Source organism: Schistocerca americana, chromosome 4 (genome assembly GCF_021461395.2).
Source record: "Schistocerca americana isolate TAMUIC-IGC-003095 chromosome 4, iqSchAmer2.1, whole genome shotgun sequence".
Lineage (NCBI taxonomy): Eukaryota > Metazoa > Arthropoda > Insecta > Orthoptera > Acrididae > Schistocerca > Schistocerca americana.
Genome location: NC_060122.1, coordinates 324,356,899 through 324,645,256, shown reverse-complemented (window position 1 = coordinate 324,645,256; position 288,358 = coordinate 324,356,899). Strand labels below are relative to the sequence as shown.

Here is a 288,358-nt window from a genome sequence, read left to right as displayed (position 1 = left end):
TATACTTCGCAATCCACGCTAGAGCGCGTAGCGGAGGGTACCCCATACCACTAATAGTCATTTCCTTTCCTCTTCCACTCGCAAATAGCGCGAGGGAAACCAGACTGCCCGTATGCCTCCGTATAAGCCTCAATTTCTTGCATTATATCATAGTGGTCTTTAAGTGGAATGTATGTTGGCGGCAACAGAATCGTTCTGCAGTCAGCTACAAATGCGGGTTCTCCAAATTTTCTCAACGGTGTTCCTCGGAAAGAATGTCGCCTTCACTCCAGGGCTTCCCGTTTGAGTTCCCAAAGCATCACGGTAGCACTAACACGTTGTTCGAACCTACCGGTAACAAATATAGCAGCCCGCCTCTGAATTGCTTCGATGTCTTCCTTCAAGCCGACCTGGTACGGATCATATCGCTTTGCAACGTTACTCTCGAATATTGAAACGATGTGGTGGTGTAAAGCAGGACACTACTAATGCAGTATCCGAAAATTACAGGTTTGTTTTTCCTACTCGTCCGCATGAACTTACATATTTTTGCATTTAGAACTAGCTGTCATTCATCACACTAACTAGAAATTTTGTCTATGTCATCTTGTATTCCTTTACAGTAACTCAACTTCAACACATTACCACACACCACAGCATCATCACCAAACAACAGCAGATTGCTGCCCACAATGTTCGCTAAATCATTTGCGTGTATAGAGAATAATAGAGGTATTATCACGCTTCCCTTGGGCACTCCCGACGATACCATTTCTCTGAAACAATTGGTTCAGATGTTTCGCAAGTGCAACAGAGCATACAACTGTGCGCAAAACGTATGGAAGCGTGTTACAGAGCCAGAGAGCAACAACCAGGGCGGAAATTATTATTGTTTTTGTTTTATGGATGGGCACAACTACGGAATACTCGAGTATTTTCTGACGAATGACGAAACTTGTTTGGCGAAATATCATCGCTCACATTTATCATTAAAAAAACTGGACAAGTGCGAGTAGAAGACATTCTCAGAGGGTTCCTTCCAGACTTAGTCATCTATGTAGATTGCTCATCCATACTGACTCGGAAGATTTTTCCGTTTTATTGATATAGTTACTAGCAATACATCTGTCTCGGGAATTTCAGTTTCTTCGAAAAGTTTTTCATTCTGAGTTTAAATTGTATAATTTCGCATTCGTTATTTTAATTTTTCATTTACTTTTTTAATTTTGTGGTTACATTAACATGCTATGCTAAATCATGATTGGAGATGAGGAGACTTCGTCTGTTCTCTTCTCTGCGTGATTCCTTGTAAAATCTGACCGAAGGCTTCAGAGAATAAACCAGTTCAGCCGACGATAAGGCTATTGTCGAATTCCTGTGTGATATGCTTCGACGGATATTTTGAAGGATATCTGGACCTCATCCCAAACAATGAAAGTTAATCCTTCATCGGTTATCAGTATTACCTTAATGTGAAACATCACAGGTGATGTATGTTCATAGGAATAGACAGAGAGGGGATGTTGGTGTGTAGAATGAGCAATGGAAAGTGGCCTGCGATGGTAGCGCTGTCGTGGCGCGGTACTTGGGCTGCCTTACGCCTATCACTGCTTGATACCACATGCTTCGTTTTCACAATGGCAGGGGCCTTCACTTCGTCGTAACTCAGTGAGTTAGCACGAAATATTTCTGTTACATTCACAAGTATTCCTCGTGTATCACTGTACCTATTACTGAAAACCAGGTCAAAATTCTTACAGTTGTTTCAAAGAGTACTGACAGATTACGAATGCCATGTAAATTTGTAATGCCAAAATTAGTTATGTGGTGTGATTAGAAATTAACAATTTTTGGAAATTTTCTTTCGTTTGTAGTGTGAAACCTTGCTTCTTGACAATTTCGTAAACCGAGGCCATCGGATAGTACCATATACACTACTGGAAATTAAAATTGCTACACCACGAAGATGACGTGCTACAGACGCGAAATTTAACCGACGACAAGAAGATGCTGTGATATGCAAATGATTAGCTTTTCGGAGCATTCACACAAGGTTGGCGCCGGTGACGACACCTACAACGTGCTGAGATGAGAAAAGTTTCCATCCGATTTCTCATATACAAATAGCAGTTGACCGCCGTTGCCTGGTGAAACGTTGTTGTGATGCCTCGTGTAAGGGGGAGAAATGCGTACCATCACGTTTCCGACTTTGATAAAGGTCGGATTGTAGCCTATCGCGACTGCGGTTTATCGTATCGCGACATTGCTGCTCGCGGTGGCCTAGATCCAATGACTGTTAGCAGAATATGAACTCGGTGGATTCAGGAGGGTAATACGGAACGCCGTACTGGATTCCAACGGCCTCGAATCACTAGCTGTCGAGATGACAGGCATCTTATCCGCATGGCAGTAACAGATCGTGGAGCCACGTCTCGATCCCTGAGTTAATCGATGGAGACGTTTGCAAGACAACAACCCTCTGCACGAACAGTTCGACGACGTTTGCAGCAGCATGGGCTATCAGCTCGGAGACCATGGCTGCAGTTACCCTTGACACTCCATGACAGACAGGAGCGCCTGCGATGGTGTACTCAACGACGAACCTGGGTGCACGAATGGCAAAACGTTATTTATTCGGATGAATCCAGCTTCTATTTACAGCATCATGATGGTCGCATCCGTGTTTGGCGACATCGTGGTGAACGCACATTGGAAGCGTGTATTCGTCATCGCCATACTGGCGTTTCACCCGGCGTGATGGTATAGGGTGCCATTGGTACACGTCTCGGTCACCTCTTGTTCGCATTGACGGCACTTTGAACAGTGGACGTTACATTTCAGATGTGTTACGACCCGTGGCTCTACCCTTCATTCGATCCCTGCGAAATCCTACATTTCAGCAGGATAATGCACGACCGCATGTTGCAGGTCCTGTACGGGCCTTTCTGGATACAGAAAATGTTCGACTGCTGCCCTGGCCACCACATTCTCGAGATCTCTCACCAATTGAAAACATCTGGTCAATGGTGGCCGCGCAACTGGCTCGTCACAATACGCTATTCACTACTCATGATGAACTGTGGCATCGTGCTGAAGCTGCATGGGCAGCTGTGCCTGTATACGCCATCCGAGCTCTGTTTGACTCAATGCCCAGGCGTATCAAGGCCGTTATTACGGCCAGATATGGTTGTTCTGGGTACTGTTTTCTCAGTATCTACGCACTCAAATTGCGTGAAAATGTAATCACATGTCAGGTATAGTAAAATATACTTGTCCAATGATTACCCGTTTAACATATGCATTTCTTCTTGGTGTAGCAATTTTAATGGCCAGTAGTGTAGGTTTTGTTGTGAATGTGCGAGTACGAAAAAATTGCAGTATATTTTGATTGCATAGAACCTTAACTTGTTACACCGCAACGCGGCCGGTTCTCTCTACTCCTTCTTAAGAAAACTAGGGTTTGAGTTATAGACACAGACAGACAACTCAGTGGGTCTATAAGAGTTCCATTTCGCCGCCTGAGACACGGTACCTCATGACTGGGCTCTGAGCACTATTGGACTTAACAGCTGTGGTCATCAGTCCCCTAGAACTTAGAACTTAAACCTAACTGACCTAAGGACATTACACACATCCATGCCCGAGGCAGGATTCGAACCTGCGACCGTACCAGTCGCGCGGTTCCGGACTGCGCGCCTAGAACCGCGAGACCACCGCGGCCGGCCCTCATGACTGATTTAGTTATGTGTCGAACACTTACGGAGCATACATTTGAATAGAAACGGCCAATTCTTCTCGAACTGATGTCTGAAAGAATTCATGAAACTGCTTTGGTGTAGTAACAAATCCTAAAAATACTTAGATTGGGCTGTTCAATGAAACTACGTGGAATGACCGTGGTTGAGAATGTCTGTGCCAATTCACACAAATCACTGTTGTTTATGACAACAAACAGGTCATTATATTAATTGAACGTTTTTTTTCGAAATGATACGGTGTGACTCAATATACAGGATGTGGTGCCACCGCCAGACACCACACTTGCTAGGTGGTAGCCTTTAAATCGGCCGCGGTCCATTAGTATCCGTCGGACCCGCGTGTCGCCACGGTCAGTGATAGCAAACCGAGCGCCACCACACGGCAGGTCTGGAGAGACGTCCTGGCACTCGCCCCAGTTGGTTTCTTCGTTTAATTCACGTTACGTAATTAAATATATAAAAACATTACATATGTAATTTCTGTTGAATGTACATATGTAGTTTCTATTGTATAAGTTCTATGCCAAATTAAATTAAGGCAAAACCGTAGGAACAGGGAATGGAGACAGGTGTGTGACGGCAATAAGACAGAATAATGGGTTCCTAAAGGACTAGTTGGTGATAGGACTTGTGAATGGCACGGAAAGTTATAATAAAGAAGATTACTAGTTAATTATCGGTATGTCAAATAGTGTAAAGTGATAGAACACTAACGGAGGCCGATCTGTTAGATTGGAAAATAGCTGCTACATAGCGACTTTATGGTGTCCTAGATTTATTCAGTTAAAATGGTTCAAATGGCTCTGAGCACTATGCGACTTAACTTCTCAGGTCATCAGTCGCCTAGAACTTAGAACTAATTAAACCTAACTAACCTAAGGACATCACACACATCCATGCCCGAGGCAGCATTCCAACCTGCTACCGTAGCGGTCGCCCCGCTCCAGATTGCAGCGCCTAGAACAGCACGGCCACTCCGGCCGGCAATTCAGTTAAAGACTATTACGTTTCAGAAGATCCTCTACATAAATACTGCTGTGAAAAATGCATTTCCTCAGGAGTTTCGGCAGATATTAGCGATTTAGTTACTTGGTATGTGAAGCTGGAGTCATCCCAGACCAATACCGCCCATCACTTCTCTCACACGACGTCTGTTCTGGACGGAACGAGCCGATTTGTTACCCGTTACAAACAAAATTATTTTTAAAGTAGAACTTAACGTTCTCATTCGATAGAGCGGTCCCACGTTAGTCCAGAGCGATATTCGTGTTATCGATATGTGTTAACTGGGACAGCAAAAAACGTAGAATAATCAGTACTCCGGCAGCAGTCAGCACGGGCCAGGTCAGGCCCTCTCCTCTGCAATACTAGTTGTTCTTCATGTTTTCCTGACACTGTTAATACACATTGATAACACGTATATATCTCTAGATTAATGTGGGACAGTTCTATCGAATGGGCACGTAGAAGTCCTTTCTAAAAATCATTCTGTTTACAACGAGAAACAAACCGAGCCTCCCAGTCCACACTGGGTGTCGCATGAAAGACGTCATGAGCAGCATTTGTTTCTGCTGACGCCAGCTAAACATAGCAAAAACAAAATTGAAAATATCTGCCGAAACACCTGCGAAAGTGCTCCTGACGTTTCTTAGGAGAGAAACCGTGCGAATACAATGGCAATGTTAGGGGATGATGTGGATAATTTCCTGTCTTTAATATTGAACAAGCAGTCGCTCATTTGCTTAAATGTAAACTGAACGTGCGATCTTATCGAATGGAACCAGTATGTGGCATTTCAACTCTTTCCTTTTCATATATCCCATCACAAACTGTTTTTACATGTGTTGGACATCCTGAGACTGCTGTATTAAAACGATCCTCACAAATACAGCTTCATCAATAACTTTAGCTATCAATACTTGATGTGCAAGGAAGAGGAATCGCTGCATTGGATATATCTTCAGAGACTGCAGGATCACATGTAAGCTTCATGCGTAACGAGGTAGGTGTAACTTACTTCATATATCAATGGGGTCGAAAGACACTGACACCGAAAGTGAATAAAAGTAAATAGTATTACGGGTAAACGGGAAGAACCAACAACAGGTCAAAAGCTCGAAATTAGAAGTAAAAGATTCAGACATCGAAGATCGCTATAGTACAGATTTATTTTGATTAATGGGTTCACCGAGCTACGCTGCCATCTTCGGGTGTTATGCAATACATTTCAGTGAATCTCGACCATGTGCACCTTATACTGGGTCACATCATAAAAAAGAGATCACATGTATCACATGGTCCCGGTTCACTGAAATGTGATGCATAAGATCCGAAGATGCACCCAAGCTCGTTTGAACCGGTAATCAAAATAAATGCTCTAATACGGCTATCTTGGCTATCTGAAAGTTTTATTTCTAATTTCATCGCTCCCATACTTGAAGAATGTCGAGCATATACAAGATTCAAGGCTTACGTCTCATACCGTATTTCATCATTCAATTTATTTTAGAAGCACTATTGGAGGAGAAGGTTCTTGAACAGTTGTTATATCTACCAAGTTGCATTGTTCCTGTAAAGCATATGTTTAAAACGCTGATAATCCATACTCGACATTAAACTGCTCTTTTCCTCGTTTTTTGGCTTTAAGTTAATGAGTGATCTACCTCGTGCATTTTATCAATTCTACCGACAGAAAATCTTCAGAATTGTGAAAATTTTACTCATGTCCATGATTTGCATATAGAACGTTTACATTTGCGTTTTGATTTCATTTTTCTTGCGAAGTAATAATAAGTAGCGGGACAATATTAGCAGATGAACTAAAGGTAAAAAAAAATTATTTTAATGGCCGCCTACGTCGCACAGTAATTAGTGTCCTGTAACAGTGGTGGAAGATCCCGGATTCGATATCCAGTAATTCCTCAAATTTTTTCTGAGCTCGGAAGGGATGTAACCTGGTACACTCTTCCTCTTGAGTCAAGACGAAGATCTGCTTCAATAAAGAAGTAGCGGCCACATCAGGATTCACCTATAGGAAATAACGGTTGAACGTACTAAGAACCTACCGACCATGTGTCGCCCGACCTTAGCTCGCTCCCCGTATTGCTTTTAGGCAGGCCTAATTCGTGATTCCTATTTGTATTTAACTAAGTTAAAAAGCAAATGGCCAACATAATTACATAAAACAGCGAAATAATAACTTGTAGCTCTGGATATGTAACTGTGTTTCTCGATTTACTGCCAGTGAATAATCTTGCTTCAGCCAACCGAAATCTTTGGCGATAGATAAGTATCGTATCACAGGGATTATCGGTCTAAACAATATATCAATTCTCTGGCGTAAGCACAAATAATCAGGGCTCTTACAACATGTCTGATTGAAGTGAGTACTATATGATATACACTGGTATCTTTATTTTGATCTGTATGCGAGAAGTGGTACTGCTACGAGCAAATATTTGTTAGACACAGCGTAGAAGAACAGACTTGTTATGAGAGAAAGAAAAAAACGTGCTGTATGTTATTTAAAAGTGACAGTAGTCACGTTTAACAGTGAGTTTTTCTGTAAACAGGACCACTCATTTTATCATTTCATTGTATCGCTGTTCGTCATACAATCAGCGACTCCGAAACCTGATCCTGAATGGATGCGTTATTGGATTAGTTATTTTTCATCAGCAATGGCGATCTGTTTCGGGACGCACAACAAATGAGCGCGTGCACGTCGAAACGAAATTTGCGGCTCCATTACACGTATTAAAACAATGCTTCATTTGTGAACACAGCGCTGCAATTAACCGCCCTTCGAAAAATAACCGTATATCAAACGCAAGTCTAACTCAACGAAGTAGCAAAATTCCTCTTTGAACCGATTAACATTCAATAGTAATCGAAAGTCACGTACCGGTAATTTAACGATGAAACATGACTTTAATATCTGCAAGAACTACGTCCCTGGATGCGTATTTCCCAGGAATATTCGTGAAGCTACATGGATGTGGTTTTCCTTTGGACTCTCAAAGCTGTATCAGGTGAATCAGGTGAATGTCTGAACGGTTCTATTAACAGCTGTCACGTGGTGTCTTCCATTATACTTTCCGCATATGTGAATGCCATAACGGTGGGAGCTTAGAAACCATTCTTCCTACCTTCATAAACTGAATTGTTTCAAAGGATACGGTGTCTCTTAACTATATGATATAGCATAAAATTCTTACCAATACCACCATCAAATGATCGTACTTCATTCACATTTCCTTTGATCATCAACGAACTGAGCTCGTAATTCGTAATTCCCATCTGCCGAATTCATAGATCAGAAGTTCAATTTTCCTAGGTAATACTGAACGGGTGGTTCATTCTCCTAATTTTGGTGCTATCTTTAGATCATGAAATGTGATTACAATATACACGATAGAGTTATCGCTACAGAATTATCAATTTTATTCTTATTAATCATACATATTCATGTTCGTTATAAGTTTATCACTGCAGAATCTTGTAAAAAATGAGAGCAAGTTATGAAAGTATTATGAAAGTGTATATCAGAAGCGTTGGTGACTTTGTGGAAAGAGTATCCTACGGATCATGAAAGAGACTCAGTGATAACGAAAAATGTATTCTTTGACAACGTACTAAAGATATTTGGAAAAGTCGAGTCGTACCCGTCGAAATACAAGTGTGTGACAAGAGAGAGAGAGAGAGAGAGAGAGAGAGAGAGAGAGAGAGAGAGAAGGAGAAACTAGGAAGTCGTCGGAAGTTATCACACGGCATAGACGAGAGCAGTTACGAGTCCCACTGCAGGAGGCAGGGGCTCTAAAACACTGGCTACTAATATTAGAGCAGCGAGGTGTCCCGTCTACATCAGGGTCATTAGAAACGGAAGACATGCTCGGAAAGTATAGTGGACAGGGATGGAGAACGGCCATTTTCTTTCAAATAGTATTCACCTGAAGCGATTGAGGAAGATCACGAAAAACCGAAATCTGAATGACCAGACACACATTTCAACCTCTGTCCAACCGAATGCAAGTCCAGTGTGTTAACCACAATCCCACCTTGCGCAGTAGTTTTTTGAATAGTACTGCCAACCAAAATAATTTCTGTACGAAATGAAATTGTAGACAGTTGTGATCGTTATCCTAAGTAATTATCATCTTAAAAACAAACCATGTCGTACTATAGTCCGCAGCTCGTGGTCGTGCGGTAGCGTTCTTGCTTCCCGCACCCGGGTTCGATTCCCGGCGGGGTCAAGGATTTTCTCTGCCTCATGAAGACTGGGCGTTGTGTGATGTCCTTAGGTTAGTTAGGTTTAAGTAGTTATAAGTTCTAGGGGACTGATGACCATAGATGTTAAGTCCCATAGTGCTCAGAGCCATTTGAACCATTTCTCGTACTATATACAGCATGTAAATTTTAAGTTGACAAACCAGAATAACTTGAAAAATAAGCTTCAGACGAAAAAATCTGTAGAATCAAAAGTTGATTATTTTCGAGGGGGACATCTGCTGGTGCTAAGATTAGCCCGCCATCCCAGCCCATTGGGGGGGGGGGGGGGGGGGGGGGGTGGCGGGGGGGGGGTTTGGTGGGAGGCAACTTTAAAATTTCCAGTGGGAACCCCCATTTTTATTGCAGAGTCAGATTCTGTATAAAAGCTACGTACATTTTGTCTTAAACATTTGATTTGATTCTTGGTAGTTGGCGCTGTAATTCAAGTAAATCTATGTTCTCATTTTTGCGTGGAAAATGGTTACAGATAAATAAAAAATACTTATTTACTTCATAAATTTTGATTCGCTAAAACTAAAACTCTCCCTCTCTCCCCACAGGGTGGGGTTTGAGAGAGAAGAATCTCCCCTGTGGGGAGAGATAGAGAGTTTTAGTTTTAGCGAATCTAAATTTACGAAATAGATAAGTATTTTTTTTATCCTCAACCATTTTCCACGCAAAAATGAGAACATGGATTTTTGAACACGGACTTTCTTGAATTACAGCGCCAACTACCAAGAATCAGATCATTTGTTTAAGACAAAATGTACGTAGTTTTTATGTAGACTCTGATTCTGCAATAAAAATGGGAGTTTCCATTTGAAATTTTAAAGTTGCCTTCCGCCCCACTCTCAAGGGGCTGGGGTGGCGGGCTAATCTTAGCACCAGCAATGTCCCCCTCGAAAATAATCAACTTTGGATTCTACAGATTTTTTCGTCTGAAGCTTATTTTTCATGTTATTCTGGTTTGTCAACTCAATATACACTCCTGGAAATTGAAATAAGAACACCGTGAATTCATTGTCCCAGGAAGGGGAAAGTTTATTGACACATTCCAGGGGTCAGATACATCACATGATCACACTGACAGAACCACAGGCACATAGACACAGGCAACAGAGCATGCACAATGTCGGCACTAGTACAGTGTATATCCACCTTTCGCAGCAATGCAGGCTGCTATTCTCCCATGGAGACGATCGTAGAGATGCTGGATGTAGTCCTGTGCAACGGCTTGCCATGCCATTTCCACCTGGCGCCTCAGTTGGACCAGCGTTCGTGCTGGATGTGCAGACCGCATGAGACGACGCTTCATCCAGTCCCAAACATGCTCAATGGGGGACAGATCTGGAGATCTTGCTGGCCAGGGTAGTCGACTTACACCTTCTAGAGCACTTTGGGTGGCACGGGATACATGCGGACGTGCATTGTCCTGTTGGAACAGCAAGTTCCCTTGCCGGTGTAGGAATGGTAGAACGATGGGTTCGATGACGGTTTGTATGTACCGTGCACTATTCAGTGTCCCCTCGACGATCACCAGTGGTGTACGGCCAGTGTAGGAGATCGCTCCCCACACCATGATGCCGGGTGTTGGCCCTGTGTGCCTCGGTCGTATGCAGTCCTGATTGTGGCGCTCACCTGCACGGCGCCAAACACGCATACGACCATCATTGGCACCAAGGCAGAAGCGACTCTCATCGCTGAAGACGACACGTCTCCATTCGTCCCTCCATTCACGCCTGTCGCGACACCACTGGAGGCGGGCTGCACGATGTTGGGGCGTGAGCGGAAGATGGCCTAACGGTGTGCGGGACCGTAGCCCAGCTTCATGGAGACGGTTGCGAATGGTCCTCGCCGATACCCCAGTGTGTCCCTAATTTGCTGGGAAGTGGCGGTGCGGTCCCCTACGGCACTGCGTAGGATCCTACGGTCTTGGCGTGCATCCGTGCGTCGCTGCGGTCCGGTCCCAGGTCGACGGGCACGTGCACCTTCCGCCGACCACTGGCGACAACATCGATGTACTGTGGAGACCTCACGCCCCACGTGTTGAGCAATTCGGCGGTACGTCCACCCGGCCTCCCGCATGCCCACTATACGCCCTCGCTCAAAGTCCGTCAACTGCACATACGGTTCACGTCCACGCTGTCGCGGCATGCTACCAGTGTTAAAGACTGCGATGGAGCTCCGTATGCCACGGCAAACTGGCTGACACTGACGGCGGCGGTGCACAAATGCTGCGCAGCTAGCGCCATTCGACGGCCAACACCGCGGTTCCTGGTGTGTCCGCTGGGCCGTGCGTGTGATCATTGCTTGTGCAGCCCTCTCGCAGTGTCCGGAGCAAGTATGGTGGGTCTGACACACCGGTGTCAATGTGTTCTTTTTTCCATTTCCAGGAGTGTATATAGTGGATGACGAATTGGACGTATGATTTAAATTTGTAGTTGATGTACGTGATATGCAATCAGTCGCTTTTTGCTTTTGATGTGATTTGTCGTAACGTACTGTACTATGTTTTCACAAACAAAAGCCCAATTTGTGTACATACCAAAGGATTTCTATGGTGACCTGTATGTGCCACAAACCATAGTAAGAGATTCACGCTGTTATTACGTAACAAATATTTTATCTGTAGCTTTGTGATCCGTATTACATGTACGTTGCTAGCGTATGGACACACCTACAAGTGATAATGCTTACTTGCGTCTATTATTTATGCTTGTAAATATTTCATTCTGTAATTTAAATAAATCTCATCCCAAACAACGTTCAGTAGAAAAGTGTAATATATAAATACTATATTTGCATGAGTGTTTTTTTGTAAATTGTCTCTAATGTATATTATCAGAATGAATTTGTCATTGATACCAATAGGTAGTACAATAGTATCATCCTATCAAAGTAACGATCTTTCAGTTTCGCACACATTTCGTTAACTTACTCTTTAACGTATGTTATTTTCGCCAGCGCTACAATCATAGCTTACCTGCAGATGACCCACAATACGATGTTCTGTAATACTGTACTTCCAGCTTATGATGACCAGGCAGTTGCTAGGAATGTAGTTAATGGTAAAATATGTCGTTTCACATTCAAAAAGTGACGTGTTTAATGACCTACCTACAATGAGATGGGGTTGTTGATGACAGCATTTTTCTGGAGTGGAATTAAAGGGGTCACCGGTCAACCTGAGTGGGGCTTTCATGCGGAGTCTCCCGCTTGTTTAGGCTAATGTTGTGATGATACCTAATTTCAGGGTACACGAAACATAAACGGTGCAGATGGTATCACAACCAACAAAAAGCTCACACGATTCACTTTTTCTCCCTTCTCCCACTCCCACGTAGCCTAAAAAGTTAACCAACGACTACGGCAACAGGATGTGCCTAGGCAAATTAGTTTAAATACAGGTATTAACTTGTAAAAGTGCAGATATTTCTGATGGTGACATTAAATCAGTAACACCATTCGCAGATTAATAATTATGGCTACTGGAGCTGATAAGTTCTTAGGTTGGGTAGTGCTTTTATGTACATACGGCAAAACTCATTAATGCTTATTTTCTTAATGGGCAGCAGGTCAGGTGTTCTAGTGTGGATGCGTGGATGCAATGCAAATGGTAGTCCATATTTCTTGGTCGGAGAAGTTTGGGAAATTATTAGACCAAACTGCTGACGTCATCGGTCCCTAAGCTTACGCACTACTTAATCTAACTTAAACTAACTTACGCTAAGGACAACACACACACCCATGGACGAGGGAGGATTCAGATGGCTGGCTCTGAGCACTATGGGACTTAACATCTGTGGTCATCAGTCCCCAAGGGGAGGATTCGAAGCTCCGATTGGGGGAACCGCACGGGCCATGACGAGACGCCCTAGACCGCGCGGCTACCGCGCACGGCTCTTGTCGGAGCTGTCGAAGTTCGTTATAACTGATGTAAAGTCATCGAGTAAAGCAGAAGTGGTTTCTGGCTTTTCCAAACGTATTGTTATAGGCCCTCTTCTGTACCTTACATATAAAATCGTTTTAGGAGACAATCTAAGCAGCCGTCTTAGGTTGTTTACAGATGATGCCGTCGCTTACTGTCAAGTAAAGTTATCAGAAGATCAAAACAAATTACAAAACGATTTAGGAAAGATATCAGTATGGTGCGAAAATCGGCAAGTGGCGTCAAATAACGAAAATATTGTAGTCACCCACATGAGTGCTAAAAGGAATTCATTAAACTTCGGTTGCATCCCAAAACAATCAAATCTAAGGTTCGTAAATTACGGGCAACTTAAATTGGAGAGAACACACAGAAACTGTTTTGGGAGTGCCGAACCAAATACTGCATTTTATTGTCAGAACACTTAGAAGAAGGAAGAGTTCTACTAAAGAGATTGCCTGCACTACGCTTGTCCATCCTCTTTTGCTGACTGGTGTGGGATCCTTACCAGATATGGTTAACGAATACATCAAGAAAGTTCAAAGAAGGGCGACACGTTTTGTATTATCGAGAAACAAGGAGAGAGTGTCACGGAGAGGATACAGGATTTAGGATGGACATCATTAAAACAAAGGCGTGTCTCATAGCGGCGGAATCCTCACAAGAAATTTCAATCACCAACTTTCTCCTCCGAATGTGAAAATATTTTGTTGTAGCTCACCTACATAAGGAGAACCGATCATAATAATAAAACAAGCGAAATCAGAGCTCGCACGGAAAGATATAGGTATTCTTTTTTTCCGCGTGCTATTCGAGAGTGGAATAACAGAGAATTACTATCTAGGTGGTTCGATGAACCCTCTGTAGTCACTTAAATGTGTTTTGCAGATTACCCATGTAGATATACATGTAGATGTAGACTGCGTAGTTCTCTAAGGGATGCAATTACGACAGCCAAGAAAACATCAGGTCGTAAACCTGTGGGAAGACTGTTTGACGCAGGGAGAAAACAACCAAGATACTAATCTGTGTACTTATTAAGGTATCACGTACAAAAATATTTACACTTATGCCTGTAGCATCCGGTGTAACTGCCATGTCATAATATAGAAAGGTAACTCGCGACCATACGAAGACCTATTAACAAGAAGACGACGACGGAAAATAACGGATTGTTAAGACGTTTCAGTTCACCATACTTATTAAAAGACTATCGATGTGCCAAAAGTATTTTTTGCGTAATAGAAACATAGTGTAATAGATCTTCCCTGAGGGGCTAACTGCTATAACATTTCATCTTTTCATTATAACGAAGTTTGAGAAGCAGGGCGGCCTTAACGTTATTTACCCATACGTGTGTGTTAATGACAGTTAACTGTTAGAAACAAGAGTGCTATTCTGCATGCGCATCTGAAACAAGAGTGCATAGAGACTTTATTTTGGTGGACTACGCGCCTGTGGGACTGACCTGGACAAAATGGCTAACGACCATCTTCTCCATCCGGAGTTCTACTCGGTATTACCAAGCTTGGTGGCAGAATGGCAGGGCACAGGAGTCGTATTTTGGAGGACCGAGTGTCCAATCCTTGTCCGGCCATCCATATTTAGTTTTTGTCTGCTTTCCCTAAATTGCCGTGATGACTGGGTGTTGTGTGATGTCCTTAGGTTAGTTAGGTTTAAGTAGTTCTAAGTTCTAGGGGACTGATGACCATAGATGTTAAGTCCCATAGTGTTCAGAGCCATTTGAACCATTTGAACCCTAAATTGCTGTAGTCGTTTGCTGGGACAATTTCTTTGAAATTATGTTTTCCCATCCTTCCCTAATCCGAGATTGTATTCGGGATTCAGTCTCTGATTACCAGGACGTCGATGGGACGTTAAAACTCTAATCTTCAACATGTGGACAGTATTCATAAAGAAAACGCGGTACTTTATAACTGGTACTAGTTGGAATACCATAGGTGAGTGTTAGAAACCTACAGTTAGTAAATATACCAAGAGGTATAGTTTTAGCTTCCCTTCTGTGCACCGGGGAAGTTCTCAGTCATTAATACCTGGGCCGCCTTCTACTTATTCATAACGTCAGTGGAAGAGATTAGTTTTTTTTCTTTTTTTGGTAACATGAATCATGTTATTAATTTTCAACATATCATGGGTAGTCATCAATGCCTTAACTTTTTTAAATTTTTGAATTCCATGGGAAGGTACTTACGTAAAGAGGGATCGGTAGTGTAGAAGACTAACACATAAATCTCCCAAAAGTTGAATTCTAGAACCATTTTATAATTGCTGATTAAGAAAATTATTTTAATTTTATTTTATCATTTCAGGATTTTTCACAAAATGAAATCTCATGTTTCGTAGACGTCAATAATCTACACACAAATATTAAAATAAAATTTCAATTAGTGACTAAAGTCAAATACTTTTTGTTTTATTATTTAACCACGCAATAAAATACTACAACAGTTATAATAACAGTATGAATAGCCTGTCACATTTAATATTCGAACATTGCCACTTATGATATCCATGCAAAATTTTCAGCTTTACTGACCCTCTTGAACATTAAACTACTGAATTTTATCCATAATGGATGCAGCTGAATTCTGTGAGTGTCTCTTTATTCGGCGTAGTATAATAACCGCTACAAGTCACAACAGAAGAAAATTTATTTAAAAAACGAACGGTTTCGCTCTTGTGTCCATCTTCAGGTGGTTTACATTAATTTTCATACTCATAGTTGGAGATCACTGTCAAAAACAAGTGCTGATAACTAAATAGACACAACTGAAACAGTTGGAAATAGCTCTGCAGCATGTATTAAAAATTTTACAGTAGATATAATTGGCTACTATAGCTGTGTGTAAGTACTTCAGCTATATGTAATTACAATTAAATTTTTCGCTCATGTCTTTTAGCCACTTCCAACTGTTTGAGTTATGTCTGTTAGGTTATTATCACATTTTGTTTTCTTTTTTATTTAAACGTTGATCTCCGACTCTGAGTATGAAAGCATAGCAACTGGATTGTTACACTCGTGCTACAGCCGAGTTTTTCGAAATGTTTTCGCATAGTTTTCTCAAAAGTCTCGTAATTTCGATGTTTTAACTCCTAGAAAATTTTTAAGCTACCTTTCTAAAGGACATTCATAGATCTTTTTCCCTAACATTCATTGTATTCTCAAATTCGTGGCCCTTCATCAGTTTGTAAGTTTGAGGATCGACAAAAATATTCAGGCTTCATCAATACTAATTCGATACGAAACGGTGAAACAATTTTCTTTTGTTATTTGGTCTCGATTCATGTAAAGGTGTTTCTAATACTTGGTACAAAACGTCTCAGCCGGCCGCTGTGGCCGAGCGGTTCTAGGCGCTTCAGTTCGGAACCGCGGTGCTACTACGGTCGCAGGATCGAATCCTGCCTCGGGCATGGATGTGTGTGATATCCTCAGGTTAGTTAGGTTTAAGTAGTTCTAAGTTCTAGGGGACTGATGAACTCAGAGCCATTTAGAGCCATTTGAACCATTTGAACAAAACGTCTCAGATGTAGCCAAACTTTACACTCTAATGCTTTTCTTTTCCCCGGTTATTTTACTAAGATAAAAAGCAGAAATTTCTTGTAACCAGCTTGTTTTGATAACAAAATCTTATAACGAAAGATAAAATAAATTGTATTCCATTAGGAAAAAGAAAACTGTACATGACAGAAGAAAATGAAGAATTGTATTGAGACCAGAATTTCTTTTAAACAGGTTTATTTTCATTCATTGGATGTCATATAGACTGGTGTTGTGACCTCGCAAAATAAAGTTGCGTAATTAATTTCTTCTTCGTTACTAGGAGCATTTCTACAGTTCGGGAACAAATTCAGATCGTCACACCACTGTACCGTAACACGATGCAGGCCATCTGGATTGGCCAGACGCAACTGCATCGTTTCCGCTGCTGGTAAAAGCGAGATACGGCGTGTTACGGTACTGTGGTGCTGGGATTGTTGTACGTTCCAGAACTGCAGAGATGTTTCTGCAAACAAGAAGAATACTAATCACTTATCCTAATTTTGTCGATGATGGTCACAAAGGCTTAATGGCTGCGCTTCATATTTGTCTTTGAGTTTTATACACTTTTGGATGCGTTAGAATCTATCTTGCAAATTTGTTTTTGACGATACTGTTGGTATCTTAAAAAACGGGATTGGGAACATTCACTAGCTTACTTGACCGATAGGACTTCATCAAAATCATAACAATAATTCATCAAATGAAAACCTTCAACCGAAAATTTTCGCAGCACTGCTTCTACAGCCACCTCTTGGTCATTTCTTGTTCACATTGACGGCACTTTGAACAGTGGACGTTACATTTCAGATGTGTTACGAGCCGTGGCTCTACCCTTCATTCGATCCCTGCGAATGACTACATTTCAGCAGGATAATGCACGACCGCATGTTGCAGGTCCTGTACGGGCCGTCCTGGATACAGAAAATGTTCGACTGCTGCCCTGTCCAGCACATTCTCCAGATCTCTCACCAATTGAAAACGTCTGGTCAATGGTGGCCGAGCAACTGGCTCGTCACAATACGCCAGTCACTACTCTTGATGAACTGTGTTATCGTGTTGAAGCTGCATGGGCAGCCATCCAAGCTTAGTTTGACTCAATGCCCAGGCGTATCAAATCTGTTATAACGGCCAGAGATGGTTGTTCTTGGTATTGATTTCTCAGGATCTATGCACCCAAATTGCGTGAAAATGTAATCACATGTCGATTCTAGTATAATACATTTGTCCAATGAATACCCGTTTATCATCTGCATTTCTTCTTGGTGTAGCAATTTTAATGACCAGTAGTGTAGCTAAATGAGACTTCCTAACACTCGTGGAACACGGCCTTCAAGCTACTTTTTATTTTCTTCTGGGACAATATCTTCCAGACAGAATAGTAAAGACGTATACCACAGACTAATAAACGTAGTCGCGCCACTCACAGCTGGCCCAACCGAAAAACACTGCCTTACAGTATACTGAAGTTTATTGTCACTAAGTAGTGTTTCGTATATTTCGTTTATCGCCATTTAAGCGCTCCATCTCTTTTCGTTAGTACATTATAGTTTTCAGTTACTTGGATCTGTATAATTTTCAGTTTTGTTTATTCTTTTGTCAATAATGCACAGTTCAATAACTGGTGAGCCATTGGCCTCTGGTATTATGCCTTCTGCTTCCACAATGTTTTCAGATCGTAAGAAGGGACAACGATTCATCGTGACGGTATTGAATAAGGAAGTGAGGAACATTATAAAATCACGTGATCTAGAAGCAAGGCAGGAAAGTGAAACAAGGTTAATCTAATTGCTGCCTGTTATGGTGACGTGTCTCTGCAATCTGTTACAAAAAGTCGACAAGGCGTAATTTGCAAAAGTATGACCCCTTTGTGCTTCTTGCAAAAAGCTTTCAAGATATGAAGTAATTTTCACTGTCACTACTTGGACATGGATGTAATAAGAGACATTGCACTACGTATATGTGGACATCACATTTCCACTGCAAGCTGGAAACAGTCAAGAAGCCCTCAAGAACAACAATGTTTTAATCGGCTCGTCGTAACGAGAAAAAGCATTTCAGTGGTTGCATACACATTATTAGCATTAATAAACTAATTATGCAAAAGGCTACGCAAATAAAGTAGTGGTCATTGTTGTTCCGAAAGTATGAGTATCCTTCAAAAGAGTGGTGATTTGATATATTTAATTTGTTCAAATGTATTACTGGCAAAAGCAGATCTACTTTCATGAACTCTTCTTCTCAGAATGCACACTTGGCTAGCTTCCGCATTCCTGTCGCGCGCATTATGATGCCGACGATGCAGTGACCATCGTGTTGAGTGACGTATAAATTTTTTACTTTTCTCAATAGCAACTACTTTATTCGCAAATCACACGTTGTCAGTTTGGCAACCCGTAGGTGAGTAACCAGCTTCTGGCATGTGCGTGTCATTCCGCCTTAGCTGTACACTCGTCATTGTTTTAATACTGCTCGGATGAAGAAAAGGAATAACATCCTTTCGTAAGTTTCTATTCCAGTCGTTCAGTGTTAAAAATACGATGGGTTACGGGGATTCGACCGAAATTGCAATAGAAGTGGTGATTTATTTTTGTGTGAATTTTTAACCTTTTCTCATTCGAAAAAGCATCACCATTTATGAGTAACAGCCAAATTTCCATTGTCGACAGATTGAAGTGTACTTCTTTTGAAAATCACGGTATAATTTGCACAAACCCATTTTTGCAGCAGATATTACGACAGATGGGTTGTTGGGTTGTTTTGGGGGAGGAGACCAGACATCGGGGTCATCTGTCTCATCGGATTAGGGAAGGATTGGGAGGGAAGTCGGCCGTGGCTTTTGAAAGGAACCATCCCGGCATTTTCCTGGAGCGATTTAGGGAAATCACGGAAAACCTAAATCGGGATGTCCGGACGCGGCATTGAACCGTAGTCCTCCCGAATGCGAGTCCAGTGCGCTAACCGATGCGCCGCCTCACTCGGTATTGTGACAGAATTCTGAAACAGTGTGTCCCATGAAACAAGTAAATGGCGACCAGAGAGCTCAATAGCATACGAGAAATGTCATTGTGTCGGCTTGCGGTAACATAAGAGAAGAAAGTTCGTGTTTATTTCCATACTAGGAAACTATTGTTTTACTAGCTGTCGGTAACTCTTAAAAAATTAGCCACTGGGGCGAAAAAAAAAATAGAAAGTACAACTTCTAATACGTCGCCAAAGATGTGTCGAGCGTCTAAGACGCGGCAGTCATGGACTGTGCGGCTGGTCCCCGCGGAGGTTCGAGTCCTCCCTTGGGCATGGGCGTGTGTGTTTGCCCTTAGGATAATTTAGGTTAAGTAGTGTGTAAGCTTAGGGACTGATGACCTTTACAGTTAAGTCCCATAAGATTTCACACACATTTGAACATTTGAACAAAGTTCAGTGTGTTTTCCAACTACAAAATACTCTCCACCTTGTGTGCTATCATTCGCCAAAATATCGTTTCGATGTCTCGAGTGGTTTAGGAGATATGATGGATGTTCTGAATATTTCGTTCTCGCGAGCGTGAGATCGGAAGTGAACGCGCTACTTAGGATCCATTTTCTCGAGATCGGAGACAGATACAGACCTCCTCCCAAATGTAAAGAAAAATTCAATATGTTGGCTAAATTTCATACGCAGCAACATAAGGTGAAATACGCGTCAAACGCAAAATAATAATGACCCGTATTTTTCATTCCAAACTTATCGAATTTTGCATTGTGTCATACAAAAATATGTTTATCACAATAAGTGTGACCAGTAACGAGAAGATGAGCACTTCGCCACGGAGCTGACATACAACGCTACAGGTAAGGCAACCATCAAATATTTTTACTGAATAGTTTCCGTAAAATCGTTTGAGACAGATTACAAGGTGTACGCACTATGGTTCTGTCAGCGGAACGCGTGCGTCGCGCTGTAGTGTCGTGTCACGTCACACGTGCTCTACGCGCCTCAATTTGCTCTTAGCTATCTGACTAATAGCTGGAAAGACACTAGCGTCCCTAGCGGCGAGAAAGCCAGGCTTAAAATCAATTTTGCTGCTTATTTAACGAAATAGGTACAATACTGTTGCGTCGCTGTAATTACTATATGATGAAGAGAAACGATTCATCGCGAAATAAATGTAAAAAGTGAAGAAAATCACTGATTCAGTTATACAAGCCACACTGAATAATGAGGAAATACCTCCGAATATGTCTGTAAATACAGCTTATTATGCCGAAAGCAAAAGAACAGAGAGACTTATTTCATGCCTGAGAGGTACGTATTTCTGTTGCCGTCTGTGCTTAATAACGATTGGCCATTTTTCCTGACGCTTAATGACTCTGTACGGAGTCTAGTAATTCACACATTCTTATACTTCGCTAGACTTTCTAATACAAGAATATTTCTGTGAATGTAATTAATCTTCCTTTAAAAGTGAATATGTAGTAGATAGCTGTCGTTCGTGGCTCATATGCAGTAACAATTATGCTATAATCCTGTGCGTAATACCTGAATAGGCGCCGAAGCACAAGGCCGCTGCACCAGCGCGTTAAGCTTCAAACAGTCTTCCAGCGTTAGCTGTGCTGGTCGGCCACCAGAGGTCATCTGCGATGGACCACGTGACCAGCGCATACAGTGCAACATCTGCCTCACCGCCTACCGGACCTCTCATCTCTGTAAGCACAGTGCAGCAGGCACTCGTCCCGAGGTTGTGTTCTTACCGTTTACTTGTATCAGCTTCTATGTTTATTGTTCTTTTGTGCCGGTCGCTGTGGCCGAGTGGTTCTAGGCGCTTCGTCCGGAACCGCGCGGCTGCTACAGTCGCTGGTTGGAATCCTGCCTCGGGCATGGATGTGTGTGATGTCCTTAGGTTAGTTAGGTTTAAGTAGTTCTAAGTCTACGGGACTGATGACTTCATATGTTAAGCCCCATAGTCCTTAGAGCCATCTGAACCATTTTGTTCTTTTGTTTGTGGAAGAATAAACTTTGGTTGATTATGGCTGCATTTCAGTTTGAGTCTTGCATTGCAGCATAGTCGAAGATGATTGGGGTGTTAACTTCCGTGTGGTCGGTCTATTTTGTTGTTCCTTCAGTTCTCATGGCTCAGATCTCTCTTCGACAACGGCAGGCTCTTACTGTTGCTCTCAAGAACTTATCGGCCACATTGTCAATGCTGTCTTCCACGACGCCGGCGTAGCCGCCGCCTTTTCCCCTTTCTGACGATGTGGCCAAAATAGGGAGGCTTACGTGAAGCGGATTTGGCAACATTTCCGCGCTTTTGGGCCGGCCGGAGTGGCTGAGCGACTCTAGGTGCTACAGTCTGGAACCGCGCGACCGCTACGGTCGCAGATTCGAATCCTGCCTCGGGTATGGATGTGTGTGATGTCCTTAGGTTAGTTAGGTTTAAGTAGTTCTAAGTTCTAGGGGACTGATGACCACAGAAGTTAAGCATCATAGTGCTCAGAGCCATTTGAACCACGCTTTTGGTGTCACTGATGCAAACATGTCGAAGGTTTTCTTCCTTTCTTCTATTTCTCCTCTGATCTATCAGTTGTTCTGCCAGTTAGCCCCGCTCCAGGAACCTGCAGTGCTTTTGTCTGACGATATGTGTGAGCTGTCAAATTATCTCCGAAGAGGCACGCATGTCATTCAAGCGCGTGTCAAGTTCTGTCGCTTTCAGAAAAGGCCCCATCAGCCCCATTAGTCCCACAGGGCTTTGGCGACCGAACTCCACGGCCTTAGTCTCAAATGTCAGCTTGCTAACGATGTTAATCATGATTCCTATACTGATTTTAAGGTACGTGACGGCTTCATTTGGTTGGCTCCTGACAAGGAGGTGCGTGAACTTGCATCACACTGCGAGAAGCCATCTGCAGGCGATAAGATTGTGGATTTGATGTTACATCGTCGCGGTGTCACCTTTTCTTGGTCGTCGACCATCGATTAGTTCTCGGAGAGGGGGGGGGGGGAGGGCATAAACAACAACCACAGCACAACGGCAGCCCTCTGCAATCCCATCTTGCCCATAGTGTTTCGTGCAACATGACAGGACTACGTGCCGTAAGCGCTGGGCTGCTTTCAACAACTGTAGAAAAGAAGGACATATAGTGTCTAGGTGTCATTCTCAGCTCCCAACTGCGGACATGGACATGGATGTCAGTTGTCTATCTCTAGTGCAATAACAAACTGTATAATGAAGTGCAAGTGACGGACAAAGTGCTCGGTCTATGAGTGGACATTTGTACAGACGTGACGTTACTCAGCAGATTTGGATGTGGCATCTCGAGCGTTGTCACTGGTCACTCCACGTATGGAGAGTTACAAGAGACAACATGTTCCGATTTTGGGTCGATTTACGGCTCCCACTGTGTATAAATCCGTGGTTAGTTCGTCGACGTTTTGGTGGTGGATTATGCTGGCACCGACAGTTTGTTCTGTCTGGTTGCTTTCAAAGCAGATACGGTGCACCTCGTTTCCGACCAGATCCCTTACCAGTAGTTAAGACTCTCTGTGTTCGGATATTTTGTCTCTTTTACGTACCTGTTAGGTTTTGCCATTAATTTTGCAGTCCACGTTACCCTGAAACCTAGGGATCGACTGCAATTTTTCCGTGCGTGCATATTCCAGTGGCTTTGCGATACTACAGCTTACTCCATCGAGTGAGTGTTTTACTCCCGTCGTGACTTTTAGAAAACCAACTAGTCGGCGTCACCTGTGCGATGACTTTAAAGTTTCATTTAATTCTCAATCTATTACTTACAACTGCTTTGTATCCCCGTAAGGACAGTTTTCAACAACATGTATTGATTGGAACTCTTGCACTGACCGGTCCGAACGCCTGTAATATATTACCAAATATTGCAATTTCATGCACCTCGAGATGTGATTTTAAAATCTCGAAACCGGTCGTGGTTTAAATAAACGTTAGTACAACTGAAGCGGATCGCTTTAAATTAATCAGTTACTGTTGTCCTACCTACCAAATCTTGTGCAAAGATCTCAAAGCATGTTCAGGTAAAATTGCCAACAATTACAAATTAATTCCGACTGTGCCCACGTGTGCTCATCCCCTCCATGTTTTGCTCCAGAAGAACATTCCTTTTCGATGGGCGCGGTCTGCGAGCACTCGTTGACGCTTTTGAAATCTAAATTACGAGTATATTTTGCTATTTGTTTAGCTACTTTCCATCAATGCCACTGTCTGGTTATGGCTATGGACGCCTGTCGTCATAGCTTCATGGCTGTTCTCAGTCATCGCTACGAAAATGGTTCAGAATGGTTCAGAATTGCCGATAGCTTATGCATCAAAACGCTCAATTCCGCTCAGCAGCGCTACTACCAAGTTCAAAAGGAAGCGCTTGCTCTTGTCTAAGCCTTCAAAAAGTTTCATGTGTCCTTGTATGGACATAAGTTTCACTTCATAACAGACCAAAAGCTCCTGGTTCCGTTGTTTAATTCTTCTGCGTCGTTGCCCAAGAAAGCAGAATATTGCTTCCAGCGTTGGGTCTCGTTTCTGCCTCGCTACAACTACGAAATTCATTATCAGCCCAACGCGCAGTTGGCCAATGCCAGTGCGGTGTCCCTGTTTCCGGTAGGGATGGACCACTTTTAATCAGCATGAACTCCTTTGTTTTCGCTTAGATGTTGAGGTGCAACGGAAAGTGGAAGGCCTTCCTATTATGCACATCCGGATTCCAGCTGCTGTCGCTGCCGACCGGGGTTTGCGTGAAGTTGTTCACTTTACTGAGCAAGGTTACCCTACCTCCGGCATGGCTTCAGATCTTTACATTACTATTTTTCCCTCCATCATAACATTTCGGAGTTAGACGTTGTTGTTATCTTTTCTATCGCCGGGCTGTCGGCCAGGGCTGTGATTTGGCCACGCTGCGGCCGGATGCGCCTCAGCTCCTATATAAGCGACACTGGACGTCTCGCATACCAAGTCATTGACTTATCGACGAGCGCTTTGGCGTGGCATCGTAGATGACTTGGTACGCCATGTCACTGCTTGCCTAAGTGTGCTACCCTGTAGGTGGCGCTACGAGCAACGCTCAGCAGCTTTTGCTAGAACACGTCCATGTTGGTTTCGTGGGACCTTTCCTAAGTTCTTACTAGTTGCTGGTTGTCGACACTTTCTTTAATTTGCCATACATGATTCCGTTACTTTGATGTCGGCCACGGCCACCATTGAGGCCTTCTCTTAAATATGTTCTGTGGAAGGATTGACTTATACTTTTCACGGATAACGGTCCACAGTTTGTCACAGATGTTTCATAATTTCTGCGACTGTCATTCACTAGGTGACTGCTCCACCTTTCCATCCCCATTGTAACAACGAGACGGAATGTCTCGTGCATACACCTACGTCCGATTCAAGAAGTACATCGCAGACTCCTCCATGGATGATGCTTAGACACGCTTTTTAAGATCCTACATGTTTACGCTGGCGGGGGGTCAGAGTCCCGCCGATATGCTCAACAGTCACGCACCCTCTGAAACCTGCTCATGCCACCCCACCAACGTCCGTCAGCTCGATCCTCATGTCGCTTCACCCCTACTACTGTGGCCTGGGTTCGGGGGTTTAGTCGCTGACCAAAGTGGATTCTGCCCTTGGTCCACTGCTGCTGTAGCCGCGTCGCTGCTTAGTGGTTCACCATTGAGGGGCTGGTGGCGTGCCACCACAACAAGCTGCATCTTCGTTATTTAGTATGATAAATACCCGAATCTTTTTTATTCACTCGGATATGCGAGTAACTCATATGCAGTAGTGAGAGGTCGGCAACACAGGAGGGATTCACACGTTCATAGCACTGTACGAAAATGCAAGCGGCGCTCATATACATGTCCACAACAACTCGGGGACGGTATTGCAGGACGTGTATCCACGCTCACAGTAGCGGAATGGCTAACGACTCTGCAGACAATATTTGTAATTATCTCAGAACTTTTGCAGAGGCTGCGATTATCTATAATGAAATAGTGTATGAAAAAATGGTGTACAAATATTAATTCGAAACTTGACAAGATTTCAAAATAATGCAAAGACTGATTAGTAACTCTAAATCTTCAACAATGTAAAATTATGCAGTTAAAAAAAAGAAAAGAAAAGCCTTAATATCTTACTGCTAAAATATCAACGAGTCACATTTGGAATCAGTCAATCATACAAATACCTGGTTGTAACAATTTGTAGGGATAAGAGATGGAGTGACCTGTATGACACCTAACAAACAGGAATAGTATGCGATATTGAACGTATACAGAGAAGGGCAGCGTGAAGGGTCACACGTTTATTTGACCTGTGAAGGAGTGACACGTCAATGCTGAAGGAAACGAACTGGCCGACACATTAAGATAGATGCAAATTATTCCAATAAAGTGCACGTAACAAGCTTGAAAAATCATCGTTAAATAATGAATGTAGGAATGTACTACGATCCCCCACATAATGCTGTCGTAGGGTTTTCGAGGACGTAGTTAGATTAATTGTAATATGTACAGAGTCGTTTACAAAATTTTCCTGTGCTCGATATGTGAGTAAAAAGTTAAGTAGTCCTAACAATTGGTACAATGGGAAGTAAGCGTTGCAAAGAATTCCTCAGTGTTTTGCAGGATACGTATGTAGATATAAGAAGGGTGACCCAGCTGCTTCTTTCTTTAGGTTTCATGCAATACTTAAGGCCTTCAAAACCCTCTCGTGAAATTTTCATATTCTCCTGCTCATTAAATGCAAACTCTTAGTCCTACATAAACAAATGAACAGGACTTCTTGTAGGCAATTTAACGTAGCGATATTTTGTACTGGGATACTTCTCCGCTGGTGGACACGATTTTCGAGTTATTAATGAAAAACACATTTGAAGGCCATTTTGTATGTTTTGTACGAATAATTGGAAAACTGTAGCCACTAATGAAAACGTATCCGAGTGCAAAATTTAGCTATATTAAATGTCCTACAAGAAGGTTCTGTCCATTTTTTGTGAAAGAGTAATAGTTTGCATATAGCGGGGGAGAGAATACGAAAATCTTGCTCGTGATATTCGGAGGCGTTGCTGGTTCGGTAAAATCCATAGGTAGGGTCCGTTGAATCATCCTGTAGATGCAGATCTTAAGTACTGACTTAGACTGCCGTCGCATCGAAATTGCGTCCTGATCTGTCCTTTACACATGAAGTAATGGTTTCTGGAACTAGCCAATAATATTCTCTGTTTTACCTGACTGTGCATCACTCTCATTATGGTGACATCACTGTAAAAGTTAAACATGGTAATTGTGGGAAGATGATTACATTACATATGAAACCCACAGCTTTAATCATTTTTGGGTTGCAGAGTGTTATTAATCGCTTAGGTTCTCGCCACCAGCTATTAACAGTGAATGTAGAAGAGCAAGTGACGACTGTACCGTCTATGTCAAAGACGATACACATATCGAAGAAGAATGGGCGAAACACAGTATTTTTGCCTGTTATTCATCCTCGAAATTCGCACTTATCTTGCACCATCTACGTGATTCTTTATTCGTTAAAACTTTTTTAATTCAGCGTACACACTTCCGACCTAACAAAAGGGCACACTCAGTTCCGTCCCTATGTGGCCGTCGCTACCTTTCGATTCTCCCAGGTTTGTGACCCGCGGGGCATAGCCAACTGGCGTTCCTTCAGCACAGTGTCTCCAACTACACGTCACGCTCTACGTGAACACAATGCGGTGTTCACGTGGTAGTCTGGCGAGCACAGTAATTAACTGGTGCTTTTGTAACCCAAGTACGTAATCAAAGGGGCATTGAGCACCAGGGAAAATTCATATACCAATTTTCGTCTTAAAAATGTTAAAAAAAACCTGCGTTAATCAAAACTTGAGATGATATTTGAGGTGTCCAAGGTGTAATGGCACAGCGAAGCGGCAGCCGAAGCTGATACTAGTACTAGTAAGGACGGCCACTTGTACCACAGAATGCCGTGTGCCAGACCTGTGTGATTTTCCAACACGGCAGTGACGTGGAGTCAAGAATACTCAGTCAGTAACAACATTCCTCATTCAGTACGGCTTCCGGATAAAAGGTCGAGGTCTGCGTCCAGAAACTGACCTTTTCATTCTGCTGCTTTGTTAGACACCCTCACAGTACCCTGTTATTTTATACCTTATCTATCAACTTTAGTTTTAGCATTCTTCGTTAGCATCACATTTCCAATACTTCCAATCTTTTACTGTCCAAATTTCAGTGGTCCACGAATCTTTTGCATACAAAACTATGCATCAGCAGCACATTTTGAAGAACTTTTTACTTAGTTGCTTTTGATACCAACACAGTTCACTTACAGAAGAAAGTTCCCTTTTCGAGTCCTTTTCTTCACTTTAACACGATAAAAACACTTCACAAAAGGAATTATCATGATGGGACCGAGGTCGGTAGAGGTGATGTACGTTGTGACGGTACGTTACATAAATGGACATTTGGAGAAAGGGAAAAGAAGTTTTTTTATGAGACGTGTGAATTATAAATTATTTCAAGACTGTGTTCGTGTGCGCGATGTATAACAAATAAGGAAGATTGTAAATTATTATTATAAAAACACAAATATCGATGTAATTAACAGTTTTATTGTATAATCTCTGTGTATCATAGGCCATGAAGATCAGAGGAAATGCTTTGATTGAACGGGCTCGCCTGTTTTTGTTTCGTCTAGAGGTAGGCTGCCATTGTAGCGCTGGATAATATTTGATGTAAGTTTGGTTTTAATATAGTAAAATATACTTATAATTGTTATTAGAAAGTGTGTATTACTGACTCAGTTCACACCTCTCATGATTGCTACCATTAATTATAATTAACAAAATTTTTAAAGAACTTCGTAGTGCAGGGAGCTCATCTCCCATAGCAGGATTTAGTCGGCCATTTCGCTGACAATTCATGTTATTAAATGTAAATGCGAGAGACTTCTCAAATTTGATCTTTCATTAATTTAAAAGTTAAAATTAATTTCAGTTACCAAAATTCATAGCACTGAATGAGTTCAGTATGTTTCATTTTGGCCGCCTAACGGCAGACGAGATTCTCTCGAGTTTTGCCTTTCAAATAATGAACAATAAATATTGAAAATCATTACATTCCGCAATATCTCAGTTAATCTTTATGTAGTTTGGTACATAAATAACCAGCAGCCTCTGAGACCCATATTAATAATTACAGTTTGCGTAAGATTACGCGTATTTTCTTTTCTAAATAGCAGCGCTCACGCAAACTGTGTAATAGAAGGCGGTGAGTCGCACGTTGTGTTTGAAACGTATTAAATCGTTCGTACTTCGGGGCAGCCGATGTCCGTACGAGTGTTATTGCGGTAGAAATTAATTAATAGCTTCATGCTAGCGCAGAATATTTAAAACCACCCCAACTAATATCATAAAATATAATTATAAAAATAAAAATATATAATTATCCATATAATTATCCGATGAAAAGTGGTCACACACATACATATACACTTATACCATGATACGTGGCGCCGAACTTGGGGTTGGAATTTTTGTATACCAAAGATATATACAGAAATATTGAATACATAAAATTAACTGAGGTGTAGTCGTATTTATCAAAAATTGTACAAAAATGCTAGTAAATATTTATATGTATGTAATGATTTATATGACGCAAGAACCAATACCATTATGTAACACTGTTCCATGTACCCAATATAAAAACTTTCACCTGTACGAAACTGAGGCAATGGAGATAACGTACAGGAATTTCCAGTACAGAATCCACCCGAAATGTCAGATTCTCAAATTCCTAGACAGGGAGTGAGCAGCCTGTGATGGATAACGTATCAGGCAATGTTGAGTAGCATCAACAGCTAATATATGCAAGTACCTGCGCTAACAGCTGATATCTTGACTGCACTTCTAGCACAATTAGATATAAGAGAGAAGCAACGCGAAGAGAAAGAAAGGCAATAGCGCGTGATTCGTGAGCAGGCGTTAATTTCACAAGTCAAAGATATTTCAGCTGCAGAGCGCGATGCTCAGTTTGTGGAAATTATGAACGACATGGCTGAACAGTGTGATAAGACACGTGTCTTATCTATTACAGGATATCGATGGACAAAAGTTGGCATGTAAATGAACCACTTAATATATGTCGGGGAGAAAAACTGGACTGCGAGAGAATGCAACCTCTCGCGCCAACGAACTGTACAGGAATTGTCGCTGCAAACGAGGCCGGAATGCTACCAATCGTAGCACAAATAAAACATGAAGAATCGTTAACCAGACACCGGCAATTTCAAATATTTAACGATGAAAATAAAAGAATGCATCCCGTAATTTTCGTAAAGAGTTTTCGAAACGTGTTACCTGTGTCATGGACTGAACATCAAAAAATTCAGTTCGTGATTAATGAAATTATTATTACGGGAGACGCGGCACTGTGGGCGATGGAGATCGCGAAACAGTGTCCGACGTTCTCCAAATTTGAAAGCAATTTCCTAGCCAGATGCTGGTCTAGGTCAGTACAAGAGCGGCTACGTAAACAGGTGTACACCCTGAACCCTTGAACCCTCGCTGTGGTAACCTAAGGAAATACTTTGAACGATGCTTGAACAAGACGAGGTATTGGTATGAACACATGCCAGCGAGAGATGTTTTACGAATAATAGAAGGCAAACTACCAATAGTGATTAGGGAAAAATTTGTGCACGTACCAGATACCGAGCTGGCACTGTTCATGGCAACAATAGATTCTTTGGACTTAATATATGAATATGCCCGGCAGAATGAGCAAGGGAACACAAATAACGGTCGAGGTATTAATAAAGCAAGAAATCAGGGTAATGATAGTCCTCGTAAAAGTGGTTATGGCTAAAATAACGAATATTCGCACGGGGAGAACCTCCATAAGAAGGCGAACTCAATGAATAATGGACCGTCCGCGAATAACAACTGGAATAGCAATGGTTATAGTGCGAACCAGTATGTCAGCATAAATCTGTCTCCACCAAAAATGTGAGGAGACAATTATAACCGAAACAGACAGAGCGAAGGGGGAGGAAACTCTAACTTCGTGAACAAAAATATGAGTACACGAGCAGTGGCAGGGCCAGCGAATTGGCAGGCACAACAAGCCATGCCAACATGTCATGTGCCTGTCAATCATATTAACGTTATTCCGATGCCACCGCCCCCACCTCAGCCACCGAATAGTCAGCCACTTGTGTAAGTCGCGCATGGTACATCGCAAACTGTAACTGACGGGGTGAAAATCACAGATGTGACGGACCAAGTATCGGCAGGGTGCGACAGACCGTCAAACTCCTACCGACCTCTGTAAGCCCTTCCCAGACGGTCTGCAAGGTTAAAGAGGGGGGCAGGCAGAATGTGGGTGTTTATTTACTCCGTTATAATGACGGATGCGATATGAAAGAATAATTAACAGTTGATCCGCGATCGGCGGAACAACCTGAGGTAGAACATGTACAGGCTGCATTCAGATCAAAAATAAATGACATAGAAGTGACAGTAATACTTGATACAAGGGCGAGTGCCTCTTGCATAGATGAGCAGTTACTTAAATGTATAGATCGTGTAAAGAAGTTGCACAGTTTACCAGTGGAAAATAGTAAGGTCGTAGGCGTACTACGGGGCAGAGTGCAAGTGATAAGGAATCAGGTGCAGGCTGAGATTGCCATGGAAAACGAAGCCGTATTATGCTCGTTCCTTGTGGTTAAGAATCTTACAGTTCCTTGTATACTGGGACTACAAGCGCTGCGGGAAATGAAGGCTAGAATTGACCTCTCCCGGGCCAACTGCACTTTATCCTATCGCAACCGACAAATTGACCTGCCACCGATAAGGACTCCGGACGCGTATATAAATTACTGCCGGAATGTCCGAGTAACTGTAAATGATCTAGATACTTTATCTATCGATGACTATATCACTAATGAAAACAGTAATGAACAGGAACCCGATTGGGAGTCGGAAGCTGTCACTATCAAACAAGAAATTGAAGAAAAAGTAGCCGAATCATGTTACTTAAGCCTGTCACAACAACATGTCTTAAGTTAACTATTAAATCAATTTGTAAAAGTGTTCTCAGAGAAACCAGGAATCATTAAGGGATATGAATTTGACATGCAGGTTAATCTCCATAAAACATTCTGTCGTGCCACCTGCTCCATGCCGTGGTCGAAAAGACCAACCGTGGGAGAAGAAATCCAAAGGAATATAGCTAGTAAAGATTTATTTCATGTATGTTTGATTTTGTGTATATGTTTATTATGTATGTAGATGTGGTAGTTTCTAAGTATGTGTATGAGTGAGTAGCTTGTGAATGAAGGTCATGCATTTAAAAGTGTGCAATCAAACAAAGTATTAGTAAATGAATTCGCGTAATGGCACTTTGCACAAAAGTGGAAATGAGAGAGAGACATTATGCATGGTTGTCGCAAACGCGTACTAACAGCGGATCATTGACCGAATGCAAGAAATAGGATGATTCAAAATCTAAACAGGATAATACCTGAAGGTATGACAGATAATTAACATCTGTTCAGATTCCAGCTTGGATGCGCTTGCAGTTATACCCGTACAAGCAAGGCAACTGCGAACGCAGCAACAATAAAAGCAATGAATAAGTGTTGAATGAATATAATAGACTTGGTCACTGTTTCTATGTTTCGATACAGTGTATCGATACGTGGAACTGTTTCAGTCTTTCGAAACGGCTATGTTTCACTGTTTCGAAACAGTGGTGTCTCGGATACCGGGACCAGATTCGATCTCGAGCCAGACACAGAAACTGTATCGCTGTTTCAAAATAACACTGTTTCAGTCCACTTATGCTTGGAACGGACTATTTCTATCGAAACAGTGACTTTTCATTCCGCTCTGTCTCGGACGAGATTCGAGCACGGTACAGATACTGAAACACATTTAACGTCTCACTTCATGAAACACTTTCAAGTGTTTCGAAATCTTTTTGACACACAACAGCACGAAGCTTAAGGTTTCCGAAAATAAAACTTCGTTTCTAATTGACTGCCCTATTCGGAAATGGAGTAATATCTGCTTTATAAACACCAACAAACAATAAAATAACGCACACTATTCGCGTTCAAAATAATAAAAGTGCGAAAAACATTCAGTCAAATAACACATCTCTTATAGCATACAGGTGCTGCAACTAATGTCGAGCTTGATAAATATATGAAGATGCCATTGATACACAAATCACAAGATCCATTAGTGTGGTAGAAAGAAAATCATGCATTGTTTCCTACGCTATTTGAAATAATGAAACAACGTCTGTTATGGCCACCTCCGTTCCATGTGAGCGCATAATTTCAAAGCAGGGGCAAACAATGACAGACAGACGATCCCGTCTTTCAAGCTAAAAAGTATCAAAAATGATATTTCTAAACTACAACTTAGAATAGGTACAGTAGATAAATTCAGAAATTAAACATTAAAATTTCAAATGATTTTGTTCTTCTCTGGCCAATGTGCACTGAATTTGTATTTGACTGTATTTTGTTTAGTCCACTAAATCTTACATGAAGCTACCTTACAAGAACAGTTTTCTCAGATTTGTTGCACGCAGAAGACACGTTTTTGCTGACCATTCAGTAAATTTAATTTTTTGGATATGTTTATTTGTGTGTTCGTGAATAATTATCTGATTTATGTATTTATATGTTTGTGTGTTGTGAATGTGCTATGTTTGGTTATTACACAATATACTCATCTTAATACTTGTGTATCATAGATAATTCTCAGGCAAATCAACAACGGTACTTTGTTACTTTTGTTTTTGGCATTCAGATACCGTGATAAAAATTGCATTTCAACAGCAACTTAACTTATCAATGATTTCCTGGGGAAGTTTGTAATAAATTGATGATATATCTGTTTGCTGTGAGTACTTGAGCGAACTCGACATACCTGTACATCAAACAAACTTCCTTAACAAGAACTGTAAGTGGAATAGAGCCAGATCTGCCATGATATAGGTATCATCAAGGCATTACACTGTATGAATTGTTTTAAATTTTAGTCTGGATTTTACTTCAAGGGAACATACCGAAAACAATGTAAAATTTAACTGTGAGTAAGGAAAGTGGGAGTGGCACACTCATAAATGTTAATTCTGTGCCTCGCTTCCCAGAATGCTATCTCAATAAATTATATTCCATGACATGCCTTTTCAAGCGCACGCTTACAAAACCTATCAAAATTAGGCACTAGAATACAAGGAAACGAGTTAGGCAAAATCTGTAATGTCAACCATACAAACTCTGACCTCAGCCAATTGGAAAATATGAAAGTCACATAACATGAAAGCAGCGCATTTTCTGCAGGAAATACGAAACTGATTAGCGCTCTCGCACCTCATTTGTGTTTATATGACAATGTTTATACAGTAGACACTCAATATCATATAATGTGTAGGCCTATACAATTACGAAACACAAACTGTTTCACTGTTTCGAAACACTATATTGTACTGTCTCATTTGTTTCGAAACAGTTATGTGTTTCAGTTTGCCCATGTCTAGAATATAAAGAATATATGTAAAAAACCTACTGAACTCACGAGTCCAGAAATACCAATTGGTCGACACTTTAAATAAGAGGTGCCAACTAGATCAATCCCTTAGTACAGAGCGATAAGACGTATCTAGAAGGAACTCTGATTTGTATAATGTATAAAATATTATTATGTAAAGTAAGAGCCATACTTCCTATGTAGCTTAAGCAATAGGTGTTAAAATATGTTCCAATATACCAGTGAAACTATCCGGACGCTTAGCTAATACAATACGGATAAGCTGAATCAATAATTGGAATGTGAGGCAAAAAGTGAACAGTAAACTGTGTGATAACACACTGAGTGTTGACTGTATTTAGCAGTGAAAAACTGTTTTTGAGTACAGTGAACTATGATAAATAAAATTAACAGCATACACGGTGGTTCCTTCCGCAAGAACCAATTTAATATGCGAAATAATACTGACATCCATAGTGTGGAAAAATCTTTCTGCGAAAGGAATACTCCCAGTGGACTGTGAATGGACGTTACGGCTAGCGCACAGGGAACTGCGGACTCAGGGGCCGACAAACGCGCGTTAGAAGCGACGCAGGCCAAACTTAGTGAAGTGAAAAGCGTCACAACAAGGTACTCGCATGAACACTCACCACAGTGACAGTGTGTAGCGCTGAGTGGTTATCACTTTAAAAAAACAAACTAACACAATGATTAAATCCGAGTAGTGAAATGTGTGAGTCCATGCATACAAAAACAGTAAACACGAATGACTATGGAGTGCTTGAAAACTAATAACATTTCCTTCAGCACTTGCGATATGTGTATTTGACTTGTTTTGCTGATGAACTGATACGCGGTCGAATATTTTCATGTTACGCGAGGCGAGCGGGCGGCAGATGTTCCTGACTGCACAGCTGATGCGCCGCTCCTGTCGACTGATCGTCAGCTGCCTGCGCGGACGTCACAGCCCAGGTCAACGAACTGTCGCTAACTCTGACAGGCGGCCGCACGCGCTTCTGTCATCGACAACAACGATTCGCCGACAGTTCAACAATGCACCAGCGTCGACGATTCTTACTTCAATGCAATTTCAATTTGTAATTATGGTTGCCGACGTACACTCCTGGAAATGGAAAAAAGAACACATTGACACCGGTGTGTCAGACCCACCATACTTGCTCCGGACACTGCGAGAGGGCTGTACAAGCAATGATCACACGCACGGCACAGCGGACACACCAGGAACCACGGTGTTGGCCGTCGAATGGCGCTAGCTGCGCAGCATTTGTGCACCGCCGCCGTCAGTGTCAGCCAGTTTGCCGTGGCATACGGAGCTCCATCGCAGTCTTTAACACTGGTAGCATGCCGCGACAGCGTGGACGTGAACCGTATGTGCAGTTGACGGACTTTGAGCGAGGGCGTATAGTGGGCATACGGGAGGTCGGGTCGACGTACCGCCGAATTGCTCAACACGTGGGGCGTGAGGTCTCCACAGTACATCGATGTTGTCGCCAGTGGTCGGCGGAAGGTGCACGTGCCCGTCGACCTGGGACCGGACCGCAGCGACGCACGGATGCACGCCAAGACCGTAGGATCCTACGCAGTGCCGTAGGGGACCGCACCGCCACTTCCCAGCAAATTAGGGACACACTGGGGTATCGGCGAGGACCATTCGCAACCGTCTCCATGAAGCTGGGCTACGGTCCCGCACACCGTTAGGCCGTCTTCCGCTCACGCCCCAACATCGTGCAGCCCGCCTCCAGTGGTGTCGCGACAGGCGTGAATGGAGGGACGAATGGAGACGTGTCGTCTTCAGCGATGATAGTCGCTTCTGCCTTAGTGCCAATGATGGTCGTATGCGTGTTTGGCGCCGTGCAGGTGAGCGCCACAATCAGGACTGCATACGACCGAGGCACACAGGGCCAACACCCGGCATCATGGTGAAGGGAGCGATCTCCTACACTGGCCGTACACCACTGGTGATCGTCGAGGGGACACTGAATAGTGCACGGTACATCCAAACCGTCATCGAGCCCATCGTTCTACCATTCCTAGACCGGCAAGGGAACTTGCTGTTCCAACAGGACAATGCACGTCCGCATGTATCCCGTGCCACCCAACGTGCTCTAGAAGGTGTAAGTCAACTACCCTGGCCAGCAAGATCTCCGGATCTGTCCCCCATTGAGCATGTTTGGGACTGGATGAAGCGTCGTCTCACGCGGTCTGCACGTCCAGCACGATCGCTGGTCCAACTGAGGCGCCAGGTGGAAATGGCATGGCAAGCCGTTCCACAGGACTACATCCAGCATCTCTACGATCGTCTCCATGGGAGAAAAGCAGCCTGAATTGCTGCGAAAGGTGGATATACACTGTACTAGTGCCGACATTGTGCATGCTCTGTTGCCTGTGTCTATGTGCCTGTGGTTCTGTCAGTGTGATCATGTAATGTATCTGACCCCAGGAATGTGTCAATAAAGTTTCCCCTTCCTGGGACAATGAATTCACGGTGTTCTTATTTCAATTTCCAGGAGTGTATTAATAAACACCGACTACAATGTAAATTTGTAGCAGACATGATGTGCAAAGAACAGAGAAATTAATAACAGTGACTATATACATTTCTTATTATTCAAAAAAGGTTCAAATGGCTCTGATCACTATGGGACGTAACTTTTGAGGTCATCAGTCCCCTAGAACTTAGAACTACTTAAACCTAACGAACCTAAGGACATCACACACATCGATGCCCGAGGCAGGATTCGAACCTGAGACGGTAGCGGTCGCACATCACGAGTTTCTTACTGTGATGTATATGTGTACGTGAAAGCACAGACAAACATTATTCACCAAGATGAACTTTAATAATATATGGCAAACGTAATGTATACGTAATTTCAATTAACGTCTATTTCTTGTTGTAACGTATATATATATATATATATATATATATATATATATATATATATATTTCTTTATTGATTAATTCACTGGACATATTATCAGGATAAATAATACAAAGAGAGACTGAATGTGAACAATCCGAAGGCTCTGGGGGAGGTTTTTGACTCGTTTTTCCTTACGCCTGTAACCCCAATGGGGGAGCGTAAGCAAATTCGTACCGGGTGTGTAGGATTCCGGATTGTTCACATTCCTGATGAAAAAGAGAGTTGGAACTAGTAGATGAACTCACCTGTAATATTGAGATCGAAACATATCTAAAACATACGAACGATATAGTACGAATGTAACCATACATGTAACTTTGACTTGCCGGCCGGTGGGGCCGAGCGGTTCTAGGCGCTACAGTCTGGAACCGTGCGACCGCTACTGTATCAGATTTGAATCCTGCCTCGGGCCTGGGTGTGTGTGATGTCCTTAGGTTAGTTAGGTTTAAGTAGTTCTAAGTCTAGGGGACATATGACCTCAAAAGTTAAGTCCCATAGTGCTCAGAGCCATTTGAACCATTTTTGAACTGTGACTTGAACACAAATGTACCTACCCCAATAATGCAAACATGAACACTTAAATAATGATGATAGACGGTAGTGAGACTGAACATAAAGTAGTAAACCACATTACGTAACATAAATGGACATTTGGAGAAAGGGAAATGAGACGCGTGAATTATAAATTATTTCAGGACTGTGTATGTGTGCGCGATGTATAACAAATAATAAAGATTGTAAATTATTACTATTATAAAAACACAAATACCGATGTAATAAACAAAACACAGTTTTATTGTATAATCTCTGTGTAACTTAGGCCATGAAAATCAGAGACAATGCTTTGATTGAAAGGGCTCTCCTGTTGTTGTTTCGTGTACAGGTATGCTGCCATTGTAGCGCTGGATAATATTTTATGTAAGTTTCGTTGTAATATAGTAAAATATAATTGTTATTAGAAAGTGTGTGTTATTGACTTAGATGTCACCTCTCATGATCACAACCATTAATTATAATTAACAAAAGTTTTACAGAACTTCATACTGCAGGGAGCTCGTCTCCTCTAGCAGGATTTAGTCGGCCATTACGCTGACAATTCATGTTATTAAATGTAAATGCGAGAGACTCCTCAAATTTGATCTTTCATTAATTTCAAAGTTAAAATTTATTTCAGTTACCATAATACACAGCACTGAATGAGTTCAGTATGTTTCATTTTGGCCACCTAACGGCAGACGAGATTCTCTCGAGTTTTGCCTTTCAAATAATGAACAACAAGCCGGCCGCGGTGGTCTCGCGGTTCTAGGCGCGCAGTCCGGAACCGCGCGACTGCTACGGTCGCAGGTTCGAATCCTTCCTTGGGCATGGATGTGTGTGATGTCCTTAGGTTAGTTAGGTTTAAGTAGTTCTAAGTTCTAGGGGACTGATGACCACAGCTGTTAAGTCCCATAGTGCTCAGAGCCATTTGAACCATTAATGAACAATAAATATTGAAAATCATTACACTCCGCAATTTCTCAGTTAATTTTTGTATATTTTGATACATAAATAACCAGTTGTCTCTGAGACCCATATTAATAATTACAGTTTGCGTAAGATTACGCATATTTTCTTTTCTAAACAGCAGCGCTGGCGCATACTGTTTATTAGAAGGCGGTGAGTCGCGCGTTGTGTTTTAAAAATATTATATCGTACGTATTTCGGGACAGCCAACGTCCGTTCGAGTGTTATCGCGGTAGAAGTTAATTGAAGTTTCATGCTAGCGCACAATATTTAAAGTCACCCCAAACAATATCATAAAATATAATTATAAAAATAAAAATATATCATTACCCCATGATAAAGTGGTCACACACACACACACACACACACACACACACACACACACACACACATATATATATATATATATATATATATATATATATATGTACACTTATACTGTGATAACGTGTACAGACGTACAAATTATTACAGTTTCAGAAAAGTTGGATAATTTATTCCAGACTAAGAGCTTCACAAATTGAGGAAGTCAATAACATGTTAGTACACGTGTAGCCCTCCTGCAAGTATTTACCTGGTTTAACGTTGAGTGATAGATTTGTTGTATGTCCTCCTGAGGGATATCGTGCCAAATTTTGTCTAGATGGAGCGTTAGATCGTCAAAATCCTGACGTGTTTCGACAGCCATGCTCAGAATACTGCGAATGTTCTCAATTGTGGACAGACACGGTGAGCTTTCTGGCCATAGTAAGGTTTGGGAAGCACGAAGACAATCAGTAGAACCTCTCGCCGTGTGTGGGTAGGCTTTATCTTGATGCAATCTAATTCCAGAATTTGAAGCATTATGGGCACAGACGTTGAACAAGGTCGGAATTTTTATGATCTAACGTGGTAGTTGGACAGAATTAGCCACGATATCCCTCAGAAACACATCCAACAAATCTGTCAATCAATGTCAATCCAAATAACTGCTTGCATAAGGGCTACAGATGGACTAACACGTAACTGACTTGCTCAGTTTATGAAGTTCTTCCTCTTGAACGAATCATTCAATTTCATTTGTTTTCCGCACATATACATCACACCCACCTACCGACTGCGGTCCCACTGGAATAATTTCTGTGTGGTGCATCGGTTTTTTGTGTCTTAGAGTGCATTTAGATATCGTCCTTACGAGTGTCATCGAGTGTAACCTTTCTTCTGGTTTAGGTGAATTCTTGCATTACTTCCTGTCATCTATCTCCCGTTTTGTATGTTGAGCAAGTCGTTTGATTTCTGCTAATATACCAATCTTTAATCTTGTTGTACCTACATTTCCTCGCCAGGGTATAGGGCGACATTACACACTAAGTTACTGCTGACGTCAGTATAAACAGGAGAGCTACTGCGATCGAAACGTATGCCACGCATATCAATAATGACAACTAATGAAATGAGTACTGTTCTATTTTCTAAATACACATTGGTTCAATGAGACACAATATTCAACTTCAAGAGATCGTTGTTCAATATTCCCAGCATGTGACAGTCCTTCCCTGAGGATAAATCCACTACAGTCTTCTTTCTGCCGTTGGCACTTCCGTCTCGGTGTCTTGTGCTGCCGAAAAGCGGCAGATCCTTCTTCGGACAGTTGAGCTGCAATTAAATGGGGCAGCAGCGTTGCCTATCTCTCGCTGGCACACTAAGACACACACTCTCGAACACACCTCGCCAATTAAGCTGCAGAGCGATGCTTATGTATTGGTGCGCAATGATACTAAGCTCCGCACTGTTCCGCGTGACGCGACTTGACGTGTCGTGACGTGAAACATATTTCTCTATGCCACCGACGTCTGCAGCACGCCGCTAGAATTTCCTGAGAATCGCTTTGCCTGGCAAATGGGCCGTTCTGTTTACCTTATGTTGTTTGAGGGAAGTCTAACTTGCAGGGGTTGCGACTCAAGGTCACAAAAGTTCTTAAGCCCCATTTTGAACTAACGAGGAGAACAAGGGAAGTGCCATCGCCCTGTTTCCCAGAAACTTTGTTCGGTGGAAGACAAATAAAAGAACACATGTCTCGGTTTATCCGTAGATGCTTGACCTTTTCTGAGAAAACGACGGTCAAAGTTTCCGCCGTAAATGATATACCTTTTCGCATGTGGTATTTTCAACCGAAGGGGTTAGCGTCGTGGCTTAACACTTTTGCAACCCGTGTACCTAACTCGATTATTGTCTCTGTTTTATTTTATATTTCTTCGTTCATTTACCCATATCTGTAGAAGATGCTTCTTACAAATTAAAAGATTCAAGGGTGTTAAATTAACTTTAAAATTACAATCGGGTTTAACAGTAAGTGTCATAGATTATGTCATGTATGTTTGTTTTGTATTTTCTGGGGTTACAACTATTTTAAATTCTCATGTTCGCATATTTTATTTCTATATCAATTATTATATTAATTTTTACATTTTGTTCCTCGGGTTACTCCTCATGAAGATTTGGTGCATTCTCTTGGACGATATCGATCATAGAAACATTGGAAAGAAACGAATTTAGAACGCTATGGGCGTCTCGGGAAGGCATTTATTTGAATGAATCTCACTCTGGAAAGAAACGTCCTTCACACTGTTGAAGATTTCACGCGCTGGCAATAATTTAGAGGCAAATCACGCTTAACGCATTATTAATCAATTTCAAATAATTTTCTAACTCATTGTTTATTTTTCTCAGTTCATTCACCACACAGACAGTTAAAGTAGACGAATAAGGACAACGTTGTTTAAGCATACATCGCAAAACGTTCGTGTAGTGATCTTCTGCAGACGTGGGCAGATAAATAAAAATCACAGTCGGGTATCGAACATTTTTGATGAAGTTCCTCTTGTGTATCTTGATGCACGGTTCTCAGATTGTGTGTGTGTTTTTACAATCGATATCCTCCACAGGATCCATCATATTGTCCTGATAAGTAATAAAATGTAAGAATTAATATAAGAACTGATATAAGAGTAAAATATTAGAATACGACTATTTAAAAAGTCTGTAACCCCTGAAAATTCCAAACACACATATTACTCAATCTATGACACTTATTGTGAAACTCAACTGTAATTTTACAGTTAATACAACGCCTTTGTATCCCTTAATTTGATAAAAAAAATTCGTGCGATAATCTTATATGGACAGGGATAGATAAAGGAAAGAAATAAAATAAAGTAATATAAAAAGGAAACAACTGGGTTTAGAACACGTATTGCAAATGCATTAAGCCGCGACGGTAACCATTGTGCCTTCATTTTGACTGGCGCTACCTCGTGCTAAAAGGCATGTTAATTAGGGTTCAAAATGGTTCAAATGGCTCTGAGCACTATGGGACTCAACTGCTGAGGTCATTAGTCCCCTAGAACTTAGAACTAGTTAAACCTAACTAACCTAAGGACATCACAAACATCCATGCCCGAGGCAGGATTCGAACCTGCGACCGTAGCGGTCTTTCGGTTCCAGACTGCAGCGCCTTTAACCGCACGGCCACTTCGGCCGGCATGTTAATTAGGGACTAGAATTTGACCGTTGTTTCCCCAGAAACGGTAGAGTATTTGCGGATAAACCGAGACATCCGTTCACTTATGTTGGCACCTCTTCCATAACCAAATTTTCTGGAAAAACTGGTGATGGCACTTACCTTTTCTCCAGATAAGTACGTACATTTTACGGTTCATTTTATTTTGATTCGATGCCATTCATATTAGTCACCTAAGACATGGACCACTTTTATTTCGTCTCCTAATGTACAAATCAAAATTTTGAAGTAGGCGTGGTTCTCTTGAAACTAACAGTCCACTTTTCAAGGGTATTCGGAAGCTCTAGAAAGCATAATACAGTGATATAAAGCTTGTTAAATTTGGGGATGAAACTGTTCGCAAAAGTGTCCTGACATGTCTAAAACTAAAAGTCAAAGCATTCGGGATCGGCTATGGCTGTGTGAACATTGTCAGTCGGGGCTCTCATGCAGGCTCCATCGTCGTAAACGGCAGAAGGATAGACCTATGCTGCTACGATTAAAAATGTGATTTTTGATATTCCCCAAGGTAGTGTTACAGGCTCTCTGCTGTTCCTTATCTATATAAACGATTTAGAGACAGTGTGAGCAGCCGTCTTAGGTTTGTCTACAGCTGATAAACGAGTCAAATCATCAGAACATGAAGACAAATTACAGAACGATTTAGTAAAGATGTTGTATGGTACGAAAATTGACAACTGACCATAAATATTGTGAAGTGTGAGGTCATCCACATGAGTGCTAAAGAGGATCCGTTAAATTTCGGTTACACGCAGGGGCTCCGACTTATAAAAAATATTGGGAGGGGGGGCATAGTGGGGGTCTTGCCCCGGGAAATTTTCTGCATCTCAGATGAAAAATAGTGAGTTTTGAATTTTTTTTAGCATTTTAGAGTCATATGATCAAAAGTAGAGTCCCGAAAACTGGACTCACGATAACTCGACACTCCGGGAAACTCAACAAGCCTGACACATTATTTGGCTTTGAAAAAAGAAACAAAACATAAACAATAAACGGTATTTTCGTAAAAAGGTAATTTAATTTACAGTAATAATCATGCTTATAGTCTATTACAGAGCAGTGAATATAAAGCTCTGAAACGACTGAAATTATATTTAAATAAAATCTAAACTATCATTAAAAGATTAAATGTAAAATATTTCTGTCACGCAGTAATAACACATTGATTAATAAGTGCAACAGCTAGTTTAAGTTTACCTTGATTAAGGCTCAAGGTTCATTAAATTAAAGCAATATCTCAGAGTTAATGTATGAATACAGTTAGTAAAGTTAATATAGTATACGTAATATTTTCAGTCAAATAGTATGTAAGTAGCTGGTTTTAATTGGGTCTTACACCCTAAAAATATTTAAATATTTGAAATTAACTAATACAGTACTATAGTAATATAGTACTCAGCTAGTACTAATATTTCTAAACTGAATGTTTAACATTATGTTTGTATTTGATTCATGTAATTATCTATTTTACAAAGATTTTTAATATTGCTCTAAATGCCATTATTAGAGCTACAGTATCTTTAGAAAGGTGCAAATGTCGACCGTCTGACTGGATTACTGAATATGAAGTCGTTGATGACTGGTCGGATATCCAATTCATCCAAAACATCTTGGTGGGCATGAAGAACAGCCCGATCCACGATTTCTACCATCATAAGACTCCGCTTCAATCATGCCTCTTTCCCACAACATCTACATCGGATCAACGTTTACAGTCACCTGCATGGGAGTGTGATCCTGAGTCGGAAGCTGATGTCAACCACATCTTATTCATGTGCCCTAAATTTGACCGTGATCGGTTGGTCTTTCTGAAGACATTGCTGTGTATGGGATACCATCTTCCTCAATCAGATTCTTCTCTTTTGTGTACTAAGGACGATCGTCTATATAAAGTGATAGTTAACTTTATCAAGAGTACTGGTTACAATCTGCAGGTTTTAATGGTGTACATAAATTATAAATATGTTTTGCTGATGAAGATATTTCAGAATTAGTGTGAATTGTAAGCCAAGGCAGTGTTAATTATTTTCCCATTCAATTGAATTCAATTTTTAAAACATTATGAACAATACTGTACAGTTAAGCTTTTTATTCTTGTAAATATGCATTTCAGTATTTGTTTATTCAATTATGTGTACATTGTCACTATGTGTTGCCGATGGCTAAATTGAGTACACACTCAAAGGCCAAATAAAAAATAAATAAATAAGATAAAATAAAACAGCCAAGTTGTTCAATCACTTCTTTTCCATTGTTGATCGGAGATACGACTTCAGACGTCCAAGGGCGCTAAATCACCGTCCTACTGTTGCTGTCGTGATTGGAACTACTTGGAGAAACTTAAAGCATTTCACTACTCCACATAACATTTCTCCAAAAATGGTTCCAATGGCTCTGAGCACCATGGGACTTAACATCTATGGTCATCAGTCCCCTAGAACTTAGAACTACTTAAACCTAACTAACCTAAGGACAGCACACAACACCCAGCCATCACGAGGCAGAGAAAATCCCTGATCCCGCCGGGAATCGAACCCGGGAACCCGGGAGTGGGAAGCGAGAACGCTACCACACGACCACGAGATGCGGGCTAACATTTCTCCAACTGCAGGCTCTTGTGTAATGTACTTTCTTACATCACGCATATTTTGCAAGACCAGTTGTTTCTTATTAGCGATATCGGCTAACATATTCAAGTATGAGCACCATCTCTCAGTGTCTAGGTCATTTTTGAAAAACTCAGTTTCACCTCTGTTTACTAAAAGCAAGCACTCTTGTTCAACTGCAAAGACTTGTGTGAGTCCAGTGAAGCACACCGCTCAGAAATGCAAAATTGTACCGTTTCACAAACTTCAATGTAAATAGCTTTGTAGTATTCCTTTGGAGTTTTGAAAGTGTGCTGTGAGCTGGCTTCGTTGTCTTACTACTTATTTGGTATACTTCGATTCCGAGGAAGCTAAGGATAATCAGCTTATGACGGTTTATCTTTTAAACACAATTCCCGGAAGTGTTCAAAACTATCATGCCTTTCATTCAATATATAAACCAAGCCCTTACATATTTTTTCCAGATCAGCGACACTTAGATGAGGGCATGAATTTTTTCTTTGACTTCCTCTACTGGGTTCATTGCATGGCAATAAAGACGTAAAAAGAAATAAGTCTTGAATTGTAACATTAACTGAAGGTAGCCTGCACATTTGTAACCAGCCTCTGTTTTGTCCTCTGCCGAAACTTTTTCAAAAAACTCTAGAAGTTCTTCAAAGTTTTTCAGTATTCTCAACATACTGGAAGCTGGCTTAGTCCATCGAGTCGGGCAAAGACGTCGTAGACCAGCTGGGTCTTTGGCGTTCTCACACCGTATGCTTCTGAAAAGTCCCATCCTTTTGTTGGATACCCGTACGGTATTTATTAAGGCCTTGGCTAAAGCCTTAATATCCCTCATAGACGTAAGATGACGCCGACTACCAAGTCCAAACTGTGAGCAGTGCAGTGCACATAACGTACTTTTGGTTGTATATCCAAAACTAACATTTTTTAGTCTTTTGAACTTACCTCTTATATTCGAGGCACCATCACATCACTGTCCTCTTAAGTTATCCATTGTCAAACGAGCAAAAAGTCTTTTAAAATACTAAACAGAGTTTGCGATTCAGTGTTGGGGGTCTCGTATAAGACAATAAAGTCTTCGTTGATGATTAAGGAAACATTGACAATACGGATACAAATGACACTTGTCGGTGAATCGAAGAATCTCTTGTTTCGTCAACCATAATAGAAAAATGTTCAGTCTTCTTGACTGAAGCCAATACCTTTCTCAACACAACCATGCCCAGTAGATCAATGATCTCTTTTGAACATCGTGGGATGTGTAAGTTATACCCCGAACGCCCTAAGCAATCTTTAAACTCAGGTATGTCATTCTTTCAGAGTTCCAACAATTGAAAAAAAATTGAGTTTACGTGTTCGTGCCCTCTAATTGCTAGTCCTTGTAGGCACTGATATTGCGTGATAGTAATAATTGTGTCAAGAGCTACACGGCCTTTCTTCATATCACTATCTAACTGTTCATTCAATTTCGAGGCCACACTTCGGTTAGTGATAGAATTTAGTTTCAGAACACCTTCCTTATGCGTAAACGTATTTCCATGAATGAGATTTTCACTCAAGAACTGAGTGTGCGCTGACGTGAAACTTCCTGGCGGATTAAGACTGTCTGCCGGACCGAGACTCGAACTCGGGACCTTCACCTTTCGCGGGCGAGTGCTCTACCAACTGAGCTACCCAAGCACGACTCACGTCCCGTCCTCACAGCTTTACTTCTGCCAGTACCTCGTCTCCTACCTTTCAAACTTCACAGAAGCTCTCCTGCGAATCTTGCAGAACTAGCACTCCTGAAAAAAAGGAAATTGCGGAGACATGGCTTAGCCACAGCCTCAGGGATGTTTCCAGAATGAGATTTTCACTCTGCACCGGAGTGTGAGCTGATATGAAACTTCCTGGCACATTAAAACTGTGTGCCGGACCGAGACTCGAACTCGGGACCTTCACCTTTCGCGGGCAAGTGCTCTACCAACTGAGCTACCCAAGCACGACTCACGCCCCGTCCTCACAGCTTTACTTCCACCTGTACCTCGTGCCCTACCTTCCAAACTTCACAGAAGCTCTCCTGCGAACCTTGCAGAAATAGCACTCCTGAAAGAAAGGATATTGCGGAGACATGGCTTAGCCACAGCCTGGGGGATGTTTCCAGAAGTAGATTTTCACTCTGCAGCGGAGTGTGAGCTGATATGAAACTTCCTGGCACATTAAAACTGTGTGCCGGACCGAGACTCGAACTCGCGACCTTTGCCTTTCGCGGGCAAGTGCTCTACCAATTATCATTCTGGAAACATCCCTGAGGCTGTGGCTAAGCCATGTCTCCGCAATATCCTTTCTTTCAGGAGTGCTAGTTCTGCAAGTTTCGCAGTAGAGCTTCTGTAAAGTTTGGAAGGTGGAGGCAAGGTACTGGCAGAAGTAGAGCTGTGAGGACGGTGCGTGAGTCGTGCTTGGGTAGCTAGTTGGTAGAGCACTTGCCCGCGAAAGGCAAAGGTCCCGAGTTCGAGTCTCGGTCCGGCACACAGTTTTAATCTGCCAGGTAGTTTCGTATTTTCATGAAGATGGAATTTTTCCGAAGCCTTTTTCCTGATAGAAAACCCTACAGAAGTAAATGCATCTTCTTTTTTTGAAGGAAATTGTAATAGAAATTTAGCATCTGTCTCATTGCAGGTTTCGCAAAAAACTTTTTCGGCAGATGCTTCATATTCTAGCCATGTATATTTGATGAACCAAGAATTCTGAAATGATCTTCCCTTACCTGATTGTCCAGGTTTCGGCTGTGAACGGTTCTCGCCTGAAGACGACAAAGCAACTGACTACACAATAATTGCTGGAGGTTGACTTTCAGTATCATCAACGTCCAAGTGCGCCTTTTTGGTAACAAATGTATCCATTGCAAACGTAATTCACAATACACTAAGAGACTTAAGTAAACGAATAAAATATAGTCATATAAAATAGTCCACTGGACACTAATGGCGCAACACTAAACACGTCTGCAGCATGCACTGAACGAAACTATCCACACTGAATGACTGCGTCAGCAGGGTGGGCCTTATATAGCCACGGCGTCGTAATGTCTCGAAGCGTCAGGTCGACGTGAGGCGGAGGGTTCCAGGCGCTTCTGCTCCAGTCCTTTTGATGTCATCTCGGCCGCAACACAGGTCCGCCAGCACCAGACTTTACCCGAAGGTTCGCGCACCGGGACAAATTCTAAGTGTGCCCGCAGCACCGCAACACTATCATGATTCACACAACACGTTTTCAGTTAACCTGCTTAGTACCGTAATATGTATGTTAAAGGATAACTATTGTCACACATGGAAAATAAAAAATTCCAACATAAGTTTGTGACTTTACAAAGCATATATATAACTACGCTTGTTCGTCCTCTTTTGGAGTATTGCTGCGCGATGTGGGATCCTTACCAGATGGATTAACGGAGTAAATCGAGAAAGTTCAAAGAAGCGAAGCACGTTTTGTGTTATCGTCAACTATGGGAGACAGCATCACTGACATGATAGAAGAACTGGAATAGACATCATTAAAACAAAGGCGTTTTTCGTTGTGGCGGAAACTTCTCGCGAAATTTCAATCACCAACTTTCTCCTATGAAGGAGAAAATATTTTGCTGACGCCGACTTACAAAGCGAGAAACAATCATCATAATAAAATAAGGGAAATCAGAGCTCCCACGCAAAAATCCAGGTGTTGGTTTTTTTCCGCTGGTCGAGATTGGAATAATAGAGAATTATTGTGAAGGTGGCTCGATGAACCCTCTGCCAGGCACTTAACTGTGGTTTTCAGATTATCCATGTAGATGCAGATATAGATGTATAAGATGCACACTATGTGATCAAAAGTATCCGGACACCCCCAAAAACATAGATTCTCATGTTTGGTGCAATGTGCTGCCACCTACTGCCAAGTTACTCCATATCAGCGACCTCTGTAGTCATTACACATCGTGAGAGAGCAGAATGAGGTGCTCTGCGGAACTCACGGACTTGGAGTCACTCTTGTCATAAGTCTGTACGCGAGATTTCCATACTCATAAACTACACTAGTTTCACGGTATCCGATGTGATAGTGAAGTGGAAACGTGAAGGGACACATGCAACACAAAATCGTATAGATCCACCTCGTCTGTTGACTGACAGAGACCCTCGACTGTTGAAGAGGTTCGTAATGTGTAATAAGCAGACATCTATCCAGACCATCACATAGGAATCCCAAATTGCATTAGGATCCACTGCAAGTACTATGGCCGCTATGCGACAGGTGTGAAACGAGGGCCGGCCGCTGTGGCCAAGCGGTTCTAGGCGCTTCAGTCTGGAACCTCGCGACCGCTACGATCGCAGGTTCGAATCCTGCCTCGGGCATGGATGTGTGTGATGTCCTTAAGTTAGTTAGGTTTAAGTTCTAGGCGACTGATTACCTCAGATGTTAAGTCCCATAGTGCTCAGAGTCATTTGAACCCTTTTTTTTCTCTTTTCTATTACATCCATACTCCGCAAGCCACCTGTCAATGTGTGGCGGAGGGTACCTCGAGTACCTCTATCGGTTCTCCCTTCTATTCCAGCCTCTTATTGTTCGTGGAAAGAAAAATTGTCGGTTTGCCTTTGTGTGGGCTCTAATCTCTCTGATTTTATCCTCATGGTCCCTTCACGAGATATACGTAGGAGTGAGCAATATTCACTCCTCGGTGAAGGTATGTTCTCGAAACTTCAACAAAAGCCAGTGCCGAGCTACTGAGCGTCTCTCTTGCAGAGTCTTCACTGGAGTTCATCTATCATCCCCGTAACGCTTTCGCGATTACTAAATGATCCTGTAACGAAGCGCGCTGCTCTCAGTTGGATCTTCTCTATCTCTTCTATCAATCTTGTCTGGGACGGATCCCACACGTATTCAAGCAGTGGGCAACAAGTGTACTGTAATCTACTTCCTTTGTTTTCATTGAGAATGACATGCTGCGTTCTGCCACACATCGCGCCGGTAAATGTCAAACGACGCCTCCCTTGGTGTAAGGAGTGTAAACATTGGACAATTGAATAGTGGAAAAACGTTGTGTGGGGTGACGAATCACGGTACGCAATGTGGCGATCCGATGGCAGGGTATGGGTATGGGTATGGGTATGGGTGTGGATATGGGTACCCCGAATGCCCGGTGAACGTCGTCTGCCAGCGTGTGTAGTATCAACAGTAAAATTCGAAGGGAGTAATATGGTGTGATAGTGTTTTTCGTGGAGTAGGCTTGCACTCGTGTTGTTTTACGTGGCACTATCGCAGCACAGGCCTACATTGATGTTTTAAGCACCTTCTTGCTTCCCACTGTTGAAGAGCAGTTCGGGGATGGCGATTGCATCTTTCAACATGATTGAGCATCTATTCATCATGCACGGCATGGTACGGAGTGGTTACAAGACAATAAAATCCCTGTAACTAACTGGCCTGCACAGAGTCCTGACCTGAATCTTACAGAACACGCCTGGGATGCTTTGGGACGCCATCTTCGTACCATGCCTCACCGACCGACATCGATACCTCTCCTCAGTGTTGCACTTCCTGAAGAATGGGCTGCCATTCCCAAAGAAACCTTCCAGAACGTGACTGAACGTATGGCTGCGAGAGTAGAAGCTGTCATCAAGGGTGGTCCAATACCAAATTGAATTTAAGCGTTACTGATGGAGGGCGCCACGAACTTGTGTCAAATTCAGACAGGTGTCTGGATATGTTTGATCACATAGTGTAGATATTTACTTCTCCACAACGGAGGATTGAGTAGGGCACTCATGTTGGAACAACACGTGTTGTCGCTCATGCAGTCGTATCTCTTGTAGAACCACAGGCAGAATGTTCACAAGAAAATGTGCAACAAAATTTATATTTAACTTTCTTGAGATGAAATAAGGCCCCCTCAGTAAAATTTCCTACAAAGTGCACCATATGTTTGCACGCCACAGCCGTAGCTTTTATACCTGACGAAGGCAGTGTGGACTTTCTGGTGCCCTGTAATACACGTTACGTAAATTTACAGTACCGCAGCAAGTAAATATTGCTTTACCTGGAAAGACCGTACATTTTTAAGGAGGTAGCATCGGCCGTTAGGCACTGAAGAACAAACCGACAGAATCCTACACGACATTGAAAGTCATGACCTTGGAAGGCGTGCTGCTTTGCAGCATACGAGTGACACTCACTGGGTGGATCTTACACTGCTTCGCGATACGTCTTATGCCGTCAACCGGACTGAAAAAGGTCATAGCAGCACCGGTTTCTTGGTGTGTTCTCCCGGTTGCAATCTTCTTTCTCGTCCATTGGTCGGTGATAAAGCTGTATTACAGGGTGAAGTTGACGGTACCTCCAAAATCACCCAGCGCCTGACCTTGTTCTTTGTGTCTGGTGCTGCTCTTGGTTCCCCTGTTGCGAACTATAGAGGTCATGCGGTGGTGGCTGATGTGCTTCCCGAGATATGAATGGCTAATGTGCTACAAAATGAGACGGTTAACTGTTTTTTTTTCAGCTAGTGCAACCCCTTGGCACGACGAAGACCAACGATACGGGTAGTATCCAGACACTGCCGTTATATAAATTGTAGATACAACTTATACGTGCCAGCGTGCAAGGAATCTTAACTCAGCAGTGAGTTGTAGACACACGATACGTTTCGCGCAAGTTCTGCAGCAAGCGAAGTAAATAGTCGGAAGGCTTCATACAACTAAGGCGGCTGGCATGGCGATGTTTACTATGGAATAGCTGATTCCGGCCGACTTCTAGCACATTTCGCTGTTACTTTAACGCAAAGTTTCAACGTTAAAATTAAGAAGCATTACATCAGTATATTCGGTTATCAAGAGGCTGCCAATTCCGTTAAAAATCGTAGCATTTCACGGAAAAAGCTTGGTTCTACAAAAGTTAAGACTATTAACTACGCAGCAAAACTGCCTGCCCCTTTGCACATTATCATTTTCCAAAAATCTCGTTTCGATATCTTGAACCATTTATGAAATATAATTGGGCTAGTTCTCTCTAATTCACTCGACACGACATTTCCATTCGCTTCCTTTCCAACAATTATCATTTTACAAAATTTGAAGTGCTGACAATAAACACTTGGGATTAATGTAGTCGCAGCATCCAGCTAAACAAACGAGAAATAATGATTGAACTATTTCTGCTAGTGCCCTCTAACACAATATTGGTCAGCAGCAAATTTTTCGTGAACCATATTAACCAAATTGTACCGATATAAAAAAAAAATGGTTCAAATGGCTATGAGCACTATGGGACTCAACTTCTGAGGTCATAAGTCCCCTAGAACTTAGAACTATTTAAACCTAACTAACCTAAGGACATCACACACATCCATGCCCGAGGCAGGATTCGAACCTGCGACCGTAGCGGTCGCGCGGTTCCAGATTGTAGCGCCTAGAATCGCTCGGCCACTCTGGCCGGCTGTTCCGATAATCGTAAGCATATTAGCTAGTCCCTTGAGTTAGACAGAATTTTGCTGAAACTGCACAGTGTCTCAGATGCAATTATTGTGTTATTGTAGTAATAATTCTAACAGAATTGAAACTTCCTGGCAGATTAAAACGATGTGCTGGACAGGTGTTCAAACAAGGAACTGTTGCCTTGCGTTGGCGAATGTCCTACCGACTGAACTATTCACCCACGACTCCACCACCCGCCCTCACGGCTTTACTTCTCCCAGCACCTCACGTCCCAACTTTCGAACATAACACAAGTTATCCTATTTGTTTTGCGGGGATAGCATTCCTGGATGTAAGGATAATACTAAGAAATGGCCAACTACAGCTTAGGTGAATTTTCTCAGCATGAAATTTCACTCTGCTAGGAAATTTACGACTGTGGTATCACGAGAAACCCGACGAGCCGCCAGCACCCATAGGGAGCCAAAAATTCTGAAGATGGTCTGTACATAAGCCTAAACATATTAATAAACAAATGTTATTGTGGTCTCGACTGTCTATTTTAACTAAATTAGGGAACTTTCATTGAGGAGTGAAAAATAATCTTGGTGTAATGGGAGTTTGAAAAACACATCAGATTTTTAGCGTAGTGTTAAGACTACTATTAGCATAAACTTGTGAAAACCGCCTATTGTTGTAGAAATCATTCTGGTATTGTGATAAATTAATATTTTAGCGCATTTCTCACTTAGCAAAATAAAATTTATTGTATGCATCATCGTAGCAACTATAGATCGTAAGTTATGAGACAAAGGAAATGCCACAGTCATCCTTGAGAGACGCGACTACGAACAAAAGATGCCGCAATTGCTAGACGATCCAGCATATCGGAAAATCAACACAGATCCGACCAGGAAGATACAACAAAGCACCGCCACCTTGCTGAAAAATGGCGCGCTCGAGGACAAGGACATCAAAAGACCGGCAACGTTCGGCGGTAGCTCCGAGGATATATGGTCTCCCAAAAACGCACAAACAAGGGATGCGACCCATAGTCAGCAACATAGGGGCACCGACGTATCTTTTGGCACAGCACTTAGCGGGCATGGTAAGACCTTATGTGGGAAAATGTGCGCACCATATCCGGAACTCGACGGACTTCATTGGCCGCCTGAAGGAGATGACAGTACAAGAATCCGACGTTATGGTCAGCTTTGATGTCGTCTCATTATTCACACGTGTCCCGCTGGAAGATTCTCTCCACTTAATCAGTGAGAAATTCGGGCCTGAACTGACACAACTGTTCAGGCACGTGTTAACATCGACGTACTTTGTCTTCAGCGGTCAATACTACGAGCAGACCGACGGAGTAGCCATGGGGAGCGCGCTCTCCCCAGTGGTGGCCAACCTGTTCATGGAGAGTTTCGAAGAGGAAGCACTGGAAGCCGCCGAACTGAAACCTGTATACTTCTTTCGCTACGTGGACGACACGTTCGTCATCTGGCCACATGGACAGGAACAGCTACAGATATTTCTGCAACATCTAAATTCGGTCCATAGTAACATTCAGTTCACGATGGAGACTGAGAAAGAAGGAAAACTACCCTTTCTTGATGTCCTAGTGAAACGTAGGTCTGATGGCTCACTGGGTCACAGTGTGTACCGCAAGCTCATACACACTGACCTGTACCTACATGCGTCCAGCTGCCACAATCCGGCGCAGCTTAATGGAATGCTCAACACCTTGGTACATAGAACACACTCCATCTCTGATGAATAGAACTTGACAACGGAGCTCAAACACCTGGAGACCGTGTTCCGCAAGAATGGGTATGGCAACCGCCAAATCCAAAGGGCCTTCCGACAACAGAAGTGGAGCAATAACCGAGATGAAGAACAACCCGAGGAGGAAAGCAAGCTCTGGCCTTTCTGCCATTTGCTGGCAACGTGTCGTCAAAAATAGGGAGACTGTTAAGGCGACACAAGATTGACACAGTCTTCCGGCCACCAGCAAAGATTCGTGACCTACTAGGAACGGCAAAAGATGACGTAGGGCTGAAGAAAGCGGGCATATACAAAATCCCGTGCGGATGTGGCAAATCCTATATCGGCCAAACAGTTCGCACGGTCGAGGACCGATGCAAAGAACACGAACGTCACACCCGCTTACCCCAACCCAGCCATTCGGCCCTAGCAGAACACTGCATCGAAACCGGACACACAGCGAAATTCGAAGAGACAAAAATCCTGACTGCCACAAGTGCTTATTGGGACAGTATCTACAAGGAGGCCACAGAAATTCGAGTAACAGATAACCACATCAACAGGGACACCGGGTTTCAACTTGACAAGGACTGGAAACCGTTATTAAACACCATCAAAGAGCAACGGCACGAGCGGACGCGAGATCCTTCCGCTACGGCGGACGGAGATGGACTGCGCCTACCACCGGGCGTGGCTGCAGCTTCCCCCACCCCTCCCGCCACGCGGCGCCCCGCCGGCCGCCCGCTCCGGGGTACGACTCGGGACCCCGCGGACATAAATACCACGGACACAGCGCAGACAGATCATTCCATCAGCACCACCTGATGATGGCGGAACGGTTATCCTCCGAAATATCGTGGAACTTCGACGAACGGATCCGGCTGGACACCCGAGAACCTTGGATACAGATCGTAAATTATTTGTTCGAAAATCTAGCTACGCACTGCAGTGAAGTTTATTATAAATAAGGGGAATAGTCCTGATTTAAAACCTCGAATATTTTTTGTGATAAATTGTCTGAAATTATTTTCTTCGTATTGTTGTCGTATTGACTTTAATCTGCTTCGTAGACATGGCAAGAAAGGAAGCTTAACGCAGTTGTCTGCGTTGTTGTTATTACGGTCTTCAGTTCTAAGAATGGTTTGATTCAGGTCTCCTGCTACTCTATGCTATGCAGGCCCCTTCAACTCCGAATAACTACTTCAATTTGCATCACTCCGAACAACTGCTACAATCTGCATCCTTTAACATCTGCATACAAAATTTACCTCTTTGCCTCCCTCTGCGATTTTTACACCCACAATTCACTCCAGTACTAAATGGGTGATCTCTTGATATCTCAGAATGTATCCTCCCATCGATTCCTTGTTTCATTAAAGTTGTGCCAGAAAATTATTTCCCCACTTTTGTTCAGTACCTCCTCATTAGTTATGCAGTCTCAGTGTTCTTCTGTAGTACCACATTTCAAAGTTTTTGCTATCTTCTTGTCTCAACTCTTTATCATCAGAGATTCACTTTTTTACGTAGCAACGCTCCAGACAAATATCATCAGAATTTACTTCCTATCTCTTAAATCTACATTCGATGGTAATAAATTTCTCTTCTTCAGAAACGCTTTTACTGCCTTTGCTAGTCTGCTCTGTCTGTCTCGTTTCCCAATTTAATTCCTTCAGCTACACTTCTTGTAGTTCCTTATTTGGTTTTTGTTGATCTTCATGTTAGACTCTCTTTTCAAGACACTATTAATACTGTTCAGCTGCTCTTCCAAGTCCTTTGCTGTTTGTGATAGAATTGCAGTGTCATTGACACACACCACAATTTCCAATATCTTCTCCTGCAACTTTAATTTGTTCTCCTAATTTACCTGTGGTTTCCTCTACCGCTTGGTTAATCTACAGACTGAATAACATAAGGGGGGGGGGGGGGGGGGGGTAGTGTACTACGCTGTGTCTGTCCCTTCTCAACCACTGCTTCCCTTTCATGACCCTCGAATCTTATAACTGTCTCCTGGTTTTTGTACAAGTTGTATGTAACCTTCCACTCACTGCATTTTACCAATGCTGCCTTCAGAATTTCAAAGAGTGTACTCCACTCAACATTGGCAAGAGCTTTCTGCATGTCTAAAAATCCTATAAGAGTAGGTTAGTCTTTCCTTAAACTATCTGGTTAGAGAAGTCGTAGGGTCAGTACGGCCTCGTGTGTTCCTACATTTCTGCGAAATCTGTATAATTATCTGTGCAACGTCACTCAACACAGAAATAGTCTGAGTGTTTTCGAACAATTGCGGTCTTCTCTTGGCTGAAACAACCACCTATGATTTAGGGCGATGTCTGTGTATGGCATCGTTAAATGGAAGTTTTCTTTTTTCCAGAGAAGATACTACGACGATCTCTGATATGCAACACTTCATGTGACTGTGAACTATAGCAAAAACACACACACACAATTTTTATCTTTCAGATTGGGTAATGGACAACATTGTCCCAGAAATAAATGATGACCGTATCAGTCCATCAGTCCAACAAAGATTTTCGAGAGGTTTTCTTTGGTTTTTCTGGCGAATGCCGGACTGGACATCCTGTCGCAAATGCGTCGTACTGAAATACTCTCAGGCTCGTATGAGGTCAGAATGAATGGTACAACAGTCAAAACAGTAAATTGAGCAATTCAACAACAACAATAGGGATTACTTGCGAATAAAAACAAATTTATTTCATTGCAGAGAAGATTAATATCATATTACTAATTCTCTTCTTATTTAAATAGATAATGTAAGTGTTGCTACTGGTTTGAAGGTTCCGTGATATTTCAAAAGCACTGCAGTGACATATTCCACTTCCAGTACAGAGGAATGTGTCTCATGCAAGTGCGTTGTGCTGTGCTTACGTTAGAAGTTGTCTCTTTGGAAGTCGCAGAAGCAGTGCATTTAAATTTTAATTGTTCTATGAGGCATGAGGTAGATCAGCCGGCAATACAAATACATGAAAACTTAGTGCACTGAACACTGCATCAGCACTGGAGTGAGATGTAGGTACAGAATACATGGTGGGGCTCGTAGCTTCTGAAGGTAAGTTGGTATGCTGAGTTTATCTTCAACCTGTTCTATGTTTGGTCGGAATAAGCCCACAGCCAGTAGTTATTCCAGAAGGTAATGTAACTGTTGTTATAACTGTGCCTTACTGCAAGGTGCTGTTCAGGGAGTTAGTTAATTACCCTCCGTCTAACTCTTAAGAGTCTAACTTTTTATTCCAATAGCGTGACACATTCAGGTATTTATAACGCACTCTGTTTTGCATTTTCATTCAACTGGCGTAGTCGATACGTTATTAATTTGGACTTCTCAGTCAGTCATTGCTTATCATTTTCATTCACCTGAACACATATGGCAGTACCTTAGAAAAGCAGCACAGGAATTTTATCTACATCGAATAATCGGTCTCGATACACCAGAAGAGCTCTTGCATGATTAGATGTGAAATTTTCGGAGTAGAAGATATTTACATATAAATTGCGTTTGATTGGTGTAGCTGTGTCGGTTTACATGAAATTGAGTCTTTCTTACCAAAAAACTACTCGTAAGCAGTGAAAATCATAGTCGAGACAAACCAGATGTTTCTTTGTCTGAAAGCTAAATTGTGCGTAATTTAGATGCGACAGTCCCTGAGATCGTCACACTTATTATTTCATAAGCTCTACCAGTGGTTACGTTTATTCCTCGACTAAGTATTACTATAACATCTTGTGTCCACAGAATTTTATACTTAGTTTCTTCTATTCAAATTGCTCCATATCTACAAACTATAAGAGCGTTTCGTACCTTGACTCTCTGGTTTCTGGTGCCGTAGCCGGAATGTAATTAAGTTTCTTGCTTCTTCATCTGTTTCTGTCGTCTTTCCTAGAGGTATGTAAACTTCTTCCCTCTATTCATTTGCATACTCCGTTAGTAGCTTGAAAACTTTCTGGTAGATGCATCTAGTTAAGCTTATTTAAATGCGGTGGAATTTTTCTGCGACAATGCTTTAGAGACTTATTCGCTATGATGTACCATTTATGTTTTGTACTTGGAAATTTCTACATTGGTGTATTTCCTCAGCTTCTAATGCATTGTTTGATATTTACTGACGGCTACACCTGTTGTCACACTGAATTGTTAGTCTATAATTTAGCGATAATATCTGCTGAAACATGATCAGACTTTTTTCCTCCTCGATGCAAAATCAGAATTTAATCTCCTCTTTTATATAATGAAACATATATTTATTATTGTATTTAGTGGGTTGGCTGGCTGGCTGGGGGCAGGGGACCAAACAGCGAGGTTATCGGTCCCGTCGGATTGAGGAAGGATGGGGAAGGAAGTCAGTTGTTCCCTTTTAAACAGCCATCCCGGCATTTGCCTGAAGTTATTTAGGGAAATCACGGAAAACCTACATCAGGATGGCCGGACGCGGGTTTGTATTTAGAGTGACAAATTATGAACTTGTGCCTTTGGGCCCTTTCTTACGTCGTACCAAGAAATACCGAAAGGTATTGCTAAACGTTTATTACTAAGTTCGTCCTTTTTTATGTGTACTTACGGCTTAGTGAAGTACACATCTGCGATACTACTATGTGAACACTCTCTGTGACCAACAACGCAAATAGTAATGGTGATCAACAATAATTTTTCCAAAATAAAATCGGATGAAGTATCATATGGCTCTTAACCGTTTTTTTTTTTACTAAATTTAGGAAAAAGGAAATTGTTAGAACATGGGGTAACGTCAAACCCAAGCAATCCATTAAAGTTTTCTCTACGCCCAGTGTCTCATTTTCGAAGATAAGAGACAGCTAGTCCATTTTTGCATAATCACTGAACTAATTACGTTCCTCACTTATTTTTTCTGATGTACATTTTTCACCGTTTTCGGGACCTTCTGCTCGAGTTGGCATCTTAACGAAGGACTTTGTGCACGAACTTACCTCTCGTTTCTATCCCATAAATATTCGATGGGATTCATGTCGGATGATGTCGGTGGCCAAACTATTCGCTCGAATTCTCTAGAACGTTTTTCAAGCAAATCGTGAACAATTGTGGCCCAGTGACATGGAGCATTGACATACATAAAAATTCCATCTTTGTTTGGGAACATGAAGACCGTGAAAGGGTGCAAATTGCCTCCAAGTAATCGAACATAGCCATTTCCCGTTAATGATCGGTTCCGTTGGAGCGGAGGAACCAGTCAACTCCTTGCAAACACAGCTCACACCGTTATGGAGACCCCACCAGCATGCACAACGCCTTGTTGACAACTTGGTGCCATGGTTTCGTGGGGTCTACGCCACACGTGAACACCACCATTAGCCCTTAACAACTGAAATCGTGACTCATGTGACTACGCCAAGATTCTATAGTCGTCCAAGGTCCAACTGTTATAGTCACAGGCCCAGGACAAGCTCTTCAATTACTGTCGTGCTGTTAGCAAAGGCAGTAGCTTCGGTCGTCTGCTGCCACAGCCTAACTGTTAGGATACGTTCGTCGTACATCCCACATTGATTTCCGTGGATATTTCACATTATATTGCTTGTCTGTTAGCACTGACAACTCTACGAAAAACACCACTACTCTCGGTCGTTAAGTGAAGACCGTCGGCCACTGTGTTGTCCGTCGTGACAGGTAATTCCTGTAATCTAATATTCTCGACAGACTCTTGACACTGTGAATCTCGGAGCATTAAATTTCGTAACGATTTCCGAAATGGAATGTCCTATGTGTCTAGCTCCAGTTACCATTCCGCCATTCCGCGTTCACAGTCTGTTAATTCGCGTCGTTCGGCCATACTGTCGGTAACCTTCTCACGGCCGGCAGCTGTGACCGAGCGGTTCTAGGCGCTTCAGTCTGGAACCTATTATTTGTACACTCGTGATTCATGCGAAAATGTTTCAAAAATGATTCAAATGGCTCTGAGCACTATGGGACTTAACATCTGAGGTCATCAGTCCCCTAGAACTAACGTAAGGACATCACACACATCCATGCCCGAGGCAGGATTCGAAACTGCGACCGTAGCAGCCGCGTGGTTCCGGACTGAAGTTCCTAGAACCGCTAGGCCACAGCGGCGGGCCAAGAAGTGTGAAACAGGAAACTTACTGAATATGGGTACTGACTTACGTCATGGACAAGCAGACGTTAATTTAGGATCGAATCATTAATAAGTCCTCAAATTATTAAACAAATAAGTATTAAAATGTGTGTAAGAAATTATATGATGTGCAGTAGTCAAGAGTCGGAAAAACTAATTGCCTTCGTTAATGAACCATAATAATATGACATGTCTGCTTTACAGTGCGGGTAAAACTTGTGGCTTCCACGTTATTTGAAGAAGCGGGGAAGCCCAACAGCTTGTCGCCTGTTCCTGGTTACACCGTCCTGCGATGTCTCTGTGTATCTGCTCGCAGACTTCGCACGCTTAACAGCCGACCGCCATAGCCGTTTCCGTGACGCTCAGTCCCAGTCGCAGGACCATTTGCCAAAATCGCTTATTTCACAGGGTTGTCTAATCGTCCCTGTTTCGCTTCTGCACTAGTACTTTTCTTACCTAGACAAGTTCCCACAACGCCAGCTGGCCGCATTCGATCTCGCTGTGGGCAGGACTAATGTTTACAGAATGAGATTTTCACTCCGCAGCGGAGTGTGCGCTGATATGAAACTTCCTGGCAGATTAAAACGGTGTGCCGGACCGAGACTCAAACTCGCGACCTTTGCCTAACGCGGGCAAGTGCTCTACCAACTGAGCTACTCAAGCATGACTCACGCCCCGTCCTCACAGCTTTACTTCTACCAGTATCTCGTCTCTTACCTTGCAAACTCTTACCTTCCAAACAAACTGTGAGTGGTGACGGATGTGGGGGCAGCACCGTGGCCAGGCCTCGGACTAATTGACCCCTGACTTCCTTGCCGCCACCTGCCTGCCACGCTCATCGCACGGCCATTGCAGTGGCTTCAGTACTTATACATAATTTAAAAAAGTTGCATTCATGATAGGTTCATATAAACAAGAAAAAGGTGGCCGAATGGATAAGGCGTCGGACTTAAAAAAAAAAAGTAAAAAAAAAAGAAAAGGTGGTCTGTTGGATTAAAGGAAAAAAAAGCTCCGTGACAACGTCCTGACCCGTGAAAAAGCGTCTGCACTTGCCCGCGAAAGGCAAAGGTCCCGAGTTCGAGTCTCGGTCTGGCACACAGTTTTAATCTGCCAGGAAGTTTCAGGTTTCATGCTGTTTTGGCTCGTTAGAGTAAGTGACTTGGGAATAAAATCCAAGGAAATTCAAGGAAACTAAAGGGAGTTGGCTACATGGAAAATGGTTAAAAATCGGAAAAAATGGTCATAATAGAGTAAATGCCAAAAGCTTTGCCGCAATTATAACACCGTTTCCCGTTAACTGCTGAAGTTGAGCACTGGCGGACATGGCGATCAGCTGGATGGAAGACCGTCCGGATTTGCGGATCACTATTGGCAAGCGGGGCGTACGCATCCCCTGTGAGGCCAAGTTAGGAGGTACTTGAATGAGAAGCAGCTGCTCCGGTCACGAAAATCGACAACGGCTGGCAGATCGGTGTGCTGACAACTTTGCCCTCCAAATCCGCATGCAGTGGCACCTACCGGCTTAGGATGACACGGCAGTCGTCGGAACCGTAGGGCCTTTTGAGGCCTGATAGAAAACTGAAAAATTTTCAGAAAACAAAAAGAGGTGTTAATATTAAGGAGGCAAAAGAATATCCACTGCTATACGCTTGGGATTGAGTGGAAAGAGTATGTTTTAGGCCTCTATAAAAGGAAAATCTGTCACAGCGGGCCGTAGAAGATGAAAGGTACACCGGTTTGGGGAACGCGTGGGATCCAGCAGTACTAGACTAATTGTTCACCAGAACACTTGCGAGCAGGCAAATCAAAAAGGACAAATGACATACCTACGGAATTCCTAAAATCGATGGAGGAAGAGTTAGCCTGGCTGTGTGTTGAATCTATGACACTAAGATATCCCATTCGACCTTCTTATGAGTGTCATCGACACAGTCACAAAGATAGCAGGGGCATATAACTGTGAGCATTTTTTACTTGAATCCCGTGGATCCACGTTGGTGACGGTAATAATATACAGGAAAGCGGAAAAAAGAATTGTGCTTCTATTACATAAAGAGTAATATGACTTTAGCAAAGATAAAGTTCCAAACGATAGAGGAATAATGAGGAAATAAAACACGATCTTCCATAGAATTTGTCGATCTAGAAAAGTTTATCGATAGTGTAAAGCTGTGCAAAATATTTTACTTCATTTTCAAAATAAAGCCTGTTGGGAGAGTAAACCTTCTGAATGGTTTAATTCGGTCCGAAAAGGGTTTCCGCTGGTGCACCTGTTTGTTCATATTAAAGTAGCACCTACACCCAGCGTCTCAGTTCTTCGCAATCTCGTATTTCAGTCTCTGGCTTCTCTTTACTTATGTAATTTTTGTCATTAATGGCGTCGCTATTACAATGAGCCTACACAGAAATGGACAGGGCAACACTTAATTGTTACCTACTGAATCATATACAGGATATTCACAAAAATACGCACTACAATTATTAATCTCATATGCATTCAATTAAATCATATTCCTACTACAAATAATTGTATCAGTTGCAGACAGTGAAAATTTAACGTCGGTCAATGAGGACCACCGAATCGATCAGACAATGAAACAAAAACCACTCCTCCTTATTCTACAAGAAAACAGAGATAATGATATTTGTAATTGTGATAGCACAGATAACTCTTCACCACTGTTAGGTCTCTGCAATTTATTTCTACTTTGTTTTACCGGAGGCAATGCTATTAGTCCTATCTTGACGTATGAGGGGTCCCATATCACTCCAACTGCACACTCCCCACACCATTACAGAGCCTCGACTAGTTTGAAAAGTCCCGTGCTGACATGCAGCGTCCATGGATTCATGAGGTTGTCTCAATATCCGTACACGTCCATCCGCTCGATACAATTTGAAACGAGACTCGTCCGACCAGGCAACACGTTTCCGGTCATCAACAGTCTAATGTCGGTGTTGACGGGCCCAGGCGAGGCGTAAAGCTTTGTGTCGTGCAGTCATCATGGGTGCACGAGTGGGCCTTCGGCTATGAAAACCGATATCGATGATATTTATTTGAATGCTTCACACGGTGACTCTTGTTGATGGCCCGGCATTGATTTACGGAAGGGATGCACTTCTGTCACGTAGAACGCTTCTCTTCAGTCGCCATTAATCCGGTTCTTGTTGGATCTTTTTCCGGCCGCAGCAGTGTCGGAGATTTGATGTTTTACCGGATTCCTGATGTTCACAGTACTCTCGTGAAATGGTCGTACGGGAAAATCCCCACTTCATCGCTACCTCGGTCTTGTCGCTGGTGCACCACTCTCAAAGTCGCTTAAATCTTGATAACGTGCCAATTGTAGCATCAGTAAGTGATCTAACAACCAAGCCAGACACTTGTTTTCTTATATAGGCATTGCCAACCACAGCGATGTATTCTGCCTGTTTACATGTCTCTGTATTTGAATACGCATGCCTGTACCAGCTTTTTTTGCGCTTCAGTGTGTTTCAGTATTTCATTAATTGGTTTTCTATCCTTGTTTCTGAGGAAGAGACATGGAACTCCACAGAAAACGAGTGGAAAACCGTCTCAGACACTATTTGGTTGCCAGGCCATAGGACCAACGTCGTTAATCTGCTTCACGTATTCTATCCGCGTGTGGGTCAACCCTCAGTCTCACAAGCTAGAAGGTTGCGCTTTACTCTGCAGAAGGAAGTGTGTTGCTTTCTAGAACAACAGATCTTGGTACAGATAACGCGTATTTCACGCTGTAGCATTGCATTTGGCAGCCTCAAAGAGCTGACGACTGCTCCTTCTTCCACCTTTAGGGGCAATTTCCCACCCAAAAGATTAGTTTCCAGACACGCAACTGAAGTTTCATCTGAGGATCTGTGAGAGGTCCATAACGAAGGAATTTATTGCTAGCGCACTCTAGTAGATGTAATTTCGATGGATAGATCACGCACTGCCTGCCATATGTAAGCTATAAGAGAATTTCAGACTAGAGAGCGGTGTTGGCTGCAGTAGGAACTGTGTGGCAGTAGGAGTAAGTAGTAGCTAGGAGTCTGGTGTATCGAGTTGGCTGGGCCGGTCGTGGGGAGCGATGGCGGAGCCTGAGCGTTGTAGTTTAAGGTAAAAGCAGCCTCGCGCATATGTACTATTGTAATATCAAGTCCCATGTAAATGTTTTTAAAAGAATTAATAATAATCTTTCTTATAAAAGTTAACTTTTTGACAACTATTCATCTCAATTTAAAGAACTTACTAATTTCTCTACATCTGCATCTACATTTATACAAGCCACGCAACGGTGTGTGGGGGAGGGCACTTTACGTGCCACTGTCATTACCTCCTTCTCCTGTTCCAGTCGCGTACGGTCATCGAGAAACGGATCCTCCCGAAACCTGGACAGCAAGCTACACCGCGATGCAGAGCGCCTCTCTTGCAGAGTCTGCCACTGGAGTTTGCTAAACGTCTCCGTAACGCTATCACGCTTACCAAATAACCCTGTGACGAAACGCGCCGTTCTTCTTTGGATCTTCTCTATCTCCTCTGTCAACCCGATCTGGTACGGATCCCACACTGATGAGCAATACTCAAGTATAGGTCGAACGAGTGTTTTGTAAGCCACCTCCTTTGTTGATGGACTACATTTATAAGGACTCTCCCAATGAATCTCAACCTGGTACCCGCCTTACCAACAATTAATTATTTCATGTGATCATTCCACTTCAAATCGTTCCACACGTATACTCCCAGATATTTTACAGAAGTAACTGCTACCAGTGTTTGTTCCGCTATCATATAATCATACAATAAAGGATCCTTCTTTCTATGTATTCGCAATACGTTACATTTGTCGATGTTAAGGGTCAGTTGCCACTCCCTGCACCAAGTGCCTATCCGCTGCAGATCTTCCTGCATTTCGCTACAATTTTCTAATGCTGCAACTTCTCTGTATACTACAGCATCATCCGCGAAAAGCCGCATGGAACTTCCGACACTATCTACTAGGTCATTTATATATATATATTGTGAAATGCAATGATCCCATAACACTCCCCTGTGGCACGCCAGAGGTTACTTTAACGTCTGCAGACGTCTCTCCATTGGGAACAACATGCTGTGTTCTGTTTGCTAAAAACTCTTCAATCTAGCCACACAGCTGGTCTGATATTCCGTAGGTTCTTACTTTGTTTATCAGGCGACAGTGCGGAACTGTATCGAACGCCTTCCGTAAGTCATGGAAAATAGCATCTACCTGGGAGCCTGTATCTAATATTTTCTGGGTCTCATGAACAAATAAAGCGAGTTGGGTCTCACACGATCACTGTTTCCGGAATCCATGTTGATTCCTACAGAGTAGATTCTGGGTTTCCAGAAACGACATGATACGCGAGCAAAAAACATGTTCTAAAATTCTACAACAGATCGAAGTCAGAGATATAGGTCTACAGATTTGCGCTTCTGCTAGACGACCCTTCTTGAAAACTGGGTCTACCTGTGCTCTTTTCCAATCCTTTATAACCTTCCGTTCCTCTAGAGACTTGCGGTACACGGCTGTTAGAAGAGGGGCAAATTCTTTCGCGTACTCTGTGTAGAATCGAATTGGAATCCCGTTAGGTCCAGCGGACTTTCTTCTCTTGAGTGATTCCAGTTACTTTTCTATTCCTTGGACACTTATTTCGATGTCAGCCATTTTTTCGTTTCTGCGAGGATTTAGAGAAGGAACCGCAGTGCGGTCTTCCTCTGTGAAACAGCTTTGGAAAAAGGTGTTTAGTATTTCAGCTTTACGCGTGTCATCCTCTGTTTCAATACCATCATCATCCCGGAGTGTCTGGATGTGATGTTTCGAGCCACTTACTGATTTAACGTAAAACCCGAACTTTCTAGGATTTTCTGTCAAGTCGGTACATAGTATTTTACTTTCGAATTCACTGAACGGCTCACGCATAGCCCTCCTTACGCTAACTTTGACATCGTTTAGCTTCTGTTAGTCTGAGAGGTTTTGGCTGAGTTTAAACTAGCAGTGAAGCTCTCTTTGCTTTAGCAGTGGTTTCCTAACTTTGTTGTTAAACCACGGTGGGTTTTTCCCGTACCTCACAGTTTTACTCCGCACGTACCTGTCAAAAACACATTTTACGATTGCCTTGAACTTTTTCCATGAACACTCAACATTGTCAGTGTCGGAACAGAAATTTTCGTTTTGATCTGTTAGGTAGTCTGAAATCTGCCTCCTACTACTCTTGCGAAACAGATAAACCCTCCTCCCTTTTTTTATATTCCTATTTACTTCCATATTCAGGGATGCTGCAACGGCCTTATGATCACTGATTCCCTGTTCTGCGCTTACCGAGTCGAAAAGTTCGGGTCTGTTTGTTATCAGAAGGTCCAAGATGTTATCTCCACGAGTCGGTTCTCTGTTTAATTGCTCGAGGTAATTTTCGGATAGTGCACTCAGTATAATGTCACTCGATGCTCTCTCCCTACCACCCGTCCTAAACATCTGAGTGCCCCAGTCTGTATCTGGTAAATTGAAATCTCCACCTAAGACTATAACACGCTGAGAAAATTTATGTGAGAAGTATTCCAAATTTTCTCTCAGGTGTTCTGCCACTAATGCTGCTGTGGAGCCAAATATTAACCTAGCTCGGTTGCTGAGTGTAACCTCCACCCATAATAATTCACAGGAACTATCCACTTCTACTTAACTACAGGATAAACTACTACTAACAGCGACAACACGTCACCACCGGTTGCATGCAATCTATCCTTTCTAAACACCGTCTGTGCCTTTGTAAAAATTTCGACAGAATTTATCTCTGGCTTTAGCCATCTTTCCGTACCTATAACGATTTCAGCCCTATTGTTGTAAAGAAAACTCAGTTGTTTCTTTTTAAACATGACAAATCTATTGGCCAGCATTGCACTCGGCTGCACCAGAAAAATTTCTTTTAGCAGCAGGTATATATGCGTTATTCGGCGACCTTATTGAGGTAAGAATTTTCAATTTATTCAGAATGATCTTTCAGGGCCATGACGCAGCACTGCTGACGTCCAAATTGCCTGTTTAGATTCACAGTCAGTTAATTATTGAAAGGTTTTATATATATATATATATATATATATATATATATATATATATATATATATATATATATATATGAGTCACTTTTTTTAACTAGGTGGTTAGACACATTTTTTATTGGTAGGTTACGGAATTTATCTGTTGGTGCCGGCCGGAGTGGCCGTGCGGTTCTAGGCGCTACAGTCTGAAGCCGAGCGAGCGCTACGGTCGCTGGTTCGAATCCTGCCTCGGGCATGGATGTGTGTGATGTCCTTAGGTTAGTTACGTTTAATTAGTTCTAAGTTCTAGGCGACTGATGACCTCAGAAGTTAAGTCGCATAGTGCTCAGAGCCACCAGCTGTTGGTAGGTTACGCTAAATGTGAATGTTATACATATTTTTTCTGTTGGGTAGTTACACTGAATGTGAATTATGTAATCATATTTTTTTATCTGTTGGGAGCTTACATTAAATGTCAATGCAATACATAATTATTTTTAATTTTTGGGAGGTTACACTTGTCGACAACCAGCCAGGATCGTATTTTTTGTGAATTTCTGAGAAGTAGTCAGTTATATATCTGCTCTTATTTACTTAATGTTAAATGTAGTTTGCATCTGGCGCAACGCATTTACTAATTTGTCACTCTTTCTTTCACAGATCTTCGCCAATTTATTGTTCTTTGTTTTTATTGTATTTGTTCCATTTTTGCTTTGTCTTTGATTTTGTGCTTATCTTTGACTTGTGAAAATGTCGCGAAAAACTGCTAACAGTACATCGCGATGTGCAATGAGTGAAAAAGCCGACTTGAAATATTTGACCAATAATACTGGCGACACTCAGTGCCATAATGACAATCCTCTAATCACAGATAATCAGTGCGTGCCGACCACCAGTTCCCATTTTATTTCAAATGATGAACAAACAAATTAAATCATGTCCACACTAAATTTAACGACAACTGATGAGGCGGCACGTTCCGTTACAATGAACGCTGCCGAGTTTGACACACCTGATTTGCAAAATTTACCCTGTGAACAGATAAATGTTTCTAACGAAAATGAACAATGTAGTCAAAATGCGTCAGATGTATTTGATTCCGACATAGTGACCCGCAGTGGACATCCGATTAGCAAACCTTTTTGTGAATCAGACAATGACCAATGGTTACACAAAAAGTGACAAATGCAAATATACCATCACACAGCACAGTGAATAGGGTCCCTAATTTAGGCTTGGATCAAGTTATGGCATTATTGCTACAACTTAATGAATCGTGCAAACAAGTCAATGAAAAATACGACAACCCTCTCAAACAACTTAATGAATCGAACAAACAACTTAATGAAAATCTCAAACAGTCGAATTAAAAACAAGACAACAATTTCAAACAACTTAATGAAAAACAAGACAACAATTATAAAAAACTTAATGAATCGAACAAACAACTTAATGAAAGTTTCAAACAGTCGAATGAAAAACACGACATCCTTAATGAACAGAACAAACATCTTAGTGAACAGATTACTGCCGTTGCCTTGCAACGTCATGATACTAAACAATAATTACGTGAGGAAATTAAGGCTTGCGCTAGGAACAGTAGTGAAGAAATTAGATCTTTTGCGCAGGAATTACATAATACGCATGCAGACACAACAAAATTACTTAGAGATGAAATTAGTGCAGTCGCTAAACATTGTTCTGAAAACGCAACACAGTTGCGTGAAGAGTTTAAATTAATGTCAGCAGAATTCTCACGCACTATGGATGCGAAAGTCGATAAGAAATTTGAACAAGAGAACAGCCAAATCGACGAACGTTTTGAAGTGACAAAAAATGAAAAATGATTTAGTCTCTAACACGTCAGAGCATGAGCCACATCTTGAACATTTGTCACATTCACACAGCGAGTCTACTTTACAGAGAGTACGTGACTTAGAATCCGAACAGGCACAGATAAACAGATTATCATACAATCCTGAACCAGCTCAGTGATTCAGAGACGATAATTTTGATTACAAACACTTTCTATCCGTGAGAAAATTTAAGGTATTTAAAAATGACAGAACACAAATACACTCTTTGGACTGGATACAACAATTTGCTTTTGACCGGCATCACCTGTAACGCAGAAACTAAAATATATTTGCAGCGCGTAAGTGACCTCAGGGGATTCATTACACTTCGATGAATATGTGAACAAGGCCCCGAGCCATAGTAGTGCTATTTCATCTTTAGTTTTCTGCACTGCTGCCTTCTCTTTTATATCTGTCAAAACAACTCTTCAACTAACGAGCTATCTAGGATTAAGAATGAGTAAAGAAAACCTGATATGACAAGTTTTACCGAAAGTGACAGTTATCATCATACGCTCCAGAAATGACAACCATCAACAGTTTAATAGCAGACAAAATTTTAAATATCAGTATTGTCGGGTTCAGCTAAACTGGTGGCTGTCCGACCTTTGCTTAACGTGATTCAGAAGAATGAAGACCTTCAGTTGAGCAACAATAACTTTATTGCGAGCGCATATCTGACAACGCCCGGCATGCACGGACAGATCGGAGCTATAAAATTTGCTTCCGGCCTATACAGAGGATCCTTAATCCTCGGAAACTTCCGTAGTTAGGAGAGAAAACAGTACTCGTCCACACAAGTCAGGAGGCACGGAACTACTCACTAACTCAAACAACAAGGAATTCAGGTGGCAGGTCATAGCAGCGACAAACACAACATGACGGAAATTTAAACCAATCAGAGAATATTCCACGACATTCATTGTTGGGGTCATACGCCAACTGTCTGTGAAGACGATTCTGTTGTTCACAGCGACACCCTTCACGACAGTACATTTGTTTCAGCTCATACGTGCATTTTTCCCAGTGAACATATTGCTCAAATGGATACAAATTCAATAAAGCAAGAACTTCCCCACGGGTGTTGTTAGCCCAAAAAGATGCTACAACTTCTTCTTTCACAGGACAAGCATTCACTCCTCGAAGTCTGTGTGCTGGCAGTGGCTGTTCCTTATGCTTTGCTTGTGCATCTTGAAAAAGCATAGTTTCTGAAACGTCCTCCTTCAGTAGCTGTGCTGTTGTACTGGTTGTCCCTTCAGTAGTTGTTATGTGAGTATTTGTAACAATAACTGTGTCAGTTGTAATTTCAATCTGATCAGTAATAAGATCTGGCACAAGGCTTGATCCCATAAAGCTGTCTTCTGTACAGTCTTCAATGAAATTTGTACTGTTATCTTGAGCAGTAGTTGTCAGCAGTGTGCTGGCAGGTGTTACAGTTGTATGCTGGGTGGTATTATACTTTGAGGAAAAATTGGTAGTGGTTAATGGAGATGGCTTCAGATTCTGTGTCGTGTTCTGTGTAGTGCTCTTAGTGTTTGTAGTTGTTCCTTGAGGTGCTTCAGTTGAGGTAGAGGAAGAGAGAGCTTCTTGCTTCTGTTCCTTTGTAGTGGCACTTGTCACAGGAGCCTTATTTCTGAATGATTTTCTTCGCGATTCTCCTAGCTTCCATTCATTGTCGTGCATGTAATTCACATCATTGGACACAATTTCAGCTCTGAGGACGGAAATGTGTCTTTCTTCACCATACATTCTTCCCATCAGGCCATGGTTCTCCTGGACAAATCGACGAACTGCATGCCAGGGGTAGGCACTTCCAGGGACTGTGCACCATGATTGCTTCTGAAAGTCACATGGTGGTTCATGAGATTTAGATGTCCTGTATGGTTTTGCACATGACGAATAGCCATCATATGCATGTAAAATGTGAATGCAACTTAGAATAATCGGCGAGCTTGAATTAGCGCGCGGGAGCGTCGCTACAGTATCATCAAAATTATCAGCATCAGCATTTTGGTAACAACACCGGCTTTTTCCCCACAACAACAACAAAACCAGCCGGTTAGCATACCTAACCAACATGAAATTGTGCAAGGTCAACCAAGCTTTAATGTTTCGCTGCCTACACGTATAGCGTCGGCTCCACCAAATAGTAACGCACAGCAACAGGAAAATCAGTATGTACAGAAAAAACATTTCAATTCCTATCACAACGTGCCGTATACTAATGACTATCATAACAGATATAATAGTAATGAGCACAGTTTTCAGCGTAACAGTCGGTCTTACCAGCAGCAGAATCATCCGCAACAACAGATTATCATGAATGAACCAGACAGTCGGTATCATCCCGAACCTAATACGTCAGGAAGAAATAACAGAACAGTACAAACAGTTGAAATGCCACAGCATCCTCCCGCTAATAACAGCACGTCAGAAAGAATTTGACTAGATGCAGTACAGGTTGCATCTTCCAGCAACGTAAACAATACTTTTGACACACAGAATCAGGTTCACGAAAATGTTAATACTTTTGACGACATATTTTTCATGAAAAACCAGTTATTCATAAAAACCATATCCCACACTGTCATTAAAGTAAAGATTGGATCATCGATATTTTCAGCAGTAATCAATTCTGGATCACCTATGTCAGTTATAAATGCAGAAACTTTCAACGACAGATCATAGAGCTATACAGTTTTTACTTTCCGCTAAATTTACACATTACGGGTTAAGCACATGGAAACTTTATTTACAGGAATTTAATTTTACATTTGTTCACATTCCCGGTACACAAAATATTGTAGCAGACGCACTATCCCGTTCTCTCAGCAACAATCAGCAAGACATCGCTACCAACTTCTGCCAAGCAAATTTTAGCCTCATGTATATTCAGCAAGTTGCATTTGAAAATTTCATTTCGTCGTCATTACGAGACATAGAAAATATTTTCTTATACTGAGACAGAACTGTTATTTTGCCAACATGGAGAAACGTATTAGACGAGTTTTAGCGTCATGTAAAATCTCCCAGAAAGCTAAGCCGGTGTTTCCTGAGGCTGTAAGCTTTTTCGTACTCGTGAAATCACAAATAAACTCACTATATGTAGAAATGTACTATCGTCTGTGTCAAAACTCAATCGTTTACTTCCTTTCAAATGCTCTAATGTTTTAGGGTTGTCTCAAACATCCTTTCATTTAGATAGCGCCATGGATTAAAATGAATTACAAGCAGATAATTCCGACGAACGAGGCAGCCACATATCACTGCTTATTGTGTGTTCTACTCTTGTAACTGCCGTCTGGTTTCTGTACAAGTTGTAATTAGCCTTTCACTCCCTGTGTTCTACCCCCTGCTACCTTCAGAATTTCAAAGACAATATTGCAGTCAACTTTGTCGAGACCTCTCTCTAAGCCTACAAGTACTATAAGAGTAGCTTTCCCTTTCTTAACGTATGTTCTAAGAGAAGTACAGAATGACAGGATGTATGTTCAACGCCTGCCTATGGTGGAAGCCACCTGATAAGATTTGCTTCGAGGTAGTAGCAACTTTCTGCATATTGCCTGCAATCGCTTCCGGAGCTCGAACTCAAGGCTTACGGCCATACATAGAATCCGCTAGTTTGTTATATGCTTAAGAAAAGTAGATTTTTCCATATATACACTACTGGCAATTAAAATTGCTACACCACGAAGATGACGTGCTACAGAAAGGAAGAAGGTGCTGTGATATGCAAATGATTAGCTTCTCAGAGCATTCTCACAAGGTTGGCGCAGGTGGCGACATCTACAACGTGCTGACATGAGGAAAGTTTCCAACCGATTCCTCATACACAAACAGCAGTTGACCGGCGTTGCCTGGTGAAACGTTGTGGTGATGCCTCGTGTAAGGAGGAGAAACGCGTACTATCCCGTTTCCGCGTTTGATAAAGGTCGGATTGTAGCCTATCGCGATTGCGGTTTATCGTATCGCGACATTGCTGCTCGCGTTGGTCGAGATCCAATGACTGTTAGCAGAATTTGGAATCGGTGGGTTCAGGAGGGTAATACGGATCGCCGTGCTGGATCCCAACGGCCTCGTATCACTAGCAGTCGAGATGAGAGGCATCATATCCGCATGGCTGTAACGGATCGTGCAGCCACGTCTCGATCCCTGAGTCAACAGATGGGGACGTCTGCAAGACAACAACCTTCTGCACCAACAGTTCGACGACGTCTGCAGCAATATGGACTATCAGCTCGGAGACCATGGCTGCGGTTACGCTTGACGTTGCATCACAGACAGGAGCGCCTGCGATGGTGTACGCAATGACGAACCTGGGTGCACGAATGACAAAACGTCATTTTTTTCGGATGAATCCAGGTTATTTTTACACCATCATGATAGTCGCATCCGTGTTTGGCGACATCGCGGTGAACGCGCATTGGAAGTGTGTATTTGTCATCGCCATACTGGCGTATCAGCTGGCGTGATGGTATGGGGGGCCATTGCTTACACGTCTCTGTCTCTTCTTGTTCGCATTGACGGCACTTTGAACAGAGGACATTACATTTCAGATGTGTTACGATCCGTGGCTCTACCCTTCATTCGATTCCTGCGAAACCCTACATTTCAGCAGGATAATGTACGACCGCATTTTGCAGGTCCTGTACGGGCCTTTCTGGATACAGAAAATTTTCGACTGCTGCCCTAGCCAGCACATTCTCCAGATCTCTCACCAACTGAAAACGTCTGGTCAATAGTGGCCGAGCAACTGGCTCGTCACAATACGCCAGTCACTACTCTTGACGAACTGTGGTATCGTGCTGAAGCTGCATGGGCAGCTGTACCTGTACACGCCATCCAAGCTCTGTTTGACTGAATGCCCAGGTGTATCAAGGCCGTTATTACGGCCCTGAGGTGGTTGTTCTGGGTACTGATCTCTAAGGATCTATGCATCCAAACTGCGTGAAAATGTAATCACATGTCAGTTTTAGTATAATATATTTGTCCAATGAATACCCGTTTATCATCTGTATTCTTCTTGGTGTAGCAGTTTGAATGGCCAGTAGTGTACATGTGTAAGTCAATAAATAGCTCGCGAACTGTGGTGTAGACATCAGAGCAGCCCGTAGCGGCCTGAAATTTATTTTTCTTTTCAGTATACTCCCCCTTTATACTTAAACTCTTATTCCATCGCTCGAAAAGACATTAAAAGCCTGCAGCATAGAGTTCATGTGACGACGTTCGCATCTAACGAGTGACTCCACGGGCTATAACAAATTTATTTGCTTCCTTAAACTGCTGGCATCCACACGACCAGTGCGTCGTAGGGGTTGTGAAATACTCCTGCAAAGGGAGGCCATGGGGCATCTCAGGCTAATCAGGACGCTACTTTGTGACAAAGATTTTCATGATATACAATTTTAACCACATACGCGACGAATTTTGCTATGATTGTCCTCTGCGGAGAATCCCTTGGCTCAAAAACATTGCATTGTTCTAGTCGATACACAACAGGCCTGCCATCTTGGTCTGACTGCTTACCACTAAGCGTTGGCCGTGGGAAACTTTGTATCGGCTATCTTTCATGCGACATGTGCTACCACCTTCTTGATACGTACAGGCGAGAAATTTCTGACGACATGCGCCATTCTGGCTTTTGTGACGTATTTATTGACTGACCCTCTTACTTCAATTCGGGAATTATTTGTGAAAAGTTATGTAGATATTCTGCATTGTTGCTGTGAGATAAATCTTAGTCAACACATCATCTAAGCAAAGAGCAGCGTTGAAGACATGTACGACTAGGTCCCACGACAGCGAACTCTACGGAATCGAATCCGTGGCTGTACACCTTAATTAAGGACAGTGCAATGTTATGTCTCACAGTTAAGAATTACTATTATACTGCGATGCTAATGTTCCTGAAAAATGTTCTGTAAGTATTTCGAGATTAAAATATTATGACAGATGCTACTAAAAATCGTATCCCAATAGGTCTCGTGTACACCACGAATTGCTGACGTTTGCGAAGAAGATTATATAATTCAAGTTTTGTGACGAAGATATTAACGAAAATTAGCAACTTTATGGAACTTACGTGAAATTGCATAGTGAAATGTCAAGAACTACCTTAGCACGTTTCTTTTTATTTCCATAAACAGAGCAACATATAATTATTTTAATGTAATTACGATAAAGCACATTATCTACTATATGTGTTACAACGTATTGAAGCTACGAGTACATAAATGTCTGAAACGGGTGGGTAAAAGTTTAAAGTAATATGAACGTGAAGAACAGCACTGCTATTCGTATTAGTAAAGTTGAAAGCAATATGAATAATTATATGGTTTCCAATGTGCGATAAATATGAAAAAAAACCTTCTTTGACACTATTTTATAATTATAACAGTCACATTTCGTGCATTGCAATACGTTACTGGTAATCAAAGAAACCTGCGGAGAGGATTCACCGAGATTTGCAAAGTACTCAAGGATGTAAATCTCATTCAGTGTAGTGACATACCTTTAAGAAGAAATATTATTTTATTACATTGCTAATGTTGATTATAAAATATCCCAAATCGTTAATATCAGGAGTTTCATTGAAGGTATTCTTCAATTGAGTTAAAGGACTTTCCGAAAAGAATGTACTCTAATTAAATCATGAATTTCATCGCATATCCCGTAAATTGTGTAATCATGTACCTGGCTGCCCTCTGCACTGTTAACCCCTAGAACACATTCTAGTGATTGTTTGGTCGTAGTTTTATATTGTTGGTTTTCATTATTTTGTAAGGAAAGATAGATACTTATGCCGACATTAGCGCGTATGTACGAAGCAGCCATCAAACTATCTTTGATGTTGAATAAATGTCTGCTGATTGCAGAACTAATAGTAATGCAATACTAAGAATACTCTTATGTGTTCTGAAAATACTGCAATTATGATTAGTGTTTTCCCAAAAATTAATTCTGTTACTCATTAATGAAAGAGAATAATCGGAATGAAACAATTTATTCACTTTTAAATCCCAGATAACAATAATGATACATACTGCCACTGCCGGTGAATTGAGGCACTTCACTAATTCGAAGTAGCAGGTTTTCCAGTTAAGGTGATGATCTATCTCTGGCCCAGGCACTTAGCACTTTCTACATCTTGTACGAGTATTGAAGTTTTGAGCGGAGAAGCTTATGGAATGCTGAGAACGTGCTCACTTGTATGTATGAGTCTTCTCAGAGTTTAATGATAATCTTTCTGCGATGATCAATCCATTTACGTAATGAAACTCCACATATGTTGGTATTTTCAAACGTTTCATAAGATGCCCCACTAGTAAGAGTTATAGTACTATTTTGAGATCTTTTTTACGGCATGTGAGGTGTAAAAATAATGAGAATGGAATTGTTTTTCTCAGTAGCGGAGTACATAGGGAAACACGCGTAGTGCCTAAAGCACATTATCTCCGAAACTGCGTTGTAGCGACCATTCATGGAAATGTGCTGAGGAAGAAGGTTATCTCACTGGATCGGAGACGAGCCTGGAGACCCACGTTTATAACGTATCGACTCAAGTTCCAGCTACGCAGTAACCGTTACTGCGATCGCCGGGTCCTCGTTAATCTCCTCAGTTCGAACAATAACGACGCTCGGGGGGATTATAAAGTAATCCTAAGAACGCCAGCGGGCCGTTTAGTTTCCATCACGGCCACCGGAGTGCGCCAGCGCGGAGAGTGCAGAGCCGACGAAGTGAAAGAGGCTTGGACTGCTCCTACATCACGGAATTCGGCTGACTAATCCTTTTTCCAATAACGGACTTAATTCTATTAAGCGCGTCGGTACTCAAACGGGATGAACATTTTGGGACTAAATCCATTTGCGATACGCGGGCGCAGGTGGCGCCGGCCGCAGCACGCAGCTTCGCGGAGCTGTCACACTTAGGGGCGAGCCTCGGCTGACTTCGGCCCTGCAGGCGGATTACGGTGTTCTGAATGTGTTGGCGGAAAAAAATCCCTTTTAAGAAGTGCTTCACAATCGGCCCCATTATATTTATTTATTTATTTATTTATTTAACCTGATCAGATTGGGGCCATCAGGCCCTCTCTTACATCGGACCAGTGTTCCACACATGCAGCATTTCACACATCAGAGTAACATCATGAACATAGTTTAAATGAGAAAATTAGCTTACTCTAGTGACAATATGAATAAAGACTAGTGACTAAGAAGTAATAAAGTAAATGCGGAAGTATTTTTACAACAGTTGCTATACATACAGATTATGATAAAAGCAATAATAATAACAGTAAAACAAAAAATCAAATAATAATGATAAACATGACTAAGACCTAATAAAGTAAATGCTGGCAGTATTGTTACATCAGGTGCTATACATACAGATTATGGTGAAAGCAATAATAATAACAGTTAAAAAAAATCAAATAATAATGACAAACATGAGAAAGATTCGCAATAGTAATGAAGGTTTGTGCAGATGTACATTAATATTTTGGTGTGTAAAGTAGATGTTTACTAGTATAGCGAGTTTTGGGTAAGGGAGGTTTAAGGAGGGGGAGAGAGGGAAGTAATGAGGTGAAGTGCACTCATGTACAGAGGAAGGCATTACTGTTGCTTAAGTAGATACGTCATTAACTGTTTTTTGAAGCCGGTCATGTTTTTAACTTCTCTAACATAACGAGGGAGGTTATTCCAGAGTCGGGTTCCCGCTACTGTAAAGGAGTTGGAGAAGGTGACTGAGTGATGCAGTGGAACGGAGAGGATTTTATTATGATGGAACGTGTGTTTCTGTCATGTTGTTCCGACATGAGTGTTAGGGACGAGGAGAGATATGAGGGACAGTGTACATTTATAAGGCAGTAGATGAGACAGAGTGTATGGAAATCTCTGCGTTTGTCTGCACGCAGCCAGGACAATTTTGCATATGCTGGTGAAATGTGATCAAAAAGTCGAACGTCACAGATATATCGGACGCAGGCATTCGTGACCAGTTCTAGACGTCGGGAATTTTCCTGAGAGAGGCCTTGTAGGATAATATCGCTGTAGTCAATGATTGGGAGTATAAGCGTTTGTACTAATTTCTTTTTCAGATCGAAAGGGAAGAGTTTTTTATATTTTTGTAGGACATGAAAGGATGCTGATGCTTTTTTGCACACTGCAGTTACGTGCTCTGTCCAATTTAGATTTTCATCTATTATTACTCCCAAACTCTTTGCTGAGGGCGAGAAGTTAATAATTGTTCCATTTAGGATAAGAGGTGGTACGGATTCCCGATGTTTTGGGCTAATGAGCTTAGAGTGACCAAGAAGTACCGCTTGGGTTTTAGATGTGAATGACAGCTCTCTGATTTTCCTGAATTTACTGGATATTTTGCGTACATTCGACATCATATTGTGAAGCCGAGGACAGAATAATTATGAAATCGAGAGAGCATCCCTGAATATAGATTTACTACTTTCCTATTTCCTGCTTGTTTCGATTTTTTATGTAGAACGCGGAACTTAACAACTAATTTCCTGCGCTTAGACGCTGCGGTAACTTACACCCCAGCTTTCAAAAACTCGTTTACGGTAGAGGACTGCAGCACCATTCCCCCTTTCAATTATCGAACAAACGCAAGGGTGACTGACATAGTGTTTAGTGTTTCTGGGATTGTAAAACAGTTATGATTCTTAGACGCCAGGAGGCATTTGGCCCAGACGGTATCCCCGTAAGATAATACTCTACTGGCCATTAAAATTGCTACACCAAGAAGAAATGCAGATGATGAAGGGGTATTAATTGGACAAATATATTATACTAGAGCTGACATGTGATTACATTTTCACACAATCTGGGTGCATTGATCCTGGAAATCAGTACCCAGAACAACCACCTCTTGCCGTAATAACGGCCTTGATACGCCTGGGTATTGAGCCAAACAGAGCTTGGATGGCGTGTACAGGGACAGCTGCCCATGCAGCTTCAACACGATACCACAGTTCATCAAGAGTAGTGACTGGCGTATTGTGACGAGCCAGTTGCTCGGCCACCATTGACCAGACGTCTTCAGGTGGTGAGAGATCTGGAGAATGTCCTGGCCAGAGCAGCAGTCGAACGTTTTCTGTATCCAGAAAGGCCCGTACAAGACCCGAAACATGCGGTCGTGCGTTATCCTGCTGAAATGTAGGGTTTCGCAGGGATCGAATGGAAGGTAGGGCCACGGTTCGTAACACATATGGAATGTAATCTCCACTATTCAAAGTGCCGTCAATGCGAACAAGAGGTGACCGAGACGAGTAACCAATGGCAACCCATGCCAATACGCCGGGTGATACGCCAGTCTGGCGAAGACGAATACACGCTTCCAATGCGCGTTCACCGCGATGTCGCCAAACACGAATGCGACCATCATCATGCTGTAAACAGAACCTGGATTTATCCGAAAAAAATGACGTTTTGCCATTCGTGCACCCAGGTTCGTCGTTGAGTCCACCATCGCAGGCGCTGCTGTCTGTGATGCAGCGTCAAGGGTAGCCGCAGCCATGGTCTTCGAGCTGATAGTCCATGTTGCTGTAAACGTCGTCGCACTATTTGTGCAGATGGTGGTTGTCTTGCAAACGTCCCCATCTGTTGACTCAGGGATCGAGACGTGGCTGCAAGATCCGTTACAGCCGTGCGGGTAAGATGCCTCTCATCTCGACTGCTAGTGATACGAGGACGTTGGATCCAGCACGGCTTTCCGCATTACTCTCCTGAACCCACCGATTCCATATTCTGGTAACAGTCATTGGATCTCGACCAACGCGAGCAGCAATGTCGCGATACGATAAACCGCAATCGCGATAGGCTACAATCCGACCTTTATCAAAGTCGGAAACGTGATGGTACGCATTTCTCCTCCTTACACGAGGCATCACAACAACGTTTCACCAGGCAACGCTGGTCAGCTGCTATTTGTGTATGAGAAATCGGTTGGAAACTTTCCTCATGTCATCACGTTGCAGATGTCACCAAAGGCGCCAAACTTGTGTGAATGCTCTGAAAAGTTAATCATTTGCATATCACAGCATCTTCTGGTTGTCGGTTAAATTTCGCGTCTGTAGCACGTCATCTTCGTGGTGTAGCAATTTTAATGGCCATTAGTGTATGTTCATTCTGCTACAAGTATGGCACCATTCTTATCCATCATCTATCAGAGATCATTGGAACAGCGGACAGTTCCACGGGACTGGAAGAAGGCCCAGGTCATAGAAATCTATAAAAAGGGTAGACAATCGGACGCACATAATCACCGTCGAGTTTCATTGACATCGCTTTCTTCTAGAATCATGGAACATATTTTGTGTTCGGACATAATGACCTTTCTAGACTCTGAGAAGCTCATCTGCAGAAGGCAGCACGGTTTTGGGAAACAGCGGTCATGCGAGACACAGCTGGCCCTCTTTGTGCACGATATACAATAGGCTCTAGATACCGGCTCCCTGGTTGATGCCAAATTTCTCGACTATCGGAAGGCGTTCGACTCAGTTCCGCACTGTCGCTTGCTCCAAAAAGTGCGCCCTTACGGTCAATCAGATGACATATGCGGTTGTATAGAAAGTTTTCTAACAGACAAGGAGCAGTATGTCGTCCTGAACGAGGTGACTTCAACAGAAACAAGCGTAACTTCAGGTGTGTCCCAGGGCAGCGGTGAAGGTCCGTTGCTTTTTAGATTTACATAAACGATCTGGTTGATGGTATTGACAGCGCATTAGACTGTTTGCCGATGATGCTGTAGTCTACAGGAAAGTAGTACCACACGAAAGTTATGAACAAATCAATGAGGATTTGCAGAAAATAAATGCGTGGCGTAATGACTGGCAGTTATCTTTCAATATTAGTAAGTGTAACCTACTGCGTATAACAAGGCGAAAATCCCCATTAATGTACGAGTACAAAATAAATTCCCAGTCTTTGGAAGCGGTAACATCCGTCAAGTCTCTGGGTGTGACTATTCGAAATGATCTCAAATGGAACGATCAGATTACACAAGTAACGGGTAAGGTGAACTGTAGGTTTCGGTTTATTGGTAGAATCCTGAAGCGATACAGTCCTTCAAGAAAGGAAATTTCTTACAATAGTTTAGTTCGTCCAGTCTTAGAGTACTATTTGTCTGTGGGACCCTTATCAGTTGGGTCTGACTGAAGAGACTGAGGAGGTCCACAGAATAGTGGGAACATTCGTGATTGGTACATTTAGCCATCGCGAAGGCGTTGCAAATTTCTCAGAAAGTTTGAACTGGGACACACTTGCAAATAGACGACGTGCTAAATGGAAGGAGCACTCCGTCTTCAGGCCACGAGTGGCCTACCGGGACCATCCGACCACCGTCTCATCCTCAGAGGAGGATGCGGATAGGAGGGGCGTGGGGTCAGCACACCGCTCTCCCGGTCGTTATGATGGTATTCTTGACCGAAGCCGCTACTATTCGGTCGAGTAGCTCCTCAATTGGCATCACGAGGCTGAGTGCACCCCAGAAAAGGGCAACAGCGCATGGCGGCCTGGATGGTCACCCATCCAAGTGCCGACCACGCCAGACAGCGCTTAACAACGGTGATCTCCGGGAACCGGTGTATCCACTGCGGCAAGGCCGTTGCCCAAATGGAAGGGGCTGCTCACTAAATTCCGAAATTCGATCTTCACCGAGGATGTAGAACACATAGTATTAACAGCAACTTTCAAATCGCGCAATGATCACCATTCAGAGATAAGGGAAATTAGAGCTCGTACTGAGGCGTTCACACAGTCGTTTTTCCCTCGCGCGATGAAGATGCAGATATAGTAATATTCACGTTCTAATTCCCTTACCCATATACAGTTTAGTGAAACCTGACTAAAATTTCACGATTGCTCTTTTCACTACAATTCATTGAACTACAGCGCGGCCATGAAATATTAATATAGTGTCATATCTACATATTACACTAAGGTGGCAAAAAGTCATGGGTTAGTGATATGCACATATACAGATGGAGGTAGCACCGCGTTCGCAATATATAAAAGGACACTGCATTGGCGGAGGTGTCGTTTGCATTCGGGTGATTTATGTAAAAAAATATCTGAATTGCTTATGGCCGCACGACGGGTACTAACAGATTTTGAACGCGGAATGGCAGTTGGAGCTAGACGCAAGGGACGTTCCATTTCGGAAATCGTTACGTAATTCAGGATTCCGAGATCCACACTGTGAAGAGTGTGCTGAGAATACCAACAGTCAACACAGTGGCCGATGGGATTCACTTAACGACCGAGAACAGCGGAATTTGTGTAGAGTTCTCAGTGCTAACAGACAAGAAACACTGCTCGTAGTAACCGCAGAAATCAATATGGGATTTACAATTAACGTATCCGTTAGGACAGCGAGGCGAAATTTGGCGTTAGTGGTCTATGGGAGCAAACGACCGACGGGAGTGCCTTTGCTAACAGCACGACGTAGCCTGCAGCGCCTCCCCTGGGCTCGTGACAGCATCGGTTTGACCCCAGAGAACTGGGAAAGCTGGGAGAGCTGATGGTAGGGTTCGCGTGTGGCCCAAATCTCACGAAGCCATGGACCCAAGTTGTCAACTGGACACTTTGTAAGGAGGTGGCGGCTCCGTAATGGTGTGGGGTGTGTTTACATGGTACGGACTGAGGCTTGGTTTTCTTCAGCTACTTGGAGACCATTTTCAACCGTTCATGGACTTCACGTTTCCAAACAAACATGGAGTTGTTGTGGACAACAAAGCGCCATGTAACCGCGCCACAAGTGGTCCCGATTGACATGAAGCACATTCTGGACAGTTCGAGCGAATGATCTGGCTTATCTGATTGACCCACATGAGTACCATCGAAAATTTATGGGATATAATCGAGAGGTTAGTTCGTTCACAAACTCCTGCACCAGCAACACCTTCGCAAGTATGGACGGCTGTAGAGGTAGAAAAGTTAAATATTTCTGCAGTGGCTTCCAACGACATGTTAAGTCCATGTCAATTAGAGCTGCTGCACAACGCCGGGCATAAGGAGGTCCGACACGATATTAGGATTTATCACATGACTTGTGTCACATCAGTGTAGGTTCTACTTTTTTTTTCCTTAGAAGGCAAATAATTCAACTTTTTTAATTCCAAAAAATACTTTGTCGTTTGTACGAGTGCCATGATAATACTTATTATTGTTGTAGTTATCCAACTGAAGAACGCTTTGTTGCTGGACTTGAAGCTCGTTTGTCCTGTGAGAGTTTCCTCATCTCAGCGTAGCGATCGCAACCTACAATAAGGTGAACCTGTTTGTTGCTGTAGTCAAGCATTGCTCCTCTCTACACTTCTTACACGTCACTCTCTCCTTCGTTACCTAAGTAAATATTTCCTGATGCTTCATATATCTTCTTTCAGTCAATTTGGCAAACAAATTTCTTTTTCCTCACATTAGATTCAGTACCTCTGGAGTAGGTTCCTCGATCTACTCATCTAACCTTCTGCATTCTTGTGGAACACCGTATTCCCAAAGCTTGTCCACTGTAGTGTCTGTACTTCTTATCGTGCACATTTCACTTCCATATAAACCTGCACTCCAGACCAGTGGGCATCAAACTGCACCCCCTAATTAAGTATTCGTGCGGCCCACGGTTCATAGCCCTGTTTTATAACAATATGCATTTAACACCTAATAGCGGAAACCAAACAACATCAAATAACTTTCTGCCAGGAAGGGCTCTCAACAAGGGAAGTGTCCAGTCGTCTCGGAGTGAACCAAAGCGATGTTTTCGGTTATGGAGGAGATACAGAGAGACAGGAACTGTCGATGACATGACTCGCTCAGGCCGCCCAAAGGGCTACTACTGCAGTGGACGAACGCTACCTATGGATTATCACTAGGAGAAAACCTGACACCAACGCCACCATGTTGAATAATGATTTTGGTGCAGCCACAGGACGTCGTGTTCCAACTCAAACTTTGCGCAATAGGCTGCATGATGCGCAACTTCACTCCCAACGTCCATAGCGAGGTCCCCCTTTGCAACCACGACACCATGCAGTGTGGTAAAGATGGGGCCCAACGACATGCCGAACGGACCGCTCAGGATTGGCATCACGTTCTTTTGACCGATGGGTGTCGCAGATGCCTTCAACCAGACAATCGTCTGGGACGTGTTTGGAGGTAACCCCGTCAGGATGAGTGCCTTAGACACACTGACCAGCGAGTGCAGCGTTGTGGAGATTCCCTGCTGTTTTGGGGTGGCACTATGTGGGTCCGACGTACGCCACTGTTGGTCATGGAAGGCGCCGTAACGGATGTACGATACGTGAATACCATCTTCCGACCGATAGTGCAACCATATCGGCAGCATATTGGCGAGCCAAACGTCTTCATGGACGACAATTCGCGTCCCCCTCGTGCTCATATTGTGAATGACTTTCTTCCTTTGGGATAACAATGTCGCTCGATTAGAGTGGCTGGCACGTTCTCCAGACATGAACTCTATCGAACATGCCTGGGACAGTTGGAAAAGGGCTGTTTATGGATGATGTGACCCACCAACCACTCTCAGCGATCTATGCCGAATCGCCGTTGAGGAGTGGGTCAATCTGGAAGAACTTGTCTTGATGCACTTGTGGATAGTATGCCACGATGAATGCAGGCATGCATCAATGCAAAAGGTCATGCTACTGAGTATTAGAGATACCGGTGTGTACAGCAGTCTGGACCACCACCTCTGAAGGTCTCGCTGTATGGTGGTACAACATGCTATGTGTGGTTTTCATGAGCAATAAAAAAGTGCGGAAAGGATGTTTATGTTGATCTCTATTTTAATTCTCTGTACAGGTTCCGGAACACTCGGAACCGAGGTTATGCAAAAAGTTTTTGACGTGTGTACCAGTTTCTCCCAGCCGTTGTTGTAGTGAGCCCAGGTGTTACGTGATGTCATAATTAGAACAGGGACTGACTACCGCGCCCTCCTCCCAGCTTGTAGGCGTACCGTGAAGCGGATTTTTTAAAAGTGATCCGAACTTCAAACTGACTTTACATCCAAACGGTACATTTCCGGACATAGGTCCTTATCATAACTTCTTCTACCAAGTCCACTTTACAACCCGCAGAAGCAGTGGCGGATTCACTTATAGGCCCACTACACAAGGGCCGATAGGCGGTATCTTAAAGGAGACAGCATTTTTTGCTCTGAACTCATTTTAACCTTTTACGTTTTAAAATAACTGCGCTTACAAACGACAAAAGTTATTAATATTGTTGAAGAACTTGTTTGTTTAAATAAGCCTTACGAACGAAATTCGACAATAGAAGCTCGGAAATATACATAGTTTACTTAGTGACTGAATGGAAATTTAACATTAGTTTTCTGTCTGGTATCACATTCATGATTGTTCAAAATCTTTGTAGTAAGCTGTCAGGACGGCAATCTACAATACAATGTTTGAAACATTATTTCTCCGAGAATGTTGTCAGCTTCTACTTAACCCTACTATATTTTTCCCTTGAAAATACCGGGATCACTGAAAAGCTGTGACAAACTCATCAGCAGTTTCTTAAATACTGTAACATGTGTCGGCCTCAGTATGTAAAACCCGACTCTACTTAAATTTCTTGTAGAAATTACGGGGAAGTATTAAGTCAACCCTCCATTACTGTAATGAATACACCCGTTTAACAAAATATGTAGATACTAAAAATGTTTTACATTTTTAAACATATGTTTATCTGGAAACAATATCTAATAATGTGGGAAACACATTTAACAACAGATTAAAAATTTTATTTACTTACTTACTTAGTTACTTTTTTTCGAAAACAGAAGAAGAAACTAACTTTAGTATTTCCCATTTATTCTGCTGCAATCTGCACGATATCAACGTTCCCACTCTGTGTAATCGAGTAGTACGTGGCATTGCAAATTTTATATTAAACTTCTTAACTGAGCTTTTGTCTTCGAGGATAGGTTATTTTTATTTTATATTCTAACAAAAGGTGCATTAGCGTGTAGATATAATAGCAGTGTTCACACAAATGACAACACACAACATCAACTGCCAACAAGACTACTTAAACTCTGTAGTCTGTCTTCTCTGCCCACAGAAACCGCTAAAATGTTATAAGAATGAATGGGATAAGAGTCGATTCAGCACACCTCACTTCAAGAAACTGCAAATATTATTTGCGTTTTAAATTAGAAGGACAGTGTCAAGAATATTCAGAACATATTTGTGTCCCAGCTAAAATTCTGGTGTTGAGGGAAACAGAAGCCAAAAAATGGACTGTCCCGCTTTCTTTACAAGACGAATTCCAGCGTACAGGTGTGCTTCTATTGTTCACTGACAACAGAGAAACAGGCGACAATGAAATTAAATTATTCTGCATTGTCGTTCTTTCATAGCACAGTCGCGTAATCAGAGTTAGTCAGTTCATCGCTCCTTGTTTGAAGGAAAGATGTTTGTGCCCGTGTGCCGTGTTTAAAGTAATTAGCTTTGTGCTCATATGCTGTGTAGTACGACTGGAACTGGATACAGTCTTTCGTTCTTTTAACAATTTTTTTCTTTTGCTTTGACTGTTGGTTGACAGTTTTGCAAGTGCCTTAACATGAATAACAGTGAAACAAGAAAGGTGCAAAATTAAGTGGGGTGGTATTTCGGAAATTATCGAAGGAAAAGCGAGAACTAGAAGCCAGTGTTCTAAAAACGCTTGGCAGACTAGATAAATTTTTGGCAAAAAAATGTTGCTTTTTCGACTTCGAGTTCAAATAGTGCAGATGATATTTTTGGCACTGCAGCTGTTGTAAAAGAAATAACTACAGACGACACAAAAGTCAAATATGAAGAAAAGCAAACTGTTCCTGATTTAGAGTTTCACGAAAGTAACCTCGTTAGCGGCCGAATTGGCCGTGCGGTTAAAGGCGCTGCAGTCTGGAACCACAGGACCGCTACGGTCGCAGGTTCGAATCCTGCCTCGGGCATGGATGATTGTGATGTCCTTAGGTTAGTTAGGTTTAACTAGTTCTGAGTTCTAAGGGACTAATGACCTCAGCAGTTGAGTCCCATAGTGCTCAGAGCCATTTGAGCCAGTAACCTTGTTAGTGATGATCCTGCAGAATGATGTTTCAGTGTATCAACAACTGACATTCTCTTAATCAAAATTGTAAAGGTGATTTTTCTAATTCAGGAAGATCAGTTGGCGATAAAACGAGATATTTGACCAAAAACATATTTTACCGTAAACTTTTAAACGGTGAATCAACTTTGCGTGATTTTCTAGTATACTCCTGGAGCAGCGGTGCTGTTTTTTGTGCTCCATGTAAATTGTTCGGAGGTAAGGCCGCGATTGCTACTAATGGTATTGCAGATTGGAAAAATATTTCAATATTTCATCTCGTCATGAAGATTCACTTGAACACAAAAATTCTCAATTATCAATCTTAACAAGAAGAAAGTCACTCGAAACAATAGACAACCATTCCTACTCATATGATGAGACAGAAAAAATGCACTGGTGCAGTGTTTTAAAAAGTGTGTTTGCAGTAGTGAAGAAGCTAACAAGTCGTGGAATTCCCTACGCGGATTCGTTGAAAGATTCCATTCATTACATAGTGTTCAATTTATGATGTCTCTTGACATTATAGCCGAGTTTGATCCTTTGTCGCAGAGCATAATGAACTACAAGGAAATCCAGGGCTACCTTCCTTCAACAACCTGTGATTTAATAACAGAGCTTCTTTCTGAACGAATAAAAAAAAGTTATCATAAGTCAAATAAAACTGACCAGATATTTCTCTATAATAGTAGATTCTACCGTGGACATTTCATATATTGATCAGTTATATTTCATATTAAGATATGTGAACGAGAATGGTGAACCTGTTGAAGGTTTGCTTCTGTTTTTATCAAACCCGGGACACCATTCCGAAAACTTAGCTGAGGCCGTACTGAAAGTACTGTCTACAAATCCATTGATGTTACTGACTGTAAAGACCAGTCACAAGACAACGCAATTAATATGTCAGGAACTTACACTGGTATATAGCCACGCATTAAGCAACGAAATACGAAAGCGCATTATGTGCCGTGTACAGCACATTCATTGAATTTAGTCGGCACTAGTGCTGCAAGCTGTTATCGGTAAGCATGTTCATTTTTCAATGTAGTGCAAAATCTTTGTAATTTACCTCTGCTTCTACACAGCGCTGAGATAAACTTCTTTCTTTCGTGAAACCAGGAAACAAAACAGTAAAAAGTTTATCGAAAACACGTTGGTGAGCAAGAAAGGAAGCGTGTGTAGGTCTATATAAAAACTGGGAGGGCGCTATCAATGCCCTCACGCATATTGCCAATAATAAGTTTAAAAAAAATACATGTGAGGAATGAGGCTTCAGCTTTAATGAATCAACTCAGCAGACTAGAAACAGTATTCATGATGGCAGTTTGGAGGGTCATACTCCAGAGATTTAATAGCGTAAATCTGAAATTTGCAAAGTGTAAATATTGATACTAAAGTAGTGCATGAATTGTATAAATCAATTTAGGATTTATTGGATCTATTCGTGGCATGTTCGACTATTATAAAATAAATCCTTGGTAATTTTGACTCATATAGACTACGAATGCACCTACAAAAGATCAAGAAAATGCAAACTTCATAATGACGAAGAAGCGGACTCAGAAGAAGTTTTTCTGACTGGAAGGGAAAAATTTAGAGTCCACACATTTCACCCAGTAGTCGACAACTTGTACGCTGATAATTAGTGAGGGGGAAGGAAAGCTATAGAACACTGTTGGACTCCTTCAGAGTTTTCAGTAACTTTAAGAACAGCTCACCTGAAGATATTGCTGAACGTGCAGCAAAACTCCAAGCGTTATTTGACACAGATGTAGAGTCTTCCTTCCCTAGTGAAAGTGTACATTTTGCGGAACTTTTGAAATCTTTTGAGATTAGTGATATACCAGTCGAAATGAGTAAATTTATACGAAAAGAGTGGTTACAGTTCGTGTTTCCGAATGTTGACATTGCTCTTAGGATATTTTTGTGTATTACACTTACAAATTGTTCAGCACAACGCTCGTTTTCATCTCTTAAAAGTCTGAAACCGTACCTAGGTTCTACGTTGTCTGAGGAGGGATTGAACGCCTTGCACGCTCTACGCATTGAAGTCGACCGACCTCCTAACTGATAACCGACTGAACTATGAAGATATGATCAACGAGTTTTCTGCCGTGAAGGGCAGAATTAAACTTTGCTGACTGGTGAGTTTGTTTATTTATTCATACTCGTATTAGCTTTAAAAATTCAAGATTATAATGTAGTTTTTATTATAATTTACAGCACATTCATTGGATTTACGAACTACGTATTAGGTGTCTATATTACTATTACCGACGGCAGGACGCGAAACTAAATCTCGTTTACGTGCAGACGTGACCGAAGGCGCCCGACAATACTAAACAATACCCGAATGACCCAGGCCGCTCGGCACTGGACAGTCAAGTCATAGTGATACTGTAGTATATTACAACAGATGCTCGTTCTTGCCGCCTGCTGAAATGTATAGTTATGGCGGAAATGTACGTTATCGGGGAGTACGCTCAGATGAAAAAGTATTAATAAATAACGTAGTTTAGGTCTGTCGATAAATACGTAAAGGCTTTGCCATTACCGTTAGAAAGAGCTGTGATGAGAGCAGAAACTGCAGTACAAAACTGTTCAGCCCTTACATGGATTAAAGTTATAGTGTACACTTATTGTGCAGCATCTGGCTACACAGATCCTAATGCTTTACACGTTAACTATTAGATTATAAAACAAATTTGATTTTGGCTCACTAGTCGGTAAAATTACGTAATAGCAAATCCAGTTCTGTGTTTGTTCGTCTGTATTTACTTATTAGTACATGCATCGAAATCTCTATTTGGTTTTCATTTCTTACGCTTCTATATATATTCACGTATTAATACCGAAAGCTGTCTCCTACACGCTCTGCTGAATTTTTAGGACATAAAAGATAAGTTATTTTCCTTGTGTTCGTTTGTGTTGTCTTGCGACAGAAGACTGTGTTAACACAATGCAGTTTTAAGTTTGTTTTATCCGCTGCCGTTGTGATGACCTCAACTCACAGGAAAAATAATTATCAAAATCTGAGCTGTGAAGTCATCCAAAATTCTAGTTGGAAAACCACACTCTTAGTTATACTTCTCAATTGGTCACGATCCCACTTTGTTTATGAACTGAAATCTCTAATATTCACGAGAAAGTGCTCTAAAATTAACCTGAACCGACAAAATTGTGTATATATCCTCTGAAACTTCAAAGGAATTAGAAAAAGTGACAAAGTTTCGTGAATCACACACAATACTGCTAACAATCGCATGAACACTGAGGGGTTTCACCATACATCTACCAACTTTTGAGTATAACCAGTGTCTCTTAATACTACGATTCATGGCAATACAATATCATAAAGTTTTATTACTGGGTAAAGGGTCACTACGTGATTTGACAGCTGACATTTATAATTCCCGCTCATGTCAGAAAAAGCACCAATACGGGAATAGCAGCTTTTTACATTATTGGTCAGAACGCAAGCAATTATGGCAGTCGCTGTAATTTTCGCGCGAAGCCATATTTCGCGACAAAATACTCTTATTAGTTAGTGTCATATATCTAGTCTCATAATAATACATAAAACTACATCAAATAACTACAATGATTTTGACATGCAAGGAGAATTAGTCCTAATGAGAGGAAGAAGTTTATATTTATGGTGTTTCAACAATGACTACCAGGCAACTTTTAATTCACTGATTGTAATTTTATTTTCGTTAGCAGAAAGCAAACCAACTAAACAAAGAATTTAATTAAACAGAGTCTGTAATTCTTATACTTTTAATAGAAAAAGAAAGTTTCTAGGTCAGGGGATAGCGTTCAGCGAAATCCCTTAACCATTTGTTACATATGAAGCGTTGTGTTAGGCAGCACGATGTCGGCGGGTTACGATGATGAGAGCAGGATACAGACAGTTCCCCTGGTTAATCGTCTCCGGCGAAACGCAAATAAAGTTCCGGCACAGCTGTATCATTAACCCCGTGGTGATTAACAAACCACAAGACGCCAGTATACGAACGTTGTTGACATGTCCTCTCTTTCAAAGTACATGACGTAGACATCGCTCGTTTTTACACTTTATGCACTGTCCGTGACGCTATCGTCCATAATTACACGGTTCGTCACATTCATATAGTCTTAGCCACAAATACACAGTTCATAGAATTGTTCATGTGTGTCAAGCACACCGTAAACAATGTCCACTCTGTTCTCGCATTTCAAACTTCGACAACGTCACTGAAAGCCAATTATATTGCACAGTTAATTAGTCTTCACTTTCATGGCTTGATATAATGTGATATACAACAGTTCCACCACCCAAAACCAATACCAGCAAAGTTCATTCGAATAAAGGCACAGTTCGTGTCGGCCACAACAGAGTAATGTTAGCGGCACTTTCACAGTCCGGTTTATTTGCTCTTAAAGTTCGCTGTCGATGGCAAAGAGAATTAAGAATCTGATAGTTCACTATCACTGTCCATACAATTACGTATGCTTTTCATGAAACACAGTACTACTTTTCCCGCGCACGCTTCACAGACACGCTATCCACCATCCCCTCTACTATGCAACAACCTTTCAACTCGCGATATCACTATCGCTGTCCCCTGTCTATAGATGTTATATCGTTATCGTAAATTACATAAACCTTTATAAATGTTATTGACTGCATTAATCACAATTAATAATATTCCAAAAGAGAACTTTAGAAACTTTACCACAGGTACAAAGCAAGAAACACATTTATCCATTGGCAAACGAAACAATCACAATTACATCTTCACATTTAAAAACCACAGTAGAAACATAATCACAATTAGAAATGCCCATATGAACAAAAGAAAAAGAATAGAAATCCAAAGAAAATCACGAAAAAAATTTTATGTGCGTAATTAGCAATGCCTTCACACCGTACACCAAGTACAGTTCAGGAGCCATATTACATTTTGATTTAGCGCGTTTAGAGCACTGACTCGTCCTTTCAGAACAACGAATAGCAGAGTACGGAAACAGCTCACAGCGCTCCTACCCAAAAAGGCAGTTGTGAAGTGATCGTGTAATAGTTATTATTTAAAACACGTTTTTTTTGCAGTAGTGCGTTTATAATATGGTGTGCCTAGGGGTGCAAAATTTTTAAATCCTCCACTGCACGTGCCCACTGTAGAACTACACTACCAGTAACAGAAGCGACCAATAATGGTAGAAGTGCAATTTCTGGGTGCTTTTCAAATTACAAAGACCTGTAAGGTCGATGTTTTGTTTAAAATTTTCTCGATGTACTTACCACCGCGCAAATGAGTTAGCACGGACAGAGAAGTTTACTGAAACTGTTGTAGATGTTAATTGCAACTACAATGCGATTAATATTATATTGCACTTGACATTTAAGAGCACGTGTTGTCTGTAACTCACTTTGCCAATCGTATATTGCAGTCCAGCGTATGAACCCCGCCGACGTGCCCTCTGTTACAACAGTCGGTGCGCCGCTATAGGTGGTAACGCGGTGCTTGCCTTTCGTCGGCTGGCAGATACAAAGTAATTTTAAAGGTATTATAGTGAGAGTACTGTCCCACATGATAGTCAACACTCCGCATTTAAAAACGCATTATGGCACGTATACATCTGATAGGTTTACCTCGTGATGACTGGGTGTTGTGTGCTGTCCTTAGGTTAGTTAGGTTTAAGTAGTTCGAAGTTCTAGGGGACTGATGACCATAGATGTTAAGTCCTCAGAGCCATTTGAACCATTTGATAGGTTTAAATATGGACGAGAGAGCCAAATCGTATATAACATGAAACATTAATTAAATAGACACTTGAGTTTACCGGTAAAGTATAAAAACACACCATTTGCAGTTGTTTGCTGCACTTTACTTCTTTGTCAAATCAGAAATATACTGGAGGAAATATAGTAGGAGTCGAAAAGTTGGCCGGTCACCTCACGGACGATCGAGTGGGGTAGTAAGTGGTTAGCACATTGGACTCGCATTCTGGAGGACGACGGTTCAAATCCGTATCCAGCCATCCTGATTTGGCTTTCCCGTGATTTCCCTAAATCGCTTGAGACAAACACCGGAATAGTTCCAACGACAGGGCACGGCCGCTTTCCTTCCCTAATCGTAGCTTATGCTCTGTCCCTAATGACTTCCTCGTCGACGGGACGTTAATCGCTAACCTCCTCCCTCTACCTCAGGAACAAAGCTGGGTACAGGGTCACATAGATCAGATCTTGCCGGGTGAGGGATATTGATAGGAAGAAGGGTTCTCTCGCTTGTATACCGGTGCTGCCAACTCACAGGCATGTGTTCTTCATTCTGATCTGCTGCTGTAACATGGATTCGTGAGTACGCATTACAGAGACAGTCGTCCCTAAACCCGGTACATACATGTAGCAGCGAATATGAAATTAAATTAAAGCTGATCTAGTACAACGCCATCAGTGTCAGAAAAATGATATTCGAAACATTTGGTAAACATTTCTGATCGTATCTTCTAATGTTAATGAATTTAAATGCAAGTACAGTTACTGTTATTGATCAATTAATCATCTGCTAACAGAGACAGCAAAACAACGCATCCTCAGGTAATTACAGTGTCACAACTTTAGGGTCACTGAAGGCGGCAGTAATCTGAAGTGGAGAACTAGCGACGTAAAGTGTTCTGAATGGTGCAGATTTTTAACGATCACTACTTAGAAGAAGACTGCAGCCAAGTTTTGCCCCCGTAACTGTAGCGAGTCTGTGCTACGGTGAGCACTGGAGTAGGATAGTCAGGGCAGCGGTGGTAACCACGATACCACTGTGTTGTAGTGGTTAGCACATCTTCCTGAAAATCTAAAGACTTATGTTCGAGTCCTGGACGAGGTATACATTTTAATTTATTGATTCAGCTTCTGGCATCGTCGAAGTTAAAGTTGAGACTTGGATGTTTCCTGGAACATGTAATTCCATCAGATTACTTTACGTAGGTTACGAGTTAATAATAAGATCGACACATTTGCGGACCGAAGTACCATTCCGCAATGTCAGTATTGTGTCTTGAGCAAGAAAATTTGACGACTACTGTTACATGCATAAAGGGAAATCGGCACATGTTGCTCCTGATATAAGACGACGTCAAACGCGCCAATACGTTATGAGATGATTAGGTGAAGCAGAGCCTTTGCTTCGGTCTCCAACATACCCTGATCTCAACAGACAAAAATTACTAAACCAGCTTGTAGACCGCGCATTGGAATTACATTCTCCCAACATCTTCTGATTCTATAAAAGACTCATCCGATCCATGCTCACTTCTGTCCCGGCCCAGCGCACGGTCTTAATCTAACAAGAAGCTTAAATGAACACACACTCCGCTGCAGAGTGAGAAATCAGTGTGGTAACGGCGCAAGGTGTCTTATAGTTCAGTCTGAAGGTGGATCGACGATTCGCAGCTGAAATTCCACAAGTGGAGAAGAAGTGGTTTAGTTGTGTTTCCGGAACTTCATGGATCTATAAGTAACTATTATATACATATTATAAGAAAAACGTTTTAGAATAAGCTCAAAACTGGTGTACCGCCTTCCATGAGTCTCATTACGTCTTCAGTGGCTGTTTGACTGAGACGAACATGGAAAGACTGTATTGCATGTGGTGAAATAAATGAGTAATTCGCACAAGTACCTCAGGTCTGGTAGTAACAGCTGTAATATGGGCGGCAATAGATCTAACAATCTGTAAGGAAATAAGATTGCGGTATTAATTTATTTCGTGTCAGAAGCAAAAAAAAAAAAAAAAAAAAAAAAAATGGTTCAAATGGCTCTAAGCACAATGGGACTTAAATTCTGAGGTCATCAGTCCCCTAGTCTTAGAACTACTTAAACCTAACTAACCTAAGGGAATCACACACTTCCTGCCCAAGGCAGGATTCGAAGCTGCGACCGTAGCAGCAGTCCAGTTCCGGACTCAAGCGTCTAGAACCGCCAGGTCATAACGGCCGGCGTGTCAGAAGCAAACATTATTATATACATTACTGCATTACATTACTACATACATTAGGGTTTATAAATGAAACCAGTCAGTAAATAAAATAGATACATAAACACATAGATTATATAAGCAAACATTGGTTAATTTAACCATACAATGGATGCGCAAAAATTTGCAACGTCCAATGCACTTTGTGTAACATTTACCAGATCTTCCATAGTGCACACAGTTGCAGGTAGTGTGTATTGTAGCAGATGTGATGCCATCTACACGGCAGTTCCACAGCCACACTTGAGAGACTCAACCTGGAAGCCCCACCTCTACAGATTCCTCTTCGATCTTGTACCAAAGGAGCTCAGGCGATTGATTTCCACGTGGACTATTTCTCTGTGTGGCCTAAGTAAAGAGCTTCAGTTGGAATCAGCCACTCCTCCAGATGGAGGCCTGCCATCTCTTCTCCCAGTGTTGCTGTGGAGTGTCAGCGAGTGTTTCTGTGCTGCGAAGAAGGCTTTTTCTAGACAGAAGTCTTTCTGTGCCGGTTGATAGCCATGTAGTGGGTGGGATTTGGATGTTAATGCCTTTTTCATTTCATTTTGTGTCCCATCGGATGTCCGGAGGGCCTAAGCCGGATAAGCAGTGCAGTTTTTCCACGGGTGTAGCTGTCAGTCAACCCGTGATGATGCGACGTGTCTCGTTCAGAGCAAAATGAACTTTCTTGGTATGTGTGGATCTGCACCATACTGGGCAAGCGCACTCAGCTGCAGAGTAGCATAGGGCTAATTCGGATGTCCGCACTTTATTTGGCTGTGCTCCCCATGTTGTCCCTGTCAGATTCCTAACAATATTGTTCCTGGCAACCACTTTTTGTTTTGTTTTTAAGCAGTGTTACTTGTATGTGAGAGCACGGTCCAGAGTGACCCAGAGGTATTTTGTTGTCTTTCAATGCGAAACGTCCCCTTAGAAAAATTAATGTATGATTGTGCTGATAAACATCTTACGTTATTTGATTTTCAAACAGCTGAGCAAAACTGAACGTACTCAGACATTCACTAAACTATATATATATATATATATATATATATATGTATATATATATATATATATATATATATATATATATATAAATGAGAACAAACAATGTATTTACCTTAACAGTGTTCAAAAGTCATAATATATATGTATAACAATCCATGATATCCAATATTACAAATTTACTCTTTCTGGTGGACACACGTCCAGGTCATCCACTCTCAAAACTCCGCCATCTCTCTCCCCACATCCGCAACTGCTGGCGGCTCGCCTCCAATTGTGCGCTGTTAACATCCAGCTGCCCAACACTACAATAGCAAACAACAACGAAAATCAGCTACAGACTGCACACAGCACAGCCAGTGATTTTCATACAGAGCGCTACGTGGCGTTACCAATATAAAAACCTAAACAGCCTACTTACAAAAGTTCTAGAGATGTTACTACCCAATCTATCTGTAAGGTTCTGCTAGTCTGTTTGTTTCTGAGGTTAAGAGCGCAGGTCTGGGTTTTAGATGGATTTGGTTTCAGCTAATTGTCCCTTTAATAGACACACAATTATTTAAAGCGTGAGTTAGCCTCTGCTCCACACTCTGAAAGCTATATCCTTGAGCTGTGATTACACAGCCATCTGCATATATGATGCTTTGTGTTCCTTCCGGTAATGGCTGGTCGTTAGAGTATAAACGGTGTGGGTGCCAGCACACTGTCATGTGGCAACCCGTTTTCTGCTGCCTCCATCTGCTTCTTTGACCGTGATATTCCTCAAAAATCTTCCACTCTGCAGTAGATTTCTAATCATACAGATTAGGTGATAATTGTTGTTCAGGTTGTACAACTTCAGCAACAGGAGTCTATGGCTGACGATGTCGTAGACTGCTGAGAGATCTATAAACGGAGCTCCTGTGATCTGCTGCCTTTCGAAGCCGTTCTCGATATGCTGTGGCAGCTTCAACATCTGTCCTGTGCAGCTCTTCCCTTGTCTGAATCCTACTTGTTGGAGTATCAGTAATGGGTCTACCATACCTGTTTCTCTTTATTGGATAGGCTTTGCAACACCTTATACAGGTGCCATAGAAGGGTGATAAGCATATAGCTTTTGGGGTCATCCCGGTATAGGTACCATTTTTGCTTTTCTCCAGGATTTAGGTATCATGTAGCTCTTGATAAAATTAGTCATTAGTTCGAGTAGCTAGCACTTTGCGCCTGGACCAAAATTCTTGATCTGTTCAGCTCTTATATCATCTACCTCTCCTGCTTTTCCGACTTTGCACTTGTTTAGAACCGAGTCGAGGCCGTTCAGGCTGAAAGGTCGAGTCAGAAAGTTTCCCTCTTGCTCGCATTCCCTTTCCACGGTTCTTCTCACGATTTTGCTGGTGGGGTGAGGTTTACAATTTTTTAAGAGCTGATATGCAGTCTGGTCTGCCTTCACACTTGTGTGGGTATTTGATTAGGAGAAATCGTTGTTCAGACGTTGTAACAATCTCCAGGCCTTTTGGCTGCTTCTACTCATCTCACACTCTGTCATCAGTTTAATACACTGTTCTCTCTTCGCCTCAGAGATTGAGGAGAGCTGCGGGATAAGTTTCCTCGCTATAAGGATTTTCTTCTTATAGCCGGCAATAATTATCCAGCAGAACAGCTGTTTCAGGTATCAAGCCTTGCAGATACATTGGCCTACACCCTCTCGTAATTGATGCCCGGGATCGGTATTTTACAGTTTGAGCGAAGCTATCATACCCATCAGGTATGGGTGGCACAGACCTAAACTGCTTGCCCAGCATGTTAGAAAATCTCGTGCAATCAACTTCCTTGAAGCTGTATCTCCGTTTGAAACTCACCTCCTTTGACCTTATTGCTGGGAGAACTTGACACAGCAGTGACCTGTGTTGCGTCTTTGGTATGGGCGAGCACACTGATTTGGAGCATAGCTGTCCGATGTTTTCACTCACAAAGTGATGGTCAGGGTTAAATCAACGCTGCCACCTGCTACTGTTGAAGAAAGTGGTTAGCTTACTGTCTTGTATAAGAGCCAACAGGCAGGATTCAGCCCAGGAGAAGATTGCTTCCCCATTTTCATTACCTTCAGAATATTCCCATACGTGACTATGGTAGTTAAAGTCAGCGATCACTATAGACGTCTTGCTGTTGTGGAAGTTCCTAGGTGGTGCAAAGGAAAATACTGCGGAAGGGGGCTTATATTGAGCGGTAACCACACAATTACTCAGCTCCACTGAAATAACTTCGATATTATTTTCTACAGAGCAGTCGGCACTGATTATCTGAAGCCCTGGTCTTACCAATATGGCGTTTCCGTACTGAGAGTGCGGTATTTCTGCAGTTAGTTTCATGCCCGGTATTTATGGTCGTCTCTGTAGCTCTTCTCTGTGGGTCCCTTGTATGCATAGACGTCGCATTTTTTGTCACGGCATAGGCTGGATAACAAACGGTCCTTATCAGAGCCAACTTTCACAGTGACTTGTATAAATATTTAAGGAGTATCATCAGTCAAAGATTCCGGTTAGGCTGCTATGGACAGCATAGTGAACGTATTATTGTAGCCAATACAGACACGAATCCAATACATGCCACTGTTTGAAAAACGTGATCTTTTACCGCCGAGATCTGTTGATAAATATCATTTACTGAACAGCAAGTTCCGGTTCATCAAGTTCATACAACTTTTAAATCATATCAGGCGATTTACAATGAGTCACGTCCAATAATAAAGTCCATGAATTCGTCACTATTGTCAAACAGTAATATAAATTACATCGTAAATAACAAAAATGTGCGAAACACTAAAATGGTTATATAAACAATAAGCATTGATGTTATGGAGGCATTCTACATACTGCCGTATTTGACGAATACATGGATTTTATTATTTGACGCAGTTGTTCACCAGGAACCGCTATGGCTATAATTCAACAAGTATCTGTAACCACTGTATATTCTCTTGGTTTTGACGTTTCGTCGAAATGTCCGTTTGTTATCTCTGGAAAATCTTCCTACCAAAGGTTGTGAATATCACTTCACTCACTTACTGAAATACAGACTCACACTGGACCGTTTACTTTGAAAGTGGTGCAAGTGCATTTGTAGTCTATAGCTGTGCCGCCGATAACATGATTCTCCGCGAACGGGAAACGAGATTGAGCGGCAGGTCGATCAGCCTTAATTGCTTCCCAATTATGCTACTAGCAAAACAGGGACGTGAGATGTATTACCTATCAGCCAGGCGCAGCGAACAGTGAACACAATTATTGTCTGTGACCCTTCAGTGAGAGAGCTTTCTGAACAAATGTGATAGTGCAGAAGTTATGGTTATCTTAGTAATTGTGAATGCATTAAAATAGTAGCCTTGAGCGTGTGAATCCGAAACATTTATCAGCGCCGGCGTGAGCGTGTTAAATACAAGAACAATTACCGTTGTTCATCAGTTTACCATCTGCTCGCACTTACAACACATTAACGCTTCGTCAGGCAGATCAATTTCACAACTTTGGGTGGCCGAGTGTGGCAGCAACAGAGAAGTTGACACGCAGTGTTTCGAATGGAGCCGAATTTCAGGTATCAAAACTTGGAGGCCGGTGGCCAAGATAGTGGAATCTTATTATATCTAGTGCATCGGGAGCCCGTAATGCACTAATTTATATAGATGACCGATTATTAATACTAAGATCGATAGTATATGCGGTCAGAGGTATCTCCTCACAATGTTACTATTAGTCGTTGAGCAAAGAAGTTTGATGACCACTGCCCCAGACAAATACTTTTTCAGAAATGATATTCAACCATACAAATTTTTATTTGATGCTAACAGATTACTCTTTTTGAAAATTGCATCTCTCGCTATAGACAGTCTGCATTATATAGCTTCTCTTTGTTTTGGTTCGGCTATATAAGTTATCGTTTGTCGCTCATTTCCTATACTATCTCTCTCACCATAAACTAATTTAATTCCCCTACAGTATATAACCTTCGTTTACTTTTGTTGATGTTCGTCTCATAGCCCCTTCCCGAGAGTCTTCACGTCTTTAAACTGACCTCCCTACTTCTTTACTGTCTCAATCAGAATTAGTTTCATCAGTAAACCAGAAAGTTGTTATTTCTTCTCATTCTACTTCAGTCCCGTACATTGAAGCTACAGAGGCTTACATTCAGTTTCCGCACTTCAGCTTTAGACGTTTTTTGTGATACCCACACTCTGCTTCATCTCTGGATGAAATGCATCACGCATTTTGTGGCACACAATTGTCATAGGCAATCATAAGGGTCTTGTCTGTTCAACACTGCCTAAATCACCCATGGCTTGGAGTAAAACTGCAAGGTGGGTACTATAAATAAGGTTAAAATCTGAAACTGAATTATTTGGCGTTATGCTTCTTTACCTCTCGCGTAGGGAGTACCTTTACTAAATTAGTCAATCGTCTCTTTTCCCGATTTCTCTCCATACAGACTGAGTAACATGGGTATACGATGCAGCCTTGTTTTAGATCCTTAACAAGTATCGCCTACCATTCAAGTTTCTCGGCTCTTACAATTGCAGTCTTGTTTGTGTACAAGTGGTAGATCGCCTAGATTTTTCTGTATTTATCCCTGATCACTCCAGAATTTCAAAGAGTGTATCCCAATTAACATTTTCAAAGATTTGATCCAAACTTAAAATTACTGTAAATGAATCTTTGTCTTTCTTCATTGCACCTTGAAGATAAGTCAAACGGTCAGGATTGCCCAGATTGAATCTTTATTTTACCCGAATCGAAACTGACCTTTCCACCGGTCTCCTTCTACATGATACAGTCTAAGAAGGCCACTTTGGAAGACATTTCTGCAATTCGAATTAACTTTCTGTAAGAGTAGACGATCCATGATTTATTTCAGTTCCTTCTTGAGGTTACCATGCCAGTTGTTCATAGCGATTGTCGACATGGCTAGAACATTTTAACATCTACATCCAATCCACATGGTAACTCCGCAATTCACACTTAGCTGCTTAGCCAGAGAACCACTTACAGACCACTTCTCGACTGCTTTACTCGCAAATAACACGTGCGGAAAATGGCCCCCATATTCCTTGCGTGTGAGCTGTGACTTCCTTCATTTTTGTGATTTAAATAATGAAAATAGCACCAGTTACTTGCTTTTTAATGCTTAGCACAACGCGTTTGGAGAATTTATTCCCAGTTTCAACAGCATGTGTTCCTTTTCTTTTTTTACGTAAATGTGTTCCGTGATTTAGTATGTGTGATTTTTTGCCCCTCTCGCGACTTTTTGCGCTTCGACTGCAATCGGAAAATGGAATAAAATGAATCTTTGAGTGTTTTTAATTGCTAATATTAGAAACGTTATTTTTGTTCATCTACTTACAGGTACTGTGCGTAGAACATCACACTCACATGCTAATCGTCAAATACACTGTTTGTTTACAAAATATGCTACAAAGATATAATGACATTATGGTTTCACAAAGAGTTTGTACACAGTCTGAGTTGTTACACAGTCTGGGATTATATATATATATATATATATATATATATATATATATATATCCGTCCGGCTTATATTTGTAAATTCTGTGCAGTTTCAAATTGTAATCTTCATAGGTGTGAGGAAATATGTATATATACCAATTACGTTCTTTGTAAGTGAATAGGTATGTTGTAAACACTTACCTCTTGATATACGGCACTCTATAGTTGTATACAGGGTGGTCCATTGGTAGTGACCGGGCCAAATATCTCACGAAATAAGCATCAAACGAATAAACTACAAAGAACGAAACTCGTCTAATTTGAAGGGGGAAACCAGATGGCGCTATGGTTGGCCCGCTAGATGGCGCTGCCATAGGAGAAACGGATATCAACTGCGTTTTTTAAAATAGGAACCCCCATTTTTTTTTTTACATATTCATGTAGTACGTAAAGAAATGTGAATGTTTTAGTTGGACCACTTTTTTCGCTTTGTGATCGATGGCGCTGTAATAGTAACAAACGAATAAGTACGTGGTATCACGTAACATTCCGCCAGTGGGGACGGTATTTATTTCGTGATACATTACCCGTGTTAAAATGGACCATTTATCAATTGCGGAAAAGGTCGATGTCGTGTTGATGTATAGCTATTGTGATCAAAATGCCCAACGGGCGTGTGCTATGTATGCTGCTCGGTATCCTGGACGACATCATCCAAGTGTCCGGACCGTTCGCCGGATAGTTACGTTTTCAAAGGAAACAGGAAGTGTTCAACCACTAGTGAAACGTCAACCACGACCAGCAACAAATGATGATGCCCAAGTAGGTGTTTTAGCTGCTGTCGCGGCTAATCCGCACATCAGTAGCAGACAAATTGCGCGAGAATCGTGAATCTCAAAAACGTCGGTGTTAAGAATGTTACATCAACAAGATTGCTCCCGTACCATATTTCTATACGCCAGGAATTGCATGGCGACGACTCAGAACGTCGTGTACGGTTCTGCCACTGGGCACAATAGAAATTAAGGGACGAAGCAGATTTTTTGCACGCGTTCTATTTACCGACGAAGCGTCATTCACCAACAGCGGTAACATAAACAGGCATAATATGCACTATTGGGCAACAGAAAATACACGATAGCTGCGACAAGTGGAACATCAGCGATCTGGGCGGGTTAATGTATGGTGCGGCATTATGGGAGGAAGGATAATTGGCCCCTATTTTATCGATGCCAATATAAATGGTGCAATGCATGCTGATTTCCTACGTAATGTTCTACCGATGTTAGTACAAGATGTTTCACTGCATGACACAATGTCGATGTACTTCCAACATGATGGATGTCCGGCACATAGCTGGCGTACGGTTGAAGCGGTATTGAACAGCATATTTCATGACACGTGGATTGGCCGTGGAAGCAAATACCATGGCCCACACGTTCACCGGATCTGACGTCCCCGGATTTCTTTCTGTGGGGAAACTTGAAGGTTATTTGGTATCGTGATCCACCGACAACGCCTGACAAAATGCGTCAGCGCATTGTCAATGCATGTGCGAACATTACGGAAGGCGAACAACTCGCTGTTGGGAGGAATATCGTTACACGTATTGCCAAATGCATTCAGGTTGACGGACATCATTTTGAGCATTTATTGCATTAATGTGGTATTTACAGGTAATCACGCTGCAAGAGCATGCGTTCTCAGAAATGATAAGTTCACAAAGGTACATGTATCGCATTGGAACAACCGAAATAAACTGTTCAAACGTACCTACGTTTTGTATTTGAATTTAAAAAAACCTACCTGTTACTAACTGTTCGTCTAAAATTGTGAGCCATATGTCTATCACTATTACAGCGCCATCTATCGCAATGCGAAAAATGTGGTCCAACTAAAACTTTCATATTTCTTTACGTTCTATACGAATACGTAATAAAAAATGGGGGTTCCCAATTTAAAAAGCGCAGTTGATATCCGTTTGACCTATGGCAGCGCCATCTAGCGGGCCAGTCATAGCGCCATGTAGTTTCCCCTTTCAAGCTAGACAAGTTTCGTTCTTTGTAGATTTTTCGTTTCACGCTTATTTCGTGAGATATTTGGCCCGGTCACGATCAATGGACCATCCTATATACACTCCTGGAAATGGAAAAAAGAACACATTGACACCGGTGTGTCAGACCCACCATACTTGCTCCGGACACTGCGAGAGGGCTGTACAAGCAATGATCACACGCACGGCACAGCGGACACACCAGGAACCACGGTGTTGGCCGTCGAATGGCGCTAGCTGCGCAGCATTTGTGCACCGCCGCCGTCAGTGTCAGCCAGTTTGCCGTGGCATACGGAGCTCCATCGCAGTCTTTAACACTGGTAGCATGCCGCGACAGCGTGGACGTGAACCGTATGTGCAGTTGACGGACTTTGAGCGAGGGCGTATAGTGGGCATGCGGGAGGCCGGGTGGACGTACCGCCGAATTGCTCAACACGTGGGGCGTGAGGTCTCCACAGTACATCGATGTTTTCGCCAGTGGTCGGCGGAAGGTGCACGTGCCCGTCGACCTGGGACCGGACCGCAGCGACGCACGGATGCACGCCAAGACCGTAGGATCCTACGCAGTGCCGTAGGGGACCGCACCGCCACTTCCCAGCAAATTAGGGACACTGTTGCTCCTGGGGTATCGGCGAGGACCATTCGCAACCGTCTCCATGAAGCTGGGCTACGGTCCCGCACACCGTTAGGCCGTCTTCCGCTCACGCCCCAACATCGTGCAGCCCGCCTCCAGTGGTGTCGCGGCAGGCGTGAATGGAGGGACGAATGGAGACGTGTCGTCTTCAGCGATGAGAGTCGCTTCTGCGTGTTTGGCGCCGTGCAGGTGAGCGCCACAATCAGGACTGCATACGACCGAGGCACACAGGGCCAACACCCGGCATCATGGTGTGGAGAGCGATCTCCTACACTGGCCGTACACCACTGGTGATCGTCGAGGGGACACTGAATAGTGCACGGTACATCCAAACCGTCATCGAACCCATCGTTCTACCATTCCTAGACCGGCAAGGGAACTTGCTGTTCCAACAGGACAATGCACGTCCGCATGTATCCCGTGCCACCCAACGTGCTCTAGATGGTGTAAGTCAACTACCCTGGCCAGCAAGGTCTCCGGATCTGTCCCCCATTGAGCATGTTTGGGACTGGATGAAGCGTCGTCTCACGCGGTCTGCACGTCCAGCACGAACGCTGGTCCAACTGAGGCGCCAGGTGGAAATGGCATAGCAAGCCGTTCCACAGGACTACATCCAGCATCTCTACGATCGTCTCCATGGGAGAATAGCAGCCTGCATTGCTGCGAAAGGTGGATATACACTGTACTAGTGCCGACATTGTGCATGCTCTGTTGCCTGTGTCTATGTGCCTGTGGTTCTGTCAGTGTGATCATGTGATGTATCTGACCCCAGGAATGTGTCAATAAAGTTTCCCCTTCCTGGGACAATGAATTCACGGTGTTCTTATTTCAATTTCCAGGAGTGTATATATATATCCTGCAACTCTCTCCTAACTTCTCCTTACTAGAATTTACCGAAGTTGGTTTAAACAAAACTATCTGGCTGTGATTTCATCTGACCAATCAGGGTCTCAATGTTTACCTTAAGCTCCGCCTACAAAAATTCTGTCTATCCAATGAGAAACGTTATGCTTCTCGTGGTGGGGCAATGTTTTTAAAGTTTGCCACGTAACAGAGACACGAAAAAGTCTCACGCTAAAACTTACAGCTGGTGTGGTCCTTTTAGTGTTTTATATATATATATATATATATATATATGTGTGTGTGTGTGTGTGTGTGTGTGTGTGTGTGTGTGTGTGTGTGTGTGTTTTTGTATGTTTGTAAATTGTAAAGTGTATTTTTACCACTCTTAACTACTATTATGGATTACCTCTTTTTAACGAGGGAATGTACATATTTCTGAAAATTATTAGCTATCATATGCAGGAACGCAGGGGAAAGATCAGAGGAAATTTTCTGAGTCACAGTCTAGTTTGTCACTGAGAATTATTTCTCCATGCATTTTGTGGTGTACAAAAATTTCAAGCTCCTGCATTAAATCCATTTATGTAATTCTTGTGGAGTATATTTAGGTATGTTTTCGAATCGGTGTCCAATGTTGTTTATGGTGTTTGTCCTATGTAGTTGTCTGAGCAAGTTTTTCATGTTATTTTGTACATTCCTGAGTCTGAGAATTCACCATTTTCATTGTTTATGATGTGGACTAGTTTCTATTATATTTTGTTCTGCGTGGAGAGAGCTACTTTGACTTTATGTAACTTAAGTATGTTTGCTATTTTCTTAGAATGTACTAGCCATACTGTAGATTGTATTATTGGTTCCTTCTAAACAGCCAGGAATCTTTTATCCTATTTGTCTCTCCATAATATCTATCGCTTAGTTGGGGCAGCCATTGGCCACTTAAGTTTACCTAATGATGTGTAACTCTTTCTCCCTGGCGTGTTTGTTTGTTGAGAATCTTCTAACATTCTGCGTGGTGTCTGTTTGTTCTATATCGTGTCCCCCTACCACTTTCGCGCAACGACGCTCTGAGCGTGTTTTTTGGAGAATTAACTACTTTGAACCTAGGACCTGTTGCTGGTAAGGGGAATCAGACCACACATGACATGTAGAGTTCAGAAGAGTTCAGTGAGACTAGCGATGATATAACGAAATACTTAATGATTTCGGAGTCAGCTCCACCGCACTCCCTGTAAAAGAATCTTAATGCTAACTAAATTTAGTGGGAGAGGTTCAAGGCTTTCTTATTTTTAGTTAGCTGGTAAAATAACGTCGAAAAACCAGTTAAGTTTACCATTGGAAATTTTATTCTACTCACAAAACATTGTTTATAAATTGCGCTATTGATAAAAGGAAATGTTTTAATACAGGATGGTAAAAACCAACTCTGTTCAACAAAAATGTGAACGAATATTCCCTGAATGGGTTTCCAAGTTCTACAATGGACTGAAGGATGACCTATGCCATATCACATCTAAAATCTAGGTTTAAATTAAGTTTCACGAAAGAGAAAACTATCAAAATGGTCTACAGTGACCCTCAATCATATTCAATTACTTATCTAACTTGTCGTAAATTACAGTGGCTGATGTGGCTTCGGTGTTCGTCAGGGGGCGGCGGCCAGCACAGCACCGCTCTCCTCGCCGTCTCGGAAGCAACTCTCTCCTAACTTCTCCTTACTACAATTTACCGAAGTTGGTTTAAACAAAACTATCTGGCTGTGTTTTCATCTGACCAATCAGGGTCTCAATGTTAACCTTAAGCTCCGCCTACAAAAATTCTGTCTATCCAATGAGAAACGTTATACTTTTTGTGGTGGGGCAATGTTTTTAAAGTTTGCAATGTAACAGAGACGCGAAAAAGTCTCACGCTAAAACTTGCAGCTGGTGTGATCCTTTTAGTGTTATCCTAAGATCTATACTGTTCTTCTGGAGGGCTCTATCTTTTAACATGGGGTGGGGGGTCGTCCTGACGTAACAGAGACGCGAAAAAGTCTCACACTAAAACTTGCGGCTGGGGTGGTCCTAGCGGTTAGCTGGCGACTCGGGTGTCCGTCCCTTATCGTAGGGCCTTAACACGGTTCTGCTCTCGGCTTCTGTTCTTGTTTCTCCCCTCGGAACTGCGTCTGTCTCACGGTGGGAAGGTATGACATGCATTTAGGCATTCTTATGTTAGTCTGTGGTATTCCATTTGCTCACTCGTATTACTTTGGTTAATTTAATGTCACGATTTATTCGGAGCTATGTGACATACTACTGGATTAGCTTATCATGTCAGGGTTTTCATGGAAGGTGTTGGATTTGCCTGACACCTTACAATCTGTTTGCTTGATGTATCATCGTTTTGTATATAGCTTTCTTGTGTAAATCTGGGTAATATGATATGGCAGGTATCGTGCTGCAGAAGGTGGTAATTTTTCTGTACATCTTGAAACTGTGCCTATTTGTATTTTCTTCTGTACACAAATCTAGAAAATTAAGGCTATGGCCTTTCTGGTATGTGGCTATGAAATTTCTTTCTTGTGTACATTATTGAACAAATTTACGATGGTATAGGTGGTACTGGTGTCATTCGTGTCAACCTTGAGTAAAATTGAGGAATCGTCTACATACCTGTGATTTTTAGTCAGGGTTCTTGGCTTCCGGATATTTTATGGGTGGTGTCTAAAAATTTCTGCTCATCCATATCTGGTACAATGGCAATACCTAACATAGGTAAAATTTCTAAAAAAATAGCGAACATATTTAAGTCACATAAAGTGAAACTAGTTCTTATCACAAACAACAAGCTACAACAAAAACGTGTCCACACCGTAAACAATAAAAAATATGAATTCTCAGATGCAGGAATACAAAAAACAGCATGTAAAACTTGCGCAGGTTACTACATAGAACTAGGTGGCAGGAATTTTCGAACTAAGTACACTGAACACATCAACTAACCAGTTTACAAAATCAGTATTAGCGACTCACGTAAACAACACTGCACATCCATTCGGAAACGTAAAAGATAATCTGAAGCCACTCCAGCGCTTCCATAAAGCTCATAAAGTGTATTTAATGGAGCAGCTTGAAAATTTTTTACCCTACAAAAAGCATGGAGAAAAATTCTCAATGACGAATTAGGTATTGAATGAGTGAATTTCTTCAAATGTTTGTCGTACATCCCTGCATGCGATAACTGTAACCATTTTCATAAATATGTACATTTCGTCATTAGAGAAAAAGATAATCGACAATTTAGTAGTCCGCAGTGGTAAAAATAAAAATAAATATATCTTCGAAGGTCTCCCAGCAATGTTACATCCAAATATTAGTACCATCTGTTCAGAATTCTCGCGAAGTCTCTCCAATCTCTCTCCATTAATACCTTCACTGTCCTCTCAACAGCTAACGGATTTCAATTGTAATTTCACGTCAGCAGTATCTTCTTTCCAAGGTTTTACGCTGTAGAATGTTATCAAAAGTTATTGGTGGAGTCATTTATGGATTTGGGTTTTTCGGGTAATGGGTTGACATCCAGACACATGCTGACAGTCGTTCTAAACGCAAATTTTGATGATTCAGAAATGTGAGTGGCTCTGTCAGATCCAAGTCATTTTCTTTACATTAAAAAATCAAACGAGATTTTATATTAATTCGTTTTGTAGATTAAATCCAAGCAATAGATTAAATGCAAAGCATTTTTATAAAACCCATCGTGTAAAATCTGGAGATAAAAATAAAGGGAGTTGTCATGACGTTAAAAACTCGGAGCTAACGTCCGGCATCTCAGGTGCGCCAAAATATTACCTTTAGGTGATTTTATTCTTTCGACTTATGAAAGCTGTTTGATAATAATGTCAGAGAGCGTCGTGTGTGGGAGTACTGATAGCTCTGGTCGTAGTCTAAAGTCCTTGGCTGGGAAGTGTTTCGTCATGTGTGTAAAATACATTTCCCAGAAGAAAGCAAATGAACGTTAAATTAATAAAACAGGTTCCTGGGGTAATATGCTTCATTGGTTGAAACACTAAGAAACGGAATATTCTGGTGAGCCATACAAATTTCTTTCTCAGTCACACATTTTCTGGACTTCAAAAGTTCGGAACGTTTAATCTCGTAAGACTGGTCTACTTTCCTCTTAGTGCAGTTCATGAGTCATTAGACGTTGTTTCTGTTTTTTCAAAGGTTGTAACTCGGCATCTTTCTAGTTGTTTATCTGTACATCAAGTTTAGAACAGTCGGCTCCAAATTTGTCACACACTGAACACTTCCGCGGTACGCAAAACCTATGTTGTTCGTTTGACATAGGATCTGGACGATTTTTCTCTGAATACGACAGCTGCAACGTTCGAATATCGTGAATGATATGATGTGATTTGCAGCTTCCGAGTGTCAATATATGTTGCTGCCCTTTACACTTCAGATTTCTCATTTACTTTTCTTTGGCATAGTGTAAGGTTTTGTTCTGGTCTCCTCATGCCCTTTCCCGTTAGTAGTCAGAGCCTTCTTAAGAGTAATAAGGAGTCTGTTTGAGATGCCATTAAATGCCAAGAATGCTCGTTGACATAACTGAACATCTTGTATTTGTGCATCTCTATTAATACGCACCTTATCACACAGGTAAAACCATGACATGCAGCTTCATTTGGACTTCCTTTTGATGTTCTTCGCATCACAGGGTCACTGTTAGGTCTACACTGGTGAGCTTGTGTCTTAGGCAGCCATTTGATTGAACTGCTTCATTAATCTATGTCTTCCTATAATCGGAAAATTCTGGAAACATCGCCATCGTAAGCACTTACAATCATCGAGCATAAGGCGATCGTTTTGAAGACAGAAAAACAGGCCAACCTTTTTGTTTTCCTTGTACTTGTATTCTGCACAGGACCGGAATGTTCATCATGATTCTCCGACAAATCTTATGCCTTCGTTTCACTTAAGAAGTAGCTTTACGCTCTATCTCAGTAACAGTAATAACAGCAACATATGAGTATTTCTGTTCAACTTAACAAGAACAACTCTTTTTCCAGGATACTTTAGATGCACAATGTGGCGCAATTTTATACCGGACTTTGCTTCATTACTGAACGTAAACAATGTAACACTTCGAACTAGATTACAATTTGTATGTGAATGGCAAGTATTGTTTGGAAGCCAGTAGCACGGAACATTTTAAGACTAAACATAAAAGGAGAAAAGAAAACTCTAAGTAGTAAATGGACTTAATCGTTCTTCCTCAGCATCGTGTGGACCATGATCGTTATTTTGAAGAGCATCAAAACTTTAGCACAGGTTTTCGAGCACCTTGACCGTTTTTTTTAAAAAACCAACCTTACCACGTTACAGTACTTTCTTTCCTCTATAACATAGCATTACGATCATATTTTAAATTTTGATCGATCTTGGTCGTTATTCCCGTGTGTCCCCCATATATACATAGTGTTTCTTCCTATGCACTTCTGTCCATCACAGCATATGGCAAGTACGAATTTGAAATAGTGTATGATGGATGAATGAATACAGACAAGCAGCAGATTCATGGCCGCCTACTGTTGTTATGGTTTTATCATGAATCTTGGTGTAGGGTTATGTATACCGGAAACCTCAAAATGAAATTCAGAAGTAAAAGGTAGCAAGTTATTCCTAAATATCTGACACAGGAGGTCCTGACAAGAAATGTCCTGGGAAATGAAGGAACTAGGCTGTTGTTAAAAATATTCAACAATTTAGAGTGAAAACCAGATGTGAAACTACACGCTATTAATTAAATCTTTGTTCAAATGTATGTCAGACAGCTGTTTAAGAAGCTTGTAAATCTTGCAGAAATCAGGCTACCATTACCAAAAAAAATCATTATATGCTTTTTGAAGCAGAATATCCGTTTACAGAACATAGGATATTGAGACCATTCCTGTCTCACAATGCGATATGTTACATTGACTTACATAGGAGGTATTAGTTTAAATACTCATTAATACCGTCAGAACTGCATACCGTTGACATTTATTGAATTTCACACTGCTGAAACATGCTATCATAAACGGATTACAGTGTTTTGCTATCTTGGCAACACACGAAATAACGCGTCATCGGTTAAGATTTCAAAGCGAGATGTCGAAACTACAAATACGCTGACGTACTGACAGTCTAATAAAACCTGAACTCAGTTCTGCTTAGAGGTGTACCCCCACGTAGTTATGTTCCTTCGAGATTTCAAGAACCTTTCACTCTGTTCAAATCCGCAAGTCATGGTAGCATGCTTTGCGCATTTCTTCCTTCATTGCACACATTCATGGCCTAGCAAAGAAAAGATAGGTAAGATCTTTAGCAAACGTGAACATTAAATACGTTGTGCATATGATTTGAAAGTTAATAATGTACCGAGTATGAACAAGTACCAGTAAGAAAACAAGCAATATTTTTAATGTTCTAGCTTCATCTGTTAATGATGCGAGTACAGTAAAAGAGTATTTAAATTGATTACGAAAGCCTCTTTCTCAGATCAAATACTTCTCTTCTTGGATGTAAGAAACGTGTAAACTACAAGAAAGTTACATTAATAGTGAGAAATACATTGTACTGGTGGATGAAATACGTGATTACGAAACGAGAATATTTTGAAGCTGCCTCCCTGACACGACGTTATTAGCATAAGCACTGTCGCGAGCACACGACAGAAATTATGAACAAAACACAATAGCAAACAATCTCTAAGTAAAAAGTAGCTTGTTAAATTTTTGGGACATAAAGCATGGCGGCACTGGTTTCACAGCGACGTACGTTAATTTTACCTCCATGGTGTATAAAATGAGGATGGACTATATTTGATATGCGAGCTATCTTTGGTGACCACACATCTTTGTAAATTGTTGTGAAGTAGATTTCCTACTGCAAGATGGAGATGTGGAATGGTCGTGATTGAAATGAACGGTAGCTGAAAGACTTTTCAGTACAATGTCAGTGATAAATTTTGAGTCTGTCGAAATTTGTTCAAAGTCTAAGCTCCTCATTTCATTCAGAAATATTTAAAGAACATGACGTATTTGACATTATCCCATAATAGAAAATACTCTAAGAATCTTTTTGACAGTAGGCTACAATAAATAATTCATCGCAGTGCCATTTATCAGGTACCTAAATAATTTGGTGGTACTGTTCGTTCTCAATTATTTATTTTAAATAGGTCATTTATTCGCTCTGTTGGAATACAGTGTACCTAAATCTTCCTTTATTGTGTTTCAGCAAGAACGGGTGTGCGTCACCTGTCGCTCCTCTACTTTACAGATCATGAAAATTTGGCTTAAGACTCTATTGCTTCACTACATTTCTTCAGGGGTTTTATACACTGAAGCGCAAAAGAAACTGGTATAGGCATGCGTATTCAAATACAGAGGTATGTAACTGGCAGAAAACGGCGTTGCAGTCGACGATACTGATATAAGACAAAAAGTGTTCTGGTGCAGTTGTTAGATCCGTTACTGCTGCTACTATGGCAGGTTATCAAGATTTAAGTGAGTTTCTGCATGGTGTTATAGTCGGAGCACTAGCGATGGGACACAGCATATTCGAGGTAGCGATCAAGTGTGGATTCTCCCGTACGACCATTTCACGAGTGTAAGATCCTAGAAGTACGGAACCAGCGACGACTGAAGAGAATCGTTCAACGTGACAGAAGTGCATCCCTTCCGCAAACTGCTGCAGATTTCAGTGCTGGCACATCAAAAAGTGTCAGTGGGCGAACCATTCAACGGAACATCATCGATATGGGCTTTTGCAGCCGAAGGCCCACTCGTATACCCTTGATGACTGTACGACACAAAGCTTCACACCTCCACTGGGCCCATCTACACCTATATTGAACTGTTAATGAATGGAATCATGTTGCCTGGTCTGACGAGCCTCATTTCAAATTGCACTGAGCGGATGGACGTGTACGGGTATGGAGACAACCTCATGAATCCATGGAGCCTGCATGTCAGCAGGGGACTGTTCAAGCTGGTGGAGACTGTAATGGAGTGGGGCGTGTGCAGTTAGAGTGATATGGGACCGCTGATACGTCTAGATACGAGTCTGGCAGGTGACACGTACTAAGCATCCTGTCTGATCTCCTGCAACCATTCATGTCCATTTTGCATTCCGACGGACTTGGACAATTCCAGAGGACAATGCAACACACCACACGTCCGTAATTTCTGCAGAGTTGCTCCAGGAACACTTTTCTGATTTTAAACACTTCCGCTGGCCACCAAACTTCCCAGTCATCAACATTATTGAGCATATCGTCGGAGACTTACAAAGTGTTGCACAGAAATCTCCACCCACTCGTAATCTTACGGATTTCTGTGTAGCCCTGCGGGATTCATAGTGTCAATCCGTCCTGCACTACTGCTGACATTAGTCGAGCCTATACCACCTCGTACTGCGATACTTCTGAGTGCTCCCGGGGGCCCTACAGGATATTAGGCAGGTGTACCAGTTTCTTTGGTTCTTCAGTGTATGACAGACTAGCACTAGACTGCATAAGTTCTCAGGAGGTTTAAAGAAAACCTGACAAAATCTTTATCAGCCGTGAAAGAGCTTATAAAGAAATCGCCTTTAATATTGTGTAAAAATAATTGAAACAGTACAGTGTCAAGCCTATAGTTGGCACGACAAATTTTATGCAATGTTACTTATAATCCGTCTTGATTGCAAAAATGTTTATTTACATGACCGATTTGGGTTCCTCAAGAACCATCTTTAGATGTGCAATTTCGGTTACAGGAGTAGCCCGTCCACACAGTAACCTTCACATGCTGCGTCACATGCAGCATACGAAGGTTGCTACGTGTGGACGGGTTACTCCTGTAACCGAAATCGCAGATCTGAAGATGGTTCTAGAGTAACAGAAACCGGTCATGTGAATATACGTTTTTTGCAATCAAGACGAATTATAAGGAACATTGTATAACCAGTGATTTCGGTATGCCATCAGACATTATCTCTGTTTTTACAAATTTTATGCATGGTATATTGCAAAACTTGTCTGGTTTTCGGGTATTTTGTGAAACAGAACGTATTCCTTCATTTTAAAAAACTCTTAAAACCAGTTCTGTTTATGTCACTGGTAGCATAGGCACTAGATATATTGTTTCAGATAAAAAAATGAGATAGGAGCAAAATCACGTATTCTGAAACGAAATAGAAAAAGAAAAACGTCGGTATAGGTGCAGGTTTTTCTGTAGCACTTACATAATGAGAAACTTTGCTTATGATAACAAAAAAGGAATGAGAAGATCCATTTGTAATGTAAGAAGGAGAATTGCGAACGACCGTCGGCAAAAATCCAGAAAAATCATGCAGTCATTGTATTGACATTATAACACTAAATTTGATAAATACCAGTTCAAAATATTAAGGAAGACTATAGATTTGATGAAGGAATTTATAACATACTGAGAAGATGGATGCATACTGACAGGACCGGAAACAATGAAAGGAAAAAGCTGTCTTATATGGGAAACTGAAAGAAGCTGACGTATACGGATGCCCATTGTCATAAGTACAGCTATGGGGCTCCGGAAAGGCTCAAAATCATGAAAAGTTCAATTTTTACTTTTTTGCGTTTTCTGAATCTGCAGACTATTACCTTTTAATAGATATATAATTTATTCAATTCCGAGGACTACAACTATTTCTAAATTTTTTTTAAAATGTGTTCTACATGGGCGTGACCCACTGTGGTGCTGTTAAACTGCTGTCAAATGGTGTTATTATTAACGTCCGTGTTCATCAGGTACATTTTAGTGATGTGAGATAAAGTATGTGTTGTGGCTAACCTGTGATGGTTCAATATATATCGCTGGTGTGATTGTCGATTGTTTCTTGTTTATTTACTCTGTCGTTATCTCGAAAATATTCGTAATTAATTCTGTTTCTTGAGTCTCTGTTTTGTTGAAGTAAAATAATGAGTAAAAGTAAAGTTATTAGAAATCTTCTGAAGGCTTTTAAGAAAAGAAGAAATGTTGGAAAGCCAAAGGTATGTGTTATTACTGTAAACAATAAAGACGATAACCAAGTGAGTGAACCTAACCTCTCAAGTACACCTGCCCATAGCAGTCAAAGTGGGAAAGAAAATACTTCACAGAAGAAGCTTGGTTCAATGAGTGAAAACTATGAATGTTTTATGGGCGAATCGGATGTGAATGAAATATTTGATATGTCGGTTCTCAAAGGAATTTTTTAAAACTGTGTAAGATGTATTCATTGTAGTGAAGTTGCTCTGGAACTCTCCATAATAAAGCACGTACGACTTGCTAGTGAAATACAACTGAAATGTGATAAGTGTTCATACATGACCACCTTTTGGAACAGTGTTGCAGTAACTGCAACTGAAGAAAATGGGAAGGAAGATAGGTTCTAACATGGTACGAGCGATGCTTGCTTTAGACAAGGAACGCCTTCGGGCTGCAGACAGGGCTGCAAAGAGTCTAGAAATACAAGCAAGAGTAAACAGGAGGAGGAATAAGAGGAAGCTGGAGGAGGAGTTTGCAGAGGATGAAGATAATCCACCCTATGGACCTGGAATGCACTAAAAAGTTAATCCAATCTTTGTCGCTCGATTCCCAAAACTTTTATTTTCTCATACTAATTACATGTTTTCTAAGGATCTTCCAAACATATTTGTTTCAAACTTTCAGTAAATGTTACACAGTACCTTCTGCATAATTTAACACAGCCTTTTTCCAAAAAACTGTATATTTTTGAATATATAAATAAGAAATTGCAAAAAAAAATGTTGCGAATTTTCATTACAATTGAAAAAAAATCATCTTTAATAACTGAACTAAAATTTTGTAAATTCCCTGTGTTAAGTTGTAGCCCATATTCCAATAAATAATCTGTAAAAAGTTCAACTTCCTACCTCAAATACTTTGTGAGGAAAGATGTAGTTTATAAGCGTTATTTTAACATTGCAAATATAGGGCTTTCCGGAGCCCCTTAACTGACTGACAAAATGAAGTGAAGCAGCCAAACGACTAGGTCGGATGTCAGTGTCAACTGGCTGATTAGAGTTGCAATTCTCTGTGACAGGCATAACGAACACCAGAGTACATCAGTGTTGGTCGTGTTAAATATTGCCAGGCCTGGTACTTTATAGAAAAGGCGTGAACGTCAGATGCTAAGTAATCAGTGTGCAGTACACAGAGGTGTAGAATACTCTTGGGAGAGAGCCTTATCAGCGCCTAACACAGTCTGAAAGAAATCTCATTGTGAGTCTATTACGCAGGCCAGTAGATTTGTGCATTATCCAGACTTGTTGGACACCCGGATGTGACCGTGGCCAGATGGACTGCATGGGGACGTGAGTGGAAGTGTACTCGTCGTCAGGGTTCCGGCCGACAGTGTCTGACAACCACATGGAGGGATCGCTGTATTGTGCGCCGAAGGACATTGTAGTCCTATGACATAAGCGCCTACCATCCGAGATCGAGTAAAGAACCATCTGCATCTTTCTGTGTCATTTTGTACCATCGTGCACTAAAAACAGCTGGACTATGGAATTACGAAGCTAAGAGTACACTACTGGCCATTAAAATTGCTATACCACTAAGATGACGTGCTACAGACGCGAAATCTAACCGACAGGAAGAAGATGCTGTAATATACTAATGATGAGCTTTTCAGAGCATTCACAGAAGGCTGACGCCGGAGGCGACACCTACAAAGTGCTGACATGAGGAAAGTTTCCAACCGATTTCTCATACAAAAACAGCAGTTGTCCGGCGTTCTCTCGTGAAAAGTTGTGATGCCTCATGTTAGGAGAAGAAATGCGTACCATCACGTTACCGACTTTGATAAAGGTCGGATTGTAGCCTATCGCGATTGCGGTTTATCGTACGCGACATTGCTGCTTGCGTTGGTCGAGATTCAATGAATATTAGCAGAATATGAAATCTGTGGGTTCAGAAGGGTAATACAGAACGCAGTGCTGGATCCCAACGGCCTCGTATCACTAGCAGTCGAGATGACAGGAATCTTATTCGCACGGCTGTTACTGACCGTGCAGCGACGTTCCGATCACTGCGTCAACAGATAAGGACGTTTGCAAGACAACAACCATTGGCACGAACAGTTCGACGACGTTTGCAGCAGCATGGACTTTCAGCTCGGAGACCATGGCTGCGGTTACCCTCGACGCTGCATCACAGTCAGGAGCGCCTGCGATGGTGTACTCAACGACGAACCTGGCTGCACGAATGGCAAAACGTCGTTTTTCCGGATGAATCCAGGTTCTGTTTACAGCATCATGATGGTCGCATCCTTGTTTTGCGACATCGCGGTGAACGCACATTGGAAGCATGTATTCGTCATCGACATACTGGCGTATAAACCAGCGTGATGGTATGGGGTGCCACTGGTTACACGTCTCGGTCACCTCTTGTTCGCAATGATGGCACTTTGAACAGTTGACGTTACATTTCAGATGTGCTACGACCGGTAGCTCTATCCTTCATTCGATCCCTGCGAAACCCTACATTTCAGCAGGATAATGCACGACCGCATGTTGCAGGTCCTGTATGGGCCTTTCTGGATACAGAAAATGTCGGACTGCTGCCCTGGCCAGCACATTCTCCAGATCTCTCACCAATTGAAAACATCTGGTCAATGGTGGCCGAGCATCTGGCTCCTCACAATACGCCAGTCACTACTCTTGATGAACTGTGGTATCGTGTTGAAGCTGCATGGGCAGCTGTACCTGTACACGCCATCCAAGCTCTGTTTGACTCAATGCCCAGGCGTAACAAGCTCGTTATTACAGCCAGAGGTGGTTCTCCTGGGTACTGATTTCTCAGGATGTACGCAACCAAATTGCGTGAAAATGCAATCACATGTCAGTTCTAGTATAATATATTTGTCCAATGAATACCCGTTTGTCATCTGCATTTCTTCTTGGGGTAGCAATTTTAATGGCCAGTAGTGTAGCTTGGCATTAACTCCACAAGACAAACGGCAGCGTCTGGAATGGTATCATGATGGAAACCATGGACTGCTGATAAATGGCGACACGTTGTGTTCAGCGATGAAACGCGGTTCTCCACTACTCTGGATGACCACCGTCGGCGAGTATGGTAGCAACCTGGGAAGAGGTCACTTCGTTCCAATGTTTTGGAGAGGGGTAGCGGTGTTACTCCTGACGTCATGGTGTGGGGGATCATAGGGTATGACTCCACCTCATGGAACTCTGACGACACAACGGAACGTCATGGACACTGTGCGTCCTCATGTTTTACGTCTCATGATACAGTACAGTGGTGCCACTTTTCAAAAGCGCAACCCCCGTCCACACATGGTACGTGTCTCTATGACATGTCTGCGTGATTATCCGATACCTTCGTGGAGACCATGATCCCCAGATCTGCCCCCAAACAAACGTTTGTAGGACCTGCTGTGGCGTCAACTCCATCCCAGGCCAGTATCTTAGACATCAGGGATCAGTTCTAACACCTGTGGTCCGGCATGTCTCAGGAAAGTGTACGACGACTTCACACACTCTTCTGAATCGAATCAGTGGGTGTATCCTGGTCAGAGGTGGTTTCCTCCTCCACTTCTGCGTGCTTCGCCTTTCTTGTCACGCACGCTATGAGGGAATTAGTTACTTAGGAATACGTAGTAAACTTCATTTCCATGTCACAGAATCTGCAGCGGACGTTTAAAGAAAAGAGTATTATTGCAGAACCTGCAAATCGCCACTAAAAAAACTCATCAGGTTTAGTGAACATTTACAACTTTTACCTCAAAGTTTATGTTTTACTAGCGTGAGGAGTTGTACCAAACAGGCAAGAGCAGTAGCAATAACACGTGTGTAGCACAGCACGATGAGCAGTGAGGGATCTTCACGTCCGCCTAGGTTACTACGCAGTTATCGTGACAAACTTCTAAGTGAAGGGTCCCAGGTTTGATTCCCAACCGGGTCGGAGATTTTCTTCGCTCGTTGAGTCGGTGTTATGTTGTCTTAACATGGTCGGAGATTTTCTTCGCTCGGGGAGTCGGTGTTATGTTGTCTTAACATCCGTATCGTCATAACTGACATTACCCTGCTAAGAAGGCTGAATGGGCACGGCCCGAAAGTCAGTAATTTGAAAAGATGGAGTGTGTCATCATGTGGATACGATCGCAGTTGTTCACTTTATTATAGTTACATCAAGCATGTAACGTTTTGGATTTTACAAGCACAGTTTCGATGGGGCGCCAACATCCTGAGTAAGGAAGTTGACGAAGAGTGCTTCGTGAGCAAGGAAGAAGTTACATCTAACTTATATTATCTTACCAGAGAAGATTTGGACTGTAGGCGTACAGACCACACCACCGATGCACCTGGATTTTCAAGGGAACGGGAAGCAATCCTTAGGCAGAGAACCCGACTCATGCCTCTACGAGAGCAAAGTAATTTCGCATGTACCATGTTTTCCAAATTTTATAAATGTGGCACAGTAGCACTCGATTTAAGTAACTGTGACTAATTGAAAACTTGGGGTGAATTGTTAAATTTTTATAATCATAGAAGAAGAAAAACTAGCGGAAAGCACGAGTTAACTGGAAATGAATTTTATATCGGAAACGTTTATTGGTACGGAGTTACTGGTGCCATCACAGATTTTTCTATACAGTAGCTGAAAGAACTGACGTCACTGTAGCAAACTGCCCCCGATATGGAAACGACATAGTTTCGTAGCCGTTATAGACCCAATAAAACAGTATTGCTCCAACAACTCTGTGGCACGGATATAAGGCAGCTAATGGTATTGCAAAGTATTACGATTTTAGCTCTGTTTCCGATAATATTATTGACAGCGGAACGTTCCATTTATTCACTGGCTGCTCTGTTGAAATTAAATCAATTACTCTTTCCTGGAGAACATTCTCAGATGACTGTTTTAGTGCGATTTAGAGCTAGTCATTTATGGTCTCGCTTTCGGAATGATATAATGAATACAGTACAGCTGTCACATAATACAGAAGCCAGAAGTTAGATGACGCGAATGTTGCGTATGGTTCAACACATGTGGAGCTAGGATCAAATGGCGTCTATTCGTCGCATCATTAAATCAGCTGAAGTGGAGCCGGAATATTTCCATAAGTAACGCCACAATCTGTTTCCAATGCTAGCAGTGTCCAGTCTTAGTTTGTTCACCATCTATAATAATACGACAGGAATGAGATATTCAACGTTTAAGTACCCTTCGTTTCATCTGATGGTGTCCTATAACTTAGAATGAATGTCAGTAGCAGCAGCGCACAACTGAGCAAAAAGAATGCCTCTCATGAACCTAGAAAAGTGACAGTCTTGTAAACATTGTGAAGATTTCACAAAATTGTATTGTTGGAAGTGAAATTCAATCAGTTAAAGTATCTTATTTCTGAAAAAATTGCAGTGTTGTGTTAGAGACACCAACACACTAATGGCCAAGACATTATGAGCACTGCCTACCTGGAGATAGAAAGCCACATGATGGTGCTTCGTGCACGTTACTTGGTAAGAAAAGCATGCAGGCGGAGCAGAGAGGAATGGGAAATCATTCGAGCAATGATACTGGTCGCAAACAGGGAAATCCACACACTAAGACGAAGTGGCAGATGGTTACTGCCTGGTGAATGGGAATGGCCTAGCTTGATGGCTTTTAGCACGCTGCTTTTGAAAAGATTAACTTCGTTGAATGACGACCTGACCATTAACAGGTGACTACACTCCTGGAAATTGAAATAAGAACACCGTGAATTCATTGTCCCAGGAAGGGGAAACTTTATTGACACATTCCTGGGGTCAGATACATCACATGATCACACTGACAGAACCACAGGCACATAGACACAGGCAACAGAGCATGCACAATGTCGGCACTAGTACAGTGTATATCCACCTTTCGCAGCAATGCAGGCTGCTATTCTCCCATGGAGACGATCGTAGAGATGCTGGATGTAGTCCTGTGGAACGGCTTGCCATGCCATTTCCACCTGGCGTCTCAGTTGGACCAGCGTTCGTGCTTGACGTGCAGACCGCGTGAGACGATGCTTCATCCAGTCCCAAACATGCTCAATGGGGGACAGATCCGGAGATCTTGCTGGCCAGGGTAGTTGACTTACACCTTCAAGAGCACGTTGGGTGGCACGGGATACATGCGGACGTGCATTGTCCTGTTGGAACAGCAAGTTCCCTTGCCGGTCTAGGAATGGTAGAACGATGGGTTCGATGACGGTTTGGATGTACCGTGCACTATTCAGTGTCCCCTCGACGATCACCAGTGGTGTACGGCCAGTGTAGGAGATCGCTCCCCACACCATGATACCGGGTGTTGGCCCTGTGTGCCTCGGTCGTATGCAGTCCTGATTGTGGCGCTCACCTGCACGGCGCCAAACACGCATACGACCATCATTGGCACCAAGGCAGAAGCGACTCTCATCGCTGAAGACGACACGTCTCCATTCGTCCCTCCATTCACGCCTGTCGCGACACCACTGGAGGCGGGCTGCACGATGTTGGGGCGTGAGCGGAAGACAGCCTAACGGTGTGCGGGACCGTAGCCCAGCTTCATGGAGACGGTTGCGAATGGTCCTCGCCGATACCCCAGGAGCAACAATGTCCCTAATTTGCTGGGAAGTGGCGGTGCGGTCCCCTACGGCACTGCGTAGGATCCTACGGTCTTGGCGTGCATCCGTGCGTCGCTGCGGTCCGGTCCCAGGTCGACGGGCACGTGCACCTTCCGCCGACCACTGGCGACAACTTCGATGTACTGTGGAGATCTCACGCCCGACGTGTTGAGTAATTCGGCGGTACGTCCAACCGGCCTCCCGCATGCCCACTATACGCCCTCGCTCAAAGTCCGTCAACTGCACATACGGTTCACGTCCACGCTGTCGCGGCATGCTACCAGTGTTAAAGACTGCGATGGAGCTCCGTATGCCACGGCAAACTGGCTGACACTGACGGCGGCGGTGCACAAATGCTGCGCAGCTAGCGCCATTCGACGGCCAACACCGCGGTTCCTGGTGTGTCCGCTGTGCCGTGCGTGTGATCATTGCTTGTACAGCCCTCTCGCAGTGTCCGGAGCAAGTATGGTGGGTCTGACACACCGGTGTCAATGTGTTCTTTTTTCCATATCCAGGAGTGTAGTTCCTGGACGGCCGGCCGCGGTGGTCTAGCGGTTAAGGCGCTCAGTCCGGAACCGCGCGACTGCTACGGTCGCAGGTTCGAATCCTGCCTCGGGCATGGATGTGTGTGATGTCCTTAGGTTAGTTAGGTTTAAGTAGTTCTAAGTTCTAGGGGACTGATGACCACAGATGTGAAGTTGAAACGTTCCCTTTTTAACAGATTATACACGACTGTGCTTAACCTGACACACAATATTTTTAGCGCAACGCAATCTGACTTTCAAAAATCCCTACCAAAGAATGGCCCTGACTAACATTAAACTATACCTTTCACAAATCACTAAATCACTTACCTCACAATAATCTTCGTTTCTCCCACTACTGCAATACAGCAAGCGCCACTACTGCCAGCTAAATAAAAGATTCAAACTACTGAAGGCACTAACTACTGATAGGGATAGTTAGCAAATGAAAGATATTAATAGAGAACGAACAATGTATTTACCTTGATATCATCATATATAAATATAGCAGTTCATGACAAATTTCAAAACTCCGCCATCTCTCTCCCCACATCCACCACTGCTGGCGGCTCACCTCCAACTGCGCAATGCTACGCGCTGTTCACATCCAGCTGCCGCTGCCCAACGCTACAATGGCGAGTATTACAACAATGCAAAGCAGCCGCAGACTGCACACAGCACAGCCAGTGATTTTCATACAGAGGTGGCGTTACCAATAAAAAAACCTAAACAGCCTACTTACAAAGTCCCATAGTGCTCAGAGCCAACCAGTTCCTGGACGTTCAGGCCTTATCACGGAATGCGGAGATCAGAAGCTTCCCCACTCTGCAAAGCAGGATATGGTGCTATCTGGGACAAATCTGATGACAGAGTACAAAGCCAGTGCAGACACAAGTATTTCGGAGCTCACCGTTTAGCCCACATTGTTGAACGCTCCGCAGCAGACTACGGCAATGACGTCCTTAAGACATCGACATTTACGACTGCAGTGGGGATTACCGAGATTCGACTGTAGTTCAGTGTGAACGTGGTATCTGCTCGGATAAATAATGCATCTTGTTAGACTAGATCGATGATCGTTCGCGGCTACGCCATCATGCAAGCAAACGGCTGCTCGAAATATGCGCCGTGCTACGGACTTTGGCGTGGGGGCAGTGTTACGTTATAAGGGACATTCACCGGGTCCCCATGTGACATGTAGCAATGATAGATGGCGCCGTGACAGCTGTGGAATGCATGACCGTTATTGCGGACGATGAGCATCCCATCATGATTGATGACTTCTCCCACAGCCATGGCACGTTCCAGCAACATTCGTATCGCTGTTACCGTAGGTTGAAGAGCATGATAGTGAACTCACATGGACTTGTTGGTTACCAATATCACCTGATCTGAACCCTATGCAACGCATCAGGCATGTTATCGCACTTCAACTCCGCCCCTACAAACAACTGTAATTTGTGGGACTTGCATGATCGGTGAGTGGATAGCTAGTACCAACAACCAAGGACTTATCGAATTTATGCCACGATGTATTGCTGCTGTCTTGAGTTACAAAGTGTTATTGGCACGCTATTACGAAGGTAATAATAATATTTCAGCTCATCACTGTATATAAAACGTGCAATCTTGCTAACAACATCTTTTCATAAATATACATGGTGACTATTTGTTGCATACGAATACCTTGCTAAATGTACGTATAATTTTCAGACTCAAAGTTCCCCGCAGCTCATTTTGCTTGGCCAACGGTTGAGCCAACAGTTTAGGTCCAAATATTTTGTTTGTAGGGGGGACTCCGGAACATCGACTGCGGCCTAAAATAGTTCATTGTGTACAAAACAGCGCTTTTCGTACTAAAACTGAAGAAGTTCTTTTCTCAATGGTTATACGTGTTCTGTGGGATGCTGAACCCTCATTTCATGTTTGCTGCCTTTTAGGAGGTCGGCCTCATAATGAAAAAAGCAAAGAACGAAAAATTTTCTCATCGTTTTCGGTTTTACCCCTGTATAAAGAAAACTTTCCGTTTTTCGTTAATCACGACTCAATACTAAATTAAATTAAGGAAAATTACGTAAAAAATCTACTCATTATGTTTGATTTTTTTACCAGTGGTATCGGTGCTAGAGCGTGCTGAAAAACTGAGATATTTAACCCTTCTGCGACAGCGTAAAAAACGCCTCCCACCCTCTAGAACACGAAATATATTCCTGCTATCAACAGAAACCCCCAAACCACGTGAAATTACATTAAGTTTCCTACAAGAGGCATTTATAACGTTCAGTTTCCTCATAAGAGGTATCGATCAAAAGTGTCTTATCAGCCCTACAGTGAAGCGACCCGTCGCTGTACCAACGGTGTATTATTTGTACATTGAAATGAGATTATTTCGAATGAACTGACGGGAGAGCCTTTTGCATTAAAACATTATATTCTTAACATATCAATAATGCGACAGTGAATTGAAAGATGAATATGAAATTTGTATGTAGTAATGAACATGTGTCATGAAATGAGTGAATGCCGAGGCCACGACTTCCTGATCATTTGGAGTAGGTTCTCCATTTGGAAAAGAATGAAGACTTTAGTGGCAGAATATGAACACAGAGTTGTCTAGAGAACTATCGGTGTGTGGAGGTATACCTTCACTTATGTCACACGTGCAGTTTTTTTTACCTGTCTCCTTGGCTTTTGGAGGCTCAGGCAATATATCGTCGGCACTAGAAGACTTACGTGAAGGGTCTTGCGCTTTTGAGGATCTAGCAACGCGTAGCGGGCTGTGAAACGTTCATGCTGAACAGTGAGTTACTGCGGTTCTTCAATTGAAAAGAACTGTAACTGAAAGATTGAAAATGAAGTGATGGAATGGCATTGATGGCCGGAAGTCTTCACTCAGGGAAGTTCAACTGCTGAGTTTCAAGTCTTTTCAGTTGACGCTGCGCTGGGCGACTTCCGTGTTGCTAAGGATAAAATGATCAGGACAACTCAGCACCAAGATTCCGAGCGGAGAAAATTTCCGACAAAGCCGGGTCTGCTGCCAGGCAGTAAGACGCGCTGAACGATTTTTTGTCCTGATCACAAAATATGTGAGCGGGGTTGGGAGGAGAAGAGCGAAGCCGACAGGGGGGGGGGGGGGGGCAACCCGAGGCCTGGCCGCGACATCTCCACGCCCCACCCACAACCACGGATATGACGGATGACGTGAAAGGAATTGGATTCAGGTAACAACAACAGTACTTTTCCTTTTTTTTTAATAGACTCAAATAGTCTCGACCGCGAAATCATATATTTTGTGGTAACCGGTTTCGGTCAGTCTTTGACCATCCTTGGAACGTCATACCATGACGGTAGGTGGTGGTGGTAAACGGAGCGGCTGTTATAACTTCACGAGCGTCAGGTGCACAAGCAGTTGACTTAAGCTTATAAGTACTTAGTGCATTCAGTAGCTATAATCTTATATTTAGCTGGCAGTAGTGGCTCTCGCTGTATTGCAGTAGTTCGAGTAACAAAGACTTTTGTGAGGTAAGTGATTCGTGAAAGGTATAGGTTATTGTCAGTCAGGGCCATTCTTTTGTAGGGATTATTAAAAGTCAGACTGCATTGCGCTAAAAAAATATTGTGTGTCAGTTTCGTGATGATCAGAATAAGTGAAGAGAAACTGTTTGAGTACGTTGAGTTTTGCTCGGCTGCTTGAAAATCAAACGACGCAAATAACGTAGAAGTTTACCAGCACAGACAGTCTCATAATTTTTGTAAGGGGACGTTTCATATGTCGACCCTTAGTCAAGGATACCTTACTAGAATCTACAGATTTTTTTCTTGTGGTTTGTGTAATTAGTGTATTTATTCTTTATTACTAGCGCATAATTGTAGAGAGAATCTTCTTCGTAGTAGAAGTTTCTCTTTGTTGTACTGTAAAACAGTTGTGGCATGCATGTAGATTAGCACCGAATATTTCGCAGCTGTGCCTGCAATTAATTAGAAATTTTTTTAGTGCTATGTTAATGTGATTTCTTATTTTACTCTTCAAATTGTGCTTTTCTGTGTTATAGTGTGAAATATTGTGACAATTATGGCGTGTGAAAAACGTAATACTAGGCTCCAAAGTAAACTGAGAAATGACAGTCAAGACGAGAGTAGTGCGGTAGCACCACTGTGCAATGATTTAACTACGTAATGTTCAACACAGTAATTTGGTAATTGTTCATAGGGGAATGGACCAGGCAATAAATAATCGTGTAGACAGTGAACAGCTACTGAACAGGGTAGTATTGTGGATCGATCGGTCGGCAACAGATCGCTCCATGAACCCGAAATGACAGGACATCATCTTGCAAATACCGTAGATTCAGGTTTTGCGTCATTACCCGTTTTTCAATCAAGTCAAGACCAATTTTTTGCTTTTCAAAATGCTAATGTTGCCGGTGCAAACGCACTGCCGAAAAGTGCAGAGAAACATGTTTCAGACACCAGGACATTCTTATTACAATTAGTGCAACAAATGGGACAACAGATTCAAAATTTAGACACAATTGAACAAAATCTTCAAAATTTAAACACAATCGAGGAAATGCTTGAACAAACGGTTGAAGATTTAACTAATGAGATACTTAAAATCGAATCGAAATGTCAAAAAGTCTGTAATGACATACAAACACAAATGTGTGAGCATTTTCAACCTATTTTTTCGCGTCATGAAAATTCATTATAGAATCACGAAGCAGCCATAAAAGAACTGTGAACTATTGTTCTTGAAAATCACGGCACCTTGCAAGCTAAAATTGACTCAGTTGGATCTACCGATTCGGTTATGCAACTTGCATAAACTCAAGGAAACTTAAAGGACATAACAGATATGCTTTCAACACAAATGAACACTCTGAAACTTGTTTCAGAAAAACACACTGAGGAAATCAGTTCATCATCGGAGAAAGTAGCCGACCTTTCGGATCAGTTCACTAACTTACCTACAAAGGTAGATGATGATCTGAATGACACAAGACCCATATCCTTCACTGACACATAAAAATATGAACAAATTAAGAAATTCAAACAAAATCAGAATCAGATTAATGCACAACACAAAAGAGAAATCCGGGATGTACAAAATCAGTTGGCACAAGTAATACAAGAATTATTTCAGACGACACTCTCGCTCCAATATGGGAAGAGGAAATAGAAATACGGAAAAGCCACAAAATAGTAACTCAGGACATTTCGGAAATTATGAAAGAAACTGCCAGGGTGCACCGAATTTTGAGATGGAACCACCGACACGACGTAACAATGACCAATATGCGACTCGCCGTCATGATGACTTAGACTATAAGCTGTTCATTACTACACGTAAATTCAATACACTTAAGAATTTCGGCAACGACATTCATCCACAAGCATGGCTTCATCAATTATCTCATTGTTTTCCTCCCAACTGGTCATTAGAGCACAGATCAGGATTTATGTGTGGCTACTTAGAGAATGAAGCAACTGTAAGAAGGCGATTGGTCATTCGCGATTGTCACAGTGAAGGAGAATTTTATCATGCCTTCCTCTCAGCATATTGGTCTCAAGCTACTCAAGACCGAGTAAAACATAGCATCATAATGATGAAACACTTTGAGCAATCTGAATTTTCCAGTCTCGTCAAATATTTTGAAGACACGTTGCATAGGAATCAGTACCTGTCAAACCCATACAGCCCCTCAGAACTCATCCGCATTTGCTTAATCAAATTGCATGAAAATTTAAGACATATTATTTTGGCAGGACGTTGCAATGACGACATGGAAAGTTTTCAGGGACTTTTACAAGAATTAGAAATTGACACAGACAGTCGAGAATGCAAAAACAGGAAACCAATTATTACAGATCACATCCGCCACAACTCCGAGATGAAAGAAACAGTAACTGGACACGACAAGGCTATTCTTACAACGCAGATTGTGGCCAAAATAGACGCCACCCGTATGACAACCGTTGGCAGAGTTATAATAACCACAGGGAAAGATCACCTCTCTGCAGTAATGACTATGACAGACACAATCAGAGAAACAGACAATATGGGAACCAAAACTAATTATTATCAAGGGAGACAGAATAAATTCAGACACAACAGTCCACCACGCAGTTACAAATCAGGCAGAAATTCTCCATAACTTAACCAACAAGAAACAAACTACAGAAACTACCGACATGACGACAGACGATATAATCATAGCGACAGACCTGAAATTCATCAGAACTGGCGGGATTCAAACAGGGCAGGGCCCTCTCGTCAAGGTGAATTTGTAGAAGATAAGTCTCCTAATCCCAATAACGACGCGCGCCTTCAAAGAGACAGTAGACAATGACTCACACCACAGGCGGCCACGTGCGCCAGCTGGGCTTCAGAAAAATTACATAAGCCAACCTTGAGAAAAATTCCAGTATTCTTTACCGACGTATATCGCATGATAATTGCGTTCAAGTAGAATCTGTGTGTACTAGGAAGAGGAAAGTTTTACACAACATTTCACATGTAAAACCGTTTACTGAGAGATAATCTGCTTTTTAACTTAGTCTTTGGCATAAAATTCTTCACTTCACGTTTCTAGTATGCTTTGTCACACTTGGAAACTGATAACATGCAACAATGTTTTCAAGTTAACAATCATGGCAGGAACCTAGGGAACTTATTTAGACAGTATTTACAAATGCATTTTTGTAGTGAACAGACGACCCAGTGTTATTGTGTGTACATTCTTGCTTGTTCGTTGCCCGATAACCTAATGACTATAAGGCTTACATACTTAGAACATATACTGCTAATGAGATTTTAATGCTACAATTTGGTTTGCTTCAAAAGAAATTCTTTATTTAAAGTACTTTCTGTGAGATTGAGTATGACTTAGTACTTGGTTTGTTTGACAGCTACACGATTATATCACGACGCTACCAATGAGTGACTCAACTTACATTCTTGCTTTTGTAATCTGTCTTATATCTGCTCAGTTTTTTATGTATTATTCTGGAAAGTAAAGCATGTTTGAGTAGTAACTTTTACGGTATAAAAATGGCTCTGAGCACTATGGGACTTAACTGCTGTGGTCATCAGTCCCCTAGAACTCAGAACTAATTAAATCTAACTACCTAAGGACATCACACACATTCATGCCCGAGGCAGGATTCGAACCTGCGACCGTAGCAGTCGCGAGGTTCCGGACTGAGCGCCTAGAACCGCTAGACCACCGTGACCGGTTACTTTTAAGGTATAGTTTCCGTAACACAACAATACGTACTTTTTATATCACAGCGATAAGCGTAATAACTACGATATCTATACGCATGGCATTTCACTTTTGTTTATGATGAGGTGAGTACATTGACTTTTGCAGAACTTTGATTATGGGGGACGATAATTACGATATTTGGCACATTTTTGCCATTAAATGATGACAGAGATTATCTTACAGCAAGACACACAGTTTAGCACTACAGGACACACGTTTGAGTGATTAAATTTTGTACTTCAAACATTTATTTTTAAGGATATTTTGAATTACAAAAATACAAAGAAGGTTTCCAGTGATATGTTTCGTTCCATAGCTGTAATCCGTAATACCTGAGGGCATAATTACATTAATCCTCGGGGTTTACTTGCCTACTTTGTGTACTACGCGTGTGCCAAGCGCTAGGAGGCCTAACTAATATGGTATTTGCTTATACTACTTTACATATTAGTACCATATTTCTCTAACACAGAATTACACAGCTATCTGATCATTTAAGAGGGACAAACATTTTTTTTACTAGGTCAGTGAATTCACACATACAAAATTGTATTTTATCTGTACTTTGTGAACTGTTCATAATTTTTCGAAACCATTGTGATACTATGAGAGCTTAGAACGATGTATTTTGAATGGGATCATGATTTTTGAAGTACGTCTGAGGTAGATGACTTTATTGGAGAGCAGAGAGCATTTTTTAAAAGGTTTTGAGATCATTGGAGGAAGCTACGACGATTTTGAGATTTGATTGATGTACTATGATGATATTATTATGACTACAATGAATATTATTTTGCTGAGGTATGTTTATGATCAATAAGATGCTGCTATATGAGGAATGTGATTACATGTTTATATGTATATGTATAATGGGAAGTCGTTATGGACACTGGATTGTGAAAAGGATGTTGGAAAGTAAGAATCGTAGTATAATTGTTATGAAAAGTGTGTACATGTGTGAATGTATCACATTGCTGGCGAAAATTTTTGGACACTATTATATGTATGGAATTTTGTTTCTACACATTTGTAATATAAATTTTCAACCTGTGAAATTTTTGTATGAGACTGTCACTGCAGCAGAAACTCCTGTCATAAATATTTCGGTAAGGAAGGTAGGTGACCTTGATGTAATGTGTTGTGGGCACCCAGCTGCACGACAGTCACCTGGAAAAAAGCCATTAGGTGGAGGAAAAAAAGCCATTAACCTCGCTATTGACATTTCTTTGTAGAAAGCATCACAAATATGACACGCTCATACTTAAAGACATATAATTACACTTGGGAGCATGTAATTGCAGATATTTACTGAAATGCCATACTACTAGTGAATGATGTTTCATACCTTGCTTTATGTATATACTTGCCTATTTTGTTTAATATCTAGTTTCTACCTGCACTGCAGCATTGGTTAAAATAAAATTTGATAATAATTTTATGAACTACTTCCTTAAAAAAGGGAGCAGAAATAGACATTTCCCTTCACAGGAATTGCATACATAATTTTTTCAACGATTTGGTTATTTGTTTGGTAGAGTAAGTTATCGTGATTCATCACTCTAGTCTTAAGATGTGACATAGGTGCTAGACATTTCCTATCTTCACTGTAGTATTTTTTCTGCTTGAGCTTTGTCATGTTTAGGTATAAGTTATTGCATTTGCTGCTCCTGTTTGCCAGGCATAGTGCTACTGAATTTCATTTCGTATTACTCTGTTAAGCCAGTTTTACTACTGATTTATTTTTCTTCTTGGCTCATGTTAGTTTTAATGTTGCCCTTGCTATGCTAATTTAGGTATACTGCTGCTTGCTTTGCCAATTTACATTTTTTTGCCATTGCTGTTCATGTTAGTGGTTTTATGCTGCTGCATTGCCTCGTTCTCTACTATATATGAGCTCAGTAGATTTAAGTTGGCTTAGGAATGGGTAGACTATATAAGAGAATGAGTTGTGATGAATTGGAAGGAACGCATTGAGAAGCTATAAGAGAAAGGTATGGCCAAAAAAGTAGTGTACAATGAAGGATAATTATTTTGAAAGAGGTTATGAACAGAAAAGCAGGGGTTACAGGCAACAGGCTTAGGTAGGGTTTTCTTGGAAACAAATGATGAACTAAGGAAGATCTCCTAAGAGTAAAGAAAATTTTGTTTGCAAATCAAATACTATAAACACTCAGTACCAAATGTCACACTGAAAATAAACCATGTCCTTTTCTTTTGAGTTATTCCAATATGTGTTGGTGTACCCATGTGTATTTGTGTTCTTCCTGTCTTTGTGTTTATCTGATAAGAGTTATATTGCGAAATATTTCTAATACTATGCTACATTCACTATGATCAGGAACACTGTTAGCCTCAAATATAATTTGCATTAATAATATGTTATTTACTTGGTAAAGATGTTTAGACATAATTTTTTCTGTTCTGTTTCAATGCTCATGTGTGAAGTTAATGTTTCGAAAGCTATCCTCATTATTATATTTATTTACTTATGTCATAATTCCTGTAACACTGGTGTATATGTTTATTCCTATTCTTTTGTAAAGCCTGTATTTCAACAAATGTTATGTGTATTATTATGTTTTTTAATGATGTATTCTGTATCTTTATAACTGTATTCTTATGCCAGAAATTTATAATTGTATAGACACCAGTTCTTCAAATTAAGTTTCATTTCACTGCACACGTTTCTGTTGGTCATAGTATATGCACAATATGTGAGAAGTTAAAAAAAGGGGGGAGTGTTGGTGCTCACACGTGTGTTGATAATTCACCAAGGGACTGGTTAACAGCACTGTTTGTTCAAAGGACATTTCCAAAAAATTTTGTGATAGTGCACAAATGGTGGTTTATGGATTTGCTATATTATCTGCAAGACTCTTCGATGGTGATTGTGCACCCGCACAGTCACAGCAGATGGCTGCTGGCCATCTCTACAAGGACTACAGTGGGTCTGCCGCTTTAATGGCCCACCAACACCATCACCTCTACAAGATATATTGTGGGTCTGCTCTGTGATGACCTACCTATCAATATTCTTCAAAACTTCGAGTAACTCTGCTGTGGGTTTGGTCTGTTGTGGCCCATTACCTGCCTGTATGTCAAGAGTTAGCATTGTCTATCCATTGGAAGGAAAACACTACTTCTTCAAGACTGCATGGAAACCCACTACTTCGAGGTTCATTTTCCTTCACTGATCAGACTTTGTGCAATGTAATTACTACTGCGATGGATTATCAGAACTATCTTTAAGGACTGTGACAAAATTTTTGCTTTTGAGCAACAGTGTATCAATAAGTGTGTACATTTGATATATTTGCTGCCGTTAATATAAAAAAAAATTGCAAATAGTTATTGGGCACTGCCCAAAACAATTTGTAAAATGTTTTGTGGGGAGCGTTGGGGCTATGTAAGTAGGTTGTTTAGGTTTTTATGTTGGTAACGTCACGTAGGGCTCTGTATGAAATCTGTGACTGTGCCGTGTGCAGTCTGTGGCTGATTGGACTCATTGTTGGAATATTCACTTGTGTAGTGTTGGGCAGTTGGATGTGAACAGCGCATAGCGTTGGGCAGTTGGAGGCGAGCTGCCAGCAGTGGTGGATGCGGAGAGAGAGAGAGAGAGAGATGTCAGAGTTTTGAGAGGTTACTATAAGCGGACGATCTGGACGCCAGAAAAAGGAAATTTGTAAAGGTGGATGTCATGAATTGATATATATATATATATATATATATATATATATATATATATATATATATATATATGATGACTTTTGAACATTAATAAGGTAAATACATTGTTAATACATTGTTCGTTCTCTATCAAAATTTTTCATTTGGTAACTATGCCTATCAGTAGTTAGTGCCTTCAGTACTTAGAATCTTTTATTTAGCTGGCAGTGTTAGCTCTCGCTGTACTGCAGTAGTTAGAGTAACGAAGATATTTGTGAGGTAAGTGATTCATGAAAGGTATAGGTTATTGTTAGTCAGGGCCATCTGGGCCATTCTTTTGTAGGGATTATTGAAAGTCAGATTGCGTTGCACTAAAAATATATTGTGAGTCAGATTAGTGATGATCAGAATAAGAAAAGATAAAACTGTTTGAGTATGTTGATTTTTTCTCAGCTGTTTGAAAATAAAATAACGTAGAAGTTTATCAGCACAGTAATTCTTTAATTTATCTAAGGGGACGTGTGTTGAAACGATTAGATTTCCAACCAGGACACCATTTCCACAATGTGCCTAATTGATGAAGAAAGACTAAGAGGTGCAGGAAGAAGAGACAAAAGCCTACAATAAGCAGCAAAATGGAAGAAAAGACCAGTGAAAAGGAAACTAACACTGGAAAAAGAAGAGGATGCTGATAATCCATCATATGGGGCAGCAATGTATTAAAAAAGTTTAGAATCCATTTCTCGTAACTTTAAAATTTTCATCTTTGAGGAATATTTTCTCAAAAACTGCTAACAGTATTTCAATGTAATATATACACAATCTTGTTTACTTCTTTTCCTTCACGTTTACAACAAATTGTAAAAAAATATTTTATAATTCAAGAGTTATACAAAAAAAGTGCAAAAATGTAGAGAAAAATTAAGCATCTGTTTAAAAAAATTGTAAAACAAAAACTAATAAATATTTCTTAACGTGACATTATAACTTTGTAAAGAATTATTCACTGAACATGTAGTCCAAATTTTAGAGCAATATGTTCAATGGTTTTAGAAAAAATTGTTCCATCTATTAGCTAAAATTAACATGGAGGAAATGGATCGTTCCGGCTCCCCTTAAACCAGTCTTCGAACTGAAGATCACAACAACGACGATAATAACAGAAAGGTAAATAACAGGAACTGCCTCATTCAATTTTGTATTTCAATTGGAGCTTTTAATCTGTATCATATGAGTTGCATGTCCATGTACAGGCGTTCGAAATCCAGTGCCTGATATAACAGGGATGATACAGGAGACAAAAAAATATTATTTTGTAAAGCAGCCATGTGTCAGAGACCCATATTGCCTGAGCGCAGACCGTACGTAGGTAATACTCGAATGAGGTAGATAAAAATCGCTGTGTCCAAAGTTGTTACACAAAATGTTAGGTTGAGGTGCGTAGTACGAGTATTTTATAACGTCATGCTCTTAGACTCTGTGTCAGTAATCGGCGCGCATCACTAGTGCCAGCATGACATTTGCGGCGTCAACACGGAACACTGCACACAGGGAGAACTGCAAGTCTCGCACTTTGTTTTCGGTGCGACTGAAGTCAGTAGTCGAAGAGCTCAGCAAATGTACCGCGAACGTTTCCGTGCACGTAGATGTCCACATTTTCACAAGTTTACTGCAATCCCTGCTCGACTGGGGAAATGCTGGCGTTGACGGGAAGCAAGTTTAATGTGGGCAGACCACAGACGGTGTGTACATCTTACGCTTGAGAATAGTCAAGAGAAAAGCAAACGAGCAACTGTTGCCATGCTCGGTACACACCATAGTTCAGAATGGGATGTGTTTCGTGAACAGCTGCTTCATCCTTAGCATCCTATAGTACAGGCCATGGGACAGATGACTGTCAACCTCCTCTTGAGTATGTTCGCTATTTACTGCAACAGGCTAATTAACTCCCTTGTTTTCCTGAACTTGCTAACTTCACAGATGAGGCTCAATTTACTGGGAAAGATATTTACAATAATCACACTTCGCAAGTATGGTCCAACGAAAACCCATGTTTTACAGTTTTGAGAGGTCATTACGGACGTTCTGGAGTAAACACGTGGTCCAGTATCATGGGCGACTACTTGGTCATTACTTTGTGCCTGCTTGACACAGGTGGACAATGGGCAGTGTGTGCCGGAGGAGATACCTCTAGATATGAGAAGATGGATTTGGTTTCAAAATGATGTGACGCCAGTGCACTTCGCGGAACTAGTCCGAGCTGTAATAACCAATAGTTTTGGCCTTTGGTGGATCGGCCGAAGAGGTATTGTACATTGACCTCAAAGGTCCCCGATCTCACCCCGTTATACTGCTTTCTCTGGGTCTACATGAAAGCCGACGTGTTTTCTACTCCTGTTGAATCGGAGGCAGAATTGACTGTAAAAATTCTTGCAGCAGCCGCACAAATAGAGAGAAAATGGTTCAAATGGCACTAAGCACTATGGGACTTCACGTATGAGGTCATCAGTCCCCTAGACTCAGAACTACTTAAACCTAAGAACATCACATACATCCATGCCCGATGCAGGATTCGAACCTGCGACCGTAGCAACAGCGAGGTTCCGGACTGAAGCACCTAGAACCGCTCGGCCAACGCGGTCCGCCAAGTGGAGAACACACCTCACTTTTTTCAGTGAACACAGGACTTACTGCTACGTCCATACCGCCTCTGCACTGAGGTTAGTGGCCCTCATTTTGAACGTTTATTGTAATGTAATAGTGATCAGAGCAATAAAGCAATGAAAAACACTAAACAACATTTTCTTCTCAACCAAGTACAAAAATTTCCTTCATACTCCTCAGTACACCGCCAATATGCGTTTCCGACACGTTTGCTTTACGAAATATAATAAAATTATAAACAGCCGACCAGATGCAATGGATAAAGAAATTCTTTACCTAGGTTTCGACAAATATAAATTTGTCTTCTTCGGAAGGTAACCTAAGGGCAATGAACATCATAGCTTACACTAGAAATTTTTTTTTTTTTTTTTACTTTATTGTTATTTTAAAACCTGTACAACTCAGGTAGGCTGGCAGCGGCACACTACGCCGCTCTTCAGCCATAGCGTTTTACAAGAGGATAAAAAATGGTGAATGACAATGAACAAAGTGACGGGCAAAAGAGAGAGGACACAGAGACACAAAAAACACGGAGTCGTTCACATGTGACGATAACAACACTGAAAACACGTTGGCACGGCGCACAAAAAACTGATGAGTCCGACGGCACAAGCGAACGTAGGAGTGGGACGGCGGACACCAAAAACACTATACGACGTCACACACACGAGACACAGAAGGCGACGATCTCCGGCGCGCAAATGTGCACTATGCGTGTGCGAGTCCGGGGACCTGCCAAGAGAGGAGGAGGAGGAAGGGGAGTGGGAGAGCGAGAGGGAAGAGCAGAGATGCCACAGGCAGGGGAGATAGGGGGGAGGGAGGAAGGGGGAGAGGAAGCCCAGGGGAAGAGGGGGAAGGGAGGGGACGGGGAGATGGAAAAAGAAGGGAAGAGAAGAGAAGGGAGGGAGGGTGCCGAAAGGAAAGGACACGGGAAGTGGGGGGCGGGACAGGGTCAAAGTTGATAGGAGGGGTAGATGGAGGGGACGAGCACATCATCAGGGAGAGGGAGCTGGCGGAAGCCACCTTGGGAGAGGGTAAGGAGGGTGGACAGATGGAGACCGGGTGGAACGTGGGAATACAGGCGCGGCAGCGGGCGGGGGTGGGAGAGGATCGGGGAGACGAGCAGGTGAGGAGGATCGAGTTTGCGGGAGGTGTACAGGATCCGTATCCTTTCAAGGAAAAGGAGAAGGTGGGGGAAGGGGATGAGATCATAGAGGATCCGCGTGGGGGAGGGGAGATGGATGCGATAGGCGAGGCGGAGAGCATGGCGTTCAAGGATTTGGAGGGATTTATAAAAGGTAGGGGGAGCGGAGATCCATGCTGGATGGGCATAACAAAGGATAGGGCGGATGAGGGATTTATAGGTGTGGAGGATGGTGGAGGGGTCCAGACCCCACGTACGGCCGGAAAGGAGCTTGAGGAGACGGAGGTGGGAACGTGCCTTGGCTTGGATTGTCTGGAGATGGGGAGTCCAGGAGAGGCGACGATCGAGGGTGACGCCAAGGTACTTAAGGGTGGGAGTGAGGGCGATGGGACGGCCATAGATGGTGAGATAGAAATCAAGGAGGCGGAAGGAAGGGGTGGTTTTGCCTACAATGATCGCCTGGGTTTTGGAAGGATTGACCTTGAGCAACCACTGGTTGCACCAAGCGGTGAACCGGTCAAGATGGGACTGGAGAAGGCGTTGGGAGCGCTGTAGGGTGGGGGCAAGGGCAAGGAAGGCGGTGTCATCGGCAAACTGGAGAAGGTGGACGGGGGAGGACGGCGGCGGCATGTCCGCCGTGTACAACAGGTACAGAAGGGGGGAGAGGACGGAGCCTTGGGGCACACCGGCGGAGGGGAAAAAGGTGTAGGAATCGGTGTTATGGATGGTGACATAGGAAGGACGGCGGGAGAGAAAGGAGCCGATCAGACGGACGTAGTTAATGGGAAGGGCGAAGGTTTGGAGCTTGAAGAGGAGACTGGAATGCCATACGCGGTCATATGCACGTTCGAGGTCCAGGGAGAGGAAGATTGCGGAGCGACGGGAATTAAGCTGTTCGGAAAGGAGATGAGTGAGGTGAAGGAGAAGGTCGTCGGAAGAGAAGGACGGCCGAAAGCCACACTGGGTGACGGGAAGGAGGCGGTGCTGGCGGAGATGCTGGTGGATGCGACGGGTGAGGATAGATTCCAGGACCTTGCTGAAGACCGAGGTAAGGCTGATGGGACGGTAGGAGGAGACGGCGGACGGCGGTTTGCCAGGTTTAAGGAACATGAGGATACGGGAGGTTTTCCACAGGTCGGGGTAGTAACCGGTGGACAGGACTACATTGTAGAGCCTGGCCAGGGTGGAGAGGAAAGAGACAGGAGCTTCACGAAGGTGATGGTAGGTGACACGATCGTGACCAGGAGCGGTGTTGCGTTTGGTGCGGAGTGTAACAATGAGATCCTGTGTAGTGATAGGGGCATTGAGTTCCGTGTGTGTAATGTTGTCCAAGTACTGGAAACCAGGAGCGAGGGGAGGGACAGAGGTGTCAGTTCGATCGCGGATATCCGGGAAGAGGGAGTAATCGAACTGGGGATCGTCGGGGATGGAGAAGACATCGGAGAGGTAGGAGGCAAAGTGATTGGCCTTACTAAGGGTGTCAGGGAAGGGGTGATCATCGTGGAGAAGAGGATAGTAGGGGGAGGGTTTAGTTCCGGTAAGGCGACGGAAGGCCGTCCAGAACTTGGACGAGTTGATTGGTAGGGTTGCATTTAAACGGGTGCATGTCTGTCGCCAGTCCCGGCGTTTGTTAGCCGCGAGCAAATTACGAACGTGTCGCTGGAGTTGCCGGTGGCGTCGTAGTGTGTCCGGGTCACGCGTGCGGAGGAAGGCACGGTAGAGACGACGGGATTCACGGAGGAGGAGAACGGCCTGTGGGGGTAAGGTAGGACGGTGGGGGTGGATGGCGACAGTAGGAACGTGGGCCTCCACGGCCTCAGACAAGGTCTGCTGGAGAAAGGAGGCGGCATGGGTGACATCGTCAGGGTGGTGGTAGGTGAGAGGGTGGCTATCGACCTGGGTGGAAAGGGTATCCCGGTAGGCATTCCAGTCGGCTCGGGAATAGTCGTGGACATACTTAGGGGGAGGGTCAGTACGAGGGTCAGGGCGAGGGCGACGACCGTCTGAAACGGTGAGGAGGACAGGGAGATGGTCGCTACCAATAGGCTCCAGGACATCCACCGTTATGCGGCCAAGGAGGTTGGGGGAGGAGAGGATAACATCAGGAGTGGAGTTGGATTCAGGACGGGTATGCCGGGGGATGGGGACGAGGTCACCTTGAAGGGTGGAGAGGAACCGATGCCATCGCCGTAACTGGGCAGCGGAACGACTATGGATGTTGAGGTCGGCAGCGATCACGTAGGAGGAAAAGGTACGATCGACGTGGGAGAGGAAGTCGAAGGGAATAGGAGCGTTGGGGCGGACATAGATGGTGGCGCAGGTAACGGTAAGGCCGGGGAAGAAGAGACTAAGGATCAGGTGTTCGGTGGGATCGGGAAGGAGAGGTTGGAGCCGAACGGGGATCTGGCGGTGGTGACCAATGGCAACTCCGCCACGCGCAATTGGGAGGGGATTATCGGAGCGGTGGAGGAGGTAGGGCGAAGTGTGAATGGTGTGGTGGGGTTGGAGGAAGGTTTCATTAAGGAGGAAGGCATCCACGCGGTGGGTGGCAAGGGTGTGCAGGAAGAGGTTCCTGTTGGCGGGTAGGGAGCGGATGTTGTTGAAAAGGATACGTTGCTGTCGCGCCATGATAGGGATTTAGACGAGGGTGTCGAGGCGGGAGAAGGTGAAATGGGCCTGGTTGTTGGAGTAGGTGGCGTACATCTTGAGTTGGTATATGGAACGGGCGGCGAGGGAGATCTGTTGGAGGGTGTGTGGGCGCTGAAAGGGATGAACATTCTGGAGGACGATGGTAAGGAACCTGATGATGTCCTCAGCGGTGGGGGGGGGGACGAAGGGAATTGCCAGGAGGGGTGGGGGCGTCCAGGGGACGGACAGGGACAGTCAGTTCAGGAGTGGTTGGAGGGGGTCGGGCTTTACACTTTTGGGAGTAGGTATGATGGGGGAGATTGCAGGTATTGCAGGAAGGAGGGGATTGGAGGTTAGGGCACTGCCTGAGGAAGTGCGCTTGCCGACAATGCGGGCAGGTAGGGGCCTCGCGGCACTCAGCTGTGGGGTGCGCGTTATAGCGCAGACACCTCTGGCAGCGCAGGGATTGAGGAGGGGAACGGGAGGGGTCGACCTTGTACCGCTGGTTAAAAAGGAGGGCACCCTCCTTCAGGAGACAGTCAATGGAGGGGGCGTGCTCAGAAAAAACCCGCATAAGGCGGGTGGGGCCGGCAGCGTTATGTATGCGGCGAACCGCACGCACCTCCAAATGGGGATGCGCCTGGAGCTCCGCCAACACCTCCTCCTCCGTGATCACTGGACTAAGCCGAGTGATCACGGCGGTGAGAGTTGGCGGGCGACGCGGAGGTTGGGGTTGGCGGGAGGCAGGTGGTGAAGGAGCTGGGGTGAGAGAGGCATGAGGGCCAAAGCGGGTGACAGGGATGCGGGAAAGGAGGTAGGTGTGGAGGGTTGGGCTGGGGGAGGAGATGAGGACCGAATCTCGGCGAGGAGTGAGGAGGGAGATGGGGGCACCAGGACAATGCTGGCGAAGGAAGAGGGTGAGGTTCCGGGCTTCAAGGAGAGAGGGATCAGGACGGGAGAGGAGGTAGCGGTAGGAGGAAGGGAGAGAGGAGGAGGATGAGGGGGCAGGGACAGGCGGGGAGACTTCCATGGCATCATGGGTGGGGGAAGGAGGACGAGGCGCAGCCTTTTTGGAAGCAGAGGAAGCAGGAGTGCCACAGGGGCGCTTGACGGCGGAGGAGGAGGTGTGGGGGATGGGAACAACGGGAATGTGGCGGGGAGGGGCAGGTCCCGGGGCCGGAGTCGGCGCCGGAGATGGTGACGGTGACGGTGACGGTGACGGTGAAGGCGAAGGCGACGGCGGCGATGACGATGACGGTGGCAGTGGCGGCAGTGATGGCGAAGGTGACGGGGAGAGCTGGGCGTGGGCAGTGGCCCGACGGGCCACCACCCGAGCCGGAGCTGCAGTGACAGGCTGGGGGAGTGGGGGGAAGGGATCAGAACGAGAGGAGCGGGAGGAAGAAGCGGGAGAGGGGGCGACAAAGATAGAGGGTGAAGGGAGAGTGAGGAGAGGCGGAATGGAAGGAGGGGGGTGGGACTGGGCACACCAAGTTATAGTGGTGGAGGCGGCGGAAGGGGAGGTATAGACAATGGCGGTGGTGGTAGTAGTGACAGTGGTGGTGGGGTCGGACATGACGGGAGAGAGAAACAAGAACGAACAGAACGAAGAGGAAAGGACAGAAACTGGGGACAGACAAAGACGAAGACGGATGAAGACGAAGACGGCCGTAGACCAGGGTCAGGACGGCGGCGATGGTGGCGACCAGGCGGCACCGGATGGCGGCGGCGGCGGGCACCGGATGGCGGCGGCGGCGGCGGCGGCGAGCACCGGCAGGCGGCGACCAGGCGGGGGCGGCGAGCCCCGGCAGGCGGCGACGGCGGCGGCGGCGGCGAGGACCGGAAGGCGGCGACCAAGCGGCGGCGGCGGCGGCGGCGGCGGCGGCGGCAAGCAGACGACACGGTAGGGATCTTCCACGTCGAAGGCGCACCCTGAGAGTAGCCCAGGCAGTGAAACTCTTCGATGAGGAAGAGAGGGAATCCAACCCTCGAATTGTACACTAGAAAAACATGAAACTTATAAGCCAAGAGTAAATTTTAAGACATATTAGAGAACTCTTGCATTACAGAAGTATGATAACGACTACTGGTACTTACAATTTTACATTAGTAAGGACTAATGTACCATCGCCGTTTTTACAATTGTCGGCATAGATCCATGTGCCAAAAATAAAATATTGCCCTAGAATTAGGGTTTGTCATGTTAATATAAAATAGCTCATGGATCTTGCAGAGCTTACAACCGACTGAGTGTAATCGGCGAGCGTAGTTACTCTGAAAACAGGGCAGGTGGCGCTCGTGCCGACAAACTTGTGCCAAATGGCGTACAAAGGCAACGTGTAAATTATCAATGTTAATAACGTCCTTGGGTAGAGTAACAATAAATACAGGAAGGAAATTAACACTCCCGTTATAACAGTATGGAAGCATTGGTACAAATATTGTAGTTATACATCAAAAAAGGCAAGTGGCGCTTACGCCGAGAAACTTACGCCCGGTGGCATATAAAGCCAAAATATAAAAAAAATTTAAATTACTATATTAGCGAAGCTCACAAACGGCATAAATGTCAGAACTTGCTCCACCTTCCATTTTTGATGTATAACTACATTATTTGTACCATTTCTCCCAGTTCTCTAATTTGTCTCAAAATTTATTCTTGGATTATGAGTTTCATGCTTTTCTAATGTAAGCTATAATGTTCATTGCCCTTAGGTTACCTTCTGAACAAGACAAATTTATATTTGTCGAAACCTAGGTGAAGAATTTCTTTATCCATTGCAACTGGTAGGCTGTTTATAACTTTATTACGAAAAAACCGTTGCTGATGTGCAGCTATGTTTAAAATATTTACGAAATATATTTGTTTTTGTGTCTGTCATCATCCCTATTAGTTTGCACACAGAATTTTTGAATGCCCTATACATGTTTATTAACTTGGAAGACCGGAATACCAGTTTCGCGCCTTGTGGCTGATGTGTGTGAGAAGTATACTTGGATAATAGAAAGGAATGAAGTTACGACCGACGAGCCCGACACGTTGTATATTTGAGCCTCAACTTTCTTTCAGACTGTATTTTTATGACCGCTTGCAGTTGTGTCAGAATAACGTTGTTTCTTCTTTATCTCTGAAATTTGCTGCCAGAAAAAGGCGAGAGAGGCGACACGGAACGATGCTGCACTGTGCGAATGGAAACAGGACGGAGGCGATGTCGGAACGGTGACCACGCCAGAGCGAAGCCCGGTGCTGAGCCGTGCGCCCCTGGCGACGAAACAGCCACATAGCGGTGCGCAGCGGAGCGCGGGCCGTGCGGCGCGGCGTGGCGTGGCGGGGCGCACAGTGGCGGCAGAAAACAATGTCGGCGGCCGCGCGGGCGGACAATGGGCGGCGCAGTACGCGCGAGGGCCGGGGGTGGCGCCTATTGATCGAAGTGAGTGGCGGGCGGCCGGGAAGCGGGAAACGGCATCTCACTCGCCTCTCCTGTCCAGAGCGGAGACCTCCCCTGCTTCCGCACCAGAGGACACCCCGTAGTGACAGTCGCACCGAAAAAAACATCCGACACTGAACCCTGCAGCACTAGAGCTGCACTTGTGAGGATCGTGTTTCTGAATGTTACCAAAACTTACGGTTTGCACGAATTTCATTTTTAGTGCTTGAGGACAGACAAAGCGTTTCTGAAGAAGAGAAATTTGTTAACATCGAGTATAGATTTAAGTGTCAGGAAGTCGTTTCTGAAAGTATTTGTATGGAGTGTAGCAATGTATGGAAGTGAAACATGGACGATAAGTAGTTTGGACAAGAAGAGATTAGAAGCTTTCGAAATGTGGTGCTACAGAATAACGCTCAAGATTAGATGGGTGGATCACATAACTAATGAGGAGGTATTGTATAGGATTGGGGAGAAGAGAAGTTTGTGGCACAACTTGACTAGAAGAAGGGATCGGTTGGTAGGACATGTTCTGAGGCGCCTAGGGATCACCAATTTAGCATTGGAGGGCAGCGTGGAGGGTAAAAATCGTAGAGGGAGACCAAGAGATGAATACACTAAGAAGATTCATAAGGATGTAGGTTGCAGTAAGTGTACTGGGAGATGAAGAAGCTTGCACAGGATAGAGTAGAATGGAGAGGTGCATCAACCCAGTCTCAGAACTCAAGACCACAACGAACTACAAAAACAACAAGGACAGACAGGATGACGGTGTATTCAGGATGACGTGCAGAATGATCGGAAATCAGAACTACTTCATTAGCTGGTGCAGCCCTTACTCACTGAGACTCTCACACAATAGCACTGACCTCAGGGCCTGACACTGGGATCATCATCCAGGTTTATGTTCCCCGCGACTTCACTAAATCGCTTCCTGAAAATGTTGGGATGGTTTCTTTGAAAAGGGCACAGGTAGTTTCGTTGCCCATCCTTTCGTAATCTGAGCTTGTGATCCTTCTCTAGTGACCACAGGACGTTGAACTCAAATGATCTTATTTCGAGAGGGTGGTTAGTCATCGACAATGCAGCCCTCAGTGGCAGGAAGCATTGTTGTTAAGGCAGAAGTACCTGTTCCGCTCAGCAAACTACAAAGGTTCGATGGCATTGAACTGTAATCATAATTCAGTGGCACTCCATCAGATGCTGATGCAGCACTGTCGTCTGAATACTGGACATGCTAACTGGAAGTGACAGGTGCATGGAGGCAAGATGGTGCACTGCCCAAAACCCAGGATATGAACGAATGAGGCAGCATATGCAAGTACACAGCAGCAAAATGGTTCTAAACACTATAGGACTTAACTTCTGAGGTCATCAGTCCCCCAGAACTTAGAACTACCTAAATCTAACTAACCTAAGGACATCACACACATCCATGCCCGAGGCAGGATTCGAACCTGCGACCGTAACGGTCTAGCGGTTCCAGACTGTAGTGCCTAGAACCGCTCGGCCACCCCGGCCGGTGCACACAGCAGCAGTGCATGTGTAGGCCAGACAGGTGATAGCTTGGCAGTAGTCATAAGTGATACCTGTTGATGCACAGACACTGAAAGCGAAACCCCGTGAAAACTGGGACAGTTGTTGCCACTATGAAGGTTGCTCAGCTTGACTGTACTAATTCAAGCGTTAGGTCTAGGACCTAGCGCAAGTTATGGCCAGGAGTGGATGAGGCTAGGTGACCCATGCTGGACCGTTGTCTGTCATGGAGTACATTTCGACGTCAGTAGCAGTCGAAGACTGCATAGGCCACAGAGATAGATCTGGTCTGTAACTCTTAAGGGTTGACTGCCCAGTTTTGTTATGACTGTGATTCGTCTCTGGTTGTATAGGGACAGAGGCACCACAGCATCAGGTCAAGGTATGAAATAATTCAGGACGCTACTGCAGTAGCCAGAGGTGTTACACTATGCTGTCTCAGCTTTATTCCGCCACTGGGAGGTTTCTCCACAAGAAAGCCGAGGATTGTGAAGTCTACAGGGAGACGTGTTGGTGCGTCAACTTGAACATCTGTCAGAATAAGGCAGGACACTTAGTAAGGTAGCTGTACGCGCAGAGGTGGTAATAGTTTCGCAGTCTTTGACACAGGGAACTTGATTCCTGAGAACATGCGTGGAGATTATCTCTTTGGGCTAACAGAGTGAGTGTTGCTACAGGCGGCCAGTGTGGCCGAGCCGGTTCTAGGCGCTTCAGTCTGGACCCGCGCGACTGCTACGGTCGCAGGTTCGAATCCTGCCTCGGGCATGGATGTGTGTGATGTCCTTAGGTTAGTTAGGTTTAAGGAGTTCTAAGTTCTAGGGGACTGATGACCTCAGCAGTTAATTCCCATAGTGCTCAGAGCCATTTGAACAATTTTTTTTTTTTTGTTGCTACAAGCAGATGACGTCACCTGTGTGGCTCTGAGGACCATCAGAAAGACAGGCCATGGTGTATGCATCGCAGCACATGACACTGCTGGTCTTATGAATGCCAGAAGCAATCTCTGGAGGGGAGTGTCTACCTCAGACGAGATTAATAAGCCTTAACTGCAAATATAGATGCATGCAAGCTCTCGGCAGTACATGTTAAAAATAAGACCATCACTGAGTACCTTTACACTGACATACTGATTTCCTGTCGGCCCTGTATGGAGCTGAGCATTCGCCAAGTAGGCGGACAAGGTGTCGAGAGTGTTTTCAAGTATTCGTTGTCGGTCCCGTATCTCTCGTGAGCCACATGTGGCTGTCTTGACTCTGGTCGGGCATGCGATATACTTTTGACTTGTACTTTTGTCAGTGATGGAGTGGAGTTTTTCCTTTAGGATGCCACTTTCACAGTCTCGGGGCAAGCTGAATGAAGTAATATCCACCGAAGTGTTTACACTTATTGTGGTCAAAAACGTTTGAGCCATTCTACATTGCGGGGATCCTACATTGCGGGTCATGATGTCGAAATTTCGTTCATGGTTAACAGAACACAGTTTGTGTAGATGTTTCTCGATTAGCATACATGGACTCAGGAAATTATTATATCACTGCTCATGCCCTTAATGCGGGAACCGGTCTTAGTAAAATATTGTTTAATTTACTAAATCAGTTATATGTTTCCATGCTCACGTCTAGGCGTTTGTTAGTTCAACAGTGTTCAATCCAGATGCGTTCACATTTTCAGATACCAGTCCTTCAATCGTCTACGCGATCTCCATAAAAATATGAGAATTAAATTGAAATAGGCTATTATGTACTTAATCCTGGATCTTTATATTTCAGTTTGACAACTAAAAACTGCTGAATAATGTACTGCTCATAAGCATTGCACTGTTCGCTGATTTCTAGTATGCTTACCCTCACAGAAAAATGCGTGATTTATTTAATCGTTTTTAGTAAAACCCAAGCGATTTTTTACTCGGAAACTTGCAACAAAATGCAGATATTGAGGCAAAGCAGAGGTGAGCTTCGTTATTTTTGTTGCACATCTAAGAATTAACATTAGGGCTATGACAAATTTTACTCAGAGTATTCAAGGAGTAGTAATCATTTACACACTGGTGTATGGATTCAGATAACTATCAACTGTGCATGCTTCTTCCATACTTTAGTTAATATCTCAGTTCTAATTGTTGGGAAGCTATGAGTCACTGTATCTAGTTCCTAACTTCCTGGTACATTCTGCAATACTGCTTTTAGAAAATTCTGTGCCATTATATATTCATGATGTTGCGCAATAAAGTTTCATAGATAAAAAATAGTGCATTCATATTATTTTCCTTTCACAATATGCCTGAGGACCATACAGCAGTAGCAGTAAGTAATAGCTACGCTATTGCACGATCACAAATATAAAACTTTGCAGATTTCAACTTCAGAAAGAAGACTGCGAAAAACAGTGTGCCAGCTCTGTTGGGAGAATGTGGCGAAATTCTGACACGGAATGCTTTCATGGGGAGAAGCTTACAGACTGAAGTGACCACTGCGTGAGTGCAGGCTTGTTTGCTGCATAGACTGTAGAAGCTGACAGAGCGTACAATGCGCTGAACATTTTACACTATACCGCTATAAAAGACTGCAAGTGTAGCCTCATTCTTGTGTTTTTGAGTGTTAGAGCAACACGGCTGACATTACGTTTGCAGAGTAAACCGATATGATCATTCTGTACGGCAAAGCGACGCTGCACACCCGAACTGGAAGCGGCCGTACTACACTCATGCTCATAAATTAAGGATAATTGCAGAATGTGGTGCCACACAACGTGGCACAACAGAAAACTGGCGCTAATATCATAGGCACATAGGGAACACACACGACACAAATCTGTAAGTCCACGGTATTGGTCGTAAGTTGAGAAAACCGTCCCGAAACACATGTGCTACAAAACGCCACTGTTTCCTGCGCATGCACCCCGACATCAATAAGGATATGATCACCATGCACACGTACACAGGCCGCACAACGGGTTGGCATACTCTGGATCAGGTGGTCGAGCAGCTGTTGGGATATAGTCTCCCATTCTTGCACCAGTGCCTGTAGGAGCTCCTGAAGTGTCCCAGGGGTTTGAAGACGTGCGGTGACCAAGAGGATCCCAGACGTCTTCGATGGGGGAAGAACAGGTAGACCACTCTATTCGCCTGATATCTTCTGCTTCAAGGTACTCCTTCACAATGGCAGCTCGTTGGGGCCGTGCATTATCATGCATCAGAAGGAAGGTGGAGCGCACTGCACCCCTGAAAAGGCGGACATACTGGTGCAAAATGACGTCCCGATACACCTGACCTGTTACAGTTTCTGTGTCAAAGACATACAGGGGTGTACGTGCACCAATCATAATCCCACCCTACACCATCAAATTACGACCTCCATACAGGTCCTTTTCAAGGACATTAAGGGGTTGGTATCTGGTTCCTGGTTCATGCCAGATGAAAACCCGGCGAGAATCACTGTTAAGACTATACCTGGATTCGTCCGTGAACATAACCTGGGACAACTGTTCCAATGAACAAGTACTGTGTTCTTGACATCAGGCTTTATGGGCTCTCCTGTGACCAGGGGTCAGTGGAATGCACCTTGCAGGTCTCTGGGCGAATAAACCATGTCTGTTCAGTCGTCTGTAGACTGCGTGTCTGGAGATAACCGTTCCACGGGCTGCGGTAAGGTCCCGAGCAAGGCTACTTGCAGTACTCTGTGGCCGTCTGCGGGCACTGATGGTGAGGTATCGGTCTTCTGTTGGTGTTGTACACTGTGGACGTCCCATACTATAGCGCCTGGACACGTTTCCTGTCTGCTGGAATCGTTGCTATAATCTTGAGATCACACTTTGTGGCACACGGAGGGCCATGCTACGACCTGCTGTGTTTGACCAGCCTCCAGTCGCCCTAGTATTCTACTCGTCATATGTGTTCTTTGAGCCATTTTCTACACACAGTCACCATTAGCAGTTCTGAAAACGTCTGCACACTTACTCAACACACCTCTGCATATGTGGACTGCTGACAGCGCCACCGCGCGACGACCGCAGGGCAAATGCACCGCATGGTCATACCCTGAGGTGATTTAAACCCGAAAACCGCTCACCAGAGCGTTGTTTCAGCGTGTATCAGCATTATACTTAATTTATGAGCATGAGTGTACATCACGTTGAAGATAACCCGTCAACGAATACGCGGGCAATTGCACGTGCGCCGGCCGTTGTGGCCGTGCGGTTCTAGGCGCTTCAGTCTGGAACCGCGTGACCGCTACGGTCGCAGGTTCGAATCCTGCCTCGGGCATGGATGTGTGTGACGTCCTTAGGTTAGTGAGGTTTAAGTAGTTCTAACTTCTAGGGGACTGATGACCACAGATGTTAAGTCCCATAGTTCTCAGAGCCAGCCAATTGCACGTGCAACAGATATTTCTCCAGCACTGTCTGGTAAGATCAGTGGTAAATTACTAATAATAGTGGTGACGTTACCAACATATTTTCAGATGGTTGCAGCACGGAAACGGTATGTTTCCGGGCATGGGTCCCAGTTCAAAATATTATCTGCTCAGTTCCCTCTAGTAGTGCTATATGTTTGTAAGAGGATGTTTACAGCATCATGTATATATACATTTTTGTGATAGCGTGACGGCTCAATGACATTTTCTTCAGTGCGGATGCACTAAAACCGTCCGAACTCCTACGGGAAACAACACTTTGCGAGTTGAGGGTTTATGGGCGAAGGACGCTGCATTTTAGCATGCCATAAGTAGTAAATTTTGGTCGGCCAGCTGCCTTATCCGGATGGTCGAAGCGGTGCCGGCACGGTAGCTCAGCGTGTTCGGACAGTGGGTTAGCTATTCTCTGTAACAAAAAACTGGGTGAATGGACCAACGAAGAATATAAATGGGTGTCATCGTACGTCCGCTCCGAAAAAATTCAACGAACGATATCGAACAAAATGAGATAAAAAACCGCTTAAGCAACCACTCATAAAAAGCGGGTAATCAGTGTGGGACTGCCAGTCCAGCACAAATTTTCAACTTTTTCTGTTACATTTCCGCAATACACTGACTGGCTGGAAGTCACTGGTTCCTCACCCACCATTCTCATTTCCGTTTTATTCCGCTATTTCATATACAATGAAAACGTTACAGCTGAGAAATTACTGGTTTCTGAAAGTATTTGTATGGAGTGTAGCCATGTATGGAAGGGAAACATGGACGATAAATAGTTGGGACAAGAAGAGAACAGAAGCTTTCGAAATGTGGTGCTACAGAAAAATGCTGAACATTTCATGGGTAGATCACATAACTAATGAGGAGGTATTAAATAGAAGTGGGAAGAAGACGAATTTGTGGCACATGTTGACTAGAAGAAGGGATCGGTTGGTAGGACATGTTCTGAGGCATCAAGGGATCACCAATTTAGTATTGGAGGGCAGCGTGGAAGGTAAAAATCGTAGGGGGAGACCAAGAGATGAATACACTAAGCAGATTCAGAAGGATGTAGGTTGCAGTAGGTACTGGGAGATGAAGAAGCTTGCACAGGATAGAGTAGCATGGAGAGCTGCATCAAACCAGTCTCAGGACTGAAGACCACAACATCAACAGGAGAAACTTTGATAACGACAGACAAAGTGAATAACTTCGAATTTGTACACGAAAGCGTCAGTACACGCAAGACAGTATTTATTGAGTAACAAGTCTTCATTGCTGAAGCAAAGTTATTTCTTTTTTTAATTAAAAGTTCTATGAACAATCCTACTGTTACAATTTTGGGCAGAGAAAATCCACAAACTATCGTGAAGCAACATCGCCATTCACCAAAACCTAACATGTTCCGTGCGATCTCACAGTTTAAAAGTTGTGGTATATTTATTCTCTTGGAACAGACCATCACGGGACACCGTGTATAATTGAGTAATACTATGTCTACGACGAACACTGTCAACTTCATTTCTGAAAAAAATGGTGGTGTGGTAACATTGAACGTCGATGATCATGAGTTATCAACACAACACTGAGAAATGGATGAATTGGATGCGATGTAGTCAATGGTGACAAATTCCTGCCATAGGCTGCACGCTCATCCGACTTGAAGACACGGCGTTGTTTGTTGTTAATATGAGTTACGTATTTTTGTGTTATTCTTACTAGCAAACTACGATCTTACGTCAACAATGACTTTCAATTGTGTGACATATGAATGTGGAGTGGACTTCATTACAGGCTCGATATCTGCAGACGTACCATAGCGGAATACATTCACTGCTTGCAGTTAGAGCTCTATGAGTATCTCTGCACGACAGCAGATTTCTACAATGTTAGGAGGAACTCGCGCTAAAATAACTTGGCCCCTGAGCAGAAACGCGTTCTTTTTCTCAGGGCTTTCGGAGGCTGCCCCTTTGTTCTGAAGTGGCGGCTGACTCAGTTTGCTGTTGCCTGCCGGGCTGTGCGATTCGTCCGTTATGAATAAAATACTGCTTCTAGATATGAAAACGAGTTTTTCACTAATGCTATCACACAAGAAGAGAGTATTTGGCCACGAGGATGACATGCGGAAACTTTCGTGTCTATCGTCTTATATGTGAAACTGGAGACTTTTCAAATCTGAGTATGGGTTTGTTTAATGGCCTTTGACAGCTGGTGAAGTAAGAGTTAATGTGGGTTTGCAACGGCGTAAGTGAACAAATGACATACTTTATTCATACTTGACATGTGATTCTCATAAAGCACTGATCTCTCTTTCCCTCAGTTGCTTGCTTTCATAATACAGTTCTACGATACAGTTATAACTGCAGCTGCGTTAACGTGTTAGTGTTTTGTCCAGTGAGGCTAATTTTATCGTAGCGACAAGTGAAATGTAGTTACTACTCTCAGTTAACTGCTGATGATACTTCGTTGAAAAAGAAATGATTTACAGGTTAGATGAAAAATATCGCTCCTTCTGTTGCAATTTGAGAGTAATCTTGTAACCCACTGTGTTTTAGTAAGATTCCCTAGCTATGGCTTCGCAAATAATGTTAGTGAGTCCAAGAGCGCACATAAGATGGTTTGTAGTTGTGAAGGGGCAGAGGACGGGCTAGATCTGAAGCTATGAAGTACATGTAATATTTTGGGAGACGAATGGCAGCGAGTTGTAAGTAGCCATAAACAAGTTCCTGTAATTTCCTGCGTAATTTCGACTTTTCGATCATTTTCTTGAAAGAGAAGCATCTGACTACACTATATTTCCCCTTTCCCTACGAACAAGGGTGTGTGTATGAGCGCTAGCTCTTGGGTTGGGTATGGGCGCCCGTCCGCACGAAGTTGTTGTGTTGTAAAGTGTTGTGAGTTGCGTAATAAAAATTAAATACTACCACAAAAGTTAAATAGAGCATACAAATATTAAGATATGCTGTGACACATGAATATTTATGTTGCAGAAAACACGAGAAACGCGATCTGACAACAAATGCTTAGGCATAGAGCCAAGTACATTGAACTTAATGTAGGCACAACAAAATTCATTTTACGTAGCTACATATTTAAACATCAAACAGTATTTAATCATTCATCAATCATCTGTCCAAGAATTACATAGGATGTATGGTTCCATCCTATAGCCAAAGGGATATCATGGGGATGAGTCCTTATACCTGTAAACCATACAAAGAGCATAATCTTTACTGTTAATGGTTTGCATTGGTAGCGTATGATTAATTCTGTTCACTGTATCATGCCATATTTTGGGACAGATCTAATGAGACTTTAGAGAGTCAACTGTTCAAATGCTCAGAGAGAAGATTTTAAATATTTCTTCACGTAATTTCTACTGAAAACGTTGCGAAACGATCTTTTAATTGTGAATCCATAGTGCACTAGCCTGTTCTTTATAATCGACTAGACAGAGTCTATATGTCTTTTTTGATGGGGATTGTTCGAAGTTAAAAATTTTATCGAATTCATTCGTTCTTTGCTATCGAATTCCTTCGCTCTCATTGTAATACTTATACTAACAATTCACACATAAATAAAAACAAGGTAACATGCAGAACTTCTGTTCTCCTATATAGTTATTGGATAACCTATTGGTCATACCACAAGTATATGTTAATAAAATACGTCCTAGTATGTTATGCACATAGAGCAAGCTTGCCGATATTAATGAACCTGATATAGTCCACCAACAGGAAGAGAAAGAAAGGACAGAAGCCATACCATTTTACGAGGGGCTTTCAAAAAGTAACGATACTCTTTTTTTCTCGGCCAATTTCTGTTGAAAAAATGCGGAATTTTCTGTGGGACATCGTAAAATATTCCCATTGCAGAGCGTATATTTTCATAAATTTCCGATAGGTGGTGGCGCCATACGTCGCCTTCAAAACGGCGTCTGTAACGCAGGTGGAAAACCGGAGCACCGCAGATATTTACAGGTGCTTGCGGAAAGTCTATGGAAACATGGCAGTGAAAAAAAGCACGTTGAATCGTTGGGCAAGGCGCCTGTCATCATCGCAACGCGGTTGCGCCAACCTGTTCGATACCCCGTGTGCCGGTCGGCCGCACATAGCTATGACTCCTGCAATGTTGAATCGTGCGGACACTTTTATTCGAAATGATCGAGAAATCGCAGTCGAACACCTTGCTGCACAACTGGACGTCACTGGTGGAAGTGTACGCGAGGGCGCCTCACAAAACTTCATTGGAATATTCTTCCTCATCTTTTCTACAGCCCCGGCTCCCACAATTCCGACTTCCGTCTGTTTGGCCCAATGAAGGATGCACTTCGCGGGAAGCAGTACGTGGATGACGGGGTGGTGAAACATGCAGCAGGAGGTTTGCTCCGACATCGACCAATACCATGTTGTCATATAGGACCTCCCAGTAAGATTATGTTGAAATATAAGTTTTTGTAGGAAATAAGAGAGGGACATAATATGGTGTACTGAAATTCTGAATTAAATTAACCAGTTTTCCTTACACGTCGCCTAACAAGCCGGAACTATCGGCATTCCTTGCAGGTGACTTTGCCTCCCCTGCTGGAAGAGGTGCCACTGATGATTCGAAGGGCTATGTGGCTGCTGTATGATGGTGCTCCGGCCAACTCCGCCGTTAACGTCCGGACGCATCTCAATCGTGTCTTCACTGGTCGATGGAATAGGGGGAGGGGATCCGGTTGCATAGTTTGCTCTGTCACTGGATCTCAACCAGTGTGATTTCTGGTTATGGGGCCATCTCAAAAGATTCGTGTACGCAGAGCCCAATCCAGATGCGAAGCCATCGGAGCGCTGCCTTTGACACTGTTCGGATGCAGCCCGGCCGATGTGAACGTGTGAGACAGAACATGCTACGGTGCGTACACGCTTGCGTTGAGACACTTGAAAATCATTTTCAGCACATCTGTAACTGCTGCTGAATGGTACAGAGCGTATTAGACCGCAGTCTCTGTAACAATGTATGACTGAATAAATGATCTCCAGCACGGAAACCATGCATTTCCGAACATAATTTCATTAGACGTTATTTGTTCCGTATCCTTTCATCTATGAGTCCCTGGAGTTTTTACAGGTAGAAAAAAAATCACCCTGTATATTACACGATGGATGTATTATGTAATAAATGAAATAACGTAGGTCGAACCAAATAATTCAGAGAAAATGTGCAAAATGTATCAGTAGACTGTTCTCAAACCAACGTAGACTTCATATTCTCAATACACTATTTCCAGCAAGACAATAAATCGTTTATAAAGCAGGAAAGGACGACATGTTCTAATATACAACAAGCCGGATTGAAAAGATATTACTATGTCATATAACGAGCTTTCATTTCACGAAAAGTGAGCGAACTATGAATCTTCGTTTCACCGTACGGAAGGATACCATTTCAGTTCTTTGTGTGTACTAACAGCACGACAGCTGTGCAGATATTTAGAATGCACGAATGAAGCAGCCCACCTGTCGCTTGTTGGTCACCACGGAAAGTAACTGGAAAGATCTCACATATAATCTTCATCACGACAGAAGTTCCAGATCAGTTCACATCGACACCAGACAAAGTAAGAAGCTGAACAGATCAAACTGTTTTCCGAAACGAAATCGGGAAGGGGATCCAGACGCAAAATGACGACACAAATACTTCTAAATAAAGTCACCACATGGTTTCCTCGCCTTTAAATGTTTCCCATTGTCTGATAGCAAGAACAGGCCCCCTGGCCTCCAAAAATACAAAATTAATTATCTTATTACAAACATGCAAAGCATTTCAAAGATTAACTGTAATTTAAGAAAAACAAAAATGTTGTGAGGCAGAACGAAAGTACAAATTAACAGACAACTTACCAATATGAAAGAAATTTTTGAAAAGTGCATTTGTGTATCACTACTGAATTACAGAAATTACATGCAATTTGACATGCCATAATTTATGTCATTCTGCTGTCTCATTATGTCGTTCGGCTAACGGCTTTATCAAAGAGTGCGTACATGCGGACAGACATTCAGGGTACGCTTTCGTTCTTAGGGTGGGAAACTGCTCCTAAGAGGTGGAAGAACCAGTAATGATCAACGGTATGAGGATTCAGAAAGGTAATGAAAACCAGTGCATGAGACACGCATAATCCGTGTCCACAGGACACGTAGCCTGTAGCTGAAAACTGTCATGACATTTTCTCTATTGGCAAAAGATTCCGGATTAATCAAAATATTCAAATATGTGTCAGTTCCTAAGGGACCAAACTGCTGAAGTCATCGGTCCCACGACTTACACACTACTTAAACTAATTTATGCTAAGAACAACACACACACACCAGTACCGGAGGGAGGACTCGAACCTCCGGCAGGAGGGGCCGCGCAATCTGTGACATGGCGTCTCAGACAGCATTAATCACCCATACGGATCTCCGTGACGGGTGCTCACAAGAGGGAGATGACCACGAGACGAAGAATAACCAACGAAATGATAACGTTTTACGTGGTGGGGAGTGGAAAGTTTGGAGTTCACACGTGGTAGGGAAGCTAGAAAATCTGAAAAGGGAAATGCTTACGCCCAGTCCAGATATAGTTTGCGTCAGCGAAGGGAAATGGAAAGAAGATAAGGATATCTGGTCAGACAAATGTAGGGTAATATCAACAGCAGCTGAAAACGGTATAACGGATTAGGATTCGATATGAAATGGAAAGTAGGACCGAGAGTGTATTACTGCGAACAGTGTGGTGATAGGGTAGTTCTCTTCAGAACTGATATCAAATCAGGTCTTCATTTTGGCCGGAACGTTCCGGAACCGCGTTCCGGCACTTACCAGATAATTATTTTTGAACTCACTGGAACAAGTCGGGAGCAACGTAACTATGATTCGGCATTGCGCCTGCACCAGTGAACGTTACAGTTCCCAAGCTGTGATCGGTTATCTTTTGTTAACGTTACCATCAACCTCACACATATAGTAGCGTGGTGAAGTCTAAAGTTATCCGTGTCATTGAGAGAAAAATAGCGCGAGGAGTTTAATGATTATAAAGAATCCGCCTCGATTGCAAATAGAAACCGGATGTTGACCTAGGTTTCGGCGCGGATAACCACGCCTTCTGCGGAACACACTAAAACTACAAACTGCCTAAAGAGGCATGGTCCAACATTAATACAGAAGGCACAAAATGGCAAAAGACTTGCATAAAATGTAAGATAAACGGTACCTGTGTACAATGTCAATAGTTGTACTTAGCTCAAACGTCAGAAGTGTGCTTCCTCACCCCAGCCAACGTTCGGTGGGTCGCGGGCTCTCAGGTAAACAGAGGTGGCGCCGGCAGCTAGGCTGTGAGACTGTTAGAAAGGAACGCGCATACGCAAATTGAGAAATCGTCTTCTTCCATGTAATTGGCATAAAATGTGTTACTAAAGTTATCCGATGACCGGGTCAAAGGCGCAGGAAGTTAATCCGTGTGTATGTGTAATGTCCTAGCTCGAGGACAATTTTATAGAACTACAGAACTTTGATAGGCCGAAACTGTATATGTGGGACAGGAAATTCCACGGTGATCTAAACGCCTGCACGCAGGAAAGGCAAAATAGCATCAGCTAGAAGCAGGCTAAAAATATGGGGGATGTAGGAAGCTCAACGTCTCCCCAAAATATACTGGCGGATGTTTAGGTAAATCGTGCCATACTCGTAGATCGCCGATCATCAAAAAGAAACCTATTATGCAGGTGTTTAATAGTAGAATTTCTGACCTTTATGCTGAGAAAGATAGTTTGAATGAGAAGGTTTGTATGTTATACTTAAAAATTACAAAAGTTAGTACCAATTACTATAATTTCCAAATGGACTTATTTTGGTTAATGGCAAATGAATGGCTGGCGCTACGCAAAGAAGAGATTGCCAACAGTAACGACAAGAAGCTTGCTAGCTTAACTGGTAAGCTTAATGGAAACTTTAAAACAACTAGTGACAGTACTGCTATAAGTGAGCCTAAGTTCTTTGAGCGTATCGTCAATAAAACAGATATCGTATTCTCACCTCATGAGAATGCACATTTTTCGAAAGGACTGAAATTTAATATCGAACAAGAAACAGTAAAATCGGATACTTTAGAAAATATAATAGTGTATCTAAAAATTGGCCTAGAATATTCAAAAACGCCCAAAATTAAAGAAACAAATTTGGCTTAAGATTCTTGTAAAATTTTGAGTAATGGTTTACGCAATAGTCAAAAGGATGATAATGTTCGGAAGACCTTAAAAAGCATCAACAAAAAATTATTACAGAAGGACGCTCTTATTACGAAATCAGATAGGGGGAATTCTGTAATTATATCTATTAAAAAGAATATATAGATAAAACGGATGCATTTTTATATGAAAATGGGATAATCCCACACAACAATTAGCCCACCCCCACGCTCAAAAAAGAAATTAGAGTCGGACACCAGAATGTTAAAAGGTCAATAGGAGAAATTCGTAAAAAGTGGCTCATCAACATGAACCCCAAACCCCGTAAAATGAGAAGTCATTTTAAGGTCCATAAAATACATCATCCAATCCATCCAATCGTTGATAGTACAGAGAGCGCCTATCACAAATTGGCAAGGTACTTACATAATAAAATAAAAGATAATTTTTTTTCTAAAAAATTATACGATAAAAAATTCCATTGAATTGTCCAGGCTTTTGGGATCTGTAACATGTTCTGACGAATCCAAACTCGTCACTTTCGATATAACAAGTCTATGTACAAATGTGCCTGTTGGCCAAACCCTCCAGATTTTAGAATGCAATTTACGTCACTATAAGAGAATATCGGACATCGATATTGATGAGATAATGAACTTGCTACAGATTGTCTTGAAATATAATTATTTCACCTTTAATAATAGTATGTATTCTCAACCCTTCGGATTAGCTACGGGAAGCCCACTAGCTCGTATTCTTTCTGAAATTTTTCTGAACTCTATAGAATTTGATTTTTTCTTCAGTAATGCAGTGATTCTGAGTAAAATAAAATTTTTTGCAACATATGTTGACGATACAATCTTTGTCATTAATGGCTCTCAAAATGATATAGACCACATACTTTCAATATTTAACGAATTTCATGAAAACATCAATTTCACGTATGAAATTGAGTCCTCTGTGAGGTCCTTCAATTATTTAGATCTCACCTTGACTATAGTGGACAGCCACATTGCTTTTAATATATATCAAAAAAATACATATTCTGATAACATTATTCCTGCTGACTCTGCACATCCGCAAGCCCAAAAAATGGCCTTCTTTCATTCAAGTCTACATCGTGCCATGGCTATCCCCCATTTCCCGGAGGCGCTAGAAACAGAAGTAGTTACGCTGGAAACTATGGCTAAAAATAACGGTTAAAATTCACAATTAGTAAGTCGAAGGTACAGTAAGAAAATAAATTAAAATAATAATACGGCTTCCAACTAGGTGATGTAGTAGATGATGAACCAATGGCAATTATATCTGTTCCTTTCAAAGGTATAATAAGATACAAATTAGCACGTTTACTTAAAACCTAAGGATTTAGAGTAGCCTTCTCCACTAATAATAATTTGAAAAAGAACCTAATCCACTCTTTACACTTCGCTGGTGATAAACTTTCTCAGTCTGGGGTATACAAAATTACTTGCGGTGACTGTCCGAAATATTATATCTGTCAAACAGGTCGAGCGCTAGCTACTAGATATAAGGAACATATTCTCACCAGGAGTAGTGACGGTACGCGAGGTTCCATCTTCGCTGAACATCTCCTACAAATGGCTCACGCGCCTAATCCCCCGGTAAGTACCGAGTTGCTTCATTCTGTTTTTAAGGGTATGAAATTACACATATTAGAAGAAATGGAGATTTTTAAACATCAATGGTATGACAAAAACTGCATCCTTAACGAACAACTCCAGTTAAAAAAACAAAAAATTTTTCGAAGGTTTTATCCCCTTGTTCAGTGCTTCACATTTTACCATACAACATAGAAGATAGCCGACGCATTTATGCGGTCGCTTGGTGTCACAATGGTCAATTCGTTCAGTCACGCCCTAGGTTCCCTTAATCTTAGTTATAACGGCAGCTCTTAACGCCTTATAATGAGTGATTCTTGTACATGTTCACAGTATTCTCACTACTTACAAGTTCCAATATTTCTAATATGGTCCAAATAGCCACTCTACATCTACATCTACACCCATACTCCGCAAGCCACCTGACGGTGTGTGGCGGAGTGTACCTTGAGTACCTCTATCGGTTCTCCCTTCTATTCCAGTCTCGTACTGTTCGTGGAAAGAAGGATTGTCGGTATGCTTCTGTGTGGGCTCTAATCTCTCTGATTTTATCCTCATGGTCTCTTCGCGAGATATACGTAGGAGAGAGCAATATACTGCTTGACTCCTCGGTGAAGGTATGTTCTCGAAACTTCAACAAAAGCCCGTACTGAGCTACTGCGCATCTCTCTTGCAGAGTCTTCCACTGGAGTTAATCTATCATCTCCGTAACGCTTTCGCGATTACTAAATGATCCTGTAACGAAGCGCGCTGCTCTCCGTTGGATCTTCTCTACCTCTTCTATCAACCCTACGGATCCCACACTGCTGAGCAGTATTCAAGCAGCGGGCGAACAAGCGTACTGTAACCTACTTCCTCTGTTTTCGGATTGCATTTCCTTAGGATCCTTCCAATTAATCTCAGTCTGGCATCTGCTTTACCAGCGATCAACTTTATATGATCATTCCATTTTAAATCACTCCTAATGCCTACTCCCAGATAATTTATGGAATTAATTGGTTCCACTCGCTGACCTGCTGTATTGTAGCTAAATGTTAAGGGATCTTTCTTTCTATGTATTCGCAGCACATTACACTTGTCTACATTGAGATTCAACTGCCATTCGCTGCACCAAGTGTCAATTCGCTGCAGATCCTCCCGCATTTCAGTACAATTTTCCGTTGTTACAACCTCTCGATATACCACAGCATAATCCGCAAAAAGCCTCAGTGAATTCCGATGTCATCCACAAGGTAATTTACGTATATTGTGAATAGCAACGGTCCTATGACACTCCCCCGCGGCACACCTGAAATCAGTTTTACAGAATGACATGCTGCGATCTCATATCTAGGAACTCTTCAATCCAATCACACAATTGGTCTGATAGTCCATATGCTCTTACTTTGTTCATTACACGACTGTGCGGAACTGTATCGAACGCCTTGCGGAAGTCAAGAAACACGGCATCTACCTATGAACCCGTGACTATGGCCCTCTGAGTCTCGTGGACGAATAGCGCGAGCTGGATTTCACACGACCGTCTTTTTCGAAACCCATGCTGATTCCTACAGAGTAGATTTCTTGTCTCCAGAAAAGTCATTATACTCGAACATAATACGTGTTCCAAAATTCTACAACTGATCGACGTTAGAGATATAGGTTGAAAGGTGGCTACACTGAGCCACAGCGCCAGAGATTGCGCCAAAGAGTATTATTCAGCCGCCTCCACTGGCAGTGCTTGGGGAGAACTCGTAGCAGGGAGTGCTTGTTGAGATGTGCTAGTGAAAAGTGCTGGTTGAGAACTCGTAGTAGTGTGCTTGCTGAGATGTCCCAGTGGAGAGTTCTTGTTGAGATGTGGTAGTAGAGAGTCGGTGTGGAGATATATTGTAATGATTAGAGTGATTTTCGTCAATATATGAAGGTAAAAGAAAAAAAAATTTCCTTTTCTTTTTATTATCTCAATGTCTTAAATAATGCAGCATTACAGGTTCAGTCAACAAAGCATCTGGCGTGTGTTCTTGTATTAGAGTGTAATTCTGGGTTTCTTGCGCAATTACAGTATTTCTAATTTTTTTCTATCACGTCAGTATAAATGGTATTTGAAATTTATTGTCTTGTTGAAGAAGAACCGTGCCAGATGTGTACGTTGAGTCACACTCCCACACACAGAACAATTACATTTGTGCTTTGGTTTCGTAGGTTTTATAGTTGCTGGGGACATAATTAATTAATTGTGTTAACAGGAAATTTTCATTTCATTCTTTGTTGTTGTTCTATGCAGTCAGATTGCGTATTAAAACTAGTCAGGGCCAACCGTTTACGAGACACAGCGTAATCGGACATACAGCTACCAAAAATTAAAATTTATTCTCATTTATTTAATGAAGCCCCCATGCACGTGGCGACCGCTGCTTCGGATCGTCCCTTGGAATTCTTCTGATTGTAAAAATAGTAGACAGTAGTATTGTTGTAGTGATTTGTAGTTTAGTAATTGTAGTCTATATTGCATGTGTAGATTTGGTAATTGTCATTCTTCTAATGGTATTTCAGAATTTAATTTTATTGTCTTGTATACGCGTTTGTTAATTTAGTGCAATTATTTCAATTGTTCGTTAATCGTGTTTGAGGGAAGCATATCGTGTGAATGGTATTGTTGGTGATAACGTGTTATATTCTCTGTAATTTTCGTATTGTGACGAGTTTTGTATGTTTTGTAAATGATTACGCGATCAATGAAAAAGGCAAAAATGATGAATAGTGAGAATAACGAAATTGTTAACATGGCGAACTCGCCAACAGAGGAAAGCAGTATCATGAATAATGTAGTGGAAAACAATTTAATAAGTAGAGAAAATAGTCCGGAAACAGTTCAAAATTTTCCACAATCGAAAAATTCTCAGTTTACGTGGTTAACGACAGAAGAAATGGAGCAGTTAATGAGTGCAATATTAAATTTCGGATCACAGTTGGAATCTGAATTAAAAACAGTGGGATTTGAATTAAAAACAATGGGATCACAGTTACGATCTGAATTAAAAACAATGGGATCACAGTTACGATCTGAATTAAAAACAGAGATGGAAGCAATGGCAACACGGTTAACTTCACGAATAGGGACGTGTTTCAACATGAAAGATGAATCAAACAAAGAAATTAGAGAAGAAGTACAACCGATTTTGAAGGCTCACAATAATACCTTAATTTCAACAGAAATCAGACTAGAGGAACAGGGTAGGGAACAGGAAGAAAAAGATCGCGTGATAGTACAGAAATTTTCAGAGTTAAATTTACAATGTGCACACGATAAGGAAGAAATACTTGAGAGAATCGAGGAGTCCGTATCAAATGACAGATTAAATAACATAACACAACAATATGAACAGTTAACTACCAAATGTGTCAATACTTATACCCGAGTCGCGACACTTACGGAAGACGTAAATAAACAGAAAGGACAATTAAGTGACTCGTCGGAAAGAGTTGAGGAGATCTCAGATAAATTGACAAGTCTTAGTTTAGCAGAGTGGTTTGAAGAAAGTAATTTATTTCATTTACGGGATGCAACAAGAGAGCGCGAGGCGCGTGAACTTAACAATAATCGACATTCGGACTGGAACAGTAGCGGTAGGTCTTTGTCGCCACGAGGCGAAAACTTTGACTATAAACACCTTTTGACTGTTCGGAAATTTAAGATCTTCCGCAATTCTAAGAATGACATACATCCATGTGCATGGTTAGATCAATTTATGTACGCACTTCCGCCAAATTTGCCACTAAGTCACAAACTTGAAATTATGTGCGGCTATTAAAGTCCTCAGGGGATTCACTACTCTAAGTGAATATGTGCCGTAGCGAGCATAGGGCCCTGAGCTGTAGTGGTTCTATTTCCCTTTTAGTTTTCTGTACCGCTGCCTACTCTTTTACTATTCTTTAGATCTGTCAATACAACTCTTCGACTATCAATCTATCTAGAGAATCGATAAACAATGACCGGATATGACTATTTTACCTAAATGTGATTTCGGAAGTTACCGTTTGGACTTACTGTACCTTCAGCAGCATTCATTCGTAGTTTAAACGAAATTTTACCTGTTTATCGTCGTGACAATATTACTTCATATGTTGACGATATTCTTATTGCTAAACGTTCTTGGAGTGAGCACAACAAAATTTTGGATTCATTATTACGAATCTTTGCAAGAGTTGGCATTACTGTGAACTTGGAGAAATCTGAATTTGGTCGTTCTCAGGTGAAATTTCTCGGTCACATTATTTCTGCAGAAGGTATTCTTCCTGATCCAGAGAAATTAGACGCTATTCGTAATTATGCTGTACCTACCACAATACGTGATGTTCCTAGTTTCCTTGGTGCCTGTAATTTTCTTAGACGCTTTGTTAGATTGGACAATTTGGCCACACCTCGTTTTTGCGATCTATCTGGAAAGTTCTTTTTAAACGAAAATCGGTCGACAACTCTGTTTGGTTAGTTTGTATTCCTGATGAGTGGGTTAATAAGCTGATTTGGTATACGCATTTCAGTTATGCGCACTTTGGCCCCAGAAAATGCTTTCATAAATTACGAGAAAATTGCTACTTCAGTAATATGGAAAAACGTATTCGATCTGTTCTTGCCAAATGCAAATTATGTCAAAAGGCTAAGCCGCCAACAATTTCTCACAGAGCACCGTTGTTTCCTATCATTCCAGCGAAATTAAAGGACATGGCTGCAGTCGATTTGTTCGGTCCAGTGGTTCGTTCTACTAATGGTTTTGCGTACATTTTCGTAGCAGTGGAACTGATATCAAAATATGTGTGTTTTACACCGTTACGCAAAGCAACAGCTCGTTCAGTTTCTAACGCTTTCATCAAACATTTTCTTAAAGAAGTGGGTCATGCTGATAAGGTTATATCAGATAATGGATCACAGTTTCGCTCTAAAATTTGGCTTCGTACTCTACAGCGTCGTAAAATGAAACCAATCTTCATTTCACTTTTTCACCCTCAATCTAACGCTTCAGAGAGATGGATGAAGGAAATCAATAAATTGTGTCGTCTTTATTGTCATCAGAATCACAGAACTTGGGATCAGTATCTTCATATTTTTCAAAACATTCTGAATGAACTTCCTAATGACTCAACTTCTTTACCACCAATACTGATATTAAAAAACAAAGCACCGACAAATCGCATATCTGAAATCGTTCCTTTTCCGCCTACATGGAAACTGCGGCATTCTGAAGTTGTCAACCTGGCTCTACAAAATATTGCATCTGCGGCTGCTAGAAGAGAAAAATCAGCTAAACATCCTGGTCGTTTAAAAATTTTGTCAGTTGGTCAGAAGGTGTTAATTAAGTCCCACCGTTTGTGGAAAAGGCTTGTGTCGCAAATTTTTTCTGCTTTATAACGGTCCATATAGAATTCGCAAAATTATTCATGATAACACTGTTGAAGTAGAAACTCTTAAATCTCGGCGCTCTAAGGGAATACATCACATATCGAACGTTAAAATTTTTGTGGAATGACATACTTTTGAGAAACTAACAGCGAGATGTAAACATGCAGAGAATACAAAGATACCGCACTGTGTTTTGGCGGCGGCATATACTCAAACAAACAGTCAAGTCTGCGCGCCGCACAAGGCAGTCGTTGACCGCAAACAATTACTTCTTACGTCACGCGCCTACAGCTGATCGAGCGCTCAGTGAGAATGCACTGACAGCCATAAACAAATATGCAGTCTAATTTCTCCGACTAAATTCAGTATTAAGCTATAGTGACTTGATGAATTATGTTATTAACGTTCAGTATTTTTCAGTATACGGTTGTACAAAATATTTAAGAACTTCAGGTAAATTCTGTGCGTGTCCGACGTTAAGACGACATGCTATGGAGAAAATTTCAGAAAGAATGTGATTTCGAAGAAGAAACTAATAAATTAAAAAGGTAACTATTAATGGAGTTTATTTTTTCAGGTAACATATTTCCACTTTAGACGTAATTTGCTGCTCGCAATTACGTGATTCATACTTTGTGCTAATTTCATGTTCTATGAATTTACTTGTGAAGCGACGTGCTTGCGTACATTAACTGATTTTGACAATGATTGATGATTGAATAGGGTTGTTATTTGTATATATTATGCATCGCTTGGCTGCACTGCTTTTTCACTGATGTCAAATTTTTCTATTATGTGCCTGGTGTGCTTATTTATTTAAATTATAATTGTCACCTGATTAATTGTGCTGACTGTGGTTATGTATGTAGGTTACACTTTGTCATTTATCTGCTTGCGCCTTCATGCTTACTTATTAAGATTACATATGAACATTTATTTGCTTATGCTGATATGATCCTAATGACCTGTTTATTATGTTAGATAACATATTTGCTGCCTTGCTTATGGATTGCATATTTACACTTTTCTGTTTTGTTGTCATAACTACTCTTTAATTTGGTATATAGAAATGCTGATATACTGTGTATGAACATAGAGTTTAGGTCACACTATTGTATTAATTATAGATTGTTCGCTTGGCAGAGCCTCGTTGTAAAACTTGTGCTGCATCCACTTGTTGACATTCTGTTCTCTACTGGTATATTTGCTCGCTATTGCTTGTTTTGCTTACGCTCAGTGCCTTATATTTTTAAGATAGGAAAATGAACTGCTATAATTCGACGAACGACATTAGTACAAGAAACTTCATAGAAGTCACATGAGCTGGAGGTTTTATGAAAGCTGTATAAATGTATGCTAATAGGAAGGAAGCTAACGACATGATATACCAAAACTAGGTTTAGACCATTGACAGTTATTACACTGCATTTTTCGTGAGCAATTAAAATAGGAAGTGACACTTGACACAAGAAATACTCCACATGTTTGCTTCTGTTTGCCATAATTCTTGAAGTGGTGTACACACTGTGAAATACTATGATCATTCACACTCCGTAATCGTACTTAATTACTGAGAGTTATTCGAACTAAAGTCTGTTAGAGGTCATGTATGCATTTCTTTTGTTTATAATTCATAATGAGTAGAAGATTTGGGTCAGATGGATTACACAGAGGTTGTGTGTTGACAGTGTGTCTTCGGATTGTATGGGATGATGAGGTTTGCATTAGGATTTTATCTGTACTTGTTCGAGGAGACTGACTAGAGGAAAGAGTTGTTATGGAAGTGAAATAATATTGGTAATAAGGTTTATATGTATCGACGTATTGCAGAGGTATTATTGAGGTATTATTGAGATTATGTGAAGTTGATGATTATTGGAGTTTTCGTGGACAAGAGGTAAGGTAAATGCTATTAATGATAAGGTTTATATGTATCGACGTAAGAGGTATTATTGAAGTATTGAGATTATGTGATGCTGATGATTATTGGAGTTTTGGTGGTTAAGAGGTAAAGTAAGTGAGGTGCATATTTTTTTTTTTTTTGTTGATCTATATGGAACAAGGAGGATGAAGATAGCAGACTAGAACACTAAAGTGGAAGGAAGATTGTCTACACACACTTTGTTAAATCAATAAGCAGTACATATTTTTTTTTGAAGAGAGGAAGTATTTGCATATCTTGGCACACTGACAGTTGTTCAGCAACAGTACATTTGATTTGGCTTGGCAAACATTGGTCTTGACATGATGACTACGACGTTGACTCACTATTATTGACTGTTATACATTGCTGCCACTACAACTTGATACACAAGATGAACATAAAATTTTGACAGAATTGCATTTACACAGTTAACACTATTCAATTACACAGTAGTACTTAATGTGGATGAAAGATGAGTGAGTGTGTTTTGTGTGTTTTCCTTTCCTAATCCTACCCACCTATCTCCTAAATATTATTTTATTTGTTTGTTGTGGCTTGCACTGACACCCATAAATATTATAGGTTTACTGATGTTTGAGTATTTGTAATAGTAATATGACAATTATCTGATATCATTTGTGTGTTTATTAGAATTTATATGTTTAGTGTGTAAAAGCATTTGTATGTGTATTCAAACTATTGTTCATGCCTGAACTGTCTGATTACTGATGGTGAATATTATGTACTGTTACCTGCACTTGTTCAACATTGATGGGTGCCACTTAGAAATGTTTAATTTCTGCTGATGAACTGTGTGATTAGTGATAGTGAATATTATGGACTGTTACTTGTACTTTTTCTACATGATTGGTGCCACTAGAACATGTTTAATTTCTGCTTATAAACTCTGATGAGCAGTGTGATCAGTGATGGTGAATATTATGGACTGTTACCTGCACTTTTTCAACATAATGGGTGCCACTTAGAAATGTTTAATTTCTGCTGATGAACTGTGTGATCAGTGATAGTAAATATTATGGACTGTTACTTGTACTTTTTCTACATGATTGGTGCCACTAGGCAATGTTTAATTTCTGCTGATGAACAGTGTGATCAGTGATAGTGAATATTATGGACTGCTGTCAGGACCTGCTCATCATTGCTAGGTGCCACTAATGGGACTGCTTCTACTGAGATAATGTCACTTGTTGCTGTCTGCACCTGTTCAACATTGCTAGGTGCCACTGATGAACTGATCCTACTGAAATAATGTCACTTGTTGCTGTGTGTACCTGCTCAACTTTACTGGGTGTCACTGATGGACTGCTTCTACTGAAATAATGTCACCTGTTGCTGTCTGCACCTGCTCAACATTGCTGGGTGCCACTGATGGACTGCTTCTACTGAAATAATGTCACTTGTTGGTGTCTGCACCTGCTCAACATTGCTGGGTGCCACTGATGGACTGCTTCTACTGAAATGTTGTCACTTGTTGCTGTCTGCACCTGCTCAACATTGCTGGGTGCCACTGATGGATTGCTTCTACTGAAATAATGTCACTTGTTGGTGTCTGCACCTGTTGACCATTGCTGGGTGCTACTGCTGGAACTATCAACTACTTGTTTTTTTTTTGAATAATTAAAAGCATTTTATGTGAACATTTGTATAAACTGATTTTTTGTGTATTGTGTAAACTATTATGTAAAGCCACATGTATGAAAGAATTTGTATTAACTACTGTATTTTATATATTAGGTTATTGAAAGGTCAGTGCAAAGCCAAAATTTTATCTAATTATGTGATATTTACGTATTAATATTATCTTTTATTTTTGTCTGTATTTTTGTGGACGAATTTGGTGGTATTTTCACCACCAATGCTGGCAAAAATACCATCAAATTCTGGCCCGTGGAGGAGGGGCATATGAAAGGTGGCTACACTGAGGCACAGCGCCAGAGATTGCGCCAAAGAGTATTATTCAGCCGCCTCCACTGGCAGTGCTTGGGGAGAACTCGTAGCAGGGAGTGCTTGTTGAGATGTGCTAGTGAAAAGTGCTGGTTGAGAACTCGTAGTAGTATGCTTGCTGAGATGTCCCAGTGGAGAGTTCTTGTTGAGATGTGGTAGTAGAGAGTCGGTGTGGAGATATATTGTAATGATTAGAGTGATTTTCGTCAATATATGAAGGTAAAAGAAAAAAATTTTTCCTTTTCTTTTTATTATCTCAATGTCTTAAATAATGCAGCATTGCAGGTTCAGTCAACAAAGCATCTGGCGTGTGTTCTTGTATTATAGTGTAATTCTGGGTTTTTTGCGCAATTATAGTATTTCTAATTTTTTTCTATCACGTCAGTATAAATGGTATTGGAAATTCTTGTCTTGTTGAAGAAGAACCGTGCCAGATGTGTACGTTGAGTCACACTCCCACACCGAACAATTACACTTGTGCTTTGGTTTCGTAGGTTTTATAGTTGCTGGGGACTTAATTAATTAATTGTGTTAACAGGAAATTTTCATTTCATTCTTTGTTGTTGTTCTATGGAGTCAGAATGCGTACTAAAACTAGTCAGGGCCAACCGTTTACGAGACACAGCGTAATCGGACATACAGCTACCAAAAATTAAAATTTATTCTCATTTATTTAATTAAGCCCCCATGCAAGGTTTATAGTTCTGCACATCTGTTCGACGTCCCTTCCCACTTAGTTATAATTATCCAAGTTGAATATGGTGATGCAAGGATGATTTTAGTCATATTCATTCCAAGTCCGAGCTCTGGCCTAAAATTAGGAAATAAATCCTTAACCTTTACTAAAAACGTTGAATTGACGTCGTACGTCTCTTCACGGTATTCACAAAACTTTGCATACCATTTTGGTAATACCGGATAGCACTAATTACTTTGACCTCTGTCGGTCAGTAGATAATAAGGGCGATGAAAGCGACGTTGTAGATCATTCCACGCATGTACATTAAGCCCATTACATTATTTGACCCTTCACGTCAACAGCAATTAGATCATAAAGGTAGTTTGTCTCATGGTTCAGTATCTCAAATACCTGATTTTAAAAAACTAGTTTAGCTTTAGGCTCTTTTTACGCTATTTTGGTACATATCCGATAGCACTATTCAAAATGACCTCTGTCGGTCATTAGATATTAAGGGCGACGAAGGCGACATTGCACATCCTTTCACGCAATTACATTAAGCCTGTCGTACTAATTTGACCCTTTTCTGGTGAATAACGCTTAGAATTTAATATAATAACTTTATACGCCTATCCAAGCGTAGTCATAAAATAGTATCACCGACCCGAAAAAATTGAAAAATGGGTTAATCATCCCACGTATCTTTAGCTTCCTTCTAGCTGATGGTATTTTGTCTGTCTTACGTGCATGCGTTTTGACCATCCGTGGAACTTGCTATCCCATATATATAATTTCAGCCTATCCACGTTCTATAGTTCTATAAAATTGTCCTCGAGCTAGGTCATTATACAAACGCACGCATTAACTTCCTGCGCCTTTGACCCGGTCATCGGATCACTTTCGTAACACAGTTTATGTCAATCACATGGAAGAAGACGAATTCTCAATTTGTGCATGCGCTTTTCTTTCTGACATTCTCACAGCCTAGCTGCCGGCGCCACCTCAGTTTACCTGAGAGCCCGCGGCCCACCGAACGTTGGCTGGGGTGAGGAAGCACGCCTCTGACGTTTGAGCCAAGTACAGCTATTGACATGTTACAAACGTACCGTTTAATTTACATTTTATGCGAGTCTTTTGACCTTTTGGGCCTTCTGTATTAATGTTGGACCATGCCTTTTTAGGCAGTTTGTAGTTTTAATGTGTTCCGAAAAAGGCGTGGTTATCCGCGCCGAAACCTAGGCAATCGAGGTGGATTCTTTATAACCATTAAATTATTCACGATTGCTGACACGCTGCAATGTCAAAAGGTCTCAACTTGAGGAGTGTTTGAACAGAATATGGTCTTCCATAGATCCAGGAAGTGCAAAATGGGTAAGCAGGGATGGCTAGAGGACAAATGTAAGGATGTAGAGGCTTATCTCACGAGGGGTAAGATAAATACTGCCTAAAGGAAAATTAAAGAGACCTTCGGAGAAAAGAGAACCACTTGCATGAATATCAAGAGCTCAGATGGAAACCCAGTTCTAAGCAAAGAAGGGAAAGCAGAAAGGTGGAAGGAGTATATAGAGGGTCTATACAGGGGCGATGTTCTTGAGACAATATTATGGAAATGGAAGAGGAGACAAATGAAGATGAAATGGGAAATATGATACTGCGTGAGGAGTTTGACAGAGCACTGAAAGGCCTATGTCGAAACAAGGTCCCGGGAGTAGACAACATTCCATTGGAACTACTGACAGCCTTGGGAGAGTCAGTCCTGACAAAACTCTACCATCTGGTGAGCAAGATGTATGAGACAGGCGAAATTCCCTCAGACTTCAAGAAGAATATAATAATTCCAATCCCAAAGAAAGCAGGTGTTGACAGATGTGAAAATTACCGAACCATCAGTTCAAGCGTTTCTCAAGAAGAGAAATTTGTTAACATCGAGTATCGATTTAAGTGTCAGGAAGTCGTTTCTGAAAGTATTTGTATGGAGTGCAGCCATGTATGGAAGTGAAACATGGACGATAAATAGTTTGGACAAGAAGAGAACAGAAGCTTTCGAAATGTGGTGCTACAGAAGAATGCTGAAGATTGTATGTGTAGATCACATAACTAATGAGGAGGTATTGAATAGAATTGGGGAGAAGAGGAGTTTGCGGCACAACTTGACTAGAAGAAGGGATCGATTGGTAAGACATGTTCTGAGGCATCGGGGGATCGCCAGTTTGGTGCTGGAGAGCAGCGTGGAGGGTAAAAATCGTAGAGGGAGACCAAGAGATGAATATACTAAGCAGATTCAGAAGGATGTAGGCTGCAGTAGGTACTGGGAAATGATGAAGTTTGGAGAGGAGAGAGTAGCATGGAGAGCTGCATCAAACCAGTCTCAGGACTGAAGACCATAACAACAACAACAACATAGATCCAGCTGTAACACATCTTAATTAGTAGAAGAAAAATGACATTCAAAGTATTTAGTAATCAACTAACTCTGCATGTCATATCATTTCGTCATTTGTTTTTCCTAAATCTCCAGGAAGTGGAAACTGCACGTGATCACGATGGGGTAGGAATACCTTCATCGGCATTCATCGCTAAGTGCTTTATTAATTAATGTTGGATACGCGTTCATCGAGCAACTGCAGTTTAACTGTTTAAACATTACGACTTGCAGCAGTTGTAAGCAAGGCGTCATAGTCAAGAAGGCTACCGACTTTAGTCAACACGTACGGAGCAAAAATAGGGAATAAAGTGACACTGCTACGGGGACAGACGGTAGCACGTGATGTCTGTATTAAATCTTGCGCTTTTATTGTTTTGATAGTAAGAACTTGTTTTGAAAGCTTGAATTTGAGAAGAATATTTGGTAAAAATGATTTCCCATCGTAAGTTTTATCACGAGTTTTCAGTGATCGAAATTTATTATTTTTATGGCCGGGAAGAGGGAGGGGGGCGGTGAGGCGGTTGTGTGAATCGAAAAAAGATTAAACGCCGTATCAAACTAACACTGACAACAATCGTTCAGGTATAAATGCATACGTCGCAACAAGAAGATGACGAGAGAGCGAAAGTGTATGAGGAAAGTGAAGAGCTAACTCAATATGTAAAGCGAAAGCACGTAGAGGGAGATGACAGTCTAAAACAACATTGGAAGGATTGGAATGTGACTTAGGGGAACGAGTAGTACGTGGGCTTGGTAGAAGGAAGGAGAGGGGGGAGAGAGAGTAATTAGATTCTACAGTTAATGTCAGCTAGTAATAGCGAATACTCTGCTCAACAATCTTAAGTGGAGGAGATATATTTGGAAAGTGGCAGGAAACACATCATGGTCAGACGGAGATTCCGAAATCAAGTATTGGATTGTAAGGTGCACTCAGGAGCAAATACGGACTCAGACCACGGTTTAGTAATGATGAAGAGTAGACTGAAGTTGAAGAGGAACGTACAGAAAAATCAGAGTGGAAAGGAGTGTGGAAGGAGGTGTGTTTGAAGTTCGCTATAGATGTGGGTACTGTGGTAAGGAATATCAGAACGGACAGTTCAGTTGAATGGACGTATCAAACACGGATATCACAGAATATGGAAGAACAAACATAAGTACAAGGAAGATAACTTGCCTAATAGATGAAATGCACAGACAGAAAGAAATCGCAGCGCCAAACAAGAGTTGTGCGACTAGATGCCGATACAAGGAGCACTCATTTCCCAGAAATGCCTGTGCATTGGGACAGATTTAGCAAACGAAAAAGCGTGGCTTGTTGCCGATAGCTGATATATTTGAGGTTTTGCACGTCGCCCTTCACAGTAGTCCGTTAGACATTTTGGAAGAATTCTAAATTTATATACATCGAATCTGTCAGTCGCATCGGTTTCGAACTACGAAGGAGTTTTTCGGTAGGAATTGGTTCTTAGGTTTATTCGAAGAAAATCTTCTAAATGTATGTCGTACTTGACCCAGTTGATATGCGACTGCTTAGATAAGCCATAATCACCTAAGATTCATGAGCTATAATCGATACAGCCATTTCACCTTAGTGTACGTCAGTATCTTCCGCCGTGTAAGATGGTACCACCATCTGCATTGGTTGCATTGGCCTTTCTTATTCGGCTATCTTGCCTGGCTCTTTTATAGATTCACTCCACCCCAAGAATGGAAGCCATTATTCTCGCAGGCTGCTGCCACTACAGTGTACATTCCTCTTCGTCTAGCTCTTTTAATTACAGAAGCTGCGTAGTGCATCGGTACTGTGCGTTCCGCCAACATTAATACTTCACGCAATTCATGTGACTTAGTCTACAGTTTTATCGCGACATGCAAATGTTTCCTCGCCATTTGTTCCACATTATGGGCACAGAAATTTAACTTCTCATCTTGCATATAAACTGACGAGAAAAAGAAACTGGTACACCTCCCTAACACTGTGTAGGGCCCCCGCGAGCACGCAGAAGTGCCGCAACACGATGTGGCATGGTTTCGACTACTGACTGAAGTAGTGCTGGAGGGGTTTGGCACCATGAATCCTGCAGGGCTGCCCATAAATCAGTAAGAGTACAATGGGGTGTAGATCTCTTCTGAACAGCACGTTGGAAGACATCCTTAATAATGTTCATGTCTGGGGAATCCGTCTTTCCATGGATTCATGTGGTTGTCTCCATACCCGTACATGACCATCCGCTCGATGCAATTTCAAACGAGTCTCTTATGACCAGGAAACATGTTTCCAGTCATCAACAGTCAAATGTCAGTGTTGATGGGCTGAGGCGAGGCGTAAAGCTTTGTGTCGTGCAGTCGTCAAGGGTACACGAGTGGACCTTCCGAAAGCCCGTATCGTTGATGTTTCGTTGAATGGTTCGCACGTTGACACTTGTTGATGATCCAACACTGATATCTGCAGTAGTTTGCGGAAGGAATACACTTTTGTCACGTTAAAGGGTTCAATTCAGTCGTCGTTGGTCCCGTTCTTGCAGAATCTGTTTCCGGCTGCAGCGATGTGGGAGATTTGGTGGATTCCTGATATTCACGGTACACTCGTCAAATGATCGTACGGGAAAATTCCCACTTCATCGGTACCTCAGAGATACTGTGTCTCATCGCTCGTGCACCGACTATAACACCACATTCACTCACTTAAATCTTGATAACCCACCATTGTAGCAGCAGGAGCCGATCTAACAACTGCGCCACACACTTAATGTTTTAAGCTCGTATTACACTATGCGCCAAGACCGTAAACCTATGCACCAGCGCCTCAAGCGTCCATATCGGTAACTACAGGCTGGTTCACGCAGATCTGTTATACCATCTACGCGGGATGTACCTGGCGTGCATGCGCAGTAGACAGTGATAACTCGCAAAACGCAAACAAAACTGTCTGATCTCTTGTAATGTCGTTCGTTCTACTGCGCGAAACCGTGTGACATTGCAACACCATCCGTTCGAATTATTTATCTGACTCAAGGTACCTATTTCTTAAGAAAATGTTTATCATTATTTATTAGGTAACTGTTATTCTCTTATGTAGGATTCTACTGTTCTGAATTACAGACTCAACAGATAGTTTTATATTACGACACTTGAGTACATAGGAATATGTATTTATACAGCATTTTGCACACAGAGGACCGACTTGTTTTTGGAGCTATTACCCTGGTAGTGACAGTAAAATTTCGGATTAGGGCAGAACGACGTCAAAAACAAAAAGCCAGACGTTGTTGAGTTCGATCCTGGCTGAAAAGAAGGGACAAAGGCAGCGGGTTATTTTCACTGCATATGAAAGAACTGAGGCTCGAAGATGCGGATGAATTTTGGAGCTTCGGGAGGATGGACATGGCCTGATTCAAGAAGCTACTGTTTATGATAGAAGATGGAATTAGCAAGCGTGAGACAGTCATCAGGGAGGCTGTCTCAAATTCTCGAAAGTAAGAATCAAATCATATGTTTATAAGTTTCGTGATCATACCACTTAGATCACGAATAAAATACCGGTAAATGCCATCTTACGATGCAGGCTGGATGTAACATTACATCTTCTGGCGACTGGGGAATGTTTTAAGACTTTGGCTTTTAGCCACAGAATAGTTCATCCCACTATTTCAAAAATAGTTGTGGATATATGCACTGCAATTTGCAACACTTTAAAGGACCAATACTTAAAGGCGTACTTGTGTTATTTTTCCAAGTTTGGGCTGTGTATATGCGTTATTCAGAGTTTTGCAGTCCTCGTCTGTCGCAATAGGCTAAACTGCAAGGACTTTCTCCCTTTCACTGCCAGTTTCTCTTTTCTGGCATGCTGAAATCAAACAAGAGATGCAATCAGATCAAACGTAAACTAAGGCATTGCGATACAAATCGAGAATCGCCGTATAACGTTATATGCATATTACTCAGAAAGAAACGATTTCCGATGCACCTTATTATGATACAGCAGGTCATACATACACCTTTCCTCGCTGTATACCTGATTTAAGACGCTTAACGCCTCTTCGCTCCACTTCATTTCTATAATACGAAGCTATCAATACAATAAATCCTTTCACAAACAGATAGTAAAAAAGAGTCTACTGGAAAAAGTTTCTTTTCTGCATTTATGAAACCTGATTACTGAAGAAAAATGCGGAAGATCCCAACACGAAAAATCCCATGTACGAAAGTCTGAAATTAGCCATTACCGGCCTAGCAGTAACCAAACAACAAACAGAAAGCACTGTGGTACACCCTTCTGCGATTGCGCGAGTTATAGCTGCCTCCTGCTGAAGCGCTGATTGACGGCATTTTAGAATCTCTCGCTATTCTGGCGCGTCGCTAGATGGCTGTCGCGCTAAACCAGTACAGCTCGCGGCGCATCGTCGTGTAATACCCGCCTTAACACAGTTATTGCCGACCGCAGTGCCGTATCCTGCCTGTTTTAGATATCTCTTTATTTGAACTCGCATGCCTATACCAGTTTCTTTGGCGTTTCATTACAGTTGTATTACATGTACAGTACATTGTGGTTAACCTTACGAAAGTTGAACGATTATGTTTCGCTACCATTTCCAAGACTTTTATTTATTAGATATGGTCCTGCATTTCTATAGTGTTATATACGTCCGCCTCTGGTAGCTGAGTGGTCAACGCGACAGAGTGTCAATACTAAGGGCCCAGATTCGATTCCTGGCTGGGTCGAAGATTCTCCTCCGCTCAGGGACTGGATGTTGTGTTGTCCTAATCATCATTTCATCCCCATCGACGCGCTAGTCGCCGTAGTGGCGTCAGATCGAGAAACTGGCACCCGGCGATAGGTGTACCCGACACAAGGCCCTAGTCACACGACATTAACTTAACTGTTACATACTTTCCCATTACATTCTGCGTAACTACACGTCCAACCTGAATCCATTAATTCCGAAATAGTGTCACTAATATTTCTGCGTTCCCATTGCGTAGGCATCAATTTGCGTCCCTAATGACCCAAACTCAAAATCCTGAACTACAATATACTAAGAGATTTTTGGCTGTCCTCAAGCACCTACTTCAAGATAGGCTGTTATACATTCTGATATTATAACTTAAGGCTTTTTAATGTAAAATGAAGAAGGAAAAGAGTCTGTTTTATTTCAAATTGTTGCCACATATCTAGGCTCTTTTGTATATCATCCATTACATGTTCCTCTATTGTAAGATGACTAAAGCTGGTCAGACTCTTTTAAGATCTACTTTTTTTTATCCCAGTAAACTGAAAATAGCTGGACTACTATTAACATCTAATACTATACCATCATATTTTTAAAAAAAGATTTAAAAAATCCTTTTTATTGTAATAATAGCTTACTTCCTTATTTCAAGTTGTTGCCACTAATACAGGCTCACTTAAATGATTCGAGTGTATGTCATTTATTGTCTGTTCGACTAGTCTAATATGACTAAATTTGGTAATAGTTATGTAACACTTTATGAAGCGATGGTTGTAAAATTATACTTTTACAACTCATATTTTACTTCTGATCTGTATCTTTGTTATGTTTATATTGTACGACACCAGTTAATGTTTGCAAATCTGTCTTCAGTTTTGATTATTGACTAACGGTTAACACCATAAAGTTGTTCACGATGCTACCAGACGACGCACGTTTTACGCTATCAATAAATAAGTTTCTGCTCCATACACGTAGCACAAATGTACCTTTGTCAAGTTGTTCACTATGTTCTGACATGTAATTCATGGCAATGTATAGCTGTTTGTAAAGTTATTCCCTGACTTTATTTCTATGATCTGTGCTAGCGCCGCGTACGGGCCTTCGTTCACTTCTTAGACAGTCTTTGTGAGCTTTTTACTAAAGTTTGATTTAAATTTAAGGCCGGCCGGTGTGGTCTAGTGGTTCTAGGCGCTTCAGTCCGGAACCACGCGGCTGCTACGGTCGCAGGTTCCAATTCTGCCTCGGGCATGGATGTGTTTGATGTCCTTAGGTTAGTTACGTTTCAGTAGTTCCATAGTGCTTAGAGCCATTCATTTAAATGTAAGTACGACATTAACTGAAATTTCTGCATATAATTTACTGAAATGCATACTCTTGTCATTATGTACACATTTGCTGTCCTCGTACCCTTTATTCCACGGCTTCAGTCTGACGACGAATTTTAAAACCGGTAACATTCAATAAAATATTGTGCAATCAAGACGCTTCTATAATTCGAAGTTGCGGAAGCTATATGATAAATACAGGGATCCACTGTTACAGTCAGAATTGGACAGAGCTTTGAAACACTTGAGATTAAGTAAGTCAGAAGGGACAGGTAGCATTTCATCGAAATTTCTAAATTCACTGTGGTGAATGGCAAACAAACTACTATTGAAGTTGTTGTGTAGATACTCTGAGAGTGGAAAGATACCATTGGACTTTCGTAAAAATATCATCCACACAATTCAATTCCCAATATTTCAAGAGCAGAAAAGAGCAAGAATTATCGAACAATCGCTCATTCAATCAAGCTGTTGACAAGAATAACATACAGAAGAATGGAAAAGAAAACTGACGATCCGTTAGATGACAAAGAGTGTGGCTTGAGGAATGGTAAAAGCCTTGATAACAAGCAATATTGAAGAAAAATCGAGGAACGTTCATAGGATATGTCGACGTGGAAAAAGCGTTCGATGTTGTAAAATGGTGCAAGATATTCGAAATTTCGGGAAAAATGTGAGTAACCTATAAGGAAGGGCAGGTTGTGTATAATATGTAACAGAGCCAAGGCGGACAGTAAGATTTTCCTTCCAGAAGTGTAGTACTTGGATTAAAAAGAGTCTATGGTAGGGATGCAGTTTCTCGCCTCTACTGTTCAAACTATAAATCGAAAAAGCGATATCGGAGGTAAAAGAAGAGTTTAAGAGTGGGATTAAAATTCAAGGTGGAAAGATATCAATGACAAAATTTGCTGATGACATTGCTATCCTCACAGATGAAGAAGAATTACAGGACTTCCAGAATGGAATGGACAGTCAATGAGTGTAAATCTGGACTAAGATTAAAGCGAAGAAAGTAATTAGAAGTAGTGTAAATGAGAATAGTGGAAAGCGTAGCTTCAAAACTGGGGATCACGAATTAGATGAAGTCAACGAGTTTTGCTACCTAGGCAGCAAAATAAGTCATGATGAATGAAGGCAAGGAGGACGTAAAAAGCAGTTTAGCACAGGCAGAGAGGACATTCCCGACCAAAGGAAGTCTACATGTATCAAACTTACGCCTTAGTTTGAGGAAGAAACCTCTGAGTGTAAGGGGTGATTATGATTAAACTGAGGGTGTCCCAAGTGCTGCAGTGCGGCTGTTGCAGGACGTTAAAACGTTGGAGATATTTTCATTATTCAGTGCTCCCGCGGAGTACGCAGAAAAATAATTGTTCCATTGGGTACCATCACGTAAAAATATGATGCTGTAAGCCGTCAGATTGTGGTGTGGGTGCAGGACAAGGGGAAGAACGATGAAACATATTATATGGTTGGGTTTCACATGTTTATTAGAATATGGTCTCAAGTTACAACGTTTGTTCATTATGGTCTCCTGACTCAGCAACATGCTGCATCCATAACACAGCACGAGCGACATTTGGTCGAAGCATATCATATGCAATCAGAGAGATATGTCGTCTTATGCTGTCGTTTAGGTCAGGAAGATTCTGAACACGTCCCTGGTAGACCCGATCGTTGAGTTATCCCTACAAAGTCTGGGGATCTGGGAGGGCACATATCTTGAAACTGCCTAGAAATGATGTGGTCGGTACCAAAGGTTTCTCGAAGCAAACCTTTCAACTGGCAGGAGACTGTGGTGTCGCCCCACCTAGCATGAAAGTAGTGTTATGGATTCAGTTGCGTTCTTGCAAATCTGGAATCACGTGTTGCACAAGGATGCCCTTACAATGTGCAGATGTCACTGTACACGTAACAGGCCTTGTGGCGGTACACCGCATAACGTGATAAAAATGATAGTGAATAACTTTGCAAACGCCCGCATCTCGTGGTCTTGCGGTAGCGTTCTCGCTTCCCACGCCCGGGTTCCCGGGTTCGATTCCCGGCGGGGTCAGGGATTTTTCTCTGCCTCGTGATGGCTGGGTGTTGTGTGCTGTCCTTAGGTTAGTTAGGTTTAAGTAGTTCTAAGTTCTAGGGGACTGATGACCATAGATGTTAAGTCCTATAGTGCTCAGAGCCATTAGCCAACTTTGCAAACATACCAAAATTGACATCGTAACGAAATAAATATTATCGCTGAAAAATAACAAAGGCTCTGTAATCAATATGATCTGAGAATGTAATTGCAATCTCTATTCTTTTGCAAAAAGATCGCTCTCTCTCTCTTCCCTCTTGTTTCTGCATAGTGTAAGAAGCCATTTTGTGACGAGGCCCGAAAGCGTGAAAGTTTCATCTAATATTTAGCCTCAATATAATCAAATATTACTTAAAAGTCTTTCTAATGTTTTTCTGTACCATCTCCTACATTCATGAAGTGATAGTTTTAATACTTTATGCAAATTTTACGGGGGAGCATTGGTGCAGAGGTCAGCGCCATGGTTCTAAATGATAACGGCCCAGTGTCGTAACACATAACTTATTATTCGCTAATTTTGATAAGTAAAAATAAATTTAAATGTAGGAGATTTTTCTTAATTAGTGTTCCTTCCTTTGTAACAGTAAAAGCAATGTTTTATTCAATATTGAATCACATTTGAATAAGGCGAGTTCATTAAATTTTTTCGATCCCCGCTTAATGAAAATGGTAGAACCTCCTTGGCGATGCATAAAAAATAACTGTAAATAACAATTCAGAAAATCAATTTTAACTTAGGTTTATACAGTTACGTATCTGGAATATATTGTGTTCGTGGTGTCTTTTAATATAAAAACATCGTGTCGGGAAAACTAGGTGCGAGAAGTACCACAACTGAGTAACTGACATAAACAATTTTCCAGTTGTGAAGCAGGCAGAATAACACTAACTCCAACTTTTCAACACATAAAGAACCACCACAGCCTGTGAGGTGTAATCTCCTCGAAGAAGAAGCGACCGAGAATGAAGGAGCTTTTTAAAACGCACAACACAATCACATAAGCTGATTGCTGTGTATGTTCCATCACGACATGTGGCGGAGCAGAACCCTTTATGCAACAATTCTATGCATTCTCGTTACCGTGCAGAGTATCATATGACTCGTCCGTCCAAAGAATATTCCCCAGCCACGTATCATCCATACCTATACCCGTCAAAAAAACGATATGAGAAGTCGCGACGTTGTAGCTTGGTCCTGGGTCTTCATTTGCTGCACATTCTGAATCTTGCAGTGATACCAGTGCGCCACAAAATCTTTCGAACTGTTGAACGGCAGGGGGGGGGGGGGGGGGGGGTAGAGGAGGGGATTCGAATTACCGTGACATAGGTCGAACACAGCCTGCAGAATTTGAAGCATGTGCTGCCCTGTCGGCTGTAGCTACAGCTTCAACAACTGCCATGAGTGTAGCCCACCTCCCTCTTTCTGCTGCGCCACCTAATTCACCAGATTCTTCATATTTCTTGAGCATATCTTTTAGCCCATTTATTGACATGAGTCTTCTTTGCAGCTGTCTCTGTCGACGACATTCCCGCAATACAGCGCTGCTGTTGGTGTTGCTATGATAAAAGAACTTTACCTGCAGTGCACGGTCTTTCTTCTCAACAGTGATTGCGTTTCGCATGCAGCACTTCAGCTATGTCACTTCACAAAAGAAATCAACGTGCATCGTCAAGCGACAAACAGCATATTGAGGTCAAAACAGGAAACATTTCATGTTGTGGCTGCTTACAACGCCAAATTTTCACCTGGTGGCAGAAAATGGAAATATTTTTTCAGATGTATACAGCCTGCACTGCAGCTCTAGGAAAACCAACAGTTTAATTATAACCACCCAGTGCATTTAGAGGACAGCAGTGTATGCTAGCGAATAATGGACTTTGGGAAAGCCGGAACAGAAAAGAATGGAAGCGTTCGAAATGCGGTGCTTCAAATGGTTCAAATGGCTCTGAGCACTATGGGACTTCACATCTGAGGTCATCAGTCCCCTAGAACTTAGAACTACTTATACCTAAGTAACCTAAGGACATCACACACATCCATGTCGGAGACAGGATTTGAAGCTGCGACCGTAGCGGTCGCGTGGTTCCAGACTGTTGCGCCAAGATCCGCTCGGCCACATCGGCCGGCCTGTGGTGCTTCAGAAGACTATTGAAAATTAGGTGGACTGTTAAAGTAAGGAAAGAGAAGGTTCTCCGCATAATCGGCGAAGAAAGGAACATGTGGGAAACACTGCTAAGAAGATATGTCATGAAACTTCCTGGCAGATTAAAACTGTGTGCCGACACGAGACTCGAAATCGGGACCTTTGCCTTTCGTGGGCAAGTGCTCTACCAACTGAGCTACCCAAGGACGACTCACGCCCCGTCCTCACAGCTTTACATCTGCCAGTACGTCGTCTCCTACCTACCTTCAAGAAATGTCATCATGACAGGGCACATGTGAATACATCAACCAATAGCTTCCATGGTACTAGAGGGAGCTGTAGATGGTAAAATCTGAAGAGGCAGACAACAAGTAATTGAGATGTAGGGTGAAAGTGCTACTCTGAGATGAATCGGTTGGGACACGAGAGGAATTCGTGGCAGGTGACGTCAAACGAGTTAGAAGACTGATGATAGAAAAAATAAAAATAAAAATAAATAAAAGTAAAACTGACCTACTCACTAAAGTCTAGGAAATCACCCCTGAGTATCTTTAAAACTTCTGATCATGCACTCAAGTACAGCTGAAGGACGTTCGTCTAAAGATCTGCTTTATATTGAGAGAATAGGAAAGTATGTTGGCTATATGTACAGATAAACTATTACTGAATCTTTTTGAGTCCAGCAATCTAATACAGTGTTTCTTCCAACAAGAATACAGTAACCAGTAGCACGGTAAAGCTCCAGTCATCATAAAATGTTGCCTACGGGGACATAACTCATAGAGATTAATAAACTGTTTTGTTTCAAATCATAATGCACAACTGAACTGCTTAAAAAAAGTTTTGTGCCTCCTTTAGCACATCCCCCTTTTAAAACCACTTTCTCAGCTCTCCTTTCGTCACGGACAATCGCTACAGACAGCCTGCTGTATAATGGAGGTGGAGTTAATCTTGCATGCACGACGCTGTTCAGTACACTGTGCTGTATCTCCAATCGTGAAAGGCACAATGCGACTTATGGGCGCTGCTCAGTCTGTCAACATGCCTCGAAGGGCCTGATGAGCACGACCTGTGTGTGAATTATGGATCGTGTATACTCCGATGACAATGTGTAATGACCCAAGCGAGAGCGCGTACAGACGATCATTGGCGCTCACCATATTCGCTGTGTGGGGTATGCGACATCTCTGGCATGCCGAGAGGGGCCATTGGCGGAGAAGATGAGTTAAGCAGTTCCGCCGTTTGTAAAATGAAGTCCGGGACTGCAGGGAGCATGACCAGTATTCCTTGTGCCTACTGGCTGGTCCCAACACTGGAAGACAGCTTGAGAGGTGACTTGTGTGTGAGCACGCGCGTCTGCCTTGGACCCACGTTTGTGTCGACATTCAGGCGGCGCTGTTTGTGTGGAACTGTTTCCAGGAAAGGAAAGCTGCCTTTTTTTTTAATTAACATTGATCTACATCTGTTACGAATGTCCAATGAGTACCTCCGAGAAAAACTGCATGGTGAGTAATTTGTGAATGTTAGACTTACTGTGTCTTTGGAGCGCGACGGTGAGGCTGATATATAATGGTTCGTCGTGACACACATTTATATCCGCCGTCACCGGAATAATAGTTGACCGAGCTTGAATATCGAGTTGAGCTTGCAGATGAACGAACTGAAGCTGTACTAATCTTATAGTACCATTTTTCTCTGTATAGAGTTAACAGCATTCTCCGATATTCTCTGGGCGGTTGCGTGATTTAAGAGTTCTGTGTACTAGCTAGAGGCATGTCCCTGCCAAGATAAGTTTTAATTTTATAGTGTTTAAGACTGTAGATTTTAAGTTCGTGGCTAATTGTGTGTTTTATTTGTTGCAGTGTCGGTCAGTGTTGTGTGGGTTCATAATTGCTGTTGTTTTGCATTTTAAATTTTTTAGTGTTTAAGACCATAGTTTTTAAGTCTGTGGCTAAGTGTGTGTTTTATTTATTGTAGTACTGGTCATCTTTTGTGGCTTTATAATTACCGTTGTTTTTAGGGCCTTGCTGGTCCGTCAACAAAGTCGCAGTCAGGCTGATGTTAACAGAACGAATAAGCTCGTGAAAGGCTATTGGCTGGGATCCATGCATCTAAAAAATGTTCAAATGTGTGTGAAATCTTGTGGGACTTAACCACGAAGGTTATCAGTCCCTAAGCTTACACACTACTTAACCTAAATTATCCTAAGGACAAACACACACACCCATGCCCGAGGGAGGACTCGAACCTCCGCCGGGACCAGCCGCACAGTCCATGACTGCTGCGCCACAGACCGCTCGGCTAATCCCGCGAGGCGAACCATTCATCTGTCTGAAGCTTTGAAGTGTCTGTAGCAAGGGAGAAGCCATTTGTGGTAACCGCATTCTGAACGTAAAAAATAAAAGCACTAAAAAATTAAGTTTAACATTCGTCATTACTTAATTAAGGCATTTTGGTGCAACTTGTTGCAACTTGGTATTTCGGCAAATTGTTTGATGTCTTTGGTATGTTTCTTTCTAAAAATCGCCGTTAAGTAAGTTTCTTTATTTATTTGTTATATTCACAACGTAATTCTTTGAAACAGTAAGTCACACTCTGAACAAATGTTGGTAATTGTTCTTTTAATTTATATTATCTTTCAAAGTACTGTTTTTCCTTAAATACCATTCCTCAGATAATTGTTAGTGGCACTGCATTCCCTTCTTGTTCAATAGTTAGCCATCAGCGTAATCAGTCACTGGTTTCCGATTTTTCATGTGCGTTTTAAATTCCGTAATTATTGATGTTTTCCATTAAATTTTTTTGTAAGTTTGTTAAAACAACTATCAATAAAATCTTGTGAGGTATTCTTGGCAAACAAATTTATTCCTGGCGGTTTCGACTTCAAATCTTCCCTCCGATCGCCTTGTCACAAATGACTGTGGGTACCATTTTGGAGGCGATTGAGATGGGTGTACTAATCCAGAGTCCACAACACAATCATTTCGTCATCAATGCATCTATTAAGGACAGCAGAAAAGCCCCCTGCTTTTCTTCCAAGCACTTTGGTCAGGACGAAGAAGCTATGCAAGAAAGTACCTGGAATGGAATTTGGATAAATGACGTCGGGTTCGCTTCACCGACAGGTACGGGATTTACTTGACGCTTCATGATCGTCGTGGATGTTTGTTGATGCAAAGCGCCTTAAGCAAGCCGTCCCACAACCTTAATAGCAGAAAGTACGGGTTTTGGATAACTTTCGCCGCTGCTGAGAGTAACTTGAGGACTGTGCTTAGTTGGGAGAGAGCACTCACTGGAAATAAGGTTTTCTGTTGACTGTTGATCTCAAGTTGATGTCACAGTTCTGGATTTTCGGAACGTTTTTGGCACCGTTCTTCCTAAGCAACTTCTAATGAATTTGTGTCCCGATATAGCATCCTCTCAATTGTAAGAAAGCATTCATAATATCCTGCGAGAAAGGTCACAGTTCATAGTAACATTATAGTTATTATTAAAAGAGAGCAGCCATCTGCTGAAGCCGAATTGGTTTCTCGGGTTCCCCAAGGAAGTTCAATAGGTCTTCTATGTTTTCAGTCTATATAAACGATTTAACACATAATCTGAGCATCCTGTTCCACAGCATGCAGTTGGCACTATCATTTACCTTCTCTTAAAGTTATCAGAATGTTAAAATGAACTGCTAAATGATTTAGAGAAGTGACAACTGATCATAATGAAAAGGGCGAGGTCAACCACGTGAATACTAAGAGGAATCGATTAAATTTCCGTTACACGATAAATCGTACAAGTCTAAAGGCTGTCAATTCAGCTAAATTTCTACGAATTACTGTTACGAACAAGTTAAACTGGAACGATTACGTAATAATGTTGTGGGGAAGGCAAACTAAAGATTCGTTTTACTGGTAGAACACTTAGTAGATGCGATAGGTCTGTTGAAGAGACTGCCTACATTAGCTTCTCCACTCTCTTCTGGAGTACAGCTGCGCGGATGGAATCCTTCACTTTCCACAGTTCTCCTCCGAATGAGAATATATTTTGTTAACTCCCACCTACATACGGAGAAACGAGCACTGTGATAAAACAGGAGGCCGCAGAGTTCACGCAGAAAGATTTACGTGTCCCTCCACCTTCCCGAGCAGCTTCTCCCAGTGGCCAGGAATCATCCGACTTGAGAGATCTGCGGTCTCTGCTGATGTCAACCCGACAGAATACGTTAGGTTCCAGATAAAATATGCAGTGCCTCAGACACTATACAGGGTGGTCCATTGATCGTGACCGGGCAAAATATCTCACGAAAAAAGCGTCATACGAAAAAACTACAGAGAACGAAACTTGCCTAGCTTGAAGGGGGAAACCAGATGGCGCTATGGTTGGCCGGCTAGATAGCACTGCCATGGGTCAAACGGATATCAACTGCGTTTTTTTAAACAGGAACCCCCATTTTTTATTACATATTTGTGTAGTACGTAAAGAAATATGAATGTTTTAGTTGGAGCACTTTTTTCGCTTTGTGATAGATGGCGCTGTAATAGTCGCAAAATATGGCTCACAATTTTAGACGAACAGTTGATAACAGGTAAGTTTTTTTAATTAAAATACAGAACGTATGTACTGTTGAACATTTTATTTCAGTTGTTCCAATGTGATACATGTACCTTTGTGAACTTATCATTTCTGAGAACGCATGCACTTGCAGCGTGATTACCTGTAAATACCACATTAATGCAATAAATGCTCAAAATGATGTCCGTCAATCTCAATGCATTTGACAATACGTGTAACGATATTCCACTCAACAGCGGGTAGTTCGCCTTCCGTAATGTTTGCACATGCATTGGCAATGCGCTGACGCATGTTGTCAGGCGTTGTCGGTGGATCACGATAGCATATAACTTTCAACTTTCCCCACAGAAAGAAATCCAGGGACGACAGACCCGGTGAACGTGGGGCCATGGCATGGTGCTTCGACGACTAATCCACCTGTCATGAAATAGCTTCAACAACACGCGAGCTATGTGGTGGACATCCATCATGTTGGATGAACATCGCCATTCTGTCATGCAGTGAAACATCTTGTAGTAACATTGGTAGAACATTACGTAGGAAATCAGCATTCATTGCACCATTTAGATTGCCATCGATAAAATGGGGTCCAATTATCCTTCCACCGCCGACGGGGTGGCCGAGCGGTTGTAGGCGCTACAGTCTGGAACCGAGCGACCTCTACGGTCGCAGGTTCGACTCCTGCCTCGGGCATGGATGTGGGTGATGTCCTTAGGTTAGTTTGGTTTGAGTAGTTCTAAGTCCTGGGGGACTGATGACCTCAGCAGTTAAGTCCCATAGTGCTCAGAGCCATTTGAACCATTTATCCTTCCTCCCATAATGCCGCACCATACATTAACCCGCCAAGGTCGCTGATGTTCCACTTGTCGCAGCCATCGTGGATTTTTCGTTGCCCAGTAGTGCATATTATGCAGGTTTGCGTTACCGCTGTTGGTGAATGACGCTTCGTCGCTAAATAGAACGCGTGCAAAAAATTTGTCATCGTTCCGTAATTGCACCCAGTGGCAGAACTGTACACGACGTTCAAAGTCTTCGCCACGCAATTGCTGGTGCACAGAAATATGGTACGGGTGCAATCGATGTAAATGTAGCATTCTCAACACCGACGTTTTTGAGATTCTCGATTATCGCGCAGTTTGTTAGCTACTGATGTGCGGATTAGTCGCGACAGCAGCTAAAACACCTACCTGGGCATCATCATTTGTTGCAGGTCGTGGCTGATGTTTCATATGTGGCTAAACACTTCCTGTTTCCTTAAATAACGTAACTATCCGGCGAACGGTCCGGACACTTGGATGATGTCGTCCACGATACCGAGCAGCATACATAGCATATGCCCGTTGGGCATTTTCATCATAATATCTACCTTTTCCGCAATTGGTAAACGGTCCATTTTAAGACGGGTAATGTATCACGAAGCAAATACCGTCCGCACTGGCGGAATGTTACGTGTTACCACGTACTTATACGTCTGTGACTATTAGAGCGCCATCTATCACAAAGCGAAAACAGTGGTCCAACTAAAATATTCATATTTCTTTACGTACTACACGAATATGTAATTAAAAGGGGGTTTCTATTTTAAAAAACGCTGTTGATATCCGTTTGACGTATGGCACCGCCATCTAGTGGGCCAACCATGGCGCCATCTGGTTTCCCCCTTGAAGCTGGACGAGTTTCGTTCTTTGTTGTTTTATCGTTTGATGCTTATTTCGTGAGATATTTGGCCCGGTCATTATCAATGGACCACACTGTATAACCTCCGGAGAACTGCTGTCGTAGAGATGGACTGGCGTCAGCACCGAAGTCCTGATCACCTTTTCGATAGCATGCCAAGTAGTCAACAAGCACGTGACGAACTACGGTGTTATGTACACTATGTGATGAAAAGTATCCAGACGCCCCTACGTTATGCATAGTTCACCACCTGACATCACGAGTGGTTGACCAGTCAGCATAAAATGGAAGCGAGGATAGTTGCGTTGTCAGTACGGAAGCAGTAACATCAGAATGTGTCCGTCAGTAGAGCTCAGTGACGTGGAAGGTGGACTTGCCTTTGGAAGTCACAGTGAAGAGGAAACGCGAAGGAACAGCCACAGGTAAACCAAGACTGTGGAGCATTGCAAAGGATGGTTATAAAGAAACACATGAAATTAGCGAAAGGAATCGCTCGTGAGTTCCAAAGTGCTACCAGCGGTCCATGTAGAACAATGACAGTGCTTGGGGAGTTAAAAAAAAAAGTACCTCAGTCGAGTAGTTCGCCGTACGCCACACATTCCTGTAGTTAATACTAAGCTACTCTTGAGGTGGTGTCAAGAGCGACGTCAGTGGACAATGTATGATTGGAAACGACTGATTTGCAGTTATGAATTATGCTATAACCCGTGATAAGCAGATGGAAGGATTTAGGTTTGGAAGACGCCCGGAGAGCGTTACCTGCCATTATACACACATCAAAAAAAGTTTTACATCACCCCGGTTCCCGGAACTCCTGAAGTTAGATGTTCACTGTGGATATTGTATCACCGAAACAGTCCGTTTGACTGTTCAGAAAGGTCATTAAAGCCAACCAAGGATGTAAAAAAAACCATGCATGAGCAGCGCATATTAGATGGAGGGGGTCCAACAACCGATCAGTTCCAGACATTCAATCAGGAAGGACGTACACGGTTAGTGTTGTCTGTAGTTCAACCATGCCTAGACAGTTAATACCGCGATTCGATCGCGTCCGCATTGTTACTTTGTGCCGGGAAGGTCTCTCAACAAGGGAAGTGTCCAGGCGTCTCGGAGTGAACCAGAGCGATATTATTCGGACATGGAGGAGATACAGAGAGACAGGAACTGTCGATGACATGCCTCGCTCAGACAGACTAAGGGCTACTACTGCAGTGGATGACCACTACCTACAGATTATGGCATGCAGGAATCCTGACAATAGCTCCACCATGCAGAATTACGCTTTTCGTGCAGCTACAGGACGTCGTGTTGTGACTCAAACTGTGCGCAATCGGCTGCATGATGCGCAACGTCACTCCCGACGTCCATGGCGATGTCTATCCTTGAAACCACGACAGCATGCAGCGCGGTACAGATGTGCCCAACAACATGCCGAATGGACCGCTCAGGATAGGTATCACGTTCTCTTCACCGATGAGTGTCGCATATGCCTTCAACCTAACAATCGCCGTAGACGTGTTTGGAGGAAAAACCGGTCAGGCTGAACGCCCTAGACACATTGTCCAGCGAGTACAGCAAGTTGGAGTTTCCCTGCTGTTTTGGGGTGACATTATGTGGGGCCGACGTACACCGCTGTTGGTCATGGAAGGCGCCATAACGGCTTTACGGCACGTGAATGCCATCCTCCGACTGATAGTGCAACCATATCGGCAGCATATTGGCGAGGCATTCGTCTTCATCGACGACAATTCACGCCCCTATCGTGCATATCTAGTGAATGACTTCCTTCAGGACAACGACATCGCTCGACTAGAGTGGCCAGCATGTACTCCAGACGTGAACCCTATCGGACATGTCTGGGATAGTTTGAAAAGGGCTCTTTATGGAAGACGTGACCCACCAACCACTCTGAGGGATGTACGCCGAATCGCCGTTGAGGAGTGGGATAATCTGGACCAACAGTGCCTCGATAAACTTGTGGATAGTATGCCACGAGGATACAGGTATGCATCAATGCAAGAAGACGTGCTACTGCGTGTTAGAGGTACCGGTGTGTACAGCAATCTGGACCTCCACCTCTGAAGGTCTCGCCATTTGGTGGTACAACATGCAATGTGTAGTTTTCATGAGCAATAAAAAGGACGGAAATGATGTTTATGTTAATCTCTATTCCAATTTTCTGTACAAGCTCGGAACTGTCGAAACCGAGATGATACAAAACTCGCCAACAGTGAAGTACGCAGGAGATGGTGTTACAGTAAGGGGATGTGGTCCCCTTATGAGCTTTTTTAAACGCTAAATGCGGAAGGATACGAATACACTTATCAGCATTGCGTACTGCGTGTAGTAGACAAAATGTTCGGAGACGATGATTGTATCAGCGTATCATAAAGCAGCATCTGTGAGGCAATTGTTTACGGATAGTAGGACTCCTGAAATAAACTGGGTGCTTAGAGACCCGATTTTAATACAGTGGAATAATTTTGTTGTGAGTTATAACATCGCTTCCATTACATATCCTGGCGTCCATCACGACTACGTTCTCTGGTTCTTGCTGAAGAATGGGCTGCCACTCGTCCAGAGATATTCAAACTCCTCATTGAAATTGAAGCCAGCAGATTTGAAGCCTCATAAGGGTGAAGGATTGTCACGTCCCATGCTCAAATCCACTAGTAGCCGTCCGGATATATTTGATCAGAAATAGTAATGTTACGCAGCTGAAGATTTTGATTTCATTGTTGCGGAAAAATGCGCACTTTCGGTTAGACTATCGTTATTGCGGTTATTGTTTAGTGTTTAATTGACAATAAAGGTTTTTTTCTATATCTGAAATAAGACTTAATGCCCCGTTCGACTCACACCGTAGAGATCATCAGCCTATCGAGAATTAGGTAATTCGTCGTTCTCTTGAACCGCTTAATGCAAATACAGGAACGGTTCTTTTGTAATGAAATGACTGATTACCTTTCATATACTTGTATATCTTGTGTTTGAACTTGTACTTCGTTTTTATTGACTTTGTCACGGACGAGACAACAAAACTTAATCTTCTTTTTCTTTCCTCCTCCTCCGCTACTTAATCTATCGTGCCGTGATTGTTGTAACCACGTTGTAATGAAAATGGGCTAGGATCAGGATTGCAGCATTGCATGGAAAATTAAATTTTCACAGGAGATTTAAAATCCTTACTAATAAAAGCGCTGCGCTATACGTTCGCTTGTACGTAGTGTTTAAGCCTAAGTGGCTGAGTGGTCTACTGCCGTTTTCTGCCCAAAGGTATCGTTATTTCAAAAGTGAAGGAGAAAAGACATTGTACCAACCCCTTGCCATTGTTAAACAGCCGAGGTTAAATATACTCATGAAATGTATTCGCAGTAGCGAATGGGAACAATTTTCAGCTGTACAATGGATTGACGACAATGAAAATTTGTGCCGAGCTGGGACTCGAACCCAGATTTCCAGCTTGTCGCGAGCCACTTCGGCTATCCGAGCACACAGCACGGCCAGCCCCAAACGTCCATATCTTGTCGTCCATTTGTCTATAACCTGCACTCTTACATTCACCACGTATATTCCGATACAGGCGAGACACTTACTTTGATAATCACTGATACAGGCAATTAAAATGTTTCCCCTGTGGGGGAATATACGTAATGAATGTACATGTGCAGATTGCAGACACGTGGATGACGACATTTGGAAGTTGGAGTCTGACGCGTAGCGTGTCTGGTTAGACGAGGTGGTGAAGTCGACCACTCGCGAGAAGCAGGACATCCGTGTTGAAGTTCCAGTCTAGCACAAATTTTCAATGATGCCATTCTAGCAGACAGCTGCAAGTTGTCCATACTGGTTGACAGTTATTACACTAGATGAAATAAAATCATCATGAGTTCTGCACGGTTTGTATTACGGCGTTCTAACTGCACGGTTGTCCACAGGATATGATTGGAATTTGTATTATTTGGTTTATAGACGAAGCCCACATTCGTTTGGATGGGTTCATCAATAAGCAAAATTGGCACATTTAGGGGATTGAGAATCCACAGTTCGCGATCGAGAAGTCTCTTCACTCTCAACGGGCGATTGTGTGGTGTGCAATGTCCAGTCACGGAATAATCAGTACGATATTCGTCGATGGCACGGTGACTACCGAACGCTACGTGAAGGTTTTGGAAAAAGATTTCATCCTCATTATCCAAAGTGACCCTCTTTTCGACAAGATGTGGTTCATGAAAGGCGGAGCTCGACCCCATGGAAGCAGGAGTGTGTTTGATATCCTAGAAGAGCACTTTCTGGACCGCAATCTGGCTCTGGGGTACCCAGAGGCCACTGGCATGGGCCTCGACTGGCCGCTATACTCCTCGGACCTGAACTCATGCGACTCCTTTTTTGTGGGGCTATATTAAAGACGAGGTGTGCAGAAACAGCCCCAAAACCAATGCTGAGCTGAAAACAGTCATTCAGCAGATCATCTACAGCTTAGATGTTCCGACTCTTCAGCACATCACACATAATTTCGCTATTCGTCTGCTCCAGATCATCGTCAACGTTGGCAGGTATGTTGAACATACACTCTTGGAAATGGAAAAAAGAGCACATTGACACCGGTGTGTCAGACCCACCATACTTGCTCCGGACACTGCGAGAGGGCTGTACATGCAATGATCACACGCACGGCACAGCGGACACACCAGGAACCGCGGTGTTGGCCGTCGAATGGCGCTAGCTGCGCAGCATTTGTGCACCGCCGCCGTCAGTGTCAGCCAGTTTGCCGTGGCATACGGAGCTCCATCGCAGTCTTTAACACTGGTAGCATGCCGCGACAGCGTGGACGTGAACCGTATGTGCAGTTGACGGACTTTGAGCGAGGGCGTATAGTGGGCATGCGGGAGGCCGGGTGGACGTACCGCCGAATTGCTCAACACGTGGGGCGTGAGGTCTCCACAGTACATCGATGTTGTCGCCAGTGGTCGGCGGAAGGTGCACGTGCCTGTCGACCTGGGACCGGACCGCAGCGAAGCACGGATGCAAGCCAAGACCGTAGGATCCTACGCAGTGCCGTAGGGGACCGCACCGCCACTTCCCAGCAAATTAGGGACACTGTTGCTCCTGGGGTATCGGCGAGGACCATTCGCAACCGTCTCCATGAAGCTGGGCTACTGTCCCGCACACCGTTAGGCCGTCTTCCGCTCACGCCCCAACATCGTGCAGCCCGCCTTCAGTGGTGTCGCGACAGGCGTGAATGGAGGGACGAATGGAGACGTGTCGTCTTCAGCGATGAGAGTCGCTTCTGCCTTGGTGCCAATGATGGTCGTATGCGTGTTTGGCGCCGTGCAGGTGAGCGCCACAATCAGGACTGCATACGACCGAGGCACACAGGGCCAACACCCGGCATCATGGTGTGGGGAGCGATCTCCTACACTGGCCGTACACCACTGGTGATCGTCGAGGGGACACTGAATAGTGCACGGTACATCCAAACCGTCATCGAACCCATCGTTCTACCATTCCTAGACCGGCAAGGGAACTTGCTGTTCCAACAGGACAATGCACGTCCGCATGTATCCCGTGCCACCCAACGTGCTCTAGAAGGTGTAAGTCAACTACCCTGGCCAGCAAGATCTCCGGATCTGTCCCCCATTGAGCATGTTTGGGACTGGATGAAGCGTCGTCTCATGCGGTCTGCACGTCCAGCACGAACGCTGGTCCAACTGAGGCGCCAGGTGGAAATGGCATGGCAAGCCGTTCCACAGGACTACATCCAGCATCTCTCCGATCGTCTCCATGGGAGAATAGCAGCCTGCATTGCTGCGAAAGGTGGATATACACTGTACTAGTGCCGACATTGTGCATGCTCTGTTGCCTGTGTCTATGTGCCTGTGGTTCTGTCAGTGTGATCATGTGATGTATCTGACCCCAGGAATGTGTCAATAAAGTTTCCCCTTCCTGGGACGATGAATTCACGGTGTTCTTATTTCAATTTCCAGGAGTGTATATGAAGTCTTCACGGGTTGTCAGCCGAGTGGCGTCGTTGTCTTGTAGCAACGTTTCGATGGAATGCGTCTCCGTTATCTCAAGGCGAAGTGTCGGGATATCGTCTCTCTCGTCTTATCTTTTTCTTTTCCCTCCTTGGGAAAGGAGTTTGTAGCCCGTTGGCTTTTACTCCACAATGTGTGTTGAGAGTGTGTTTTCGCTGTCTGTGTATTGTGGTGGTATTCTGGTGATGACTAGTACTTGCCTGAGGTTGGCGAGATGTTGGATAGTTTAAGGATTAAGGATTGGTATTAGGATTTCAAGATGTTTGGGATTTTTCTCTTCGACTTAGTCGTCGATCGTCATGGGGCGTTTTGGCTTATTGCGAAACGCGTCATTTCTGACCTAAGGAGTGGATGAGGTTATTTCCAGATCTGGGAGAGCTCTCATAGGAAGCCCAAGGCAGATTTTAGAATCTTTCTTTGAAGAGTTCGATTTCGGTAGTGGTGTGTAGATCGTCGGTAGGGAATCCCATGGGTAGGTACAGTTCCCTTCTGAGGGCGCGGTTCTGCAGCCTCTGGAGTTTGTCCAGGTGCTGCTTTGCCGCGTTTCCCCAGACAGGAAGCACATACTCCATTACATTTCGTTAGTCTCGAGTCCAAGTTTACGCCAAGGTACTTGGCGGATCTGCGCCAGGTGTGTCGGGATACATGTAAGTGCTGATGAAGGGTGGCGGGGGGGGGGGGGGGGGGCGTTGAGGGGTTCCTCCTCTCCCAAGTCTCTGGGTGATCAGCATAGCCTGTGTCTTTTCAGGATTGATGGTGATGCGCCAGCGACGGACCCAGGTTTCTGTGTTATCTAAAACCCTTTGAAGCCTACGAGTGACCAGGCCCTAAACGCATTACGAGTGTAAAAGGCGGTGTCGTCGGTGTACTGTGCGGTGTGCACCAGGGGGGCCGTGGGAGTGTCCGCAGTGTACAGACTGTACAAAATGGGCCACAGGACCGATCCCTGTGAGACCCCAGGGCGAATACCCCTTTTGGTGGAGGTGGCTGTTTCTACCTTGACAGTGAAGGTTCTATTCGTGAGATAGCTTTGGATTAACCTGACCATGCTCCCAGGGAACCCCTGTGTATATAACTTGTACAGTAGCACTTTATGCCATACGGAGTCGAAGGCTTTGGCTACATCATGTAGCACTATTGCACAGCAGCCTCTGTGACTGAAGCCCTTTGTGGCTGCTTCCACCAGTCTCATGATCTGCTGTGTGGCGGAGTGCTCCTGTCGGAATCCGGATTGGAAATCCGGCAAAAGTCGCTCATTGGTGATGTGGTTTCATATGGGAATAAGCGGGAGGCGCTCATAGATCTTGCTGAGAGGTGGCAGGAAGCTAAACGGCCTGTAGTGCTGCGTTGTTAGGCATTATGGTTCAGACCATGAACCTCGTCATGGAAATGATGAAGCAATTCAGGGAGGCCCAGAAGGAGAACACTCAGATCCTCCTTGCTCTTCAGGCAGCAGTCCCGCATGGCTACACTCTGCGACTTCCTCAGTAGTTACAAAACCCCATCATGGATAGACGACCAAATACGCGAAGTCTAGCAATGTGCGTCTTTAACGCAGACGGCACTGTCAATCAAGAGGTCGAGTTCAGGGAACTTATGAAGTTCTCCATCGACATATGCATGATGGGGGAAACCCACCTAAGACCGGGAATAAAAGCGACAGTCCCCAACTGTGTTAGCTACAATAAAGATAGGCCAACCGAAGGCAGAGTAGTGGCCATATACATAAAAAGAGGGATCCCCCACCACCACGTATTCATACCAGCTACCAATAAAATCGAAGCAGTGGCCATGGAAGTAACCACTGCCACCGGACCCCTAACAATCGTTGCAGTTTACCGACCCCCACAAGACGAGATAGACGAAGGAGAAATAACTGCACTAGGGCAAATTGAAGGCAAACTTATAATAGGAGAGGACTTCAATGCCAAACACCCTGACTGGAACTCGAGAGTAATCTCCAGAGCAGGCGCCAAACTGCAACGACTAGCATGTGACCACCATTTTGAAACATGGGGTCCGGTCAAGCCCATACATTTTCCAAAATATGGAAGTTAACCCCTATGTGTTAGACATAGCCCTCACTAGGAGGATCGTGGAGTTCGTGCAGCAAGGACAATCAACAGAATGTCCTTCGATCAGAACCCAAAGTTTCCAGAGGTCGATGTGAGAGAATGGGTAGCACTCCCATGGTATCATACGTCCTACAAACGTACAGACTGGGAGCGATACCGAGAAACTGTCGCCTCCAGTATCGCTCGCGCTCCGCCACCTACTGCCGAAACAGTAGAACAAGCGCTACAAGACCTAACAGGAACCATCTTGCAGGCAGCAGAAGATGCCACTTCTCCACAAAGGGATGGCCCGCCGCCGCAAGTACAACTCCCGGAACATCTACTAGCCCAAATGCGTCACAAGAACAGAGCGGCAAAAGAGTGGAAGATCACCAGAAATCAGACCACCAGAAGGCTGCTCAATCGGCTACAGAGAGAGCTGAAGATAGCTGTCAATGAGCACAGAAACCAGCAATGGCAAAACCGCCTCACAGCCCTCAAAGTAGACGATCACACACTATGGCAAGCAACCAAACAATTTACCAAAAGACGCGCTAGGCTGCCGCCACTGCCCAGCGAGAGGGGTCTGGCCTATAGCCATGTTGAATAGGCGAGCGCCCTCACCGACAACTTCGAGAAGCAGTTCCAAGTGGCAGAACTCAGAATGAAGAACATGAAGAGTTAGTCCGTCGTCAACTGGCTGCCTTCCTCAATGCTGAGGAAGATCCAGAGGCTGCCCCACCCACTTTTCGCCCCCGATGATGTGGCAAAAGTAATTAGGTCCCTCCCTACAAAAAAGGCGCCAGGACACTACAGTGTCACCAATCAGCTAATTAAAAACCTTATGCTCTCAGCTATCGAACACCTCGCGAACGTCTTCAACGAGATTACTCGTACCCGCGAGTACCCAGCATACTGGAAACACGCAGAAGTGGTTGCGATACACAAACCAGGGAAAGACCCTTTATTCCCGCAGCACTACAGGCTGATTAGCCTCTTGCCAACTCTCAGGAAGATCTATGAGCGCCTCCTGCTTATTCCCATACGAGACCACATCACCAAAGGGCGACTTTTGCCGCGTTTCCAATTCGGATTTCGACAGAAGCACTCCGTCCCACAACAGATCATGAGACCAGTGGAAGCAGCCACAAAAGGCTTCAGCCCTAGAGCCTACTGCTAGATAGTGTAGCCAAAGCCTTCGACTTAATATGACAAAAGGGCTACTATACAAGTTACACACACAAGTGTACCCCGGGAGCATAGTCAGGTTAATTCTAAGCTTTCTCATGAATAGAACCTTCTCTGTCAAGGTAGAAACTGCCACGTCCACCAAAAGGCGTAATCGTGCTGGGGTGTCACAGGGATCGGTCCTGGGGCCCGTTTTGTACAGTCTGTACACAGCAGACGGCCCCCCTGGTGCACAGCTCACAGCACGCTGACGATACCGCTTTTTACACTTGTAATGCGAATAAGGACCTGGTCATTCGTAGGTTACAAAGGGCTTTAGTTAACACAGAAACCTGGGCCCGTCGCCAGTGCATCACCATCAATCCTGAAAAGACACGGGCTATGTTGATCACTCAGAGTCTGAGGAGACGTGGACCCCCTCAACGCCCCCCGCCCCCCCCCCCCCCCCCCCCCCGTACAACTGCACCTACATGGATCCCATGGATCCAAACTGCCCAGGCGCAGATCCGTCAAGTATCTCGGCATAGCCTTGGACTTGGGACTAACGTGGAAATCGCATATAGACGAGATCCACAGGAAGGTTTGCGTCAGAATGTCCATCCTATACCCAGTCCTCAACACAATCAGCTTCCTTGCCTTCTCTGTAGGGCTAAACGTCTATCAGGCCCTCATACGGACAGTAATGGAGGATGCGTGCCCTTTCTGGGGATACGCGGCAAAGCAGCACATGGACAAACACCTAGAGGCTGCAGAACCGCGCCCTCAGGAGTGCACTGCACCAACCCATGGGATTCCCCACTGACGATCTGCACGCCACTGCCGAAATCCCACTCCTCAAAGGAAGATTCCAGGATCTGGCAAGGGCTTTCTATGAGATATCTTCTAGGTGTGGAAATAGCCTTATTGAATCCTTAGGTCGGTATGACATGTCTTGCTACCACTTCAAACGCCCCATGACGATCTTCGACGAATAAGTCGAAGAGAAAAATCCCAAAAATCCCCAAATTCTAACCCCAATCCTGAATTCTTAAAACACCCAACATCTCGCCAACCTCAGGCAAGTACTAGGCACCACCAGAACACCAACACAATACACAGACTGCCAAAACAGTCAAAGACAATCACACACACACACAACGCACACTGTGGAGTAAAAGCCAAAAGGCTAAAAACTCCTCAAAACACTTCCCCAAGGAGGGAAAGGTTTAAAGGTGAGAGAGAGATATCCCCACACTGAGTGGCAATCAAGGGTTGAGCATCTCTTACTCTTACTCTCGCACCTTCAGCCATAGGGCGCCGCTTGCACGGGTGACAAACCAAGAGTATCGTCGGCTTTGCTTTTATTAAAGCATCGGCGGGTACTCAGTTCAGGTCTGCAGTAAGCGATTACGGCGGGGAGGATATTTTGCTTGGCGACGCCTGACTGCAGAATTGTTATGTTCCTTTTCCTTTTGCGGGATGTCGAGCTGCAATGGTGTCTTTGGTTGCCGCTGAGCCAGGCTCTGCCCCCCCCCCTCCCCCCTTCCCCCCCAAGGTTCAAGGTTAGGGAAAACGTGGGCCAGGACCTGGGAATCCGGCCGCGGAACCGATAACCCGTGAAGACTTCATATATGAAAGTCTGCACTCACATATATACTCAACATGTCATAACCTAAATACGAATATCTGTGGTGACTTTTCCATGTTGCACAAAATGTGTACATGCCATATTTTGTAATTAATTTGCTTTTTATTCGCATAGTTCAATAATTGTCACCCTGTGTTTGCAACTGCGAGTACATTTCATGTATTTCACAACAGTCTGTACCTTCGGACATACATTCACTGTGGTACTGTACTTTGAACTTCTACATCTACATCTACATCCATACTCCGGCAAGCCACCTGACGGTGTGTGGCGGAGGGTACTTTGAATACCTCTATCGGTTATCCCTTCTATTCCAGTCTCGTATTGTTCGTGGAAAGAAACATTGTCGGTATGCCTCTGTGTGGGCTCTAATCTCCCAGATTTTATCCTCATGGTCTCTTCGCGAGATATACGTAGGAGGGAGCAAAATACTGCTTGACTCCTCCATGAAGGTATGTTCTCGAAACTTCAACAAAAGCCCGTACCGAGCTACTGAGCGTCTCTCTTGCAGTCTTCCACTGGAGTTTATCTATCATCTCCGTGACGCTTTCGCTATTACTAAATGAAGCGCGCTGCTCTCTGTTGGATCTTCTCTATCTCCTCTATCAACCCCACCTGGTATGGATCCCACGCTGATGAGCAATATTCAAGCAGTGGGCGAACAAGTGTACCGTAACATAGTTCCTTTGTTTTCGGGTTCTTCCAATGAATCTCAGTCTGGCATCTGCTTTACCGATGCTCAACTTTATATGATCACTCCATTTTAAATCACTCCTAATGCCTACTCCCAGATAATTTATGGAATTAACTGTTTACAGTTGCTGACCTGCTATATATGTAGCTAAATGAAAAGGGCTCTTTCTTTCTATGTGTTCGCAGCACACTACACTTGTCTACATTGAGATTCAATTGCCATTCCCTGCACCATGCGTCAATTCGTTGCAGATACTTCTGCATTTCATTACAATTTTCCATTGTTACAACCTCTCGATATACTACAGCATCATCCGCAAATGCCTCAGTGAACTTCCGATGTTATCCACAAGGTCATTTATGTATATTGTGAATAGCAACAGTCCTACGACACTCCCCTGCGGCACACCTGAAATCACTCTTACTTCGGAAGACTTCTCTCCATTGAGAATGACATGCTGCTTTCTGTTATATAGGAACTCTTCAATCCAGTCACACAATTGGTCTGATAGTCCATATGCTCTTACTTTGTTCATTAAACGACTGTGGGGAACTGTATCGAACGCCTTGCAGAAATCAAGATACACGGCATCTATCTGGGATCCAGTATTTATGACCCTCTGAGTTTCGTGGACGAATAGCGTGAGCTGGGTTTCACACGATCGTCTTTTTCGAATCCCATCCTGATTCCTACAGAGTAGTATTCCAAAATCCATGTAAAGTTAAGTATTCGCTTAACTAGGGGGTATAAAAATCAGTAAACTGAGCAACGATTAATCTCTATATCGACTTTTTCCAATTTTGTCCCATTTTTTTCTACAGTCACAGTGTTTTTCTCAGACATTACGGCTAATTTAATCATGCTACAGAGGAGTTGCTGAGTCATCAAATGGGCTCAAATGGCTCTGAACACTATGCGACTTAACTTCTGAGGTCATCAGTCGCCTAGAACTGAGAACTAATTAAACCTAAGTAACCTAAGGACATCACACACATCCATGCCCGAGGCAGGATTCGAACCTGCAACCGTAGCGGTCGCTCGGCTCCAGACTGTAGCGCCTAGAACCGCACGGCCACTCCGGCCGGCTTCTGAGTCATCCATTGATTCGTTTTGTGATTCAACGGTGGTTTATCAAATTCTTGTACAGTCCGGTCATCGCTTGTTGGTACTGTAAAGAAACTTACAGTTTGAAATAACAGCTTTTTTGTCGAATATTCGGGCAATCATATTTATAGTGACACTGATTTTTCATGTGTCGAAAACCGTTAGTAGCTGTTGTAATTACCTAGTATGCCATGATCGCACAGCAAATTTGAAGTCCCTACGCATCTGGCAGTTGGTGCCAACGCTGGTGGTGCTTTCCCACCACGTCAGGGGCATACGGAACATCAATGCAGCCGAGCACGGCCCCACCGGTGATGAAGAGCGGGCGGACACGAGACGGCGTTACGGTGTCCTGTGTCGAGCAGAGGATGGGTCTGAGATGGAAGCCAGCGCCCGGGAAGAGAATGGCGAGCAACTCCAGGACAGCGGCGTCCAACACTCAGGTGGCGCGCCGGCCGGTATTGTCTTAGCCACTGGGTGGTCTGTTCCAGAAGGTTTGCGACAAGCGGCGGAACGTCCAGAGCTTGGAGCCGAGGCTGTGGGCAGCCGCTGGTTTACAGCTTAGAAACAGCGGCCCCGAGCGCACGGGTCTATCCGTTTGGCACTGCTTAGTTCCAAAAAGTTTGTCCTTGACTCTTTTGGGGAGCAGCGGCGCACCCTCGTCTGGCAGCTGCATAGCTGAGTGACAGCTGGCGGCTGTCGACTCCACGAGAGCGTCTCCGCGCATATGAAGAGTGAGCCAGACAGCTTTTCTCCGGTTCCTGGAAAGGCAGTGCCTAGAATGCGCGGACGTGCTGTGACAAGCGCCGTGTTCTCCGCACACAACATTGCTCAAGGAAGCTCACAGACCTTGGAGTGTTCACATAATAACATTACCGCCTGTAATTAGGTGAAATTCCCTTTGTATTCCGAACCCGATTTTCGGGAACATTAAATGTTTCATGCGGCTGGTCCCGGCGGAGGTTCGAGTCCTCCCTCGGGCATGGGTGTGTGTGTTTGTCCTTAGGATAATTTAGGTTAAGTAGTGTGTAAGCTTAGGGACTGATGACCTTAGCAGTTAAGTGCCATAAGATTGCACACACATTTGATTTTCTTAAATGTTTCGTGAAATCATTTACCGGAACACTGATTTTGATGGTGGCTATATAGGAAAACTAGGTCCTACTTTTATCTATGGTGTAATCACATTTCTTTCGTAAATATCAAGAAAGATAACAATACTTTTAACATACATTTACTTCAAAACTTCAAAAAAACTATGGCATTCTTTTAGCTTGGAAACAATTCGTTTTGTATTTTACTGACCGTCAAATGAAATGAGGTTTACTTTCGTAATAATTGCACTGAAAATTGGAAATTTGTGTGGACCAAACGGCTGAGGTCATCGGTCGCTAGGCTTCCACACTATTTAATATATCTTTAACTAACTTACGCTAAGGACAACACGAACACCCATGCCCAAAGGAGGACGCGAGGCAGGTAGAGAACCAACGTCTTAGACCACTTGGCAACAAACAGACCTGAACTTATCGAATCAGTTAACGAACAGGAAACTATCAGTGATCATAAGGCTGTGACAGCGTCTATGAAGACGGGTCCTACAAGGAATGTTAAGAAAGGTAGGAAGATATTTTGGCTCAGCAAAGGTGACAGGATACATATTCCAGAATATCTCAGCAGTCAGCATCTAATATTCGGTGATGAGGACGAAGATGTGGAGAACAAATGGAAAAAATTCAAAGGCATCGTTCAATATGTGCTAGAAAAGTACGTTCCGTGTAAGGTTTTAAGGAATGGGAAAGATCCACTATGGTTCAATAGGCGTGTTAGAAAAGCGCTATGTAAACAAAGAGCACTTCAGCTCAAACTCAAGAGCAGTAAAATGGTTCAAATGGCTCTGAGCACTATGGGACTCAACTGCTGTGGTCATAAGTCCCCTAGAACTTAGAACTACTTAAACCTAACTGACCTAAGGACATCACACACATCCATGCCCGCGGCAGGATTCGAACCTGCGACCGTAGCTGTCGAGCGATTCCAGACTGCAGCGCCTTTAACCGCTCGGCCACTCCGGCCGGCCAAGAGCAGTAAAAACCTAGCTGACAAACAAAAGCTCAACGAAGCGAAAATAAGAATAAGGAGAGCAATGAGAGAAGCGTTCAATAATTTTGAAAGTAATACGTTGTCAACCGACCTGAGTAAAAACCGTAAGAGATTTTGGTCATACTTAAAATCAATAAGTGGGTCAAAATCGGACCGAAACGGAAGACGGCGGAGAGAAGGCCGAAATACTGTATTATGTCTTCCGAAGTTGTTTCACCGTTGAAGATCATAACACTGTCCTTCCATTCAATCGTCGTGAGAACGTTGGAAATGGCAGATTTGGAGATAACCAATCGCGGAACTGAAAAGCAGCTACACTCGCTTAGTAGTGGAAATGCTTCAGGACCAGATGAAATACCTATAAGGTTCTATAAAGATTACGTGAAAGAACTTGCTCTCCTTCTGGCAGTAATTTATCGTAGATCGCCTGAGTAACGAAAGGTACCTAACGACTGGAAAAAAGCGCAGGTCATTCCGTTTTTAAGAAAGGCCGTAAGACAGATCCACACAATTATAGACCTATATCGTTGACTTCAAACTGTTGTAGAATTATGGAACACGTTTTATGCTCAAGAATTATGACGTTCTTGTAAAATGAATATCTCCTCTATAAAGATCAACATGGATTCCGCCATCAGAGGTCCTGCACAACTCGACTAACTCTGTTCCTCCATGAGCTCCACAGCGCAGTGGACAACGGCGCTCGGGTTGATGCCGTGTTCCTTGATTTCAGTAAGGCACGTGACACCGCCCCGAATTGATGTTTAATGAAGAAATAGGAGCTTACGGAGTATCGGAGCAGACCTGCGATTGGATTCTACGCTTTCTTGCACACAGAACTCAACACGTCGCTCTTAACGGAACTAAATCGACAGATGTAAAGGTAATATCCGGGTACCACAAGGAATTCTGATAGGCATGATCAGGAAAATCACTACTGATATGCTGCAAGTTCTGTCTGAAGTGCTCTGCAACTACAGATCCTGACACAGGTGGTCTACATAAGCATCCGATCACGATTTTTTTACCTTTCTTTGATACTCAATTTCACCCAGATTAATGCACATTCGGAATCCATGATAACCTCACTCTATTTTATCTATTTGAAAATATTTAGCAACAAATGAGTGGACAGAATTTTCTAAGCGGGGATGAGCTCACAATTTAGACATTCGACAAGAGTTTTGACTTCACATCTTTTGCACGCATAATTGTTGCACTTGAAACATACGTGTGATGCTTTATTACCCTTTTGTTCTTCACAGGGAACCTGAATTTGATAAACCTTCCCACTTTCCAGATTGACCAGCGTCGGTATTAAGTGCCTGCAAAGGGAGATTACCCCCCATCTGCAGCTTGTGGACGCCAACAAACTCATGTTTCTCTGAGGATTAAGTCTCGCTGTAAAATCTTGTTAGAGATTAGGAACTGTGTGAGCACTGATGACGGCAATGACAAGAACATTGTAAAAGACATGCACAGGCAGTCAGTGGATGCCACTTCGCCGGCCGCGGTGGCCGAGCGGTTCTAGGCGCTTCAGTCCGGAACCGCGTGACTGCTACGATCGCAAGTTCGAATGCTGCCTCGGGCATGGATGTGTGTGATGTCCTTAGGTTAGTTAGGTTTAAGTAGTTCTAAGTTCTAGGGGACTGATGACCTCGGATGTTAAGTCCAATAGTGCTCAGAGTCATTTGATGCCAGTTCGGATACGGTAGTGTCTAGTCATTTAGTCAGTAATATAGACTGCACCCTTAGTTTCATCATGAAATTTCACAGTCTCTTGAAATTACGTCTCAGTACAGTAGTAGATTTCTTTTCCTATGTGTGCGCAATATGTTACATTTATTTACATTCAGGGTTAACTGCCAGAGCCTCCACCATTCATCAGTTCTCTGTAGGTCTTTTTGCAAATTCTTACTATCTTCTGGCGTTGCTACTCTGATACAAACATCATCTGAGAATAGTCTTAAAAATCTTCCGACGCTTTCTACTAGATCATTTATACATGTTGTGAGCAGCAACGGTCCTATCATATGACACCTATAGATGACACACAGCTTGAGACAGCGTCTGCCGTAAAATAACTAGGGGTAACTATCCAGAGCGACCTTAAGTGGAATGACCATATAAAACAGATGGTGTGAAAAGCAGACACCAGGCTCAGATTCATCAGGAGAATCTTAAGCAAATGTAACTCATTCACTAAAGACGTGGCTTATAAGGCGCTCGTTCGCCCGATTCTTGAGTACTGTTCATCTATCTGGGATCTCTGTCAGGTAGGACTGATAGAGGAGATAGAGAAGATCCAATGAAGAGCGGCGCGTTTCGTCACGGGATCGTTTAGCTGGCGAGAGAGCGTTACGGAGATGCTAAACAATCTCCACTGGCAGACGTTACACGAGAGGCGTTGTGTATCACGGAGAGGTTTACAATTGAAATTTCGGAACAGAACTTTTCAGGAGGAGTCAGACAATATAATACTTTCCCCCACATGCATCTCGCGTATTGGCCACGAGGAGAAAATACGAGAAATTAGAGCCAATACAGAGGCTCTATTAGCGAATGGAGCAAGATTGGTGGGATCAGATAGTGGTACCGAAAATACCCTCCGCCTCACACCATTAGGTGGATGGCAGGGTAAAGTGTAGATGTAGATGTAGATATTTATAATTGTAAAGTGAAACTGTTTGTTCTTAGCTTTTTGTTCCTTTACTGCAATAAGCAAGAAAATGTACAGAGCATTTTAGCCACTTGCTGCGTTTTAGAATCTTTTAGAAATACTCAGTGTTTATCTTATTTGTCTGTAAAAGCAAAAATACTCTTAGTACTCAAAACAACAGTATGTTTCTATTCCCTTTCACTCTTCTTATAAAGAAAAACTGTGTAACATTGCTGTACTTACTTGTTTTAATGATGTTCGATGAAAGCCTGAGGTATTCCTTGCGTAAAATTTATTATTAAAGAAAAGTTCATTTCTGAAACTTTGTTTTTGACTGTGTGCTACTCATTTTGGAGACCAAACTGTCCTTTTGTTGTACTTTAGAGTCTTTCTGAATGTATTGTTAACATGCGTCACAGCAAACTCCACCTATATACATATAAAACGGAGGTTTCCTACTGTGCGTCCGAAGTGACCCACGTGGTACTTCAACGGATACGGCGAAGTCCGGTGCCTTTAATGTTAAATATTGTTTCTCTTGATATGGGGAAAGATTCGCTAAAGTCTGTATGTGACGCCACAACCTAACGGTTCTCGATACTTGTTTGGATCGAGGGGTGTACCTCATTGTGTGGTAGTTGTGATTCGAAATTGTGCGTCTTATTGCTTAACACTTATTTACAGGTGATTGCTGACGCACCCTGTGATCTTGCCTGCCTTGCTCTGCCTCATTCCAGTCTGTTTCTGGGAAGGTCCCAGTTCCCACTGATAGTGTTGAACCATTCGACACATACATCGACAGGTCCCCGTTCACTGAATCGACAGCTTTAACGAATCGATTTCATAGAGTACCTGCTACAGATGGGAAAAAAATCCCGTCTTTTACGTACTCTTGCAGAAAAAATCGCAAGGTATCAGAGCTGGTGACCAGGGAGGTCAAAAATAATAAGCAAAATCTTGTTGTCCACCTCTTCCAATCCACTGGTGTTGTTACGATAATGCCGTGACTCAAGGTGAAAGGGAGCCGGTGCGCCATAACCCATTAAAATGAAATCATAGGAATTTTCGTGAAGTTGAGGAAACAATCAATTTTCCAAGATGTCCAGGTATGACATTCCTGTCACAGTTTCCTCCGGAAAAAAAAAGTTGCATAAACTTTGTGGGCAGAAACGGATAGAAACACCTTCAGTGTGTCCATTTCAAGTTCGACGACCCAAAATTGTTACATAATAGCGGTTTACTTTAGCCGATAGATGAAATGTGAATTCGTACGAAAAGATGAGTCTTTGGAAATAGTGTTCTCTGCCATATCCTGGAGAACGGAAACGCAAAATTTGTATCTTTTGTGATGGTTGCCGAGAGGCAGTTGCAGCAGTAACTGTAACTTGTAAGGCTTCATGTGCAGATGGCGTTTCAGAACACACCAAACCGGTTGTTTGAGGGAGTCAAAGTGTCTGGTCCGGCCATCTTGTGGATTTCGGAGAACTCCGTGTGAATGCATCTCCGGTACACTGGACATTTTCATTAGACATGCATGGCCGATCAGTGCTCTTCACTTTGCATATGCTATCAACTTCCAGCAATTTTTTATACAAGTCATAAATCTGAGTGTGCCTAGGCGGCTTCTTGCTGAATCAACGGCGGAATGCACGTTGAACTTGAACAGTGGATTGACTTCGCACAAATTCCAACGCACGAAATGATATCTGTTGTGGTGTAGTTACCATATCGCTGCAAACACAACGCAGCTGAGTGAAAACTTTGAACCTTGCTCAATCCAGTGACATGCGCAATAAGTTCCTATATTTTACAGTTTGTAATAAACAACTAAAATTTGTTGTTTCTTTTTGAATCACACTGTACTAATTCAGAACAGTTCCACATACACTGATCAATTAATGGAACAACAGACGTAGCTAAATCACGTCTTTTCTCTCTACAATTATCATATCAGATATCGTCCTTTTAGAATAGCAGATACCCTCTCTCATATCAAGGAATAAATATTGCGCTCCCATACCTTCTGTGAGGTGCTTCTACTGCCAAGCGCATTCCTTTGATATTGGGTCTCTTTGCTGTTTCATCTCTATGAGTTTCCTGCAGGCATAGTACATCCCACTTTTCTGATTGGCATAGTTGCGATATTACATCCTCTTTATTCTTGGTGATTCCCTCGACGTTCAGGCTGACGATCGTCATGGTCGGCCCTGAAGAGGACCTGTTTTTGTTTTTGGCTTTTGAGGGGAAAAAGAGTCGCTGGCGGAATCAGAAAAATGGGCTCGCCCAAGGGAGCGTGTTGGCGCCAATCCTATTCAACATATATACAAATGGCCAACCAACTCCAGACAAAACCAAAACTTCTGTACATGCAGACGACCTGGCAATAACAGTTCAAAGCAACAGGTTTGCAGCCATCGAGGAGAAACTAGAAACCGCCCTTTATACAATGTCAACCTACTACAAAAAGGATTCTCTAAAACCCAATCCCTCCAAAACTCAAGTGAGTGCATTACATCTGAACTCGACGCAGGCAAAGTACAGGCTCAATGTTACCTGGGATGGGACATTACTAGTGTGGTGTCACCGCCAGACACCACACTTGCTAGGTGGTAGCTTTAAATCGGCCGCGGTCCATTAGTACATGTCGGACCCGCGTGTCGCCACTGTCAGTGATCGCAGACCGAGCACCACCACACGGCAGGTCTCGAGAGACTTACGAGCACTCGCCCTAGTTGTACGGACGACTTTGCTAGCGACTACACTGACGAAGCCTCGCTCCTTTGCCGAGCAGATAGTTAGAATAGCCTTCAGCTAAGTCCATGGCTACGACCTAGCAAGGCGCCATTAGCCTTACATAGCAATTGATACTTATCGTATAAAGCATGTCTCATCAAGAACGATGTATACAACAAGGATGGATTAAAGTTAAGTATTCCAAAAGCTACGTACTTTTCTTTATAGCATTCATTACGTATCCTGTTTCAGACCTCACGCCATCCTTCGTGTGTTTATAGCGTGCATTGCGGTCCCCTTCAACTAGAACGGTCCCCTCCACCTACCTTGGCGTCGTGCTGTACAGAACATTGACATACAAATATCATTGCGAAAAAACGCGCAAAAAGGTAGAAGCACGAAATTCCCTAATAAGAAAGCTGTCCAATAGCAAATGGGGTGCCAAACCTACCGTGGTCAGAACTTCAGCCCAAGCTTTGTGCTTCTCAACTGCCGAATATGCCTGCCCGGTATGATGCAGATCCGCCCACGCAAAAAAGGTAGATATTAGCTTGAGTGAAACATACAGGATAGTGACAGGCTGCATGAAACCAACCCCCATAGAAAATCTTCACAGGGCCGTAGGTTTCACAAACCCTGACTCACGTACAAAGCCCATGAACATACCGAGAAGCTAAAACAAACCTTTGATGCCTGTCACTCAATATTTGGCCTTGAGTGTGGCCCCAGCAGACTCAAATCCAGACGCTGTTTCCTAAGTTGCGCCTTAGGTGAGCCCCCCCTCTACTATCCACTAAGAGAGGACCCACCAAGCGGTGTTTCTGGTGATTGGAAAACCTGGAGAATGCTTAACCGCATCAGAATTGGGGTGGCTCCTGTGAAACCTAATCTGATCAAATAGGGTTTGTTGGACGAAAATAACGACAAATGTGACTGCGGCACTCGACAGGACATGGAACATTTTCTACAATGCCCTGCCTGCCCCACAGATGCACCCTCGACAATCTATGGCTGGCTAAAGAAGAAGCATTGGACATTGCCCAATACTGGGCAAACAAATCGTAGTTTTCGGACACGAAAAAGTAAAGTAAGTATCAAGGAATAAAACCTAGCGCATGGAGCGTAGAAGAGAAGTACATGACATTAACATAGCGTCTTTGGTCTGTACAGTCTCATACTGAAGTCCACTGTTCTGTTAATTCATAAATATCATATTATAATATTAAATGATGCCTGTTTGATTAGGATTTTATTGTTAACTTGTTGAGTTATTCCTTGATTTAGGATTCCTACTATGGTTGAGCCAGAACTGAAATACGAATTATGAGAACTGAAATACGAATTATGAGATTTTGTAAGATCGTAGGATGATGGTTTAGCTCCCCCGTTAGGGAATTATTGGTTATTCCCTCTCTAAACATTTCTTGGTATTATTGTTTTGGACATTACTGTTAATAAATGCAAACAAATTAGGTCTTTCTTACAAGTATTGTGGTCTTTTTAAGTAATTGGTTTTGGAAACGTTTTTCATTTTAACGACTGTGTTTTGTAGTAGTGTTCTTAATGAACGATTCACTGCAATATTGTAACTACGCCTTCACAGCCCCCAGCGTACGTTGCTGCTGAATTCCAAATCCACCACACCGCAACTTCATCTGTGCTTTCGCCGATTCGTGATACACGGGTGGAGATCAGATTGCAGAGTCCGTATTGTGTCGGTATCAGCTGCTGCTTCGTTGCACCACTAGTGAAAGCTCGCAAGTAGATTAACGAACAATGCGCAGTGTGACGTGGTTCCATTCCAGCGGAAACTTATCTCTTGTATCACGTTGATTAACTACCTGCCCCGCAGTGCATCCTGTATCAACCAGAGTTTTACGGATCTGGGTTGAATGACAGATTAATGGACAGCAGAGAAACGAGTTGGCTGTCGCGGTGACCTTTCGCGTCGACGCAGGATATCGGCGGTAAATATATCAGCGCACCGGCGACAGCGCTATCCGCACTGGTAGTGGAAAGCTCTCTGTGTGGATAGTTCGCTGCAGCAACGCAGATAGCACTAGGTTCAAAGAGGCGCACATCATCGTGGAATCACTTTGCTTTTTAGTGACGTAAAGGTTTAAAATTTGATGAAAACCGAAAACATGGTTCTGGTATATAGAGGATCTGCTCTTTCTCGAGCTAAACCTTCCACTAACTCTCTCCTTCACTTGAAATTCTTTAAAAGCTCTATCCCTATGTTTACCAAAGTAATAAACCAGAAACTTCCTGGCAGATTAAAACTGTGTGCCCGACCGAGACTCGAACTCGGCGCCTTTGCCTTTCGCGGGCAAGTGCTCTACCATCTGAGCTACCGAAGCACGACTCACGGCCGGTACTCACAGCTTTACTTCTGCCAGTACCTCGTTCGCAGGAGAGCTTCTGTAATGTTTGGAAGGTAGGAGACGAGGTACTGGCAGAAGTAAAGCTGTGAGTACCGGGCCTGAGTCGTGCTTCGGTAGCTCAGATGGTAGAGCACTTGCCCGCGAAAGGCAAATGTCCCGAGTTCGAGTCTCGGTCGGGCACACAGTTTTAATCTGCCAGGAAGTTTCATATCAGCGCACACTCCGCTGCAGAGTGAAAATCTCATTCTAATAAACCAGATATTAACTTTCTTATGGGGATATTGACGTTTCCACTCGCAAATCAGAATGGTGCACAGAAGCGATTTTCGTTTCTAGTTTTTTGTCCTTCTCACAAGATAGGGAAATCTGTGTAGAAAAGTTATACTACCGCCTGTTGAAGGACATAGCCCCGAAACAGCTTGTGGACATTTTTGTCCATCTAAAACTAACATCCTCTCATTTTACATACCAATGAGATAAAATAGATTACAATTTTTTACATTCGATTTGAAAGAATATGTTGTGCATGGGAAGGACGTAATTCAGAGTTTTACTAAATGCGTTATGGACAACGTGACTATGATTTCTTTTCCGACTTTGCTAAGAAACCGTATAAACTGAAGTAAAAACACATGATTACACCATAATTTCCCCCCGCCCCCCTTGTCACTCGGGTGGGCGACCATGGAGCCAACTTTGCTTTTCATTCGGATCTGCTGGTGCCAATCTCTTGCCCTTCAGTGTCGTCGCTCTTAAATGCTCAACGCTTGTGACCTTCACGTTACGGTACTGTTGACACTGTTTTACATGCTTCTTTAGACACACTGACGGCTTGATTCTTCATATTAAAAATAATGTTTATCCAAATTTCGCGCCAGTAGTATGCATCGCCAATGTGAGGTTACAAATCAGGTTTGCTTTAAACGCACGCTGTAACGATCGTGAGAGTTAGTTATCTTTGAGATATCACGTGGTGAGTTAATGTTAGTCAAGAATGCGTTTAAGGCGGCGAAGACGCCATTTTCAACACCTAATAAGTTTGAACGATATCTTTTGATTGGGCTACTAGGAGTTGGACGTTCCTTCTGGGATGTTGCAAGAAGACTTGGTAGAAATACAGCCACTGTACATGATTGCTGGAAGCGATGGTCATGTGAAAGTACGGTCGCAAGATCTTGCTGCTGAAGGCTATATGGCACTACTGAGAGGAAAGACCATCGTGTACGGCGTGTGGCTCTGGCGCATCGTACTGCATCTGCAGCAGCAATTTCAGCAGCAGATGGCACCACAGTGACGCAACGAACTGTTACAAACCGGTTACTTCAAGGACAGCTCCAACCCAGACGCCCTGTAGCGAGCATTCCGCTGACCCCAAACCACTACCATTTGCGACTTTAGTAGTGTCAAGCGAGAGGACATTGGAGGACAGTGTGGAGGTCTTTTGAGTTTCCTGGTGAAAGCTGGTTCTACCTCGGTGCTAATGATGACCGCGTGTTGATCAGGAAGAGTCCATTTGAAGGCCTTCAACCAGTTTGCTTGCTAGACACAATGGACCTACACCTGGTGTTATGGTGTGGGTGCGATTTCGTATGACAGCAGGAGCAATTACGTAGTTATCCCACGCGCCTTGAGACCAAATCTCTACGTCAATCTTGTGATTCTCTCTATTGTGCTGCCACTCAAGAACAGAATAACGCTCACCCTCATACTGTTGCACAGTGTCGACATGTGGCCTTGGCCTGCTCGATCACCAGATCTGTCTCTAATCGAACACATGTGGTATATGATTGGATGACAATTCCAGCGTCACACACAACCAGCATTAAAACGTCGCTGTATTAATTGACCAAGCACTAGAGGCATGGATCTCCATCCCACAAAAAGACATCCGGCACCTGTACAACACAATGCATGCACGTTTACATGCTTGCCTACCTCGCGCTTACATTAACCAGTGATCTTATAATGAAAATCACTGAAATATGTTACCTAGAAAAATATATTCCAAAAGTTTCATTATTCTACTTCAATTATTTTTTGGTACAGTGATTTTTTTTTCATCACTCTATATTTAATAGATTTCGTAGCTCCGCACTTATAAGTACAGTGCAAGCAACTCTAAATCTGTGATGTTAAGACATTTCTCCCTTGTCTATAGCCGGCCTGGTTGGCCGAGTGGTTTCAGGCGCTACAGTCTGTAACCGCGCGATTGCTACGGTCGCAGGTTCGAATCCTGCCTTGGGCATGTATGCGTGTGATGTCCTTAGGTAAGTTAAGTTTAAGTAGTTCTAAGTTCTAGGGGACTGATGACCTCAGAATTTAAGTCCCACAGTGCTCATAGCCATAGCCTTGCCTACAGACGGTGCCTCGAACAAAACTAGAGGAAGTTTCCCCTTCCAGTTTGCTTTAATATCTGTGCTTTAACAGTTTTGTTTGAGGGCCTACGTTCTTCATCACCGTTCGTTCGCAAATCGCTGATGCATGCATCTACAAATGTATCGGGTGTTCAGCTTCCGCTGCCCTGGCCACAAGACATCACAAGTTAAAAATAATCAACTAAATTACAGGTACCAGTAATATGCGACAATTTCTTATTTCTGAAAATATTATTATCTATTGGTCTGTATTCATGTTATCATCTTGACAAAGTTCCATTCAGAGATCGTACACTTATACCACTGCCTTTACCTATCTCCGAAACAATTTAGGAACTCGATCTTTGCAACAGCTTTTACCTCCCACTTCAAAACAATTTTAATTTTATTTATGCTTAGAAAGCGACAGCCCTTTAATATTCGGTTTTATTTTTTGGCGTAGAGAAAATTCGCTTGGGGACATGTATGGCAAGTATAGACTCTGGGCTATGACTAGTGTGAGCAGGTGCATTATTGTCTTGCAACAAATATGAATTGTTTCACAAAACTCATGCAGTTTTTTTGAATGCTTTTTCATACAAGGCATGGAACTAATAAATTATTGATCGATAGATCATGTGAGTAGTTTGGCAATATACCACATGGATTACATTGTCTACATTTGTGATGTCATGTGAGCCTGGTCAGTGACCTACCCATGATGTCATAAGCCACGTCGCTTTATTTGTGAGTTCATCATTGTAAAGGAACAAGTCGTGCTCCTTTTCGATGACGTCATAAAGGTGTACATAGCAGGAAATTTAAAATTTTAAGACGACAGGTGGTGGTAATTTTAAAAATTAAAGATTCAGCCAGTCACCATTCAAGACAGTGGTATTCAACAAAGCATTGAAATTTCTGTGATGTAAGGAGTTACGAGAGAGGTATAACCACTTCCACTTTACATTTGTAGACTCAGCGAAAGCAAAACTTAACATTTCGAAAACTTTGCTGCGCTCTACTCCATTCTTTTAATATAATTTTAACACATATTCTCTGATCCGTTTTCATATACAATAAGTAATCTGAAACATTGCTAAAACACATGAAACCTTTTTGATAGAAGACATAGACTACATAACCGAAATACGTTTCTGTGACGACTGTCAACACAAAAACGAAAAAGTAGAGCGAATAGAACTATTGTTACACGAGAAATTATAAGATCTCATTATTTTCCGAACATACCTCGCATGTAGACAGGGTTTACGGTCAGAAGGGGATGGTAACACCTGTTACGTTAATCGTCTCAAAACATTTTATCATTAGATCAAGTCCCTTAGAGACAGAACATGAATGAATCTGCATTTCAGCTGGCATCCGCTGGTTACACAACTCATGCAGTGTTATCCACGTTTATATAGGTAGCAACATAAGTACACAGTGATTCGGTGATTAAAAGGAAATACATACTTTATTAATGAGGCAATAAATTCCTTGAAAAGTTCTGCGATCACTATACATTTCACGAATGATACTGTCTAGACAGTTTAATATATTTTTATTTATTGCGATGTTCGGGTCACTGATAACACTAATCCAGAACTTAAAATTGAGACGCGGGAGATAAATTTCAATTACAATAAAATCTATGTTCGCTTAGGCATAGGTTACAATGCAATTCGTATTGAATTTTGATCTGTTAACGGCATTATCATGACGCTACAATAAATGAAAAGCAATCTAAATAGTATTATTCGTAAAACAGATAAAGCTGACATACTATAGATTTCAGCTACATAGTTTTACAGGCGCGCGCACACACACACACACACACACACGCACACACACACATACACACATACACACACACACACACACACACACACACACACACACACACACACGCACACATACACACATACACACACACACACACACACACACACACACACACACACACACACACACTCGGGTCCAGAGGAATGTCCGATGCTAGCCGTCGGTTTTCACCTGTGATGTAACGGCTGCTGTGACGTTACGATTTGGTGCGTATTTTAAATTGAATTTCAGTGTAGCCTTACATTCTAACAGTCGTAGTCTCGTTGGTTTATACAGAAAGTAGTTTGTTAGTCTTTGCGCGTGATTTGAAAGTGCTTTTCAAGTCTTAGTAGCATCGCGAAAAATCTGCCAAAGAAAGAGAGTTCATTTTCTGTTTCGTAAAGGAGATGCATTTTCCTTTGTTTAATTTTTGCTATTACTTTTGTTTCTTTCATTTTGTTTGATGTTTGGTTTTAAAGTATTAGGAAGGCTTTTATTTAGTGGTTCATAGATAGTCTTGATTTCTTCGACGTCAATCTGTTGGGGATAATAATCTGCTATTGATAAGTACTGGTGCGAATCCTATTATCGTAATTTTCATTCCTACACAAGTGACTTGCTGTATGGTTGTTCTGCATTATGTGCGGATTGCAGCAATTGTTTGACGCCGGTGTTCGCAAATTTGTAGGTAGAAATTGAGTACTTGTCGAGGAGGAACTGGCGTGAAAGAGAGATATATTTTTTGGATTTACTGAAGAAATAGCGAACTTCAGAGAGCAAAGAGTGAGAACAACTTAATGTCGCGGTAATGAATTGGTTTAGCCGCAGGTCTAGATTAGAATGAAACGTGCCGATCTGGATGTGAGCTGCCACAGCCAACGAATCCCCTGGTGACACACTGCTCTTAAGTTAGCGGATCCAAAGAATCTGACAGCGGAAAAGCTTTCTGTGGTGACAGACTGATCTGTAGCTTAGCACGAGGTCTAGGTTAGGTTATAATTAACAGTTTTCTTGTTGAAGACGAGATGACTGGTCAGAAACCGTAGCACACGTACACTGGGGTTGTTACGCTCTTGGAAGTAGGCCCTACTTATGTATTAGATATCTTATTACTAAGTTACGTTAAATGAAACTTTAAAATAACCAAATGTATTAACAGCCTTAACGTTTTTCTTAATCGCGCTTTAGCTACGTTTTTTTTATTTCAAAAATCGTGTACAGTCACAGCCTCTGCAGCGTTGTGCTCTGATTGTCGCTCTGTTAATGTATGTTATGTAGTGAACACGCGCGTGGAACACAGTTAAAAAGTGCCGAGAAATAGGCTGTTCTTAATGTTTTTCATAAATTTACGGAGATAATCGGCTTTGAAATTATCCCAGGGTTGTACGTAACGCAGGTGATTAACAAACGTATATAGAATGATGAGCGCAGCCGGTACTGTAACGGAATGTCAACCAAATGCGGTAATTCGTGTGTTGGTTCAAATCTCCCTTACTTTTTTTCTCATTCAATTTGAAATACCTACATCTCGTAATTATAAAACTCAGCATCATTTTTTTATAAATAATGCACGTCTTCTTGTTTCTAATTACATATTGGACGCGAAATATCTGTTTCTATTTCAGTACAAATTCTTAATTATCGATGTTTTATGAAAGACTGTTCATAAAAGTTGTTTAAATTAAAAAAAACATAATTTAATTTTTTTCAAGGCAAAAATGAAAAACCAAATCCTCTTTATTTATACTATGTCCATCGTTTTATACCCAGAGGCAGATAAGTACCGTAGAAACATGAACAATCATTTTCACAGCATCGAGCACATCATACAAATGCTGCATTTTTACATTTGCTACTGTACCATTACAATATGAACACAACAGAACTGATCTGGAGCCAAGCTGCGGGATTTGGCCCGAGAAATAACAAGACTGTTAAGCTGTCAGACTTACTGGAACTAAAGCACGCAGCTTTTTCACACCTCACTGCCGAACGCTGGCGGAATATAGAACGGCTTGTCATAAAAGAAGAAGAGAAAATGCTGCGCGTGGTTAGCTTCGTAGATTCTGCTGTTGATAGGCTTGTTATCAAAGTAGCAGGTGACACTTCAGAACTAAAATGTATTTCTTGGATTCGGATAAGGAAGCAGCTAAGAGATTACCAAACGACTGTAAGCAGTATCTTCAGTGGCTTCAATATTTAACTACAGGGTGAAATCCTTCAATACTCTCTTACGTTACACATAGCTTAAGCAGACAAATTACCCTGTGGTTAAGTCAGGAATATTCATCATTGTTGTTTTTAATTACAATTGTACGTCAGCTAAAAACGATAACGTGCTGCGGTTTTCGTCTAGTCGTCAAAGGAGCGTGTTGTGGGAGATTTGCAGTGTATTATTTCATTCTGCTCAAAAATTAAATGTCATTTGAAGCTGTATTGCTCCTCTGCTCGTCTCTTTTTTCGTGTGAGCTGCAGCTGGCCATGTCACTGCAGACTAGTTGCACCAGCTGACCGGCCAGTGCTCTGCAAGTTAAAAGCGCCGGTAAAGCTGTTGTCCCGTATTATCGCTAGGTCGATGAGCGCGTAACGCACAGCACATAACGTACCCTTATTATCGTACTTGACAGTACTCGAGACAGCTTGGCTGCTGTCCCAGGGGAAACGGAAATCCAGTGAGGTTGCAGCAAACGCGGAAGAATACATAATGCAATGTTTACGCCAGGTTTATTCTTATGATGAACAGTTTGTACATGTTTTAATAGACTCACCTGCAGTGTACCATGAGATATGTGTTAGGTGTAATGTGCAAATTTCGTTCAGTTATCGAACGAATACCAACACGAATGTAAAATGCCTGGTTGATCTGTTTCGTGTATCATGATCCATGATGCGCTTCGCAGTATCATACTTGGATTTACGACTTTGGCGAATATTTGGATTATGTGGTTCTATTACGAGTTATTAGTACAAAACTGCAGGTGATATTATCTACGAATGGATATTGTCACCGGCTAACAACATACTTAACGATTTACCGTTGTCAGTTTGTTCGTTGTGATGCTTGTTTGGCTTAGTTCCCAATATGAGTCGATCTACGAGGGATAATTAATTAGAAACATTTTTCTGTTTCCGAGTATAGCAATTATGAGTTACGGTTATTCCCGAACCAAATATTATTTTCGAGACTCAATGGAGGCGTTTTCAACTGTAGCAGACCTTGGAAAAGTAGCTAAGCCTGTAAGTGTATTTCTAGTTCATATTTTTGTGTGATAGTTTTGACTCTTTCGTTTTGTAACATAGGTTTTTTTTTCCTGTTACATGAGCTGTATTCTGAGAAAATTAATGTGTATTTTTCACTTTGGTAGTTTCTGAAGTTTTCAACAGATACCAGTAGTTACAGTTCTCGGTTATCATTCGATTTAGTTTCGAACAGTTCATCTACAGCATTTGTAAATTCTTAACGAAATTATGTTTTGATAGAAATGAAATATAACTGAAGTGTATATTCGAATAGTTTCCATTTTTACCAGAATCATTTCTTTCCACTCCACAATTTACGTTCTGACGTCCATTATAGCGGTAAAGTGCGAATTTACGTTAGGGCCTACTCGATCCCTTTTTCTTTCTAAAAACTATTTCTTTCGTTACAGTATTCGTAATTCGAAGTGTTTGTTTTGTGACTTCGTTATTTTGTTCTTTACTCAATGTTTCTGTCTATTACGTTGAAGAAATTCACATTGCTATGACGTCACATTGAGCATAATATTTACGGCGTATGTCGTATGTTTCTTACGTCACTCGGCAAAGCCAACGACTCGTGTGGATGACTCCTCCTTATCTGTCTGTCTCTCTCTCTCTCTCTCTCTCTCTCTCTCTCTCTCTCTCTCACACACACACACACACACACATACACACACACACACACCACCCTGGATGATAGCTCTTCTAGTGGAACTACATCCGATCACTCTGTAACTTCAAAAGTAAAAGATTTCAAATATGAAGCTTCTACGTGTTATAATGTTCCAGCATAAAACCTGTAGTTAAGTTTTACTTAGAATCAGTCCGAATGAATCAGATATTTAGTACAAATATTCTCTTACAACGTCTTTCAAAGCCTAAAACACATCTCCATTATTTGGCTATAAAAAAGCTGTCTGGATTTTCCTAAACGGTATCGTAGTTAACGTGTTCTTTCTCCATTGGCCGGCCGTGGTGGCCGTGCGGTTCTAGGCTCTCAGTCCGGATCCGCGCGACTGCTACGGTCGCAGGTTCGACTCCTGCCTTGGGCATGGATGTGTGTGATGTCCTTAGGTTAGTTAGGTTTTAGTAGTTCTAAGTTCTAGGGGACTGATGACCTCAGATGTTAAGTCCCATAGTGCTCAGAGCCATTTGAACCATTTTGTGCGTTTCCACGGAAACATCTGCCACGGGACACCGATTATTGAATGTTAAACTGTCTCTGCCTCGGAGGTTCTCGACCATCACTGGCAGAAACACTTTTTAAAACATAATGTAGCGAGAACAGTCTAGAAGCCAATCACAAAAAGAAATCTAATTTGTTCTCATAAAAGAAGATTGGGTGTAAAATCAATGGAAAAATGGTGCGTGTGGCTTTGAACGAGAATTTCAACTGCACTTGGGTTTTGGCTTCCACCAAGTTAACTTAAATGTTGAATCTCTAGTTTGGTAACGTATCTGGTAATAAAACTGCAAACAAAATATAATTATATCTTAATTCGCTCAATGTAAGACCATCTAACGCTTTCAAAAGCTCCTTTAGAATAGAACTCATGACGTCTTTCTTAATGGGAAGAAATCAGTACTACAAAGGTGTGTCACAGAGGCGTTTCTTTTTGCTATGCATACGAAATGTCTACGGTGTACGTAATAACTTAGTGGATCACGTCTAGAGTGGGCACTTTACAGACAAAGTTGTTGTCCACAGCATCGTTGCAACACCATACGACTGAAATCAAATTAAGAAAGACTCGTAGAAGATCTGAGCGGTGCTGCGGCTCGCGTTGGTGCTATTGTAGGTTTCCATCCTCTGTTGGAGGCCAGACTGTATCGTTTAGCTGATATGGTTGCGGTTGTTTGTCTTCTTCTCGTGTTGACTGGAGCCACTTGGTTTCGCAAGCATTGCCTGTCCGCTAGTGGCAGCAACAGCGTTATCGATATGTAGTAACTGTGGTCCTATCTTTGGGGTGACGTAGTTGTTCTTCCGGGTCGTGTGAGTGAGCAGTTCGGTTGGGGAGTCTGGAGGAGCCAAGAATGCAGTGCGAGAATACGCCGGGGCGCTGGCGGCACCCATGCACTGCCAGATGGAAAGGCTGTGGTACACGACCTAGTCGTCAACCGGATCCAACAAGCCTTAAGTTGAGTGGATTTTAATTCGAGTAGTGAAACTTCCACCATTGTAAGGTCTCGCGATTCTCCAGTGACTTGAATTCGTGTTGCTGGTCGCAGTGTCACCGTGACGAAGAGCAGCGAGTGGAGTGCTTGGGGAAGGCGGATCTAATTAGCTTTCCTCGACTTCTTGTTACTAATTGTTGCTGTCTGGATGTTACTGTTTTTTTTTTTTAATTTCAACCAGCGGTATTTTTCATGCCTGGTGACCACTAACGCCCCAGTTATCTGCCCTGGAGGTTAGTGTGTGTAATGGCAGTGTACCGGTACGTTTCCTCGCCTTGCCGCTGCTGTCCGGTAAGGCGTGTAGTTTTGTCAGTTTCCTTGATTTGTAGGTCGGTTGGTGTTTCTTCTATTCTGGTAGTAGTGGTTCATATCTCCTTTCGGACGCTCTAAACACATTAATCAGAGGATAAAGTGCTGATCGCCGATTCCGTCCTTGGCGTGGTGTTTCATCGTTGCATTGGGTATCGGACATTAGGTGGGTTCAGCAGATTATCGCTAGTCATTCGTTAGATGGCCACTATTCTGAGTTACCATCTTGTGATGCGAATGGATCTCTTGGCTGCCTTTCTCATTGCTCGCGAAAGTGTTTTTGGCCTGATCTACTCATAGGTCGATTCCTGGAGCACCGTCTGTGACTGGCCCTTGTTCTTTTTATTATTGTGTCATTATTTTATTATTGTATTACAAAGTTACCATCATTTGTCCCACCTCTTTGGGGATCAGTTGTTCTTTTGAATAAACCTTGTTGTTGTATTTGCTGTTTTATTGTATGTTCTAAATCATTTTAAATATAATTGCCACGCTTGGCGTTTCAGAAGTTAAACGGTTGTGCTACCAAGTTTATTATCATTTTGTCACACCTGTTTGGTAATCAGTTCCCTGTCTTTTAAATTAACTTTTGCTATTGCATTGCTGTTTGACAGTATGTATGTTAAATTTTTTATAATTGCGATTCTTGGCGTTTAAGGCCTTCAGCCGTGAAACAATTCTTAATATATTGCCAGTGAGGCCTTCAGCCGTGAAACAGTTCTTAATTTACTGCCATTAAGGCCTCCAGCCGTGAGCATGATTACTTGTTTTAAAATCGTAATTAGGTAGTTGTATTTTAGCAGTGAGATTTAAGATCTTTGGTGATTTGTCTTTAATATTTTAATTACTGTAATTGTAAGTTACAACAAGTTTAAACAATTCTTAATTTATGATCATTAAGGCTTTCAGCCGTGAAACAATTGTCAAATTATTGCCATTATTTTAATTTGTTGTTGATTTTAAAGAAATTTTGTGTGATGAAAAAAGGCCAACCAATAGTAATTGATTACAGCCCCACCCACAATCTTAACCGAATCCTGCCTTCTTTGACTACCAGGTTTCAGATCAAATATTGGTTTGCGGACTGACAGTGGACCAACAACGTGGATAAAATCTGACGTTTTTTTGTAAATGAGTGGGTGGTTAAGATCGTTACTCTTCGATCACGCTTTGACGGTAATTCACTTGTTACATCATCGGCGTAATATCTTGGAGGAACTGTCACCACCTAATCCGAAACGACCGCGTGAAGCTAGTACTCTCTGACGTTAATTGGAAATATTTTAAAGAAAGTATCATCCATATACAAAATGCTTGACGGGTTATATATTGTAAAGAAAGTATCGTCGATAAACAAAACGCTTAACGGCTTATTATGAACTACTCCTCGTTGAGAGGTGCTGATTCGGGAGAGTAAATGGAAGTCACACGCGGAAGCCAAATTAATCTACGTTATTAGTTCAAATGGCTCTGAGCACTATGGGACTTAACCCAGATAACCCTGACGTCCTTCTGGAAGGACGACGTCAATCACTGTTGAAATTATTTATTTTTGCGAATAACGCATTGTTGCAACGGACTGTGACGCATTGTTATATGAAGTAGGCAGAGTCAGCTGCGCCCTGCGAGTCAGTTTGACGCTGTCGTTCATAGTGAGTGAGAAACTGTGTCTTGAAAATGGGGCCGAGTTTACGTTGGACGAACTGACTGACCTTGTCATCGTTGGGTATGTATATTTTCTTTCGTATTGCGTCAATAATTATGAAACTTGTCAAATAATATCTTAAAGAATTAACCTGTATTATTTATGGGATCATATTACGATTGAAAGTTTTCGTCAGTTGCAGTTCAGTAATGTCCTTCCAGAAGGACGTCAGGGAAATAAGTTGTCATTTTGTATTCACAGAAAGCGATGTACACTGATGGAACTTTTAGACATGTTAGAATCAAAAGATGAGGAAATACCTAATACTGGTGTGAATGTAACATTACACCCTCCTCTAAATTCAATTGATGACGTAACAGATGAAGATCTGGGTGCTGAAGAAAATCCAAGTGTAGATAAATTACCAGCAAGTCAGCTCAGTGCTACTGCGCTTTGTGATTTGGCCATTTCTACCAATGGTAATGCCGTGAATGCAACAAGGAAACAATCCTTTACCTCTGATGTTGCTCCAGGACCCTCCAGTAGTACAAAAACAGCAACAATAACATCAACAACCACAAATAAACCAGCAAGGCTATCGAAGAATAAAGTTCTAAACCTCAAGAAATATAAATGGAAAAGTGGTGAAATAGTTAATCCAACACCTGCATGGCCTCTACTGTTCACAGTTGCAATGAAGAAAGGGCGAACATTGCTTGAATATTTCTAACAGTTTTTTGATAACGAAGTGCTTCAAATGATGGTCACTTACGCAAATCAGTACACAGCTAAGAGAAATACACTAGATGATTATATACGAAGACAGTAACTTGTTCTCCAAAGGGCAGTTACTGTTGATAACCGTGCAGCTTTTCCCTGGAATAAATGATGGCTAACTGACAACCTCAGCTGCCGACAGGTGTTGTTGATATACCTCGTTGTGGACAGCTGAAAATGTGTGCCCCGACCCCGAGTGGGTGGGCAAATTTCTATAAGGTACAATACATATGTGGAATTGTGGACAGTTGGGAATGTGAGTCTCACGGGAAGCGTGCAAGGGATAAGTCCCTGCAGTCGCGCTATTCCTCTGTGTCCTCGGTGGCTAAGATGGATAGAGCGTCTGCCATGTAAGCAGGAGATCCCAGGTTCGAGTTCCGATCGGGGCACACATTTTCAGCTGTCCACATCGAGGTATATCAACAACACCTGTCGGCAGCTGAGGTTGGCAGTTAGCCATCATTTATTCCAGGGGAAAGCTGCACGGTCATCAACAGTAACTGTTCTTTCGAGAACAAGTTACTGTCTTCGTATATATAGTTAAAGGCTACCCAACCATTGACCTTCGTCTGTGCGAATGCGCACAGGTTGCCCAAACTCTTACGGGAATCGCCAAAGCGTGCGCGAGTAATGAGTGGGTGTGCAAGTGTCTATAAGGTACAATACATATGTAGAATTGTGGACAGTTGGGAATGTGAGTCTCACGGGAAGCTTGCTAGGGATAAGTCCCTGCAGTCGCGCTATTCATCTGTGTCCTCGGTGGCTCAGATGAAACGAGCGTCTGCCATGTAAGCAGGAGATCCCGGGTTCGAGTCCCGGTCGGGGCACACATTTTCAGCTGTCCACATCGAGGTATATCAACAACACCTGTCGGCAGCTGAGGTTGTCAGTCAGCCATCATTTACACTAGGTGACTGGTCAGAAGATGAGATGTTGATGTTTATTGCAATACTTCCGCTAAGTGGATATGTAACAGAGTCACGCAGAAAGATGTACTCTCAATCAGACAAAGTGCTGCTCATTAGGTGCCGAATGAGCGTCTTGTAGTTAATGTTTTTGGAAGGCCGCTATTTTATAAAAAGTCAGTGGACTTTGAATCAAGAACAAGTTCAACTTTTTAGTACTAAAATGACAAACGCTCTCGATGGTTGCGTCACCAAACAATCGCTTCCAGCTTAATTTAAAGGGCCTAAAGTTAATCGTGTGGTTTGATTGAAGCATAAGAACTAAGAGATTTACCGTTTTACAATATGAAACATGTTTCCAATGTAATACATCAGTTATTATTACCAAAAGTTGTAGCGAATATACTTGCATCGGTCTCATGATGATGCCAGAAAGGGAACAAGGAAACAGCCTAACGTCGCTTCTTTCATAGGTAGGATAAATACAATCCGCAACTAGCTGCGTTAAACGCTACTTTCGTAGAACGTGATTAATTGTCTGTTCATACAGTAGAAAGGTGTTTCAATATGGCTGTTAATACTATTAAAATATAAAACTGAATAAAAATTTCAATAGTCCTCTGTAGCTGTATTAATTTAACTCGATTAGTGACCCGCACAACAGGTTTCAAAAGTTGTAAGTTGCATCTTTTGTTGTATATCTGTACAGAAAAATTCATAAATTAATGCTGTGATAGTGGTGAAATGAAGTTACCTGAGATATGCTAAAGTACTAAGTGAATAGACTTACACAAGGAAGAAATATATTACGGATCTATTTAGGAAACTAGGAGTTGATCATATACGCCCCACAAAGAACGGACCTATACGCATTTAAGAAATATGATTTGTAATTTTATGCTAAAGGAGGATTACTTCCTAATGCTATGTCATATGGTTTAGGGAGTTATTAGAGAATGCTGCAGAGTAACATTTAGTGTGGCTAGACAAAGTTCTCAGAACTCCTCAACTGATAAAGTCCGTCATCAGTGATGAATGTCCAGTCCAAAAATGACGGAACAGATTTAGGAATCGTAAACTGATCCTCTATTATCAACAGTGAAGCAGTAACTAAAATGAAAGGCAGATGGTGACAGTTCCCATGTAAAGTGGAACAACTGCCAAAACCTGAACCGACGAGTCTTAAAATAACAAATTATCATCACTTCAACGATTAAAACGTGTTCCTCTCCACCTATAACATTTATGAGCACACTATCTGTTGTTTTTCATTGAGTGTAATGTTTCAATAGTTTTAACACCTCTATTTGAGCACCTTTTGTACTCTATGTCTTGTTTATCAATCTTGTATAGCTATTTTAGCTGCGGCTGCCACACTTTTAAAATTATCTATAACATTTTCATAAAACAGTTATTGGTATTATGACGTAGGTTACAAATGTTAATTTTCCAGAGACTTAGAAGTAGCTTTTTTTATAGTTCGCTGAATGCAGTTGCCCCGATTCCGCAAATAATTTAACTAAAATAACACTAGGAAGTGTTACTAAGCAGTCCGTAACCAGGAATAGCACTTCAAAGTGTTATTATAAAGTCCCTTAAGGGTTATTCATTCAAGTACAAGGGTTATCTTTGTGGTTTTATCAAAATATGTGTTGTACAATCAATGGTCAGCGTTGAAATGGGATTGACAGGTGTGACATGTCGTTTCCGATTTGTGAACGCCTTTTTGTGGAACGAAGTACACCCCAGGCCGAATGAACTGTAATGAGAAAGCATCGAGCAATTGTTGAGTGAGGTCTTGTATTGGTGCACTCATCAAAGTATTGGATATTTTGTGCTAACTTCGGTACAATTTATGGAGAAAGGGAATAATTTGCCTTTCTGCAATAATAAGGCGTGGAACTGAAAGATTTGTTTTAGCCTGTCTAGCGGAATGAAACTTTTTCACTCGGTTTTTGCAGCGTATGTACCACGTAGATAACTACTTCCGAGTTAACTTCCGATTTTTCTAATAATTTTTCGTTCTATGTGTGTGTTGTGGTTTTCTAACTTGTCACCACATTTGCTACCTTTTTATAGGGTCTGTTTTTCTCTGGAAATGGGAATCCAAAACATTTTCCAAAACGTATCCCTATGCAGAATTTCATGTTCTTCAATCTTCATTTCTTTCAGATTATTTCTTACATTTTAAACGTGGCTGTGAGACAGCAAGCGTATATGAACACGATCTGTATAATACATCCAACAAGAAGTTGCAGCCGGTTGGGTCTTGGAAACATTCACGCTAGGGAGATTTTTTGCAACTGACTTGTTCAAAAATTCTCTTACTTTTCTGCTTTCAATTGTCTGAACCAAATGACCGTAAGACATCGTTACATTTAGATGTTCAGTTTTCTTGCTCAGACATTCCCTACTCCCGTATCCGTATTCACCTCTATATTTCATTAGCCTCAATAATTTTTCTTGGATTTTTCGTCGCTTTTTTTTAATGTTTTCTGTTTTTCCTATGTTAGTCAAATCCTGACATTTGACTGTGTATAAACATTATGGTGTCCTTTTTGTAACACAGTGTAGCGCAAACTTTTAGTCAGCTGAAAGGCCATTATCATTCTCCTGGCTCTGAGTTATTAGATTCATCGTCACGGCCATTCTTCTGTATTCCCTCACCATGTTATTTAAATTCATTGACGTTTTGAAACTTTCCGTTATCTGAAATTTGGAGCACCTTTTGCATTTTTCGTACACACTGTTTCTGTGTAAGCTTTTAGAAGCCCTGTCTCTTTCGGCATTTTTTCAAGTTGTTTATTTTTATTGTTACCATTTCTATGTTTCTGGAAGGTATTACGAGATCGCCGGCAAATGATAAACAGTGAATTTTGAGACTACTGTTTTTGTAGCCCAAATGCATCTGGTCTTTCACTACAATTATTCTGTGATCTTTGTCTTGTTCTCGGATCACCTTTTCAAGAAATCTTCTTCTCTTACACCTACTTGCGGTTCGAAAGCATAAGGTATATCTGCTAAAAATTTAGCTTTAAATTTTTTTCTATATTAGTATCTGCCGAATTATCTTTCTTGTTTTGTCATCCACACCAGAATGTTCCAATACTGTACACAGAGAACTTCTGTCTAGAGAGCCATATGGCTTTATGGAGCCCACAATCTGAGAGATATAGACTTGCATCTTGCTGTTCTGTCTTAGACTATGATCTTAAAGAGTCAGGATCCGTTCCACATGCGATCTTCTCCTGAAATTTACTTCGATACTCCTTGTTCTTGTCGTCTACCTGATTCTCTGGTCTATTATGTGGCGCTTTATGACCTTGTAACTGGTAAAATGATTTTCTTCTGTAGTTGTTAGTATTATCTCCTTTCTTAAGCAAAATATTAATTAAGACACACTTCCACCCCTCTGTAATTTCTTCTGTTAGCCGTATATTATGGATTATTTGCTTTAATATAAGCAACAGATTTCCATCAGCCTGTTTCCACAATTCTGCGACAATTTGATATGCAGCTGCGGCTTGTTATTGGTATCTGAAGGTCATTTTTATCTGATGGATCATAGCTTCCATCTATTGGAGTTTTAAACGACAATGTTCCTTTGTTACTGTGTTTCCAAAATCAAATCATATTTTCTTTCTCTTCTTAATGTTCAAATGATTTTAAGGGACAAACTTTATGTTCTCAAATGTTAGATAGTGGCCTTTTTTTAACCTTAAAATTTGTGACTTCGGTTTTATTGTGAATATCGCTACATTGTTTATGAGAAATTCCCCAAGGAGTTTATTTGGCAATTGCCACGTTTTCTTTTTGTGAAGCACTCTCTTGATAATTGTAGGCATGAGTTTGAGTTTGAACGATTGGTGCAATTCTATAAGTCTTTTCCCATTTAAATTGTTTGTGTGCTGGAAACACTCAAACATTTTGTGACGTCATATCTGATTCCTAATTTAGCAGTAAATCTCTAACTAGAATTTTAATACCATTATTTGGAAATTTCTGGTTTTCACATTCTGGCATTTCTGTTCTCCTCCATTTTCTTTAAGTTCTTTTTCCATAGACATAAATGTGTCCATTAGTAGTAATTAATGAATAGGTTTTGTTTGCACCTTTTATCGCTAGAATAAGAATCCTTCCAAATGTGGATGTAAATTCTTTCACTGAGTCAGTAACTCCCTTGTTTACAACAAAAGCTGTCCCCAAGTAAGGTATGCCTTTCACTGTACATTTTCCTGGTTTGCTTTTACAAATCCTATAATTCCCAAACTCCATCACGTATTCACTTTAGATTCTTGCTTCCTACAAAGCAAGAATACTATGTTCCGTTTATCAAAGATTTTGGTGAGCTGTTATTTTCCTACTTGTAAAAATGTATTGATATTTGATATTGCAAGTACATATTAACGTTTCAGTTGTGTTTTAGAATTCCCGTTTCCAATGTTCCCACTATTTATCGCCCATTTGAGTTGGTTTGAGCGCTACAGAATCCAATGGCGCAATTGCGTTGCTTGGTGCAGTGGCAGATTCACGTTTCAGTTCACCGCCTGGAGTAATTTCTTCCGCGTTACTTTCTGTCATCATAGTCACTGAAAGTATCTGGAAAATGCATTTCTGCATTCCACAAATTAAGACTGAGGCTGCGAGTCCCAGAAATTATGACAGACGGTCCTGACAAAGAGGCCAGACGATAGCCAGAATACCGCCCAGTGCAGTAACAGTCGCATCTGGGTCTTAAATCCTAATTTACAGTTAATGCGGTCTGTACCAGGTATCTGGATCGTTTAAAATATTTGCATAATACGGAAACCTATTATTTGTGACGAATAAAATTAATGTTTCAATGCTAATAGCATGAATGTGTCCTGTATAATTCGAACACCTTCCCTATTTACAGGACACGGTTAGTTCGGTGCCAGATAGCGTGTCACGTGAAATTGATGTGAAAGAATGTCATTGAACCCTGACTCTCTTTCATGACCAGGATGGGAATCAAACCCGGGACCCCGTGAACCAAAGGCAGCAACTCTAACCACTAGACCACGAGCTATAGACCTGAACTGGTGAGTCCATATCACTAAGTACGGGATCAGCACATTCAGGTGTATAAGTTTTGAAGTGAATCGAGCTTGAATTTGCATATCTCATATAGTTTCCTTGAAATTCACCATAAACGTAATTACCTCAGCATTTGATGGTCGCACACATAGTAAAGGAACGTTAATAAGGAATTTCCATGTCCAGTGTGAAATTCGAGTCACAAACTTCAGCTTTAAGCGGAATTACCCCGCTTGCCATAGAGGTTGACACTGTGTACTGTTATCAGAATTCAGTCTCTAATTACATAATACGTATCCTCCTATAATACAGTCTAAAATTTATTTATTCAATTTATGCGTTTTTACATACATAATTTGGTAGGCAATATTCTCTAATTGGGCATTTGGCGATCATACACGTTGTATATTCATAATTGATGTGGGACAAACAAAAAATTTGCGTACATTTGAATTTAGAAACCCAATACTTATACAGCAAACTTGACGGCCTTGTTTACGCCGCAGAACGATTGCTAATGATTCTCGGCATTGATAAAACTTTAATTGTCCTGGCTGTGTAACAGTGAGGCAGCAGGTAAATCGGCATAACTGATGAGCCGTAAAACACTTTGGAGGTCAGCGGCTCCCGTCTATGCCCATCCACATCAAACGTAACTGCCAGTGGTGTCTACTGAACTAGCACATCAGTGCAGCTCATTCTGCGTAATACTGGGTTACGATAGTTCCTTGATTCTTTTACCTTCATTTAATCTGACGTGTAAGCGGTATTTTAGCTACAGAACACTTTGTAAAATTTCAAGTCCAGAAGCCCTTTTAGTCACAAGCTGTACATGTATTTAACCATCCTGAAAGCATAAGTAGAATAAACTCTTAGTCTAAATGTTTGTTGAATTGCAACAATAACTAATTAAAATGATAGACACATAAAACCAGCTTTCTCCCCCCCCCCCCCCCCCCACACACACACACACTATTATTTAGGGTGACTGAAATATCAGTGTCACCAACAACGTAATGGTTGAAAAGCCTTCAAAAAAAAATGAAAGTGTAAACACATGATAAGTTACTGTATGCTTCCTCGCTGTGAAAAGGCTCGCTTTCAGCATATGAGTAAGATCGAACGGGGAAAACTGACCGTCGTTCGGGTGCATGTATCTTTAATGACATGACATCTCGATTCGTACAGGGCATGTTCAAAAGCCATTCGACAGCAGAGGTCACAAGCAAGAACGAGGGCATACCAAGCATTGTGACCACAGCTTAGGAAGAACACCAATTTGTCACATGGCCTTAGCAGTCTGTATAGCTTCAGCCACAGTGCTTTTTCAGCAGTAGTTGTGCATCTGTCGACTTTGACGATGCAACTCCGAGTGTTGAGGGCTCCGTACCTAAATAGGTAAAAACATAACCCTTGTTTAATCGCTTTGTTATCCGTCCATCTGTCTATCTGTCCGCCGGAAATTTATGTCACATAATTACAGTCCCTTGGCAATGTAAAAAATTGAACCTTCTACGTCAGTTGGATCAAAAGATACGGTCATTTATGTCACGCACTTGGATACTCGCTAACTCACTCATCACAACGTGTAGTGTACTTCCAGTTGACCTAGACTCATAAAATTTGGCAAGAAACACTGTAATACAGTAAAAGCAAAGGGAAAAAAATCCGTAGTTATTAATCTCTAATTATATCACACGCATAACCTGTTTTTGTCGTTTTTTATACTACTGTGTCTCTCTGTTCATCAGTATGTTATGACGCCTTTTTCTCAGAAACTGTTAGACGGAGCTTTGGCCTCTTGGTAGTGTAAAACAGTTAAGCCTGAGTCTGTTATGACGCCTTTTTCTCAGGAACTGGTCTTCGCATTAAGTTGAAATCTATGTCACATGCTGAGGTCTGTGGTCCCTTGGTGGTGCAAAAAAATTAATCTTCACAATCAATGCAGTGAGAATATACGGCCTTTTATGTCACATGTTGTCACACTCGCAAACTCATTCATTTAAAAGCATAGCGTACTTCCCGTTGACCTAAAACCACGAAATTTGGAAGATGCAAGGTTCCACAGCACAAGCAAAGGGAAAATATCTGAAAATTACCATTTGTAATTATATTAGATGAAAAGAAATATTCCTTTTGTCATTTGTTATCCGACTTCAAAATTTGGATAAAAACGTGCTCCAATGTCCTGGAATTCCTGGAATCCGTATCTTGCAAGCAGCAGTGTCGAAACGGAGAAAAATCGTCGAGATTCTCGGTTCCGCGGTGGATCAATTGTAATTAATATAGTACTGAGCTCTCAGATCGCGAGTATTACCTTTAGCTGACCATTTTTTTTTACTATCCGGAAGCCACAAACTTTGGACTCAAATGAGAACTTGGAAATTATCTCTGGTATTCCAGGTAATGAAATTTACTATTAGCGAAAGAGTTCCTATTCAACATGTTCCACAGTGTTGGTTGCTTGGATGTTAAGATGCTACCATATAGAACATAGTACGAGGAAATACGCGGTGGCGTACATCACAAACCTGAAGTGAGAGCGCATGCGGTGCTGTTGAATAAAACGCATGAAATTGACTCCTACGCATCGATGGCAGTGTCAGCAGCACTTCTCTCTTGGTCTTCTATCCGTAAGCGCCAAATGCAAGAATTACATTTTGCTTCCCTCTACTCAACCTGAAAAATGACGAAACAACAATGGAAATACACTACTGGCCATTAAAATTGCTACACCACGAAGATAACGTGCTACTGACGCGAAATTTAACCGACAGGAAGAAGATACTATGATGTGCAAATGATAACCTTTTCAGAGCATTCACATGAGGGTGGCGCTGTTGGCGGCACCTACAACTTGCTAACATGAGGAAAGTTTCCAACCGATTTCTCATACACAAACATCAGTTGACCGGCGTTGCCTGGTAAAATGTTGTTGTTATGTCTCGCGTAAGGAGGAGAAATGGGTACCATCACGTTTCCGACTTTGATAAAGATCGGATTGTAGCATATCGCGATTGCGCTTTATTTTAACGCGACATTGCTGCTCGCGTTGGTCGAGATCCAAAGGCTGTTAGCAGAATATGGAATCGGTGGGTTCAGGAGGGTAATACGGAACGCCGTGCTGGATCCCAACGGCCTCGTATCACTAACAGTCGAGATGACAGGCATCTTATCCGCATGGCTGTAACGGATCGTGCAGCCACGTCTCGATCCCTTAGTCAACAGATGGGGACGTTTGCAAGACAACAACCACCTGCACCAACAGTTCGACGACGATTGCAGCAGCATGGAAACCATGGCTGCGGTTACCCTTGACGCTGCATCACATACAGGAGCGCCTGCGATGGTATACTCAACGACAAACTTGGGTACACGAATGGCAAAACGTCAGTTTTTTGGATGAATCCAGGTTCTGTTTACAGAATCATGATGGTCGCATCCGTGTTTGGTGACATCGCGGTGAACGCACATTGGAAGCGTGTATTCGTCATCGCCATACTGGCGTATCACCCGGCGAGATGGTATGGGTTGCCATTGGTTACACGTCTCGGTCACCTCTTGTTCGCATTGACGGCACTTTGAACAGTGGACGTTACATTTCAGATGTGTTACGATCCGTGGCTCTACCCTTCATTCGATCCCTGAGAAACCCTACATTTCAGCAGGATAGTGAACGGCCGCATGTTTCAGGTCCTGTACGGGCCTTTCTGGATACAGAAAATGTTCAACTGCTGCCCTGGCCGGCACATTCTCCAGATCTCTTACCAATTGAAAACGTCTGGTCAATGGTGGCCGAGCAACTGGCTCGTCACAATGCGCTAGTTACTACTCTTGATGAACTGTGGCATCGTGTTTAAGGTGCATGGGCAGCTGTACCTGTACACGCCATCCAAGCTCTGTTTGACTCAATACCCAGGCGTATCAAGGCCGTTATTTCGGCCAGAGGTTGTTCTGGGTGGTGATTTCTCAGGATCTATGTACCCAAATTGCGTGAAAATGTAATCACATTTCAGTTATATTATAACATATTTGTCCAATGAATGCCCGTTTATCATCTGCATTTCGTCTTGGTGTACCAATTTTAATGGCGAGTAGTGTATGTACAGGAGATTGCGCAGAGGCGTGAGCCTCATTTACTGCTTCACGGCCACTCGCGGGCGGAACTGGCAGCGCTGAAGACTGACGGGCTATTTGCAGTGGCTTCCAGCATCCTGTGGTAAATCTCACCCCTTCGGGTGAAGACGCACGGCGCCTGGGCGCCCACTCCAGTACGAAAGGGTGTCCGGCTCTACCGATTTGGTCTCGTTCTATCGCCCTCCAAGACAGGAGTCTGACCACTGCGGAAATGACCCACTAGGCAGTCCACGGCTGGAGAACCACTAGATCCACCTAAGAGAAGGACTCGGCACAGTAGGTGGTGTGGTGGTGGAGCCTCAACCTCATTGGCGGCTGTGTGCTTTTCCACATTGCTCGGTCGCCTGGAGTAGCTCTCTTCGGCCTGTAGACGCTGCCGGACAGCTGATCCCTCTGTTCAAATTAATCTTTATTTATACTGGCTCATGGTGCACTTGTTCTGCAGTGGCGACTAAACAATTGTGGTGGTGCTACACTACGAAAGATCCGCTGATGACACTGTTATCTTCATTTGAGAGTGATGAAGTAGTACAGAGACTGCTGAATTCAGTGAAGAGTCTGATGAACACAGAATAAAGAAGGAGAGTAAATCGAGTAAAGAGAAGCTGGCGTCAGATTTACGAGAAATTTAATGCCATATTTGAGAATCACGAAGTAAACAAATAGCAAAAATGATAATAATTTGGAAGCAAATCAACTCATCTTGGATGAAGCAAGGAGAGTATAAGATGCAGACTCAGTCAGGCAAAGAGAGCACTCTTCGCTAAAAGAATTGTGCTAGTATCAAACACAACTGTTGATTTGAGGATGTTTGGCCATATGTAACTAGATGTGGTGTTACAGATGACTGTTTGAAATTAGGTGGACTGATAAGATAAGAAATGAGGACGTTCTCCATAGAATCGGCGGGGAAAGGAACATATGGGAAACACCGACAAGAAGAAGAGAGAGGATGATGGAATATCTGTTAAGACATTAGGGAATTCCTTCCTTAATATTAGGGGGGGGGGGGGGGGGGCTGCAGAGGGTAAAAACTGTAGAGGAAGACAGAGATTGGGGTACATGCCGCAAATAATTGAGGACATAGCTTGCAAGTGCTTCTCTGGGATGCTAAGGTTGGCACGGGATAGGAATCCGTTGAGGGCTGCATAAAAAAAAATAAAAACAGAGAAACCTAGTTTAAACATTAAGACAGCAGCTCGATCACGAGATATTGTTTCTCGCAAGAAGTGAGATATTAATTGTAATATCCGAGAAAGCCTCGTGGTCGTTCAGAATTGTTCAACTTGGCACTAGATCCTCTCCATACATTTCTAAACTTTCTAACTTAGAGCATGAAAGGCACCAAATAGATGTTACAGTTCGATACTGAATGTGATTATCACGTGACACAAAACAGCACTTACAGTGATGTACACTGCTTTTAACTATGGTACCTTTCTCCACGACAGGAAATGTACGAGTTTCTTCGTGCCAAGGTGACACAGAACAAAATAAGAGTTCAGAAATTCGAACTGGGAAGCCACGTGATGAATTTTCAGGTTTTGCAGATATTTGTATGGTGAAACCACAAGGTATCGCCTTTTATTTCAGCGGGAGAAGCACGTAAATAATGGTTGAAGACGCCATGTCGAGTGACAAGTGCTGACACAATTTTTAGAGAAAAGAAATAAAGAACTTTGTGTCCGCCTAAGACACACAAAACACTGCCTCGAATTAAAGGTGGTATTGCCAATTTATACATCATATTCGGTTTGCACAGCGAAAGATCTTAATGTTTCCCGTCACTCTAAAATACATTAAATATTATTTAGTGAGGACTGTAATCAGAATAGGTTTAGCCGTACTATATTCGTGACATTTATTTCAGATTACAGTTTCATACACACCTCATGCTACGTATGAAACACTTTCTTTAATTTCCCATTTACTTTGCGTCAGGTTGTGTCAAACACTGGCACAAAATTCTGTTAACGTTATAAAGTAAGCACTGCTCGACAAAACAATTGAAGCACCTATGAGAGGAGGAGCAGAGGAAAAGAAACTACTTGGGTTGAGAGGCACTGATTACAATATTGAATTTATAAAGGGCTTAGCAGTATGAGGCCATGATTTTAATAAACAAGGCCGCTGCGACTTTAGAATTCTTATTGGAGAGCACTACCGGTTTCCCAAATTTAATCTACCTCTTCAGGTGCTTCAAGTCGGAAGATTAATGGTTCTATTTAAACTGGATAATGCCATTCCCAACGATGGAATCAAGGTTTTTATAGCTTATGACTCACGAATGTGCGAGCGACTATGATAAAATGTATTTGGGGCTAAGGCCATCCCCTATCTCCGTTGTAGACTGCCAGGGGAGGAAGCGTTGCTGTTGCCGGCGCCAACAGCTTTCTGCAGCGAAGCCTACGCGGAAACCCGCGCGTGCGCTTTCTCTCCAGTCTGTCTACAATGGAGGTTGAGGATGGCCTTAGCCCCCAATACATTTTATCACAGACGCTCTCCCATTCGTGAGTCAGAAGTTTTAAATACCTGGATATAAATGTTAGGAATGGCTTTATCCGATTTAAATAGAACCATTAATCTTTTGACTTGAAGCATACGAAGAGGTAAATTTAATTTGCAAAACCGGTCGTGCTCTCTAATAAGGTATGAGCTAACTTATAGGTACGACGTTGCGCGCCCTCTGGTCTGGTTGCATTCAGGGACTCGCCGAGGAAAGAGTGTCACGAAGACGCCTCTCCTGGCGGATCCTCTTCAAAACATTGAAATTATGGGACCCATCCTTACGTCATTGCTATAATCGACAACGATGGTCACCTGCGTTAATGCAGTAATGCGATTCATTGCTGAACACAGTGCGATGCCACCAAGCAACAGTTCATGCTTCCCTGTCACGATATCAACCCAACCCCAGTCGTTTCTATTGTGGCGTTAACGGCAGACCGCTCCTGGGACGGTAATTCCGTAGTATGGTCGATGCTAATCTTCAACTAGTGGGGCAGGATGACACTGAATGCAGCAGAGAGTCCATTAATTTTTCTTTGACGGCAGGTGCTGATATGAAGAGGACACGATGTGCTTGGTGCACTATATGGCGATCCTCCCTAGTGATGGTCAGACGTGGTCGACGGGAAGGACTTTAGGGCTTGTGTAGTTGCTCTGACATTCCCATGCAGTCGACATCAGGTCACTGCCACATCCGAATACTCCACAAATCTGGATGTTGCACGATACAACCTGCTGAGTAAATGGAGACGCCCCTCTCACACTCCGTTACGTGCTGATAACGCTGACTTACACGATTACATAATATCTTTGTCTCCTCGACTGTGGTCGCTCAACATCTCACGCTGTTCACCCCCCTTGTATATCCTACCAAAACCGGTAACAACACTAAACACGAACAACACTTATGCAGTCTGGTGGTTGTGCTACCTGCCACAGGGAACTGCCATTATAGCCATTTACACATCACCAGTGGTGCATACTTCTAAGCAGTTAAATTAACATGAGACCAACTCTTTCCGTGTGTCATTTCTTTTGGCGGGCAGTGTATTTTAGTGAAAGGAAAGAGAACTTTGGTACACATCATGAGGACATGAATAGCACTGGATGCAGAAAAGAGTCTGACTTTCAATGGACACATTACAAGGAACGTACAAATAATTTTACTCGTCTCTCGTAGATACATTTCCAGCGAAAGTGTTCACAGATTTTCTTCTCGAATGCTGAAAATCGCTTTATGCGCATTAGTTGTGTTATCTACTAGGAAGGATACTCAGTAGATATTGATAGTTGTCAAAACAGCCGATATTCTCCACTGTTTCCACTATCCACTGTCGTAATTTTCCCTGCCCCCCTATACCTCCGCATTCAAAAATGGCTCTGAGCACTATGGGACTTAACAGCTTTGGTCATCAGTCCCCTAGAACTTAGAACTACTTAAACCTAACTAACCTAAGGACATCACACACATCCATGCCCGAGGCAGGATTCGAACCTGCGACCGTAGCAGTCGCGCAGTTCCGGACTGAGCGCCTAGAACCGCTAGACCACCGCGGCCGGCCCTCCGCATTCCCCATTCACTTATCTCTCCAGATTGGTTTCCTGGTAACTGCACATTAAATCGATTCCAAATTTGTTACAGTGCTGTATAATTCGTCATTTTATTGCTGTATTTGTTCTGTGTCGTCATCATTAGCCATCACCGAGTCTGCGTTGGTTCGTATCGATTTCGTTTCAGGTCTCCAGACTATGCTCGTATGAATTAATTCTTCGCTTCATTATCTGTGCCAATACCATATAACATGACAGTCACTTTCCGTGTAGGTGGGAACAAATGTATATAACGTAATTTTTAATAGTATACATCTCTCAAAATTCTTATTCCGGACAATGCTCAGTAGGTACACAATTTCTACGGGTTGACTCTGAGACTCCAAACTATTAAATCATTGCCTTCTAGTTAATATTCACGTATTTAACGTAATTATTTTTGGTGTATATATTGTGCAGCATTTACATCTTTTCCCTTATTTCAACAACCTTTAACGACGCAGGTAGTTTTTTACGAGTATGTCAGTAGAATTAAACCTTTAATTTACCCAAAATTAAGACAGTCTTAAATATAGAAAATTATTCTCATGTCAAATTATGTCCTATACTTTATCTCAGGTCATTTACGATCAATAATCCTTATTTGGCAGAAAAATAATATATTTGACATAATACAACTAAACGCCTGAAACGAATAGTTATTTACAATATCTACAATGTTTTCAGAGTGTTGGCAACTGTAGTGTTAAACTGGAGTGAAAAAAAATTATACATTATGTGATTTGGAATATATTACGGTGCCTGAATACATGAGAAATACAAATCAAGACTCCTTTCTCACACACAAATAGTGACAAGGAAAATCGCCTCAAATGAACTGTTACTGTTGTTAACGTTATAGACGGGCTTTCCTCAGTTGCTGATAATTTGTACTGATGTTAATAAGCTTTGGTTAGTTGCAATACTTTTGATTTTTCTGTGCTGTTTTATTTTATTTTATGAAAAGGCCTGTAATTCATTAACAAAGAATGTATTTCTTTTCTTACGTTGAGTCTTGATGTTAGGCACTGAGTATATTTGCTGCTCACCACTGTCTAAAGATATCTACACACCCCGAAAAACTTCCCGCTGCTGTCAGCCGGGTCCTTCGAGTGAGGGTGTCGGAGAATTTTTCCGTTTCTGCCACTTTCAGATCCAGCGAAGCGTTAGCGCAGATACGAAAGTCTTATCAACAGTGTTTTACACAATACTCTTGTGCACATTTATTAATCCTAGTCTTCGCTTAGTGGTTCCGATTGTAGCAGTTGTAATATTTTTGTTGCTCATTCAGCCCACGTCCAGAAGCCGTTAAGCGGCTACTAGCATGTTTTATATAGTTCATTATACCACTTATCTCAACTTCCAGACTCTTAATTTAGTCTTTCGCACTTTAGAACTGCTGTATACATGAGGAGTAAAACAACGTGTTTTACGTATAAGATAGGACACCGTAAGAGTAATAAGATTGCATTTCTCGGCTCTCTTTCACAACAACAATGTTTCATGCGACCCCGTGGCTTCGTATAAGTCTAGCTACATGACTTCTACTCCTTCGGAAAGGTTTATTGTTTTACGACAAACTTGCGGCTCTGGCAGCAATAAAATCACATTCATTTTCATTAGATAAACTTTGAGAAAAAATAATATCATTAGACATTTACAGTCTACACCAAATTTTGAGATATTCCTGATAAGTGCTAGAAATTTATTTCCGATGGTAATAATTACCGTAGAATAATAAAAATCTGGACATGACTCTCACAGTCGAGTTATAATAAACATCGCCAAGATTTTAGTAGATGTCAGAGACCCTACATGCATAAATTGTTCTCTGTCCTCAGTTAAAGCTGCAACGTGAACTGAAGGTTTTAACGGTACTAATGAGTTAGGGAAACTGTCGAAATAACTTTTTAAGTATTTCCTTGTTGATGAGGTGTGATAGGAATTGTAGGTACTTAATAAGCTGTAAATTAAGTGGTGTTGTTGCTGTGGTCATCAGTCCTGAGACTGGTTTGATGCAGCTCTCCATGCTACTCTATCCTGTGCAATCTTCTTCATCTCCCACTATGTACGGCAACCTTTCCTTGCCATTGCCAGTCTACATTTTATACCCTCTCTACTTCGACCATCATCAGTTATTTTGCTCCCCAAATAGCAAAGCTCCATTGCTATTTTAAGTGTTTCATTTCCTAATCTAATTCCCTTAGTATCACCCGACTTAATTCGACTACATTCCATTATCCTCGTTTTGCTTTTATTGATGTTCATCTTATATCCTCCTTTCGAGACACTGTCAATTCCGTTCAACTGCTCTTCCACGTCCTTTGCTGTATCTCACAGTATTACAATGTCATCGGCGAACTTCAAAGTTTTTATTTCTTCTCCATGGATTTTAATACCTACTCCGAACTTTTCTTTTGTTTCCTTTACTGTTTGCTCAATATACAGACTGAATAACATCGGGGATAGGCTACAACCCTGTCTCACTCCCTTCCCAACCACTGCTTCCCTTTCATGCCCCTCGACTCTTATTACTGCCATCTTTTTTCTGTACAAATTGTAAATAGCCTGTCGTTCCCTGTATTTTACCCATGTCACCTTTAGAATTCAAAAGAGAGTAATCCAGTCAACATTATCAAAAGCCTTCTCTAACTCTACAAATGCTAGGAACATAGGTTTGCCTTTCCTTAATCTTTCTTCTAAGATAAGTCCTAAGGTCAGTATTGCCTCACGTGTTCCAACATTTCTACGGAATCCAAACTGCTCTTCCCCGAGGTTGGCTTCTACTAGTTTTTCCATTCGTCTGTAAAGAATTCCCATTAGTGTTTCGCAGCTGTGACTGATAGTTCGGTAATTTTCACATCTGTCAACACCTGCTTTCTTTGGGATTGGAATTATTATATTCTTCTTGAAGTCTGAGGGTATATCGCCTGTGTCATACATCTTGCTCATCAGATGGTAGAGTTTTGTCAGGGCTGGATCTCCCAAGGCTATCAGTAGCTCTAATGGAATGTTGTCTACTCTCGGGGCTTTGTTTTGACTTAGGTCTTTCAGTGCTCTGTCAAACTCTTCACGCAGTATCATATCTCCCATTTCATCTTCATTGACATCCTCTTCCATTTTCGTAATATTGTTCTCAACACAGAGTCCTTGTATAGACCCTCTATATACTTCCTTCCACCGTTCTGCTTTCTCTTCTTTGCTTAGAACTGGGTTTCCATCTGAGCTCTTCATATTCATACAAGTGGTTCTCTTTTCTCCAAAGGTCTTTTTAAATTTCCTGTAGGCAGTATCTATCTTAACCCTAGTGAGATAAGCCTCTACATCCTTACATTTGGTCTCTAGCCATCCCTGCTTAGCCAGTTTGCACTTCCTGTCGATCTCATTTTTGAGACGTTTGTATCCCTTTCTGCCTGCTTCATTTACTGCATTTTTATATTTTCTCCTTTCATCAATTAATTTCAATATTTCTTCTGTTACCCAAGGATTTCTACTAGCGCTTGTCTTTTTACCTACTGGATCCTCTGCTGCCTTCACTACTTAATCCCTCAAAGCTACCCAGTCTTCTTCTACTATATTTCTTTCACCCATTCCTGCCAATTGTTCCCTTATGCTCTCCCTGCAACTCCGTACAACCTCTGGTTTAATCAGTTTATCCAGATCCCATCTCCTTAAATTCCCACCTTTCCGCAGTTCCTTCAGTTATAATCTACAGTTCATAATAAATAGATTGTTGTCTGAATCCACATCTGAGCCTGGAAATGTCTTACAGTTTAAAACCTGGTTCCTAAATCTCTGTCTTACCATTATATAAACTATCTGATACCTTCTAGTACCTCCAGCCTTCTTCGATGTATACAACTTTCTTTCATGATTCTTTAACCAAGTGTTAGCTACGATTAAGTTGCGCTCTGTGTAAAATTCTACCAGGCGGATTCCTCTTTCATTTCTTACCCCCAATCCATATTCACCTACAATGTTTCCATCTCTTCCTTTTCCTACTATCGATTTCCCACCACCCATGACTATAAAATTTTCGTCTCCCTTCACAACCTGAATAATTTCTCTTATCTCATCATACATTTCATCAATTTCTTTGTCATCTGCAGAGCTAGTTGGCATATAAACTGTTACTACTGTAGCAGGCGTGGGCTTCGTGTCTACCTTGGCCACAATAATGCGTTCACTATGTAGCTTGTAGTGGCTTACCCGTACTCCTATTTTTTTTATTCATTATTAAACCTACTCTTGCATTACCCATATTTGATTTAATATTTATAACCCTGTATTCACCTGACCAAAAGTCTTGGTCCTCCTGCCACCGAACTTCACTATATCTAACTTTAACCTCTCCATTTCCTTTTTTAAATTTTCTAACCTACCTGCCCGATTAAGGGATCTGACAGTCCACGCTCCGATCCGTAGAAGGCCAGTTTTCTACCTCCTGATAACGACGTCCTCTTGAGTAGTTTCCGCCTGGAGATCCGAATTGGGAACTATTTTATCCGAGAGGACGCTATCATCATTTAATCATACAGTAAAGCTTCATGCCCTCTGGAAAAATGACGGCTGTAGTTTCCCCTTTCTTTCATCCGTTCGCAGTACCGGCACAGCAAGGTCGTTTTGGTTAGTGTTACAAGGGCAGATCGATCACTCATCCAGAATGTTGCCCTGCAACTACTGGAAAGGCTGCTGCCCCTCTTCAGGAACCACACGTTTGTCTGGTCTCTCAACAGATACTCCTCCGTTGTGGTTGCACCTACGGTACGGCTATCTGTATCGTTGAGGCACGCAAGCCTCCCTACCAACGGCAAGGTCCGTGGTTCATAGGGGAGAAATTAAGAGAATGATGTATTTATCAGGGACTGCAAAAAGTAAGTCGTACTGCAAATGTAAGTTACGAAGTTATGGCAGGACAAGTAACTTTTACTGAATGTAGTACTACGCTTCAGAGAAAGACAGATACATGACTACTTTTCCCCGTAGTCACCAAATCTCTGAAAGCTATGGTCGGAATCTTCTACCAGTTGTTGAAATCCCCGACGATAGAAATGCGCACCTTGATAACGAGAACCACTGGGGGACCATCCTCATTCACTAAAAAACCAGTTTCCCCCCCTCCCCCTACCCCCAAGCGTTCTTTCAGCTTGAAAAACATAAAAATCACACACATTCGTGCGGCCTTGGTCAAATTGTTTGGTCAAATTATTGGCCCACTTTCATTAGAGCAGGTCGCGATATTTCATTTGGTCCATGCATCACTAGAATCTTTATGTGCAATTTAGATGTTTCGTCCATAAGAATCCCAACGTCTTACGTATTTCTACTTTGGAGTACGTTAGCAGTAGTTGGGCCGCTTCACTCCCCCACTGTGCCGGACCTGTCATCCGTACCGCACAGAAGAACTGTGTCTGCAGGAAACTCTGAAGATGTATTCTCTTCTGACGACGTGCCACGGTTGTTGCACAATGGTCTTAGCGTCAGACGCTATGTGAAACTTACCTCCTGAAGTTTGTAAGCATTATAGGTAGAAACAGAAGACATCTCCCTGAGTCACTGGCAATGTAGTATTTGAAATATGTCACGAAGAGATTGTTGAAAGTAAAACAAAAGGAATTTATGTTTAATGTCCCGTCAAAGTCGGGGAAATCAGAGACGGAGCACAAGCTCCGGTAGGCCAGCAGCTGCGCGGAAGGAATCCGCCCTGTCCTCTTACACCACATTAGCTCGGTCTTCTCACTTACTCAAAGGTTTTCTGCAGTAATTCAAGACAATAACTCAGCAGTCTGCAGCAAGATTTAGACCTTTCAGTGTCTATATCACACCAGCAGCAGAGCTGTATCACAAATTTTACGTGTCACGCTTAGATTCAACGGGCTTGTGTTCTGTGCAACAGGGAAACCGCTCGGGAGCGTCCCGAGATTTATAAACAAGTATCTGGCTTATAGATTTCATTGTATACGGTGTCGGACTTCTGTAGTGTCAAACAAATAATTGCCAGTTATTCTATCCAAGCGACGTGGCCCACTAGTTTGACACTGGATTCGTACTGAGACAGTCTGGGGATCAGCTCCCCGTCCAATCACTCACACTTTTCCATGGTATCCCTAAATTGTGGAGGGAGGATGTCGAGTTCGTTTAGTTGAAAACGAGATGAACCTTTCGGCAGTCTGGTCCATTCCGAGTACTTGTTTCGACTCCAATAACATAATCGTCGACGGGTCGCAATACTGCAATCTACCTTTTCCTTTCCTATTTGAGAAGTTGACTGTAGATAAGCGAAGCAGAATATGAACTGTTGGCTGATGAACAAGTAACACCAGACATGGTTCTTGAACAGTAGAGGCGTTAACAGGCGATCACACCGCTTGGGGGAGTACTTTTTCTAGAGAGACGTTGTAGCAGCATGCACAAAATCAGTTGTTTGTTTAAGATAATTATTTATGAAGCTATGAAAAAGTTTAGCAAAAGTATTTCACGAACAGAATTCTCAAATGCCATTTTTCTTGTAAATCTCGTGTCAAACGAATCCACACAAAATCTGATCTCTAATTCCTAGACTTTTTGGAATGCAGTGCATCCGTTCTGTGAAAATGACGTTTTAATGGACTCTTGAACTCGTGCTCTATTATCGACAGGCCACGCAGGAATTTCTGTAATATTTAATTAAAACGTTTCATTAACAGTTACCATGGAGGGTGAAAAAGAATCTAATGACAGTATTATCGAAATATTTTCAGCGTAGGTAATTACACTGAGAGTCTCTATGCGGAGTCCCTCCTGTGAGACATCCCTCCCAATATCAGGGAAAACAATTTCCAAAATGACTACATTTAACTGTACGGTAGGGAATACTGTTCCTGCGGTTTTGTGTGGAAATATCTATCAACTGTAATTTCGGATTTGTTTAGTATTCATTTACTTGACGTATCAGAATAACTATATTACTTGAAGTTCGAGGAAATACATTAGATTTAGAAAACTTGAAAACTAGTTCTAGTTATACTGTGCTCATGCGAGAAACTATACCAGCTATCCATTCATACAGGACTAAGTACGTTTAGTACCCCATGATCTAATGGGAGCGTCTTTGACTACTAATCGCATGACATGGATACCGGGATCGACTCCAGCCATTCGAAAATTTGGGAAAGAGTCATCATAAATGGCAGGAGAGGACTTGCGGCGAAAAGAAGCCACCCTTGTTCTGTCAACAGCCTTTTCAAACAGGATGGAAAACTACCTCCAAAGGGCAAGAATCAGCAAAGATCAACGGAATGAGAATTAAGAACCCTATGGAACCCACTGCACTAAGGATACAACGTTTATTTACAGGTCATGTGATCTGTAATTAACATAGTGTTATAATCCCTCTATTAGCAACAGATTCCAAATTAGTCCCCCTTTCGAACCTCCAGGAAGAGACTGCCACGGTAAAGATGACCACGAGAAAAAGTTGGAGTAAACAACGAGTGGGAAACGTTCTACGAATCGGGGCGTAAAATATCTGATATCTGAGCGTGGTACGGAAGCTACAAAATATGAAAAGGGAAATTCTTAGACTCAGTCTACATAAATTACGTATGAATGAAGTAAAATGGATCGAAGGTAAACGAATATAGGATAATATCAACAGTGGCAGACAACTATCTAACGGAAATAGTATTTGTTATAAACAAAAATATAGAGCAGAACGATAGAGCTATTGTAATCAAACAAACAGTAAATGTACTCCAGAAACAATAGTGCAGGTATACATGTCGACGGCCGGCCGGAGTGGCCGTGCGGTTCTAGGCGCTGCAGTCTGGAGCCGAGCGACCGCTACGTTCGCAGGTTCGAATCCTGCCTCGGGCATGGATGTGTGTGATGTCCATAGGTTAGTTTGTTTTAAATAGTTCTAAATTCTAGGCGACTGATGACCACAGAAGTTAAGTCCCATAGTGCTCAGAGCCATTTGAACCATACATGTCTACGTCAAAAACAAGAGAAAGAGAAAGTATGTAAGGATATTGAACGGGTAACTTGATATGTTTATTTTTTATTTATTTATTTATTTATTGTTCTGTGGGACCAAATTAAGGAGAAGTTCAAATGGTTCAAATGGCTCTGAGCACTATGGGACTCAACTTCCGAGGTCATTAGTCCCCTAGCACTTAGAACTAGTTAAACCTAACTAACCTAAGGACATCACACACATCCATGCCCGCGGCAGGATTCGAACCTGCGACTGTAGCGGTCTCGCGGTTCCAGACTGCAGCGCCTAGAACCGCACGACCACTGCGGCCGGCTAAGGAGAAGTCTCCATGGTCAGGCAACGAGGCAATACATGAAATTGTAACACGATATTAGAAACAGATAAAATGAAATATATAAAAAAAAAATATTCAGGTGACAAGTCTTAAGTTTAAATGAAGAAAATCAACAATGTAACACTGGAATATGCTTAATTTTTTAGCTCTTCCAGGAGCTCCTCGACAGAATAGAAGGAGTGAGTCATGAGGAAACTCTTCAGTTTAGACTTAAAAGAATTTGGGCTACTGCTAAGATTTTTCAGTTCTTGTGGTACCTTATTGAAAACGGATGCAGCAGAATACTGCACTCCTTTCTGCACAAGAGTCAAGGAAGTGCATTCTACATGCAGATTTGATTTCTGCCTAGTATTAACTGAGTGAAAGCTGCTAACTCTTGGGAATAGGCTAATATTGCTAACAACAAACGACATTAGGGGCTCTGAGCACTATGGGACTTAACTGCTGTGGTCATCAGTCCCCTAGAACTTAGAACTACTTAAACCTAACTAACCTAAGAACATCACACACATCCATGCCCGAGGCAGGATTCGAACCTGCGACCGTAGCAGTCGCGCGGTTCCGGACTGAGCGCCTAGAACCGCTAGACCACCGCGGCCGGCAAACGACATTTAAGAAAATATATACTGTGAGGGCAATGTCAGAATTCCCAGATTTTTGAATAGGGGTCGACAAGAGGTTCTCGAACTTACACCACATATAGCTCGAACAGCCCGTTTTTGAGCCAAAAACACCCTTTTTGAATCAGAGGAATTACCCCAAAAAATAATACCATACGACATAAGCGTATGAAAATTTGCGAAGTAGACTACTTTTCGTGTTGAAGTGTCACTTATTTCAGATACTGTTCTAATGGTAAATAAAGCAGCATTTAGTTTCTGAACAAGATCCTGGACATGGGCTTTCCACAACAGCTTACTATCTATTCGAACGCCTAGGAAATTGAACTGTTCTGTCTCGCTTATAATATGCCCATTCTGTCTGATCAAAATATCGGTTCTTGTTGAATTGTGAGTTAGAAACTGTAAAAACTGAGTCTTACTGTGATTTAGCATCAAATTATTTTTCACAAGCCACGAACTTATTTCATGAACTACATTATTTGTTACTGTTTCAATATTACACACAAGATCCTTCACTATCAAGCTGGTGTCACCAGCAAACAGAAATATTTTTGAATCACCCGTAATACTAGAAGGCATATCATTCATATAAATAAGAAACAGCAGTGGCCCCAGCACCGACCATTGGGGAACGCCCCACTTAACAGAGCCCCATTGGGATTGAACATCACTACCACTCTCAATATTGCGGAGAATTACCCTCTGCTTTCTGTTCTTAAGTAAGAGGCGAACCAGTTGTAAGCTACTCCCCTTACTCCATAATGGTCCAACTTCTGCAGTAATATTTTGTGGTCAACACAGTCAAAAGCCTTCGTTAAATCAAAGAAAACACCTAGCGTTCCCAACCTTTTATTTAATCCGTCCAAACCCTCACAGAGAAAAGAGAATATAGCATTTTCAGTTGTTAAACTATTTCTAAAACCAAACTGAACATTTGACAGCAAATTATGTGAATTTAAATGCTCCAGTAACCTTGAATATACAACCTTCTCGATAACTAGCAAACACCGATGGCATAGAAATAGGTCTAAAATTGTCAACTTTATCAATGTCTCCCTTTTTATAAGGTGGCTTCACTACCGAGTACTTTAATCGGTCAGGAAACCGACCACTCCTAAAGGAAAAGTTACAGATATGGCTGAGTACTGGGCTAACATACATAGAACAATACTTCAGTATTCTACTAGATACGGCGTCATATCCATGAGAGTTCTTTGTCTTTAGTGATTTAATTATTAACTCAATCCCCCTCTTGTCAGTATCATGGAGGAGGTAAAAGTCTCGGAACACTTTTTCTAAGAGCGCTATATGATTCCCTGTTGGAACTAGGTTTCTATTTTGTTCACATGCTATATTCAGAAAGTGATTATTAAATACTGTACATATATGCGACTTATCAGTAACACGGACATTCCCACTACGCACTGATTCTATATCCTCGACCTGTCTCTGCAGAACAGCAACTTCCTTTACGACTGACCATATGGTTTTAATTTTATACTGAGACTTAGCTATTCTATCTGCATACCACATACTTTTTGCCCTCCTAGTAACATTTTTAAGCACCTTACAATACTGTTTGTAATGGGCTGCTGCATTTAGATTTTGACTGTTTCTAACGTTTTGATATAATTGCCACTTTGTTCTACAAGATATTCTTATCCCTCTAGTCAGCCACCCAGGCTGCCTGTTTGTGCTAGTACCCTGTTTTAAACGTTCTAACGGAAAGCAACTTTCAAAGAGCATGAGAAAAGTCTTGAGAAAAGCATTATATTTATCGTCTACTGTATCAGCGCTATAAACATCTTGCCACTCTTGTTCCTTGATAAGGTTTACAAAGGTCTCTACAGCAACTGGATCAGCTTTCCTGAACAGCTGATGACTATATTTAACACGTGTTGCAGCACAAAAATCTTTTAAAGTTATAATTGGTGCATCATGATCTGAAAGGCCATTCACCTTTTTGCTAACAGAATGCCCTTCTAGTAATGAGGAATGAACATAAATGTTGTCTATGGTTGTTCTACTGTTCCCTTGCACTCTCGTTGGAAAGAATACGGTTTGCATAAGCTTATATGAATTAAAGAGGTCTACCAGCATCCTCTTCCTTGCACAGCCACTTATAAAATTAATATTGAAGTCACCACATATAACTAACTTCTTGTATTTCCTATAAAGTGAACCAAGAACCTCCTCTAGCTTCAGCAAAAATGTTGTGAAATCGGAGTCTGGGGATCTATAAATAACAAGAGTTAGAAGTTAAGCTCCGTTAAATTTAACCACACCTGCACAACATTCAAACACATTTTCAGTGCAGTACTTTGAAACATCAATTGACTCAAATGGGATGCCGTTTTTCACATACATGGCTACTCACCCACACCGCAAAGAGCTCCTCGAAAAGCTGCCAGCCAGCCTGTATCCTGGTAAAGGAAGCCTCCGAATTATCTCCTTATTTAAGAAGTGTTCAGATATACCAATAATTTCAGAGTCAACATCTATAAGCAGTTCACAAACTTTATCTCTAATACCTTGTATATTTTGATGAAATATACTAATTCCCTCATTACTCGGATACCTAAACTTTGTCAAAAGTGATTCCGTTGTTAGAGAGGCTTCCCTTAGGCAGGAATACCTATCAGCTGACTTCAATCTAAAAAAAGGTGCAGCTCTAACGCCCACTACTGCAGGAATTTTCCCATGAGTGATCCCACTAACCCCACCTATGCTGTCACCTATAAGCTTTGCCAACCTCCCCTTCCCATACCTGTTGAGGTGCAGGCCATGTCTAGTGAAACCCGTCCTGCTGATAGACTCCACCGACACCACTGAAATGTGACCCATGCTTTCTGTCATCAGCGCACCCCCAAGTCGCATGTTATTACGCCTGACGGCTGTATTAAGATGAGGCCGATCGTGACGCTGAATCAGTTCCACGAAATGCACATTCGTGTTGCCAGTCTGAGTCGCTATCTTTTCCAGGTCACCATCTATGTTATACTCCCCTTCCCTATCAATACTATTACCAGCCCCACCCACAATCACTACCTGATACTCTTTAGTAAAATCCCTACATAACCCCCCCCCCCTATGTTAACAGTCACCTGAGCCAACCCTGCATTAGGCTTCACAATGCTGGTGACCTGGTACTCACTCCCAAGCACTTCCTGCAACTGCTGGCCTACACCTCTGCCATGAGAACTACCTAACAGCAGATCCTTCTTCTTCCTCTTAGACTTTGCAACTGTTCTAGGCACAGTAACTACTGAGGTCTGCTGCATACTTCCTAGATCTACAGCTACTAGAGATTCCTCCCCACTAGACTCTGACAGTTGGTCATATCTATTGTAAACACCAATAGTAAAACTATCTGAAAATCTTCTTCTCCTAGCAGATCTCTTGCCAACAGCCAGCTCCCATTCCCCAACCCCCTTCTCCCTTCCCATCCTATCTAGCTCCTCCTGTGCGTTTTTCAACTGCACCTGAAGGGCACAGATCTTACGCTCCTGCTCCTCTATCAACTTACTCTTGCTACATAACCTGCAGTTCCAGGATAGGATCTCACCAGAATGCCCACTAGCTTCCCCACTGCATTCCCCCCAGTGAAAATACTTCGAACAAGTCTCATTCCGCAATCCACTACTCACGAACCTACGGCAAAGCCCACTCTTCTCACTCATGGTAAAATTTTAGTTTTTCTAAGTTCCGCTACTACAATAAGAAGATGTTAAAAACCTGACTACAATAATCACAAACTTACTCTACAAGGGAAGTAACTACTATTATTAACAGTATTAATAAACGACAAATGTGAATATAACAAAAGACTATTACAGAAAGAGAATCAAACGTCTAATGACACAGTAACGCAGCTGAAAACAGTTCCCAAAAGGTTCTTCTGAAATTATTTCACCAGAAAACACCAAGAACACCGGTTGAAGACTACTAAAGTTCCTAAATAAACCACTATACACAAAAAATTAATTAGTACTTAGCTTTCGATGCGCCGCTACAGCTGCAACTGATCAGCGCGGAATGTAAACACAGGAAAGAGGTTAAGTTGCTCGATACGAAACACTCACAAATATCAGGCCACAACACAAGAAAGGCAGAGGTGAATGAAGAAACCACTAATACGTCACTTATATAGTAACTATTATCACAAAAACCGTTAAAATATGTATCTGCTTAAAATATGTAAAAAATGATCGTAACCTACTAATCATTAGAGATTTGAAAGTGCTAGTAGGGATAAGGAATAGAAATCAGAGCTACAGTAGAATATGGGTTTGGAAGTAGGAATGGGAGTGAAGAAAGACTAATTGATTTGTGCAATAAATTTCAGGTAATAATGGCGAATACACGGCTTAAACATCACAAAAAGAGGAAGAATACTCCTTAAAGGCTTGGAGACATAGGAACATACCTCTTGATTTACATCATGGTTTGACAAACTTTTCGAAATGAGATATTAGTTTATGAGTCATACCCAGAAGCAAATAATATAGACTCATATCATAATCTGTTACTGACGAAGAGTAAACTGAAATTATTGAGAATCGTGCAGAAGAATCTATGTGGAGAGGAATGGGATGCTAACAACTTGTCTATAAGATCAGAAACATGTTTCTTCGACGATGACATGTCATATAGGCGGTTCAGATGTTTTGTAATATTTCAACATACAGTGAGGATGGCTATAAAGCCGAACCCATGGTTCTGTGAAATAAATAAACGATTTACTGTCAAATGGCGGAAATTTCTTTCAAAAATTCTACATGACTGTGCTCTCCCACAGATAACAACAAGGCAGTGTAGGTAAGCCAGCAAAGATTTACATGATTCGTACCCTTTCTTCTGAAGCTTACGGACAATCTAGCAATTACTAGATGCTTTTGCGTCTCAAACTGAGTGCACTGATAACTTTGGAAAGATACTAGGTTCTACACGGGTCTTGCTCGTAAATATGACTGCTTGCAGACACTGTCAAGCAGATGTAACATGAATATCTGTCTTGCAAAACAGCAGACACATTGGAGATATCTGTTACAAGTTTCCACTGAATCGTCAACCAAAGGAAACTTAGTGGCATCCAACGCTGGCGTAGATAGGACTGGTGACATTCCTGTTGGCTAAGTAATGTCCCTGTATCCTATACATTTCGGCAAGTCGACCTGCTGGCACTGTAGTATCTCTAAATGTCTCTGAAAATGGCCGTTGTTGTTACCATCTCAACTATATTTGCTACTACCATAATTCAGTACACTACTCGTCTATTTCATGGTTATAACATTCAATCGTTTGAATTCCTTGTCTCCACTTTACTATCGTAACCTGACGTTAAATAAGCAGATCTCTGTCGCTAGCCACATGTAGTCTGCAAACTAACGTCGGCAATAGAAAGTTAATGTTACTACTACCAGTCACTTGTGCACAAACTACGCGTTATGAACAAAACCTGACTCGACTTAATAAATAAGACACACGGAGTTCCAAATGCAAAAGTCCAAGTCGAGAAAGCGAGAGAGTTGGCGCACGAAGTCTTGAATAACAGATGCAAATTGCCAATCCTCCTTCAAGGACGAGTATTTCATTCCTGTAGAGGTCAACCGTTCATCCTCATGTGACATGTTCGCAGCACCTGTAGTTGCAGCTACAGCATTTCTTCGTTCAATTATTTTGCGTAGGGTGTCAGCCGAAAAAAGTTTCGAAAATGTTTGAAGTTATATCTAAGTTTGCTGGAAGTGCCATATTGCTCTCAGTCTGAAATACTGAAGAATATCTCTGAGTAATTTGTGCGCCACGAATTATTCTGCCTGGAGACATATACACAATTTCTAACTTCGGTATTTGACTTATTGCGTTAGACCTTTAGCCTACGATTATAACTTTTTATTGGTATATAAAACGGTACTTTAAATTTTGAATTCGGACACTAAATATATGAAACAATGAAACATCCAATTTTTGTTGGCCTTGGAAACTGTTAGATAGGAAAGATGCAACTGGGATCTGGTGACCGGGTAACACTTTTAGTCATTTATTAATACATTCTTCTTTCATTACTTTTGGAATAACTGTCTTGAAAAATCTGATAACTTCTGTTTACTGTGAACATAAATAAAAGTAAATATCTATAGTCTTCATTATAATACAACAAACTTTTCCCCTTGGAGAAATATGAAAAGAAATAATACGTCTTTGGAACATGTGTAGCACTGTGTTGTTTACATACTGTAATGGGACGCGAAATTAAGACGTCACCCATCCTCCAGGATCGGCTCAGTTTGCAGGTAAATATAAGTTTAATTTAGTGTTTTGCTTATGTATTTGTAATATTATGTTATGTTTGTAAAATATTTAAAGTTTTGTATTTTTGATTTCTATGTTTCATGTTTGAAGAGAGCAGCGCAACTCGCGGAAACAGCATCTTCACTGCCGGAACCAGAAAGAAAATTGCTGGCCACTAGACGTCGCGGGTCAACGGCCAAGGAGCAGCAGAAGATCCTGTGACCGGGTTGTTGCGTCGAACCTCCAACATTCAAATAAATAAAAATTTGTGATTTTTCATTGTAATGACGTCACAGAATGTTTAGTTCATGTTGTATTTTGTTCAGTTCTGTTTTGTCGAGTCTGATGTTCACATCTGTATGTAGCATATACGAAGACAATAAATCAATGTATGCTCTAAAGCTTAAATACGTGTTCGAGAATTATTTATGAAGAGTTATATTGAGGAAGAATTAGTACCGAATTTTTCCAAGATATTAATTTTCAGAAGAGTTTGATTTCGATTTTTGAATCTTAAAGGTTTTATAATCTGATTTTAATATGGGAAAAATAAGATAACTTGCAAGAATATAATTTACAAGAAGAAACAAACGACATCTAAATTTCAAAAGTTTGCGGAAACCGGTTGGACTGAGTGACCTAATTTTGCACAAACGACTCAACTGAAGGTGTTTTAATTACAGTTTCGTTCAAGGATCTTTTATACAAAACTATAAAAGAATTTAAATAATATTTTGAAGTGTTTTGTAAACGACGTAGGTGACGAAGTCTGCACATGGTGATATTTCAAACAAAAATCATTGAGTCATAGGCGTCGTTACACTACAATACCGCCGCGCGGGATTAGCCGAGCGGTCTCGGCGCTGCAGTCATGGACTGTGCGGTTGCTCCCGGCGGAGTTTCGAGTCCTCCCTCGGGCATGGGTGTGTGAGTTTGTCCTTAGGATAATTTAGGTTATGTAGTGTGTAAGCTTAGGGACTGATAACCTTAGCAGTTAAGTGCCGTAGGATTTCACACACACACATACACACACACACACACACACACACTCTCTCTACAATACCGTTCTCCATTTGCGTCCCTTTTTTAATCTCATCACTCTCACAAAGTCCAGGCAGTACCAGCAGTGATGCTGATACATTTTTGGTCTCTTATTGACTTTCTACCCAGCTTCCGTCTGAATTCCTGAAACCTGATATTCGTACTTTGTGTTTGCAAGAGCCCTATATTAATGATGAATTCTGATTGATTGGAAGGTATTTAATTCTTTTCTCCTCAGCGTTATTGCCAGGATGTTCAAATCATCGGTCAATATCTTAAAATTCAGGATTTCAAATCATTCTGTTGTAAAGTGGGCCGACAGAGAAAATGCTGTACCATACTCAATTATTTTTGTTACGATCTGTGGCTTGTAATCTCAGAGATGGCAGTTCCATCACGTTTTACCTTCAATGGGCTAGTAACCCATTCAGGCACAAAAGTAATTACTCCGTCTAGCCTTGCAGACACACCGGATTACGGGGATATGACTTGAGCAAGAAACGGTAACAAGAGAAAGTGGTTTAATGGAGCTTGGAAAGTTGCCATCTGGAGCATTATGGGACATGCTCTTAAGAACGTAAAACTAGATAAACGTTAGAAAGACAAGGAAATAGATTTTGCAGGAATTACAGAAATAGAGGAGGTAACACCTCGAACTAAATATATATACGACTATGTTATGGTTTACAGCGGAGTAAAGCAGGAACAAAGAGCAAGTGAAGGCGTTGCCATCTACATTCGCAGAAAAGGGATAGATAAAATAATGGACAATGAATATTTAAATGAACGCATTCTACTAGTAGGAATTATAGGACCAAGAGGAATCCTAAGAATAACAGCAAGTTATGCCCCAGAAGATTGAAGAACTGAAGAGTCCAAGGACTTTCACAAGTGATCTTAAACAGATACAATAAATATCAGATTTTGCTTATGGGAGATCTCAGGGCTGGAACTGGAAATACATCAATTCAAAAAATAGTGAGCACATGTTGAGAAAACGTATGTAAACAGACAAGAAAATGATCGTATACGTGTTAATCATATAGGAGCGAATGAATAGATAACTCATTATAAAATATTGTGGTATGATGATACTTTAATGGAGACGTTACCTGAACTAAATGTCACAAAAGGCCTGGACGATGCTGATATGAGAGAGCTGGCGAAAGCTATAAAAGATACTATAAAAGGGAAAGCCACTGGTTTAGGTGGTATTAATTCGGAACTCTAAACGTATGGAGCGTTGTTCCTGTAGATAAGACTTTTTCACATATTTAATCAAAGTTGGAGAAATAAGAAGTTACCGAAAGACTGACTGAGAGCCATTGCGATATCTACCTTTAAAAAGGGCAATAAAACGTCCTTCTTGACAAAAACCTGAATACAAAACTTAAAAATATCACGGAAAAGTTAACATCTGAGGAATAACAGGTTTCAGGAAAGGACAGTCAACAATTGACAACGTTTTTACACTGCAACTAGTTATAACAAAGAGACGAGAGTTCAATAGGGATACCATCTAGCTTTTGTGGATTTTGAGAAAGCTTTCGACAATGTGAATAAAGAAATCCTGTGGAGTATCGTAGCTGAATGAGGTTATTCACCTCACCTCATAAATGCCATACGAAGACTATACCTAAACCGAAATTGTAATTGATATGGAAAATATAACAACAAAGCCAGTGAACACAAACACAAGAGTACAAGGATTTCTTCAACACACTTCAATATACAGGGTGGAGAATTATTGTGTCACGAAATTTTAACCCTGGATAGTTGATGCCAGTGGGAACCAAAATTACTATTGTTGTTTAGGTCGACGACGCACAATTGTTAAACTTCGGAAACTATGCAACACGAGCTCCGATTGGCCGTGGGAGTGCCCTGTTGCCGTTCGTCGGTTGGCGGATAGTGCTACGGTTGTCGGTTCACAAATACAAACGTCCCTCGCCCCGACACTGCCCCAACGTGATATGAGTTGTCCAGAACATACGGCAACAGGGTAAACCCGTGAGCAATCGGAGTGCGTGGCGTCAAGTTTCCGTAGTTTAAAAATTGTGCGTTGTCAATCTACACATTAGTAATTTTAGTTCCTACTGGCATCAGCTATCCAGGGTTCAAATTTCGTGACACAGTTTTTCTCCACCCTGTATATATATGTATTCTGAAACGCCGTAGAAACTGGTATTGGCATGCGTATTCAAATACCGTGATATGTAAACAGGGAGAATACGACGCTGCGGTCGGCAACGCCTATATAAGACAACAAGTGTCCGCCGTGTTTGTTAGATCAGTTGCTGCTGCTACAAAGGCAGGTTATCAAGATTTAAGTGAGTTTGAACATGGTGTTATAGTCGGCGCACATGCTACGGCATACAGCATCTCCGAGGTAGCGACCAACTGCGGATATTTCCATACGACCATTTCACGAGTGTACCGTGAATATGAGGAATCTGGTAAAACGTCAAATCTCTGACATCGCTGCGGCCTGAAAAAGATTCTGCAAGAACAGAACCAACGACGACTGAAGAGAACTGTTCAACGTGACAGAAGTGCAACCCTTGCGCAAATTGCTGCAGAATTCAATTTTGGGCCGTCAGCAAGTGTCAGAGTGCGAATCATTCAACGAAACATCATCGATATTGGCTTTCCGACGCGAAGGCACTCTTGTGTACCCTTGATGACTGCCTGACACTAACCTTTACGCCTCACCTGGGCCCGTCAACACCGACATTGGACTGTTATGACTGGAAACATGTTGCCTGGTCGGACGAGTCTCGTTTCAAATTGTATCGAGCAGATGGGCTTGTACAGGTATGGAGACAACCTCATGAATCCAAACAGACCGCATCTCAGCATGGGACTGTTCAAGCTGGTGGAGGCTCTATAATAATGTGGAGCGTGTGCAGTTGGAGTGGTATGGGACCCCTAATACGTCTAGATACCACTCTGACAGGTGACACGTACGTAATCATGCTGTCTGATCACCTGTATCCATTCGTGCCCAATGAGCATTCCGATGAACTTGGGAAGTTCCAGCAGCACAGTGCGACACCCCAGACGTCCACTATTGCTGGAGAGTGGCTCCAGGGACATTGTTCTGAGGTAATTACTTCGATGGCCATCAAACACCCCAGACACGAACATTATTGTGCATATGTGGGGCACCTTGCAACGTGCTGTCCACAAGAGATCTCCATCCCCTCGTACTCTTACGGATTTATGGATAGCCCTGCAGGATTCATGGTGACCATTCCATCCAGCAGTGCTTCAGACATTAGTTGAGTCCATGACACGCCGTGTTGCGGCACTTCTTGGTGCTCGCGGGGGCCCTTCACGATATTAGGCGGGTGTACCAGTTTCTTTGGCTCTCCAGTGTATGTACGAGGTTATCAGCAATTGGAAATTGTTGAACGTAACTGGAGTTCTTTCTGATAGTGTCACTAGCCTAAATTCAGTTTCATATGCAGATGGCCTACCTCTGATAACAGACATTGAAGACGACCTTGAACTGGGAATTTATATGTTGGAACAGGTAGCCTCAAATTACAACCAAACATTGGCGGTCGATAAAACGAATGTGATATGATTTCAGAGCAGACAACCAGTAAGGTTAAAACCAGTCTTGAATAATAAAATATCGAAGCAAGTTTTACATACGTGGAACCACCGTAAAAGGCCCGCAGAATAAAGACAGGAAAGAAACCCACCTGAAGATTTATAAAGGAAACAGCAGTACCGACACTTACTTACGGAAGTGAAGCATGGACAACATCAACAAACCAAGTGTTGAATCTGATATGGTTCTGCGACTGTGTAGCTTGCAGATTCCTCGACTTGCGCAATAGGGTGGTTGGGTTTCGGGTTCCTCTGAAAAGGTCAAGAGTCCACTACACCGAGAACGGGGCTACAAGGGTAGCAGGGGATGTGTGGCGTGGACTGGGCGGTTTTTTTTAGGTTACAGGGTCTCGGAAAAACACGACAAGGCATCAGTCACAACGGGTGCATGCAGCCGAACACTGGGAGAACGTAGATGCAGGAAGTATAGTTATAACAGTAGTAAATTGTCGTAGCTGTGTTGGGAAAGTACCATAGCTCGAAGCGCTGGTAAAAAGCTCTGATGGTCAAATCGTTATAGGTACCGAAGGCTGGCTAAAGCTACAGATAAACTCAGTCGAAATTTTTGCTAGCGGTGTTCGAAAAGATAGACTGTTGGCGGTGGTATGTTTGTTGCTGCTAGAAGTAGTTTACGTTGTTGCGAAATTGAAGTAGATAGTTCCTGTGAATTCGTGTGGAAAGAGCTCATTCCTGGAAACCAGAATAAAATGTCAACTGGATAATTTTACCGACCTCTCAATTCAGATGATACAATTTGCTGAAAGGTTCAAAGAAAACTTGATTTTAATTTCTACCCCACTCATACAGTTACCTTTAATTTACCTCCGATATGCTAGCGAAAATACATGTTTAATTCCGGAGGTACATATAAAACATCATCCGAAATTGTGCTAAAAGCATTCTCTGAAAATTATTTCGAGTAGTTCATGAGCCCACGCGAATAGTAACCGGCTGTGAAAACACACTTGACCGGCAAATAATCATGTGCTAGTAACGAGCATCAAAACGGATACAGGAATTAGTGACCACAGGGTTGTCGTAGCGAGACTGTATGTTCTAACCCCCAAATGCTCCAAAAACAAATGAAAAATTTACCTATTCAGAGAAGCCAATAAAAATTCGCTTGACGCCTTCCTGAGAGGCAGTCTCAACTCCTTTCACATTAACAACCTATGTGGAGAGCAGATGTGGCTTCAGTTCAAAGAAATAGTGTCGGAAACAATTGAGAGATTTATACCAAATAAACTAACAAACGACGGAGCTGATCCTCCTTCGTACGAAAAAACTGGTCAAAACACTGTTGCAGAAACAAGGAAAAACACATGTCAGATTTAAATGGACACCAAATCTCTAAGATTGCTTATCTTTTACAGAATCTCGAGATTTAGCGCAGACTTCAACGCGAGATGTTTGTAATTGTTTCTACAACGAAACTTTGTCTCGAAACCTGACAGAAAATCCAAAGAGATTCTGGTCGTATGTGAAGTATGCTAGCGGCAAGACTCAATCAATGCCTTCTCCGCGCGATAGCAATGGAGACAGTGCTGCCAAAGCAGAGTTACTAAACAGAGCCTTCACTAAAGACGACGAAGTAAATATTCCATAATTCTAATCAAGAACAACTGCTGGCCCGAGAGACCAAGCGGTTCTAGGCGCTACAGTGTGGAACCGCGCGACAGTCACGGTCGCAGGTTCGAATCCTGCCATGGGCATGGATGTGTGTTACGACCGTAGGTTAGTTGGTCTTAAGTAGTTCTAAGTTCTAGGGGACTGATGACCTCCGAAGTTAAGTCCCATAGTGCTCAGAGCCATTTGAACCAAGAACAACTGCCAACTTGAGTAACGAGGAAGTAGATATCCTCGGAGTAGTGAAGAAACATAAAGCACTTGACAAATGCAAGTCTTCCGGTCCCGATTCGATACCAGTTAGGTTCCTTTCAGAGTACGCTGATGCAATAGCTCCGTACTTAAGAATCATATAGAATCGTTCACTCGACGAAAGATCCGTAACCAAAGAGTGGAAAGTTGCACTGGTCACACCAATATTCAAGAAAAGTTGTAGAAGTAATCAACTAAATTACACTCCCATATTAATAACATAGAAATGCAGCAGGAATTTTGAACGTATATTGTGTTCGAACATTGTGAATAACCTGAGTCCATTGACACACAGTCAGCACGGATTTAGAAAAAATCATTCTTGTGAAATACTACTAGCTCCTTACACGCACGAAGTGTTGAGTGCTATTGACAAGGGATTTCAAATTTATTCCGTATTTCTCGATTTCCGAATGGCTTTTGACACTGTACCGCACAAGCAGCTTGTAGTGAAATTGCATGTTTATGGAATATCTTCTCAGTTATGTGACTTAAATTGTGATTTCCTATCAGAGAGGTCACAGTTCGCGTTAACTGATGGAAACCCATACAGTGAAACAAAAGTGATATCTGGAATTCGCAAGGTAGTGTTATAGACCCTCTCCTGTTCCTTATCTATATAAATGATTCAGGGACAACGAGAGCAGCAGTATTACATAGTTTTTCGGGATGATACTGTCGTTTATTGTCTAGTAAAGTCATCAGAATTTCAAAACAAATTGAAAAACGATTTACAAAAGATTTTTGTCTGGTTTTAAAATTGGCAGTTGACCCAGAATAATGAAAGGTGTGATCATCCACATGAGTGATCAAAGAAATCCGTTAAACTTCGGTTACATGATCAGTCAATCAAATCTAAAGGCCGTAAATTCAACTACATACCCAGGAATTACAATTGCGAACAACTTAAATTGAAAGGCACACATAGAAAATGTTGTGTGGAAGGCTAACCAAAGAAGCCAGTATACCTAGAAAATGTAACAGGTCTACTAGAGAGGCTGCCTACACTACACTTGTCCGACTTCTTTCAGAATACTGCTCCGCGGTGTGGGATCCTTACCAGATAGGACTGACGGAGTACATCGAAAAAGTTGAAAAAAGGGCAGCACGTTCTGTATTATCGCGAAACGGGAGACAGAGTGTCGCTGAAATGTTACAGAATTTGGGTGGACATCATTAACACAAAGGCTTTTTTCGTTGCGCAAGAATCGTCTCACGGAATTTCAATCACCAACTTTCTCCTCCGAATACGAAAACATTTTGTTGACGCCGACCTACGTGGGGAAAAACGATCACCATACTAAAATATGGGAAATCAGAACTCGCACGGAAAGATATAGGCTTTCGTTGTTTCCTCGCGATGTACGAGGTTGGGGTAATAGAGAATTGTGGAGGTGGTTCGATGAACCCTCTGCCAATCCATGTGGTTTGCAGAGTATACATGTAGATTTAGATGTAGTTGAAGAAAATAGAAAACGGGCTCAAGAAATGAGATTTCTAAGAAAATTGGAAGGGTGTACAAGAGGAGATCGTAAAAGAAATGAAGATGTAAGCAAACATTAGGGAATATATAACCTAAACGAGAAATTAAAGGAAAATAGGAGAAAATGGAAAAAACATGTAGACCGGATGGGTGAAGAAAGATTTCCTGTACAAGGTCTAACTTATAAATATTGTGGAACAAGAAGTATGGGAAAACCATGCAAGTGATGGGTACAGTAACAGGCAGTTTTCTTAATACGTGATGTGAAGAAGAATTATTCCTGTTCGTACATTTAACTGAACCTTCATAGTGACCAAGTATTACCAAAAATTTATTATTTATTGTATCCTTCATGAGTACTGCACGAGATACAGTTTATAATGTGGCACACTTATCTTGACTCCGAATATTTTAGTAAAATGCTCTGTGCCGTGTACATCACTTTAGAGTTAACTGGGTATTTCTGTAACGTAATGTAACTGACTAAACAAACACTTGACAGAGCGCTGAGAACTTTGACTCTTCTCAATTGTTTTCCACCTATCCTTCGTAAGGGTTCCCAGTAACAAACCTTACGTCAGACCCTTTCCAAACAGGGTTTCGTGAGCGACCACTTTCTTCATGAATGGTTTGAACCTCCCTAAGATTCGTTGAATAAAGTCTACCCAGCCTCTATATTTTGACTCACATGACTTCCAATGTATGCTTCAGAATATTTGACGGTACTGACTGGACCCAGTGACACTCTGGCGATCAAATGATACACAGTATTATCGTGTAATTATGCTCATTATATTATATTTAGGTACATTGACAGTCAGCCGTAAGTCACTGTACCAAATTATAGTCGTCTTCAAGGCCTCTTGTATAAGGGGCGATAAGGATTTCCGATTGAGGTCGTACAGTCCAGTCGTACAGTCCAATCAGGCAAAATCGCTGTGAGCATTGACGCACTCATGCATCTAGCTGAAGACACCCTTCAGGTAAAACGCCGTGTACTGCTACGGGAAGAACCACGCAACTTGTCTGCTGCAAATCCTTATCCGATATGAATAATCAACCCTTCAAGGCATTTTTAAGGGACTGAAGGCATGATAATCACATGGGAAGAGGTCAAGACTATATGGAGGGTGCTCGAGTGCCTCCCACTTGATATCAACAGTGAATGATACCTCACAACTGAGGTTGGGATAATTTTTAGGAAAAACGCATTGAAGGAGAACCCACGTATTTCGTAATTTGTTGTTTCATGGAATACACTTCATTGCTTAAGAACAATATTATAACTACAATTAAAAAAAAAAAAAAAAAAAACTTTATTAAAAGAATAACAAAGCTCACAGTCTTAAAAAAAACTCGAACAGACTCAGTTCATAAAAAACAAATTTTAACAATTCATGCCATTAAGCACAGGGCTTAAAACCAGGAGTATACAGGTCGAAAACAACCGCTCCCAGACAGCAGCCGGGCCATAACAGTATGCACATTTCGAAAGACGCTTTTGTCAACGTATTTCCCCGCTTGCGAACGATACCGTCGTTACAATGAATCTCTATTCGTCTCTGCTCCACTTATGTGCTTTCTCCACTGCGTTAATTGCATGTATCGCCACGAAGTGGCATTCAGTCTCACGGTGGTCAGTGGTCACAATGCTTTGGTTCATGACTATACATCGGTAGCGAACATCGCAACGCTTCGAAACTGCTAACACGTATGGGAATTGGATATACGTATTAATCTCCTTCTTCCCTGCTGTCTCTGCGGGAAGGCTGCTATAAACACCGGAAATAGTCTGACACATAGTGTGTTCGTGTTCAGGTACCGATGATTACAATATCTGCATTTACACCCCTAACACCACGTATACTTGTATGATAAACAGCAACAGTCTTATCAGACGTCCTGCAGGCACATTGGGCGCTGCTTGGAAATCTGATGATGGTTCCCTTTTAATAAGGACATTCTATGGTATGTTAACTACGAAGTTGTAAGGGTCTTATATCTTCACACATCATAGACGTTTGATATATTAGGACATTTTTGTCAAGTTTACACTTCTTCTTGTGGTCGTATGTCAGTTTGTATCTACGGTCGTGCAGCAATCACTGGTTAAACTCTTTCCATTTCTAAAAAACAATATTTACCTGCAGACAATAGATTATATTTGTTCGCGCTGCGCGCTTGCTGGGCTTAGAACGGGAGAGGTATTTAGCATTCATGAGATGCGAACGCGTCGATATTTTTATCATGGCACATTATCATATTACTTTCTATACAGGTATGATTCATGACATCAGGTCAATGAATAGCATCAGTTTTTCATGCAGAAGTAATGTTTGTTACAAAAAAATTCTTGGAGGCCGTAGCATATAGGGATTTAGCAGGCATTGTGTTTTCTTTCGATTGCTGAAATTCGTATAACAAACGAAACAATATGTGAAAAGCTTGTTACTTCTAATAGAGACAAATGACCCAAGGATTAGAAAAGGATAAGACAGGGCTAGAATTGGAGTAGGAGAGGATGAATGTGACATTACCATTTCGCCGGTAAAGAGAAGAGTTTAACTAAATTGCATTGATGTTAAGTTGCAATGTTACAAGGTATTTTGTTCACTAATCGACGGTTCGAAACTGTATGGAAGGCCTTTTGGGAATCAAGAAACACAGTATTAACCTAAATTTAGCCATTTATTGCCTTTAGGATCTAGCTGAGTTTCACGCTACTGCTGCTGGGACTATATTTCATGCTTATGTCAAACAATTTGGGTTCTGATACTGTATTTGTCTTATCAGACGTTTCCTTCTGTACTGCCGGAGGTACAACACCATCATTATTATCCAGCTGATCTCCCCGGTCCGTAATATGTCCGAAATATCAGATTTAGATGGTGTGTATTTTTGGTTTCGGCCAGGTTTCTCTTGGAATTATTACTAGCGCACTACTGCCCTTAATATCTGTGAGCCAATAGAGGATATTACTCTAACGCTTTTGCAGCTGTCTGTTGTTAGTCTTACTTTTCTGATTTTTTTCTGGACTCTTAAACTTGTATTCCTCTCCGAGAGTTCGTACCTGTGTGTTTTCTACGCATAGTAGCTGCTAGATGCTAACATGGAAATGACGTCATGTGCACCTTCCACCTAGTCTGCCAGCAAAGTACCAATTTCCTGAGTGTCATGGATGTCTGACTCACCCAGTGGGACCGTTTCATTCTCTACACGGTAGCGAAGATCAGATTATCCCTGCCTGGGATCGTCACAGAATCAATGTTCGTTTGAGTCTGCCATCCACTTCCGAATGAAAGCATCTCAGACGATTTTTCGGACACTACTACTATCGCGAGCTATGATTAATTGTCGAGGACAGACTTCACCACTTGAGTCAAAGGTCGCCCCAAACTAAAAGTGCCTTCAGAAGCAAATGTCGAATGTCTTTGGTGAACGAGTTGCAGCTGGCAGGACACAATGTTCCCCGCGCTGGTGAGCTGGGTTTTCAGCACTTTCTGATATATGCTAATCAAGAGGCCACAAAACTATTCCACGCCAACCTGTCTCTTCAAACACACAAAAAAGCAAAGAAAACTGCTAATTCTCAGAGACAGAAGCTAGGAAACGACCTTGGAAAACACGTACTGTCATAATTGTCTTCTGACACACAAATGTAAATGCTATTACAAGTATAAGATAACGAAGCCTATTCAACGTTTGAAGATTTCCTTTCCAACTGCTCTATGTGTAGGAATTCTTCCCAGGTTTCATATTGTGCAATATTTTGTGAGAACGTATATTGACCGCGTCGGCGGAGTCCTCTCCGCTTTTGTTGCCTGCTAGGTCTAGGGAACGGAGATATATTGCGGTGAGGCGTAAAACAAGATCGCAGAACAGGTGTATGATTCATAAGCAGTGAAACTGTGCTGGTTGCGAATGTAGTTTATGTTCCGAGAACGTGGCAGCCAGTAGCGCCAGCAACAAAATTACAGGGGACAAGCTGTATTGAAATATCGGGATTACTGCAGCAGATAGGAAGCGACAGCCGGCCGCGGTGGCCGAGCGGTTCTAGGCGCTCAGTCCGGAACCGCGCGACTGCTACGGTCGCAGGTTCGAATCCTGCCTCGGGCATGGATGTGTGTGATGTTCTTAGGTTAGTTAGGTTTAAGTAGTTCTAAGTTCTAGGGGACTGATGTCCACAGATGTTAAGTCCCATAGTGCTCAGAGCCATTTTTTACGAAGCGACACGAGCCACAGAATGTATTGCTGTGTAAAATAAAGGAAATCCAGTGATATTCGTGTAGACTGAAAAACTAGTTTTGATTTCTTTTATACTGTACATAGTTGTCTCGATCTACTTTTGTTGTTGACAACACATGGCTGAATGCATTCAAGAGATAATTCAACTGTTTTAGTATGTAACGACAACAAAATAGTTTGTATTCACGGTTTTTAAATCCGTCAATGGCGCTCACGTTGTATAATCGCATTTACTCACCGTTTTTCGTGTGCAGTGACGGTACGATTTTTTGTAAGCACATCCATCGCCACTGTCATGTTTTGTTATCACTATTCTTTGTTTCTCTTATGTTGTGGATAATTGTTCTGATGTACTTATGGTTTCATACAGCTTTTGCAAAATGTTAGTATTATTGTATGTTCTCTTCAGCACTAGACTATCAAGTATGTAATTAGTTCCACTAAAAATTTATTTCATATGTACACGGCGTAGTTATTATATTAAGTAACATTTCCTTTCCCTTTCAAGCTGGCCTTGAATGTGCGCGTAGTAATTACGTCATACTCTCTCACTTAAAGACCTTACCTTCGTTTTAAACTACAGTCGTAGTACTGCCCTCGACAGATGCTAAGAAGGATACTTAAGCGTTTCCTTTCTTCGATCAAGGGCGCTGGCTGGTCAGCCCAGAACAGCGTTGTTTTCTGCATTCACTGCATACTGCTGGCTGTGCTTATTCCAGTCACAATCACCCACGTGAGACATTGTACTTGTCGTATTCCATTGTGTACCTATCTGTATTTTATCGACCGATTAAAAATTTTAAATCATGGTGCCAGCACATTTCTACGTCTTTGAGAGTCTTATTTAAAAAAGACTGTTGGTGAATACTCGCCGTGACAGTTACTGATCATACATTATGTACATGCTTTAGTAACTTGTATCATAATTTATGTGTTGGTGAAGTGGAGGGCACCTAAGGAAGTTCATATAGAATAAAACGAGCTCTGGCTTCATAAATGCGCCTGAACGGACGGCTGTGGTGTTTACCTAAATATCCACAAGAAATTGTGTTTTTCTGAAACAAGAAACCTCGAAATAAATTTATTGTTCAAGAAAATGTGGACACAAATAGTTAGATTCCACAACGATAAATCTCAAGATGAACTGAATTTCATCAGGATACTGAGAAGTTAAAGGCAAGAAGATTCCACATCATCAGAACTATTTTAATAGCTCTACATGGAGTTTCCAGTTCTTCAAATTGGGGAACTGAAGAAGCAGTTTGATTTTGTGGAACGTATCAAAAATGGTTCAAATGGCTCTGACCACTATGGGAATTAACATCTGTGGTCATCAGTCCCCTATAACTATTTAAACCTAACTAACCTAAGGACACCACACACATCCATGCCCGAGGCAGGATTCGAACCTGCGACCATAGCAGTCGTGCGGTTCCGGACTGGGCGCCTAGAACCGCTCGGCCACCACGGCCGGCTGGAACGTATCTCAAATATGTTCGTGTGACGAGGTAACTGTAATATACTACGTGGTCACAACGTTCAGAACATCTGTCACTGTACAATAATATGGCGTATACATCCCCATTCACGTTCTTGACGGTTTGTGGTCTGTCGGGAACACTTTCAGTGAGGTGTTTTAATCCCTCGAGAGCTGATGCTAGAGAATGTAGTGATGTTGGGCGCTGGGGTCTGGAGCAACTTCGATGTTTTCACTCATCGTCAAGGTCATCTACTGTGTTGAGGTTTAGCCTATTTCAGGAATGCCGTCGTCCGCGAATCCCTGTCTCACAGATGCTGCTTAGAACAGGGTGTCATGCTCATACACACAATCGAACGTCTGTGAACTTATCCTCTACAGCGCACAGTATACAGTGTTGCAAAATGTTTTCATATCCTTCCAGATTTGGCGTTTTACAGTGATTAAAATGAAATTCGCGCAACCTAACGAATGTTTGTGGCAACCGAATGTGACGACAGTCAGTGTCCAGTGCAACATAGTGCGACGGGGCGGTAAATACTTATGATGAGAAGACGTGCGGTTGCAGTGTTTTCACACTTGATACATAATTCCGACTCAGAATCAATAGGAGATAAAAGAGCTACATTTCTATTCCAGGTTAAAACAGATCAGAAGTTACTGAGTTGACAGTCTAATTGAAAGTGGTTGGAAAAAATTAAAAAATACAGAGGAGAATCATTAACGCCTAATGACGAAGATCGTAACACATCGGACATTATAGATACGCTCTTCAACCAGCAGTAGATCTTCACGACGATCGTGAAGATGAACTATATCCTAGAAACATTGTTTTCCCAAATTAATTACAACTTTTGGTGTCTTTTTTACGTCAACTAAAAAATAAAACATACTTTTCGATAATCAGTCTTTAGTAGAGCGCTGATTTTTACAACTAAAGCCTGCAGAACTGTGATTTGGGCAAAGTATTCTCAATTATTATTTAGGATGCGGTTTCCACTTCCCACATCTATCTTACTATGAAGGAAGCCCCACCGAAATATTTCGTTGGATACTGAGGATCGGATCTACATTTAATTTGTTGCTAGGACACAGTTTTTCACTCAAAAATATCTTAGACTAAATAGGTGTGTTAATGAGTATTTTACTTGAAATTTTCTGAAACGCACCTGACCAAATTTTGATCTTTCTTCTCCCCAGTACTATTCCTGCAATTTTAAACGCTTTTTTACATTCATTCTATGGGATCTAGGCCTTGCGCGTACTCAGCCAGCTTCCAACAAGACAAATGTGTTATGTGGGCACAGAGTTTGGAGAAGACAGCTTCCAGATGACAAAGTGGTTCTCTGGCTTCTCGCAAACCTTTATTAAATAAATTTTCTTCAGAACTCTCGTTCAGAGATTGTTGCTCCGAGTGAGTTTTCCGGGCCAGGGTCCAACAGTGAAAGCGTTTACACACGCTAACTCTGGAGCCGCCGCTATGACGACCTCGACGTCCACGACGGTCTTCACCTCCACGAGCTGCCACCTATGGACCTCAGCCATCATAGTCTCTACACTGAAGAGACATTACCTCTGACACCATGACCAGGAATTGGACTTTCAAATATTTGTCTTTGTTTTTCATCGGAATTATGACGGACATAAACTTTTGTACATCTCTTCAGGATTTTAAATTTGTAGTCCTCTCGGGACTTAGCTTTTGTAAAGATCTTCCAGACATAATTTAGGCTTCCTTACAAGGGAACCTCCCCATCGCACCCCCCTCAGATTTAGTTATAAGTTGACACAGTGGATAGGCCTTGAAAAACTGAACACAGATCAACTGACAAAACAGGAAGAAGTTGTGTGGAACTGTGAAAAAATAACCAAAAATACAAACTGAGTAGTTCATGGGAAGATAGGCAACATCAAGGACACCGGAAACGCATGAGCGCCGTGGTCTCGTGGGAACGTGAGCAACTGCGGAACGAAAGGTCCTTGGTTCAAATCTTCCATCGAGTGAAAAGTTTAATTTTTTATTTTCAGTTTATGTGACAAACACTCATGTTTTCATCACTTTTTTGGGAGTGATTATCACATTCACAAGAAAACCTAAATCGGGCAAGGTAGAAGAATCTTTTTATCCATTCGCCAAGTGTACAAGTTAGGTGGGTCGTCAACATATTCCTGTCATGTACGCACATGCCGTCACCAGTGTCGTATAGAATATATCAGATGTGTTTTCCTGTGGAGGAATCGGTTGACCTATGACCTTGCGATCAAATGTTTTCGGTTCCCATTGGAGAGGCACGTCCTTTCGTCTACTAATCGCACGGTTTTGCGATGCGGTCGCAAAACACAGACACTAAACTTATTACAGTGAACAGAGACGTCAATGAACGAACGGACAGATAATAACTATGCAAAAATAAAGAAAGCAAAATTTACACTCGATGGGGAGACATGAACCAATGACCTCTCCTTCTGCAGCTCCTCACGCTACCACGAGACCACGGCGCTCGTGTGCTAACTGTTTCCATGATATTGCCTATGTCACCCATGGGCTACTTAGTTTGTATATTTTGCTTATTTTTTCACAGTTCCACACAGCTTCTTCCTGTTTTCTCAATTGATCTGTGTTCAGTTTATCAAGGCCTATCCACTGTGCCAACTTATAACTAAATCTACATCTACATCTACGTCCATACTCCGCAAGCCACCTGACGGTGTGTGGCGGAGGGTACCTTCAGTACCTCTATCGGTTCTCCCTTCTATTCCAGTCTCGTATTGTTCGTGGAAAGAAGGACTGTCGGTATGCATCTGTGTGGGCTCTAATCTCTCTGGTTTTATCCTCATGGTCTCTTCGCGAGATATACGTAGGAGGGAGCAATGTACTGCTTGACTCTTCGGTGAAGGTATGTTCTCGAAACTTCAATAAAAGCCCGTACCGAGCTACTGAGCGTCTCTCCTGCAGAGTCTTCCACTGGAGTTTATCTATCATCTCCGTAACGCTTTCGCGATTACTAAATGATCCTGTAACGAAGCGCGCTGCTCTCCGTTGGATCTTCTCTATCTCTTCTATCAACCCTATCTGAGGGGGGTGCGATGGGGAGGTTCCCTTGTTAGCTGATAGGCACTGGATTCTGGAGCTCTGAATTTAGTGCGATATTTGTAGGCCTTCAGCATTCAGAATTCTTTCAGTATTCAAGCAGTGACTTGTTCTCAATCATTGTATTTCAAATTAATTCCCATCGGAGAAGCTTGTTTATACGTGGTTCAATAAACTTCATATATATTGTACACTTGCGTATTCTTCCTGCAATACCTTCAACAGGCACATCACGTTCTCCACTTTAGAATACGGAACGAGGCTTCAGATCTGGCTTGTTGCAAACCACGTTCAGCTAAATCTTCAGAGAGGTGAAAGGCAGAAGAGTCCCATTTGGACACACCTTTAATTTGTTTGTGGGAGAAAAGTTATTCGACAAAAGATCTACGGAGTGAGTAAATGAGTTTCTCTTGGTGTGTCAAAGAGAGTAAAGTCGATGACTCGCAGTGCTGTGTACACCACCAGGCCAAAATTCCTGCACTTTTTTTTAAGTTTCTCAGCACTACTCCTAAAGGTGCAGTAGGCTGTTCCAGCTCTGACCCAATGTACAGTCAGGGACTTTTCAGCAAACTACTAGGCCAACTGATAGTAGGGTGGAGGGAACCCAATTGGAAATACGCTGATCGGAAAAAAATCGCAGCACCAAGAAGAAGTTGTGCGGCATAAACCGAGGTCGGTAGGCGTGTTTCTACATCTGAAAGGAGATGTGTATTCAGATTTCACGCTGGTTGCATAGGACTGGCACTAGTAGCGCCTCTGTGAGGATGCAAATCAGGTTTTCTTTAAATGCACGCTGTAACAGTGGTGAGCGTTAGTTACGTTTGAGATTGGATATTTTAAGTTGATGTTTATCAAGAATTCCTTTAAGCCGACAAAGAAGCTGTTATCAGCAAGTCATCGAGTTTCAATGAGATCGCGTAACTGGGCCACGAGAAGCTGGATGTTTCTTCACGATATTGCAGAATGTTGTGGCTGGAATGTAGCCAATGACACGACTCCTTGTAGTACAATGAGAATGTACAAGAACGGCCTCCAGAAGGCCACATAGCACTAACGAGAGGGAAGACCATCGTGTTCGGCGTATACCTCTGGCGCATAGTATGCATCTGCAGCGGCAAACTGAGCAGCAGTTGGCACCACAGTGACATAACGAACTGTTACAAATCGCTTACTTCAAGGCCAGCTCCGAGTCCGATGCCCTGTAGCATGCATTCCACTGACACAAACCACAGCCATTTGCGACTTTAGTGGTGTCAAGCGAGAGCTCACAGGCGGACGAGTGTTGGTTAGGAGGCCAGTTGAGGGCGTGCAACCAAACTGTCTGCGTGCCAGACACACTGGACCTACACCTGGAGTTATGGTGTGGAGTGCTATTTCGTGTGACAGCAGGAGATCTCTCGAGGTTATCCCACACACCCTGACTACAAATTTTGTACGTCAGTCTGGTGACTGACCTGTTGTGCTGCCATTCACAAACAGCGTTCCAGGGGATGTTTTCCAACAGGATAGCGTTCGCCCACATACCGCTATTGAAACACGCTCTACATAGTATCGATATGTTGCCTTGACCTGCTCAATCACCAGGTCGTTCTGCAATCTACGCGTGGGACAAAAAGAAATGGCAACTCCAGCATCATCCACAACCAGCACTGAGCGGAGAACTGCTGCAGGCACGGAACTCATTCCAAGAAACTGACATCCGGCACCTGTACAACACAATTCATGCACGTTTGCATGCTTGCATTCAACATTCGGGTGATTACATAGGTTATTAACTTACCAGAATTTCACAGGGGGAATGGCTTATCAAGTGCTTCTGTTACCCTGTGATCCTGCATTTATATCGCTTCTATCTTACCTAGATAATTGTATTCCCGAAATTTCATTCCTTATATTAATTATTTTTAAATGTAGTGACATTTTTTGGTCATTGTATGTGCGAGGGTACATCCATTCCGACATTTATCTAACAGCCGAGGGTAAAATCGCAAAAACGTTGGTCGCAACTAGTGGAGGCGCTGGTATCAATTCGGGGATAACATGACTGATACAAAAAATATGAATATCTGGAATGAGTCTCCTTGTTCATGTTAGCTGCAAGAGAAGAAGAGTGGAACAGCCAGAAGAGGGGGGGGGGGGGGGGGGGGGGGGGAGAAAATATTATAAAATTTCACAGGTCGAGACGGTATATAAAGCTATTGCAGTAATATCAAAATCGAGTTAAAGTTGCTAAGGGGTAGGCAGTATGTGCCCACTTTTCAGTATAACGCTGCACTCATTCTGGTCTCGTTACACGCACTGATTCGTTTGGGGACGGTGTCTTGAAGCCGCTGTGTCTTCCACAGAGGCAAGCTGATCCACATGTGTTGTAACTCGTCCTTAATGTCCTTAATTCAAGGAGAGCTCCGAGTCATATGCCCTGTAGCGTGCATTCCACCGCCGTTTCCGACATCAGTGGTGTCCTGCCATTTGGACAGAGTTGACATCCGAACTGCCCCACACATGATCCAGACTTTGGGATCTTGCTCACCACAGTAGAATCTCACCATAACCCAGAAAGTTCAGAGAGACCCTTGTTATGCGTTGACTAACATCGTCCTGGTGATACATAGCACCACGATGCTGTCAATTGAGAGGTAACACCTGAGTAAGCAAGATATCCGTGAAATACCTTTGTGGTGTCAGAGCTACCTCAGTAGCTACCAGTAGTCACCTGAAGTCATACCCGATGGCTCCCCTCTCCTTCCCGTCAGAAGTAAGAGCGTTGTGCTTCTCTCAAATATTAGAATAGTGGTATCTCTCCCCAAGTAGCCACTCCCCAAGTAGCCACCATACTCGGCGACGATTGTCCGGGATGGTGCAGAACCATGATTCTTCGCTGCACACAAAGTGATGCCATTCATTAACAATCCGTGCTTCCCGGTCATGGCATTAAGGCAAATGCAAACGTTTTGAAACTTCCCCTTAGAACAATTATACACGACTGTCCTTCAACTGACACACAATATTTTGTTAGCGCAACGCAATCTGACTTTCAAAATTCCCTACAAAAGAATGGCCCTGACTAACATTAAACTATACCTTTCACAAATCACTTACCTCACAAAAATCTTCGCTGCTCAAGCTACTGCAATACAGCGAGCGCCACTACTGCCAGCTAAATAGAAGATTCAAACTACTGAAGGCACTAACTACTGATAGGGATAGTTAGCAAATGAAAGATATTAATAGAGAACAAACAATGTATTTACCTTGATTTCATCATGTATAAATATACCAGTTCATGACAAATTACAAAACTCCGCCATCTCTCTCCCCACATCCACCACTGCTGGCGGCTCACCTCCAACTGCGCAACGCTACGCGCTGTTCACATCAAGCTGCCGCTGCCCAACACTCACAAAAATCTTCGCTGCTCAAGCTACCGCAATACAGCGAGCGCCACTACTGCCAGCTTGATATCATCATATATAAATATAGCAGTTCATGACAAATTTCAAAACTCCGCCATCTCTCTCCCCACATCCACCACTGCTGGCGGCTCACCTCCAACTGCGCAACGCTACGCGCTGTTCACATCCAGCTGCCGCTGCCCAACACTACAATGGCAGACAACAATACAAACTAGCCACAGACTGCACACAGCACAGCCAGTGATTTTCATATTGAGCGCTACGTAACGTTGCCAATAAGAAAACATAAACAGCCTACTTACATAGAGAAACCATAAACAGCCTACTTACATAGAGAAAACATAAACAGCCTACTTACATAGAGAAAACATAAACAGCCTACTTACATAGCCCCCATGCTCCCCACAAAAATTTTTACAAATGGTGTTGGGCACTGGCCAATACAGATTTGACAAAAATTTTTCACAATTACAGTAACAAAGATATAAAATGCACACACTTATTGATACATTGTTGGTCAAAAGCTAAAAATTTCTCACAGTCCATAAAGACAGTCCACATTGTTCATCACAGTGAAACTGCCGTTTCTTTTCTCAAAGTCTGAGCAGTAAAAGACAATGCACACAGAAGTAGTGGATTTCCATGCAGTCTTGAAGAAGTAGTGTTGTCCTTCCAATGGAAAGACAGTGCTGACGCTTGACATGCTGACAGGTAATGGGCCACAATGGAGCAAACCCACAGCAGAGTCATTCGAAGTTTTGAAGAATATTGGTAGGTAGGTCATCACAGAGCAGACCCACTGGAGTCCTGGTAGAGATTACGGTATTGGTGCAGACCCACTGCAGTCCTTGTAGAAATAATGGTATTGATGGATCATCAAAGATGTAGACCCACTGTAGTCCTTGTAGAGATGACCAGCAGCCATCTGTTGCGATTGTGCAGGTGCACATTCACCATCGAAGAGTCTTGCGGAGAATATGCCCTGTTTAAATCCCGCCAGTTCTGATGCAATTCAGGTCTGTCGTTACGATCACATCGTCTGTCGTCATGTCGGTAGTTCCTGTAGTTCCTTTCTTGTCGGTTAAGTGGTGGAGAATTTCTCCCTGAATCGTAACTGCGCGTTGGACCGTTGCGTCTAAAGTTATTCTGTCTCCCTTGATAATAATTATCTTGGTTCCCAAATTGTCTGTTTCTCTGATTGTCTCTGTGATAGTCACTACCGCGGAGAGGTGATCTTTCCCTGCAATTATTACTACTCTGCCAACGGTTGTAATACGGGTGGTGTCTGTTTCGGTCACGATTTGTGTTGTGAGAATAGCCTTGTCGCGTCCAGTTATTATTTCTTTCATCGCGGAATTGCGACTGATGTGATCTGTAATTGTTGTGCTCCTGTGTTCCGCGATTGTCAGTGTCACTTTCCAGTTCTTGTAACAGTCCCTGAAAAGCTTCAATGTCGTCTTTGCAACGTCCTGCCAAAATAATATGTCGTAAATGTTCAGGTAATTTGATTAAGCAAATGCGGATGAGTTCTGAGGGGCTGTATGGGTTTGACAGGTACTGATTCTTGTGCAACATGTCTTCAAAATATTTCACAAGACTGGAGAATTCAGATTGTTCAAAGTGTTTCATCATCATGATGCTATGTTTTACACGGTCTTGTGTCGCTTGAGACCAATACGCTGAGAGGAAGGCATGATAAAAATCTCCTTCACTGTGACAATCGTGAATGACCGATCGCATTCTTACACCTGGTTCATTCTCTAAGTAGCCACACATAAATTCTAACCTGTGCTCCAATGACCAGTTGGGAGGGAAACAATGAGAGAATTGATGGAGCCACGCTTGTGGATGAATGTCGTTGGCAGAATTCTTAAACGTTTTGAATTTACGTGTAGTAATGAACAGCTTATAGTCAAAATCATCGTGTCGGCGAGTAGCATCTCGGTCATAGTTACGTCGTGTCGGCGGTTCCATCTCAAAATTCGGTGTACCTTGCCAATTTCTTTCATAATTACCGAAATGCCCTGTGTTATTATTTTGTGGCTTTTGCGTATTTCTAAGTTCCTCTTCCCGTGTTGGAGCGCGAGTGTCTTCTGAAATACGTAATTCTTGTATTACCTGTGTCAGCTGATCTTGTACTTCCCGGATTTCTCTTTGGTGTTGCGTATCAATTTGATTCAGATTTTGTTTCAGTTTCCTAATTTGTTCACTCTGTTCTGTGTCATTAAAGAGTACCGGTTTTGCGTCATTCAGATTATCATCTACCTTCGTAGATAAATTATTTAGCTGATCCGAAAGTTCAACTACTTTCTCTGATAATGAACACATTTCCTCAGTGTGTTTTTCTGAACCAAGTTTCAGAGTGTCCATTTGTGTTGAAATCGAATCTACTGTGTCCTTTAAGTTATCCTGAGTTTTTGCAAGTTGCGTAACCGAATCGGTAGATGCAACTGAGTCAAATTTAGCTTGCAAGGTGTCGTGATTTTCATGAACAATGGTTTGCAGTTCTTTTATGGCTGCTTCGTGATTCTGTAATACATTTTCATGCCGCGAAAAAATAGGTTGAAAATGCTCACAAATTTGTGTTTTTACGTCATTACAGACTTTTTGACATTTCGATTCAATGTTATGTAACTCAGTAGTTAAATCTTCACGTGTTTGTTCAAGCGTGGTGTGAAGATTTTGTTCCATTGCGTCTAACTGTTGCTGTGTTTGTCTCTGATGTTGTTCCATTGTGTCTAACTTTTTAAGATTTTGTTCCACTGTGTCTAACTTTTTAAGATTTTGTTCCACTGTGTCTAACTTTCGAAGATTTTGTTCCATTGTGTCTAACTTTTGAAGCTTTTGCTGTGTTTGTCCCATTTGCTGTATTAATTGTAATAACAATGCACTGGTGTCTGGAACATGTTCCTCAGTGCTTTTCGGCAGTGAATTTGCACCGGCAACATTCACATTTTGACAAGCAGAAAATGTGTCTTGACTTATTTGAGAAAACGGTGAGGAACCAAAACCTGAATCTACAGTATTTGCGAGATTGTTTCCTGTCATTTCGGATTCCTGAGGCGAGCTGTTGCCGACCGATCGTTCGATAATGCGTCCCTCTTCACTAATTGTTTCACTGTCCACGCCATTGTTTGCCGCCCGCTCCATTTCCCTATGCACAGTTACCAAATTACTACTTTGAATGTCTGTTAATTCATTACTCTGCGGCGCTAACACACTGCTTTCATCTTCACTGTCATTTCTCAGTTTACTTTGGAGCCTAGTATTACGTTTTTCACATGCCATTATTGTCACAATATTTCACACGACAACACAGAAAAGCACAATTTGAAGAGCAAAAATAAGAGAACACGTTAACATAGCACTGAAATTAATATTTAGTTAATTGCAAGCGCAGCTGCGAAAAACTTGCTGCAAATCTACATGCATGCCACAACTGTTTTACTGTACAACAATGAAAAACTACAACTACAAAGGAAATTCTCTCTATAATTACGCGCTAGCAATAAACAAAATCCACACCAATTACACAAACTACAAGAAAAAATTCAGAAGATTCCAGTGAGGTATCCTCGGCTAAGGGTCGACATGGCAGGGTCGCCATATGAAACTTCCCCTTAGAACAATTATACACGACTGTCCTTCAACTGACACACAATATTTTGTTAGCGCAACGCAATCTGACTTTCAAAATTCCCTACAAAAGAATGGCCCTGACTAACATTAAACTATACCTTTCACAAATCACTTACCTCACAAAAATCTTCGCTGCTCAAGCTACTGCAATACAGCGAGCGCCACTACTGCCAGCTAAATAGAAGATTCAAACTACTGAAGGCACTAACTACTGATAGGGATAGTTAGCAAATGAAAGATATTAATAGAGAACAAACAATGTATTTACCTTGATTTCATCATGTATAAATATACCAGTTCATGACAAATTACAAAACTCCGCCATCTCTCTCCCCACATCCACCACTGCTGGCGGCTCACCTCCAACTGCGCAACGCTACGCGCTGTTCACATCAAGCTGCCGCTGCCCAACACTCACAAAAATCTTCGCTGCTCAAGCTACCGCAATACAGCGAGCGCCACTACTGCCAGCTTGATATCATCATATATAAATATAGCAGTTCATGACAAATTTCAAAACTCCGCCATCTCTCTCCCCACATCCACCACTGCTGGCGGCTCACCTCCAACTGCGCAACGCTACGCGCTGTTCACATCCAGCTGCCGCTGCCCAACACTACAATGGCAGACAACAATGCAAACTAGCCACAGACTGCACACAGCACAGCCAGTGATTTTCATATTGAGCGCTACGTAACGTTGCCAATAAGAAAACATAAACAGCCTACTTACATAGAGAAACCATAAACAGCCTACTTACATAGAGAAAACATAAACAGCCTACTTACATAGAGAAAACATAAACAGCCTACTTACAGTTTGTGTTGTGGTGTTAACGACTGCCAAGGTATGGGACGGTAATACTCTAGTCTGAATTTTGTTAGTATCCGACCATTGGTCCAGGATGAAACAGAAGGTTGCAAGGAGTCCGTTACTTGTTCTTGGTTCAAATGCTTCAAATGGCTCTGAGCACTATGGGACTTAACATCTGAGGTCATCAGTCCCTTCCGTAGCGGTAGCGCGGTTCCAGATTGAAGCGCCTAGAACCCCTCGGCCACACCGGACGGAATTTGTTCTTGAATGGCATGTGCAGAGGTGAAGCGGTAACAATGTGCTTGGAGCACAACATGTCAACCCGTAGTCGACCTAACCTTGACATCAAATATTCGTGCCTCCATATTCGCATGCACTGCCCACTGTTACATCCGAAAGCCCCACAGATGGTTGTTGCACGATTCGACCATCTCGAAAGATAGATACGGTCTTCCCATAGTGGTACCACCGGTTCCCGTCAAGCAACGACCTTGTCGCAGTGGTAACACTGGTTCCCGTCAGATCACCGAAGTTAAGCGCTGTCGGGGTGAGCTAGCTCTCGGATGGCTGACCATCCGGTCTGTCGAACTATGTTGGCAAGCGGGTTGCATTCAGCCCTTGTGAGGCAAACCGAGAAGCTACTTGATTGAGAAGTAGCTGCTCCGGTCTCGGAAACTGACGTACGGCCGGGAGAGCGGTGTGCTGACCACATGCCCCTCCTTACCGGCATCCAGTGACGCCTATGGGCTGTGGATGACACGGCGGCCGATCGTTACCGTTGGACCTTCATGGCCTGTTCGGGAATAGAAAGATGGATACCAATAAGGAATTCTCTTTGAAATACTCTCAGTTGATGGTAGCACTGTCTTACTGGAGTTGGTGTCATCTCCATGTGCTTATACTGATCATCCAACATCTACCGCTGTTCACGTCCCTGATACCCCCTAGCTGGCCTGGTAAGGACACTGAATATGAACAACACCAAACCGCTTTATTGCCATTCTGTCACATAGAATTGGAGCTCTTATCATTTACTTACCCGTGCGATGAGTGTAAGTATACCAAATTACACTGACATCTGAACCATATCTTCTTTCAGGCAGTGTATTTATACGGTAAAGCCAATGACTTGTTCGTCATGTCCTGAGTGAATTGGCTGCAAAGCATACACACATCTTTGTTCTATATAATCTATGTTCCGAACGCGATAGGCCGTGAGCTCCGTTCCTCTCGAAAGAGAAGTGGGTGACTTGAAAGAATATCAGTTCTTTATTCTCTACAAGCGATAGTACGAACAGAGTAATTATAAATAAACAAATTTTATTCAGGCCTGTAAATAAGGGAATTGCAATGATAAATACATCTGAATATTCGCACACCCTTAATAAAAAATGTTCTATAACCTCCAAATCAGTGCAACTGATCTCGTGCCATTGTTTAGTACATGCAGCTAAAATATTGTTTCCACCATTATTGTCTCACAGATGTATTTAGTTTTCTGCTCCGTGTTTTTTATACCACTTTGAGCATCCTGTGGAAATAGGGAGAAATTCGTTTAAAGCAGGACAGATCTGTGATGCATCTCTATGTAAAAAGAAATTGGAATACTGGTCGTGCAATATTTCGATTGCGCAGTTCGATAGGCAGAGATAACGAAGTCCGCTTCCGCCAGCCAAAGCCATTTCGCTGTTACTTGCTAATAACTGTCGAACTTAAAAGAAATCTGATTTCAGCGGCTTTGGAATCAATTCTGGAAGGCACTGCTTTTTTCCCACACACAGCTCATGAGGAGCGGAGTCATTGACCCAAATTATCACAGACAACAGGATGATATCTAGTACCTGCTGTCCAACGTCAAAGGAAAAAATACCATTACACGTTCAGCATGCGATTTGAAACATAAATACGTTACCATGCACAAAAACTATGTGGAATGTAGCTTTTACAGCTTTCCTTAACGAGATGTACTGAGGTGACAGGGTATTGATGGCAGTTCCATTGGTGGAGCTGTGATTTGTACGCAGCTAATTTCTGTGGAGAGGTTTCTGAAGTGATTATGGCATCACGATGGGAATTAACAGACTTTTAAAGCAGATAGTTGGAGCTATACGCATGGGACATGAAACTTCGGAAATCGTTAGGGACTCTAACATTCAGAGACCCACAGTGTCAAGAGTGTGCCGAGAATACCTCGTTTCACGTATTACCTCCCACCTCGGATAAACGCAGTGCCCTACAATTTTCACTTAACGACCGAGAGTAAGACGTTTGCGTAGAGTCGTCATAGCTGACAGGCAGGAAACACTGCATGAAATAACCGCAGAAATCAATGTAAGACGTATGATGAACGTAAGCCTTTCGACAGTGCGGTGAAATTCAAGTGTTGAGGCAATGCCAGCCGACGACCGACATGTGTCCCTTTGCATGACATCGTCTGCAGCACCTGTCCCTGGCTAATGATCATATCGGCCGATTCCTACACGACTATTAACCCGTGGGGTAGTCAGATAAATCACGATTTAAGTTGACAAGAACTGATGGTAGGGTCCAAGTGTGGCCCAGACTCCACAAACCTATGGACCCACCTTGTCAACAAGGCCCTGTCGAAGCTGCTATGGGCTCCATAATGATGTGGGCTGATTTTACGGAGAACGGACTGAGTTCTCTGGTCCAAATGAAGTCCATTGACTGGAAAAGCTTATGTTCGGTTACTTCCAGACCATTTGCAGCTATTCATGGACTTCATGTTGCCAGACAACGATGGAATTTTTATGGTTGACAATGCGACAAGTCACTGCGACACAACTATTTGTGACTGGTTTGCAGAATATTCTGAACAACTGGGGCGAAAGATTTGATCACTCAGTTATGGGGCGTAATCGAAACGTCAGTTCGTGCACAAAATACTATTCTGGCAACACATCCACAATTATGGACGGCTATAGAGGCAACATGGTTCAATATTACTGCAGGGGAGTTTCAGTGACTTGTTAAGTCCATGCCACTTCGAGTTACTGCGCTACGCTGGGCAGTAAGAGGTCCGACACAATATTAGGAGCTATTATATGACATTTGTTACATCAGTGTATGTTCTTGCCAACCTTTTATGTTCTAACAGACTGCAATTTCTTTATAACTTCATTGATGGTTCGTATATCTACTATATAACGTAACTAACAACTACAGAAACAGGAGTCTTTAACAAAGAGATGTGAGGGTGATAATAATGTAAGAGGAAGCCCAATTACGCTTATACCTGCACAACTGTTATGGCCACATTAGAGATCAGTTGACAAAGCAAGAGACGCTGCCTCATCTCATCAGTTTATTTACTTCAGTGGTGTAAAATACATCCCACACCGTTTGTTTAGCTGGGTCACTTTAGAGAATTCAGTAGTTTATCATACTTTTAGTAACAATAGGACGTCTATCAACATTGTCTTACAAGATTGAACATTTCTGATACTAGGTAGTATCTAAAAATTGCGGATAATTTGGGCGCAGATGGTATCTCGCTAAACATCCTTCTCGGATCGGTATAGCAAATGGTGGCCACTTCAGTGAATTGGTTAATTGTTGGTGAGCATATTATCACCGCCGAGTCTCCATGAGTTTCCGGTTTTTCGATTGATGACCTAGAAGAGTAGCTGCAATAAAAAGGAAAATTAATTCCTTATTTGTCTACTTCTGTATTCGTGTATATTGATGGATTGTTCATTTAAGAGTTCGTCTCTCTCAGTGAAACAGTCAATAGAGATCTATCGCAAATTTCTAAGATGTTTGCGAAGGACATCGGGAAAAAAGTTCACAGAAGCAGAAGATTAACGACTGGGGTCTCCGCCATGACAATACATTACCGCATACGCTTACACGTATTACTGAGGAATTTTCGAGTAACAAGCGAAATCAAAATGGCACTTATTTTCCACCCAATGTTCTTTCCAGCATTTAGTGCACTTCTTTCTACCTCCAAAGATGAAAACCAAGGTGAAGGGGCCAATATTTGGCACAGTGGAGGAAGTTTAAGCGGACCTGAGGATGGTACTAAACATTATAATATAGGCAAACTTCCAGGACGAATTTTAAAGGTAGGCAAAGCAATTGCCTGCTTGTATTCGTTCGCATAGAAAATGGTTTTAAGGTCATTGTGCATTGAGTATGACAAACATGTGAGGCGTAATAATTTTCATTAGTGTATTTCGTGCATGGTGTCCTGCTAGTATTTGTTTGCAACGTGTGAAAATTTGAAGTATCTCATGAACTACATATCAGAGGAAATTTAAACCTGGAGAGGTTTAAAAAGTCAGTCAGCCGGTAGCAAATAAGGTTTTTATTGACACCCCTGACTTGTTGTTGTGGTCTTCAATCCTGAGACTGGTTTGATGCAGCTCTCCATGCTACTCTATCCTGTGCAAGCTTCTTCATCTCCCAGTAACTACTGCAACCTACATCCTTCTTAATCTGCTTAGTGTATTCATGTCTTGGTCTCCCTCTACGATTTTTACCCTCCACGGTGCCCTCCAATACTAAATTGGTGATCCCTTGATGCCTCAGAACATGTCCTACCAACCGATCCCTTCTTCTAGACAAATTGTGCCACAATTTTCTCTTATCCCCAATCCTGTTCAATACCTCCTCATTCGTTATGTGATCTACCCATCTAATCTTCAGCATTCTTCTGTAGCACCCCATTTCAAAAGCTTCTATTCTCTTCATGTCCAAACTATTTACCGTACATGTTTCACTTCCATACATGGCTACACTCCATACAAATACTTTCAGAAACGACTTCCTGACAGTTAAGTCTATACTCGATGTTAAATTTCTCTTCTTCAGAAACGCTTTCCTTGCCATTGCCAGTCTACATTTTACTTCCTCTCTACTTCGACCATCATCAGTTATTTTGCTCTCCAAATAGCAAAACTCCTTTACTACTTTAAGTGTCTCATTTCCTAATCTAATTCCCTCAGCATCACCCGACTTAATTCGACTACATTCCATTATCCTCGTTTGGCTTTTGATGACACTGTCCATTCCGTTCAATTGCTCTTCCAAGTCCTTTGCTATCTCTGTCAGAATTACAATGTCATCGGCAAACCTTAAAATTTTTATTTTTTCCCCATGGATTTTAATACCTACTCCGAATGTTTCTTTTGTTTCGTTCACTGCTTGCTCAATATACAGATTGAATAACATCGGGGAGAGGCTACAACCCTGTCTCACCCTGACTTAATTTTCGATAATTATCTTCTTCAGAAATTGTAATGGATTCTAAAAATTACATTAGTAGTTACAAAAGTATGGTTCCAAAAAAAATTGAACCAAAGATAGAAGTAAAAACTGTAGAGAAAAAATTGTAGGATAAGTGTACTCACTTGTTACATGACATACCCTACAAATAAACAGAACAAAGCCTAACGGCTTTTGTCGTATGAGACTTTCATCTTCAGAATAACAAACCACAAGAGACTGCTTAAGACTACTGAGACACAGCATTTCAGGTGTGGAGATTGTAAAGTCTACCAGTCTTTAACCTGAGGTTTTGTCGATTGACTTAAATACAGTAAAACACAAAAATGACATTTGGTTGTAATAGTATGCGTAGGGTAAATAACAAAAGTCAGATGCATAATTTTTCAGGCTCTAGGGCTAAGGAAAGATACATGCAGAGAGCTCTAAATACATGTGTGTAAGATGTGCTCGTTGACCGTGTTGAGTAGCTTATGTACTTCAAAACAGAAAATGAAAATTCTGCCATTGTTAATATGAAACATACAGAAAATTAAACAATATAAATGTGAGTTTAAAATGGAATATGAAAACGTTTTTGTAAAAGAGTAACACTGCAACAAATTTCGGTGTGCACACAGTAAAAAATGCTATCAAAAGTAATAAGTAGTGATAAAAAGTGAGGTAGTGACGAACTGAAACTATTTTTTTTTTATGAAAACATTTTTTCTAAAGCGGAGAAATCTTCAGATTTGTAATAAGGAAGTTTGTAGACAGTAGATGAAGCAGAAAAGCTAACAGATTCCAGATTCAGATTAGACTCAGTAGCATTACAAGGGAAATGTGTCAAAACAGCTAAGCTAAGCTAAGCTGGCTACTGTCATGTAACAATTTGTACGTGAACGTAGGTTTGTTGTTAGCTCTTGCCCACCGTACATCCAGTCGAATCCTAAAGTCGTTATCTGCAGCACTATAGAAATTCCAAGTATTTCATCTGGTCATACATGCCAGAAATTGTATTCAGATCTTGTCGACTGGCATATAAACTGCTGAAGAGAGGGCGCGTGAGCCTGACCTGACTACAATAGTTGGGCATGGCAAGTCCTGATATCAAAAAAGCATCCCTGCGATTAGTTTCACATCCAACGATTGATCTCAAATATGAAGGGAGTCTTTCACTATTACTCGTAATTTTCGAGCCATATTCATAACCTGTTGTTAAATGCGGGTGACTCTATGAGTCAATCTTAATGCGTCAAGGTAGCTCAATGTTAGAATGATGTTTCTGGCAAGTCTTCTTGCCTTACAGTGACAACGTTCGTTCGTTGTAAGCTCCATCTTTTGAAGTACATTGAGAGAACAAACAGAGTAAAGTCGCAAAGTCCCGTTCACGGCTGGAGACGCAGAGTTCTCTTCTGGATTTCATTGTGAATTCAGGTTAATTTTTACTTTCAGTATCAATGTGGATGTACATAGAGAATTTTAACGATCGTAAAAGTATAGAGAGGAATATTTCCGATCAAATACCATTTGGAACTCCTGAGGACGGTGCAAAACATTTTAGAGAAGTTTCTGTCTGCGGAAGCCAATGCTTTGCCAAGTTATTTCAGAATGCTAAGGACCATAATAATTATTAACGAAAACTGTTAACAAATGTCTTGTATGACACTGACAATTTATTTTGTAACAACAACGGGAATAGTTTGCTAGATATTCATCCATGTAGCAAAGGTAAGTAAACTGCTTATCTGTTTTAATTTCAGAGCTTTCTCATTTTGACACCCTACAATCTAACAGAAAGTTCTCGAAGATAGTGTTTGTCTAATACCTGGTACTAGTCTCAGGAAAAACTACATTGGAGTAAGGGCACAGGTGTACTGTTATACCGTGATATACATATTAATTATATACGAATGTGATCCCCAAACATGTATTAACGAAACTTATTATTTCCTTGGCACACTGTAAACTCAAAATAAATATAATAAAATAAAAACATGAAGTAAGCACAAGCACACCTAAAGACTGCGAAAAATTTTACATGTCAAGAGAGAAAGTGAAGGAGGAACTATGTGACACGATGAAGAAAATGTAGCAGATATATGATGATCACTTACTGCAGGCTCGGAACGTCACTGAGCAGAACTAGCTTTCGACGCTAGAGGAATTATAAAAGATACGTTGCCAGAGTCATCTGTAATTTTTCGCCGTCCATTGGAAATTCCATTAAACAGGCTCTTCATTCATACGTATCACTCAAATCTATTTCAAATTCAGTGCAAAGTAAGTTATTCTACGCCGCACGCAGGAGAAACCTAAATCTTACGAGCGCTTTTAGTTCGTCGTCCTCGACTGCGCAAATGCATTTCAATTAGATCTTTTATACGAATGCGTGGTGTCTTTTCTTTTCTGACTTAAAACTAACACAATCGTCTATACATCGCTGATTTGCTTTGTATAAGGTATACACAATGGCTATCTATACGGATGGCTACAAAATTGCAGCGATAGTAAGAACTAGCTGAAACAGGATTCGTGACCATATTTTTGTTTCCCCCTGAACCTCCATGTCTATCATCCAATAAATTTATTGGAACCGAATATTTCTTACTAGCATCCTCGACTGTCTTTTCAATGAGACTGACTTAATCAGCTATTTTCATCTTACTCTTGTCCTGAGTTACCCATCTTTACCTGTGAATAAGCTCTACAATCAAACAAAGAGAGAAAAAAAAACGACGCACCACGAAGGAATTATCCGAATGGGACGGAAATTGGCGGCAGGTGTACGTATTCGGACAAACAAACAAACAGTTGGAATTTCAGAAAAAGAGCTTGACAATCCGAGTAAGTCAGTATCGCGTTGGTCTACATCTGGCCCTTATGCAAGCTGTTATTCGGCTTGACAATGATTGACGGAGATGTTGTATGACCTCCTGAGGCCTATCGTGCCAAATTCGGTCCTTTTGACGCGTTAGATCGTCAAAATATGGAGCTGGTTGGAGAGGCCTGCCCATAATGCTCAAAACAATCTCCGTTGGGGAGAGATCCGGCAACATTTCTGGCAGAGGTAGGATTTGGCAAGCACGAAGACAAGCAGAAGAAACTCTCGCCATGTGCCGGCGGACATTATCCTGCTGAAAAGCAAGCCCAGGAAGCCTTGCCATGAAGGGCAATAAGACGGGGCATTGAATAATGTCGATGTACGTGTTATGTAAGGTTCCTGCTGGTGACAACCAAAGGAGTCCTGTAATGAAATGAAACGACTCACTAGACCATCACTCCTGGCTGTCGGTCAGTATGGCGGGCTGCGGTCAGAATGGTAACCCATCTTCGTCAGAGATGTCTCCAGACAAGTCTTCGGGCTACAGTCTCTTTGACTGGAGTGGAATTGTCTTCATTGCTGAGTCCAGTGAATGAGATGGTTCAGTGGTTAGCACACCGGATTCGCATTCGGGAGGATGACGGTTCAGTTCCGAGTCCGGCCATCCTGATTTAGGTTTACCGTGATTTCCGTAGGTCAATTCGGGCAAAATCCGGGATGGTTCCTTTGAAAAGACACGGCAGACTTACTTCCCCTTCCTTCCCTAATGTGATGGGACCGATGACGTCGCTGTTTGGTCCCATCTCCCGAATCAACCAACCAATCATTGGTGACTTCCGCTTCGAACTGTTTCCCTATGACCAGAGAAGATGTGTCTGGAAACGCGCAAGACTACAGTGGGGTACCAATCTGACTATCATCTGCCATACGGCTCGACAACCAGGGGTGATGATACGAGGTGCCACTTCATTTCATAGCAGGAGCCCTTCGGTTGTCATCCACTGCACCCTGGTACATGGCGTTTTGTTTCCCTTTACGGCAAGCCATCCTGGGCTTACATTTCAGCAAGATAATGCTACCCGTACCCTGAGAGAGTTTCTACTGCTTGTCTTCGTCATTGCCAAACCCTAACTTGGCCAGCGTGGTCGCCGGATCATTCTCCAACAGGGAACGTTTGGAGTGTCAAGGGCGTGGCCCTTCAACCACCTCCGGACTTTAACGATCTAGCTCGGCCAATTGGATATAATTTGGCACAATTTCGCTCAGGTGAACATCCAACAACTATATCAACCGGTGCCAACCCGAGTAACTGACTGCATAATGGCCAGACATGGACCAAAGCGTTATTGACCTCCTCAACTTGTGAAACCTTTTCCCATCAATAAATCATCCAATTTTTCTGAAATTATTACCTTTTCTCCTGAATGTGTAAATCGTATCTACCGATTTACGTCCTGTTCGGGTAATTCCTTTATGAAACTTCCAGGCAGATTGAAACTGTGTGCCGGACGGAGACTCGAACTCGGGACCTTTGCCTTCCACGGGCAAGTGCTCTACCAACTGAGCTACCCAAGCACGACTCACGCCCCGTCCTCACAGCTTTACTTCTGCCAGTACGTCGTCTCCTCGCAGGAGAGCTTCTATAAAGTTTGGAAGGTAGGAGACGAGGTACTGGCAGAAGTAAAGCTGTGAGGACGGGGCGTGAGTCGTGCTTGGGTAGCTCAGTTGGCGCTGGCACGGTTGCTCAGCGTGTTCGGTCAGAGGACTAGCTGCCCTCTGTAATAAAAAATAAAAAATAAAAAAAAATGAGTCAATGCCTCAACCCTGAACTTGAACGGGTGTCCTGGGATATCCGCACCGAACAAATGCAACGTACAAAATTGAACAAAATGAGAACAATTAAAAAAAAATAAAAGAAAGTTGGTAGAGCACTTGTCCGTGAAAGGCAAAGGTCCCGAATTCGAGTATCGGTCCGGCACACAGTTTTAATCTCCCAGGAAGTTTCATATCAGGGCACACTCCTCTGCACAGTGAAAATTTCATTCTGGAATTCCATTATGGTTTGTCCTTTTTTTTTTTTTTTTTTTTGGCTCAGAATGCAATTTAATTCTTTTTGGTCTGTTTTAAAAAACTGTTTTATTTAAAACTAATTTATATTTGAATAATTATTAGTTACAGTATCTGTAGCGTATAACTGCCGCTGCATAACACAGTATCATTATTCTTCGTAACTCTTCCACAGCAGCGTGTAGGTAGTTTCAGCTCGGTGTCTTATTGCACACGGTTGGAAAACGTAGAACAAACAGTTTGAGGGCGCCGAAGCCGGCGTTTATCGCCAGACAGGTGAGCAGGGCGTGTCCGCTGCAGCGCCGCCGCGGTGCAGGTGCACCGCAGACCGCTGGCTGGTCCGCTCCGGCGTCGCGTTTCGGTGGAAGGGCGCGCTCGGATAGCGGACACCGCCATTAGCAGAGATGCGCTACGGCGGATAAATTAAACGGGTGCCGATCGCCGGCTGCCTTGTAATCCTGGCGCGGATCAGGTGGGCGCCGCGGCGCCGAGTTATTGTGTTTAATTGAGTGCAATCAGCAGCCGGCCGCGCCAGATTAATCCGCGCGTTATTGCTCCGCTGTGCGCTGCTCTTCCATCACCAGCGGACGGCTAAATCCGACGCGTTGTCGCGCCGCGCCGCATCAATTATGCAGTTCCCGCGGCTGTCGAGCAACTTAAATCACGCGATCTGGGGCGGCAACTCCGGTCCGCAGCCGGTAATTCACGGGCGTGGTGGGATGTGATCCGTGCCGCCGTCGGAGCCGCCGTGCGTGCTGCTAGCTGAATGTGGGCGCTCGTAGCACGGTGAAAGGTCAACAAAAGCGCCAGTCGGAACTGACCTCTATGTAAACGTAATACAAGAAGAACCAGAACTCAATTAACAATATTTCAGAATGTTCAGGGGTATTTTCTGAGTATTTTGGTACAAGGGTATTGTAGCTGCCAGTGGTCCACTATATAATACTAGAAAACTTTCGGGCCTGACCGATCCAAATATTTAAAACGGGGGTTTTAATGCAAATCAAAAAAATTAGAAACATCACACGTAATTAGATAGTGAATATGGCTTTCAAAAAGGCTAAAACACAACAGACACCAATAATTATTTTGTGAAATCAAAATCAGTCCCGCCTTTGACAAATCGATGAAAGTTGCAGAATTATTCTGCGACCTCACAAAAGCAGTTTACTGTGTATAGCATCACTTGCATTTGAAAAACATGGAAAATATACAGAGTTGGGGATTATACTTTAGATTGGTGCAAGTCATATCTCACGAACAGGGTAATGATATCGTGAAGAAGGGAATTCCTTTTCTGAATGGATGATTATTTCACAAGGCGTTCCACAAGGTTCAATTCTGGGTCGAGTTTTGTTTCTACCTCATGAAAAAAACTTGACCCTAAGCATAAATTCACACACCGTTTTGCTCATCGATGATAATTCTGTCCTTTTCGACAGCAGTGACTCAGAAAAGATTCTCTCAACCGTCGCAAATCTACCAGATTGTTTAGAAAACTGGTTCCAACTAAATGGACTGAAATCTAAGATTGGAAAAATACATTTACCGCAGTTTAAAAGTAGAAAATGAAATCCTCATTAATTGCACAAATCAAGAACTGAAGGAAGCGGGGGTGTCTAAAACTGGAAT

The 288,358-nt window shown here is 42.3% G+C and overlaps 1 protein-coding gene across 1 annotated transcript; it reads right to left on the bottom strand.

The window, feature by feature from the left end:
• Positions 1-69,696: 69,696 nt before the first annotated feature.
• Positions 69,697-207,248, bottom strand: LOC124613448 (protein spaetzle 4-like). Its single transcript, XM_047142150.1, has 2 exons — positions 207,070-207,248; positions 69,697-70,819 (listed from the first exon to the last, which is right to left on the bottom strand). Exons 1-2 carry the CDS (start codon positions 207,246-207,248, stop codon positions 69,697-69,699), a joined length of 1,302 nt encoding a protein of 433 aa, XP_046998106.1.
• Positions 207,249-288,358: the final 81,110 nt, after the last annotated feature.

Excerpts from the sequence above, each read along its gene's own strand:
- LOC124613448 (XM_047142150.1), bottom strand. The coding sequence starts at position 207,248 with ATGACGATCGTCAGCCTGAACGTCGAGGGAATCACCAAGAATAAAGAG. Across the intron at positions 70,820-207,069 it reads GTAGAAGCACCTCACAGAAG|CTCGCCGATTATTCTAAGTT; the intron begins GTATGGGAGCGC and ends CGCTAATTCAAG.